We start from the raw sequence: 288,358 nt of genomic DNA on the forward strand, positions 1-288,358 counted from the left end.
GTGCCATGAAAAAAGGAGCTGAATGATGAATACACATCCATTTGGCTGCGAAAGATGGCCTATGACTATACAAGCAAAGTGAGTTATGTCTTTTTGACAGATTTGAATTACTAAGAAAACTGCCAAGGCATAATATTCAAAAGTGGCTGTAAGATTACATGCTGTCTTTGCCCGGCTCCCAGCCTGTTCCATGCACTCTGGGCCAGGGTTAAAAGTAGCTTCCGCATGCTCTAGGACTCACTCCTCCATCCCCACTGTGACTTGGAACCTTTGTGTATTCTGTTGTTTTAATGTTTCATCACGCTTGAAGTGTCTGTTTCCAATCCCTTCTCCCCACTTAAAACCCGTAAATTATGAGCCCCCCAAGGGACAGAAACCATGTCAAATGCCCACTTAGTACTGTGCTCTGCATCCAGTAAGTGCTTAATAAATGCTATTACTACTACTAGAGAATACCGAAGAGAGAATTCTCTATAAAAGTACTGTTTTAACTGTGATTTAGAGGCACTATTCCAAGGCAAATTTTACAAATCAATCAATCCATAGTTTTCCTGAACACCCACTATACAAAGCACTGGGTAGAGGACATTAGGGTTAGAAGACAGTGTCCATGCCTCTAATGAGTTTGCAACCTAGGGAGGGAGACTGAGACAAAATAAGTTACTGATAGGAGGAAGAAGAAAATGAAAAATTGGAAGCAGCATGGCCTAGTGGAAAGAGCCCAGGTCTGGGAGGACCTGAGTTCTAATTCCAGATCCTCCACTTGGCTGCTCTGTGACGTTGGGCAGGTCACTTAACTTCTCTGTGCCTCAGTTACTGCATCCATATAATGGGAATTAGGACTGTGAGCCCTATGTGGGTCAGGAATTGTGTCCAACTCTGTTATCTTGTATTTACCCCAGTGCCTGGAAGATAGTAAGAACTTAAAAAATACCATTAAAACAAATTTACAGCCACATTTAATATTAGCGCTATAAACTATTTGCATAAATGCTACAAGTGATTGTAAGTGCAATAGTGCGAAAGTAATGCAAAATTGCTGCAAAGACAGTTGAGATGACATTACCAGAGAAGACAAATTATTAGGGAAAGACCTACTAGAAGAGGTGGGACTCCAAAAGGGCTTTAAAAATGGGAAGCAGTGTGATCTGTTAACTGCCCTCTGACAATATCCTCTCCTGGTTCTCCTCCTCTATCTCTGGATGCTCATTCTCACTCTCTTTCACAGGCTCCTCCTCTGCCTCCCACCCCCTAAATATGGGAGTTCCTCAAGGCTCAGTTCTGGGTCTCCTTCTATTTTCTATCTACACCCACTCCCTTGGGGAACTCATTCACTCCCATGGCTTCAACCACAGTCTCTATGCAGATGAGTCCCAAATCTACATCTCCAGCCCTGATCACTTCCCTTCTCTGAAATCTCATTTCTGAAATCTCTGCCTTCAGGATATCTCTACAAGGATGCCCCACAGACACCTCGATCTTACTTCTCCTCATCTACCCACCCAAAGCCTCTCCTGACTTTCTTATCACTGTAAATGACACCACTACCCTCCCTGTCTCCCAAGTCCATAACCTTGACATTTTCCTGTACTCATCTCTCATTTGATCCACATATTCATTCTGACACTAAATCCTGTAAGATCTACCTTCATAACATCACTAAATTTGGCCCTTTCCTTGCCATCCAACCTACAACTTTGCTGATCCAAGCACTTTTCATATCCTACCCTGACTACTGCATTAGTATCCTCACTGACCTCCCTGCCTCCTGTCTTTCCCCACTCCAGGCTTTAATTTACTTTGCTGCTCAGATCATTCTTTGGAAAAAAAAATTCAGTCCACATTTCCTCAGTCCTCAAGAACCTCTGATAGTTGCCCACCTACCTCCCCATCAAACAGAAACTCTTTATCATTGGTTTTAAAAGACTCTATCATCTTGCCCCCTTCTCTCTTATCTAGCTGATTTTCTACTACAACCCAGCCCTCACACGTGGCTCCTCTAATGCCAACCTACTCACAATACCTCAATCTTGTCTAACTGGTAGCCAACCCCTCACCCACATCCTGCCTCTGAGCTGGAATGTCCTCCCCCTTTATATCCGACAGACGATCCCTTTCCCCACCTTTAAAGGTGTACTAAAATAACATCTCCTCCAAGACCCCTTCCCTGATTGGGACTTCATTTCCTTTTTTTTTCTTGCTTTTTTTAATGGTATTTCTTAAGCACTTACTATGTGCACTGTACTAAGCGCTGGGGTAGATACAAGCAAATTGGGTAGAACACAGTCCCTGACCCAAATGGGGTTCAGAGACTTAATCCCCAATTTAGATATGAGGAAACTAAGGTCCAGAGAATTTACATGACTCGCCCAAGGTCACCCGACAGACAAGTGGCGGAGTCAGGATTAGAACCCAGGTCTTTCTGACTCCCAGGCCCATGCTCTATCCACTAGGCAATGCTGCTTCTTCTCCCACTCCCTTCTGCATTGCCCTTGCACTTGGATTTGCACCTTTTATTCGCCCCATATAAGTTATGAACATATCTGTAATTCATTCGTTTACATTACTGTCTCCCCCTCTAGACAGTAAGCTCCTTGTTGGCAAGGGAATGTGTCTACCAACTCTGTTTCATTGTACTCCCCCAAGTGCTTAGTACAGTGTTCTGCACAGAGTAAATGCTCAATAAATGTAATTGCTTGATTGCATAATTAGAGATAGGGAGGATGGAGGTAATGTCATCTGTGAATTGAATCTTTTCTCCCACTGGTCTCCAGCTCACACTCTTCCCTTCCATTAAGTTCACCTTTTAACTATATCTTGCTCTCAAAATCACCTTCACAACATCATCAAGATCCGCCCTTTCCTCTCCATCCAAACTGCTACCTTGTTGGTGCAATCTCTCATATCCTGAATGGAATACTGCATCAGCCTCCTTTCTGATCTCCCATCTTCCTGTCTCTCCCCACTTCAGTCTATACTTCACTCTGCTGCCCAGATTATTTTTCTACAGAAATGCTCTGGGCATGTCATTCCCCTCCTCAACAATCTCCAGTGGTTCCTTATCAATCTTCGCATGAAGCAAAAACTCCTCACTCTTGGCTTCAAAGCTCTTCTTCACCTTGCCCCCTCCTACCTCACCTCCCTTCTCTTCTTCTACAGCCCAGCCCGCACACTCTGCTCCTCTGCCCCTAACCTCCTCACTGTGCCTCGTTCTCGCCTGCCCCTCCATCGACCCCTGACCCATGTCCTACTTCTGGCCTGGAATGCCCTACCTCCTCACATCCACCAAACTAGCTGTCTTCCCCTCTTCAAAGCCCTACTGAGAGCCCACCTCCTCCAGGAAGCCTTCCCAGACTGAAGTCCCCCCTTTTTCCTCTGCTCCTCCTCCCCTCCCTATCGCCCCTATTCCTACCCTCTGCTCTACTCCCTTCCCCTCCCCACAGCACTTGTGTATATATGCACATATTTATTACTCTATTTTATTATTGATGTGTATATATCTATAATTCTATTTATCTATTTTGATGGTATTGATGCCTGTCTACTTGTTTTGTTTTGTTGTCTGTCTCCCCCTTCTAGACTGTGAGCTCATTGTTAGGTAGGGATTGTCACTATCTGTTGCCAAATTGTACTTTCCAAGCACTTAGTAGAGTCCTCTGCACACAGTAAGCACTTAATAAATATGACTGAATGAGTGCATGAACTCTCCTAACTCTAACGCTTTGCTCACATTGCTACTGCAGTCTAGAACTCTCTCCCATCCTCCCCTCCCTGAAAATTCACCAGACCACAGTGTTTCCTAACTCCTAAGTGCTACTAAAATCTCACCTCCTCCAAGAAGCCTTCCCCAACTTAGTCTCAATATCCTAGTCACATCAACCTAATAGCTACTCTTAGCATTTACATATTTGATTCCTATATTTGGCATTTATTAGTATTATTATTAATTTTTTTGCTGTTTGTTAAGCAATTTCTCTATGTTAAGCATCTACTAAACCCTGAGGTAAATACAAGAAAATAAGATCAGACACAATCCCTGTCCAGCATGGGACTCACAGTCTAACAGGGAGGGAGAATAGGTACTTAAGGAAGCTGAGGCACAGAAAGATTAAATTAAGCTCAAGGTCACCCAGCAGGCAAATGGCAGACTGCCTCTGACTCCCAGGCCCACAGTCTTACCATTAGGCATATACATATGTATATTTGTATATTCAATTAATTATTCAGCTATTTCATCCTGACATATTGTTATTATTATCATTATTATGGCATTTGTTAAGTACTTATTATGTGTTAAGCACTGTTGCAAGCACTAGGGTAGGTATTAGTCGTGGCTCAGTGGAAAAGAGCACGGGCTTTGGAGTCAGAGGTCATGGGTTCGAATCCCACCTCGGCCACTTGTCAGCTGTGTGACTTTGGGCAAGTCACTTAACTTCTCGGTGCCTCAGTTACCTCATCTGTAAAATGGGGATTAAGACTGTGAGCCCCACGTGGGACAACCTGATTCCCCTGTGTCTACCCCAGCGCTTAGAACAGTGCTCTGCACATAGTAAGCGCTTAACAAATACCAACATTATTATTATTATTAGTTAAAAAGTTTGGACGCAGTCTCTGACCCATATGGGGTTCACAGTCTAAGTAGGAGAGAGAACAGGTATTCAATCTCCTTTTTACAGAGGAGGAAACTGAGATTGAGAGAAGTCAAATAACTTGCCCAGACTCACTCAGCAAGGAATTAGCAGAACCAGGATTAGAACCCAGGTCCTTTGACTTCCAGACTCGTGCCCTTTCCACTAGGTCACAGTGTTTCTCTACTACTACTCCCTGATACATCCTTGTTCTTCCTCCTGCTTCCACTATTTGTAAGTAATTTTTGTCATACTCCCTTAGACTGTGGTTTCCTTGAGGACAGAGAACTTGAGTCTTGCTTCTTTTGTACTCTTTCAAGCTTGTACAATACTGCTTTGTAAGTCAAACGGTGCTCAGTAAATACCACCAAGTGATGGTACTTCTTCCCACCTATTCACTCATTTCACTCTGCAGCCCGGTGGGTACATGACTTACTCAGATGAGCATGGCACTGTGAAAATTGCAAGCACTACAATAAATTCCTTCTCACAGGTCTCAGAACTGCAGCTCATTCATCATCTTCAACAGGATACTCCATCACATTCAGATACATTTACATATACATTTACTGTTTATATTTTCATTATTTAATCTTTTTTTCATTGCACTATTAGTCTTTGATATATATTCTTTAAATCCTCTCCCACTTGGCTTGTGAGCCTCTGGTGGTCCTGAGACTGTCTCATAAGATGTCTTGCATTTTCTCTCTAGCAGTTACTACATGGTTTTGCAGAGGGTAAGTTCTTAATAAATGCTTCTAATACTAATAATAATTCCAAAAACCAACTTCCTGAAAAATGGAATTATAAGATAGAGAGGGATAGACTCAAAGAACATAAAAAAATTAAGATAGACAATATTGTCTATCTTAAAGACAAGAACAGGAGAAGCAGTGTGGCCAAGACAAACATTGTGGCCTAGTGAATGGACCATGGGTCTGAAAGTCAGAAGGACTTGGGTTTTAAGCATGGCTGTGCAGCTTGTCTGCTGTGTGACCTTGGGCAAGTCACTTCACTTCTCTGTACCTCAGTTACCTCATCTGTAAAATGGTAATTAAGACTGTGCACCCCCTTAGGGACATCGACTTTATCCAACCCAATTAGCTTGCATCTACCTCAGCATTTAGTACAGTGCTTGGCACATAGTAAACACTTAACAAATACCATTTAAAAAAAAATTAATATGTAAAAATATATATACAATTACAGGTCCTACATTTCAACAGCACACGACATCAGTGTTTGGCATTTATATATCTGAAAATCGACTATTCAAGAGAGCAGAAATGGTATGTTATTTTTAAAAATCTTAAAATGAATTTTAGGGGGAAAAGTCATGATAGCATTTGTATTGAACATTCTCCTATTCTGAAAAAGCTCTAACTTTGTTTCCACATAGAATTGCCCCAGTAGGTAGATCAAGTACTCTTTTATTTCCACAGTGACAAGCAGAGTCCCAAAGAGAACCTAGCAATATAATCCTCTCAGAATCTAGGCTAAAAAAAATGGAATTTCCCACTGCAATTATCTCAAGTGTCTCTGGGCAAGACGAATAAATTAGATATATAATCCATATTGCACCTCAAGAACTGTGAGTCATTTCCCAGTTTAAAAAAAGCTGAAAAAAAAACCTGTCATTTAGCACAGACTGAAAAAGCAAGCAGTTTTTTTATAACTGTGTGGGTGGTGAGAAGAGGAATCACTCTGGAGAAAGTTGTTGATTTTATATTAGATGCATGGCATTCAAATATCAATTATGAAAAGGGGAGTTGGTGCCCGAGGTGGTCAAATAATTTTTTTTCTTTTCAGGTCCAACTGCCTCAGTGCTTTTAATGCTCTTACACACTTTGCCCTCGGTCATATCCCTAGGTTAGACTGCACTAGGCTTTGTTGGATTCATGCCCATGCAATTTCTCCAAGACTTTCCACCTCCAAACCAAGCTGCTTTCCTTTTTTTTTTTTGTATGGCATTTGTTAAGCTCTTACTACATGTCAAGCACTGTACTAAGTAATGGGGTGGATTCAAGCTAATGAGGTTGGACACATCCCCTGTCCCATGTGGCAACTCACAATCTTAATCCCCATTTTTCAGATGTGGTAAATGAGGCACAAAGAAGTTGAGTGACTTGCCCAAGGTCATAGAGCGGACAAGTGGCAGGGTTCACATTAGAGCCCAGGTCCTTCTGATCCCAGTCCTTTTCCTTAGAACTCAACTTCTTTTTAATGAATCAATCCTCCACCTCTGAAAACCACTTTTTCCTTTTTCCCTTTAAAATAACCTGGGTTCCACAAAAACGACTGTCCTGCTCCCAAAAAATACTTTATTCCTTCAACTGGGATTTCTCCATCTGCCAATTTATAGAAAGCCAATTTGGAGAAGCAGGGTGCAGTTTAAAGTTATGATGGTTAATTTGGAGGGGCAAAGTTTAGTTTGGCAAACCTTGCTTGAGGTACAGACCAATCAGGAAGAACACACCAAAACAAAGGATCATTTTCTAGTATAAGAGAGAACAAGAGAGCTCCCATACATTTTTGTAGGAGAGGCTGATTCCGTCAACATTAAGAAACTGTGGTTTGCACCCATATGCATGGTCTGGTGGTATTGCATGGTCTGGTGGTACTATAAATTTCTTTCTGGCTATTTATGCCACTTATTTCAGCAGTAAAATTGAAGCCTCCAGACACGATCCCCCTAAAATCTCCCCTGTACCTCTCCAACACTCATCCTCCTCCTGCCCCCTCCAGCTCTCCCTTCTTTCCCAGCAATATCTTAAGAGGAGATCTCCTGTCTCCACTTAAAATCCCCCCACCTCAACTTGTACCTTTGATTCCATCCCTTAACACCTTATTAAAATTCTTGCCTCCTCCTTTCTCCCCTATCTAACCCCCATCTTTAACTGCTCACTTTCCAATGTCTCCTTCCCCACTGCTTTCAAACATGCCCATGTATCCCACCCCCAAAAAAACCCTCCTTTGACCCCACACCTCTTTCCAGTTATCACCCCTATCTCCCTCCTACCATTCCATTCAAAACTCCTTGAGTGAGTTGTTTACACCTGCTACCTCCACTTCTCTCTTTGACCCCTCTACCCCATGGAAACTGCCCCTTTAAGGTCCTAATGATGGAAGCAGCGTGGCTCAGTGGAAAGAGCCTGGGCTTCGGAGTCAGAGGTCATGAGTTCAACTCCCGGCTCTGCCACTTGTCAGCTGTGTGATTGTGGGCAAGTCACTTAACTTCTCTGTGCCTCAGTTACCTCATCTGTAAAGTGGGGATTAACTGTGAGCCTCACGTGGGACAACCTGATTACCCTGTATCTCCCCCAGCGCTTAGAACAGTGCTTTGCACATAGTAAGCGCTTAACAAATACCAACATTATTATTATTATTAATCATCCTCTACTTTTCTGCTGCCTTTGACACTGTGAACAATCCCTTTCTCCTGGAAACACTATCTAACCTTTGTTTCACTGACACTCTCCTCTCCTGATGCTCCTCATCTCTCCAGCCACTCATCCTCAGTCTCTTTCATAGATTCCTCTTCTGCCTCCCAAGCCCTAGTGGTGGGAGTCTCTCACAGTTCAGTTCTGGGCCCCCTTCTAGTCAACATCAAAACCCACTCCTTTGGAGAACTCATTAGCTCACATGGCTCCAACCACCATCTTTATGCAGATGAGTCCCAAATCTACATCTCTACCCCTAACCTCTCTCCTCTGCAGTCTCACATTTCCTCCTGCCTTCAGGACATTTCTACCTGGATGTCCCACTGATGCCTCAAACTTAACATGTCTGAAACAGAACTCATCATTTTTCCACCCAAAGCCCATCCTGCCTGAGACTTTCCCATAACCGTACACAACAACATTAGCCTTCCTGTCTCACCTTGGCATTATCCTCAAGTGACTGATCTCTCTCATTCAACCCACTTATTCAGTCTGTCACCAAACATCACTAGAATTCTGTCACCAAACATCACTAAAATCCACCACTTCCTCTCCATTGAGAAGCAGCATGGACTAGTACAAAGATCATGGGCCTGGGAGTCAGAGGACCTGGATTCTAATCCCAACTCCAAGACTTTACCTCACTAGTCTCCTACTACAACCCAGCCCTAACACTTCACGATTCTAACGCCAATGTACTCACTATACCTCAATCTTTTCAAACTCACCTCCCACCCCTTGTCAAATCCTCCCTCTGTCCTGACACTCCCCCTTCACATCTGACAGACCACCATTCTTGCCACCTTTCAAAGTCTTCTTAAATTCACACCTCCATCAATAGGCCTTCCATGACTAAGCCTTCATTTCCCCTATCTACCCTCTCCTCTGCGTTTCTTAGGCACTTGGGTATGTACTCTGTAAGCACTTTGAACTCACCCCAGCCTGATACTCATACTTATCTATATATCCTTTGACATCTCTGTAGTTTATTTAAATGTCTATCTTCTCCTTTAGACTGTAAACTCCTGTGGGCAAGAATCGTGTCTATCAACTCGATTGTATTGTACTCTCCCAAGTACTTAGCACAGTGCTCTGCATATAGTAAGTATTCAGTAAATACCACTGATTGATTGAAGGGTGCCAAGTTCAGAGCAAGTTCACTGCCACTCCGGCTTTTGATCTGGGGTCAAAAATTGTCCTCCTCTCCTGTGTGCTGCTATTTCTCCATGTGCTTGGAATGGGAAGACTGATGAGGAAGGCTAAAGGGGCTGGTATTGTTAGCCTAGAGAGACAGGTGATTGCATAGCTGACTTACTTCTGCTGGAAGTAAAATTATTGTGTTGTCCCATGCTGTGGTCTTGACTTGTGACCATGGAACACCTAACTCAGGCCTTCTCTTCCAATGTTACGCACACCCTCTTTCCCCTTTTTAAAAATTTCTCCTGTCTTCCCTGTCTGTGGAAATTTGAGATTTCTTTTCCCATTTTACCCCAGCTCCTATGTGCCAGCAAGGGATGACATGACAATTTTGCTTCTATTAGAAGGCCAAGCTGACATGAAACCTCTTAGAGAAGAGAATCTTATGGGCTGACTGCTTACCACATTCAAGTCTAATAATAATAACTGTGGCATTAGTTAAGTGCATTCTGTAGGCCAAGCACTATGCCAAATACTGAGGTAGATTCAGTACAATCAGATTGGACATTCGCTGTCCTGCAAGGGGTTCCCTGTGTAAGGGGGAGGGAGAATAGGTATTGAATTCCATTTTTCAGATGAGGGAACTGAGGCACAGAAAAGTTAAGTGACTTACCCAAGGTCACACAGCAGGAACATTGCCGAGCCAGGATTAGAATAATTGCAGTATTTCTTAAGGGCTTACTATGTGTCAAGCACTGTATTCATTCAATGGTATTTATTCAATAGTATTTATTGAGTGCTTACTATGTGCAGAGCACTGTACTAAGCGCTTGGAATGAACAAGTTGGCAACAGATAGAGACAATCCCTGCCATTTGACGGGCTTACAGTCTAATCGGGGGAGACGGACAGACAAGAACAATGGCAATAAATAGAGTCAAGGGGAAGAACATCTCGTAAAAACAATGGCAACTAAATAGAATCAAGGCGATGTACATTTCATTAACAAATTAAATAGGGTAATGGAAATATATACAGTTGAGCGGATGAGTACAGTGCTGAGGGGATGGGAAGGGAGAGGGGGAGGAGCAGAGGGAAAGGGGGAAAAGAGGGTTTAGCTGTGGAGAGGTGAAGAGGGGGGTAGAGGGAGCAGAGGGAAAAGGGGAGCTCAGTCTGTGAAGGCCTCTTGGAGGAGGTGAGCTTTAAGTAGGGTTTTGAAGAGGGGAAGAGAATCAGTTTGGCGGAGGTGAGGAGGGAGGGCATTCCAGGACCGCAGGAGGACGTGGCCCGGGGGTCGACGGCGGGATAGGCGAGACCGAAGGACGGTGAGGAGGTGGGCGGCAGAGGAGCGGAGCGTGTGGGGTGGGCGGTAGAAAGAGAGAAGGGAGGAGAGGTAGGAAGGGGCAAGGTGATGTAGAGCCTTGAAGCCTAGAGTGAGGAGTTTTTGTTTGGAGCGGAGGTTGATAGGCAACCACTGGAGGTGTTTAAGAAGGGGAGTGACATGCCCAGATCGTTTCTGCAGGAAGATGAGCCGGGCAGCGGAGTGAAGAATAGACTGGAGCGGGGTGAGAGAGGAGGAAGGGAGGTCAGAGAGAAGGCTGACACAGTAGTCTAGCCGGGATATAACGAGAGCCCGTAGCAGTAAGGTAGCCGTTTGGGTGGAGAGGAAAGGGCGGATCTTGGCGATATTGTAAAGTGTTGGAATAGATACAAGATGATCAAGTGCTATATGGGGCACACAGTCTAAGTAGGAGGAAGAAAATGTATTGTGTTCCCATTCTGCAGATGAGGGAACTAAGGCACAGAAAATATAAGTGACTTGCCAAAAGTCACCCAGCAGATAAGCAGTGGAACCAGGATTAGAACCCAGGTCCTCTGACTCCCAGTCCTGTGCTCTTCCCCCTAAATCATGGTGTTTCAAGTCTGAGCATATTTTATGAAGAAGGTGCTGACCAGCTGCTTTCCACATCCACTCAAGCTCAAACAAGAGGAAATGTGCTTCAGTTAAAACGGACCTTCAATTACACAAGATGTCTAAAGGTGGCAGGGGATGAGCTGGTGACCATGATATATTTTGGTTCCAGTGATCTAGTGGAGAATAGAAGGGTGGCCTAGAGAAAAGAGCACAGGAATGGGAGTCAGAGAACTGGGTTCTAATCCCAGCTGTGCCATATACTTGCTGTGTAACCTTGGGCAAGTCACTTAACTTCTCTGTGCCTGAGTTCCCTCATCTGCAAAATGGGAACTCAATACCTGTTATCCCTCCTACTTAAAATGTGAACCCTATGTGGAAGCCGATTATCTTGTATCTACCCCCAGGGCTTAGTACAGAGCTTGGCACATAGTAAGTGCTTAACAAATACCACAAATCCTAGAAATTGAGGCCCAGAACCTCTATGGCATCCATGAAGGCATCTTAATGGAAAAACTTCAATGAAAACAGGAGGGATTTAAGTTGGATTTAATAATAATTATTGTGGTATTTGTTAAACACTTACTCTGTGCCAGGCACTGTACTAAGTACTGGGGTAGATACAAGAAAATCGGGTTGGATGCAGTCTCTGTCCCACATGGGGGGGGGTCGCAGTCTTATTTCCCATTTTACAGGTGAGGTAACTGAGGCACAGAGAACTTAAGTGACAGAGAAGCAGCGTGGCTCAGTGGAAAGAGCCTGGGCTTGAGAGTCAGAGTTCATGGGTTCGAATCCCGGCTCTGCCACTTGTGAGCTGTGTGACTGTGGGCAAGTCACTTCACTTCTCTGTGCCTCAGTTCCCTCATCTGTAAAATGGGGATTAACTGTGAGCCTCACATGGGACAACCTGATGACTCTGTATCTCCCCCAGTGCTTAGAACAGTGCTCTGCACATAGTAAGCGCTTAACAAATACCAACATTATTATTATTACTTGCCCAAAGTCACACAACAGACAAGTGGTGGATCCGGAATTAAAACCCAGGTCCTTCTGACTCTCAGGCCTGTACTCTAGGCCATGCTGCATCTCTATGAGAGTGGCCTTTATAAAACACTGGACTGGGTTAGCTAGAGAGATTGTAGAGTCTCCATCCCTGAAAAGGAAGAAGAGGAAGGGTACAGTAACAACCCCAGGCCACACTGAGTCTGGGTGTTCCCAATGGTCCCGGGTTCTTGATCCAACCCCAACTACCCAGGGGGCTCCACTGCCCAACCTGCCCATTCATTCCTCGAACCATGTCTACTGTGCTCTTGCCCAAAGTAGGCGCACGATACAGCACACTGTTTTGCTGGCCCTGTGTATATGTCACTACAAGCCCACAACACACTCTCTCAGATGTTCACCTTTTGGCAAGGTGAACACTTGCCCTGACCTATAGATTAACCTTGGAGTTGGGGCAGATGTGCTGACTTATTTTGGTCTACGATGAAAAGAACTGCCTCAACGATGCCCAAAGACACACCCTAGCCTCCTAGTCTTTTCCCTGGACTCTTACCACTCCGGGACTGACATGATTCCCACCAAGACCTGGTTGTGTCTGGTCCTTGAATTTATCCCAGCTGCCGCCCATTTCAGCTCAGAATCCTGTGCATCATCCCGGAAGAGGTCCTGACCAGGAGCAGCTAAGTAGTGGAACTACTGCATAGTTTTTACATTGTGAGAGCTCTCCAAGAGACAGGGAATACATCTATTTTACACTTGTGTATATGTTCCAAATGCTTAGTACAGTGCTCTGCACACAGTAAGTGCTTAATAAATGCTATTACTACTCTTCTCGGGACACCCCAGCCCTAACAGTGGCCTTGCAAGCCTGGGCTTCAAGCAGTGCACAGGTAGGACTGACCCCTCCAGAGCATTTGCCAAAGGCTCAACGAAGCAATCTGAACAAACGGCCCAGTTTAAAGTTGGTTTAAAAAGTAATGTGATGCAACCTTATTTGAATATCCTTCCACGCTATCTTTTATCAAAAAAGGCATCTAAAGATGAACATTAAACTGAATAAAAAATCAGAACTGTGCTACTGTGGCTCATAATGCATTTTTAAACCAGGCTGTTGAGGAAGGAACAGAGAACTAGTTCACTCGCATGCCCATCCATTCTTTCAGCTGAGTGAAACCTTCATCTTTCAACTTGCCTAGAGGTTCCACATTTGAATATCAGAAAAGAAGCAAATTAAAACCAATATGCGGCCCCTCTAGAGAATCCTCCTATAGCTCTTTGTAGCTCTGCTTCCTGCTACTTGCCAGATCAAGCCATAGGCATATTGCTTGCCCACTCTGTAGCTCATCATTTCAATCTAGATCACTGAAATGATGTTTCTCCTCACCACCAGAGTTCTTATGAAAACTAAGGCATTCCTTGGTGAACACTAGGAGTATCTCAGCAGAAAGATGCTTCATACTAAGTACTGTAAATCATGCCAAACCGACACACATACCTGTTGGGATAGGCCTCTCTGTATCTGTCTGTCTCTCTCTCCCTCCCCCTCTTCTTTTCCCTCCAGCTTCATATAGGACAGACCATGGCCCTCCCCACCTTCAAAGCCTCGTTAAAATCACATCTCCTTCCAAGAGGCCTTCTGTAACCCCCTGTATCCTCTAAGCACTTGATACTCACCCCACCCTCAGCCCTACAGCACTATACAAGTATCCATAATTTATTTATATTAATGCCTGTCTCCCCCTGTGGAGTCTAAACTCCCTGTGGGCAAAGAACATGTCAACTAACTCTGTTGTATTGTACTCTCTCAAGTGTTTAGTACAGAGCTCTGCTCACAGTAAGTGCTAAATAAATATCTTTGATTGATTCTCTCTCTCTCCCCCTTTACCCTCACCCCTTTTACTTTATCTTCTCTCTTCTCTCTCTTTGTGTGTCTGTGTTTCGTAGCAACCTTGTATTTACTGCAAGCATATGCTTGGCTCCTCTTAACCTATTAGTGAGGAGCCTAGCAAAATGAAACGTGGTGAAGAAAGGTGGGGAAAAGTTCACACCTGGAGAGTTTCCAGTATTCTACCAGTCTCAGCTATGGGAGGGAGAGTCAAGCAGAGGCCTACCCATTCCATTCCTAGCTCGGGCAGTGGCTAAGGAGTGGAAGGCAATCTGTTACAAGTCAAAACTCACCCATGCTGGAAAGCAGTGGCACGGGAGAGAGTCGGGGGAGGAGACTCGAGTTTACTGTGCGGAAGGCGGCAATGGTAAACCAATTCTGTGTTTTTACCAAGAAAACTCTATGGACACACTACAACAACGATTGCAGATAGAGAGTGAGGCGTTCTGGGAGAGACATGTCCATGGTGTCTCTACGGGTTGGAAATGACTCAACGGCATAAGACAAGTAGATACAGGAGACCAACTATCCAAGCTTGCAAAGTCCAAGGTCTGAGGTAGCTGGAGTAACACAGTATTAACTACTCTGATTTTGAATATCCAATTAATAGGTAGATATTCTGAACTAACTTGGAAGTTTCACCCTTTGAGTCTTATTTGTTTCTGATGCTTCATTATATCAGTCCAGCATGTTACCCTCCAAATCTCCAAAGCATCTCTCTATCTCTTTTAGGGGAACCACGATATTTTTAAAGAAAGATATTTGTTAAGTGCTTACCATGTGCTAGGCACTGCACTAAGCAATGTGGTAGATACAAGCTAATCAGGTTGGTAACTATCCATGTCCCACATGGGGCTCACAGTCTTAATCCCCATTTTACAGCTGAGGTAACTGAGACACAGAATTTAAATAACTTGCTCAAGGTCACAGCAGACAAGTGGCAGAGGCAGAAATAGAAGCCAGGTCCTGCTGACTTCCAAGTCCATGCTCTATCCATGCTGTTTCTCACTAGGTAATCTACTAAAGAGAGCATGAGTCCAAGAGTCAGGAGAGTGGACATCTAATTCTATCTTGGAGTAGATCCCAGTCAGACCATGGGATTGCTAGGAGACCTCAGCCAAGTCACTTAACTTCCCTGAACCTCATTTTCCACACCTGAAAAATGAGAGTAATAATGCCAGCCTCTCTATACCTCACAGGAATGTGAAGATAAAATGAGAGATTGAACATGGAAGTGCTTCGGAAAAATACAAGTACAGTAAAAATTCAAGGTCTTATTATTATCCCAAATCTCCAGCTAGTAGTTTACATATTCATATGTGTTTTATTTTAAGATTATTTTCTTACCTCACTTCATATATTCAGTCAAATGGTTTGGGGACTAAGTTACAAAAAAAGTTAATCCAAAAATGTCATTTTAAAGCCAATAGTTTTGCTTCCTCCAGCACCAGAACTTTAGCCAGTGCTACTAACAAGAAGGAAAATCAATGGACAAAAAAACTATCTTTAAATTTCAGTTACCAAATGTGACACAAATATTGACCAATTCAAATTCTTTGGTTTCATAGAACACAAACACTTCATCTGCTGGAACTGACGCTCTTTTATTGATCTTCTTGTTGCATTTTGAAGAATTTCCATGGAAACTAGAAAGGTTCCCTGAACATGCTGAAACATCCTTACTTCCTGGTATTACCTTAAGGTGCAATTTGCCCTTTTCTTTTTCCACCTCTACTGAAGGGGATAAAAATGATGATATAGCAAAAAAGGGAGGGTGAGGAAAACAAAGGCTAAGTGAAAAACTGGATACTCAGCTCTGTGACTAATTAAGAAATCAGAAGGCCCAAAGCTAAGAAAAACAGTCCCTTCTGGGCCCATCCCTGGCAGACAACCTGAACACTTTTCATTTGCTAGGATTTCAAAACCGCTATTTATCCACTCTTCTCACATCCTACCCAAATCTTCTATTTGTTACCACCTCTCCCAAGAAGCAGAGTGGCCTAGTGGATAGAGTACAGGCCAGGGAGTCAGAAGGATCTGGGTCTAATGCCGGCTCTACCACTTGTCTGCCTTGTGATCTTAGGTGAGTCACTTTGCTTCTCTGTGCTTCAGTTACCTCATGTGTAAAACTGGAATTAAGGCTGTGAGCCCCATGTGGGACATGGATTGTGTCCAACCTGATTTGCCTGCATCTACCCAAGCACTTAGTACAGTTCCTAACAATATCACCAAGATCCGCCCTTTCTTCTCCATCCAAACTGCTATCGTGCTGGTACAAGCTCTCATAATATCCCAACTGGATTACTGTGTAAGCTTACTCTCTGATCTCAGCGTGGCTCACTGGAAAGAGCACGGGCTTTGGAGTCAGAGGTCATGGGTTCGAACCCCGGCTCTACCACTTGTCAGCTGTGTGACTTTGGGCAAGTCACTTAACTTCTCGGTGCCTCAGTTACCTCATCTGTAAAATGGGGATTAAGACTGTGAGCCCCACGTGGGACAACCTGATTCCCCTGTGTCTACCCCAGCGCTTAGAACAGTGCTCGGCACATAGTAAGCGCTTAACAAATACCAACATTATTATCCTCCTGTCTCTCCCCATTCCAGCCTATTCTTCATTCTACTACCCAGATCATCTTCCTAAAGAAATGCTCTGGGCATGTCACTCACCTCCTCAAAAATCTCCAGTGGTTGCCTATTAACCTCCGCAAGAAACAAAAACTCCTCACTCTTGGCTTCAAAGCTCTCCCTCACCTTGATCCCTCCTACCTCACCTCCCTTCTGTCTTTCTACTGCCCACCCTGTACACTCTGCTCCTCTGCCGCTCACCTCCTCACTGTCTCCCATTCACGCTTATCCCGCCCTTCCCCTCTTCAAAGCCCTACTCAGAGCTCACCTCCTCCAGGAGGCCTTCCCAGACTGAGCCCCCCTTTCCCTCTGCTCCTCCTCCCCCTCCCCCATCCTCTGCTCTTCCCCCTTCCCCTCCCCTCAGCACTGTGATCATTTGTATATATTATTTATTACCCTATTTATTTCATTAATGAGGTACATATCTCCTGATTCTACTTATCTTGATGATGTTGTCTTGTTTTGTTTTGTTCTGTTTTGCTTTGCTGTCTGTCTCCCCCATTTAGACTGTGAGCTCGTTACTGGGCAGGGATTGTCTCTCTGTTGCCGAATTGTACATTCCAAGTGCTTAGTACAGTGCTCTGCACATAGTAAGTGCTCAATAAATATTACTGAATGAATGAAAGCTCCGGGCACATCATAAGTGCTTAAATAATACCTTAAAAAAATCTCTCCATACAGTTCTCTGCTTTCGGTAGGTGTTCAATAAGTACTCATAACTGATTGATTTGTCTCAGAGGACCTCCCTTTAAGTAGCCCACTAACAATATACCTCCAGAAACAATCATCTATGGAGGAGATTGGGGAATTTGGAGTTTGTGTCCCAAATACAGTATACTATTCAAGGAAACAGAAGGTACCTGGGTATGTATCTAATCTAACAAACTTGGCTGAGTTTAGAAGCATACCCTAAAACTTTCCAAAGGCTCTTAAAATTGAAGTTTATTATTGTGGTATTAAAATAAGAAGAGTCTTCTTAGAGACAGGTTTTTTTTGGTCTGTGGATGCTTGATGGTGAGTAGCCAGAAGAGACATCCAAAAGTAGTGATTTATCATCTTCAAAACCCCTTCCAGAGAGTATCTTCTAGTTTCATGTTATTTTGTAACTTGTCTAACAATGCATAATGAGAAATCATTCAGCTAAAGACTGGGATTATATTGTCCATATAATCGGGAAAATGGGCAGCAAATGGAATTCACTAGAGAGAACTCTCCACTAATGATCTTTGGAGAAGGAAGAATAAAAAGGTCAGCACCATCTAAATTAAAGGTTTTGTCACCTAGTAACCAAGAAAAGAGATCAGACAGTTGGTGGAGACAACTACTTCAAGCCTCTAGGTAAATGTATAGGTAGCAAAAAGAAAGACAATATAGAAGTAGTAAAATGGTTCTGAGTTGTAAATACCGGAGCTGCACAAGTGAAGAGGTTAGCAATTGCCCTAGAGTTTGGAAGGAATTGTTCACCGGCTCTCCTTAGGAGGATATAATTGCTTGGGAAAGGACAAGGGAAAAGCAATCAAAAGTGGATTAAAAGTATAAAATAGAAATATGAAGAGAGACTAATGTTTTTGAAGTCTACACTGCATATGAATGTTTACCATATAATTGTTGTATGGTGAACTGTAAAGGCAAAATTAGAAAGAGAGTGAACAGAAGAAATGCTTTGAAAGCCTCGAGTGAAGGGCATAGTCAAAGATGGTTGAGATACAGTAATAGCAGAAGACAGATCAGCCTGGGGAACAGCAAATCAATTGATGGCATTCATTGAGCGCTTACTGTGTGCAGAGCACTGTACTAAGCACTTGGGAGAGTATGATATAACAGTTGGTAGTCCATTCCAAGTTCACAACGAGCTTACAGTCTAGAGGGGGGAAACAAATGCAACAGGGCAGCAAGGAGCAATCTTTACATTCATGTGATGTGGAAGGGTCTGTCAGTCCCTCATTAGTCTCATCAGCCACACTCACATTCAATGATAATTTCCCCTCTACCATTATCCTAGCTCATCTGAACCTGCCACATTTGCACATTACTACAGCCATCTGAGGGGCCAAGTGTTTTACTAACCATCCGACCTCTTCCTCAATACACAGAGGAAATAATAATAATAATTATGGTATTTGGTAAGTGTTTACTATGTGCCAAGCATTGTTCTAAGCGCCGTGGTAGATACAAGGAAAGCAGGTTGTCCCACGTGGGGCTCACAGTCTTTATCCCCATTTCACAGATGAGGTAACTGAGGTAAGTGACTTGCCCACCATCACACAGCAGACAAGTGGTGGAGGTGGGATTAGAACTCATTACCTCTGACCCCCAAGCCTGGGCTCTTTCCACCATAGCAGCATAGCATAGCAGCATAGCAGCATAGTCATCCTGGTTAAACAACCAGGCCTTTTCATTTTTTATGCTATCTGTTAAGCACCTAATATGTGCCAGGCACTGTACTAAGCACTTAGGAGAGTATGATATAACAGAGTTATATCAGTTATAGCTAACTGGGGTAGATCTAAGCTAATCGGACTGAACACAGTTTCCATCCCTTCTGGGGCTCACAGTCTTAATCCCCATTTTACAGATGAGGTAAGTGAGGCACAGAGAAATGAAGTGACTCGCCCAAGGGCACACAGCAGACAGATTAGAACTCGGGTCCTTTTGACTCCCAGGTCCATGATCTATCCACTAAGCCATGCCATTTCTTGCCAGCAAGATTCTACCTAAAATCCTTCTGGACAGCCTACTGCAGAACAGTCAACCTGCAGAAAGGCGTGGCTCAGTGGAAAGAGCCCGGGCTTGAGAGTCAGAGGTCATGGGTTTGAATGCCAGCTCTGCTGCTTGGCAGCTGTGTGACTGTGGGCAATTCACTTCACTTCTCTGTGCCTCAGTTACCTCATCTGTAAAATGGGGATGAAGACTGTGAGCCTCACGTGGGACAACCTGATTATCCTGTATACCCCAGCACTTAGAACAGTTCTCTGCACATAGTAAGCACTTAACAAATACCAACATTATTATTATTATTATTATACCTCCCTGAAAGAGAAAAATCAAAGGGAAGTTTTTGAGAAGACAACAGACAATCAGCAGTGCTTTGAAAATATTTTCCCCCAGTTGAATTGTAAGATTCTTGAGGGCAGGGACTTATTATCTTTGTTCTGTTGTTCTGCTTAGAACAGTGCCTGGCTCTCAGTGAATTAATGAGTGTATGCACCTATTAACCATGTTGGAGTGGGAATAGGTGGAAGACATCAGGGCCATGTAATGGATACAAGAATACCTAGGTCCCCTCCTGTAGAGAATCCCCACAGAAAACGGATTTTATTTCTTTGTGTTTCCTTCATCCCCTGCCCCATCCACAGACCTGCAGATAGGCTGTCTCCAGGAGTACGCAGACTTCCATTTTAAGCCACTTCTCTAATTCCTGACCACCCTTTAGTCTTCCATTTTTGGGTTTGGGGATGATCCCTTTTCTTGCTCAGTGGCATCATGGGAAACTACATTTTCGATCATAAACTCTGAAAGAATAATTTCTTAAAAGTGGCCTAGTGGAAAGGGCATGGTCTTAGTCATTCATTCATTCATTCATTCATATTTATCAAGCACTTACTGTGTGCAGAGCACTACACTGAGTGCTTGGGAAAGTACAATGTAACAATAAGCAGACACATTCCCTGCCCACAATGAGCTTATAGTCTAGCGGGGGAAACAGACATTAATAAAAATAAAAATAAATAAATTACAGATATCAGTCAGGAGACATGGGCTCTATTCCTAGCTCTGTCATTGGCCTGCTACATAATCTTGGATGATTCACTTAACCTCTGTATGTGTGTTTCCTCATCTGTAAAATGAGTATAAGATACCTGCTTGTGAGCCCCGTGTGGGATAGGGACCATGTCTGATCTGATTATCTATCCTAATACTATGTGCAGTGCTTAATATTTATTTAATACCATCATTATTATTATTACTTCAAAGGGAAACTTAGTGTGATTCTTCAGCAATTAGCAGTAAGGCTACCATGTGAACCAGGTCTAGTTTCTCCAGTTGCCAAGCTTAAATTGTTTGGTGACAAAAATTTAAGAAAATGGATTGAGATACTCATATTTCTAGGACCTGTGCCTATGGGCAGCATATGGATCGAATGGCCTTTTATGGATTTCTATTACCAAACATGTCACACACAATTGATATTAACTACAATTATTTGGTTTCAGAGAAATCAAACTGTAAGTCAGCCACTACTGAAGCTCCTTCATTGATCTCCTTGTTGCATTTTGAATAATTTCCATAGAAACTGGAAGTGTTCCCTGAACCAGCAGAAGCTTCCTTACTTCCAGCAATTATCTTAAGGTCTGATTTGCATTTTAAATGTCACCTGTATAAATTAAAACTGTTTACAGCTAACAATGTCATTATTCCATGATTCACGATTTCTCTGCAGCTAGCCAAAGCTGATTTCTTAGAAAATTCAGTTCTGAAGGCTACCTGCAGGAAGGTGCCCTGGGATCCCTTTCCACTGATTGACTGAAACCTCTATTTTACAATCAATCAATGGTATTTCTTGAGCACTTTCTGTGTGCAGAGCACTGTACTAAGCACTTGGGAGAGTATAATATAACGGAGTGGGTAGAAACTTTACCTGCCCACTTATAAGTCTTCTCTACCATTTCTCCCTTCAGTTGGCTCAGCTTTCTTATAAGTAACATTTTAAATGTTTGGGTGGTAAACTTTGCAATTTGATTATTTGAAAACAGTTCTTTTAGTGACTTACATTGCTAGTAAAATTTAGGGCACAATTGAAAACCACTCTACACTGCTTATGTGCTTCAATCTCTCTAAGTGAGAAACAGCAAGGCCAAGTGGAAAGAGCATGAGTCTGAGAATCAGGAGACCTGGGCTCGAGTCCCATTTTCCCTACCTGCCTGGTATGACCTTGGGTAAGGTCACTTTGTGCCTCAGTTTCCTCATCTATAAAATGGAGACAAAATGCATCTTCTCCCTCTCAAAATGTGAGTGCTGTGTGAAACTGTGATTGTGTCCAATTCTGATTATCTTGTATCAACCCCACTGCTTAGCAAAGTACTTGACACATTATCATTATTATAATTGATTGACCTCTGAAACTTTTTTTTAATGGCATTTGTTAAGCGCTTATTATGTGCCTGGCACTGAACTAAATATTGAACAAGCTAATCGGGTTGAACATGGTCCGTGTCCCACAAGAGGCTCACAGTCTTGATACCCATTTTACAGATGAGGTAACTGAGGCACAGAGAAGTGAAGTGACTTGCCCAAAATCATACGGCAGACAAGTGACAGAGCCGGGATTAGAACCCAGGTCCATATGACTCCCAAGCCTTGCTGCTGTACTATTGTTGTCAAAGAGGATTTTTCTGTTAGCCCTATATTCATTATGCCTCCAAAATTCCTCTGCTTTACCTTTTCACTTCAGAAGTTTTCTATACAGTATGTGTTAAGCCTTCTTCGAATTTTCTCCTTTATGAAACACCTCTTTGAATTGTCCTTCCTTTTACACCACCACTTAAACACAAGTAGAAACTGTGATATTCCTGGGATTGGTCTTGATGCATTCAAAAACAACTCACTCCGTAAAGTTTCAGGAAGAGTTTAATCAGTACCAAAACCTATAATTGTTTAACAGTCACCCACAGTATCTCAGCAAAGTTGCCTTCAAACCAAACAAATAGTCAAATGATGAGTAGAACAAGAGTTATTCTAGACTGATCACTTGAGAATAGTTGTTTTTTTTTCCTGTTACTGTTGCTTGCCATTTTGGGAAAGGCCAGAGAGGGAATAGAGCAGGCCACATGCCAGCCCCCATGTTGCTGCTTCTTCTTAAGTTAGAAACTTGTCTTCTTCTAAAAATCATTGTTGTGCTAATTGTTAAGTGCTTACTACATGTTGGGCACTCCTCTAAGTGCTGGGGAACATGCAAAATAATCAGGTCCCAGTGGGACTCAAGTCTAAATAGGAGGGAGAACAGGCATTGAATCCCTATTTTGCAGGTGAGTGAACTGAAGAACAGAGAAGTTAAGTGACTTGCCCAAAGTCACACAGCAGGAAAGTGGCAGAGACAAGATTAGAGCCCAGGGCCCATGCTCTTTGCTCTATCCACTAGACCATACTGCTTCCCAATCAAAGGAATTTATTGAACATTTACTGTGTGCAGAGCACTGTACTAAGCGCTTGGGAGAGTACAGTATAACAGAATTAGTAGGCACATTCCCTGCCCACAGTGAGTCTACAGTCTAGACAGAATGGTCTTGCCTGCCATGCTCTGGCACAAGTGACCATGGTTGCCAGTGACTGGAATAGGGTGGCATATTGCCTGGTTTTGCTCATGACTTTCTATAGGATCGTAAGCCAAACACAGTGCATTGGTTTCCTCAACCATTTGCTCAGCTGGTGGTATATCTTCAAACCAAGTATGTTCATCAGGAAACAAATGGATTTTCTCCCTTAGAATGTGGAAATTAATTAGCCAGCATCTTTAAAGCAATTCAACTTCCCCAAAATAGGAGACTGAATACCGTACTAAAAACCATGCAACTTTTTCGATCCTTTTACACCATTCTTGAGAGAGGTGGGAGGAGTAAGTGCCCAAGACAGACTTGATTGGGGGGTTTATTTTTCTTCCTCATCTACAGCCAACTTCTCCTGCCCAAGAGAGGCAGTGTTGCCTAGTGAGAAGCAATGTGCCCTATTGGATAAAGCAGGGGCCTGGAAGTCAGAAGGACTTGGGTTCTAATTCTGGCTCCACCACTTGTCTGCTGTGTGACCTTGGGCAAGTGACTTTACTTCTCTGTGCCTCAGTTACCTCAGCTGCAAAATGGGGATTAGGACTGTGAGGTCCATGTGGGACAGGGACTGTGTCCAACCTGATTAGCTTCTATCTACCCTAGTGCCGAGGACAGTGCCTGGCACATTGTAAGCACTTAACAAATATCACACAAAAAGAAAGAACGGAATCCCCAGCATAGTAGTCTGGGCAGATGAGTTGTGATCGTGTTGGATTTGGAGATATAAGATCAAACAATCAGTCAATGGTATTTCTTGAGCATTTACCATGTGCAGACCACTGACCTAAGTGCTTGGGAGAATACAACAGAAACCATCCCTACCTCTGAGAAGCTTACAATCTGGTCAAGGAGACAGGTGTTTAGAATAAATTACAGGAAGGGTATGCAACTGAGTATAAAGTTAGGTATAAATATGCTGGGGGGCGGTGGGGGGGACTAAGGGTAGAGGCAGAGGAGCAAGAATGTAACTGAGAAACTGAGCTGAGAAGCAGAACCGAGAAGAGGGAGAGGAAGTGGAAGACTTCCCACTTCCTGTTCTTTCACCCAAAGTAGAACTATGGCCACTGACTAATTGTATCTTCACAAGCTCATTTTCACTACTTCGCTGTGAGACCTGAGGTCTAAAAAGGCATTTTAAGGCAAAGAGTAGTCATCAGAAGATCCAGAAGAGAAACCAAAATAAAAGATCTACTCTGGAAAAATGTGGAATTTCAAAAGTTCATCACTGGAGCATGAGGCCAACATGGCTTAGTGGGTAGAGTGTGGGCCTGGGAGTCAGAAGATCCTGGGTTCTAATTCCAGCTCTGCCTCAGCTCTGCTGTGTGATGCTGGGCAAGTCATTTCACTTCTCTGGGCCTCAGTTCCCTCGGTTCCCTCATCTATAAAATGGGGATTAAGAGTGTGAGCCCCATATGGGAAAGGGACTGGGTCCAACCTGATTAATTTTTATCTACCTCAGTGCTTAGAACAGTGCCTGGCACATCGTAAGCACTTAACAAGTACCATAATTATAATAATTATTAGGGCACTAATAATTTAGAATTTAGAAGAGGCACAGATCAGTACTTGAGATGAATGGCCTGAAAAATATATTGTGTTCTCCAAACTATCTTGAAACTTGCTTAGTACAGTCAGTATTTGACTGCCAGGTTGTTGTGGGCAGGGAACATATCTACCAACTCAGTTATGCTGTATTCTCCCAAGTGCTTAGTACCGTGCTCTGAACCCAGTAAGTGCTTGATATTCATTCAATCATAATTAGTGAGCACCTACTGTGTGCAGAGCACCATACTAAGCACTTGAGAGAGTACAATATTACAATAAACATTCCCTGCCCACAACGAGCTTAAAGTCTATCATACATTCATTTATTCTGATTCTTTATCCTGGCATATTCATTCTACTCATGATCAAATCCTTGTTCTTCATCCTGCTAATGATAATAATACACAGTCAGTGTTCTACATGGGGCTCTCAGTCTAAAAGGGAGCAAAAGCATCTAATTAATCCCCACTTTTAGATGTGGAAATTGAGTCACGGTTCCATCAAGTGACTTGCCCAGGTCAAGACCAGGCAAGAGGTGAAGCTGGGATCAGAACTCAGATCTTCTGACTCCAGTCCTATGCTCTTTCACTGGGCCACCTTTGCTTCTCACAATTTGTATTTGTAAATATTTTATAAACCTGTCCCCACCATTAGATTGTAAACTCATGTACAAAGACTAAATCTTTTGCTTGAACTTTTCCAAGTGCTTAGCACAGTGTGTCATACAAGATTGTGTCTTATGCTGTCGATTCATCTCCGACCCATAGCGAGTCCATGGACACATCTCTCCCAGAACACCCCACTCTCCATCTATAATCGTTCTGGTAGTGTATCCATAGAGTTTTCTCTGTAAAAGTATGGAAGTGGTTTACCTTTGCCTTCTTCTGCACAGTTAACTTGAGTCTTCACCCTCAACTCTCTCCCATGCCCCTGCTGCCCAGCACAGGTGAGTTTTGACTTGTAGCAGATTGCCTTCCACTCCCTAGCTACTGCCCAAGCTAAGAATAGAATAGGTATGTCTCTGCTTGACCATATAAATATAACTGATACAGTAAATACCATAAATACCATGGATGATGGACAACTACCATGTTTTCTGTGGCTGCTACTTCATCTGAGCCATAGCCTATCTCCTTGGAAAAGAGGAGAAAATAACGGATCTACTGATTCATCCAGTGTTTGGCCTTTCCTTCCTCAGAACACAAAGAGCATTGACTACAAAGATGTCACAAAGAGTAAACCGACTGCTCCAAGAAGAAAGCATTCAGTTCAGTGCTCTTTAGGCCTAGAATCTGGCTTTCTGCTTGGTTGTCAATAGTTTTCTCTCAACCTTGGCCTAGTAGATCAGAGGCTAATCAATATTGCTGTGGTCCAGGGATTGTTTATTTCACTGCTTGGAGTGAGAACATTATTAAAGGAATGGGTGAAGGGTGACTCACTGGACCCGATCTAGCGATGAATGAGAATGAGGTCTTCAGGGATTCTGTCTCATGCCGTGATCAGCGAAAAGGGGAATGTGCTAGGACCTTGGAAGTTTATAGCAAGTTGGTTAGGCATCGAATTTATTGATGTAAGCCAGACCTACTCACAGAATGAATATTAGAAAAGTACTTTATCGTCCCCTTGTCTGAAATATAGTTTCTAAGTACAGGTATTTCATGATGAAATGACAAATGTATAAGCAATAACAGCTTCCTCTTTTTTTTCTGTGGCACAGTTCTTTGGGAGAGCTCAAAATGCTTTACTGGCATCATGTTATTAACTCTCCCAACACTTCTGGGAAGTGCTGATCATGGTAGATGTTGTGCCCATTTTACATCTGGGGAAATCAAGGCGCTGTGAGGTTGAGATACCTGTGATCACACAGTGGATTAGGGATGGAGCTGCAAACAAAAGCAAAGCTTCCAGCAGTCTGCCCCCTGGACCAAATTGCTAATACCAATTAAGAAAATGTGTCTTTTAAAATTTGGGGGTCAGGAGGGTACAACAGGTGTTCCCTGAACTATTCAGATCTTCCTCTGAATTTCATTTGACATTCTGAGTCAAATATCCTCTCTGAAGCCATATTTCTAAAGTCTTAAGTACCCTCTACTTAACTCTGGGACTGGTCTCCACACTACCTTTCATACTTTAGGGGTGTTTCTGTCTGAACTCTCATATCTGGAGTGAAGGCTATATAGATGTTTATGCCCAATTACAGACCACCCTGGTGAAGTCCACTCAGCACACCGTAAATCAGCATTTTCAACAGTAGCTTGATCAATAAATTGCAGGTCCCAGGTTAATCCTTTTAGGTTCTCTAGACAGTTTAAATGTTCCCCCCCAACTAATATTTAATGTGGCAAAAGCAGGCTCATTTCAGTAGCTGTCATTCATTCCAACATTGTCAATACAACAGCTACGCTATTAATTCAAGAGACTGCCACAACACTGAAGTTCCATGAATATTTGTCCCAATCAATCAGTGGCATTTATTGCACTCTTACTGTGTACAGAGCACTGAACTAAACACAAGGGAAAGTACAATGCAACAGAGTTGGTAGGTGCAACCCCTGCCCATAAGGAGTTTACTGTCTATGGGGACTTAGTCTAAAAGGGACCGTGTCCAATTCCCAGCTATGTATTTTCTCCCAGCGCTTAGCACAGTGCTCTGCACACAGTAAGTGCTTAATGAACACTACTACTACTACTGGGAAGTAGGGTTGAAGATGGCAGTTCAGGGATCACTGATGAAGACCCAACTCCCAAATCACTGATGGTGATTCCAAAAAGCTGGTTTGCAAAACACACTGGGTGATACGAAAGACAAGGGAAGCAGCATGGAGTAGTGGATAGAGCATGGGCCTGGGAGTCAAAAGTCATGAGTTATACTCCCAGCTCCACCACTTGTCTGCTGTGCGACCTTGGGCAAGTCACTTCACTTCTCTAGGCCTCATTTCCCTCATCTGTAAAATGGTGATGGAGATTGTGAGCCCCATGTGGGACAGGGACTGTGTCCAACCCGATTTGCTTGTATCCACCCCAGCGCTTAGTACAGTGTCTGGCACATAGTAAGTGTTTAACTATGCCATTATTATGATTATTAGTCCTTGCATAATCACAGTACAAAAGGAACTTCAACTGCACATCAATATTTTTAGTCTCACATGCTTTGGCTAAAATCTTACTATTATCAACAGCATGTTTAGAATGTTGAGGAGCAGTGAGGCCTATTAGAAAGAGCACAGGCCTGGAAGTTGGAGGACCTGGGTTCTAAACCTGACTCTGCTACATGCCTTCTGTGTAACCTTGGACAAGTCACTCAACTTCTCTGTGCCTCATTTACTTCATCTGTAAAGTGAGGATTCAAAGCCTTTTCTTCCTCCTTCTTAGACTGTGAGTCCCATGTGGGGCAGGAAGTGTGTCTGACCTGATTATGTTGTATCTGCCCCAGTGCTTAGAACTGTGCTTGACACAATAAAAGTGTTACCAAGTTAGTAAGCTACCGAATACCACTATTATAATTATTATTATTAGCATGAATTTAACACCTAAACGCTGGAGTAGATACAAGGTAATTAGTTTAGACACAGCCCCTGTCACACATAGGGTTCACATTCTTAATCCCCATTTTACAGATGAGAGAATTGAGGACCTGAGAAGTGAAGTGACTTGCCAAAGATCACACAGCAAACACGTGGCAGAGGTGGAATTAGAACCTAGGTTCTTCTAACTCCCAGGCCCATGCTCTATCCACTAAGCCACAATAAGTGGAGAGGGGGAGAAAAATGGAAAATGAGAACAAACTGGTCTTAGTTTTTTTACATGATGCTGCTGATGGTAAGAACCTGTCCATATAGACAAGTGTAGCTGAAATTGATACACGCTGCTGCATTGTTAACACTTAAAGACAGATCCTTGCTGCACTGATGGGTTTGTCCCATATAAGGCCTGTCTTTGTTTTCCAGCCTGCCTTTTCATATCTCATTCTGTGCAGAGCCTTTGTTCCAACAGAGCTGATTGCTGTTGCCAGGCAGTTCTATCCATTGCAGAGGTCTCCCCACTGTACACAGCTATTCCCAACTGTTTGAGCCTGTGCTACTCTCTGTCTAAATCATTTCTTCTGCCCTTCTGACTTTCAGGCATTCCTTGGGGGAACAAGCCATGAATGTAAAGATTTCAAGTTCCCTGTCATAGCGACACTTACTTCAGCTTCAAATCTTAAAGTGCATGTCGGGGGGGGTGGGGAGCGGGGGGAGGGATGCGCCTATGTGCACACACTTATTCTTTCCCTAGCCATGCTTTCTCCTCCCATGCCAGCGAGCTTCAGATTGCTAAAATGTCTTTGCATTAGCTATCTCTTTGTAATCTGGCGAAGTGATATTAATGATACTCTGAATGCCATTTTATCCATTTTGGGGCATCTTGACTGACCCTTTATGAAGAAAGTTTGCAAGTAAAAACCACAACAGGCTAGTCAGGAGAAAAATGTCATTGGGAAAAGAGGTGGTCTTTTTGTGTCAGATTTGCCTTAGATCCTGTACTTCTACAAAGTGGCAGTTTTCTTTTGAAACTCTCTTCTCTTGTTTCCCTGGATTCCTCCAGGACAGGGAGCAGAACAAAGCACTAACTACTCAGTCATCCAGTCACAGGAGTTTGCAGATGCTCATGAAACTTCACAATCAAATTCCTAGGTTGAAAATACAGGTAAATGCATTTCTCAGTACTTTGACCTACTGTAAAAGTCTGCTGTCCTTTCACACTGGCATATTCATCAATTTATGTCCAACTTCCCTACTGGGCTGCAAGCTCCTCAAAGGTATGGACTGTGTTTCTTATTTTGGTGATGTTACCTTTGTTGTCTAGTGGAAAGAGGATGGGACTGGGTGTTGAGATCTGAGTTCTAGTTGCATGTCTACCACCTGCCTCCTGAATGAACTTGGACAAGTCATTTCTCATTTGTAAATGGGTGCTAAATAGACCCAATGGTAATGGTGGCATTAAAAGAGTCAGTCAACTGTATTTATTGAGTGCTTACTTTGTGTAGACCACTGAATTAAGTGTTTAGGAGACTACAACAATAAACATACACATTCCCTACACACAACGAGCTTACAGTCTAGAGGGGAATATAGACATTAATAGAAGTAAACAAAATACAAATATGTACATAAGTGATGTGGGGCTGTGAAGAGGGATGAATGAAGGGAGCAATTCAGGGTGATGCAGAAGGGAGTGTGAGAAGAGGAAAGCAGGGCTTACAAAGCACTGGGAAACAGGTTCCCAAACAAAATATAAATGTGGTCCCTGGACCACAAAGGGCTCACAATCTAAGAGTAAAGGTATTGTGAGGGTATTTGGCAATAGACATGTAAGAGAAGTTGAAATGAAAATATAAAAGACAAGGACAAAGATAAAGAAGAGTGAAATGATTAAGCTGAGTTGTAGTAGGAAATGAGAGAGGTAAGGTAGGAGGGGGCAAGGTGATTGAGTGCTTCAAAGCCTGTGGCAAGGAATTCTTATTTGATGCAGAGGTGGATGGACAACCACTGGAGGTTCTTGGGGAGTGGGGAAACGTGGACTGAATGGTTTTGTAGAAAAATCAGCCAGTCTGCAATCATCTGGTATGAACTGGAGTGGGGAGTGACAAGAGGCAGGGAGGTCAACAAGGAGGTTGATGCAGGAGGCAAAGTGGAATATGAAAAGTGCTTGGATCAGTATAGAAGCAATTTGGATGGAGAGGAAAGGGCGAATTTTAGTGATGTTATTACAGTAGATCTGACAAGATTTAGTGTCAGAGTGAATACATGGATTGAATGAGAAAGATGAGTAGAGGATAATGACAAAGTTTTGGGCTTGGGAGACAGGGAGGATAGTGGTGTTGACTACTGTGATGGGAAAGACAGAGGGAGAACAGGGTTTGGATGGAAAGATGAGGAGTTCTATTTTGGACATGTTAAGTTTGAAGTGTCGGTGGAACATCCAAGTAGAAATGTCCTGAAATCAGGAAGAAATGTGACACTGCAGAGGAGGAATAAGGTAGATTTGGGAATCATCTGCACAAAGATGGTAGTTGAAGCAAGTGGGTGTAAGTTGGATAAAAGAAGGGGACCCAATACTGGGCCTTGAGGGACTCCCATAGAGTATGGGAAGCAGAAGAAGAGCCCACAAAAGAGACTGAGAAAGAGCAGCCAGAGAGGTAGGAGGAGAACCAGGAGAGGAGGACAGTATCACTGAAGTCATGATAATGTTTGATAATGTTTACTGGAGAAGGGGGTGGTCCACAGTGGTGATGACAGCCGAGACATCGAGGAGGATTATGATGGAGTAGAGGTGATTGGATTTGGCAAGAAGAAGGTCAATGGTGACCTTAGAGAGGGCCATTTCTGCGGAGTCAAGGGGGCGGAAGCCAAATTGCATGGAGATGGGGAGAGAATTGGAGGAGCACAAGTGGAGGCAGTGGCGTATAGACAACTTGCTCAAGTTTTAGATGGGGCAACAACTGAAGGGGAGCCTTGGGGTCAAGGAAGAATATTTGCAATCCCTTTCCTCTCTTTTCCCCTTACTGCTTAATTAGCAAGTGAGACACAGGCTGTCAAATTCTCCCCAATTCTGATTGTGTGGGGCTTTGGGCCGACCTGACTTGATTTAAAGACCTGGCCTCATGCTCAAGTCACATCCCGTACAAGCACTCCACCAAGCCTTTCCCTGGTCAATGCATCCCAGTAGCTAACAATACTTACAGTTAAGTTCTTCATTATGTCTAACTTCTCTATGTCCTGCTGAAACATGTCATTACCTTTTTTTCCTGTCTTCGGTGAAAACAAAAGTGTCTGTCACTCACAAACTATCCCTTAAAGTACTGATACTATCCTTCAGTAGTAGTAATAGTATTTATTTAGTGCTTACTGCATGCAAAGCACTGTTCTATTCTAAGTACTTGGGAGAGTACCATAGCATAGACATTATCCCTGCCCTCAAGGAGTTTACAGTTTAGCAGGGGAGAAAGACACTGAGATAGCTTACATATAGAGGAAGAAGTAAAGGGGATGTGGACGTGAGTTAGTATATACGGAATGAGGGATGTTAAATATGCACAGTGGAGCGTTGGAACGTTTGAGTCGTTAAGCGTGTAAGGGGCACAGAAGTGCTGAAGTGACATTTGGGTATTATCAGCTGATGACAAACAATAAGGATCACAACAGGCAAGTGGCGAGGCCAGGATTAGATACAAGACCCTCTGATATCTAAAGTTAATGTCAAATCCCTCAACACCTGAAGTTTTAAAAATGATGTTTTAGCTTCCTGAAAATAATATTTTAGAAATAAGCACATGATTTATTGATAATAGTATTAATTAAGCACTTACTGTGTGCAGAGCACCATACTAAACACTGGCAAATAATGCACGGGTGGGAATTAGACACAGTTCAGTCCTCTGGGAGCTCAGAATTTAAATCTAGAAATGAGTTAAAAAAAAAAAAATCAGTCCCCTAGACTGTAAAGCTTGTTGTGGACAGGGAACATGTCTACCAACTCTGTTATATTCTACTCCCCCAAGCACTTAGTATAGTGCTCCACATTCAGTAAGCGCTCAATAAATATGATTGGTTGAACAGGTGATGTTTATGGGGACTCTTATATTGAGGTTTAGGATATTTTTTGCCACTAGGAAAGGGAGAAGCTTTGGACTAGCCAAACAGAAAGAAGGCCACTTTAAGTTCACAGGTGTTTTGGCATATTTGAAGTTAAGCATTGCCAAAAGGGGCTGCCCTATCCCAGCTGCTTTCTCTATTTATACAGAACTCTAATGAAAATGCTCAGGAGCAACTTCACTCCCTAATTACCTCCAGTGGCATCTCTTTGTCATTATTTCTCAGCTGCTGGAGTTGCGAATGCCAAAAAGCAGGCACACCAAGAGGTTTTAGTAATTTTCAAATGTGAGAGAGACTGCTAGAGAAAAGTCCAGTTGTCAGAGCTCTGTTAAAAATGGGACTCTCATCCCTCCCACCTTCACCCCGAAAATCTCTTCTGATCCCTAAATACACCTACATCAGTATACCCTGCAACATGCCCAGGCCCTTGGGCAGATGTGCACATGGATAATATTGTCAAAAGATGTTCCAGCTGAACCAACTAGTGAATATAAAAAGTGAATGAAAAATGCCAAGACTCGACATTCAATCCAACTAAGTTGAAGTAACTTTATAATCTGTAAAGGATTTGGAAGATCCCTGTGATTCATTCATTTCATTCAATCATATTTATTGAGCACTTTCTGTGTGCAGAGCACTATACTAAGTGCTTGAGAAAGTACAATGCATAAACAAAGATTGACAATCCCTGCCCACAACAAGCTCACAGTCTAGAGCAGGGGAGAAAGACATCAATACAAATAAACAGACATCAATATAAATAAATAAAATTACATATATATACCTAAGTGCTATGGGGCTGGGAGAGCAAAGGGAGCAAGTCAAGGCGATGCAGAAGGGAGAGGGAGAAGAGGAAAGTGGGGCTTAGTCTGTGAAGGCCTCTTGGAGGAGATGTGCCTTCTTTCCTTTTAAGACTTTTAAGGGGGGGGGAGAGAAATTGTCAGATTTGAGGAGGGATAGTGTTCCAGGCCAGAGGTAGGGTGTGGGCCAGGGGTCGGGGGTGAGACATGAGAGATCGAGGCACAGTGAGAAGGTTAGCACCAGAGGAGTCAAATGTGCAGGCTGGGTTGTAGAAGGAGAGAAGCCAGGTGAGGTAGGAGGGGGCAAGGCAAAGGAGTGTTTTAAAGCCAATGGTGAGGAGTTTTTGTTTGATATGGAGGTGGATGGGCAACCACTGGAGATTTTTGAGGGAGGGGGTGACGTGTCCTGTACATTTCTGTAGAAAGATGATCCAGGCAGCAGAGTGAAGTATGGACTGGGGTTGGGAGAGGCAGGAGGTTTGGGAGGTCAGAAAGGAGGTTGATGCAGTAATCTAGGTGGGACAGAATGAGTGACTGTATTAACGTGACAGCAGTTTGGATGGAGAGGAAAGGACAGACTTTAGTGATGTTGTGAAGGTGAGTCTGACAGGATTGGGTAAAATCCTGATAAAACAGTGATAAAAGGCACTATTACAAATACAGGTACATCCAGGATGTGACTTATACTTTAAGTAAATTATCCCATCTCCATAAACCTTTCCCTCTTCATCTCTAATTCTGCATTACTGAAGCCATTCAATTACCCTCTAAGATGGGAATTTAGAAATGTGAAGAAACTGCAAGAACATTAAGATCTGATTTTCCTCAAGCGACAGGTGTCTTGGGTATTTTCAAAGTGTCACTGAAGGGCCAATATCTATTCCATCAATTACTAACACCTTCAGGTAGATTAACATCCTGTCATTGAGTGAAAAGTTACCCTGCTCTATTAATGGTTCTGTATCAGAGACTTTTGCAACCCAAAGCACTATGTTCACATTAAATAAAACTCAGTGATATTCAGGAAGTTAAAGCTGTCTCTTTTAACCAATCACTCAACATTATCTATATTCCCCACATCTGTCATATCCTGATTTGACTAGGGTATGTAAGCACTTGAGTACTCACATACACACAAAGAACTGTGGTATTCGTTAAGCACTTACTATGTGCCAAGCACTGTACTAAGCACTGGGGTAGATACAGATAATCAGGTCCCACATGAGCTCAGTGAGCAGAGTGGAATAGAGGAAGCATGTTGGGTTCATAACCCAGATGTCGAAGGACTGAATCCCTCTCCTGCTACAGTTATTTTATCTGGGAAGTAGCATGACGTAATGGATGGAGCACAGGCCTGGGAGTCAAGAGGTCATGGGTTCTAATTCCAGTTTCACCACTTGTCTACTGGGTGACCTTAGCCAAGTCACTTCACTTCTTTGGTCTCAGTCACCTCATCTGTAAAATGGGGATTGAGACTGTGAGCCCCACATGGGACAGTAGCTGTGTTCAACCTGATTTGCTTGTATTCACCCCCAGTGCTTAGTACAGTGCCAGGCACATAGTAAGCACTTAACAAATACCACAATCATTATTAGAGAAGCAGTGTTGCCTAATGGATAGAGCACAGCCCGGTTTATACACTCACTCCCTCGGTGAACTCATCCGCTCTCACGGCTTCAACTATCATCTCTATGCAGATGACACACAGATCTACATCTCTGCCCCTGTCCTCTCCCCCTCCCTTCAGGCTCGCATCTCCTCCGGCCTCCAGGATGTCTCTACCTGGATGTCTGCCTGCCACCTAAAACTCAACATGACCAAAACTGAGCTCCTCATCTTCCCTTCCAAACTCGGTCCTCTCCCTGAATTCCCTATCACCGTGGATGATACGACCATCCTTCCTGTCTCTCAGGCCCGCAACCTTGGTGTCATCTTTGACTGGGCTCTCTCGTTCACCCCACACATCCAATCCGTTACCGAAACCTGCCGGTCTCACCTTTATAATATCGCCAAGATCCACCCTTTCCTCTCCACCCAAATGGCTACCTTACTGCTACAGGCTCTTGTAATATCCCGGCTAGATTACTGTGTCAGCCTTCTCTCTGCTCCCTCTTCCTCCTCTCTCTCCCCACTCCAGTCTATTCTTCACTCCGCTGCCTGACTCATCTTCCTGCAGAAACGCTCTGGGCATGTCACTCCCCTTCTTAAAAACCTCCAGTGGTTGCCTATCAACCTCCGCTCAAAACAAAAACTTCTCACTTTAGGCTTCAAGGCTCTCCATCACCTTGCCCCTTCCTACCTCTCCTCCCTTCTCTCTTTCTACTTCCCACCCTGCACGCTCCGCTCCTCTGCCACCCACCTCCTCACTGTCCCTCGGTCTCGCCTATCCCGCCGTCGACCCCTGGGCCACGTCCTCCCACGGTCCTGGAATGCCCTCCCTCCTCACCTCCACCAAACTCTCTTCCCCTCTTCAAAACCCTATTTGAAGCTCACCTCCTCCAAGAGGCCTTCCCAAACTGAGCTCCCCTTTTCCCTCTACTACCTCTACCCCCGCTTCACCTCTCCGCAGCTAAACCCTCTTCTCCCCCCTTTCCCTCTGCTCCTCCCCCTCTCCCGTCCCATCCCCTCAGCACAGTACTTGTCCGCTCAACTGTATATATCTTCATTACCCTATTTATTTTGTTAATGAGATGTACATCACCCTGATTCTATTTATTTGCTATTGCTTTAATGAGATGTTCTTCCCCTTGACTCTATTTATTGCCATTTTTCTTGTCTGTCTGTCTCCCCCGATTAGACTGTAAGCTCGTCAAAGGGCAGGGACTGTCTCTATCTGTTACTGATTTGTACTTTCCAAGTGCTTAGTACAGTGCTCTGCACATAGTAAGTGCTCGATAAGTACTATTGAATGAATGAATGAATGAATGGGAGTCAGAAGGACCTGGGTTCTAATCCCAGCTCTGCCACTTGTCTGCTGTGTGACTTTGGGCAAGTCACTTAACTTCCCTGTGCCTCAGTCACCTCATCTGTAAAATGAGGATTGAGACTGTGAGCCCCCTGTGGGACAGGAACTGTGTCCAAAATGATTTGCTTGTATCCATCCCAGTTCTTAGTACAGTGTCTGGCCCATAGTAAATGCTTAACAAATGCCACAATTCTTACTATTACTATTACATGAAGTGGGAGGGAGTTCCAGGCCAGAGGGAGGATGTGGACAAGGAGTCAGTGGCAAGGTAGATGAGACTGAGATCTACGTATAGATATCTATACATCAAATAAATTATGTATTTTGAATTATTTATATCAATCACATCTCCTCCAAGAGACCTTCTCCAGAGAAAACCCTCATTTCCCCTACCTTCCCTCCCTTCTGCATTGTCGATGCAGTTAGATCTGTACCCCTTAACCATTTGATATTCACCTCACCCTCAGCCCCACAGCACATATCCTTATACCCCACCATTCCCCCTCTATCTGTAACTTATTTCAATGTCTGTCTCCCTCTGTAGGCACTTAGCTCCTTCAGGGCCGGAATCATGTCCACCAACTTCATCATACTGTATTCTCCCAAGGGCTCACTACAGTGCTCTGCACACTGAAACTGCTCATTAAGCAGCATTGATTGATTAATTGATCAGTGGGGTGAGAATTCTTCCTCCCCCAAACCCCCACAGCATCATAGCATAAGGACCAGGATCAGATTGCTGAAAGTTGGCATTACACCCTGCGGAATCCTGAATAGCCAGACCCTTCCAGAAGCAGACTGTTGCTTTGAGGGGCCTCAGCCCTCTGGGCAATACGGTTTGGAGATCCCCACAGCTAGGTGTACAGATGGCAGGAAAACCATCAAGCCCCCAAGGCCTGTCCCTGGTTCAAGGGAAAGTATATCTTTAAAAGAATATTTTAGGATGGAGGTTGTCAACCTGGGGTTGAAAAACCCCTTAGAGATACTTTGAAGCACCATACAACCATTATGGCATACAAGGACATATGATGGTGACTACACAGTCTACCAACTCTGTTATATTGTACTGTCCCAAACCCTTAGTACAGTGCTCTGCACAGAGTAAGCACTCAACAAATAGCATTGATTGACTCAAGCAGGGACTGCACAGGATAAGAAATTATCGCATCTTCAAAGTCCTTTTGAAATGACATCTCCTCCAAGAGGCCTCCCCCAACTAATTTCTCATCTACCTCAAGTAGTCACAACTCCCTATAGTATGTGCCAAGCACTGTACTAAGCACTGGGGTAGATACATGATAATCAGGATAGACATTGTCCCTATCCCACATGGTGCTCACTGTTTAAGTAGGAGGGAGTAGGACAATTCCCATTTTATAGATGAGGAAACAGAGGCACAGAAAAATGAAGTGATTTGCCCAAGGTCACACAGCCCATAAGTGGCAGAGCAGGGATTAAAACCGAGATCCTCTGAATCCCGGCCCGAGCTCTTTACACCAGGCCATGCTGCTTCTACATTTCTTCCTCCTATGTGTAAAGTATTTTAGCCTCTGCCTCCCCAGCTAGATTAAAAACTCCTCAAGGGCAGGGATCATGTCTAGTAATTTTATTTAACTTTCCCCAAACACTGGGTGCAGTGCTCTGCACATGGTAGACACTCAAATTCTGAATGAACAAACTGTCTAACCACATAAACCAGGCTTTGAAGCCCAAAGAGTCTGTTTTCTTTTGTGACCTGCCCTGCTGCTAATCTCCGGACAAGGGTAAGGGTGGAGTAAGACTACCATTTCTAAAAACGGTTAAGAACTCTGTTGTAGGGGTTACCTGAAATACTAAAAGAAGTAGCGGGGTCTAGTGGAAAGAGCAATGGTCTGGGAATCAGAGGACCTGGCTTCTCATCCCAACTCTGCCACTTGTCTACTGTGTGACCTTGGGCAATTCAACTTCACTTCTCTGGGCCTCAGTTTCTTCATCCCTAAAATGGAGATTAAATACTCCTCCTTCCTACTTAGACTCTGAGTCCATTGTGGGACAGGGAGTGTGTTCAACCAGATTATCTTGTGCCTACCCCAGCACTTAGTACAATGCTTGGCCCATAGTAAGCACTTAAATACCATGATTAAAACACACAGAAGAAGGACCGATTTTGACAGAGATTCTGTTGTACAGTTTAATATTTTTTAGAGTTACATATTTAATAAAACCTACAGTTAACTAGCTTGTCAAAAGCCCTGGAGAAGGAGCCCCACAAAGTAAATCCTTTATAGAGTTCTATCTTTGCCCTGCCCCCTTTCTCAATGGCCTTTTTTTTCCTCCCTACCTCTATGGGGTTCTCTGTTCCCCTCTCTTCTCTCTCCCCTCTCAGATCAGGTTAGGCCAAAGCCACCAAGTCCCGGGATCAAGATGGCTGAAACATACTGGGGATCCCTGATTAGCCAGGCTGAATCCCCTGGGGCCCAGGACGGGACAGCTTAAGTTCCAGTCACTCTAGGACTTTCTGGGAAGGGGGAAGAAAAGAAAAGCCCATCAGGAACAGGCTCAAGTTCTTCAACTCACCCAGTTCTAACCTCTGGTGCTTTCAGCCCAACTTGAGCTCTAGTGGGAATATGTCTGTTTGTTGTTGTATTGGACTCTCCCAAGTGCTTAATACACTGCTTGGCACACAGTAAGTGCTTAATAAATACGATGGAATAGAATGATGAATGGTGATTTGGGCCTGAGTCTCAAATGTTTCAACCAGGCTCTTGAAGTTTTGGCCCCATCTGGCCTGGGCCCCAACCTTCTGCAACTCAGTCTGCACTGGGGCGGCCAGAAAAAGACCTTAATGGCATAAGGTTGAGTTCTTTCTAGCAGCACGTGGCTCAGAAGTACAACCAGAGGAAGGTTCTGCTCCATCCTCCAAGGGACAATCTGGACATTACCAATGGGAGATTGAGTCAGGGATGGAAGCAGAGATCAATTTCCAATCATCGTTCCCAGCAGCTGCAACCTATGCCCTCCATCCTCTATCCCTCCCTTCATAATGGCAAACACAGGCCAGTGGCCATCTGAATCTACTCCTGCTAGACAGACACTAAGAGTTGCTCCACAGTTACAGGTTTCCACACAAAAAGGGCTTGAAAAATAATATTCCTACTAAAATGAACACCAAGGAGAAACAGCAGGTATTAAGTGTTTTAGGCTCACTACCTGACTGATTAGGCCCAGCATCTCACTTCAATCTGGTCCTCTCCTGCTTTCAATAAGAGCTTGGAACTATAATGATAATAATAATTATGGCATTTGTTAAATGCATACTATCTGCCAAGCACTGTGGTAGATACAAGATAATCAGGTCAGGTATAGCCCCTGTCCCATCTGGGGCTTACAGTTTAAAGTTGGAGGGAGTAGAATTTAATCCCCATTTCATAGATGAGGAAACTGAGGCACAGAAAAATTAAGTGACTTGCCCAAGGTCACACAGTGGGCAAGCAGCAGAGTCAGAATTAGAACCCAGATCCCCTGCCCCCCAGGCCCATGTTCTTTCCACTCAGCCATACTAATGCTTCTGTTCATGGCTGTTCCAAACTACTTCCTGTCTTCTATTTGAGTTCAAAAAGCTTAGTTAGCAGAGGAAAGAGAAATGCAAGGCAAAAGTCAGTATTCAAAATGAGCTTTCTCAAATTATTGCACACTTTGTGGCATAGAACCAATATAGGAAAAGTTAATTATATCTTCATTTCCTATGGGATGTTTCAGTTCAACCAATTTGCATGACGTATTGAACTTTCAGTTAAACCTTAATGATAATGTCTCAGTTTATACACAGTAGTCAAGCCAATACTGAAATGTAATGGTAGTTAAAGGAGTAAAAGGCATCCAGATTCCATTCATGAGCTGTTTCTGAAACATAGTGCAAAATCCCTTGTCTCAAATATAACAAATCTCTTAGATATAAAACTAGAGTGTTAACCAGATCATTGCTATCAGTGGTTAGTCATTAGAGTAAATATACTGCATGTTCCATTGTTTTAATGAAATTACTGTGTAATTACTGATTACCACTATAAAGTCACATGAACTTTTGCATCATATCTGAAATAAGCACAAATAGTAGATGTGAAAGAATAATGGGCAATTTTCACTTGTAAAAGCAATAGCAGCAAAAATCTTTACTCTTAATTTACCACCACATTTGACTTTCCAGTGCTTTTTGGAGATTTCTGTAAAGCTGCTTTGGATCCTGAGCACAACGCCAAGAGAGGAAAGAAATGTCAGCATGACCACTCCCCTGTCAGTCATTCGTTCATTCATTCGATCATATTTATATAGTGCTGTACTAAGTACTTGGAAAGTTCAATTCAGCAATAGAGACAATCCCTGCCTACACCAGACTTACAGGCTAGAAGGGGGAAGATAGACATCAAAACAAGTGAACAGGCATCAATATAAATAAACGGAATTATTTATAGTCTATTATAAATACAATATAAATAGGTGCTTAGTCTGGGAAGGCCTCTTGGAGGAGGAGAGCCTTTAATAGGGCTTTAAAGGGAGGAAGACTGATTGTTTGGAGGATTTGAGGAGGGAGAATGTTCCAGGCCAGAGGTAGGACGTGGGCTAGGGGTCGAAGGCAGGGCAAGCGAGATGGAGGCACAGTGAGAAGGTTAGCACTATAGGAGAGGAATGTGCGGGGCTGGGGTGTAGAAGGAGAGAAGGGAGATGAGCTAAGAAGGGGCAAGGTGATGCAGAGCTTTGAAGCCAATAGTGAGGAGTTTTTGTTTGATTCAGAGGTTGATAGGCAACCACTAGAGATTTTTGAGAAGTGGTGTGACATGCCCTGAACATTTCTATAGAAAGATAATCCGGGCAGCAAAGTGAAGTATGGACTTAAGTGGGGAGAGGTCAGGAAGGAGGCTGATATAGTAATCCAGTCGGGACAGGATGAGTGACTGCACTAACGTGGTAGTGATTTGGATGGAGATGTAAGGGCAGATTTTGGCCATGGGGTGAAGATGAGATCAGTAGGATTTGGTGACGGATTGGATATGTGGGGTGAATGAGAGAGAGGAGTCAAGGATGACCCCAAGGTTGTGGGCTGTGAATCATTTTCCTGTCGGGACAGTGGGTGCAATAAAGGATTTGGCGGGAAGGGAGGCACCCCACTGAGAAGTGCACATAATAACTGTATGCAAAAAAATAAAAAATCAATGATACTCATTGAGCGCTTACTGTGAACAGAGCACTATACTAATTTCTTGTGAGAGAACAATAAAGTGGAGTTGGTAGATAGGTTCCCTGCCCACAGTGAGTTTACAGTCTAGAAACCCCACCCTTAATTCTCCCATATCTATTTAAGCACATATTTGCCTCCCTTTACAGCTCAAGAAACCACTCAAGAATTGTATCTGAAAAAAGAGAGAGGAAGAGGTAGAAACAGGTAGACATGGGGTGAGAGGAAGGAACTATCTACATATGAATAATCCTATCTGGGCCACAGGATCATTTACCAGCCATTTTAAAATACATCTGCTGACTGCATAATATTGAGAAGTATTGGCCCCACTGAGAACTGGGGGCCCAACCGGGGTATGTGCTCATTTTGACTGCCATGAGAAATCTTTAGAATAGCCTACAAAAAAAGGCAGTAGCAAAAGATCATGAACATATAAGTCATCCCGATAGGCCTAGATGCCTTTGAGATTCCCTTACCAGTTAACTGATGGGTGAAAGGATAAGAGAAAGATGGGGATTATATATTTTAAGCCACTGGTGCTGCAGAGAGCTCTTCTCAGCTACCATGGAGATCAATCTGTCTGCACAGTTGGCATAGATCATTTCAGACTTTTTTTTAAATGATATTTGTAAAGCGCTGGAGTAAATAAAAGGTAATCAGGTTGGACAGAGTGCATGTCCCACATGGGGCGCACAGACTTAATCTCCATTTTCCAGATAAGGTACCTGAGGCCTAGAGAAGTTAAATGACTTGCCCAAGGTCACACAGCAAACAAGTAGCAGAAGCAGAAACAGAACCCAGGTTCTTTTGACTCACTAGCCCATGCTTTATCCGCTAGGCCATGCTGCTTCTCTTTCTCATTCTAAATCCTGTCTCCTCCATCCCGCTGTAGCTCTGGCAGGTCGAGAGTCCCGCTGGCAGCTTAAAGGGCTCAGAGGGCAGTACAGAGCCCAGTACTCTATTGAGAGCCTCTGTCCATCAGGTCAATGCCCACGTCAATGAGGAAGTACACCTAAGGGCATAATACGACTGGAAAAATAAAAATCAAAGCTACACTATTCTACCTGATGCTTTTCAGTTCTCCCTCCTGAACTGTGACTAAGTATTCATAGCAAGTTTCTCTATTATTAACCGACTAAAGAGGCAGACTTCATTAGGGCTATGAAGAAAAAGTTAGGACTGCTGGTGCAGACTCAGCCAATCAGTGTTCACTGAAGTGAATCCCCAGCTTCTACCTCTTCATTTTACAATAAGCATAATATCACGGCACAGAGGTGCCTGGAGGAAGATCAGTGGACCAAGAGAGTGTGAAATATGAAAAGTGTCTCTAGGAGGATCTTTGACCACATTGCTAGCCAATTGTAGGAGTGCCAGTATCATTACAATTAGATGTAATTGCAAGAATGTCTTGCCTTTCTATGAAAAAGAAAAAAAAATGGATGTAGGAGTGTATGTCAAGGCATCTCATTTCATTTGGGTCAACTTTATTTGACTAGATGACTGCCTATGAAAACAGCCCAAACTGTGTATCACCCTGAGAGAACAAACTCAGTTTTCTAATTTAAGATAAAAATGACCTGTGACCAACATGCATGCCTTTCAGTGATGAATGTCCAAGGTAACAGAGCTTCTGACAGCTGGATGTAGCTGTGGATAAAGATTCTCAGCAACCTCATTATGAAGGACCAAGTAAAAGTATACCCTTTCTTGGGACAGGGACTCTGTCATTACTTTTTTGTATCTATCCCTGCACAGAGCACAGTCCATAGCTTGGTGTGATTCAGATAAATATATGTGTGTGTATTAGTCCTTCATATGCAAGGACACCACTGATGGTAAAATTCATTTATATGTGTGTGTGTGTGTGTGTGTCTGAAATGGTCACAATCTCAACCCCACTATATACACAAGAAAGTTAACCCTTGATACATTATGTTAAATGTTTGCAGCTCCTGACACTGTTTTCTCTTTTTCCTTGTCTCTCATTCCTTATGAGGTTTTTGCTCAAAAAGAGCCACTCCTTTGATAGCTGTGCCCCATGTTAGTTTATCCTCAGCAACTGACTCCCAGGACTCTGTCCTCCTTACTTTCAATTTCCCTGTTAACATGCTGCTGGCACACTCAGCCTCCCAGAGGATGTGCTGGCTTTCTTGATTCAGTTTTCTACTGCCTTATTCAGCACTGTGATGTTGGTCAGTATGCTGCCTAGGTAACATAATTCTATATCAGCATTTAGGTCTTTGTTTCTTATGCAAATTTTTGGTGGTGTGTACAACCTCTCTGGTGCAGGCTGAGAATATCCTCAGGTATCTTTAGACACTGTCAACCTGAAATTCCTGGTTGATTGGTGAAATGGTTTACAATTATTTCCTTAGCTTTTTAAGTGTAATCCTCTAGGGTGCAGTCATCTGCAGACAGCAATTCTTGAATGACTGTTTCTAGAACTTTGGATGATGCTCAAAGTCTGTTGAGTTGGAAGAATTCCACAGAGGTGTGAAAGCATATTCTAACTCCTGCAACCAGATCTCTTGCTGCATCTCCCAGCATGCCTGCACAGAGCTGTAGCTATGATCCCTGCCCTCCGGTAGCTTAAAATCTAGCAGGGGAGACCGACACCAAATAAATTACAGGTATGAGGCAGTAACAGAGTATAACAATATGTACAGAAGTGCTAAAGGGGGAGAGGGGGAGAGTACCCAAGTGCTTGGGTGGGGTGAAAGTGCTCAAGTGACAGTAGCTAAGAAGCAGTGTGGCTTAGTGAAAAGAGCACGGGCTTAAGAGTTAGAGATCATGGGATCTAATCCCAGTTCCGCCACTCCGTCAGCTGTGTGACTTTGGACAAGTCACTGAACTTCTCGGTGCCTCAATTTCCTCATCTGTAAAATGGGGATTAAGACTGTGAGCCCCATGTGGGACAACCTGATTACCCTGTATCTACCCCAGCACTTAGAACTGTGCTCGGCACATAGTAAGCACTTAACAAATACCAACATTATTATTATTATTAATAAAAAGGTTGTGAGATAAGAGATTAATTAGGAAAGGCTTCCTGAAGAAGATAGGGAGAACACTGCCGGATGTCAAGAGGGAGCAGATTCCAGGCATCAGGGAGGGCGTAGAAGGAGGTCTGTCTGGGCTTACTTACAGAGATACACATCTCATTCTTTCTCCTTTTTGGTTCTCTCCCTTGCTCCAATTTCCTCCTAGTTAGTCTGTCATATTTATTGAGTGCATACTGTGTGCAGAGCACTGTACTAAGAGCTTGGGAGAATACAATAAACAACATTGCAGTGTTCTCCTAGGGTTCTCTATCTCTCTGCAGGAATTTTCTTTTGGACCTGTATCCTCGGCCATGCTCTCTCTCTTGGTCTGTGTGCCACAGCAAGCTGGTCTCCTACCCTTTCCATCCTACCAGCTCCCAGTGCAACCAAACACCCTTTACCCAGATGTGTTCCCTGACTGGGCAAGACAAAAGCCGATATAAATAAAATACTATCTCCTCCAATCAGCGGTATTTTTGAACACTTATTGTGTGTGGAGCACTATACTAAGCACTGGGGAAAGTACAATAAACTAAGTAGACCATGTTCCCTGCCCTGAGAGATCTTACAGTGTAGAGGGGGAGGAAAGAGATTTCTCTCAAAGACAGAATATATTTTTTTCCACCTGGCTTCCCTTTAGAGGGATTTTTGGGTTTATTCATTCATTCATTCAATAGTATTTATTGAGCGCTTACTATGTGCAGAGCACTGTACTAAGCGCTTGGGATGAACAAGTCGGCAACAGATAGAGACAGTCCCTGCTGTTTGATGGGCTTACAGTCTAATCGGGGGAGACGGACAGACAAGAACAATGGCACTAAACAGCGTCAAGGGGAAGAACATCTCATAAAAACAATGGCAACTAAATAGAATCAAGGCGATGTACAATTCATTAACAAAATAAATAGGGTAACGAAAATATATACAGTTGAGCGGACGGGTACAGTGCTGTGGGGATGGGAAGGGAGAGGTGGAGGAGCAGAGGGAAAAGGGGAAAATGAGGCTTTAGCTGCGGAGAGGTAAAGGGGGGATGGCAGAGGGAGTAGAGGGGGAAGAGGAGCTCAGTCTGGGAAGGCCTCTTGGAGGAGGTGATTTTTAAGTAAGGTTTTGAAGAGGGAAAGAGAATCAGTTTGGCAGAGGTGAGGAGGGAGGGCGTTCCAGGACCGCGGGAGGACGTGACCCAGGGGTCGACAGCGGGATAGGCGAGACCGAGGGACGGCGAGGAGGTGGGCGGCAGAGGAGCGGAGCGTGCGGGGTGGGCGGTAGAAAGAGAGAAGGGAGGAGAGGTAGGAAGGGGCAAGGTGATGGAGAGCCTTGAAGCCTAGAGTGAGGAGTTTTTGTTTGGAGCGGAGGTCGATAGGCAACCACTGGAGTTGTTTAAGAAGGGGAGTGACATGCCCAGATCATTTCTGCAGGAAGATGAGCCGGGCAGCGGAGTGAAGAATAGACCGGAGCGGGGCGAGAGAGGAGGAAGGGAGGTCAGAGAGAAGGCTGACACAGTAGTCTAGCCGGGATATAACGAGAGCCCGTAATAGTAAGGTAGCCGTTTGGGTGGAGAGGAAAGGGCGGATCTTGGCGATATTGTAGAGGTGAAACCGGCAGGTCTTGGTAACGGATAGGATGTGTGGGGTGAACGAGAGGGACGAGTCAAGGATGACACCGAGATTGCGGGCCTGCGGGACGGGAAGGATGGTCGTGCCATCCACGGTGATGGAGAAGTCTGGGAGCGGACCGGGCTTGGGAGGGAAGATGAGGAGCTCAGTCTTGCTCATGTTGAGTTTTAGGTGGCGGGCCGACATCCAGGTGGAGACGTCCCGGAGGCAGGAGGAGATGCGAGCCTGAAGGGACGGGGAGAGGACAGGGGCGGAGATGTAGATCTGCGTGTCATCTGCGTAGAGATGGTAGTCAAAGCCGTGAGAGCGGATGAGTTCACCGAGGGAGTGAGTGTAAATGGAGAACAGAAGAGGGCCAAGAACTGACCCTTGAGGAACTCCAACAGTTAAAGGATGGGAGGGGGAGGAGGCTCCAGCGTAGGAGACCGAGAATGATCGGCCAGAGAGGTAAGAGGAGAACCAGGAGAGGACAGAGTCCGTGAAGCCAAGGTGAGATAAGGTATGGAGGAGGAGGGGATGGTCGACAGTGTCAAAGGCAGCAGAGAGGTCAAGGAGGATCAGAATGGAGTAGGAGCCATTGGATTTGGCAAGAAGGAGGTCATGGGTGACCTTAGAGAGAGCAGTCTCGGTAGAGTGGAGGGGACGGAAGCCAGATTGGAGGGGGTCTAGGAGAGAATGGGAGTTAAGGAATTCTAGGCATCGATTGTAGACGACTCGTTCTAAGATTTTGGAAAGGAAGGGTAGTAGGGAGATAGGACGATAACTGGAGGGGGAAGTGGGGTCAAGAGCGGGTTTTTTTAGGATGGGGGTTTACAGTTTCTAGCCATGTCTACCCAAGGAAAGAAAAATCCTCAACCTCCCATTATATCCAATCAGCTCAACTGCTCTTTCCCAAATCTAATGAGCTGATTGCATTTCATATAGCTGGCGACCAAGAAATTTGTCTGGCGACTCATTTTTTTTTGCATCCTTTTGAGCTTTGCTATCATCTATAGGTATTAATCATGAGATCAATTTTACTTACAGATCACACTATTCATTCTCATTTCTTTCTTTTGCAGCTGACGTCTATGGCCCATTATCTTGGAGTGCCTGACCTCTCAGAAAATCACATTCTTCAGCATGGCCTAGTCAATCCATCAATCATAAATAGAGAGAGCAAAGAATTGGGAATCAGGAGACCTGGGTTCTAATCCCAGATCCACGATTTGCCTGCTCTTTAACCTTGAGCAAATCACGCAACTTCTCTAGACCTCAATTTCTTCATTTGTAAAATGAGGTTCATTCATTCATTCAATCGTATTTATTGAATGCTTACTGTGTGCAGAGCACTGTACTAAGCGCTTGTTCTCTTTTCCTCCTAGATTGTGCCCCCTCATGTGGAACAGACTTTGTTTGAACTAATGGTATTGTATTGGCAGAGTGCTCGGCCCATAGTAAGTTCTTAAATACCACTGGCATTATTCTTTTTCTTCAGTGCTTCTTCCTTACCTTCTGGCATATTCTGGAATACAATTCCAAACCTCTACACTATTTAGGCTCCTTCAATGACTGAAGCTCTGGGTCCAGCATTAAGTGAACAACGTTCACAGAGATCACCAAGGTCATAGGTTTCATTCATTCCGAGATTCATGAAAATATCCAAAAATATTTCAAACTTTAAGAGTGAGAGCAGGGATAACTATGAGGAAGCTAACTGAAACAGGTTTCAATGCAACACAATTCCAATCAATCAATGGTATTTATTGAACACTTATAATAATAATAATAATAATAATGTTGGTATTTGTTAAGCGCTTACTATGTGCAGAGTACTGTTCTAAGTGCTGGGGTAGATACAGAGTAATCAGGTTGTCCCATGTGAGGCTCACAGTCTTAATCCCCATTTTACAGATGAGGGAACTGAGGCACAGAGAAGTTAAGTGACTAGCCCAAAGTGACACACAGCTGACAAGTGGCAGAGCCGAGATACAAACCCATGACCTCTGACTCCCAAGCCCATGCTCATCCCACTGAGCCACGCTGCTTCTTTGATTATGTGCAGGACAGTGTACTAAGCATTTGGGAGAGTACAATACAACAAAATTAGAGGACAATTTCCCTGCCCATAATGAGCTTTCAGTCTAGAGGGGGGACACATACCTTAATATAAATAAATTTAAAAAACTCCAGGAGAAAGCAAATGATTGGAATTGGATTTTCAGTTAAACTCTGTATATGGTTCAATCTTTTCCCTTCATGCCTCTCCAATCCCTTCCTCCCCTGACCTCCAATTTAGAAACGGTGTTTATTTGTAAACTATGGTGCACTGTGGTACAAAAATAACATTTAGGACCACCTTAAGCTGCTACTAATGTCTCCAGGTTATAAAAAAGGATTTAGAGCAAACAATCATTGTCACCGCCACCCGCTAATCCAGGTCCAAAAGAAGATCACGTTTCTCAAGAAGAATGCCAGACTTTGTATTTGAAAATGTATGAGATTTTTCCTGTAGAATTCCGAGGAGAAATGACCATATATGTGCATGGAAAGAGTGCCCCGCTGTATTTGGTACCCACAGACAGCACCTGTTGAAGCAGGACCAAGAGAGAGCACTGAGATAAAAACCAAAAGCTCTGACTCGCCAAACGACTTTGAAGAAGTTCTTCAAGCTGTCGCTGTTTCGGTTTCTCCAGCTTTACCACTTATCTAGCTGGCAGGGATATGCTACTAGCCCGAGTTTTGTCTGACCTGATGCAGAGAAAACAGCATGGCTTAGTGAAAAGAGCACAGGCCTGAGAGTCAGAGGTGGTGGGTTCTAATCCTGGCTTCACCACCAGTCTGCTGTGTGACCTTGGGCAAGTCACTTGACTTCTCTGTGCCTCAGTTACCTCATCTGTAAATTGGGATTAAGACTGTGAATCCCATGTGGGACAGAGATTGTGTCCAACCTGATTACCTTGTATCAACCCCAGCACTTAGAACAGCACTTGGGATATAGTAACAACTTAACAAATACCATAATAATAAAAACAATTATTATTATTATTGAATCAAGAGTCACATGAGATGGACTGGAACTGAAATCCACTAAAATATTTTCCCCAAGCTGAATATTTCTCTGGGATTTCACGTTCCAGTCAAATATTTTTTTCCCAACGTGAACATCACATAAATGAAAAATCCATGGTTAACTGTGTGTTACAATTCTCTCCCAACACAGTCGTCACTGATACGTCCTCTTTCATTTTATTTGGAAGGTTACCGCCCCACTACCAAGTAAACTCGGCCTGTGCCAATTTGTTCGGCGTCAATGACTTTGGTGCTGTTGATAATTCTCGTTCCTTTATGCTGTCTAAATGCCCTAAAGATTTCCATTGTGTTAGTTACATTTCCAGGCTCTGACCAGTAAATTAAAGTCCTGATAATTCTCACTTTGGACAAGTTTTTAGTCTTTAGGAGAAAATGAAGATTAAGAGAAATGAGACAACTTTGCCCATTGCCAGCCTCCACTATCAATCACTCTGAATTGAGAAGCAGCATGGCATAGTGGAAAGAGCACGGCTTGGGAGTCAGAGGTCATGGGTTCTAATCCCGGCTCTGCCACTGATCAACTGTGTGCCTTTGGGCAAGTCACTTCACTTCTTTATGCCTCAGTTACCTCATCTGCAAAATGGGGATTAAGACTGTGAGCCCCACGTGGGACAACCTCATTACCTTGTATCTTCCCCAGCGCTTAGAACAATGCTCGGCACATAGAAAGCATTTAATAATAATAATAATAATAATAATGTTGGTATTTGTTGAGCGCTTACTATGTGCAAAGCACTGTTCTAAGCGCTGGGGTAAACATAGGGGAATCAGGTTGTCCCACGTGGGGCTCACAGTCTTAATCCCCATTTTACAGATGAGGGAACTGAGGCACAGAGAAGTTAAGTGACTTGCCCACAGTCACACAGCTGACAAGTGGCAGAGCTGGGATTCGAACTCATGAGCCCTGACTCCAAAGCCCATGCTCTTTCCACTGCGCCAAAATGCCATCATCATCATCATCATCAATCAATCGTATTTATTTAGTGCTTACTGTATGCAGAGCACTGTATTAAACCCTTGTTGTACAATACAACAGAGTAACAAGGAGCTTATAGTCTAGAGGGGGAGAGAGACACTAAAATTAATTACAGATATGCAAATATATGCTCTGGGGCTGAGGGTGGGGTGAATATCAAGTGCTTAAAGGGTACAGATCAAAGTGGAAGGGTGACACAGAAGAGAGAGGGAGTAGGTGAAATGAGGGCTTAGTTGGGGAAGGCCCCTGGGAGGAGAGGAGATAAGGCTTTGAAGGTGGAGTGAGTGGTGGTAGTCTGTCATAAATGGGGGTGGTCTGCCATATATGAAGGTGAGGGGTAGTGGAGAGTTTCAGGCCAGAGGAAGGGAGTGGGCAAAGGGTCGGTGGTGAGACAGACTAGATCAAAGTAGAATGAGCAGGTTGGCATTAGAGAACCAAAGTATGAGGGCTGGGTTGTGGTAAGAAATCAGTGAGGTTAGGTAGGACGGGGCAAGCTGAGTGAGTGTTTTAAAGCCAATAGTAAGGGGTTTCTGTTAGATGCAGAGGAGTATGACAACTGCTGGAGGTTCTTGAGGAGTGGGGAGACATGGACTGAACATTTTTTTAGAAAAATGAAATGTTCAGCCGAGTAAATTTAGGACTGGAGTGGGGAGAGAGAGGAAGCAGGAAGGTCAGCGAGGAGGCTGATGTAGTAGTCAAGGCAGGAAAGGTAAGTGTTTCAATCAGTATGGTACTAGTTTAATGAGGAAAGGGAGGATTTTAGCAATGTTATTAAGATAGAATGAATAGGATTTAGTGACATAGAATATATGGGTTGAATGAGAGATGAGTTGAGGATAATGCTAAATCAGTGCTGAATAAGAAGCAGCATGGCATAGTGGGTAAAGCATGGACCTGGGAATCACAAGGTCAGGGATTCTAATCCCGGCTCTGCCAATTGTCTGCTGTGTGATCTCGGGAAAGTCACTTTACTTCTGGGTGCCTAAGTTACCTCATCTGTAAAATGGGGATTGAGGCTGTGAGCCCTGTCTTCCCCGTGACTTTCCCATCACTTTAGATAGCATCCCCATCTTCCCTGTCTCATAAGCATAACATCAGCATTATTCTCAAGATCTCTTTTATTCAACCCACATATTCAACCTGTCACCAAATCACAATAGATCTACCTATGCAATATCGCTAAAAACAGCCCTTTCTTCTCCATCCAACCTTAATCCAAGCATTTATCCTATCCCACCTTGACTACTACATCAGCCTCCTTGCTGACCTCCATGCCTCCTGTCTCCCCGCACTCCAGTCCATACTTAATCATAATAATCATGGTATTTGTTAAGCACTTACTATGTGCCAAATACTGTTTTAAGCACTGGGGTATATACAGGGTAATCAGGTTGTCCCATGTGGGGCTAACAGTCTTAATCCCCATTTTACAGATAAGGTTACTGAGGCACAGAGAAGTTAAATGACTTGCCCAAGTTCACACAGCAGACAAATGTCAGGGCCAGGATTAGAACCCACGTCCGGTGACTCCCAAACCCGTGCTGTTTCCACTAAGCCACAGTGCTTCTCTACTTCACTCTGCTGCCCTGAGCATTTTCCAAAAAAAAAAAAAGTTCAGCCCATGTCTTCCCTCTCCTCAAGAACCTCCAGTGGTTGTCCATCCACATCAAACAGAAATTCCTTACCATTGGCCTTTAAGCACTCAATCAGCTTGCCCCCTCCTATCTTACCTCGCTGATTTCCTACTACAACCCTATACATTCACTTTCCTCCTCTAACACCAACCTACTCACTATATCTCAATCTCGTCTCTCTCAGCACTAACCCTTCGTCCAGGTCCTCCCTCTGTCCCAGAACTCCCTCCCCCTTCATATCCGACAGACCATCATTCTTCCCTCCTTCAAAGTCTTATCAAAACCCATGAGGCCTTCCCCAACAAAGCTCTCATTTCTCCTACTCCCTCTCCCTTCTGCATCATCCTTGCACTTGGATTTGTACCTTTTATTCACCCCAATACTTATGTCCATATTCGCAATGTATTTTAATATCTGTCTCCCCCTCTAGACTATGAGTTCCTTGTGATCAGAGAAGGTGTCTACCAACTCTGTGATATTGTACTCTCCTAAGTGCTTAGTACAGTGTTATGTGCACAGTATGAGCTCAATAAATAGAATTGACTGATTAAGCATTTTGATAAGGTGCCAAAGGATGGGGTCTGAGATGCAGGTGGACAGGGGTAGATTCTACGAGATGGCAGGAGATCGTCTCTTGAGGAAACATAGGATAGTCAAAGAGGAACAGGAGAAGGAGGGGGGAACTAGAGAAGAAGAGGGGAGATGTTAGGGAGATTATGCCTGATGGTTTCAATTTTCTCAATTTTATCACTAGTATGCTGCCTTGCCGCAACTCATCTTCTAAGCTGAGTGGGAATGGGCTGGTTTAGTACTTAGCAAGCAAATGCTGGCAGTGATTCTGCACATTGCACCCTTTCCTCAGTTATTGTGATACATAGCCCAGGATAATGGACCTGACGCTACAGTCAGCACTAACTAGCATGTGAGTTGCTTTATAATCGATTCCTGAAATAGTCAGCATTTAAAATTATCATCTTCTTATTTGGAAGCTCCACTTTAATTGCTGGATTTCCCCTCTAAGCAAAAATCACTGTGGTGTGTTTAAACTGAAGGAACTCAGATTCTATGGACATACATGAGCAGTATCCATTATTAACTGAGTTTTACCTACCTCTTGAAATGAGAAAAGATTTCTTTTATGGGCCACATAATTAAATCAGCAGCATATTAAATTCTGACATACACTGCAGAATTTTGGCAGCAGAAACTCAATGGTAGATCACACTTACTAGAAGAAAGGACCTTCTTTCCAGAAACTGTTCTTAAGCCACCAGCTACTGTTTTTATCTTACATTAAGTGACATTTCCTAAGTACTTGTCTTTGCACTCTAATTTGCATATTTACCATTTCACATAAGCATTTCAAAGCATTTATTGAAAAATGTAATTTTCTGAAAGAAACATCAGACCTCAGGGATCAATCTCATTTTATGCCACAATTTGGCAGATGGGGGAAAGAGGGGCTTTGTCTGTCATCATACTGCTCTCTAGAGGTCACCTCTGCCCATGTGATGTAGGTACAGTGACAATTTTGGGTGAAGGTCACCTCCAATGCTGGGCTTTGTGGTGTGGTTAAAGACACATCACTAGATTTCACTAATAATCCTATCAAAAAAGCAATTGATGTGAATTCTTCCTCAGATTATCCTGCAACTTTTTCAAAGGCAAATGGTTCAATAGCTTCTACTCTCTATGTTTTCATAAATCAGAGAGATAATAAAGCTATTCCTTCTTTCAGTTGCTTGCAGTTGCACAGCAACCTGCTTATTCTGGGAACAATTAGCAACAAAAATTTAATAACTATAAGGTTCTCAAGATAATCTGTCAACCTAAATATAGGCCCAGGTGTTAATTAGTTTTATACGTTTGTTGTTACCCATGTTTCTCCAATACCTCTGGCTTCCTAATTTGCTTTTTAATAATAAGAACGACATAACATCACCATTTCCAGGCCCATTAGTCAGATTAGTGCACATTGGTTGGGCCTGATAAAGGCATTCAGTTTAAAGGCCTTCACTTGTCCTCTGAAATTAAAAACAAGATACTTTCATGTAAATTCCTATATTCAAGACCTAAATCTATGTTGCTGAGTTTCCAGTGCAGGTCAATCAATCAATCAATCAATGGTATTTGGGCACTTACCCTGTGTGGAAGTTTCCTGAATTAGACAGCAAAACCCACTGCCCCCAAAATGAATAGGTTAAAAAAATATGCTCTAAAACCAGTTAGTATTGCTCAGCTTTCCTTTAGATGGATCAAGTGGTCTATGGAGTTGTAGATTGCTGCTGATTAGCTGATCAGGCCTGTGTCCGGTCACACCCACCTACCCACACACACACCACGCCTCCTCACCCCATCCTGAGAGGTCTGAAGAAGATGCTACTGATGGTACATGTTTTCTCAGCAGGTGTGGGCATGGCAGATGAGAAGCAACTGACGGTCCTGTCTGTGTCATTGACCGGTAAAGATTACCATTTGCTCCCAGTTGCATTTGCTCCCCAGTCTGGGCCACTGTGACTTCTTGGAGTTACAATCCCTGAAAGCTCTGCTCCAAGACAGTCACCTCATTTCTGATTGCTGCTAACCACAGTGACCAGCCATCTGCTGCTCTCCCAGATGTTCACTGCTAGGCCATGACATTTTAGGTACTACTACACTGAGTCTATAAAACATTTTTTCCATCCACCCAGTTTGTAGTTATACCATTTCAGCTCACTGTTGAGCGGCTGTCTGGGCATCCTGTTGCTGTCCATGGTCTTCCCAGTGACCATATAATGCCAAGATGATTTGTGATTCTGCCTTATCATTTGATAGGTAGCATGCCCAGGGTAGTATGCCCAGTGCCCTAGATGTCAAACATGGGGGCTGGGGTGGGTCCAGATCTCAAAGTCATAAAGAAGGGGGACACTACAATTCCCCTACACTACATTGGTTTGGCCTGAAACTTCTTGTCACATTGGCTCTGACTCCAGTAGAGATCTCATCAATCAATGGTATTGAATGAGAGCTTACTGTGTGCAAAGTGCTGAACTAAGAGCTTGGGAGAGTACAGTTTGACACAGTTTGTAGACATATTCCCTCCCACAATGAGCTTACAGTCTAGGGCCTAAATCATGAAGTATCAGAGCAAAGGCTGTGTCTGCACATGGTGGCAGGCAAACTATTCTTTGTAGAGTGTCATCCTAAAGGCAGTAGGAGACTATAAACCCCTTGTGAGCAGGTATCATATCAACCAACTCTGCTACACTGTACTTTCCCAAGCATTTAATACAATGCTCTGCACAAGTAAGTGCAATAAATACCACTGATTGACTGGGGAGCATTAGAACACTGGAGTGCTGTTGCCATCTCTAAGATTCCTTTTTTGCCTGTGATGAAGGTAGATACATCTCTCTTCAGTGGAACAGCAGTGGAGGATACATACGCATTCTTCAGGGATGCATTTAAGTGCTTGGTTAATTTTGATCTGCAGAGCTTTAAATTTCTTCAGGCTTACCACCTCATCTTTGTCACACCAGCTTCTTAGTTTGTTCTATATTTCAGTGTAGTTTTCAGTAAGCATTCTTTTGTCAGGGTGGGAGGGGGGGAAGGAGAGGAAAGAGTCATGTGGTTCTACAAGGTGATATGGATGCATTGCTCATTTACTGCATCACATTTGGACACTGGAGACTCATCAAATCAGTCTTGGTGCCATCTTCTGCTTGCACCCATATTCCTAAAAGCTGTCTAGTATAGTATATCCTTCAAGACATCAAACACTGGCTACATTGTTTGAGACAACTGTTGATTAGTTCATACCATCGTGTTACTCTAGCCTTATCCAAGTTACCAATTTTTTCTGACATATATGAACTTCAGAATGGTTCATTATTTAAACATTAAGAAATGCCTTGCACACTGTTCAATTAATTTAAAAGGATATTGGAAAAATTTCCCTCAAGTTTTAGCCTAGCCTTTTTTTCACAAGCTGCAAAAAAAGTAATCCAGAGGGAAAGATTTAACAGGCAGTGAAAGAAGTGAGTTTTTCAAATTTTCTTGACATTCTGCATGTCTCCCACTCCTCAAACACCTCCAATGTTCACCCCTTGGCTCAACATCAAGCAGAAATTCCTGACAGTTGGTTTTAAGGCACTCCGCTTAACCACTTTCTTCTCTCACTATGTCTCACCTCACACTCTTCTTCCCTTCACTAACTACTAACTAACCTACTTACTCTGCCTCAGTCTGCTCTCTTCCATCACTGATCTCTTGATCATTTCATTCCTCCTACCTGGAACTCCCTTCCCCCTCTTATCTGATAGATGACAATCTCCCCATCTTCAAAGTCCTTCTGAATCCATATGTTCTCCAGGAAGACTCCCCTCTCAGGATTGCATCTGGAGAGTATCCAGTACTCTACTAGTCTCAGCTACGGGAGGGAGAGTCAAGCAGAGGCCTATCCATTCCATTTCTAGCTTGGGCAGTGGCTAGCCACTAGAAGGCAATCTATTGTGCCACCTAAGCACTCACAACTCCATTACTCACCATTACCCTCATTCTACTAATAGCAGACAAAGCCTACTCTGGGCCCCAGTGGGAGAGAGGGAGAATTGGCAGAGTGGGGTGCTGGCAACTACCCTGATTTGACCTTAATCCCATAATGAGACTCTTTTAGAAAAGCTTAAATGGTGTTTAAATTGGTTTAAAACTGCCCAGCTCTCTGGTAGTCACCATAAAAGACTAATAAGAGTAGTGGCAGTGCTAAATTCCTGGCCTCCCAGGCCTTTGCACCTGAAATTTTTTTGCATGATCATCATCTCTCTGCACCAACCCTACAGGATCTCCCATCCACTCAAGTGATATTTTTAGGCCCTAAAATGGACTGACAAGCCATTAATGCTGAGTCTGAGACAACATTACTTTAAACCAGACTATAGGACAAGTAAATAAAACCATGTCACTAAACCTAAACCCTTGAAAAAGGTTATCCTCCCTTAGGTCAAATTCTAGGTGGTAGTTGGCTGATGAGGACAGTCAGTGTATCAGCTTCAAGTGCCTCCCTTGGAGAGACTCTGGCAGGGTTTGAGTGGTGGAGCCTCTTCATACTAGAATCGACACTGCTCAAGAGTCCCTAATTAGGATGGATAAAAAGGGGAAACCTGCTGAGGAAGAGCCTCCAGGGAGGTTGAAAGGGAAATATTAACAAGCAAGTCTAAAAATAAAGGGTAATGTGAGAGATTCCTCAATTCAGATGGTTGGTGGAAATACAAATGTCATCCAGATTAAGGTGTTGAAGAGGAGTAAATTTAGGGTGTGTAATTTGGGATTCTGGAAATATCGATGAATTCTGAGAGAAATCTTAATGGAATTTTCATAAATGGGAGAGGGAAACCATCTGCCCAAAAAATGAATTGAGAAAAGTAACTTACAGTGAATGTCAAACTCTGGATGAGGCTTTCAAAGTAGGATAACTTTTTAACAAAAAAAGTTTGTCTATCTCTCCTTTATTGGTTTAGGCAATCACTTGTCCAGAGAGAGAGGATTGAGGCAGATGATCTCTTGAGTGACAGATGACAAATTGTTGAAAATCAAATAGTTACATTGCATTCACATCGTTAAAAATAAAAATCAATTGGCCCAAAATTACATTAATCATTAATCGTTGCATTTATTGAGTGCTTAGCATGTGCAAAGCACCATACTAATTGCTTGGGAGAGTGCAATACAACAGAGTTAGCAGACACGTTTCTTGCCTACGAGGAACTTACAGCCTAGAGGGGGAGAACAGTCTAAAAGGGGAAAAAACCTTAGTGTAAAGCTTAAGGCAAGTGATAGGGATGGGTGAAAGTGATTGGTTAGCTATGCTGAATCATGTTATGGTATGTTGATGTTTTAACCTATGAAGAATAGATTTGCCCAAGTCAATGGAAGCCTTTTTGAACCCCAAGGATAAATTCATATACACACATATTTTTATATAGCTCACATTTAACTATATGAAGCAAATATGTTATATTCTCTTCAAATATTGTAAAAGTTTATATTTTTCTGTTAGACTGTAATGATTTGTTGGGAACCAGTAGGGTCTAGAAGGGCATCTGTAAGTAGGAAAAATATTTATTCATTTGGGAAGTTGCAGTATCTCCCTAAGAATCTGTTATGGACTTTCAGATCATTAATGCATTATGTATTTTCAAATGTACCTAATTACATTCCAAAGCAATAACCTGAGCAACTTGGAAGTCATCACTAACGTCCATGAGATGAATAATTAGGCTTTTAACTCTGAACATACACTAGGAACATACCTTCATACTGAAGCCTAATAGCTCAAAAAAAAAACCCAGAAATAATAAATACTGAGAAATATAAATCATTTTTCATAGCCATACAACACAAACAATATTCAAGTTACTGCATTCATTAAATTAATATTAAATTCACTTTTACAATTTGACAAGTGTTGCTTGTTTCTGCTAAGATTAAGAATATATTTGAAATTACAGTATCCTATTCTAGGATGCTGCAGCTGCCATCTAACTTCATAAAAACTACTATACAATTAGCTCAATTGCCAAACAGAATTAGTATGCCAAAGATTTACACCTCCTCTTTCTCTTAGTACATATGTGTTTACCTCTGCGGTGGTTTGGCAAAAATGCCTCATTCTTGGCTCTGTCTACATTCTGCTTCTCTACTGTTCAAGCAGTCATGAAATAAACACTGGACTATACACCCAGGACTGAAAGAAAGCAGAGCAGGAGAAGTGAAAATGAAGAAGTGGGCAGAAAAAAAGTAATTAACTCTGTCTCTGTCCACGTCTTTACTTTTTTTTCTTTTTAAAGGAGAAGTATTGAGTATTACTGAGGCCGAAGTTGTCCTCTCTTGGACTCCTGAGCATAGGAGGAGAAAATAACCAGGAAGGGGTTTAGTAAAGACCAAAATTGAATCTGAATGATGATTTCTAATGTACAATGTTCTGCACAGAAAAAGTGCTTAATAAAGATTATTACTATGACTATAAGAAAAATGGAGACAGGGAACCTGTCATTTCCTTCATTACTCTGGATAGTGGATATGCCCCGATTGGCATTTTCCTATGTAAATTCCAGATTAACCAAAATCTGCAAAGAGAAACCCTACCATTGCATAACAATCTAATGTTAGCGGGTAGATTACAAGTCATGAACCACAAGACTAGCTTCCTGGGCTTCCCTGACAACAGTGCTGATACTCCATTCTGTTATCAGGCGGACCACCTGGCTAATCAGGAGACCCATACCAGGAAACGATAAAAAAAATCCTGTATCTACATGACTTCGGTCTAATGTTTTTGAGCACTTTTTATCTGTAAATTATTTTTGAGCCTGCCTCCTTGTTAGATTGTGACTTCCTTGTAGGCATGTATTGTGTCTTCTACTTCTATTGAACTCTCCCAAGGGCTTCATAGAGGGCTCTACACACAATACATATTTAATAAATACTACTGAGTGATATTCTGAATACCTTAGAAACACAGGCAGAGTCCACAAAAATGTTTCTTCCAGTGTGTAGCTGAGCTATGTGAGCACAGAAGAGCAATATCAGTCAGTCCAAGTACAGTATCTATTGAGCAACTTTACTAGGCTTGTAGCAAAGTATATATAATTAACTCATCAAAGCCCCTGCTTTCAAAGAACATACAGTCTAATGCAGAGACAAAATATATAGAAAAAGTGTTAAAAGTCTTCCCACCTTCCAAGTCTTGTTGAAGCAACATGGCCTAGTGGATAGGACACTGGCCTGAGAGTCAGGACTTGCGTTCTAATTTTTGCTTTGACACTTGCCTGTGTGACCTTGGACAAATCACTTAACTTCTCTGTGCCTCAGTTATCTCATCTGCAACATGGGGATTAAGACTGTGAGCTTCATGTGGGACACAGACTTTGTCCAACCTGATTATCTTGTATCTATCCCAGTGCTCTCTCCAATGAATCAACACCTTGTCATGGCAAGAGAGTTTGCATATGCCAATGAAGCTTAGCTCTATGCCACTGAGAGATATTCTCTCACCAGTGTTACCCATGATGGAAAGGTCTACGCCGAATCATCAACAAAGTCGATTCACCTGTGCTGGGCAGAAGCCGCATGGGAAAGAGTTAAAGGCGGATGATCAAGTGATCAAAAATGTTCATCAAAGACAACGGCAGAGACTTCAGTTTTTTACTGTGCGGAAGAAGGCAATGGTAAATCACGTCCATATATTTTTGTTTTTACCAAGAAAACTCTACAGATATACATACCAGAATAACTACAGATTACGGCATATGTTAGGACGTTCTAGAGAATATATGTTCATGGAGTGCTATGGATTGGAAACGACTTGGCGGCATCTGATGAAGATGACTCCAGTGCTTAGTACAGTACCTGGGACATAGTAAACACTTAGCAGATGCCATAAAAAAAATCACATCTCCTCCAAGAGGTGTTCCCCAAGAAAGCCCTCATTATCTGTACTCCCTTTCCCCTCCATGTCATCTTTGCCCTTGGATGTGTACCCTTTATTCACCCCACCTCAGCCCCACAGTGCTTATGTACACATCCATAATTTATTTAAATATCTGTCTTCCACTATAAATTTGTGGGTAAGGAGCATGTCTACCAAATCTGTTACATTGTTCTCTCCCAAGCACTTAATAAAGTGCTCTGCACATAATAAGCTCTCAATAAATACCATTGATTGATTAATGCTCCTAATCTAAATTAAAGTGAAGATTTTTTTAAAACAATTAAGGAAAATACAGTCATAAATTACTTTCCATTCTGACTACCAACATTCCATTTCTGGGCCGATATAGCCAGAAAACCAAAATTACATAATTCAGTGAAATCTGTTAAAGGGAACTGCCTCATTACTGCGCAGGCCAAAAGAAAAAAGAAAAAATCTAATTTTTTTGATAGATGGGCTTCATGTGGCAGTTTTTGAATAGTTCACAGAGATCAAATCTCTACAAAGACGATTTGGCCTTCTAGGAGATTCTGTCTCATTGTTCTGGTCTCCCAAACAGGTTTTGCTTGTGCTCCCAAGATATATTAAAATGGCAACTCTTTCTTTGCTAGTATTTCCTAGTTAGAATGTAACATTTCATCCATAAATTGAAAAGGGTACTTGGTAAATGTGTTTAATGTGATTTGTTCATATCAGTCATCATGCAATTTTAAAATGCATTTTGCTGGCAAGTGTCAAAATTTCCAAAATTATGGGCTTACGCATGAACCAGCAATATACCCTGATTTCCATTAGCTGAAAATGAATTCTATTGGCTTAGCATATGCTTGCTTTCCAACATAGCTCCAGGGCAATTGAAGAAAATGAAAGTTATTTTATTGCAAAGTTTGGAAGCTACAAAGGTGATAAATAGCTCATAATTCCAGGATTTAAGATTAATATAAAGCTGGTAACTATGATGTCAGTCTTCTTAGAGGCCCCCATAGATCAGGTGTTTCTGCCACAAAACATGAAACATGTAAATCCAAGCTCAGCCTAACAGCCCTTCTACAGTTCTCTGTGGCAGTTGTGGCAGCTAGCTGCTTCCACTATCAGAGGGATGTAGTGTAGAGAAGACAGGGCCAACAGCCTGCTCCCAGTCAGGCACCTTCATTCCTGCCTTCCCCCAGGAGACAAAATTCAGCACAGGGCACCCAACCTCACCTCACCTGACCTCACCTGTCCTCACTTGACCCCCTCCCCTCCACCCCCACACACACCAGTGAAAACCATCACTAGTACCTGATCCGTCAATGGGATTTTGTGGCATCTCATTGGTGATTGGGGAGGAAGTTTGCTTTGAAGCCCCTCCTTGATTGTGGCCAGATTTGCTATCTTGGGGCTCCACGATTCGAGTCTGGGGGTTCACCACCCCGATATCAAGGGGCTTGGAGACATGGGGCACTTGGGTTGATCCCAAGAAGCAATGGGTATGGGGGGCTGAAAAGTCCTGTGGCAGTAGCAGCTCCAAGGGATGCTGTGGGGTTACATTTGGGGACAGGGGGTGGGGGTACAGCGTAGCTGGACCCCGGGACCAGGGGATGGGAGGGATGCTCGGAGGTGGGCCACAGCCCCAGGCGTTCAGGGGCAGGGGGATACAACATGACACTTGGGTCTCAGGGTGTTGAAGGTGGGAATGGGGGTTGAGCTAATCTGATAGCAGAGCCTGCCCCTGGGACTGGAGGAGGTGGGGTGGGAAGTGTGGGGGAGGCATAGGAACAGTCACCCGACGGCAGCACAGAGGGGGTCAGGGAATGTGGGGGGAGGGCATCGCCGCTGAGCTGCCGGAACTAGTCCAATTGCAGCTCCACGTGTTGGATCTTCTAGACTGTGAGCCCGTTGTTGGGTAGGGATTGTCTTTATCTGTTGCCGAATTGTACTTTCCAAGCGCTCAGTTACTGTGTTCTGCACACAGTAAGTGCTCAACAAATACGATTGAATGAATAAATAAATGGATCCTGTGGTCCCTAGAGGAAGAAGGGGCAACGGTGGGGTGTGGGAGCAGCACTGGCATCATTTCCATGGTGGAATTGGCTCAGAACTCTCTTTTTTGCCTGCAGAGTTCGAGCCAGAAGTTGGTCTCAATCTACTACATCAGAGCTGGACTTTGAAGGTGAAACAAAGGAAGAGAAAGTACAAGCTCTTCATCACTTATCAGCATTCCCCAATGGGAGAGAGAACCCTATGAAGTATTTATGCCGATGTGATTAAAATAAAAATCTAACTCCCACCTCACTACTGAATTTTAAAAGAAATTACCTTGAACTTTTTCATTTTTACAGAAGTGTTTAATCCTATTTAGAATCATTTTGAATGTGAAAACTAGATGGTAGAACTTTTTGATCAAATATAAACTAATATTTTACACAAGTAGATATGCACACACACACCCGTCAATGGTATTTGTTGAGCACATACTATGTGCAGAGCACTGAACTAAGTGCTTGGGAGAGTAAAATATAACAGAGTTGGTAGACACATTCCCAGCTAACTTTCATATTTGTTGACAGAGGTGGTAAAGATGTTCCTTGCCCCCAATGAGCTTACCGTCTGGATGTGCTCCTCTACCACATTTTTTGAGCTGTTTCAGTGTATCTTTAAAATATTTGTTCTGCCCTCCCTGCTTGCACATGCCTTATGTTCACCACAGAATAACTCCAAGGGTGTCCTTCTATCTTCTATTCTGCTCATATGTCCTGCCCAGAGGAGTTGTTACTTAGTATGGTGCTTTACACATAGTAAGTGCTCAACAAATACCCCTTTGAGTAGTGCCTTTAACTTCAGTGAGCTGAGTGCCACAACCTCATCATAGGTGATCCTGTCTTACAATTTGGTGCCGAGACTGGCTCAGAGATCATGCTGAATAAACTACTCAAGAACCTTTCTGTGATAAGATCACGTCTCTGTTATAGAAAAGGTAGGACACCACTACAGCTTTTTTTAATTTTGCATTTAATATGAACCTTAATTCCCCATTGTTGCTAAATCCTGTGAATCACCCAAAAAACATGCTGCCTTATTGAGTCAGTTTACTAATACTTCGTCACCAAACTCTGCAATGAGGCACAGGTAGGCAATTGGGTCTACAACCTCCTTGAAAATAGCTAAAGGAAAGGAGGATGTTTGTGCAGTCACTCACTAAATTTAGGACACTCTAATGAGTCAGTCCAAATCAATGAGAAAAGAGAGGTTTCTGGCAATCTGAGCAATTTCAAGTTGACCATGTCATGATGCATTCCATGCAGCCCTGCCTAGTCAGGGCTAGAAGAAGTGTGGCCTAGTGGATAGAGCATGGGCCTGGGAGTCAGAAGGACCTGGATTCTTATCCCGGCTCTGCCTCTTGTCTGCTGTGTGTGACCTTGGGAAAGTCACTTCACTTCTCTATGCCTCAGTTACCTCATCTGTAAAATGGGTATTAAGACTGGGAGCCCCATGTGGGACATGGATTGTGTCCAACCTGATTAGCTTGTATCAATCGAATGCTTAGTGCAGTGTCTGGCACATAGTAAGCGCTTAACAAATACAAAAAAAAGTAAAGAGCACAGGTTTGGGAGTCAGTGGACCTGGGTTTTAATCCCAGCTCTTCCACGTACCTGCTGTGTGACCTTAGGCAAGTCACTTAACTTCTCTATGCTTCAGTTCCCTCGTCTGCAATGAAGATTCAATGCCTGTTCTCCCTCCTACTTAAACTGTGAGCCCCTCGTGGAACCTGATTATCTTGTTTCTATCCCACTGCTTAGTAGAGGGCTTGTCACATAGTAAGTGCTTAACGCATATCACCATTATTGTTATTATTATTATTAGTGAATATTTCTCCTCATAGATCATTTTCTCAGAACCAAAATAGGGATAAATCTCCCTGGTCTTTGTTTTCTAACCATATCTCTGTCATAGGTGAGACACATTCAAACGAAGAGACCATCAGTTCTCACCAGTAGAGGTACACTGGTCTTTAGGAAAACACAACCAGAAGTACATATTCATTTATTCAGTCATATCTATTGAGAGCTTACTGTGTGCAGAGCACACTTGGAAAGTACAATACAGCAATAAAGAGAGGCAATCCCTGCCCATTCTTTTGGCCACATTGGAAGAAACAGCATTGCCTACTGGAAAAAGCATGGGACTAAGAATCAGGGGACCTGGGTTCTGAGAAGCAGTGTGGTTCAGTGGAAAGCACACGGGTTTGGGAGTCAGAGGTCATGGATTTGAAACTCGGCTCTGCCACTTGTCAGCTGTGTGACTGTGGGCAAGTCACTTAACTTCTCTGTGCCTCAGTTACCTCATCTGTAAAATGGGGATCAAGACTGTGAGCCTCATGAGGGACAACCTGATTACCCTGTATCTATCCCAGCACTTAGAACAGTGCTCTACACATAGTAAGTGCTTAACAAATACCAACATTATTATTATCATCATTAATCCCAGTTCTGCCAATTGCCTGCTGTGTGACCTTGGGCAAGTCATTTGACTTCTCTGTGCCTCCATTTCCTCACTGTAAAAATGAGGATTAAATACCTGTTCTCTCTCCTACGTAGAATATGAGACCCATGTGGGTCAAGGACTGTGCCCAACCTGATTAACTTGTATCTACCCCAGTGCTTAGAAAAGTGTTTGGCACATAGTGCTTAATTTTTTAAAAAAGATAATTGGGAATGAAAAGAATGGTGGCAGGATAATTCAGAATTAAGCAGATCTCAACTTTGCATAGTTAGTGAGATTGTGCTATAAATTCTGGTCACCATCTGCCACCGGCTGTCATTCACAGATCTTGAACAGGGCTTCCATCTAACAAAAAGTCACCTAATGGCTTTTAAAAATACTAAACTTAAAATTAAAAAGGCAAACGAAATGCAACCTCCAATATCGATTAAATGCCCACAAGTTTTATCACCATGTAATTGCTTCACAATCTGTTTTTCAGCAGTGCAAGCACAGTGGTTTCTGAATAAAAATGTTCATTTCAAGGTAGCTCTGTAATTTATTGTGCCAGTTACTGCTATATTATAAAATCTAATGCAATATCTCTGAGGGCAACAAAGCTTATGTTTTTCTCTATTTGTCATGTACTCTTCATGTCAGACTCAGACTCTTATCTTTAATCAATTTATAATTAGAAGGTGAAGAGGACAATAGTATTTGCAAACTGTACCTATAATAGAGGTTATTGGAAATGAGATGGCCACACTTGGAATGTGTCTGGGAGTGACCTTATCATCTTCTTTGGAGTCTAGATATGATATAGGTGTACCAAGAATATATATGTATATTTATACCAAATTTTTAAAAACTGATAATTGGGAGAGGATTACATGGAAGCAGGATAATTCAAAATTAAACAGATCTCAACTTTGCATAGCAATGGCTATACTATCTGGCCACCGGCTGTCATTCACAGATCTTAAATAAGCCTTTCACCTAACAAAAAGACTGTTATGTGTCAGGAGGGAATTCTGTTCAAACTGTGACAAGAAATGAAAGCTGCTAAATCCCTGATATTCATGCAACTCGGGGTTCGGTCCTCTTGACTATATTATGATAATACCTGCACCTTTGTAGCGATTACCACTCAAGACCCAAAGTGCTTTTTAAATATTGAATTTGATTCTTCTCTTTGTGGCTGAGAGAATACTGGTTTCCTGCCCTCCTCCCAATTGTCCCAGAGAAGATTCCCTGCTTCTTATCTGTGGATGGAAAAGGAAGCGTAATGGAAGCAGTCGACTCTCTGGAGCTGGTTTCTTATCAGATAAGCTTACTCAGGTAGAATGGCCATGCTCAGAGCCACTTCAGCTCTATATGTTACCTGAGTAATTCAAGAAAAAAAAATCCTCCAATTCAGGGAGACAGAAAGGGAAAGACTACTATATCAACCAATGGTATTTATTAAGCGCTTCCTATGTGCAGAGCCCCATAATGGCGCTTTTGAGAGTCCTATACGGCAGAATTGGTAGACATGTTCCCTACCCACTACAAGTTTACAGTCTAGAGCAGAATCACCTTCAATATGAACTACCTACATTCATCCCAGGCCTGTGTCACCTTATTTGATTCTTTGTGCTGCTTCCCAGTCCCTGACAATTCTGCCAGTGGGGCTTGGGTGGAAATGGCCAAAGTTTCCCTATCCTCCTCCCTTCCCTTCACTCACTCTCCTCTTTCCACACTGCTGTCCAGGCTTCTGCTGGTAAGGTATGAAACATGGGTGTACTCAAGAATGGCAACGAAGGCAGTGGAAATAAAGATCCCTAGGAGGAAAAGAGAAGCAGCATTCCTTAGTAGATAGAGTGCAGGCCTGGGAGTCAGAAGCACCTGGGTTCTAATTCCAGCTCCCTCACTTGTCTGTTGTGTGATCTTGGGCAAGTCACTTAACTTCTCGGAGTCTCCTGTCCTTCTTCTGTAAAATGGGGCTTGAGACTGTGAGCCTTATGTGGGACAGGGAGTGTGTACAACCTGATTTGCTTTTCTCTATCCCAGTATTTAGTACAGTGCCTGGCCCATAAGTAAGCTCATAACAAATACCACAGAAAAAGAAAATGTATTTTATCACTTCCTCAGAGAAATGGCTGCTTTACTCTCTTCGCATAAATAGCCCTCAACTGCCACACTCTATTTTAACGGTGATTTCCTTGTAATAACTTTATAGCAGACACCACTGTATCCTAAAAGCAAAATTAATACTTTGTTGTAACAGCTTGGAATATTATCTGATTACTGAAATCTGTAGCATTAAATTAATTATGCAGGAGTATCTGATTTCAAAACCTGCCCCATCAAGTTTTACATATTTTTCCACTAAACATCCATCTTTTCCCAATTTCAGAACACAAAAACTATGCCTTTCCCAGCAGCCCAGGATAAGTCAGAGCTGGGTTTCCAAGGCCCAATCTTTCTGATGTCTAAGGGAAGCTGTGTGGCCTAGTGGAAAGAGCATCATCCTGGAAGTCAAAAGACCTAGATTCTAATTCCAGATCCACCACTTGTTTGCTGTGTGACCTTGAGCAAGTCAATTAACTTCTCTGGGTCTCAGTTACCTCATCTGTAAAATGTGGGATAAGACGGTGAGGCCCCTGTGGGACAGGGACTGTGGCCAACCTGATTATCTACCGCAGTACTTAGTTCAGTGTCTGGCGCTCCCTCCCTTCCCCTCCATATTTACCAGGCCACCACTCTCTGCACTTTCAAATTGGCAAATACTAACACCGAATTAGCTTCCCATTTTGAGCTTTACATGGCAGCCACTCAACTATGATTAATATGAAACTGATATTGATTCCCCCTACAGCCAGACACTGTGAAAGCTTTTATGATTTTTGTATGATAGACTAGATAAAAGGAAACGAGGTCTTAAAATTCTCCTTAATGTGGTCCATGTATAATAGCTACCCTCTATGAACACTAATGTTTTCCCGTAAGGTATAGAAGATTTGAGAATATATGAACTTTCTAAGTCAACACTGGATCATTCTTTGCTTGAGGAAGAAATCTTTAGAATCAATTTTCACTGGACTGCTTCCAGGGAAATCAGATTATAGACTTACTTGTATCCATTAACGTCAGTGTGCTGTGAATTACAAAATAGTTTTCAGACAACCTTAAAGTTAGTGAAAAGCAACATAGATTTCATTTATTATTTTTCCCATTTTAAAAATAAATGATTACCATTTTATAACTACATTAATTGGACTCCATTAATTTAAAATGCAGCCATTAGTTTTATACTGATTCTCTATTCTGGCTTGGATCAAATGTTTCATTTTCCTTTCAGTATGAAATGGAATGCAATACTTTCAAAATTAAAGTTTCACAGGCTCTTAAGCCTGAAAGGAAACTCAGCTAGTCATTTGCTCTATCCCCACTATCTTAGCAAGCATCACCAAGTTTACACCAATCACCAAAGATGAGAATTGACCCTATTTATAAAAACTTCCAGAGAAGAAAATTCCACAATCCCCATGACTGACCCATTTCAGGAGTTTCTGAAATTATTCTTTTCGATGCATTTTTTTCTTTGGGGAAAAAATGTTCTGGATTGTTCCTCTGACTAATTCTGGAAAGATATCAATCCTGAGACTGGGGCTGAGTAGACATGATAAAGAGAGGAGATGTCATTGGTACAATCAGTCCACCAAGCAGTGGTTTCAATTGAGCACTTACTGAATGCAGTGCACTGTACTAAGTGCTTGGGAAAGTACTATACAACAAAGTTGATAGACATGATCCCTGCCCACAAGGAGCTGACAGTCTACAGAGAGAGACAGACATTGAAATAGATTAGGAAAAGGGAGATTAGGAAAGTAAAATAATATTTACAGAAGTATTGGGGGCTGGGGTATCACAGTGCTAAAGGGGTACACAGCCAAGTCAGAGTCAAGGCAGAGGGGAAGGTAGATGGGGAAATAGAGGGCTGAGTCTGGGAAGGCCTCTTGAAGATGTGATTTTAGGAAGGGTTTGAAGGTGGGGAGAGTGGTGGACTGTCAGATATGAAGGAGGAGGGAGTTCCAGGCCTGAGGGAGAACATGGGCAGAGGCTCAGTCGTGGGAGAGATGAGATTGAGGTATAGAGAGTAGGTAGGTGTTAGAAGAGAGGAGTGTGAGGGTTGGGTTCTAATATTAATCAATGGTATTTATTGATTGTGGGCCTGGGGTAAATATCAAGTTTAGGTAGGATCGAAAGAGCTGACTGAATACTTTAAAACCCATAGTAAGGAGTTTCTGTTTGATATGGAGGTAGATGGACAACCACTGGAAGTCTTTGAGGAGTGAGGAGATATGGCTCCAGAGAAGCAGCATGACTCAATGGAAAGAGCCTGGGCTTGGGAGTCAGAGGATGTGGGTTCTAATCCCAACTGCCATTTGTCTGCTGTGTGACCTTGGACAAGCCACTTCATTTCTCCGTGTCTCAGTTATCTCATCTGTAAAATAGGGATTAAGACTGTGAGCCCCACGTGGGACAACCTGATTACCTTGTATCTACCCCAGAACTTAGAACACTGCTTGACACATAGTGAGCTCTTAACAAATACCATTATTATTATTATTATTATATGTACTAAATTTTTTTTTAGAAAAACAATCCAGGCAGAGAAGTGAAGTATGGATTGGAGAAGGGAGAGATAAGATGCAGGGAATTCAGCAAGGAGGCTGATGCAGTAGTCAAGGAGGGAAATGATGAGTGTGTGGATCTATGTGGTATCGGTTCAGATGGAGAGGATAGGGCAGGTTCTAGAAATCTTGTGAAGGTAGAACCGACAGGATTTAGTGACAAATTGAATGGGTGGGATGAATGAGAGAGATAAGTCGAGTATAATGCCAAGATTATGGACTTATGAGACAGGGTGATTAGTAGTGTTGTTTATAGTGATGAGAAAGTCAGGGGAAGGACAGGATTTGGGTGGGAAGATGAGGAGTTCTGTTTTGGATATTCCAAGTTTGAGGTGTCAATGAGACGTCCAAGTAGAGGTGAAGGCAGGAGGAAATGAGAGACTGCTGGGAAAGAGAGAGGTCAAGATTGGAGAGGTAGATTTAGGAATCATCCACCTAGAGATAGTAGTTGAAACTGTGGGGACAAATGAGGTTTCCAAGGGGGTAGGTGTAGGTGCTGTCACTATAGACAACACCACCATCATCCCTGTCTCATAAGCTCGTAACTTTGGCATTATCCTCAAGTCATTTCTCTCATTCAACCCACATATTCAATCTGTCACTAAATCCTGTCTGTCCTATCTTCACAACATCACTAATATTTGTCCTTTCCTCTCCATTCAAACTGCTACTATACTGATTCAAGTAATTATATCCTGCCTTGACTACTGCATTAACCTCCTTGCTAATTTCACTGCCTCTTGTTTCTCCCCAGTCCAGCCCATATTTTACTCTCCTGCCTAGACCATTTTCCTACAAAACCATTCAGTCCACATCTCCTCACTCTTCAAGAATCTCCGGTGGTCACCCATCCACCTCCACATCAAAAATAAACTCCTTACTTTGGGCTTCAAACCACTCAATCATTTCGTCCCCTCCTACCTTTACCTTGCTGATTTCCAATTACAGCCCAGCCAGCACACTCGCTCCTCTGACGCCAATGTAGCCATTGTACCTCGATCTCATTTATCTCGCCACTTACTTCTTGCCTATATCCACTCTTTGGCACGGAACTCCCTCACCCTTCACGTCTGACAGGCCAACGCACTCCCCACTTACAGAGTCTTTTAAAAGCACAAGTCCTCCAAGAGGCATTTTCTGACTAACCCCTCATTTTCCCTACTCCCTCTCCCTTCTGCATCTCCTATGCACTTTAATCTGTTTGTTTTAAGCACTTCATATGCAGCCTACACTCAGCCCCATAACACCTATTTCCATATGCATAGTTTTTTCATGTCTGTCTCTCCCTCTAGACTGTAAACTCCCTGTGGGCAAGAAATAACTCTACCAACTCTGTTGTGTCATATTCTCTCAAGCACTTAGTACCGTGCTCTGCACACAGTAAACGCTCAATGAATATCACTGAGCTCACTGTGGGAGGGAACGTGACTGCTAACTCTGTTGTACTCTCCCAAGCGCTTAGTACAGTGCTCTATACATAGTAAGTGGACAATAAATACCATTGATTGGAGTCCCAGCTCTGTCACTGACCTACTGTGTGACCTCGGGCCAGTTGCATAACCTCTCTGGGCCTTGGTTTCCTCATCTGCAAAATGGGGATAAGATAGATTGTGAGCCCCATATGGGACAGGGACTGGGTCCAATCTCATAACCTTGAAACTACCCTAGCATTTACCATATGGTAAGCATTTAATAAATGTGTAATGTTTAATAACAACTACAATGGTGACTTGAAGGTAAAGACAGTGCCCATTTACTCTTGAAAGAAATCCAACACATTCTAATGTATGTGAAAGAACTTAGTACCAGTTTTTGAATAGTAATAATGACTTGTGATGAACCTCAAAGTGCCCAAAACCCTGATTTTTTTCATGTTTTTACTATCTTCATTCTAAGTGAATGAGGTCTTGATGTAATGTGTTTCTGAGCCCTTGCTCATATGAAGACAACACCCTCTATAGAATCAAGGTGGCCCTTTTCCTCACATCATTGGAGTGTGACCCTTTTGGGAAGCTACTCAATTAATCAATCATATTTATTGAGCATTTAGTATGTGCAGAGCACTGTACTAAGCACTTACAACAATACCATATAACAATATAATGGAGTTGATAGACGTGTTCCCTGCCCACAACAAGCTTCCAGTCTAGAGGGGGAGGCAGACATTAATATAAATAAATGTTACAGATTTATACATAAGTGCTATGGGGCTGAGGGAGGGGTGAATAAAGGAAACAAATCAGGACAATACAGAAGACAGTGAGAGAAGAGAAAAATGAGGGCTTAGTCAGGGAAGGCCTCTTGGCGGAGATGTGTCTTCAATAGGGCTTTAAAGGTGGAGAGAGTAATTGTCTGTCAGATATGAAGAGAGAAGAAGTCAATGGAGCAGCTCAGACTGGAGCTCACTTAGTGCTCCATAGAAATGAATAAGAATGTGTGTCATCATGGTCTTGGACTCAGAGGACCTGGGTTCTAATTGCCTTCTGTGTGACCTTGGTCAAGTCACTTAACTTCTCTGTGCCTTAGTTCCCTCAATTGTAAAATGGAGACCTGTTCTCCCTCTTATTTATACTGTGAGCTCCACACAGGACAGGGACGGTATCTGACCTAATTAGTTGTACCTACCCCAGCACTTAGAACAGTGTCAGATGCAAAGTAAGTGCTTAACGAATACCATAAATTTTAAAAAAAGATCAATGGTTGAGGGAAGAAGATTCTGAGATGAGAAAACCTGTTCAAATGAAATATTTTGTTACCTTTCCAAGCAATTCCATGCATTTCTTCATGAGCACTGCTTTCATTATTCATGAACAGAGGCATGTAAGTAAGCAAATGCTATAAAACATTTAACACTTTCTGTCATTTTTATGAGCATTTTAAAGGATTGCAAAAAGGAAACAAAAAATAAATGTTAAGTCTGGGAAAGTTCTTTTGGAAAGCTTCTGTTGAACTTTTATCATAAAGAATCCCAACAAAATCCATAGCCTTTGAAAGGAAAGAGAAAATAATTAAATTCATTAATCAGAGAATAAACAAGGCATCAGTTTATCATCTCCCTGGCTAATATATGCAGATTCAAGTTAGATAGAAAGAAGTTGGATAACAGGCATTTACTTGTTGCTTTATGAAGTGAATCCTTTCAACATGGCCTGAGGGAGTCAGAGCTTTATTAACAGGATTAGCAGAAAGATGGGTTAGGGGAAAAACACCTACAGTGGTATAACCACTATCCACTTCGATGTTTTCCTGCCTACTATGGGCCCAGTGTAACCACTGCATGAAGCAGCGTGGTCAAGTGGATAGAGCACAGGCCTGGAAGTCAGAACAATTTAGGGTTTCCAACCCAGCTCTGCCACTTGTCTGCTGTGTGACCTTGGGTGAGTCACTTAACATCTTTTTGCTTCAGTTACCTAATCTGTAAAATGGGGGTGAAAACTGTAAGCCCCATGTGAGACATAGAGTGTGTCCAATGTGATTAGCTTGTATCCACCCTCGCGCTTAGTACAGTGCCTGGCACATAGTAAGCACTTAACAAATACCATTAAAAACAACAAAAACTAAAAAAAAAAAAAACCCAGCTGCATAAAGACTCATCCATACACAGAACAGTGGGCTCAGTTCTACTTCCATAGTACTACTTCCTCAAGAGATCTGATTAGAAAGGACAATGAGAATATTCCCATTAAACCAGTATTCCCTATTGTCTACCATTACTGGACCCACAGCATGGACAGAATCAAAATGAGTTAAAGGCACAAGTCAACACCACCTTAACTGTAGAATGTAGCAGCTGTAGATTGACTAGACTTGTTCAAGGCAATCTGAAATAGAGGAAATAGAGTGACTTTGGGAGCAGAGGCTTTTGGACAGGCTGACCACATAATACGAAAACTGGCTGAAAGTATGGAAGAGGCTGCTGATCGCACATCGGCCACATGCATGGCTTCCGGTGCAGCTCTGTGTCTGCTCAACCCAGAAAGGATTTGGGGGGAAGGGGGGTCAGGCAGGCACGGATGGCAAGGACCAAGCAGTGGTATGTTCCAAGGTGAATCGGGGCACCCGCCATCTCAAGGTCAAAATGCTATCTCATGACTGCCCAAGCTAGCAAAGCAGAACTCAGAAGCGGGGCAAGACACCGTCCCCACGACTGAAGCTGCCGGACACTCCAGGCCAGGAATGTAGAAGAAGTGTCCTTCACCTCCATGCCAACCAAATTAGGTATGGAGGAACAGGAGGGGGGGAGGAGGGGCACTGATTCTATGATTCCATTTATCTATTTTGATGGTATTGATGACTACTTGTTTTGCTGTCTGCCTCCCCCTTTTAAACTGTGAGCCGGTTGTGGGGCAGGGATTGTCTCTATCTGTTGCCAAATTGTACATTCCAAGTGCTTAGTATAGTGCTCTGCACACAGTAAATGTTCAATAAATATGATTGAATGAAAGAAATGAATGACACTGAGATTGGATAAACAGAAACCGGAAGTCTGAATGGCCCAGGAGGACAGATAATAAATGCCTGCCACCTCCGACTTTCTGGGCAGCAGATCGAGACTTGTGGTATCTGTTAGTGCTTACTATGTGCCAGGAACTGTATTAAGTGCTGGGGAGAGACAAGCAAATAGGGTGGGACATAGTCCCACATCGGGCTCACAGTCTTAATCTCCATTTTACAGATGAGGGAACTGAGGAACAGAGAAGTGATGTGATTTGCCCAAGGTCAAATAACAGAAAAGTGGCAGAGCTGTGATTAGAACCCATGGCCTTCTGACTTCCAGGCCCATGTTCCTTTCACTAGGCCATGCTGCTTCTCTACATAAGACATACAAGAACATAGGAAACGCCACTCTTTGGTCAGACCAATGGTCCTGTGTTCTGTCAGCGGTAACTCACTGTGTAACACTCATTCATGAATTCATCCAAATCCCTCCTGAATCTACTCATATTTTTGGCGTGCATAACTTCCTGTGGGATCAAATTACATCTGCTTACCATCTGCTATGTGAAGAAATATTTCTTTGCTAGGATGAGTAGAGGTGGTTGTTTGGAATAACCACACATTAAGATGGATGTCATCGAAGACCTTATTTCTGTAAGAATCGTCTTTATGTCAATTATGTCCAGGTTCTGCTTATGTAGGTGAGATTCTGGCACAAAATATTTTTAGCATTCAAAGTCCTGAAAGCATTTCCAGGCCCATAATCTGATGTGTTATATATTAACTAAGGCACAGTTTAGCTTACACCATTGTTCCAGAGAAGGAGTTTTCTTCTTCATTACTGTAAACAGAAAGTCATTAAAAGTCATTAATAGGAGTACAATTTTGTGCAGAGCTCAGTTGAGAGCTGAAAAGACAGACCAAGAGTCTTTTGACACTCTGCAGCTGAAGGCTTGGCTGATTCCGCTCAAACCCCTAAGGTTCAAGCCATGATCATTCCAACATGGAGCTTTGCTATTCATTCATTCATTCATTCATTCATTCATTCAATTGTATTTGCTGAGTGCTTACTGTGTGCAAAGCACTGTACTAAGGGCTTGGGAGAATATGGTAATAAACAGACATACTCCCTGTGCTCCCATCAGGATCAGTAGGGCAGTGATGATCAGGTGAGAATTACTTGCTACTGATGGGCACCCCTGCAACTCCCTTGTCAGGCAGAACCAGGCCTTCCTTGGGAAAATGAGGGGGAAAATGGTGGAGGAATACTGTCCATCAATATGCAGTACACGTTAACTAGGATATTGTAGAAAAGCAGTGTGATCTAGTGGAAAGAGCCCGGGCCTTGGAGTTAGAGGACCTGGGTTCTAATCCTGGCTCCACCACTTATCTGCTGTGACCTTGGACGAGTCACTTAACTTCTCTGTGCCTCAGCTCCATTATCTGCGAAATGGGGATTCATAACCTATTCTCCCTCCTAATTAGATTATAAGCCTTAAGTGGGACCTTAGTAACTTGTATCTACCCCAGCACTTAGTACAATGCTTGGCACATAGTAAGTGTTCAACAAATACCACAGTTATTATTAGTACGAAGGAGGGGATGAGGAGAGAGCGGTCAGCAGGAAAGACAGGAGGCAGACTGCACCAAAATGCAGTTGACAGATATTTTGATTTTGAGCTAATCTTTTCACCATATTTTAAAATGTCACTATCCCCAGGCTCACTTCCTTGACCTTATCTGGGAAAAAAATGTGATACCCATTTACTGGCATAATTCCCTGAAGAGCAGGCAAAGATGAATCTCAAGAACAGGGAAGTTTCAAAAAATACGATCATTCATTTTATTCTCTTGAGTAAAAAGTAAAATCCTGAATTTCTCACTGAAAGGAACAGAATGGGTATTTCTCTATTGCAAAGTTCCATAAAATGTCTCTAAAATATAGAAAAATACAAGCAAATATACCCATGTCACCTGTCATCCAGATATACTCTGGCCCTCTAGTGCTAACCTTATCACTGTGCCTCATTCTTGCCTGTCCCACCATCGACCCCTGGCCCGTGTCCTACCTGTGGCCTGGAATGCCCTCCCTCCTTAAATCGGCTAGACAATCACACTTCCCCTCGCTTCTCAAATCCACCAATCACACTTCTCCCACTTCAAAGCCCTATTGAAGGCTCACCTCCTCCAGGAGACCTCCTCAGACTAAGCCCCCCTTTTTCCTCAGATCCCCCTTCCCTCCCCATCGCCCTGACTCGCTCCCTTTGCTCTACCCCCTCCCCTCCCCACAGCACGTATGTATATATGTACATATCTGTAATTCTATTTATTTATATTAATGTCTGTTTACTTGTTTTGATGTGTATATATCTAAAATTATATTACTTATATTGATGCTATTCATGCCTGTTTACTTGTTTTGATGTCTGTCTCCTCCCTTTTAGACTGTAAGCCCACTGTGGGCAGGGATTGTCTCTATTGCTGAATTGTAGTTTCCAAGTGGTTAATACGGTGCTCTGCACACAGTAAACGCTCACTAAATATGATTGAATGAATGACTATTGAATATTTCTTAAGCATAGATCCCCAAGAGTCTTCCATTTAAAAAGATCAGTTCTGGAACCAAAATGTTACTTCTGAATTAGTAAGTGCTATCTCTAACTTTAATCAGGCAATTAACAAATTCATTTTCTAAATTCCTACTGAGTTCAGAACACTGTACCTAGCACTTTGGAAAGTACAGTATAAATAAGGAGACCCAATCCCTGCCCTTAAGGAGTTAATAATCTAATAGGGGAGATAGACAGATAAAAAATTATTTACAGTTAAGAGGAATAAGAGAGACACCATTGGTTATAACAAGAGAACAGAAAGATGGATAAGGGAATAAATGTATGCAAAAATAGTCGGATATGGTATGTAAATTGATATGTGCATAACTCTTACAGAAAGTTATGAAATATTTAGGTTTTTTTCCACTCCTACTGAAATAAGAATGACTCTAATTAAATAAATAGCACTCATAAAGTGCAGCATAAATATAGCAGCAGTCCATTGGAGTTCAAGAACGAGGCAAGTAATTGGGAGTTTTTTTGGCATGTACCAGTGTGGCTGATAAGACTGATACTTAAGTGACAACTTCTACCATATGATGGGCATGTACAGAGTGCCCCTTATTGCACAGTAGCATTTGTTACCCACTGTGCCTGCCACTGTTTTTGTTTTTTCCTGCTTTATCATGATTTTCTCAAAACCTCTGCTCTAAAACACTTCCTCTACCCTCCTTTTTCTCCCCTTCAGTTCTCTTGAGTAGCTGTCATTCATTCTCCTCACTGTCACACCAAGCAAAGGTGTGATGCAAATGAGTATTGCTTAGATGCTGGTGAACTGCTGGCACTCCAAAATGCTACTGACTGGACTCTTATTTAACCATTTCATTTTTAAGAATGGCACAGTGGTGGCACTTTATGAAACTGCTCCAGAGGTTGCTTGTGACATGTGGTAAATCCAAGTCTCAGTCATATAATAATAATAATGTTGGTATAGAAGGTTGGACTAAAATTCTTCTCTAAGTCTTCAGTTTGGTATGAAGCTTGTTAGTATGTGATATTATTAGAGAAGCAGCATGGACTAGTGGAAAGAACACAGACCTGGGATTCAAAGAACCTGGGTTCTAATCGTAGTTCTGCCAATTACCTCCTGTGTGTCCTTGGTCAAGTCACTTAATAATAATAATAATAATAATGTTAGTATTTGTTAAGTGCTTACTATGTGCTGAGCACTGTTCTAAGCGCTGGGGTAGACACAGGGGAATCAGGTTGTCCCATGTGGGGCTCACAGTCTTAATCCCCATTTTACAGATGAGGGAACTGAGGCACAGAGAAGTTAAGTGACTTGCCCACAGTCACACAGCCAACAAGTGGCAGAGCTGGGATTCGAACTCATGAGCCCTGACTCCAAAGCCCGTGCTCTTTCCACTGAGCCACGCTGCTTCTCTGTGCTTCAGTTCCCTCAACTGCAAAGTGGGGATTCAATAACTGTTCTCCCTCCTACTTAGACTGAGCCCCATGATTTGGGACCTGATTATCATGTATCTACCCCAGCACTTAGTACAGTGCTTGACACATAGTAAACACTTAACAAATACTAGTATTATTATTACTATTGTTATTATCATTATTATCTTGATGCCATACTGTTAGTCTCCCAGAGGACATGCTTAGCCTTGGGCAGGGAATGTGTCTACAAATTCTACTGTATTGTCCTCTCCCAAGCGTTTAGCACAGTGTTTTGTACACTGTAAGCATCAATAAATATCACTGATGGATTGGTTGATGGATTAGGCTTCTCGATTCCATTTTCTACCTCTTTGTCAATCTTCAAATCATTGTTCACAACAGCATCCATGTGTTGCTCATGGAGAAGCTTGGCTATCCATCAGGGTGATTATCAATCCATAGAGATTTCCTTTTTCTGAATGCGTATCTTCTTGTGCATATTCTGAATATATAGCATTGTCAGACAGTTACATTATGCTTACAGTTCACCATTATCAGGACTGATTCATGATGCTTTTGGCCTGTTGAGATGAAAGAGATTCCCATAGAATCAAAATCATTCTAACAGCCTCCTGATTCCTTGTTATGTGTCAGAGCTCGGCTACATAGACTACATCAAACAAGGCTGGACCTAATACACAGCCCTGCTTTAAACCCTGGTGCTGAAGGGGAAAGGATTTTCTTATGGTTTTTTATGGTATTTGTTAGGTGCTTACTGTGTGCTCTAAAAGCTAGGGTAGATAAAAGTTAATCAGGTTAGACACAGTCCCTGTCCCACATGGGGTTCACAGTCTTAACTAGGAAGGAGAGGACACTCTTCTATTTCAGAAGTCCCCAGCTATATCACTTGATATAGATCTTGATAAACTTATCAGTGGAACCCAAGCATTTTCTTAGTTGCAAGATCCCAGCTCTATTAAGACTTGCAAATGTTTTATAAGGTTGAGCCCTTCTTCTCAACGTGCCTTGGGCCTACGGGGCAGTGAGGGATTTAAACAGCCACAAAGCCTTTTCAAATACTAGAACTTTTAGGAAGTTTTGGTTGTGACTGGATTTTGAATGACTGCACCCAGAAATCAATATGAAAGATAATGTTCAGAGTCCACTGGACTTGTTGGACTCTGAACATTATCCTTCATGTTGATTTTTTTATCATTTATTTTATTATTATTTCAACTTCCCTATCATATCTGCCACCAAACCCCTACCTGCGTTACTTTTAGACCGTGTGCCCCTGAAGGGCCAGGGACCAGGTCTAATTTTCCCCATGTATTTTTTTCCAGCATACAATACAGTGCTCCACACACAGTAGGTGCTTAATACTATGACTTCTACAAATTCTATCAGCCCCTTTTAGAAAGGAAATGCTTCTACCAACATTATTATATTGTACTGAAGCAGCATGACCTAGTGGAAAGGACACAGGCCTGGGAGTCAGAGGACCCGGGTTCTTATCCCAGTTTTTCCACTTGTGTGCTGTGTGACCTGGGCAAGTCATTTAACTTCGCTGACCCTCAGTCTCCTCATCTGTAAAATGGGGACAATACCTGTTCTCTCTCTCCTACTTAGACTGTGAACCCCTTGTCAGACAGGGACTGTGTCCAACCTGATAGTCTTGTATCTACCCCAGTGCTTAGTACAGGGCTTGGCACATAGTAAGCACTTAGCAAATACCACAATAATCATCATTATATTGTACTTTCCCAAGCACTTAGTAAAGTGCTCGGCACAGTAAGCACTCACAAGTGCCACTGATTCATTACTGCAATGCAGTTGTTGATGTGGATCCCTATATTTCTCCTTTAGCTGATATGCAGCAAGGCCCTTTTCCACTGAGCTCTGCTGTGGTCTAAGGCCACACCATGATTCTGGAATGTTCTTCAGCAGTAAATCCAAGATAACTTAATCTAGAATCTTGCCACTAACAGAGAGCAGTGAGAGCTCATGATGAATTCCAAAATCAAGACTTTCATATTTCTTCTTGAAGATGGTAAATTAAAGTTCACAAAGCTCCTAAAAGTTTCTATCACACCCAGATAATAGCTCAGGAATTGGGAACCTGGAGTTCAAAAAAATATTACTTGTCAGTAATGAACTGGAATAAGATAAGATTCCCAACACTGTACATCATACAACTGTAAAATTGAAACACCTTTATAACAGAATCAGTTCTCTTCTCCTTAGGAATAAGAAGATTATGTAACTATGTCATTTTTATTCATGCAAATTTGATTTTGGTGCTTCAGAAATCTTCACCTAAGCATTTCCTTTCCATGACAATTATTTCATTATGCAAGAATTGTGCCAAATTAGAAATTTTAAGTGATCCTGATTCAGGCTATGAAGTGTAAAAATAAAGGCCTTGTTATCGACTACTAGAACGATGTGAACAAATTAAGTATGACTTAATAGTGCAGAAAAAAAAGGAGAAACGGTTAGTACCTAATAAGTAGATACATGGGCTTCATTAGCATAGCTTTGAGTTTTTCTAGGGTGATTTTAGTAGCTAATTAATTAAGCCCCTACCAATAAGATGTATTAGATTAATATGACTCCACTCTTGGCTTCAAACAGCAGCACTAATTAACCCCATAATTGATATGTTTCTCAGCACAAGTAAAACTTATAGCATTTATCAGAAGAGTTATTAAAATTAAGGAAAAGAAAATGAATAGCATGAGTTGATTTAATGATGTGTCATGATCACTTTTCTGACATAGGGGGAAACTCCATTTAACTCTGGCCTTGGCTCCTCACTGTCTGACACTCTCTCAGCCCAATCTAAAATTAAATGCACCTCTTCCACAGCACCTCTTCAATCTACCCAATATTCTCATTTCTCACCTAGAGGATTGAAACAATAAATCAATCAAATGAATTTATTGAGCAGTTATTGTGTGCAAAGCATTGGATGAAGCACTTGGGAAAGTGCAATTCAATCATTATTATTATGTTCCCTGCACACAATGAGCTCAAAGTCTAGAAGGTGGGACAGATAACATATATGAATAAATTGCAGATATGAACATAAGTGCTGTGGGGCTGAGGGAGGGGTGAAAAAAGGATGCAAATCCAAAAACAATACAGGAGAGAATGGGAGAAAAGGAAATGAGGAATTAGTTGGGGAAGGCCTCTTGGAGGAGATGTGCTTTTAATGAGGCTTTGAAGGCAGGGAGAGTGATCTTCTGTTGGATATGAAGAGAGAGGGCATTCCAGGCCAGAGGCAGGATGTGGGCAAGGGGTTGGTAGTGAGAGAGAAGATCAAGGTACAGTGAGTAGGTCAGCATTAGAGGAGCAAAGTGTGAGGGCTGGGTTATAGTAGGAAATTAGGGAGGTAAGGTAGGAGAGGGCAAGGTAATCACTTTAAAGTCTAAGCTGAGGAGTTTCTGTTTGATGCTAAAATCTCAGCTCCTTTTCCATCCACACACACGTAATGAAAAGTGAGCACCTAGACTCCCAAATAGCCTTTCAGTTCAATACTTGCCTATGAGGGCAGTAGTATTTTGAGGAAGGAGTGCATGTCAGCCCTGCAGCTAAAGTCACTCCCTCTTAGTCCTGGCTCAGCCAAGGCAAGATATTTTAGAAAGAAACTTCTCTCTACTGAATTACTTCTGGCCTTGATCCTCTCAATAACCCACACTCTCCAACCTTCTTTCACTCATTCAATAGTATTTATTGAGCACTTACTATGTGCAGAGCACTGTACTAAGTGCTTGGAATGTACAATTTGGCAACAGATAGACACAATCCCTGCCAATAAAAGTGTTTTGGTTCTTGTGCTAAATTAGCTTGGCAAAGAGTCATGGACCCTAATTGCCTGTTTAGTTGAGGGGTGCTTTCTAACGATAAAGATTTTTTTGCTAACTTCCTTGATCTCCCTGCTTTTTTTTCTTCTCATGGGGATAATTACTCTTTCCTCAGCCTCCAGTTCTGGAAAGAATAGCTCTTCCAAGCCATTGAGAGGACTTGTTCAGATCTTTGTTTCCCTCTTCCTAGCCTCCAAAATTCATTGCAGCTGGTATAAAACCTAGATAAAAAGAGGAAAAGAGGAACAATAAATACAATCTGTAAAAATCTACTCCATAATATGTCCCTTCCATCCATCAAAGTCCTCTTAAAAAGTCACCAGGAGATATTCTCTGAATAAGACTCCCAGTCCTGTCACCCCATCAGCCTCCATGCCTTTAATGTTTATTATCTGTTCCTAACCACCTACCTAATACAGTGCTCAGCAAGAATAAATGTTGCTGCTTATGACGAATATATCATTTTATTTATATGTTTTCATTCATGTTATTCATTTATGTAATTGCTTGTGTACTCATTCAATTATAGATGAATAATATTGCATCACAAAGGCTCCACAATAGAATAAAGAACGTTTACCTCATCATTAGAAAACTAGTGATGTTGATCTCCCCTGGTGATTTTCCCTGGTTGACTCTGCCTGGAAATCAGATAACTCTCTGCCCTTACCCTCCTTCCCTAAATCATGACTTTGAACATCGTTTCTCCATTTCTCTGTAGCTACCACTTCTGATTAAGTACTGTACTTAAGGTAGTAATCTGAGTTAGTGTCATAAAGGAAAACAGTGTCATTAAAGTGGAATCCAATGAAAAGCATGGGGTATAAATTTAGAAATGGCTTAAATGCTGTTGGTTGCATCTTGAAATGTTCTACGTCAAGGACTGCTTGTATATCCACTACTCTCACTCACCGGCTCGGACTAGCTCATTCACCCAAAGGAGGATCATCCTGTATCATTCCCTGCATGGGATAACCAGTGGTGACGATACAAGTGCAAAAGCCTGATGTGGAGCAGAGAGTCACAAAACTTAAACATTACACAAATGTCAACTTAGATGCATTATTTTTCTGAATACTATCTATAGTGAAGATTCCCTTGCCCCCCCCCACCCCACTCCATCCCCACCTTGTCTCAGAGAAAGGATTTATAATTTTAAAATCTATAGGATTTGGATTAATAAAGGAATAATATAAGAGAAGTCCCTTTCAGTCTAGTCTGCCATCATCTTCATCTCTTTTCTCATATGGAGAGGTGTTGCATTATGGTTTCCACATATATTTATCTAGCTAAAAGCAGGGTATCTCAAATTAAAATTGCAGTTTGTGAACCATCAGCAACAAATTACAGCACAGGTCAGCCATGAAATTACAGTTGTATATTTTTAGGGCCATTTTATGCTAACAGACAAGGACAATTTGTTTTCCTTTACCACAGTATCGAATTTCTAAATGACTTCCTTGGTTCAAAAATTTCTAGTATCATTTATGTTGTGTCAGTCACAAAACATATTCAAGTAATCCTTGAGAATCTAATAATCGTGTGTCAACAAAAGATGAGGGCTGAATTTTTCATATTACAATACATTTTTAATAAAATAATTTCATTCTTCAACTTTAAACCTATAACCTAATCATCCCTTTCAACATATTTTTCCTGGTGATCTTCTGCTTGTTTTTGAGTCCTCCATGGTGCAAGAGATAGCAGAAATCAAGTTAACTTGGGAATTCCGAGAACAATGATCAAGCCTCTGTCAATTCAGTGAGTCTGAACTTCCAAGTTCATAATATATTTCTTTGACCCCCCCCCCCCAAAAAATTTTACACTTTTTCAATCTGTTCTAGATGTTGGATTCTTTCACCATTTGGGCACAAGGTGAGTTACTTTCACATCTCACTTACTAATAAACCTTCCTACAGTGCCTCAATCTCACCTGTCTCACAACAGAGCACTAGCCCACATCCTACCTCTGGCCTGGAATGCCCTCACTCCTCAAATCTGCCAAACATCACTCTTCCCCTCTTCAAAGCCCTACTGAAGGTTCACCTCCTCCAAGAGGACTTCCCAGACTAAGCCCCCCTTTTCCTCAATTCCCCCTCCCTTCCACATCACCCCGACTCACTTTCTTTGCTCTACCCTCCCTCCCTGCCCCACAGCACTTATGTTTATATCTGAAATTTTATTTATTTATATTGATGCCAGTTTACTTGTATTGATGTCTTGAAAACTATTTACTGGTATTGATTTCTGTCTCCCACCACTTAGACTGTGAGCTTGCTGTGGGCAGGAATTTACTCTCTCTATTAGTAATAATGTTGGTATTTGTTAAGTGCTTACTATGTGCAGAGCACTGTTCTAAGCGCTGGGGTAGACACAGGGGAATCAGGTTGTCCCACGTGGGGCTCACAGTCTTAATCCCAATTTTACAGATGAGGTAACTGAGGCACAGAGAAGTTAAGTGACTTGCCCACAGTCACACAGCTGACAAGTGGCAGAGCCGGGATTCGAACTCATGACCTCTGACTCCAAAGCCCGTGCTCTTTCCACTGAGCCACACTGCTTCTCTCTATTGCTGTATTTTACTTTCCCAAGTGCTTAGTACAGTGTTCTGCACACGATAAGCATTCAAGAAATACAATTGAATGAATGAATAAATATTTGGTGATTAAATGTGTAAATACCAATCTTCTGGTTTCTAAGCACCCATAGAAGTTAAAACATGCTCTGGGATGTTGAAATGCAGCAACCTATGAAGAATCTAATAGTATTATAAATTTCTCTGAGGTCCACATTCATTCAAGAAAATAGACTTCCATTGGTTTAATGAGCTATCTGGAGCTGTCCAGAATGATCAATCCAGGAATGGTATTTACAGAGTGCTTACCATATACAGAGCACTGCATTCAGCACTTAGGAGAGTAACAACACAACAGAATTGATAGACACGTCCCCTGCCCACAAGGAACTTACAGTCTAGAGGGGGAAACAGACATTAAAATGAATAAACAAATATAAATACATACATTCATATTACCAAAAGGATGTGTCTCCCAATTTTAATATAGTCGACACACTAAGAGAAATTATAGGAATATATATATATAATGTATATGATACAATATATAATTGTCCAAGAGAATGCATTGAAGAATCTATACAATAGAAAATTAATGAGCCTTTCCTCAGAAGTGCTATCAAACCAAGCTATTTTTAGACACACTCAATTAGAGATTCTACCAAGCTTATAGTTTTCATGTGGGACTGGGACTGTGTCTCTTATCTGACTGTGTCTATCTCAGTGCTTAGTGCAATGCTTGGTACAGAGACCTCAAAATTAACGTGTCCAAAACAGAACCCCCTATCTTCCCACCCACCCAAACCCTGCCCCCCACCCAGACTTTCCCATCACTGTAGACAGCACCACCATCATTCTGGTCTCACAAGCCTGTAACCTTGGTGCTGTCCTCGACTCATCTCTCTGATTCAACCCATAGCTACAATCTGTCATCAAATCCTGTTGCTTCAACTTTTATAATGCACATAAAATCTGTCCTTTCCTCTCCATCCAAACTGATACCACATTAATCCACTTAGAACAGTGTCTACCATATAGTAAGTGCTTAACAAATACCGTAATTATAATTATCCTAACCCTCTTTGATTACTGCATCAGCCTCCTTGCTAACCTCCCTGCCCCCTGTCTCTCTCCCCATTACAGTTCATACTTCACTCTGCTGCCTAGATCATTTTCCTACAAAACCATTCAGTCCATGTTTCCCCACTCCTCAAGAACCTCCAGTGGTTGCCCATCCACCTTGCATCAAACTGAAACTCTTTACTATAGGCTTTAAACCTCTTAATCACCTTGTCCCCTCCTATCTTATCACTCTGATATCCTACTACAACCCAGCCTGCACACTTTACTCCTCTAATACCAACCTACTCAAAATTCCTTGATTTCATCTATCTCTTCACCAGCCTTTTGCCCAAGTCCTACCTCTGGTCTGCCACGCACTCCGTCTTCATATCCAACAGGCAATCCTTCCCTCCACCTTCAAAGCCTTATTAATAGCACATCTCCTCTAAGAGGCCTTCCCTGACTAAGCCTTCATTTCCTCGCCTCCCACTCTCTTCTGCCTCACCCTTACAATTGGCTCTGCACCCTTTTATTCACACCTCCCTCAGCCTCACAGCACTGATGTACATTTCCATAATTCATTTATTCATATTAATGTCTGTCTCCCCGTCTAGACTGTAAGCTCATTGTGGGCAGGGAACGGGTCTGCCAACTCTGCTATACTGTACTCTCCCAAGTGCTTAGAACAGTGCTCTGCACACAATAAGCACTCAATAAATACAACTGACTCATTCTTCATATTCAATTATTACTATCAGATATTAGACAACAAATCAGAAATCAGATATGGCTTCCTTCATTGTTTAATTAATAAAAAAAGTTTCTTTTTGGAATGACATCAGATTTTTCTTTTCTTTTTTTGAGAATTCATACATAGGCTACATAGGATGAAAGATAAAGAGAGGGAGACAAAAACTATGAGAGACAGAGGAGATGGAGAGAGGCAGAACATTTGAAGACAATGGTAAGGATTGTGAGATCTGATCCGTGTGTGTATAAATAATGATAATAATTATGGTATTTGTTAAGCACTTACTATGTGCCAAGCACTGTTCTAAGCACTGGGATAGATACAGGGTTGTCCCACGTGGGGCTCACACTTTTAATCCCCATTTTACAGATGAGGTAACTGAGGCACAGAGAAGTTAAGTGACTTGCCCAATAAGTGACTGGCAATCTGCCCTTCCCCATCATGAGCAGTAAAGGGTTGCTCCATATTGCACTGCTGCCTTTGCTGTTGCAGTGGCAGTGCTGCTACCATTTTCCTTTCTCTCTCTCTTTATACTGTGAATGTTTGAAACCTCATCTTCAACCCTCAAACCTCAGCAAAGATTCACTCACTATTCTGCCTGCTCTTGTGGAGCTACAGTGGTTCTGGAAGGCCTTCTGTCAGCCTAGGAAGATGGAGGGGGTCCAACATCCCTAACCTAACTACACCAAGGAAGAGCAGAGGCTATTCCCCTGCCTGCCTTCCCAAAGTTCCCCAATTTTTTCCCCCATCCTGCTATTTCCCTATCCTGCAGAATGTAGTGTCTATTTTTCATACTATTTTTCATGTCTGTTATGCCAAAGATTGAGAAGAAAGGTACTAGCTGTTTTTCAGACATTCTTGTCTGTTATAGACCATGTTCAATATTTTAGGCTCCTTTTAACAAAAACAATGCAGGAAAAGAAATAACAAAAAAATCCTGTCACAAAATTAATTATGGCTTTTAACTCCCTTAAAGGTTTAGTACTTTCTTAGACTCGTGAAAGTGATTTTTATTCCCTATTAATTGTTGTCCACTGTGCATCTATCCTTATCACATTTAAGCACCTGGGTTGGAATAACAGCATGACTGATTAATGTCAGGGGATTTCTGGGAAGAAATGGTGTACTTTGCTATTCATTCATTCAATAGTATTTATTGAGCGCTTACTATGTGCAAAGCACTGTACTAAGCACTTGGAATGTACAAGTTGGCAACAGATAGAGACAGCCCCTGCCCTTAGACGGGCTTACAGTCTAATTGGGGGAGACAGGCAGACAAGAGCAATGGCAATAAATAGAGTCAAGGGGAAGAACATCTAGCTACTGCTGCTTCAAGACCAAGGATAGGAGGAGCATAAAACATGCTGGGTATAGATCCTTGTAGAAGGTGACTGGTTAGGAAGGATGGTCACACTTCTGGATGTTCCATCTAACCACCTAAAAATGGCCAGTGGCAGGTCCCATTTAGGGTGCCATTTTCAGACAGTGTGACTAAGGGCACCCAACAGTGCAGTATGTTTTCCAGGGATGCTTGGAATAACAAATATTGGCTGTCCTCCTTGACATCCATCCAAATGCTTAAGGATGCAACATCCATTTTCCCTACCTTTACCTGTCTACATTGCTCATTTTCCCTTTAGTAATTCATTATGTTAAGTGTTTTAGTAGAGGTCACCTAAGTGTTTTAGCAGAGGTCAGAGAAAGCATGCAGTTTCACCAGTATTAGACAGTTAATATTAATTGTGCTCAAAGACTGCAGTTGGTAAGTATTCTGGTGGAAGAGATCAAGTGGGTGAAGGAGTCTTGGACTGAAGTCAGCTTTCTCATCCTGGACCCAAGTATGCCTGGGCTCTCTGACCACAGTCAGCTTACAGTTTAGAGGTGGAGACAGACATTAATATAAATCAATAAATTACGGATATGTACATAAGTGCTGTGGGGCTCAGTGAGAGGTATCCAAATCCAAGTACAAGAGTTACAAAGACGGGAGTGGGAGAAGAGGAAATGAGGATGTAGTCAGGCAAAGGCCTCTTGTAGAATATGTGCCTTCAGTAAGATTTTGAAGGTGGGAAGAGTAGTTATCAGATATGTAGAGAGAGTGTGTTCAAGGCCAGAGGCAGGATGTGGGCAAAGGGTTGGCGGCAAGATAGTGAAGATCAAGATACAGTGAATAGGTTGTTATTAGAGGAGCAAAATGTGTGGGCTGCATTGTAAAAATCACACCTTCTCCAAAAACCTTCCCTGACAAGGCTCTCGTTTCAATATCTATAATTCTATTTATTTATATTGATGCCTGTTTACTTGTTTTGATGTCTGCCTCCCCCCTTCTAAACTGTGAGCCCGTTGTTGGGTAGGGATTATCTCTATTTGTTGCTGAATTGTACTTTCCAAGTGCTTAGTACAGTGCTCTGCACACAGTAAGCACTCAATTAATATGATTGAATGAATGAAAGAGAAGACAGGTGGTGGGGAGAAGATGAGAATTTCAGTTGCTGTCATATTGAGTTTAAGGTCTCTGCACATCATCCATTTGAAGATATCTAAAATGTCTAGGAGGCAGGAGGAAATGTGAGATTATTAGGCAAGAGGTCCAGGCTGGTGAGAAAGATGTGACAATCCTCAGCATAAAATTGAAAGTTGAAGTTTTGTGAACAGATGAGCTCCCCCAAAAAACCAGTGTAGATTGAGAAGAGTAAAGGACCCAGAACAGAGCTCTGTAGGACCCCCACACTTAAAAAGAGGTGAGGAGGGAGAGGAGCCCAAAAAGGAAACATGATTGTTCCAGGCTTCCTCTCTAGAAAATGTTTAATTATCATCCCAGATTATGATCCCTATCTAATATCTTTATTCTAGGTATCCTAGGTCATTCATTCCAGGAAACCGTTACGAAAGATAGAAGACTAAGTGGGCTTGTCTGATCTCTGTAGGAATAAGTAAATGAATTGTCACATAATCAGGCAAGCAATCAATGTATTTATTGAGAGTTTACTATGGGCAGAACACTACTAAGTGCTTGGGAGAGTACAATACAACAGAATTGGCGGACACTCCCTACACATAACGAGTTTATAAGAAGGAGGTTTTCAACTAAAGCCTGAAGAGAGTTCAGAAACAAAACACCCCTGCTTCTCCTTGTTTTCTTTCCCTCCTTCTCTTTTATCCCCTCCCTCTGACTTTTCTGGTGTTTCCTGAGGTTACTAAACTGCAACAGGGAAAAGGCAAGTGGGAGGAACACAGATTTATGATCAAAACAAGACGGGCTGTGAGAGATTGGGCAAATGCCAAGGACCCTGTTCTTTCATTACAACCTATTGCTCTCCTGCCTGGAAATAATGGTTTTGTCTAATGGGCTAAGTCTTCGTTGTCATGTCTGCACCACGCAAACCTAATGGCAATTTGAAAAAAGTTCAGGGTTCCTGCTTGTTTCTTAATAGCACAAACGTGACCTGCTTTCATAATAAGCTAATGAAATGGGGCTTGGTGAGAATTACTTCTTGTTAAATTTAAGCCTGGATCTCCAGGATTCACGTCATCATCTCCACACTACTGCCTCTCATTGTCCTTTTGTCCTTTCTGTCCATATCAATTTACATACTCTTCTACTAGAGCTCTTCTTTCTCCTATTTGTAAATTATTTTTGTGTTGGTTTCCCCCACTATATTCTAAACTCCTTAGGATCAGGGATCAGGTCTTCTACCTTTATTATATTTTCCCAAACAGTTTAATTTCCTGAACCCAACAGGTGTTGAATAAATACTACCGATTGACTGGCTGAACCTGCTAGCTACCAGTGACTCTTCCAAACTGTAAGGTCACTGTGGGCAGGGAACATATCTATCAATTCTGTTGTTCTGTACTCTTCTAAATGCTTAGTTACAGTCCTTGTGACTACACACAGTGAGGGTTCAATAAATACCACTGATGGATTGATTGATCTTCTCCTGTTACCTGAACCAGAATTTTGGTTTTAATCACTTATACCCTCCAGGAGTCTCCATGTCACTCTCTCCCTGTCGGTCGGTTCCTGAAATACTATTGGACTGCTATGGCTCCACAACCGGAAATACACTAGTTTAAGTTTTTGAAAAAGGGTTAGCCATGCCAGGAGATGGCTTTCTTATACTAGTTTCATTACTGGCCTGGAGCTACATTTGATGGGCAGAGGATGCCCCAGGATTCCTCAAACTGCTGGTTTAATGTACTTTTGACTCTAGGTTTATCTAATTTACAATGAAGTGTGGACATGTGGGCCTGGGGGGGTGAGGGGGGCGGTGAGGAGGGAGCAGGGAATGGGAAGCAAACAGGGCCACAGTGGAGTGGAAAAGCCTGAGAGGTTTCCTGTCAAATAGATCATTGTAATGACTTCAGGGCCCTGGCTTGGGCTTGGAGACAAGACTAATGTGATTTTACTTCCATAGCAATGCTTTAGCATATGTAGTTCAATTACTATCAGATAATCAATCACTGGTATTTATTAAGTGCATACTATTTGCAGAATACTGTTCTAAGAGGTGGGAGAGTACTATACTAGAGAATTAGCAAAAATGTTCCCTTCCCATAATGAGCCTACTCCTAATTTTAGTTGGGCACTTATTTCAGGTGTTCCCTATAGAGTACTGGGGCAGAAATTTTATTCTCTACAGAAAAATGATCTCATCCAAATTTTCTTAATTTATTTTGGATATATCCAATATTTAAGCAATCCACTGACAAATCAAGAGTTGAAGGACTGCATTGAGGTGGGAAGTTCCAAACCAAATTTTGGCCCAACTTATTGCTACTTCATAGAAAAGTTGAGCTGAAGGTTTGGTACCATGAAAAACATCACCACAGTGAAAATCTTATCTCTTCAACTCAACAGCATGACCTAGTGAAAAGAACTTGGGACTGGGAGTCAGAGGACCTGAATTCTAGTCTCGCCTCTACCATTCGCCTGCTGTATGATCTTGGGCAAGTCACAACCTTTCTCGGCCTCAGTTTCCTCATCTTTAAAATGTAGAGAAAATTCCTGTTCTCCCTCCCCCATAGACAGCAAGCCCTTTGTTGTATAGGTACTGTGTCCAATCTGATCATCTTGTATCTACCACAGTGTCTGCACATAGTAAGTGCTTAATAAACACAAACATCATTATCAACAGAAATTCTCTCTTGTAGAGAAAGGAAGGCACACATCCCTTTGGAGGTCCAGAATATCATCTCCTTCAACCACTCACTCCCTTCATCCAAACCCTACCAACTAACATGTTCCTTAAGGACTCAACTCAGAATCAATCTTATCCACTAGTCCTTTGGAGACCCACTCCCACTACACACCATCCCAATTCAGGAAACTTTCAATTCTGTGAATGTCCTTTATGATTATTTTTAGGTCACTAGACTTATTCCCTCAAATTTGTGTGCTCCATGATAACAGGAACTATGTCTACACTGAACCAATAAATTTTATGGAAATTACATTTTTCCAAAAATAGAAAAGAATAACCAGTACTGACCAGTTCTCCCAACTATTGTGCTATTGGTTCCCAGTCATTTTCAGAAGAAATCAGTCATCAGAATTAAAGTTTTCAATTCAAATTTCACTGTCCTCAAAAAGTCCTTCAATCTCTAGTGCATAAACGTTTTTAACACCAAAATTAAAATTAAATCAAATGATGTATTATCTCACAACTTCCTTAACTGGATCATTTCTTCACATTTCTACCTGACATGTCCTCAAAATGTTTTCATAACCTAGATTTCCTACAGACCATGGTGCTCTGGCCTATCCATAGCACCTTAATATTCTTTTTATGACTAACAGTGGTTGTGAGATGATTTGAGTTATTACTCAAAGTTATGAAACTTCCATAGTTACTGGAATCTGATCAGGCAGCTATCTTGGGAAATTTTGGGGGGGTTTAGAATCACCAAAATAAAATTTCCTCTCCTGCCTGGACAAACAGGTGATTACAATGTGCAGTATTCTTCCTCATCAAAATTGTCCAAAATTAAACCTAGAATGGTCATGGGTCAATACATCAACTTAATGTTAAAGCATCGACAGTCTGATGGTCAACTAAAGCAATGATGGACAGAGCTGAAGATCACAACAGCTAGTAGTATTTGATTTGGAGATGTGTTGACCTTTGTTACTAGATTGAAGGTCTTGATAGTGAATTAGGATTTTCTCAAAATGTCAATGATTGGAAGCTTTTTATAACTGACTTTACTTGAATTGAGTTTTAGTTACTTAATTTTATAGATTTTACAGATTTTTAACATCCCCTTCCTTAGCTTAAGGGAAAATGCTCTCTTTTGAGGGTTTTCACTGTGTGATAAACAGTGAAGAAAATCCGATTTGGAGTTAGTAAGAAACCTGATCATTCAGACAATAATGAAATGTTGAGTTAGAATTTGAACCTGCTTTCACAAGTACGATGATTAACTTGGGAAGGAAAATGAAACTTCAGAATTTCAGAAAACTGATGATTAAGGCCATAAATTCTACAGTGAAGCAATGCTGTGAAATGACATTATAAAAGGTTTAGGGTCTTTCTCCCTCTTTAATCCCTGTTCTGGTTTTAAACAACCAGGGAAAAATATTTTGACAGATTCTCACTCTCAGGCATGTCTTTGGCATTAATAAAATTGAAATGATGACTATATTTTGGACTTCTACATTTGGGAATGGTTCAATGGGTGAGCAAGCAGGAGAGAGGTGAGATTTGGTGTTATGTGTGAAGCTTCAATCTGCTTCTGAAAGTCACAAAATAGCTTTACTGACTTATTCCCTTTGAAGGCCTTTTTATTCCTGTGCCTCAGATCAGGTTTTTGATCACACCAATGCACACTGGTCAACACACTTCTAAAATATCCAGAAGAGTTTTACAGAGAACTTTGTAGCAGCAAGTTAATCCTCATCTGTCACCAATCCATTATTTTCTGTTCTCTCCTTCAAAGTCCAACCTCCCCCTAACCCTGACTTTTGAGGGTTATCCTCATTATCCCCACTACCCTCCACTATCCAAGAGATACTATATATGTATGTGTGCATGTGTGTGCATGTAAGAACTCATCCCAAAATACACCTACTCTCCCTGGATGCCTCATGCAAAACAGGCCATACTGAAGCAGAATTAGCTGTTCCCTGAATGTTTCAGTAGCAAACGGATCAGTGCTCTATAGAGCCGGCATCAGAGGCATCTAAAACACACACCCCAGTTCTCTAGCAAATGATTATTATTAAGCCTGATGATGGATAGAGGCCAGCAATTTGGATTACTAATAGCTGGAAACTAAGGGTGCTACTTAGATATATTTTTTTTTGGCATTTTCAAGCCCCTGCCGGGAGTCTGCCTGTGAAATGGGAGGAATGAAGGAGAATGGAAGATTGTGTTCGTTGTCCTGAGGTAGAAAAATTAATCTGGAGAACCGTAAGATAATAGCAGCACTAGTCGGAAAGGCTTCGCCTCCTACCCACACATCAAGTCAGAAATATCTCAGGTATAATTAAACTATACTCAAGGATATTTTCATGATAAGTGTCAGTTTTTGTAGCTTGTTTTCCAGTTAAAATCTAATTGCTTTCTTCTCATTTTCAAAGACTGCCTATTGAAGATATTTGAATAGATTACTTTGTAGGAGGGAGCTAGATCTCAACTGTCACCAATCCCTTATTTTCTGTTCTTTCCTTCTAAGTCCAACCTCCACCTAACCCTAATGTATGAGGGCTATCCTCACTATCCCCACTATCCTCCCTCTCACAAGCCCATAATCTTGCAGTCGTCCTCAACTCATCTCTTTCATTCCACCCACATATTCAATCCATCGCCAGTTCCTGTCAGTTCTACCTTTACAACATCGCTCAAATCTACCCTTTCCTCTCCATCCAAACTGCTTCCAAACTGATCCAAGCATGTTTCCTATCCCACCTTGATTACTGTCTCTGCCTCCTTGCTGACCTCCTGGGCTCCTGTCTCTCCTTACTCCAGTCCATACTTCACTCAACTGCATGGATCATTTTTCTAAAAAAATGTTCAGTTCATGTCTCCCCACTCCTCAAGAATATCCAATACCTTCCCATCCACGTCAGCAGTGAACAGAAACTCCTAACCATAGGGTTTAAAGCACTCAATCAGCTCACCTGATCCTACCTCACCTCGTTGATCTTCTACTACAGCTCATCCTACATACTTTAGTCCTCTAGCACCAGCTTACTCGCTGGGCCCTGAACTCATAACTCTTTCATTCAGTAGTATTTATTGAGTGCTTACTATGTGCAGAACACTGTACTAAGCGCTTGGAATGTACAATTCGGCAACAGATAGAGAGAATCCCTGCCCATTGACGGGCTTACAGTCTAATAAACCCGTCAATGGGGCTTGCAGCAGTTCTTGCAGCCGATCCCTTTCCCACATCCTCTCCCTAGACTGAAACTCCCTACTTTCAGCCTCACCTTCACAACATCGTCAAGATCCACCCTTCCATCACCATCCAAATGTAAGTACAACCACTCATCCTATCGCGCCTAGATTACTGCATAGGCCTCCTTTCTGACCTCCCAACCTCCTGCCTCTCCCCACTCCAGTCCATAATTCACCCCACTGCCCAGATTATCTTTCTACAGAAACGTTCAGGGCATGTCACCCCCCTCCTCAAATATCTTAGTGGTTGCCTATCCGCCTCTGTATCAAACAAAAACTCGTCACTATTGGCTTTAAAGCACTCCATCACCTTGCCCCCTCCTACCTCACCTCCCTTCTCTCCTTCTACATCCCAGCCGACACACTCTGTTCCTCTGATGCTAACCTTCTCACTGTGCCTCGATCTCACCCGTTTCACCACCAACCACTAGCTCATGTCCTACCTCTGTTCTGGAACACCCTCCCTCCTCAAATCCACCAATCACTCTTTCCCCTTCAAAGCCCTACTGAAGGCACACCTCTTCCAAAAGGCCTTCCCAGACTAAGCCCCACTTTTCCTCAGCTCCCCCTCCTTTTCACGTCATCCTAACTCATTCTCTTTGCTCTTCCCCCCTCTGCCCACCCCACAGCACTTATTTATATATGTATATATGTATAATTTTATTTATTTATATTGATGCCTGTTTACTTGTATTGATGTCTGTCTCCCCTCCTCTAGACTGTGAGCCCGTTGTGGGCAAGAACTGTCTCTCTTTATTGCTGTATTGTACTTTCCAAGTGCTTAGTACAATGTTCCGCACACAATAAGCACTCATTAAATGCAATTGAATGAATGAATGAATGAATGAATGAATGAATGAATGAATATGCCAGACCACCACACACCCCACCTTCAAAGCATTAAGGTCATATCTCCTTCAAGAGGCCATCCCCAATTAAGCCCTCTTTTCCCTGGACCCCGTCCCTTCTACATCATCTATGCACTTGGCTCTGTGAACTTTGGGCATTTGATATTTGCTCCACCCTCAACCCCACAGCACTTATGTACATATCTTTAAATTATATATTATAAATCATTTATTTATTTTGTCTGCCTCCCCCTCTAGACTGTAATCTTGTTGTGGGCAAGAAACGTATCTGCTAACTCTGCTGTACTCTCCCAAGCTCTTAGTACAGTGATTTTCACATAGTAAGAACTCAAGGAATTCCACTGACACACAAACACATATATATGCATAAATATTCTTCTACAGAGTCACTGTTATAACTCAATATTATTCTATTGTGCAGCAGCTATGTTATATATGTTTCCCCATAAACTCTTATTGGGTAGATACAGGGAAGTAAAGGCAAATTTACTATTGACAGTTATGAATATTGCTGCTTTCATGACATTTTATCTAGGAGGAGTTACTATTTATAGTTATTGCCTCTCTTAATTACTTGCTATAGGACTTTAGTTTGGAGATTATTGTTCCAGCTTCTATCAGTTACTAGAATCAAGATGTACCCAGCTTTACTGTGCAAAATAAATGTCCTGCTTGGCATCAAAGTATCTTAAGTAAATTCCAATCCATTTGATTATTTAATACCATTAGCTGGGATGATTGCCTCTATAAACAAAGTCATTTTGACTAAACAAACATGATTTAGAACAGTGCTTTTCTACCAGTGGTATTTACTCACTAGGATTTCACGGTTTGATCAGGAGTCCAATCCTGTTCCCATAGTCGAGTTTTCCTGCCTTTCCAAATGGTCCTTCTGTTTCCTTTGCTGTCTCCTCTTCCACCTCTCATCCCATCAGTCTCCCCCAAGACAGTGCTTTTTTCTCTCTCTACTCACACTCACTCTCACTCTTGAGAGTACCCCAAGATTGTAAGCTCATTGTGGGCAGGGAATGTGTCTGTGTATTGTCATAATGCACTCTCCCAAGCACTTAGTTCAGTGCTTGGCACAGAGTAAGCATGCTATAAATACAATTGAATGAATGAATGAATGAATGAATGAATGAATACTTATCCATTAGCATGGCTTCAGCTACCATCTCTATGTGGCTGACTCACAAATCTACCTCTCCAGCCCTATCCCTTCTAATCCATCATACAATTCTATATCTTCTTTTTTAGTGTGTGTGGTATTTCTTAAGCACTTATTATGTGCCAAACACTGTTTTAAACTCTGGGGTAGGTATAAGTGAATTAGATCAGACACAGTCCCCGCCCACATGGGGCTCACAGTCTAAGTAGGAGGGAGAACAGGTATTTAATCTCTATTTTACATTTGAGGAAGCTGAGGCACAGAGTAATTAAGTGACTTGCTCAAGGTCATACAACAAGCAATTGGCAGCACCCAGGATTAGAATCCAGGTCCTCTGACTCCCAGACCCGTGCCTTTTTCACTAGGCTATGCTGCTCCTCTTGCCTCCAGGAAATCTCCACTTGAATGACCTGTTAGCAACTCAAACAACATGTCCACAACTGACCTGTACATCTTCCCCCCTCAATTCTTCCCTCCTCCCAACTTTCCCCACATCCTCCCTCTGACCTAAACCCACAATCTTGATATCAACCTCAACTACTCACTGTTGGCCATAGTCAATCTAATGCTAAAAACTGACAATTTTTCCTCAGAAATATTTTGAGCAAGTTCTCTTTCACTGATAGAGCCACTACCCTGATTCGAGATCTCAGCATATCACAACAGAACAATTGTATTAGCCTCTCTGCTTCCTGCCTCTCCCTGTTAGCCCATTCTCCCGGCTGCTGCCTGGATTATGCTGAAAAATTGGTCAGAACACTCTCCCTTCTCCTTAAAACTCTCTAATGATTGACTAGTTCCTTTTGCATTAAGCAAAAATTCCATACCATGGGCTTCAAGGCTCTCCACCAGCTCTTTCCACTTTACTCATCGGCTCTCCTCCTCTATGACTTCTGTGCTCACATGCTTGCTCCTCCCAAGTCCACCTCCTGGCTGTACCCGACTCTTTCCTTCCCAGCCTCCAAGTCCATTCCTCATATTGGGGTCAGGAATTCCCTTCCCTGACAATCTTCCAGACCTCTACTCTCCCCACCTTCAAAGCCCTCTTAAAATCCCATCTCCCCCAACAAGCCTTCCCCAACTAATCATCAGTACTCTGAGTCTTATCAACCCTTCAGCTGCCTCTTATACTCATTTATTTCTTTATGCCCTTCCTCAATGTTTCTGTATATATGTATAATTCAGCTATCATTCAATTTTATTTATTCTAATTCTATGGCTTGTGAATATTTCTATTTCTGTCTTCCCCATTAGAGCTTAAGCACTTTGTGGGCAAGGAACAGCAGCAGCATCTCTGGTTCAGAACAAGAGTAAGAAGAGACCAGGGAGGGTAACTGCAAGGGAAGAGTGGGTTCTGCTTCTTTCTCTCTCTGTTTTTCTAGGCTGCTACTGCCAGTAAGCTGTCCCAAACAAAAGGTGTCATCTTGGTGAGTGCTGTATGTGCCTGGTGTAACACTTTCTGACAAACATTGAGGTGAATGAGGCAAAATTGGAAGATATGTTGTTCTGGAGGGCTGGAGGAGGTGAACCAGAGATGGTGAAGACCAAGAGTCAGGGCAGAACCACCTGGGAAGATGGAGGTACTAGTGATTCAGAGCCAACAGACAGTGCAGGAGGAGTTGGGGAATGCCAACCCACCAATAAGCTGCATTCATGGGTATTTCCTTTCCCCCCATCCTCATCCTCCCACCCACCGGCAAGCTGAGGTAGTCCAAGAAGGCTGCCTCCCATTTCCTAACATCAAGTGACTAAACTTCTTGAACTGGGCAAGGCAGCCCTATAATTTGTTAAGTTAAGAGGGAGTAGGAAACAGCAGAACAGATGAACATCCCAGAATGCATCAGTGAAAATGTTCTTAATGACTGCAAAAATGTGTTTCCCCAAGGAACATCTACTTAAAGCAAACCATAAAATGCATGCCCATCAATCCATTAATCAATGGTATTTACTGAGCACTTGCTGTGTACAGAGCACTATACTAAGCACTTGGGAGAGTACGATACAACAAAATTAGCAGACATGTTCCCTGCCCATAATGATTCTATAGTCTAGAGGGGGAGATGGACATTAATATGAATAAGTACTTTATAATATATAATTTAAAGATACATCTGAAACTTTTTCTCCTACATGGTGTTGGCAAACTCTCTCCAACCTAAGGTCTGCTGAACAAGAGGCAAATTATATTCACAGATTGACCGGAGCTTCTTGGAGAAAATCAAAAGGATAGGCAGATTGGGTTGTAGAGTTAACAGAATTTAGCTTTGGGGATAGAGTTTTCATTCTGAATATTCTTTCATTTTTTTCAAATAAGATTGGGGTGGCATACAACTGGAATAGCTCTCAGGTTTCATTCCACCTAATTTTGTTATTAAAACTTTCTCTTAGATAAGTCTCAGACAGAGTTTAAGCAACAGCTATAGAAATGTCTGAATCTACCTTTAATTAATTGTATCTTTTAATAAAATCCTTCAAAATTCGGGGTTTCTGAATGGTAGTCTTTAAGATCAGTTCCAAAGTGTTCAGTTTCTTTCGGTGACTAAGCCTGGTACAAGATAAATGAGAGTATACAAAGTACATTATTCTAAAAATAAAAAATGTTTCTATCACCAAATATTTACTGACTTCTAGATCCTTTCCTTTCCTCTGCTAATTTACAGGTTAATTCTTTTTATTGTCTTTTCCCCTTTGAATTTATCACAGTCTCTAATCTTGGAAAGTTAGAGAAGCGAAAGGTATGAGAATATATGACCAGGGTGGAATGTAATAGTGGAGAAAATAACAAGGTGATCAAATATTTATGCCGCCATTTGCTAACTAATGATACTATTCAGTGGAAAATAAATCATTTGGAGAAAAAATGGTGATAGATGCACATTGTATAATTTACTTTTCATGAGATTGGATGCAGAACAAGATCATTTAAGCTAATAATGGCCATTTCTGACATTTTTCCTCCCATTTAAAAATATTTCATCCCAACCCCCTAAAATGAACAATGTCATAAGATAAGTCAGTGCTGGAGAGGACTTGGAACTATACATCTTAGGGTTGATGTCAAACTGAACAATGAAGCCCTTTGTCTAAAATGTGTGATGTCAGTTTGCCACTGCTGTTGTAACATGATTAAAAAATTGATTGTAGTTAGAGTCTAGGGCTTTTTAAAGCCTATTTGTGTTAGAATTAAATATTTCAATAAATGAGCCTTATGAAAAAGTAATGGCAACCACCTCGCCAATATTTCCTATCCAGGGACCTTAAACTAAAATAGTAACAGATAAGGGTAGGGATTACTTGGAAAAAAAACATATTGAGCATTTGGTCATCTTTCACATTGTGAATCTTTCTAAAACAATCTGCTGCTTTAACATTTTAAGCCCTGCAATTTGGTCTATGCCATATTGGTAAACTTTCCTTTCCTGTGCAAGTCTAACAAGGTCTTCCCAGGATATATTTTGTGACTGAGCATTATGAGAATGGTTTTTAAGGTAGACTACAGAATCATTCATTTTTCTCTGCAGCTCCTTTGCAGTTTATAGATTGGAACTGCAAAGAGCATGGAAAATTGTCATTGGGTTTTAAATCAGTTAAAAAACATTGCAAATGAGGAAGAGACTTTTAAAACAGAACTGGGGGAATGTTGGTGAGTGGGGAAGGAGGCAGATGGAAGGCACGGGAGTGCTGGGGAGAGGATCAGGGAGAGGGGATCTAGAGGAAATCCAACAATGGATTGGAGGTAGAAGACTGCCTAGGAAATGGGGATACCGGAAGATGTGGACAAGTAAAAAGAAGCAATTACAAATGCTTGTTGCACATGCTAAAAAGTTACCAACTAAGACAGATGAATTGGGATCCTTAGGAGCTAGTCAGGATCTGGATATGATTGGCACCTTGAGACTTAGAAGAAAACCAGTGGGATCCAGTGCTGCCAGGTTATAAATTCTACAGGAAAGAACAGGATGGAAAGACCCATGTGGTTGGAAAGGAGTGCCCTGATTCCATTCTGTATGGGTAGAAATTTTAAATTTAACATGAAATATAGTGGGACTGAAGTGCAGGCCACCTGGCTAGAAAGGGGAAAGTGAGCAAGAAATGTTAGAGGAAATTTAAAAAGCCGCATACTAGGACAGACACTGATTATCCTCACAGAGATTCACTGAATAATGCACCTGAATGAGAAACAGAGGTATGATTTCTGAGATTCTTGTTTCCCCCTCTAGACTGTGAGCTCACTGTGAGCAGGGAAAGTGTCTGCTAGTTCTGTTGCATTGTACTCTTCCAAGCACTTAGTCCATTGCTTTGCACATAGTAAGTGCTGAATAAATACCATTGATTGAGTAGGGCAAATAATTTTTTCTGGAGCATCTCAATCAATCGATCAATGGTATTTATTGAGCACTTAACTGTGTGTAGAGTACTGGAATAAGTATTTCAGGGAGTACAATATAACTGAGTTGGTAGACGTTCCCTGCCCACAAGGAGTTTACAGTCTAGAGGTGGCTAATTTTAGAACCACAATCAACAGTATGTGTTGAATGCTTGTTTACTGGATTTAATTTTGCATAGTGGATCAGGCATGGTGTGGGGAGTATATGGGAGAGCGAGGTCACTGTGGGTAGGGAATGTGTCTACCAATTCTGTTATACTGTACTCTCCCAAGTGCTTAGTACAATGCTCTGCACACGGTAAGCCCTCAATAAATACTGTTGATTGATTGTTTGAGTGCCTCAGTGACCTTGGGGTTAAAGGTGCTATTGAAGATGAAAAGAAGCCGACTAACCAACTCAATGAATTCTTGAGCATGATCTTTATTGAAGAAGATATTAAAGAGATCCCCATGCCCAAAATGTTCTTCTCATCAGACAAGCAACAGGAACTGGGTCAAATTGAGGGAACCAGAGAGAATGAAAAAGTAAATATAAATAAATTAAGTAGAATCAAGACAGCTATGGAGAAGTTGAGTAACTCCTGATGAGAAAATATAATCCCACAGTACTTATGTACACATCTGTATGCTTGTATGCTTGGTTGTGGCCCCCATCAGTAATATATTTTTGTGTGTGTCTCCTCCACTAGATTGTAAACTCCTTTAGGGGAGGATTGTGTCTACTCAATCTATTGTACTCTCCCAAGCACTTAGGGCAGTTCTCTGCATACAGTAAGCACTCAGGAAATATCAATAATTGATTAATTATGCTTACCAATGGTCACTATACCCAAGAACTAGCAGATTGCCAACATAATTAGCATCTAACAAGGTTTCCAGTGGTGACAAGGGAAATTATCCACTAATGTGTTCCACTTTTACAACTAGCAATTTGATCACAAATAAACTAAAAAAAAAAACCCACAACCTGTTAGGGGAATGGCATTTTATATGCCTAATTTTTCTGCTAGTATTCTTTGAAGGAGCCAGTAAGCACACAGATGGAGGGGAACCAGAGGAAATAATAGATTTGGAGTTTTCAGAAGACAAAATTCCACACCAAAAGTTTTTTAAAAAACCAAGCAACCATAGGATTGGATGGAATATTCGGTCATGGAAAAGATTAATAATTAGAAGATGAGAAATGGTGGGGACACTCAGGGGACTGGAGACATGTAAACAGTTGAGTTCCTGAGCCCAGGAATCAATGCTAGGACTGATTTCCCTTAACATTTTCATAAATGACCTCAAACAAGGAGTATGTGGAGTGAATCTTCAAGATTATAGATGACACTAAGTTCTTCTAGGTGATGAAATTCTGTGCTTATTAGGATATACTCAAGGAAGATTTCATAAAGCTATGCGAGCAGGCAGGAAAGTAGCAGAAGATCTTCAGTGTGAGCAAATGCAAAGCAATGCAGTTGAAGAAAAATAATCCTGGCTACAGCTACATGATTCTGACATCTGAGTCACAAATCAGTAACAAATTCTTGAAGTCACTGTTGACCATTCCCTCGGCCTGAAACAAGGGGTGGGGTTCTGATCCCTGCCCTTGAGGAGGATACAGTAGAGCTGGAGAAGATACAGAGAAGGGTGTCCAGGATGATCAGAGAGATGGAGAAGCTACTGTATGAGGAGATAATGAAAGAATTATTCATTCAATTGTATTTATTGAGTGCTTACTGTTTGCAGAGCACTGTACTAGGTGTTTGGAAAGTACAATTCTGCAGTAAAAAAAAGACAATCCCTGCCCACACCGGGCTTAGGAATCTTTAGCCTGAAAAGGCAAAGACTGATGGGATGCAATTGACAAAAGACTGATGGGATGCATTCACAAAAATTTGAAAGGTGAAGACAGAGAGTGAACACAAAATCATTGTTCACTGAATCCCATAGCAACTGAATGAGTGGACACCCACCGAAGCTTAAAGATGATCATTTCAGAACACACTTAGCAGCTGCTAGACAAATGAAATTTTCTCCCACATTATTCATTCAATAGTATTTATTGAGTACTTACTATGTGCAGAGCACTGTACTAAGAGCTTGGAATGTACAATTCGGCAACAGATAGAGTCAATCCCTGCCCAATAATGGGCTCACAGTCTAAACGGGGCATAAGCTCCTGGTGAGCAGGGATGTACAAATCTTTGTTTCTGTTGTACTTCCCAAGCGCTTAGCACAGTGCACTGCACTCAGTAGGCACTCAATAAATACCGTTAGAACTACTACTTCTCTTCTGACAGAAAATATCAATACGTTCAAGAAAGGGTTGGATAAATTCAAGGAACGGAAGTCCACGATGAGTTGTTGGGGGAAAAAACAGGGATATTAGAAGGACAAATTGAATATTTTAGAAGTCTTAATATGGGTTTAAATAGGATCCTGGACGATAAATCCAAGAGAGTTATTTGAAGAGAAAGTTAGGGTGGTCAGGGGATATGCCTCTAACCATGGGAATGGAAGTCACAGAATTCAATCATGATATGATTCTTCCAAGTAACCTTTGCTGCCACTGTCAGAAACAGAATACAGGACTGGATGGACCATCAGTCTAACCCAGTATGGATTTGCTTATTATGTTCCAATAGGTTTTTCTATTGCTTTTCTCATCTTTTTTCAACCTTAAGGATCTAAAAAAGTTTCAATTGAATGAATGGTGTTCAAAAGAGCAAATGCTATTATCACAGTTGCAATGACTCTTCCTTCATAAATCTCTATTTTCACTAAACTTTCAGAAAAATTTTCCCCTAGGGTTGAAACTTTCTCTGCCTGGTGCCAGCCCAAAGGTGAATTCATTACAGTATGTATAAACTCTGAGTCAAATGTGGAAAACTGGAAAATAAAACCTCTGCCTCCCGCCCCTCCCCCTCCACCAACCTTATTTTTCTCACAGACTTTTTGTGCACAACTCATCGCTGACTAAGCTTTACAACTTCAAATTGCTCAGAGCTAGTGATATATGAGAACTATTGGCTGTGTAAATTGATAGAGAAAAATCCTTTAAAATATCAAGGTTATAATGTTCATTTTTCACCCATTCTCATACACACACACACATACACACACACAACTTTTATTCTGAAGTTCTGCACTGCAGCACCACCACAAATCAGCTCTTGTTATTTTTTGTCCTTTTTTAAACGGACAATTGAATGGAAAAAAAAAATCTGTGTTCTGGTACAGTTCCTGTATTCCAAAGGATGATCTCATACAATGGGATTTCAATGCAGTACTGTCTCACCTTCTGAGGAACCTGCAGCATACAGATAGGAGGGTTGCTGAGAAGTTGATTCATGTGGCAAAATTACTATCATTTGGGGACATTAACTGTGAAATGGATTGGGTCCAATTTGGGGTTTTTTTAGTTATTTATAAGACTAAGATTACCCCATACTTTGTGCATAAAGCTGCAGCATCCATCACAGAGGTGCGCTGAGCATCTCATCAACCTGTGATCCTAATTTCTCTGTCCTGTGGTTTGTCTCTCTCCCATAAGTTCCGTGCCTGTTCCCATTGTAAACTGACTGGGAAGAAGCAGGGGATCATTCTGTGTTTTAAATAGTCACGTATGCACCGTTGGGATAGATCAAAGACTTTTATTGAGTGCTTATTATGTGCAGAACACTTTACTAAGGACTTGGGAGAGTACAATACAACACAACTGGAAGGCATGTTCCCTGTCCATAACGAGCTTACAGTCTAGAGGGGGAGACAGATGATAAAATAAATGAATAATTTATAATATATAATTTAAAGATATGTACAGATAAACTTCAGCACAGAATCACAGGGCTGTATTCGACCTTGAGAAGTAGTTCAGTCCATTTCCCTATCTTCAGGCAGGCTCACAGTCCAGGTAATAAGATCCTTTCCAGCTTTAAAGATTTGGAGGAAGAGATGCTAAGATCTTCCCTGGTAACCTATTTCAATGTTTTATGATTAGCAGCAGCGGCATATAGAGAAGCAGCATGGCTTCGTGGAAAGAGCACGGCCTTGGGAGTCAGAGGACGCGGGTTCTAATCCTAGCTCCACCATTTGTCTGCTGTGTGACCTTGGTCAAGTCACTTAACTTCTCTGTGCCTCAGTTACCTCATCTATAAAATGGGGATTAAGACTGTGAGCCCCACGTGGGACAACCTGATTACCTTGTATCTACCCCAGCACTTAGAACAGTGCTTGGCACATAGTAAGCACTTAAATACCATTATTATTATTAATAAACATGGACTTGTAGTAAGCACTAAACAAAGTGATTTCCATGAAAGTGATTTCCATGACCTGTCCCCTCTCTTCAAGATCATTTTAGGAAGGTGACAAAACTGATCCTAGTACCAATTTCTGGGGGACTCCAAAATTTGCACTTTTCCATCTCTCAGTGATTTATCCCTGCCCTTTGTTTCCCATTCGTGGCAGAATGCTCCCTATCATCCCATAATGACTCTGTTTTTAAAGGACACACATACACTCTCGCTCTCTCTCTTCCATGGTTATAACCATGGGCCCCAACCAATGATGGCCACGTTCTGGTCTGCAAGAGTTGAGCCCATACATTGATGGGCTCATACATACAAGTGATGACTGGGCAGGCTTTGGAGGGGTGAGCAACTTCCTAAGAGTTGATAGTTTTGGAGTTGCCCTGGAAAGACCCAATCTGGGGCTTTGAGCAAACCAAAACACCTCAGTTGGGAGTGTCAAACTGAAGATCTAAAGGTCCCTAGTTTGATCCTGAATTTAAGGCAACTTATTTCTTAGTGGTCTTCCCTGAGTAAGCCCTCTTTTCCCACTCCCTTCTGACTTGCTACCTTTATTCATCACCTCTACCTCTACAACACTTACATACATATCTGTAATTTATTTATATTAATGTCTGTCTCCCCTTCTGAAGCTCACTGTGGGCAGGGAATAGGTCTGCTATATTGTACTTTGCTTACAGTAAGCACACAATAAATATGACTGATTGATTGGTTATTCAGAAAATCTCTGCTCTTTCTGTCCCTCCTGAGTCTCTCAGGCCTTCTAAGTGGCCCTAGACTAGTGGGGTCTGATGCCTTTCTGAAGAGCTGTCCCTGCTTTACTAACAGGCATTTCTATGACTCCATTTCCTAGTTTCAGTCAAAGAAACTGTTGCACTATTGGAGCAAGGAAATGGTTGTATTTTCGAAAGGATTTCAAGTAGCTATCTCTAGAAGAGAGATCTTTTCCCTTTGCTCATTACTCATGGACAAGGGTAAGAATTTGTGTGAAAATGTACAATGCAAAAGCAACAGTAGGGTCTGATGCACATGTGCAGTTAAAAATTAGGATGAAGATGAAAGGGGAAAAACAAAATAGATCATGCCCCTGCAGTGGAAATAGCCAAAAAATTCATCTATCTCTGAAGCAGAACGCCTCTCCAATTAGCCTAGTTTTTAAAGGGGTCTTTTAGGTGTGTGTGCAATGTACTGATTTCCACAAAACAGAAAGGGTAACAAAGATTGGGTGGAGGGTGAGAGAGTCTTTACCAACTGTGAGCAGCAGGTAACAGATCATTCTAAGATATCAACAAATAACTGTGTAAGAAGCTTATAAGACATATTGCTACAGTAGCAAAATAACTGGGAAGCAAGGAAGCAGATGTTGTAAGTGGTTCATCTAAAACGTAGTCCTTTGCTCTTAGATAACCTATCACTTCCCGTTTGCACAATTACTGCTTTGACACTATGCAATCTAGTCTGTTCCCTAACAAGCTAATGGCTATAGTATTTATGAGCAGTCTGAAGTGTTTTTATTTATAAGCAAACTTTCTGAAGGATACTCTCCTCCTGAACTCTCAATAGATGCTTTAAGCTCACAGCGTGTAGCTGAAATTTAAAAAGCACATTACATAATTGAATCATGGGTAACATCTCTGAAGTAAAAGATAAACTCTAGTTAATCTGTGTTGTTTTCCACAAATACTATCGAGGTTGGTGGGAACAGTTTCCACATTTCTGCTATGGAAACATCGTTCTATGGAAATTGGGAAACAGTGCCACTGGTTGGGTTCAGGGCACCATATCGTCTGTCATGGTCACCAGACAATTCCAAAGCTCTCTGACAGTATTTTTTACTAAAATCCTTGGCAACCAAATTCACATAACTTCTTCCAAAATTGAGAGATTCTGTATGATGATATTTTGTCAACACGGACATTTCTGAACCAAACATGACAACAGGTTACAAAAATAAAAATTTGGAACTAATCTGTTTCTTATCTGCAGTAACAGAACCAGTATTCTTTTCAACCTAATATAACAGGACTCAGAAACTTGTACCTTTTATGGCAATTTAGCATGGAAATCAATCAATCAATCGTATTTATTGAGCGCTTACTGTGTGCAGAGCACTATATTAAACGCTTGGGAAACTACAATGTAACAGAATTGGTTGACATGCTCTCTGCCCACAAGGAGCTTACAGCCTAGAGGGGTAGAATATGAAAACATAAGGATGCTTTTTTATGGTATTTGTTAAGTGCTTATTATTTGCCGGGCACTGTACTAAGTGCTGGGGTGGATACTAGCAAATCAGGTTGGACACAGTCCCTGTCCCACGTGGGGCTCAAAGTCTCAATCCCCATTTTGCAGATGAGGGAACTGAGGCACAGAAAAGTAAAGTGGCTTGCCCAAAGTCACACAGCAGACAAGTGGCAGAGCCAGGATTAGAACCCATGATCTTTTGACTCCCAGGCCCGTGATCTATCCACTATGCCATGCTGCTTCAGATATCAAACACGACTAAGCACTGGGGTAGATACAGGTTAATCAGGTCAGATACAGTCCTTGTCCTACACGAGGCTCACAGTCTAAGTAGGAGGGAGAACAGGTATTGAATCCCCATTTTGCAGTTGAGGAAACTGAGGCACAGAGACACTAAGGTCATATGGCAGGCAGGTGGTAAAGCTGGAATTAGAACCCAGGTTTTTTAGCTCCCAAGCCTGTGCTTTATCCACCAGACCCTGCTGCTTCCCATGAAAGTTGGACTCATACAGACAGGATACCATGTCCTAGAACTGTTACTTCATATCAGCCTCCTGATTGGCCTAGGAGTACCCATGAGTGACAACTGCTCTCACTAGGAAGATATCGAGGCTGTCAGTCAGGTGAGTATGTTGTTGTCAGAGAGGGGACTAGTGGTATCCAAACCCACAAACACTGATAATGTCCACACAGATCTTACTTCATAAGTATTAGTTGTTTAGCATAAGGTATCCTGTGTAGATCTGCAATAGAATCAAAAATTTCATGAAAAATTATCTAGAAAAAGCAAGCTTCCTTCATCTAGATGTGCCTTCTTTCTAGACTAATGGTACATACTAGTAATGCCTTTTCAAATGATAATCTCCAGCCCCCAGTGATATCCATAAGGAAATAGAGGCCCAAATAACAAGGGCTAAGTCCTCTTGGGGCAAACAAAATTGAATTGAAAAAAGTACTATAATGTATCTTTCTTAATGGGCCTGACATCTGCCTCGAAACCAGAAGAATGTTTGGGTTTTTGTCACAGTTCAACTTGGAAAGACTGAAAAGCCAAAGTTGATGATTCTGAGATTTTCTTCCTTAAGACTATGTCTTTCTGCATGCCTTTTGATTGGCCTAGGTATCTGCACGCTTGCTAGTGCAGTCCAGAGATGCTGATGACTCAGAAAAACCACTTGTCCACCATGTAAATGGTAGGTTTTCCCTTTACAAATTCAGCCCACCCAAACTATCCATCAGAGAAATCTGCCTGACACTAATCAAATACGACCACTGTGAGAGACACAACCTGGAATACCCAGAAGTTAAACAATGGCACTGCTATTAGCAAAGTAGACAAGTAATGAGTTTAACTAAATCAGGAATAAGCCCCCTGAAACCCAAAAGTTATGAGAATCTAGACAAAAACACAAGTGAAAGCGGTCTTGATATAAAGCTTATTAAATCAGGAACTGCACCTTGCTAGGAGGACTTTAATTAGCTGGAGAATAATAGGCTTAAAGGCTTATTCAGAAGGTTACATGAGTCAGCATTTCCCAAATTGACCTGACTTCTTGGGGAGTGGATAGAAAGCTACGGTCTTTGAGTTATGATTTTTACACATCAATCAATGGTGTTTATTAAGCAGCACTCAATCTGTGCCCAGAACTGCACTAAGACCTTGGGAGAGCACAAGACAGTTAGAAAATATGACCCCTTCCCTAGAGGACTTTACAGACTAGTGGGTGACAGACACTGAAATACACTTCAGGTAGGCGGTATACTTCTGTCGTGACACCTTTCATTCATTCAATAGTATTTATTGAGCGCTTACTATGTGCAGAGCACTGTACTAAGCGCTTGGGATGAACAAGTCGGCAACAGATAGAGACAGTCCCTGCCGTTTGACGGGCTTACACCTTCAATGAGGCCCATTCTCACTCTATGCCTCAGTTGGGCATGATGGTTTTGTCACTGTCCCCAAAGGGATGTTGGGAAGAAAAATGCAAGGAAAATGTTTAAAGGCTTTCAGGGGCAAAGTACTCTACAAATCCAAAGAACTTGCTAATTTCATTATTATTCATCTCTGATATCCAGAGGGTGGGTATCCCTTGAGCCCACAGAGGTACTTGAGATTCTTGGGATGTTTATTTTTGACTATAAAGTCCATAATTTCTAAAGGCAAGGAAAGCACTCAGAGTCGTCCCCTTTTTTAACAATTTTGTCCAGTCAGGAAAGTCAAGTTTCATTTCTTGAAATTGAATTATATATAGAAACGTACTGGGAAGAGAGCAAATTAACCAGCAATTGATCAGGAAAGTCAGTGTGTATAGTCAATGAAGGCCCAGAAGTGCCTGCAACTAATCAATGGTATCTATTGAGCATTTACTATGTGCAGAACACTGTACTAGGGAGGACATCCATATATATTCATTCCATGGTCACATGGGTTATTGGCCACAAGGGGTCAGATACAAGAGTGTAACTAGATCAACACATCTGATCACAATTAGAAGAAAAACAACTCAACACACATACCCTCTAAAAATCTAAATAGAAGTCCCATGCAAGTAGCTATCAGTGAATTGTGGCTACTGGGGCATCACAGAGAAAGCAGTACCATTTCATTACACCCAAGATATCTGGACAGCTCTATTTTGGAACTCACTGCTCATTTCAAATGGGGCAAGAGATTAGAAAAGGAGTCCTTAAAAACTATCTGCCTTGTCCCAGTTATCAATATCAGTAACAACAATATTTAGTGAGCACTGGCTGTATCAGTACAACAGTATATAGTGAGCACTGGCTGTGAGCAGAGCACTATATTAATTGGTTGGGAAACATACAAAGAAGCAAAGGTGCCATTCCTGCCTTGAGGAGCTCAAGATCTAATGGGGAAGACAGTGCACCTAAATTGTTGGATAGAGAATACCTGACAGGGTGAAAGAAAAGATATAAACACAAGAAAATCAAATAAGTAAATCATTCATCATCACCAACATCATTTATTACGGACTAACAGTACTGTGTTAGGGAAACATACCCACGGGTAAATAAGTAAATCAATAACAATTAAGTTCACTAGAGTGCACTCTACTTTCTCTCCCTTAAGTGTTTGTCTTGCACTTGGATTTATACTCTTTATTCACCCCACCCTCAGCCCCCCAGCACTTATGTACATATCCTTAATTTATTCATATTAATGTCTTTCTCCTCCTCTAGACTGTATGCTCCTTGTGGGCAGGGAACATTTACCAACTCTATTACATTGCATTCTCCCAGGTGCCTAGTACAGTGCTCTGCACCCAGTAAGCACTCAGGAAATACCATAAATTGTTAGAGGACTTTAGTCCTCTAGATTGTAAGCTCTTTGAGGGCAGGGATTGGGTCTATTTACTCTATGTCCTCTCCCATGTGCTTAATACAGTGTTCTGCACACAGAATTGATTGATTCATTCAATCGAATTTATTGAGTGTTTTCTGTGTGTAGAGCACTGAACTAAGCGCTTGGGAGAGTACAACAATAGACAGACACATTCCCTGCCCACAATGAGCTTACAGTCTAAAGGTGGGGAGACAGACATCAATACAAATAAATTACAGATATGTACATAAATGCTGTGGGGCTGAGGGGGGGAAGAGAAAGGGAGCAAGTCAACTCGATGCAGAGGGGAGTGGTAGAAGAGAAAAGGGGAAGCTTAGTCTGGGAAGGGCTCTTGGAGGAGATATGCCTTCAATAAGGCTTTAAAGACTGGGGAGAGTAACTGTCCGACAGAATTGAGGAGCGAGGGTATTCTAGGCCAGGAGCAGGACCTGGGCTAGGGGTCAGTGTCAAGATAGGCGAGATTGAGGCAATGTGAGAAGGTTAGCACTAGAGGAGCCAAGTGTGAGGGCTGGGTTGTAGAAGGAGAGTAGCGAGGTGAGGTAAGAGGGGCTAAGGGGCTGAGGTACTTTAAAGCCAATGGTAAGGAGTTTTGTTTGATGCATGTTCAAACACCATTGCTTATTTGATTATCCTTAGCCATGCAATTGAAAAACTAAGAGAAAAGTATCAGTCACAAAGGAAATAACCACTGCATTATGGAACATCAGAGCAATACACCATGAAAGCAGAAGTTGTCTAGAAAGTGCTTTACAGGTGAGCTACCAACCTCAGAGTCTATATCACAGCATTAAATGAAATTGATTAAAGAGTGTTGATTATTCCATCTTCTGGGAGAAATCTTCCCTCCTCCCTCATAGGCATCAATTTTGCAATCAGACAATTTCTTATTTCAATCACATCTAAATCTGCTGAAAGGCATTAGTGAGCATATCTTACACCTACCCCTAAAGTAAAAGTGTTATGCTACCTTATTAATGCTATGTCCCAACATCACTGATGCTGATAAGGAAAAGAAGAAAGCAAATGTGATATTTGTTAAGTGCTTACTATGTGCCAAGCACAGGGGTAGCTATAAAAGGAGCAGAGTGGCCTAGTGAATAGTAGATAGAGCATAGGTCTGGGAGTCAGAAGGTCATGGGTTCTTATCCTGATTCCACCACTTGTCTGCTGTGTGACTTTGGGCAAGTCACTTGACTTCTCTGTGCCCAGTTACCTCATCTGTAAAATGGAGATTAAGACCGTGAGCCCCATATGAAAGAGAGACTGTGTCCAACCTGATTGGCTTGTATCTACCCCAGTGTTTAGTACAGTGTCTGGCACATAAGCACTTAACAAATGCCAAAAAGAAAAGAAAAATCAGGTCAGCCACAGTCTGACACAGATTCTACAAAGATTTGGACAAACTGATCACAGCAGAGCCAAGTCTCTGACAAACTAAGTTTTATAGGAGACTTCAGTGCACATTTAGGCAACAATGCAGAAAAACTTGAAACAAAATCACTGGAGCTCAAGGAATTGACAAGCTAAACAGCAATGGTCTACTACTTCTTCCCAGCAACTGTGCCAAGAATTAGCTGTTAACTAGCAAAGCACTTGTCCACTTACCAACTAAAAGACAGACATCTTGAATCTATCCGAGATCTCAAAATGGCACCCATTAACGATATCATTGTCTGACAATAAAACCTTTTCATATTACTGCTGAGATGTATGATGCCAAGTGCCAGATGGATTATTGCTCGACACATAGATTTTAACACAAGTGAAATTTAGGATTGTGTTACAAAACTGCCTCCAAACCTCGCAGATAAATGCATGTCAAATCCCTAGAAAAGGAAGAAATTTGCAAGTTCCTCTATGACATCAAAACAGACATAGCAGTGGAAGAAAACCCATCTGCCTCTACCAAATGACCAGTGAACGGATGTCTCTACTGGACACTGTCTACCAGGGTCCCAACAAGGATGTGGACACTGAGCTGACAAAATCAGGAGTTAACTAGAATAATTCTGAGATTAAAGAATCACTAGCAGCCAAGCAAGCAATGCTTCACTTTGCTGCACCTCATGACCCTAACAAAAGGTATACCCATCAAAGTCTCCCCTAGACATATAGAACCAGCTACTTCCCAACAAGTGATGGAATGCCAAGTTTGAAGAGATCCAAGGCTTCACAGACTGAAGCCAAACTAAGGACTTCCATTCATCACTGAAGAGCCTACATGATTTTATACACAGTTCTGCAGACCCTGAGGCATTTATATGGACCCATATTCAACACGAGCAAGAAGGGCATTCTAACGTGATGGCAAAAACATTCCAATTATTTTTTTTGTTTTTATCGTATTTGTTAAGCACTTACTATGTGCCAGGCATCATACTAAGCACTGAGGTAGATACTAGATAATCAGATTGGACACAGTGCATGTACCATGGGAAAGACAGAGATTAAAATAAATTATTGATATATACATAAGTGCTCTGGGGCAGAGGGTGGGGTGTGTACAAATCCAAGCGCAAGGGTGTTGCAGAAAGGAAAGGGAGTAGGGAATTGAGGGCTGAGTTGGGGAAGGCCTCTTGGAGGAGAAGTGATTTTAATAAGGCTTTGAAGATGGGGAGATGGTCTGTTGGATATGAAGGGGGTAAAACTTCCAGGCTCAAGGCAGGATGTGGGTGAGGGGTTGGCAGTGAAATAGATGAGATCTGGGTACAGATTGGCACTGGAGTGAAGTGAATGTGTAAGGGAATAGGAAGTCTACAAGAAAAATTAGGAAGGAGCAAGGTGATTGGATGTTGAGCAATAATAATAATTGTGGTATTTGTTAAATTCTTCCTGTGTGCCAGGCACTGTACAAAGCACTGGGATGGATTCAAGCAAATCTGGTTGGCCACAGTTCTTGTCCCATGTGGGGCTCACAGTGTCAACCCCCATTTTCCAGATGAGGTAACTGAGGCACAGAGAAGTGAAGTGACTTTCCCAAGGTCACATAGCACGCAAGTGGTGGAGCTGGGATTAGAATCCATGACTTTCTGACTCCCAGGCCCATGCTCTATCCACTTCACCATGCAGCTTCTGCTCTGCACGCAATAAGCTCTCAATAAATATGATTGATTGACTGAATAGTGAACCTGCCAATATGTGGCAATAAATGGCCTTTATTCCAATACTTAATGGAGTCACCACTATTGTTAGAGTCATTAAGAATGGCAAAGCTTCTAGTTTGGCTGATATCCCTGCCAAGATCTACAAGCAAGAAGTGAATACAAATGTGCTCATTAGCCCACACATCCTCCTCCTCAACATATGGATCTCTGATGAAATGTCACCAGATTTCAAAGATGCCACCATCACCACCTTCTCCAAGAGGAAAAAGTGTTTTCATTGCTGGCAAGTTGCTAGCCAGAGTACTCCTGAACCAATTACTGAAGACCACTGTTAATCAGTGAGAGGCAGCATGGTCCAGGGGACAGAGCCCGGTCCTGGGAGTCAGAAGTCAGGGGGTCTAATCCCAGCTCTGCCACTTATCTGCTGTATGACCTTAAGCAAGTCACTTCATTTCTCTGGGCCTCAGTTACCTCATCTATAAAATGGGGATTAAGAATGTGAGCCCCACGTGGGACAACCTGATTATCTTGTATCAACCCCTGTGTTTAGAACAGTGCTTAGCACATAGAAAGCACTTAACAAATACCACAATTTTTTTTTCCTCAGTCTCAGGTACCTCATTTGTTAAATGAGGATCGAGACTGTGAGCCCCACGTGGGACAGGGACTGTATTCATCCCGATTCATTTGTATCCAACCCAGCATTTAGAACAGTGCCTGGCACATAGTAAGTGCTTAACAAATACCATAATTATTATTATTATTACAGGAAATGTGCAGGGAACAACATCAGGATCTCTAGATGATGTTAGTAGATGCTATAAAAACATTTGATAAATCACCTAGTTTGTGTCAACTCCTAAAAGAATTTTGCTGGCACTGAGAAATTTATGGAGATCCAAGACTTCTCTATGACCTTGAGTCTGCCTGTGGTCAAAATGAAGGCATCTTGTCTGACCTTGGTCAAGTGAGGTGAGGTGAAGTGAGGACACCATGAAAAGGAGAAAAGAAATGCTTAAGAGAAATTGTTGGGGACCTTTTCTAGGGGAACTGCTTCCCCAAGTTAGGGATGGAATTGTATGTAAGAAGTGGAGATTGACCAGAGACAATACTGAAACAGACTTCTGACACTAAGGCACCCAGATAGGATATAGGTGGAGTTGACCACTTATTAGCAACCAGACACACGCAATGGAAAAGATAGACATTTTTGCATAGTGAGAAACCTATTTGAATGGTCATGCCAAAAGAATGTTAATATCCCAGTTCATATTATGTTGGTACAGTTGATGGTGTGGGTGGAGAAGGAAGTGACCAATTTCACTCCACTTTTTGGGCAGCGCTCCTGGCCTCTTTGTCTCTCATATGTATGCTTGGGGTCTGGAACTCCCTCCCCCTTCATATCTGACAATCCACCACACTCCCCACCTCCGAAACACTACTGAAAATCACATCTCTTCCAAGAGGCCTTCCCTGACTAAGACCTCATTTCCCACATCTGCCCTCCTCTCCAGATCAACTATTCAGTTGGCTGTGTACCCCTTAAGCCCTTAATAGTCACTCCAGCCCCACACCACTCACATAAATATTCTTACACTCTATTATTTCCCCAGTCCCTAATCTGTTGTCATGTCTGCCTCCCTCCATAGGCTGTGAACTGGTTGTAGCCTGGAAAGGTGTCTACCAACTCATTTGTATTGCATTCTCTCCAGTGCTTAGTACAGTGCTCTGCAAACTGTAAGCACTCAATAAATACCATTGATTGATTGAATGATTGATTGACCTGAGTCTCTTAGTCTTTGGGTCTTTTGGCAGAGAGGGGCACTATGCTAGAGAATAAACTCTGCTCTAGTCACATAATAGGTGTTGCTTGCTGCCGGCATTGCCTGCAGATGGGTAACAGGTGGAGAAGTTGCACGGATCCCTGGCTAACCTAGATAATTGAGCAAAGCCTTAGACATGTGGCATATGTGTGGACAGCTGAGAAACTTCAGCAGCAAAGATGCCAGGGAGCACTAATTAGGTATAGGTTGAGTCCCTTAGAGAAAAGATTTCAGAAGATCATGATAACCACTAAACAGAATAAAAAGTAATACCAGTCACTGAGGTAATGAACACAACTATCCTTTACAGACATGCAGGGTGGGAGGCATCATCAATTACTCATCAGTCTTTTCTGCTCCTCTCAATGCACACAATTAAAATCTCTGGCAGTTTTGTCATCTTCAAATGTGAAGGACAATTCAGCATGAGGCAACACGAGAAGCAGCATGCCTTAGTGGATAGAGAACAGGCCTGAGAGTCAGAAGGACCTGGATTCTAATTCCAGATCTTCCACTTGTCTGTGTGACCTTGGGCAAGTCACTTCACTTCTCCATGCTTCACTTGCCTCATCTGTAAAATGGGGATTATAACTGTGAGCCCCATATGGTACACGGACTGTGACCAACCTGATTAGCTTGTACCTACCCCAGTGCTTAGTACAGTGCCTGGCACACAGTAAGTACTTACCAAATGCCATAAAAACCTCTCTATAATCTGTTATTATTACCACTATTTTCTATAATGACTATTATTTAAACTCAGCTAGTGATTTAATATTGTCAGAAGGGCCAGTAACAAATTGATGCCTACGAACTAAATCTAGAGAACATGGGTCTCCAGCAGTGAGTGAAGGTGGTACGGAGATCCTAGTCATCTGGGTTTAGAAGGGCTAAGGAGTATGACGTAGTGACTTTTCTCCACACAGTCACTACTCTTACCAGCCTCCCTTCCCTGCTCCATCACTACATCCACTCTAAGCCCCTCCCCAAACCCATTCACACTCCAAAAAGGTGATGCCACCGATTAGACTGTAAGCCCGTCAAACGGCAGGGACTGTCTCTGTTACCGACTTGTTCATTCCAAGCGCTTAGTACAGTGCTCTGCACATAGTAAACGCTCAATAAATACTATTGAATGAAATGAATTCTGTCCCCTCTCTGGGGTCAGCATGAGATTGTTGGTCACTCATCAGTGCTTTGCACAGAATCTTCTCTGATTTCAACATCCTATCAGCAGCATACCACTTCCCTCGGAAAACAGCACACTTGTTTTTCCACTTACCTTGATCATAAGAACACATTTGATTTGCAGACCTATCACTCTCCTAAAATGGCCCATGCATCAGTAAAGATAAGTCCAAAGTTTCAGCAAGTGAAGTTCCTGTGGATCTCTGAAAGAATCAGGGTTCTCTTGAACTAGGACCCAGAAACTGAATTAATTGGCTTTGTGAAATTTAAGTATATGCTCATTTTTAATGTGGCACTTTGTATGAGAAAACACGGGGAAAATGAGTCAGCTTTACTGCATTCACAGATATTGCTGCAGGTTTAAGTGGGATTAAAGGTAATAAAACTTTGAGAGGGAAGATTGAGTTATAGTTGCTGAAATCCTCATGTTATTTCATTATAGATAACACGTATCCTCTAAAATGGATTTTATTGTTCTCCTGGCATTTTTTTATCCAATCCAGTGGGGATAATTCATTCAATAGTATTTATTGAGCGCTTACTATGTGCAGAGCACTGTACTAAGCGCTTGGGATGAACAAGTCGGCAACAGATAGAGACAGTCCCTGCCGTTTGATGGGCTTACAGTCTAATTGGGGGAGACGGACAGACAAGAACAATGGCAATAAACAGCGATTGATATGTTTACATTTGATGTTGGAACTGCTCCAACAGGGACCAACATCTGGGAGAAGATGTGCAAAATATTTGGGCTATGGGGCAGTAAATGTAGTGTGGGTGACTGCTGGCAGATCAGCAGAAAAGCCAACTGGCCCCATTCCAGTGGAGGAGGCAAGAGCAATGATTTCCAAGAGTTGACCTATGAGGGGAACTAAATATGAGCTTAGAGGGGATTTTCATCTCCTAATGAAGTTCTCCCCTCTCAGGGTCGCACCTGGAGAGTTTCCAGTACTCTACCAGTCTCAGCTACGAGAAAGAGAGTCAAGCAGAGGCCTACCCATTCCACTCCTAGCTTGGGCAGTGGCTAGCGAGTGGAAGGCAATCTGCTACAAGTTGAAACTCACCTGTGCTGGGCAACAGTGGCATGGGAGAGAGTCAAAAGCAGAGACTCAAGCTTACTGCGCGGAAGGAGACAATGGTAAACCGTTTGCGTATTTTTACCAAGAAAACTCTATAGATACACTACCAGAAGGATTGCAGATGGAGGTGGGGCATTCTGGGAGAGATGGCATCTCTATGGTTCGGAGACGATTTGACAGCATAAGAGAAGCCTGAAGTTCCAGGTAATGAAAAGTTGCTTGCATTTGGATTTATATCCTTTATTCACCCCCACCTTCAGCCCCACAGCTCTTATGTCCATAACCATAATGCATTTTAATGTTCATCTCCCCCTCTAGACTGTAAGCGCCTTATGGGCAGGAAATGTGTCTACCAGCTCTGTTGTAATATACTCTCCCAAGAGCTCAGTACAGTGCTCCGCACATAGTAACGCTCAATAAATGCAATTGATTGCTCCTTATTTAAAAAACTATAACGATGGCTCAAGAAGTATTTCTTTTTTTTTTCATGTATGTGAAGTTCAGATTTCTCTTTTGGCCTGAATGCTACTCTTTTCTTTACTGACGAGCCTGTTAAATAATGCCACTGCCTTTTGGAATGGTTTCTTTGTGGGAATGGAACACCTTCTATCATTTTTAGCTACATTATAACCCCATGGTTTACTGTGGACGCATAGAGAGTTTACTGTGTGATGGGGAGAAATACAGGTTGTTGGCACATTACACCACCAAATTACACCACTGAACTAAGTGGAACCATAAATAGATACTCACTAACGTTCACATAAGGCCATGATTTGGTCAGCCAATGCCCACTCCCCATAGACCTCACCAAACACACACTATTTAAGCTAAGATCACAAGTGATGGACACAAAATGGAGGTATAAGGAACATATACTGAATCATTTGCTGTTAGCAGGCCTTTTCTTCTCTCTGTGGCTGGCCAGATTGTCTTATTGTATCTGTGTCACTAGCACTGCCAGGCCTCTTCCCAGTTGAAGGGCATGGATCTGAGAATTGGAAGTTTCTGTTTAAATATTAGAATCAGGAGTCAATCTTTGTCACTGCTGAACATTTGGTGAAATGCTTTTCCTGTAATAACTCAAATGCAACAGAAGAATTGTGCTCAGGATGGTACTGCATTTGACATCAAGAAAAAATTGTTATTAAAGACATTGAAGGGGTCAGGCTGCATCTGGATTCTTTGTTCCGAAGTGTGGATTAAAATCATTAAAAGTACCCTCACTTTGACACCTACCCCCAAATCCTCAGCCCACTGCATTAAGGAAGGAGGAGGCTGGGTTGAAACAGCCTGAAGTAAGGGAACGCCTACAGCAACTATGCCATCAATGATGAAGGTTTCTGACAAAAGAGTCAACTAGGACATCTCTCATGGTGGAAAGCCTCAGCAAAAATCCCAAAAATAACATGGACAGTGAAAACCACAGCTGTTACAGAGGCAGCTACCCTGCCAACCATTGCTGGTGTATGGTACCACAGCAGAGGATTGGCACTAGGCTATGGTCCCTTTGACCATACTTGGGTTTTGCATGTAAAATGATTGCATACGCTGCACACGGTGTCCCGGCCCAGAATCCCCTTTACTCGGTTGCGGTACCCACTATCCCATTGGGGACCCAACTGGCAAGGATGAGAGAGGGCGAGAGTAGACTGTAAACTAGTTGTGGACAGGGAACGTGTCTAACAGGTCTGTTATACTGTACTCTCCCGAGCGTGTAGCACAGTGCTCTGCATTCATTCATTCAATCGTATTTATTGAGTGCTTACTGTGTGCAGAGCACTGTACTAAGCGCTTGGAAAGTACAATTCAGCAACAAACAGAAACAATCCCTATGCACATAGTAAGCGCTCAATAAATACCACTGATCAATTGGTGTCGTACAAGCCCCATAATCAATTCTTTCACGTTGGTTCTTGTCCCTGAAGTCTTTGTCACTGGACTGAGAAGCAGCTTGACCTCGTGGATAGAGCACAGGCCTGGGAGTCAGAAGGACCTGAGTTCTAATTCTGGCTCTGCCACTTGTTATTGTCTGCTGTGTGACCTTGGGCAGTCACTTCACTTTTCTATGCTTCAGTTACCTCATCTGTAAAGTGGGGATCAAGACTGTCAGCCCCATATGGGACAGGGACTGTGTCCAACTCAATTTTCTTGTATCCACCCCAGCGTTTAGTACTGTGCCTGGCACATATAATTGCTTAACAAATACCACAATCATTATTATTATTATTATCCATTGTTTACAATGGACTAGCACTGCACCTACCTCCGTGAACTCTCCCACATCTTTATCAGGTCAGCTTGAGTATGTTCTGAGTATTTTGACATTTGAACAGTTGCTTCTGACAGAAGCATTGGCTGACCTAGCCCTAGCAGGCACTTCTCTACTTCCAGCTGTTTCAATGCTCTCTCCCCTCCCTACCTCCTCAGTGACATTGTGCATATAAGGGGTCAAGTATATCATTGTGCATATAAGGAGTCAATGTCAGTGACATTGTGCATATAGGAGAAGCAGCGTGGCTCAGTGGAAAGAGCATGGGCTTTGGAGTCAGGGCTCATGAGTTCGAATCCCAGCTCTGCCACTTGTCGGCTGTGTGACTGTGGGCAAGTCACTTCACTTCTCTGTGCCTCAGTTCCCTCATCTGTAAAATGGGGATTAAGACTGTGAGCCCCACGTGGGACAACCTGATTCCCCTATGTCTACCCCAGTGCTTAGAACAGTGCTCAGCACATAGTAAGCGTTTAACAAATACCAACATTATTATTATTATTATTAAGTACCAAAGACAGGTCATTGTGTCATTTGAGGTAACATATTGCTTCAGGGAAATCAGTTAGTGGAAAGCTTAGTCAAATGGCAAGGCTTTATGCTTAGGTGGGTCTTTCGTGAAAGAACCCTCATCTAAGGGGGGTTCAGACTCAAGTTTTGAGTTCTGCATTCCCTGGGGGAAGAAGTTGGTGGATGGTAGTCCACATCAATCTCATTGCCTCCTTGAGGCAAGAAGAAAGAGCACTCACTGGAATTGAATCTGAGGAACTTTGACCTAGAAAATGGCAGAACCATGGGTGATGGGCGTATCGGCTTTGATTTGGGACCTGATGAATCGAGAGGTTTGATAAACTGAGTGCTACTTTCCAGGGAGGGTTGGGAAATGACTATCTCAGAATTTTCTGAGAATTTTCTCAGTCATTGTGTATTTACTGTGCTAGGCAACTGGAAAATATCATAGAATAGATGTGATTGTACATTCCAAGCGCTCAATAAATACTACTGAATGAATATGATCTCCTCAAGGATTTTCAATTAATCCATTTTTTTTAAAACCAAATTTAACATATTATCTAATTGAATTTTATTTTAATGAATTACTTCCACATCAGGTCAGAGTGATATCTCTATGATTGGACTTAAACAATTCTATAAAACTGTATACTTAAATGAGGCTTCTGATACTGAATTTCTATGACATTTATCAAAATGGACTCACTGCACCTTATTTTATTTTCCCATAAACTATCATTTCTTGGCTATTTTGTTGCAAGTGTTTGTGTGCTGTGCTATAACCCGAGCTACAGTTAAGGATGCCACCCTTTCAGTGACTCTCCATTTAAGCAAGGATATTGATAGTATATAAAAGTACATCATGAATCTTAGAATGGAACTAAACATGATGGAATGGGCCCAAGGCAGAAAACTGCCAAAACTTCTCTTACTCTTTCAGGTCCTGGTGTAAACTGTCAGTTGTTACGATGAGTCCAATGTATGACAGTTTTGACAGGAAAAGTCATATGTTCTTCTACAGTTGTATTTATGAGTTTGGCCTCTGAAATCCTTTGAGCAGATTCCAATTATGGTCCATATTCGCTTTTGAGGATATAAATTCCTGCCACTGAGCTATCATTAGTGTTAATAGCCACACCCTTGTGACTTTCAGGCCTTACAAGTCAACAGTTATTGGCCTGAGGAGACAAACAGAAGACCAATACCTATAAAATATGCATTAGGTACCAAACAATATTTGGTGGCTAAAACTAAATATATTACACTGGTGAATTCCATATAAATACAGGCTATAAAACTTTCCATTTCCTTCAAAAATACTACTCCAAATTTAAGTTGAACCTTACAGAGACAATTTCCTGGATAATTTAGACTAAAAACTTTGCTATTGAGGGAACAGCAATTTATCTGTCATTTGGCCTGGCTGTCTACAATGCCTGCTCAACTCTTCACTTTGCCTCATAGACCCAGTTTCAAAACAGGAATGAGTTGAGATTTTCAAAATATTTGACAAAAGCATTAGAGACCATGGGACACAATCCCATAAAATGGGACTACAAATCATTCAACTGATGTATCAGCACCACCACCGACAAAAAAACTCACAAATCCTCCCATTATTTTAAAGAATCATAGCATATTCATCTCCTTGGTGTTGAAGTGGTCTAATAACTTCACTTTGTTGCTCAGAGACAGGATTGTGTGTCACCACAGAAGACAGATGCTGTGTTCCTTAGATTATTTGGTCAGTTGTTTTTTTCCTGAGGATGGTTGAGTACAGATTGCTTTTTCCTCATGATCCTGCCAGGTTTGTAATCTCTCTGTTGGAGAGTTCACCTCAATTTGTGGAAGTGTTTATTGTTCTCCTTAGCTTGAAGCAGAGACAGTGATACCATTAGATGCTTGGGTGACTGATGATAGGTCTTTTTTAAGTTGATGGGAGAAGGCGCTGTAAGCCTCATCCCCTTCCCTATTGTAAACTCATTCAAGGAAAAACTGCTTTACCCGAATTCGTGGGGGTTTTAAGGCTTTTTTCTTATCATTTACTATGAAATTGATAGATCACTAAAAATCATTCGCAGTGTTGTAACTGTGACCCAGATGGTTTTATTCTCTTGTAAATCTGATGAAATGGAGAAGAGACTATCAGTTTAAGACAGTGTAGTCTGTATCTTGTCATGGTTAGGAAAGGAACCGAGGGGAGGATGGGGTAGGAGGGTGGTTGCAGGGGAGGAACGTTCTGCTATCATTGTAAAACTCTATTCCTGTAAACAGATAGAGGAAATGCAGTCATATGAAACAGTGAAAAAGGTTCCACAGTCATACTTTTTCCCCCTCTAGACTGTGACCTTGCTGTGGGCAGGAATGGGTCTGTGCTTATACTGTAGTCTCCCAAGTGCTTAGTACAGTGCTCCAAGCAGCCAGTAAGTGCTCAATAAATACTATTGAATCCTTTTGCTGTTTTTGAAAAAGGTTTATAATAATCTGGACTCAGAATAATTATTTTGAAAAGAACAACTTTGCTATTTTCTCCATTCTCCCCTTCAGTCAATCAATGGTATGTACTGAGTGCCTACTGTGGGCAGAGCACTGTACTGAGCTAAAGGAGCATGCCTACTAGTTCTCAACACTGTTAGGGGGCCCAGAGAAAGAAAGCAATGGCCATGAACTGGTGACAGTGCAATGGAGTGCCTGGATGCATCTCCCTGCTCCAAAGGCTGTGGTAGTTTCCATGTTATTCAGACTAGCTGCCAGAGGCCTGCTCTGATGATAATAGTAATAATAATTATGGTGTTTGTTCATTAAATAGTATTTATTTATTTATTGAGCGCTTACTATGTGCAGAGCACTGTACTAAGCGCTTGGGATGAACATGTCAGCAACAGATAGAGACAGTCCCTGCAGTTTGACGGGCTTACAGTCTAATCGGGGGAGATGGACAGACAAGAACAATGGCAATAAATAGAGTAAGGGCTTAGTATGTGCCAAGCACTGTTCCAAGTGCTGGGGTAGATACTAACTAATCAGGTTGACCACGGTCCCAGTCCTACATGGGGCTCACAGTCTTAATCCCCATTTTACAGATGACATAACTGAGGCACAGAGAAGTTGAGTGACTTGCCCAAGGTCACACAGCAGGTAAGTGGCAGAGCCGGGTTTAGAATCCGTGTCCTCTAACTCCCAAGCCTGCACTCTTGCCACTTAGACCATGCTGCTTCTGCAGTCTCTAGCTGGACTGGTTTTCAGGTTCAGGGACCCACCCACTTAACTCTGGGATAGTTCACGAGAGTCATTCCTGGAGAAAAAGTGATCATGGCCTAGTGGAAAGAGCACGGGCTTGGGAGTCAGAGGACCTGGATTATAATTCCAGCTCCACCACTTGTCTGCTGTGTATCCTTGGGCAAGTCACTTTGCTTCTCTATGCCTCAATTTCCTCATCTATAAAATGACAATTAAATACCTGTTCTTCTTCCCTCTTAGACCTTGGGATAGGGATTGTCTCTGATCTGATTATTTTGTATCTACCCCAGTGCTTATTCAGAGCTTCACATATAGAAAGTGCTTAAAAAATGCCACAATTATTATTCATCAATCAATGGTATTTGAGTGCTTACTGTGTGCAGAGCACTGTACTACACGCTTGGGAGAATATAATCCAACAGAGTTGGTGAACAGGTTCCATGCCCACAAGGAACTTACAGTCTAGAGGATGAGTTATTATAAGAGTAATAATAATTATCCCAGAAATTACCTTGGAATCACCCAACCCAGCCTGAATCCAGTAAGCCCTCTCTGTTGGCTACGCAAGGCTGTAGACTGTAAGCTTGTTGTGGGCAGGGAATGTTTCTGTTTACTCTCCCAAGTTCTTAGTACAGTGCTCTGCACACAGTAAGCACTCAATAAATACAACTGGTGGATTAATTGATTGAAGTATGCCTGGAAACTAAAGTCAGCTTCCAAAGGCTGGTCTGAATTCCTGGCAGGACTGTATTTCAAGCAGCCCCAAGCTTGGGCAAGTCAGTTAGGTTATTATTATTTTTATGGCATTTGTTCAAGCATTTTTTATGTGCCAAGCACTGGACTAAGTTCTGTGGTAGATAAAATATAATCAGGTCAGACACAGTACTCGTCTCAAGCTGAAATCACAATCCTCATTTTTCAGATGAAGAAACTGAGGTCTGGTGAGGTTAGGTGACTCGTCTAAAGACATGCAGCAGGACAGCGGCAGAACTGGGACTAGAACCCAAGTCACTCTCTCCCTGTACTCCTTAAAGCTAATAAAGAAGCCTGTGAATTTAGGTTGTCTTTTTGGAAAGGAGTGGGGGTTCATCATCCCATGCCGCCTAGGCCTATTAGCCTATAACGACAACGAGTTGGATCGGTTGGCAGATTGGCACGTTGAGAACACATTCTATAAATAACAGGGCTTCTTAAAGCCTTAACTGAGACATAGAGCCCTGGGGTATCTCTTCACAGTGACAAAGCTATAGCTATGCCTTTAAGGTCCTAGAACAAAGGCATGGCATCCTCACCAAGAGCCCCTTCCCCCACCAGCCGACCCCATTTCCACTCCCCATTTTCCCCAGCTCCCAGCTCCCAAAACAAAAATAAGCTATTAGGGATGTCCTAAATCATTTTGAAAAATACCTGCACAATTCTTTAAGCATTTTCTCCTTGCTATTACCTCATTAAGACAACCCTCTAAAGCCTGCAGTATTAAAATCAGTTTATACTACACCAACATTCACATTAGACCTTCAGTTTAACAAATTTTATTTCATGTCAAGAACATTTTCAGGAGATGAAAATCAAATTGCCCACTAGTACACTGAAAAATGCCTAATGTACCTTGACAGTTGAATGTCTCTTTTAAGTTCCCTGTACTTATCTGAACTGGGGTTCCAACACAATCACAGGTGCACTGGGTGACAAATAATTTCCTTGTGCTTCCATTTTTCTTTCTTGAAAATGAGGGTAATAATACCTACCTAAGGGTGTTGTGATCCTTAATTGAATAATATAAGTGATTAGCTATGATCTGGTATGAAAGACCATTCAGAAATGCAAAGTATCATTAGCTTTGTTACCATTACTCAGGTTTCAATTAACATAATCTACCTTCCTTTGCAGAAGGGGTAAAATGCTATATTTCAAAGAACCATGAAATTACATTTTTGCCCATAGTGCAAAGCGCAATCCATTTTCTCCATACCATTAGGCTGCTTCGGAAGCAGCAGCATAGCAAACAGTGAAGCAATAGTGGTCTCTTGTGGAAGAAAATCATATCTGCAACTATGATGCAAAAGCAATTCTATTTTAGACCAACTAAACCTCATAGGCTAGGTCTCAAGCAGAAAAGGGATGGGGAAAAAATCAACTGTAGAGATCAGATGAGGAAAAAAATACACCAAAATATCTGAGTGAGACAAAACCAAGGTCCTGGCTGAAGATTCAGGTAATTCCTTAACTCGCACTCTAATTTTGAAACTTTAATGTTCAGCCAGCAAAACCAAAACCCACTTCACTATTTAGTTTTTCCAGAATCTGAAACAGCCTCCCTTCACTAGCTCCACCTTTCTAGATTTATCTAGGGCTAGCTATGGAATTTCAGTTTGAGATAGGTGGGCAAGACCAAATTAAATAAACCAAATGAGGAAAAAAGACATTTTGAATCATTGGTGGTTGAGTCAAAAGCCTTGTGGATACAGCATGGGCCTGGGAGTCAGAAGGACCTGGGTTCATTCATTTATTCATTCAATCGGATTTATTGAGTGCTTACTGTGAGCAGAGCACCGTACTAAGGGCTTGGAAAGTACAATTCAGCAATAGAAACAATCCCTGCCCACACCAGGCTTACAGTCTAGAAGGGGGGAGACAGACATCTAAAGAAGTAAAGAGGCATCGATATAATAAACAGAATTACAGATATATACACATCAAAACAAGTAAATAGGCATCAATATAAATATAATTATAGATATATACATATATACATAAGTGCTGGGGGGGTGGGTAGAGCAAAGGGAGTGAGTCAAGGTGAGGCAGAGGGGAGGGGGAGCTGAGGAAAAAGGGGGGCTTAGCTTGGGAAGGCCTCTTAGAGGAGATGAGCCTTCAGTAGGGCTTTTCAAGGGGGGGAAGAGTGATTGCTTGGTGGATTTGAGGCGGAAGGGTGTTCCAGGACAGAGTAGGACATGGGCCAAGGCCGACGGCGGGACAGGCGAGAACAATTACAGCTCTGTCACTTGTCTGCTCTGTGACCTTAGGCAAGTCACTGAACTTCTCTGTGCCTCAATTACCTCATCTGTAAAATGGGGATTAATACTGTGAGCCCCTTGTGGGACATCGACTGTGTCCAACCTGATTAGCTTGTATCTACCCCCAGGGTTTAGTGCAGTGCCTGGCACATAGTATTCATTCAGTAGTATTTATTGAGTGCTTACTATGTGCAGAGCACTGAACTAAGTGCTTGGAATGTACAATTCGGCAACAGGTAGAGACAATCCCTGCCCAGTAACGGGCTCACATTCTAAACGGGGGAGGCAGGCAGCAAAGCAAAACAAAACAGAACAAAACAAAACAAGTAGTCTGGTGTAGATATCATCAAGATAAATAGAATCATAAATATATAAACATCATTAGCAAAATAAATAGTAAATAAATATTGATATATGCAAATATGCACAGTGCCGAGGGGAAGGGGGAATGGGGAGGGGAGGAGGAGCAGAGGGAAAGTGGGGACTCAGTTTGAGAAGGCCTCCTGGAGGAGGTGAGCTCTCAGTAGGGTTTTGAAGAGAGGAAGAAAGTTAGTTTGGCAGATAGACACTTAACAAACACCAGAAAATAAATGCGATTATTGGCTAGGAATCAGTGTAACTAGTTTAAAAGTCAGCTCTAGAGTCACAAAACTGTGTATTTTTCTCCCTGTATTTCATTTCTGGGTTCTCTTGACTTGGTAAGTGCTACTCAGACTTTCCCCTAAGAGTACCTCATTTGGGTCAGCTAATTCATTAGTTTGATTCTATTCATTAATATCTGCCACTCCCTCTGAAGGTAGACCTCACCTAATGGCCATAAGACATCATAAAACAAATCAGAAAGTCATATCAACTGGGGCAATGATTTCCCAGCTTCACAAGGGCTCTAAATTTGTATTTGAGAACAAGATTTGGAGCATGAAGATTCTGTGCCTCTTAGCCCCATGAAAATGAGAGTTTTTGATGCAAATAACCAAACAGTAATTTCATATATATACAGGGTCTGTCTGCAAGGAGCTCAAAACCAAAAAGCACCGAGATGGTGACTCACCCCACTTCACACAATGAGTCAGTGTCAGGAATAGGCTCCAACTGGTATTCCTCTTTAGTGGCCAAATTAGCCTTCATAGTCAAACCAAGTCTTTTCCAATCAGTGGTATTTATGAAGCAGCATAGCTCAGTGGAAAGGGCCTGGGCTTGGGAATCAGAGGTTGTGGGTTCTAATCCCAACTCTGCCACTTGTCAGCTGTGTGACACTGGGCAAGTCACTTAACTTCTCTGTGCCTCAGTTACCTCATCTGTAAAATAGGGATGAAGACTGCGAGATTGACTGTGAACTCCGCATGGGACAATCTGATTACCTTGTATCTACCCCAGTTCTTGGCACATGGTAAGTGCTTAACAAATACCAACATTATTATTGAACACTTGCTGTACATGAAGTCCTCTACAAAGCACTTGGGAGAGTACAACAGAATTGGTAGGCAAAATCTCTGCCCACAGGGAATTTACTCTTTCAAAAAAAAGAGAAGTTCAAAGATTTTCTTCATGTCTTATGTGAAATTTGACCAAAACCTCTGAGATGAGTAAATTCACTTTAAAAAAGCAGGAGGTGCTGAACTTGTTCCTATCTTCTGTCCTCCCTGCAATTCACCTAGGTAATTACTATAAAATGCCAGCTCTGAGGAAGATATGTAGTTCATCATGATTATAAGTTCAGATTAAGCAGTGGAGGTGTTTGCTAATTGAAGTGAAGCAAAACTAGAAGGGTGAGCTCTGACTCATTACACTGCTGTGGGAGGTATAGGCATTTCATAAGGACCTGGCAAGCTAATGATGAAGTTGTTTGATGCTGTAAAGAACTCAATCATGACCATATTTTCTGCTTTCTTCTCTTGGAACAAGGGTTTCTTCTCTTAGACACTGGTGGATCACTGAATAAAGTTCATCTATCATAACACATCAGTGAACAATAAATTCAACATACCTTTATGTATATATACACATATGTTCCCCGACTTACCTCTTTACAGCTGATATCTGCAGCATTGGAAAGGATGTTTCTGCTATTTAAACATATTAAGTCACTTTATTCTATTTTTGTCTGTAGGCTGCACAGAGTTTCATCAGAGGCTGCCTTTTGGCCTGTAGACCACATTTTGGAAATCCCTGCCCAAGAAAAAAGCAAAAAGAAGATCTAGATCTATTAACAAGAAAACTATAGACTTCAGGAATCTAGACGCTTCTCTGCTTGGTCTTCTTGAATGAGCTCAGCTTAAAATCATTGTCCTTGATGTCTGAATGGGTGGGGCCAGAGAAGTAAATGCTCTTTTGTCCCAAGGTGGAAATCATTGAATTTGAGATGATCCAGAAAGTGCTAGCCCTCAGGCAGTGCATCCTTATAGTTTCCTCCTTCCAGGCTCACATGCCCTACTCTAAACTTGCTTCACTCATCCAAGGCCTAGGGGTGCCAGCTATGTAACTTCCTAGGAGAGTGGGGATATGAGACTCTCTCTGCTCTCAAAATGCCAGTCTGCTGTGCTTCAAAGAGAGCAGGACTCTTTCTTCTCCTGTGGCTACATAGAGGCTCACTGCATTCACTGGATCCTTTCTTTGCTAACCCAGACCATGATTCTTCTGGGGCCTGATCACCCCGGAAAAAACCCAAGTAAAGGATGGCATGAGGTGGTGCTCTGCCTCTGAATAGGAAGTGACTCTCTCTCCTCAGACCATCATTTTAAGGAGTGCCTTAAAAAGATGCTGTTAGGATGCTATGGACATGTAAGCTCCTTGCGAGCAGAGAATATGCCTGCTTATAGTTGCATTCTCCCCTGCACTTAGTAGTGCTCTGCACACAGTAAGCACTCAGTAAATATGATTGAATCGAATGAATGAATGTTTCCACTAATTCTGTTATATTGTACTATCCAAAGCACTTAGTACAGTGCTCTGCACATTGTTCTTGTCTGTCCGTCTCCCCCGATTAGACTGTAAGCCCGTCAAACGGCAGGGACTGTCTCTATCTGTTGCCGACTTGTTCATCCCAAGTGCTTAGTACAGTGCTCTGCACATAGTAAGCGCTCAATAAATACTATTGAATGAATGAATGAATGAATAATGAGCACTCAATAAATACCATTGATTGATTAATTGATACCTAGAGTGAGCAAAGCTAAACTTATTTGCACCCTGCTCAGCATTCATGTCATGTCCCCTTCCTTTACTTTTGATCTCTCTAGTTGTGAATATTTTTGTGTTTCCCCCCATTAGAGTGCAAGCTCCTCATGGGCAGAAAACCATCATCATCATCACTGGAATTTATTGAGGACTTAATGTGCAGAGCATTGTACTAAGTGCTTGGAAGAATACAACAGTGTTGGTCAACACATTCCCTGCCCACAACAAGCTTACAGTCAAGAGGGTGTGGCTTAGCAAAAAGAGCAGGGGCTTGGGGGTCAGAGGTTGTGGGCTCTAATCCCAACTCTTTCACTTGTCAGCTGTGTGATTTCAGGCAAGTCATTTAACTTCTCTGTGCCTCAGTTATCTCATCTGTACAATGGGGATTAAGACTGTGAGATTGACTGTGAACTCCGCATGGGACAACCTGATTACCTTGTATCTACCCCAGCACTTAGAACAGTGCTTGGCACGTAGTAAGTGCTTAACAAGTACCACTATTATCCCCGTTTAGACTGTGAGCCTGTTATTGGGCAGGGATTGTCTCTATCTGTTGCCAAATTGTACACTCCAACTGCTTAGTACAGTGCTCTGCACATAGTAAGTGCTCAGTAAATACTATTGAATGAATGAAAGAGGGGAAACACATTAATATAAATAAATCATTTATTATATATAATTTAAAGATATGTGCATGTGTTGTGGGGTTGAGAGTGGAGCAAATATCAAATACCCAAAGGTCACAGATACAAGTGCATAGATGACACGGAAGGGAGAGGGAGCCCGGAAAGAATGCTTAATTGGTGAAGGCCTCTTGGAGAACATGTGATTATAAAAAGCTGTGAAGGTGGGGAGGGTGATGATCTGGCATATATGGAGGGGAAGGGAGCCCCTTGAGAGAGTTGTCTACACTCGCTGTCTCCACTTCCTCTCCTCCGATTCTCTCCTTGACCTGCTCCAATCTGGCTTCCGCCCCCTTCACTCCACGGAAACTGCCCTCTCAAAGTTTACAAATGATCTCCTTCTTGCCAAATCCAACATCCTCTACTCTATCCTAATCCTTCACGACCTTTCAGCTGCCATTGACACTGTTGACCACCCCCTTCTCCTAGAAATATTATCCAACCTCAGCTTCATTGACACTGTCCTCTCCTGGTTTTCCTCCTATCTCTCTGGCCGCTCATTCTCAATCTCTTTTAGGGGCTTCTCCTCTGCCTCCCACCATCTAAGTGTGGGAGTGCCTCAACATTCAGTTCTGGATCCCCTTCTATTCTCCATCTACACCCACTCCCTTGGAGAACTCATTCACTCTAATGGCTTCAATTTACCATCTCTATTCGGATGATTCCCAAATCTACATCTCTCTCCTTTTCTTCAGTCTTGCACTTCCTCCTGCCTTCAGGACATCTCTCCTTAGATGTCCACTGACACCGCAAACTTATTGTGTCCAAAGCAGAACTCATCTTCCCACCCAAACCTAGTCCTCCCCCTGACTTTCCTGTCATTTTAGATAGCACCACCATCCTCCCTCCCTCACAAGCCCTTAACCTTGGTGTTATCTTTGACTCATATTCAATCTGTCACCAAATCCTGTCAGTTCAACCTTCACACCACCTCTAAAATCCACCCTGTTCTTGCTATCCAAACCCTCTACCATGTTAATCCAAGCACTCATCCTATCCTGCCTTTATTACCGCATTAGCCTCCTTGCTGATCTCCATGCCCCCTGTCGCTCTCCACTCCGTACTTTAGGATTTGCCTGGATCATATTTCCACAAAAACATTTAGTCCATGTTTCCCTGCTGCTCAAGAACTTCCAGTGGTTGACCATCCACCTCCACATAAAATAGACCTTGGCCTTAAAGCACTCAATCACCTTGCCTCCTCCTACCTTACCTCCCTGATTTCCTACTACAACCCAGCCTGCAAACTTCGCTCCTCTAATGTCAACTTACTCACTGTACCTTGATCTCGTCTATCTCATGGCAAACCTACATCATACCTCTGGCCTGGGTTGCCTTCCCTCTTAATATCTGACAGATGATCACTCTTCCCACCTTCATTGCTTTATTGGAGGCACATTTCCTTCCAGAGGTCTTCCCTGACTAGGCCCTCACTTCCTCTTCTCCCGCTCCCTTCTGCATCTCCCTTGCCCTTGGATTTGCACCCTTTATTCACCCCTCCCTCAGTCCCACAGCACTAAGGTGCATATAATAATAATAATAATAGTGGTACTTGTAAAGTGCTTACTATGTGCCAAGCACTGTTCTAAGTGCTGAGGTAGATACAAGGTAATCAGGGTGTCCCACGTGGGGCTCACAGTCATAATTCCCATTTTACAGAGGAGGTAACTGATGCACAGAGAAGTTAAGTGACTTGCCCAAAGTCACACAGCTAAGTGGCAGAGCCGGGATTAGAACTCACGACCTCTGACTCCCAAGCCCGGGCTCCTTCCACTAAGCCATGCTGCTTCTCAATTCATAATTCCATAATTCATTTATTTTTATTAATGTGTGTCTCCCCCTCTAGACTGTAAGCTTACTCTGGGCAGGGAACGTGTCTACCAACTCTGTTATAATATACTCTCCCAGCCGCTCAGTACAGTGCTGTACATAAAGCAAGTGTTCAATAAATTTGATTGAGTGATCAACCGAAAGGGATCAGTGATGGGATAGATGAGATCTGGGCACAGTTAAGAAGTTGGCGCTAGAGGAGCAAAGTGTGGGGGCTAGGCTGTAGTGGATTAGTGAGGTGAGGCAGAGGGGGCAAGGTGATTGAGTACTTTAAAGGAGTACATGTCTTTTTGTTATTCTGTACCTCCTAAATGCAGCATGGCTCAGTGGAAAGAGCACAGGCTTTGGAGTCAGATGTCATGGGTTCGAATCCCCGCTCTGCCACTTGTCAGCTGTGTGCCTGTGGGCAAATCACTTACCTTCTCTGTGCCTCAGTTCCCTCATCTGTAAAATGGGGATTAAGACTGTGAGCCCCACGTGGGACAACCTGATTCCCCTGTGTCTACCCCAGCACTTAGAACAGTGCTCTGCACATAGTAAGCGCTTAACAAATCCCAACATTATTATTATTAGTAGAATGTCTCGTACCAAATGGGTGCTCAACCAATGCTGCATCTACTATTAATTAGGTATCTGCTGGAGAAGATACAGGGCCTTTTGTATTATGTGACTCATTGTGACAGCTGATCAGATGCCTTTCACTAGGCCATTTGTTTGATCCTTTGAAAGTATCAAAAGAAGTTCACCCTCCCAAAATGAAAACACAGCCCCAGGCTGAAGTATCTGAAAAATGAATCTCACGCTATTATTGTGGCTTGGTGAATCATTTGTGATGTAGGCACAGGTGAAATAGTCCTTTGGGCCCCAGTTAATTGTGGCCTTTGGGATATGGTTATGTATTTTCATAAACTCCATCCCCAAACAGCTTCTAGGTTAAACCTAAAGAAGACCGTCTTCCTCCCCGACAAAGTTTTTCAGTGCTTGAATAACCCACCTGATGAAGGGTGCTTAGACATTAATTCAATTCAGTCATTTTTACTGAGCGTTTACTGTGTACCGAGCATTACTGACAGGGGATGAGGAAACAGTAGGTCAAAAGAGACATGAGAGTTTAAGAGTAAACCAACCCTCTCTTGAATAAGGGCTCTGTGACTGCCCTCAGTGAAAGGGCCAAAAAGCATGACTTTTATAGAATAAGGAAGTAGATGATGGTGGGAAGAGGTTGAGAGTTGCAGCTCTTTTTAAAAGTAAAGTCTCATCTACATAAAAAGTAAGGTATTTTTTAAGTGCTTACTATGTGTCAAGCACTGTTCTAAACACTAGGGTAGATACAAGTTTATCAGGTGGGACACAGTCTTTGTCCCACATGGGGCTCACAACCTAAGGAGGAGGGAGGACAGGTATTGAATCCCCATTTTACAATTGAGGAAGCTGAGACACAGAGAGGTTAAGTGACCTGCCCAAGGTCACATGGCAGGCAAGTGGCAGAGCAGGAATTAGAAGCCTGGTCCCCTGACTCCCGGGCCTGCGCTCTTCCACTGAGCCACACTGTTTCACATGGGTATCGACTTGGTCCTGTGGTCAGATTGCCTTACCTCATGCCTGAATAAATGAAGCAAGTTAGATCGGGTGGAATTCAAAAGTGGCGTAGGAGTCCCACAGGTGGAACAATTGTATTCAGGATGTGCCAGCAGCTGGTCTGATACAAACACTCAGAAACTCTCAGGGCAAATCAGACTTGATTTTGTCTGACACTTTCCCACACAAGGCTGTAAGCGAAGAACTCCATGATCCCCTGCCACCTAGCACTGCAGTAAAGTTCAGAGGAACTGAGGTTCAAAGCTCAAGTTATTTGACCGCGTATGTTTGGTGCTTTAATAGAATAGCTAAAATTACACCTCTTGCTGAAGCTGAGAGGACTACTTTTCAAAACATGGTAATCAAAGATTAAATTAGAGAGATGGTGCTAGTGTAAATTCACCCAACAGCCTGGAATAGTGCCTAACCAACTCTTGTACTGTACTCTCCCAAGTGATGAGAACAGGACTCTTCACACAGTAAGCACTCAATAAATACACTGAGGGATTAACAGACTTTGCTATGGCTATTGCAATGCTTCTTCCAAATGAAGCCAACAACTGAGAAACTTCAAAGGTGCAATACAGGCCCACCTTTGGAGTTGCTAGCTGTCACCAGCTTCCTGTGTAAAAGACTTCCTGTGAAGGCCTGATGAGAAAATAAATGTAGATCTGGAGACTGAAGGAGGCTAGCGCCAGTACGAAGAGGTGGGGAGGGGCTGCAAGGAGCCTGAAATTCTTGTCATCCAGTCACAGCGTTCTACTGATTTTTGTATTTGTGTGTGTGTGTGTGTGAGACAGAGGGTAGGTGTCAGTTACTGGTTGCATTGTTTGGCCGCACTGTAGCACCAGCAGATATCCCCATGACCCGGCCTACACAAACCAGGTGGGAGCTGGGTCCCTTCTTGGCCCCAAGGTTAAGAAATATTTAGACAATTCTGCAACTGAGCAAGGAGAAACCACATGGCCTAGTGGAAAGAGCATGGGCCTAGGAGGCAGGGGACCTGGGTTCTAATTATAGTTCGGTCACTTGCCTGCTGTGTGACCTTGGGCAAGTCACATAACTTCTCTGTGTATTTGTAAATGAATTCGTTCTTGTCTTTTATGTTGGTTTTGGTGTTGTATTGCTTTACCACTCCATATGTGTCTGTTGCCAGTCCCCTCTCCCCACTTATATTCTTAGATTGTGAGGCTCTTTAGGGACAGGAACTGTGTCTAATTCCCACCTGGGGATTTTTTTTCCAGCACTGAGTACAGTGATATGCATACCAAAAGTGCTTAATAAATACAATTACTCTTCCTACCGGGATTGTCGACTGTAATCCCACCCTCCTCAAACCTTGGTATATTCCTCCATATCACATGAATTTTTAAATCTTCCACATCCATAGCATAGGCTGCTGGACAACTTGAGTATGATAATCATTACCTCTTTTACCCTCAACCCAGCCTGGATGAGCTGAGGGGAATGTGGGACAAGCAGCCACCAGTTGACTAGAAAGGCTTTGTTGATGCTCACGCAGTGTGGGTTCTTGACTTTTTTTTTTTTAATGGAATTTGTTAACAGCTTACTATTTGCCCGGCACTGTACTAAACACAAGACAATCAGATAAGTGAATTGGACACAGTCCCCCTCCCATATGTTCACTGTCATTGTTCAGATGAGGAAACTAAGGCACTGAGAAGTTAAGTGACTTACCCAAGATCACTTAAACTCACTAGTGATTGTCATTTCATAGTCTTGCCAGCTTAAGATGGAAGAAACCGCCCCCTCATCCTTCATCCAGGAACCGAGCTCTCCCCATAAATAAAAAAGGAGTGACAATTCAAAAAAGATAATCTTTTAATAAAAATTATTTGTAAAAACACTAATATTTCAGAAAGCAAAATATACCTTAAAACATCTATAAAAGAACATTTGGTCCTTTTAAAACAAAAAAGCTCCCCTTCAATTTAAATACATTTCTTATTTACAAAGATTAAACAAACAATATCAATTATAATTGCAAATTATATTGCACATTACACTGAGTGAAGAAGCACAATAGCGCTATATATTTCAACAAGTTATCGCAGCAGTTTCCAACACTTTGTAAAAAACAGATTTTTTTCCATTCTAGTGCAGAATAAATAAAAACTGTGCCCTGTGTTCTGCAATATAATGAGGCTACAGGAAGGTGAATGATCTGAATTTTTTCAGATAAACGTTTTACCCGGTTCACATTTAGTTCATGTGTGCATTATACTTAGCCTATCCCATGGTCTAAAGGATAACATTTCGCTCTAATCTTCCATCCAACTTCTGTGTAATCACAGCTGCCATGTTTGTAGCTCATTTCTGGCTTTTTCTCTCACTGGGGGATCCCCACACACACGCCCCACTCCATGGGACAGAGTGGAGGTACAAGAGTGGGGTAGTGAAGAGAAGGATCACTTTGAGGCTGCTTATGCTACACTAATCCTGGGAGGGCAGAGTTCTTGCACCACTAGCTTTCAAATGTCCAAAACCCTTCAGGATTTATGAAAAGGGATGGAACAGTTCGAGTGTTCTCTTTTACACAGAGAGATATGGATCACCAAAAAGGTGCAGGCCGTCTCCATCCTGGTGCACTGATCCTATGTTAATCCAAGCGGAGATTACACAGGGCATAGTGAGCATGGGAACTGCTAAATTGGGAAATATTTCCTACCGCAAGGCCTCAGCGTAGCATCCAAAGGGAATTGTAAAAATCTGAGTTAAGGCTAGTAAAGTTGCAAAGCTGGCTAGTACTTCTGTTTTAGACCTACTCTTGATCATGTGCAGTACAGATGTACATGAAACCAGTCCTATATTTTGGGCTTTTTTCATCCTATCAACATTCGAATCTTATCTTTGTAGGCACATGATTTTCAGGATTTTTTTGCAAATATGTTTCAGTATGCGTGTGCCGAAGCAACCTCAGAGCAGTCAGGCTTCTCAAGGCAGAAAAAAAAAATGCTCTCATTCACATAATTAAACAGAACTCATTGCATTCTTTCTCCAATAGCTATCAGACTGAATTGTCACTTTCAATGACATGTGGCACGTAGCCACATGTACCATTGGCCTTTCGCCCTCAACCATTGGGGTTTAGCATCTTGGGAGTGTGCTTTGATTTGGCATGGAGCTTAAATATAGGGATTTTAGTGAAACCACTGATTCTCAAAAATTCTCATTCATACAGGTGCAACAACAAGGCAAGAAAGTTCTGGCTAAATGCACAACATATTTGTTTTATGTTCAGAAAGTCTAGCACGATGTCCCTGAGATGTATGAGTGGCAGAGAAAGGAGTACAGGCCTGGAACACCCGTGCTTAGAGTAAGGGAGTTTGGAGAGGGCTGGAGGAAGCAGAGATGATGAAAGAGGGGTGAAAGCAGTGATGGGGGCAAAAGAGGTGGAGAGAGATGTGGGGAGGAAGAAAGAAGTGGAGGAAGAACAGGAGAAGGAACAGTGGAAGAAGATCAGGAGCAGTGGAAGACAAATCGCAGAAGCAGGAGATGGAGCAAGCGCAGGGACCTATGGTCACCGAAAGGTGTCAAGGAAGACGTCTGAGAGTGGGCAATGTGAGGGTTGTTTCTCACTGCTGGCAAGGTAGTGCACGTTGCAGTTCTCCAGTCACAGATTCTCCCACCTAGACACTCCTCTGCCTTCACCTCGATGGCCTTAGCAGGGTTGCTGGAGAAGAGAATGGTAACAGAGGTTCCAACTACAGGAAGCTGATGGCAAATGGAGTAGGCTTTCATGAGCAAAATAATACTTGAAAACATTAATCTTTGATGCCTATTCTTGTTTCAATAAAACATTTGTTTTATGTCAAGTTGAAAAATAAGAATTGAGCCTAAAGTTTTAGAAATACCAAGTACTTCAAAGTAGTCTTCCTAAATATAAAAAAAAAAATATAAAATGTATGGTACTTACAAAAAGAAAATGAAATGCTCCCATTCGGCTCGAGGTGGACATTCTCTCCAATGGGACAAGTGCTATGGCCTAGTTGGTTGTTTCCTTCCTCGGACAACATTTCCTTAGGAAATGGTTTGAGGAAAAAAAGCAGCTTGAAAAGAGAAACAGTAGCAGACGGACACATGAAACTGGATTTTAAAAGCAAAATCTTTATACGGAAACGTATTGTGCCTGAGGATATTATACGACGTGGAATCAAACCACTCATTTTTCCAAGTTTAATTATGGTTTGGGCTGCATCTTCAGGCTCACCAGTTTGGCATCGTTTGAGCTCATGGAAATTCAAACAGTTCCCCTTGAAAAAATGCAAGCAGGACTTTTTTTTTTAGTTCAGATATAGGTTCCCCCCCAAAATGGACCTTTACCTAGATTCAGTTCCATTTTCTTACTAAATTGCGAGCCTCACAAACTGTATTAGGCTGAAAAAACGGATCTGTCCAGTTTGGGGGAAAGAAAAAGCAAACAAACCACAAAACTACTCCTTAGGCTGTTCTGCTTCTAGTTCCTCTATTCCTATATACAAGCCCAGGGGAGTCTAACCTGAACAAACATGCTAAAATAATGAGCATCTTAGCTTTCCTATGACCAACATCAAAGTTATTTTAAGGCACTAACCTAAAATGTGTATGTTGGAACTGCTCAAGGAATGTAATAGGGGAATTCTGGTCCCACTCATTTCTAGTCTTTCCCCCTCTCCATCCCTCTATATTGGCACTAGATACAAGAAAGAGATTTTTAGCCCAAAGCAGATTAGGAACAAGGAGCTTGGTTAGCACATATGGGAGCACCTGAAACGCTTAAAATAAGAGCTGAGTTCCGTTTTTTGCATTTTCTTTTCCTCCGAGGTATCCAGGTCTTGAGCGGCAAGGGTCTTGTTCTTTAGGTCCCTAAATTCATGTTCAAATTAAAACTCCAATCTGATTGCCTATTACAGTCTCCATACAATGAGCCATTGTGTAGAATCTTATTACTTGTTAAGGTTGACTAGAATAACTGCTTTATCAGAAGTGAAACAAACATATGAGGATTGCTTGTGCTCAATGCCTGACTTTTCTAGATTGTTTTATACAAACCAATAATGCATAGAAGAATGGGTTATTGCTAACCTGGGAGAACAGCCCAATAATGAAATTAGTGAGGAAAAGCTGGAGTTTTCAGAGACAGCAAAAAGTTATTCCAAGTAAACCTCAGATCTTTTCAGAGGGATTTCAGTCATAATCCCAGAACAAAGAGGTAGCAATACTGCATTTATGGCAAGTGATAGCAAATATTAAACACTTGTAAATCCCAAAGTATTCAACCTTTGTTGGTAATTGTAATCAAGCTTTGGCACTCTTAATTTTCCTCAGGTGGCAAATTACCTCAAACTAGACAATCTAAGACCTCCTCAGTTTCAAATTAAATCCTACACAAACCTGGAGGCATTTTTATTGAACAGAGAATCATTAAAATATGCATGTATATTATAATAGATGTGCAGTTGGAAAGAATTGCCTACGTCATTCCTGACCCAATCCATAGTCTTTCTTCCATCGGTTCAGTTGCTTCTTTTTATATTGCTACCCAAACAGTAACAACTTAGATCAGGCCCACCATCTGATCAATCTGTCTCATATAGACACTTTTCAGAGGCAGAGAATACCTTCTCTCATCAGGAACTCGATTGCACTGTGAAGAAAAGAAATTTTTTTTTTTAAATTACTTTCCCCCCACCCCCACCTCAATTCTGAATTCAAGTCTCCACAGAGTTTCAGCCTCTGGGAAATATAATTGTGAGCTTAGTCCCTTCAGGTATTGGGATTTTGAAAATCCAAATGTAGAAGATACTAATGCTTTACAATTATTACTTTAGAATAAGCTCCATAGTTTTTGTGGACCATTATAATTGTGAGCTTAGTCCCTTCAGGTATTGGGATTTTGAAAATCCAAATGTAGAAGATACTAATGCTTTACAATTATTACTTTAGAATAAGCGCCATAGTTTTTGTGGACCATTATAATTGTGAGCTTAGTCCCTTCAGGTATTGGGATTTTGAAAATCCAAATGTAGAAGATACTAATGCTTTACAATTATTACTTTAGAATAAGCTCCATAGTTTTTGTGGACCATTAAAGTAAAACAAAAGAGCAAAAATACTGTTGACTGTAAAAGCAGCACACCCGGACAGTTTAATCCTCCCAAAATTCTCCAGCTACAATTTTCAGAAAACAAAAGCGGTTTTTGATTCTTTGTCCTAAATCCCAGAGTTACTTAACCAAACACTCGAAGTGCTTCCTTTTTAAAACAGAATAGTTTTCTGCAACCAGATACAAATTAAAATTAAGTCAGCATGACTTTTCCCTGGCTGGGAATATTGCCTCTGTGTAATAATAATAATAATGTTGGGATTTGTTAAGCACTTACTATGTGCCAAGCACTGTTCTAAGCGCTGGGGTAGACACAGGGGAATCAGGTTGTCCCACGTGGGGCTCACAGTCTTAATCCCCATTTTACAGATGAAGTAACTGAGGCACCGAGAAGTTAAGTGACTTGCCCAAAGTCACACAGCTGACAAGTGGCCGAGCCGGGATTCGAACCCATGACCTCTGACTCCAAAGCCCGTGCTCTTTTCACTGAGCCACGCTGCTTCTCTGTGGAAGGGAACCATCATCATTAACAGGATTTACTCAGCAGCTACTTTATGCAACACACTTCACTAGGCATTATTGAGGCTAAATATAAGGGAACTTACAAGGGAAATAAGAAAACAGAACACTCAAGCATATGAATAGATGTGATGGAAGAGTATAAACAACAGAAAATTTACAGATTAGATACAAGTGCACAGAAAGCTGTAATGGACATAGTAACCAGGGCAGACAGGATAAATCAGGGAAGGTTTCAGGCAGGCAGAAGGTTTTTAGGCAGGCTTTGAAGGCAGGTAGGACTGTAGCTTGGCAAAGCAACAGGGAGAGGGGCAGATCAGCTGGGGAAAAGGGGGTGAATAATGGCTCAGAGGTCAGAGAGTAAAGGAAAAACAGTGAAACGAAGCAGAATGGGCAAGCTGGGGTGTAGCAGAAAAGGAAGTCAGTTAGAGAGAACCTTGAAGCTGATGGGTTAAGGGCTGCAGCCTGATGTGAGCAGCAATTGGAAGTTCTCAACGGTTTTGAAGGATAGGAACGATGTGCATAGATCAGCATTTGAGAAGAAGGATTTCTGGAACTGCAGAAAGGAGAGACTGACCCACTGCCCCGCTGCAAAAGTCAGTGGAAAATTACTGACATAATACAGGCTTCTCCCTGTAAAGTGCTAAGAAGGGTTCTTACACACACACCCTCACCCCCCACAAGCCTTTGCTTCCCAATGAGCTCTCAAACTTTTCAGTTTGCTACTCCAGTGGTCCCTGGGTCCTTGTTTTGTACCATCAAAGTCCAGTCAATGGGACGGAGGCCAGAAGGCAGACCCCAAAATCAAGATCTAAAACCAGATTTACCCATGTATAGCAAACGTTGAACACCCCCTTTACAGAGGCCCATTTTCACAGCTCGAGAATTCTGTTTTATCACCCTTCAAATATTGTAAGTTTCTTTATATTTACCCTCAGTAATGCCTAGTGGAGTGGGTTGCATAACGTAGCTGCTGAGAAAATCCCATTAAGGACAGGTGGTTTCCTTTAACAGACATAACATTAAGGCAAAGGAGCAAAGAGACAGATTGCCTTCATATACCCTTGATAAGGTAAACACTCCAGGTTTTACCTAAGGGGCTTGGGTTAAGGAGAGTTTAGTCTGCCGGACTCCTCTCCAGTTTTATGTACACAGCAAAACCCACCTCCTCCCTCGATTAACCCATGCATCCCCCAACCAACCCACAAAATACCTAATCCATTTTTTTCTCAATTCATTAAGTGTTGTCCATTTGTCTTGGTTCCTCTATTAAATGGTAAGCTCATCAAATGTGGGGATTGAACTGATATTTCAACATGTACACCAAGAGTAGGTGGGCTCAATACCCAGTGGACACTTAACTACTGGGTGAACAACATCAAGTGTTCTCCCATCATTCATTAATTCAATCGTATTTATTGAGTGCTTCCTGTGTGCAGTGCACTGTACTAAGCACTTGGGAAAGTACAATATAGTAATAAAGAGAGACAATCCCTGCCCACAGTAAGCTCACAGTCTTGCGGGGGAAGACAGACAACAATACAAGTAAATAGACATCAATATAAATAAAATTACAGATACATATATACGTGCTGTGGAGCGGGGAGAAGGGAGAAGAGCAAAGGGAGTGAGTCAGGGTGACACGGAAAGAGTGGGAGATGAGGAAAAGTGGGGGTTAGTCTGGGAAGGCCTGTTGGAGGAGATGTGCCTTCAGTAAGGCTTTGAAGGTTGGGGGGAGAGTATCTGGTGGATTTGAGGAGGGACAGCTTTCCAGGTCAGAGGTAGGATGTGGGCCAGGGGTCGGTGGCAAAACAGGCGAGACCAAGGCAGTGAGGAGGTTGGCACCAGAGGAGGAGTGTGCAAGTTGGGTTGTAGAAGAAAAGGGAGGTGAAGTAGGAGGGGGTGGAGAGCTTTAAAGCCAATAGTGAGGAGGTTTTTTTGATGCAGAGGTGGATGGGCAAGTACTGGAGATTTTTGAGGAGGGGGGTGACATGACCTGAACGTTTCTGTAGAAAAATAATCCAGACAGCGTAGAGAAGTATGGACTGGAGTGGGGAGAGGCAGGAGGTTGGGAAGTGAGAAAGGAGGCTGATGCCACCACCAATGCCCATCATATTTAATTTACGAAACATGTTATGGCAACACCGACTGGATCTGAGTAGAGACCAAATCCACATTTGAAGAAAAAGTCCTGAAACCAATTCTTCATAAGCCTTGCTGCACAAACAGAATGGGTATTCAGTACAGTGGTTTCCACTGCAGTTTTACAGACTCCCCTCTACCCATATACGAATCACTGGAGCAAATGTATAGCTGCTGCATTCAATATTCCAAAAGGAAACAATTTTCACTTAAAGGCCCAACGACATGGATTTGCTTTTTCCCCCACTCCGTGACTCATTAAAGCAATTAATCTTTTCCTTCACCACCCTGCCCTCCACTTACATTTGAGCTTGAGTTGATAACTTTTAATTCTGCAGGTTTGGATCTGTGCATATGTTTTTCCACCTCAGTCTCCCCTTGATCCTCTGGAAAGATGTTTTTCCAGGGTAAATCCCGAAGGTGTTTGTCCACAGACACAATGTGTCCCTCAGTAGTAAACATATACTTATTTCCAGATCTGTGCACTGGATTCTCCTCATCAAACAACTAGAGCGGGATGAAAAAGATGCAATTTTATTCTTCAAAGTGCACTGGAGAAAGCACATTAACTGACCATGCTTTCACCCAGAATGATGATTAAATAATATCTTAGGTTTTACCAGATCCTGCTTTTTAAAAAATAAATGGCATCGTAATGTATTAGATCTAGAACTACACATTTTGGAAAAGCACAGGAAAAATTATGATGCAGGCGAGATAGGTTCTGAAAGAGAAGTACTCACAAAAGTACCTCTCACTTTTTGCACAATTTTGGCAACCCAAAACACGGGAGAAGCTATTATGTGGGGAATCAATAGCAATAAGGGGAGAAGGAGAAAAGAAAAAAGAAAAAAATTGGAGGAAAAAAGGGAAGAAGAAAGTGAAAAGTAAGAGGGAAGCAGTGTGGCCTAGTAGATAGAGCAGAGGAGTCAGAAGGACCTGGGTTCTAACTCAGCTCCACTACTTGTCTGTGGGATGTTGGGCAAGTCACTTCACTTCTCTGGGACTCAATTACCTCATCTCTAAAATGGGGATTAAGACTATATACCTCAACCTGATTAGCTTGTATCTACCCCAGTGCTTAGTACACTGCCCAGCACATAGTAAGCACTTAAATACTATATATATTTTTTTTTTAAAAGGAGGACCTTTGCTTCTACTGAACTCCTCCAAGTACTGCATACAGTAGGCACTCATTGAATTACAGTAAACACTCTGCTCCCTCAACCAAAAATTGTAAGGTTCAAAAATGAAATCTTTGTGATGTGAGCCTGTTTCCTGGCCATCCTGACTCTAAGCCTCTTCCTTTGTGGGCAGGTAACTTGTCTACCACTCTGCTGGGCTGTCCCCTCCCATCTGCATAGTACAGTGCTCTGCACACAGTAAGCACTCAATAAATACCACTGATTGATTCACAGAAATCATTTTTTTATTTCCTCCTCAAAACTCACAGGGCGGGGTGGAAAGAATTATGAGGGTACAATTATATGATGTGAGGTACATTTTGGAACAAAAGAAACAAAGTGAAGAAAATTTTTCAATGAATAGAGCAGCTTTTCAAAAACTCAAAAGTGAATACCACACGAGGCAGGTAGGTACCAGTGTACAAAACCCTCCTATTTTTGTTAATGGTATTTGTTAAATGCTTACTGTGTCGAGCACTGTTCTAAGTCATTTCATTCATTCATTCAATAGTATTTATTGAGCGCTTACTATGTGCAGAGCACTGTACTAAGTGCTTGGAATGAACAAATCGGTAAAGATACAGTCCCTGCCCTATGACGGGCTTACAGTCTAATCGGGGGAGACAGACAGACAAGAACAATAGCAATAAATAGACTCAAGGGGATGAACATCTCATTAAGACAATAGCAAATAAATAGAATCAAGGTGATGTATATCTCATTAACGAAATAAATAGGGTAATGAAAATATATACAGTTGAGCGGACGAGTACAGTGCTGAGGGGATGGGAAGGGAGAGGGGGAGGAGCAGAGGGAAAGGGGGGAAAAGAGGGTTTAGCTGTGGAGAGGTGAAGTGGAGGGTAGCGGGAGCAGAGGGAAAAGGGGAGCTCAGTCTGGGAAGGCCTCTTGGAGGAGGTGAGCTTTAAGTAGGGTTTTGAAGAGGGGAAGAGAATTAGTTTGGTGGAGGTGAGGAGGGAGGGCATTCCAGGACCACGGGAGGACGTGGCCCAGGCGTCGACAGCGGGAGAGGCAAGAACGGGGGACGGTGAGGAGGTGGGCGGCAGAGGAGCGGAGCGTGTGGGATGGGCAGTGGAAAGAGATAAGGGAGGAGAGGTAGGAGGGGGCAAGGTGATGGAGAGCCTTGAAGCCTAGAGTGAGAAGTTTTTGTTTTGTGCGGAGGTTGATAGGCAACCACTGGAGGTTTTTAAGAAGGGGAGTGACACGCCCAGAGCGTTTCTGCAGGAAGATGAGCCGGGCAGCAGAGTGAAGAATAGCGGGGAGAAAGAGGAGGAAGGGAGATCAGAGAGCAGGCTGACACAGTAATCTAGCCGGGATATTACAAGAGCCTGTAACAGTAAGATAGCCGTTTGGGTGGAGAGGAAAGGGCGGATCTTGGCGATATTATAAAGGTAAGACTGGCAGGTTTTGGTGACAGATTGGATGTGTGGGGTGAACAAGAGAGCCGAGTCAAAGATGACACCGAGGTTGCGGGCCTGAGAGACGGGAAGGATGGAGGTACCATCCACAGTGATAGGGAAGTCAGGGAGAGGACAGGGCTTGGGAGGGAAGATGAGGAGCTCAGTTTGGTCATGTTGAGTTTTAGGTGGCGGACAGACATCCAGGTAGAGACGTCTTGGAGGCAGGAAGAGATACGAGACTGAAGGGAGGGGGAGAGGACAGGGGAAGAGATGTAGATCTGTGTGGGTAGATATAATTAATCAGATTGTACACAGTCCCTATCCTGCATGGGGCTCATAGTCTAACAGGTTTTGAATCCCAATTTTACAGTTGAGGAAACTGAGGCACACAGAAGTCAAGTGACTTGCCCAAAGCCACACAGCAAGAAATTGGAAGAGCTGAAATTAGAACCCTAGTCCTCCGACTCCCAGGCCCATGCACTTTCCACTCGACTATGCTGCTTCTCTTATTGCCATCCAGGACACAAGGTAAAGAGAATAATGCAACACGCCTATTCTCAAAGTTCACCAACACACACAAATTCCCAAGAATATCTAATGAAACACGTTAACAAGAAAGGAAAGGGAGAAAAGGAAAAGAAAGTAAAAAGAGAAAAGAAAGAGGGGAGAGAAGAAAATGACAATTGCCAGGACAGAATTTGGGGATGCCAAGTTTCTTTTTAGGCCTCAGGTTTGTGGGCATGTGCTAATTTCATACATGATGAGCATTTTCAAAAGGTAACTCTCTTCCTTAATGGTGCAATTTCAGCAACTTCAAGGCTTGAAAACAAGCCAAGCTTCATTGTTGCGAGACAAATATTCCCCGCAGATCTATGCAAATGGCTCCAAAAAACTCTCACTTCATCATTGAATTTGGCTGTGTTCCCCTTAAGCATTTTGATACTCACCCCAGCCCCATGATTCTGGATTTACACCCTTTATTCACCCCTCCTTCAGCTCCACAGCACTTACATACATTACTGTAATTTAATTTATATTAATGTCTCAATTTTAGGGTTCAAAAATGAAATCTTTTTTGGTGTGAGCCTGTATCCTTGGTGTTCTGACTCTAAGCCTCTTCCTTTGTGGACAGGGAACGTGTCTACCAATTCTGTTGTACTATACTCTTCCTAGCACTTAGTACAGTGCTCTGCACAGAATAAGTGCTCAATAAAATGATTAATTTCTGTACATACCTTCATACTTTCCTATTTCCCCTATCCCTAATCTAGTTTAATATCTCTCACCCCCTCTAGAGTGTAAGCTCCTTGTGGGCAGCGATCGTGGCTATCAACTCTGTTGTATTGTACTTTCCCAAAGGTTTAGTACAGTGCTCTGCACACAGTAAGTGCTCAGTAAATACCAGTGATTGTTCTCAGAGGAAAGCAATACTACAAATGTGAAATTTGGCCGCTGCAGTGAGAGGGAGTAGAGGACAAGAAAACCCAGGAGGCTTTGCAACTTAATTCACTATAACTCAGTATCCAAATCCAACCCCGGCCAAAGACGCTTCATTAGGGGAAAATATTGCAAAATACATACCAGATACAAATATTTACAGGTCTCACTGAGAAAGAAGCTCTCCATTCGATCTTCTTTTGACTTGTCTATAACATGGTGCAAAGTAGCATAACCACATCTGAAAGAGAATTTTCTTTTTCATTCTTCTGACCAATAGAATATATTTTATATTTTACATGCTTTTAACAGCTCAATGAAGCTATTATCTGCCATATGGGCTTCAAATTATTTAATGCATTTTTCTTATAGCATTTGCACAATGACAGTAATCATGAATAGCACGAGGGATAATAAACCTACTGAGATCACAAAAAGGCTAGTTTGATATCACCATAGTACTAAGCTATTCCAGAATATAAGTGATCTGGATTCAATTTTAGGAGACTCACTTTTGAAGGTTTAAAAATGAGACAGCAGACTACAATCTGCAAATATAAGATAGAGGCACCAAGAAAAAAAAAATGGTTCTTGGATCTCAAATGAACTGATTGCATTGATCACATTTATAAAATAGAAACAAAGTGTGTTTTTTTTTAATTTCAGAGGGCAGAATAACATTTAGCTAGGCCAGCTAGACATAGAACAAAAAGCAGGTAACAAGGAAAGAAAGTAACTATAAACTGACTTGACTCTTGTGTACTTCTCCAGACTCTGGAGAATATCCATTCCCACATGGAGGTAAAAAGGATTCTTGGTTGCCTAGAAAAAACAAATACAAATACACATATAAACCCAGAAAAGAAGAATAGAAGTAAACTACACAAATAATCATCACAAGGACTGGAGAATTTCAACTCAAGGACAATTGCAAGTCAAAGAATGAAAGGGCAAAGTCTTCACTTATTAGGTACTAGAAAAAATAAAAGGGGAAAATGATTTAGATGCAGCCCAATCCATTTCTCGTTTACCCACTGTCTTAAGCTGGTGCCATTTGCTTCTACTATCAGGCCGCCAAAGGGTTACAGACAAAACTATCTTTGCCTCTAAATGAGCAAGACATAAAACCTTATCCCAGTCTTACACCTAGCTTCATGTAAGTATATGCTGAAGCCATAAACCTAAAACAAATGCTCACCTTCCTAATCAACCCAAGCCATTAGCCACCTTAGCACTCATATGTATAAATGTTCATTATTCATTTAATGACATATTTCATTTCTATCATTCATATATACTTAACTTTTATCTGTTGTATATTTGGAAATTTACATCCATTTGCCTCCTCCATTAGGCAGGAAACTACTGAGGGCAGAAACCACGTATTTTACTTCTGGTGTAAATTTCCTAGCTTCTAAAACAGTCCTCTGAAATCAATAGGAGAAGCAACAACTCTAGGGGGAGGGCGTTGGGGGTCATTTTTACCAAACAACTGGGTCTGTGCGGATGATGTTGGAGCTTCAACCTAATAATTTTGGGGGGTTTCCCATTCTAGTCCTTGAAGTAATAAGGGATCAGTGACTCTCTTCCATCCCCAGAGTCTGGGGGCTGGGCCTGGCATCAGCTTAAAGTGACTAATGGACTTCCTACCAAGTGGGGGTGGGGGGGAAAGAGAAAGAGAGGGAGCAAGAGAAAGAGAGAGGGGAAAAGAGAGAGGGGGAAAGAGAAAGAGAGAGGGAGAAAGAGAGAGGGAGAAGGGGGGGGGAAGAGAAAGAGAAAGGAGAGGGAAAGAGAAAGAGAAAGAAAAAAGAAAGACGCATTGATTTTTTCCCTCTGCTCTGTCCATCTGGGAGCTTCTCCCTAACTTTATCTCCCTGGTCCTCAAAATGAGAAGCTGCCTTCCCCATCCAATAATATTCAATAAATTTGTTGTTTGGTGATGATAAGACCTTAGACAGCACACACTAGTGTGTTCCAAAAATTTCTTTACTGGTAGGTAGACATAACCTGAGTTTTGGCATGTTTCTGCAAAAGCTCTTGATTGTGAGAAGCAGCATTGCGTTGAGTAGGGATTGTCTCTATTTGTTGCTGAATTGTACTTTCCAAACACTTAGTACAGTGCTCTACACAGAGTAAGTGCTCAATAAATACGATTGAATGAATAAATGAGAGTCAGAGGACCTGGATTCTAATCCCACTCTGCCATTTGCCTGCTATGCGACTTCTCTGTGCTTTAGTTTCCTCATCTGTAAAATGGGGACTCAGTGCCTACTCTCCCTGCTTCTTAGACTGCAAGGCTTTTCCTGGAGCTTTACTGACCTTCTCTCCCTGCATCTAGTAAGTAATAATACTTATTGGCCACAACATACTAATAAAAAAATTACTATTCTAAGCACTTGAGAAAGCACAACAGAGGCAAAAGATATTTCCTATGTCTGCTTCATTGCCCATTCTATACCCTTCCCCAAACTGTATAAGCTTAAGAATGCTGAAATTTCAGCTAGCACCTTTGAGCAGCAGCCTTTATTGAACACCTACTATATGCAGAGGATTGCATCAAGCCCTTGGGGACTATACAATAAAACTAGACATCAATACACAATCTATCCCTGAACGAGATCCAGTACCTGGTACAGAAGATATGTCGATTCCACCAGCTCTGGCCTCAGTGGATAGAAAAGGACCTCCGGAGCCTGCAGTTGCCAATTGTATCTTTCCGGAAGTGCACCATATCGCTTCCATATGGCATAATAAAAGGCATGGAGGCAAATGGCATCCTCCACATCCCCTATTAAAACCTAAAGAGAAGGACCGTATCGGGGAACCACAATGGTGATTCTCAGAGAAGCAATATTAACTCCCAACTTTCCCCTCTAGTCATTGCTGATTCTCAGTATAATTTCAGACCCACAAATGCAGTTGGTAATCCCACATCCCAGTAAGTAAAGCTTGGGACCCTCTGACAAGTGGAATAATTTACATTTTGTACACCCAAAATACAGGGCATGGAGGCTTGAACAGCATTGAGAAAAGATACTAAAAATAGTCCACCCAGCTCTTATGAGAAAGAGAGAGAGACAAGGAAATCACTTTCTGAAACACAGTTTTCCATTTTCCAGTGGAAGCTTGGTAAACCTTCAGACCAGGTGCTGCTGGTGTAGCTGGTCCTGGCGAATCTGGCCAAATTGGACAGGCCAGACCCCAAAAACACCCTATTCAACTGTGGGCCAACCCAAGAGATGAATGAAGAACCCAATTTCCAAAGCCAGATAGCTACCCTTCAAGGTGAAAATGACATCAAGATACCTGCAGTCCAGGGAAAAAAGCTTGCAGGGAATCAATCCAGGTGTTCATCAGCTGCCCACTGAACATGTTGACATTAACATACAGTGGAGGGTCTCCTTCACCTTCATTACACGCTTCACGGCTATCAAAAAAATCAACCACGGCATTCGATAAAAAGAAAATGATAAGGGCAGGCACATTATATACGAACTGCAATTTTCAGTTTTCTCAAGGGCATAAGTCTACAAGGAGTTTCTCTGTCTGACTTGCCAAGAAGCACCATTTCACCTTTTGAAACTGGGGAAATATGCCATTTTACTGTAATTTTTTTTTTAATGGTTCAATGAACCTGGCCAATTGTAACACCACATTCTATTTCCAGACACAGATTGTTGTGTTTTTGGTACATAGATTATTGCCAACTACATGTCATTAAGTTCAAAAATGTCTTTAGCACCATACAAGAACATGTAGTTAGACACTGCCCTGTCCAAGGGAAGGAGTTAAAATCTGTGCAAGTCAGAAGAGATATTAATGTGGAAGAAAAAAAGGAACTCAGTAAGTGAAAAGTTAAAATGGTGTGAGAAGTAGGCAGGTGCCTTAATGACCCTGAAATTGCCATTCTGAATTTAATTTTAAAAACAGAAATGGAGAAAAAAGAAACGTGAAGGACAGGGAGAAAATGAATAGGTGAAAGAGACATACAGAACTGTCATGAACTACTAATTGGTAACCTTTCTCAAAGCAAAGTTCTGCAAAGAATTTGCAGGGAGTTTTCTCTACATAATGACCATATTTGCATTCAGAGGAGTCAGTGAAATTTAACACAATAAAAACTTAAAAATACTTAATTTAAATGTGAAACAGGAAGTACGAAAATGAGGAAGCATTGCGAAGCTTGAACTCAGGAATCTTTGAATTTTGTTCATAAGGTAATAAAAAAGTGTCAAGGGGACATACCCTCTTCTTAAGTAGTTCTGAATACTCTGATACGCAGCATTAAACATCTCTAAATCTTCTTTTTCTCCAAAGAGAATGTAAGATTTCAAGAGATATTCATAGAATGAATCCAATCCAGCACCCAGGCCACTTTGCTTCCCAACCCAATGTCCAGTTTGAATGTTCACAACATTTCCTGAGAAGAAAAACCAAAATTAGATCATCACAGGTGAATTAATCAGTTCCCAATTTCTCATTTACTAACTCCCTCTACCTGTCTTCCTGTCTTCTGGTCATTTGATTTCTCTCAGTAGCATTTTCAACCCAGGGAGGGGAGAAGGAACCAAACTTCAGGTGTCAATTGCTTAACTTCATTAGATTACACCACCATCTTATGGCAGCAAGAGTCCCATCTTGCTCTGTTTAAAGCAGATATTCTTTTTGAAATAATTCAAACAAGTGCTCATTAGCAGTAGAAGTGGAGAGCATAAGCATGTAAGCTTATAACTCGCAAAATAAGTACCATTTTACATAGCCACTCTCTGCTTTCCTCCCCACCCCCCAGAAGAAATCCAGGAATTTTCTGTACATGCAAAGATGTATTCCAGGTTTCAGTCCAGAATCAAAATCTCATTTCCAAATTATTATGGTATTTAAGTGCTTACTGTGTGTCAAGCACTGTTCTAAGCACTGGGGTAGATACAAGTTAATCAGGTTGGACACTGTCCCTGTCCCACATAGGGCTCAGTCTAAGCAGGAGGAAGAATGGGTATTGAATCCCCATTTTAAAGATGAGGAAACTGAGGCACAGACAAGTTCAGTGACTTGCTCAAGCACACCAGGCAACTGGGAGAGCTGGAATTTGTACTCTCCCAAGCACTTAGTACAGGAATCTGCAGACAATAAGCACTCAATAAATACCATTGATTGTTTAGAACCCAGGACCTCTGACTCCCAGGACCATGCTCTCTCCAGGCCACACTACTTCTCAATTCCATCTAGACCAAAATCACCATTAGATTTTAACTGTCATAAATACACAGTAGAGTGAAGCTATACTTTCAATCGGTCCTTTAACTGATTAGATTTTTATAAAAATAGAAAGCCTGGTCACTGGTAATGCCCTAGACAAATATTTAAATACAAAATTATAAAGCAGTGTAAAATGATCTGAAATTAATCTTTAAAAGTGCATCCATTTGCAAACTATTTTAAAATGAAAGTTCAGAGAACCCAAATCAGTAGGAATTCTTCCCTAAATAAGGTTGTTTTCCCACCAAACCTAATACCTCCCCTCTCTAAGACCCAGTAGTCACCTGCTCACTCTAAAAAGTTGGGTACATTGGAAATGGAAGAGCATTATACCTGAAATCATGTCAGGATTTCAAAGTTATTTCAGCATTTCTTGTTTCAAGAGGAACAGATATGAAAAAAAGAAAAAGGGGAGGAGAGGAAAGACAGAAGAGGAAGGCATATGGAGAATGGTGGAAGAGATGGCAAGATAACAGAATAAGTTGCCCTGCAGTTCCAACTGGGTGAAAAACACATCACTGCACCTAATAATCCAGTGTCATTGCTTCGGAGATTCCAGAGGGCTTTCACTGCTCTCCTGGCCACCCATTCAAATGTGGAATCCCCCAACAGTCGGCTAAGAATCCCAAATTCCACCAGCAAGGAGCCAGCTCCTGCAGTACATGTCTCATTATTGCTATCAGGGGGGACGCCTTTCTTTAGATTCACCTGAAGACAATAAGAGAAATACATCTGTAAAGAGCAGTGCCAGCATCTGAATGTCACCTATTGCCACTGGACTACAAAGTTTCACTTGGTGTCAATTCTAAACTCCATTAGATCCCCTTCTTAGTCTTCAGCCATGGTGGCTTTTTAATCACTTATCACGAGCAAACCAGATTCAGGTCTCATTATCCAGATCAAGCCTTAAGGGATTCATAATAATAATAATAATGGTATTTGTTAAGTGCTTACTATGTGCCAAGCACTGTTCTAAGCGCTGGGGTAGATACAAGGTAATCAGGTTGTACCACTTGGGGCTCACAGTCTTAATCCCCATTTTACAGATGAGGTAACTGAGGCACAGAGAAGTGAAGTGACTTGCCCAAAGTCACCCAGCTGATAAGTAGCAGAGCCGGGATTAGAACCCAGAACCTCTGACTCCCAAGCCCATGCTCTTTCCACTATGCCACGCTGCTTCTCCACCTCATTGTTGAACCATTGCTTTGTGTGCGGGGGGTTACTTTTTAAAAAAAGTTATACAGGCTCTGCAAATTTGGGTTCTGGAATAAACACGAGACTGGTGTACAGCTACAGTAACTCTTAAAATTTTATTCTGCGAATGTGGCACGACAAGTACTCTCTCTCTCTCTCTCACACATACAAAAAACAAACATCTATGACAGCACATTTCATCAGCATGCCTTTAAAGTCTGACAATTCTCTCCTCATTATCTGAAAGACTGAACCAATTCCCCAAGCTCAAGAAAGCCACACTCCACAAGGACAACAGTCTCATTCCAGAATCCAGTTCACCAAATAGGAACTTGAAGTTCATCTGAAAGAAATTATGCCTTGGTGCAATATCTGATTCATTATACCTACCCGAGGATAAGGAATTCCGGTTTTTGTGTTTTCAAAGGCAGGTAGTAGCCTCACAGCTAGGTCATGAGCCATATGTAATAACTCGTTATCATAATCTTTAATGGTCATGTTCCCAAAAGGCTGCTTGGAATCAATTATTATTCTGTGGGCAGAGAGAAGACTTCCCAGGACTCTGTTTTCAAAATAAAAATAAAAAAAACCAAACAATAATCAATCAATGGCATTTATTGAGCACTTACTGGGTGCAGAGCACTGTATTAAGCACTTGAGAGAGTACAATATACCAGAGTAGTAGACACATTACCTGCCCACGAGCTCACACAAATATAAATATTCCAGAGACACATCTGACTTAGAATTCATTCAATCATACTTACTGAGCGCTCACTGTGTGCAAAGTCAAAAACCCTGATGAATTAGATCAGTTAGAAGTCTCTTGACAGCTCCTTGTACCCAACATTGGGAAGCAGCATGGTCTAGCAGAAAGAGCTTGGACCTGGGAATCAGAGGACCTGGGTTCTAATCCTGGCTCCACCACTTGTCCGCGGTATGAGTTTGGGCAAGTCATTTAACTTCTCTGTACCTCAGTTTCCTCAACTGTAAAATGGGGATTAAATCCTACTTCCTCCTACTTGGATTATGAGCCCTGTGTCAGACGAGGACTTCTCCAACCTGATTAAGTCGTATCTACCCCAGTGCTCTTGGCTCATAAGAGCTTAACACATAATAATTTTTATTATTATTTCTATGGTCTTTATTTTTACCATTGTGGCTCAGTGGAAAGAGCCTGGGCTTGGGAGTCAGAGGTCATGGGTTCAAATTCTGGCTCTGACGCTTGTCAGCTGTGTGACTGTAGGCAAGTCACTTAACTTCTCTGGGCCTCAGTTACCTCATCTGTAAAATGGGGATTAAGACTGTGCGCCTCACGTGGGACAACCTGATTACCCTGTATCTACCCCAGCGCTTAGAACAGTGCTCTGCACATTGTAAGCACTTTAACAAATACCAACATTATTATTATTATTACCACTCTCTTCCCTAGTCCCCAGAGAAACATCATGAGGTATGGGGGTGTTCACTGTTCTCATTCATTCATTCATTCAATAGTATTTATTGAGCGCTTATTATGTGCAGAGCACTGTACTAAGCGCTTGGAATGAACAAGTTGGCAACAGATAGAGACAGTCCCTGCCATTGGACGGGCTTACAGTCTAATCGGGGGAGATGGACAGACAAGAACAATGGCAATAAATAGAGTCAAGGGGAAGAACATCTCGTAAAAACAATGGCAACTAAATAGAATCAAGGCGATGTACATTTCATTAACAAAATAAATAGGGTAATGAAAATATATACAGTTGAGCGGACGAGTACAGTGCTGAGGGGATGGGAAGGGAGAGGGGGAGGAGCAGAGGGAAATGGGGGAAAAGAGGGTTAAGCTGCAGAGAGGTGAAGGGGGGGGGGTGGTAGAGGGAGTAGAGGGAGAAGAGGAGCTCAGTCTGGGAAGGCCTCTTGGAGGAGGTGAGTTTTAAGTAGGGTTTTGAAGAGGGGAAGAGAATCAGTTTGGCAGAGGTGAGGAGGGAGGGCGTTCCAGGACTGCGGGAGGACGTGGCCCAGGGGTCGACGGCCGGATAGGCGAGACCGAGGGACGGTGAGGTGGGCGGCAGAGGAGCGGAGCGTGCGGGGTGGGCGGTAGAAAGAGAGAAGGGAGGAGAGGTAGGAAGGGGCAAGGTGATGTAGAGCCTTGAAGCCTAGAGTGAGGAGTTTTTGTTTGGAGCAGAGATTGATAGGCAACCACTGGAGTTGTTTAAGAAGGGGAGTGACATGCCCAGATCATTTCTGCAGGAAGATGAGCCGGGCAGCGAAGTGAAGAATAGACTAGAGCAGGGCGAGAGTGGAGGAAGGGAGGTCAGAGAGAAGGCTGACACAGTAGCCTAGCCGGGATATAACGAGAGCCCGTAACAGTAAGGTAGCCGTTTGGGTGGAGAGGAAAGGGTGGATCATCAATGCCAATCTTCAAAACTGAACTGCTTTGGACTGTAAGCTCCTTATATATCTAGGGAACATGTCTACCAACTTTTTCATACTTAGTACAGTGCTCTGCATGCAGTAAATGCTCAATCAATACTATTGACTGATGGATCAAAATACTCCTGGTTTAAGCAGTAATTCTGATTGCAGTTTAAACTCAGGCATCTTTCTTCAAAAAACAAGGGTCTTCACCCATTTGGAGGGCTCAGCCACCCCAGAAAAATAAATGGACAGGGAAGAGCTAGACTACAGAAGATTTTTGATAATTATGAACATCATAATCATAATTATCCTTGGTTACTTTCTAAAAAGACCAGATAGATGAACAATGTGAACAGGAAAGGAAGGCAATGGGTAGGAGAAGCGATAAGAGAAAGCGTGGCCCCAGGCAAAAACCTTGACCAACAGAGCTCCCTCCCCACTGGAACCTTCTCTAAGACTGTAAGCTCCTTGTGGGCAGGGAACATGTCCACCAGATCTATTTGATTGTACTCTTTCAAGTGCTTTCTACAGTGCTCTGCACACAGTAAGCACTCATTAAATACCATTGATTGATTATTTGGCTGTTCAGAACTTGAGGAACACTCTGAACCCTAAGCATTTTCTGATTAGCCCTGAAGGGCTCTTCCTACTCTTTGGGCTGCGCAGATGATTTGCTTTGGGTGCTCTTTATTATTATGGTTTGCTTATTATTGTTTTTGTCAACTGATTCTTTCCTCTGGGTGTATAGCCTCCCTTGCCACTTAAACTATAGGCTCCTATGGGCAGGGAAGAAACTAACTGAAGAACAACTTGCAAAAATGTGAACCAAGCACTCACATTAAAACCCAACATGAATGTCTAATTATTTGGAAAATCTACTTATTTACAAATATTAACTCAGTCTCTTTTTGCTAAATCTAAAAATAAAAATGAAACTTGCTCCGTAAAAGATAAACTCTGTAATTTGTCTAAACTCTGTACATCTCTGTCCATTTCCAGACCTCAGAGGAAATATTTGGAATTACCTGATTGTTGCCTCAAAGACTTGAACGGTTGAGTCTTTGTCAAATGAAACTGTGTCTATCACTAATTTCACCGCTTTCTGGAACTCCGAAGAATTTCCCATTATCTTTAAAGAGGAACACAAACATTAAATTGACATTAAATTAAAATAGATTTTTTCAGACAGCCATGGTCCTTCCACTAAATCTGGAGGGGTTAAAGGTCAATCAATCCAGACTGGGAATTTATTGACCAAAGTACAGCCACTTCTGCCCCCCGCCCCCGCAAATTCCACCGCTAACTAGACACACACACCTCCCCCTTCCCCCCACGGCCTCAAGTTCCTGATGTGCCAGAGTTGCCAAAAGGTAGAAGCAACAATACTCTTATGCTTTAAACTTCTCTTCTGAGAGCTGGAAGGACTTTCCATGCTGCCCTCTGCAGAGTTCAAGATGTTGCAAGTGGCCCTCAGGCCAAAATAAGTGCCCACCGCACTCTAACCCATCTAGTTGAGATTTGAGGTATCCACCACGTTGCGGGTTCGAAGCAGAGACTTGCACCGAACAGTCTAAGGGATATACGTTCAGCCAGGAAGTGAGATCTGAGTCCATTTTATATGTTCTGCTCCAGAGATACAGTCTTTTCATTAGTCGTCAAATCAACTTTTTAATACTCATTGGTCTACCTTAATCCAAGCCATCTCTGCATTTCCTTTAGTAGTGAATTCCTCAGTCTTTGGGAGTGGAGCAGAAAGAGCCTTCCCTCCCCCATCCCCCCACCATGCTCTTATTCAGCTGGGCTCACCCCCCCCCACCCCCTCATTAGAAAGTTTTGCTCGCTGTACACACCTGGTCTGTGAAGCCACCAGCTGAGGTGTTTGGGGTTGCTAATTTAGAAGAAACATAACAACTCTACTCTTCAGGCCTGGAGCAACAGCTGCCTCACAGGTGGCAGATCACCACTCATGGGCAGTCACAACCTCCTCCCCTGGCATATGCCAGCCAAGGCCCCTGAGGACTTTCCCGGGCAGAAAACCATGTAACAGTGCAATGGGGCTACATCATCCCACCATGCTAGTGCAGAGGGAGCGAGGGTGGGAGCAGGATGATAGACTGTCTCCCTTCCATCTCTCCACGGCTTTCAATCCAATCCTCTTCTGGAAGGGAGTGAACAGAACCGCCGCTCTGATTCATTTGTGATTTTGCGCCTGCACTTATAAAAAGGAACTGGCAGTTTCTTTCTGGCCTTCTGATACTTCTTTAAAAAGGTTGTTCTATGCTTTAAATGCTTACTGCTTGCACCAGGTGGTCAGGAGAAAAATCATGCTATTCCACCATGTACTTTTGTGGCCTAACTGGCAAGCACTATTCAACATATTCTTCAAGATAAGGCAAAGCCAGTACAGCATGATTTGCACCTGAATAGCACATGCATAGATCTGATCTATATTGTTCCCAAAACATTAAAGGCAGGATGTTAGAGGAAACCACTGCTATGGTTAAGGAGACAACAGTCACTCTTTGGGAACGTTTCCCTTAAGCCTTGCAGGTGTTGCCCAGCGTGGCTCAGTGGAAAGAGCACGGGCTTTGGAGTCAGGAGTCATGATTTCGAAACCCAGCTCTGCCACTTGTCAGCTGTGTGACTGTGGGCAAGTCACTTCACTTCTCTGTGCCTCAGTTACCTCATCTGTAAAATGGGGATTAAGACTGTGAGCCCCACATGGGACAACCTGATTCCCCTGTGTCTACCCCAGCGCTTAGAACAGTGCTCTGAACATAGTAAGTGCTTAACAAATACCAACATTATCATTATTATTACATTATTCTATGCAGATGGCTCAGCATGGCTTGGTGGAAAGAGCACGTGCTTGGGAGTCAGAGGTCATGGGTTCTAATCCCGGCTCTGCCACTTGTCAGCTGTGTGACTTTGAGCAAGTTGCTTAACTTCTCTGTGCCTCAGTTCCCTCATCTGAAAATGGGGATTAAGACTCTGAGCCCCGCATGGGACAACCTCATAACCTTGTATCTACCCCAGCACTTAGAACAGTGCTTGGCACATAGTAAGTGTTTAAATACCATCATTATTCAGCACTTAGAACAGTGCTCAGCGCTTAGACAAGTGCTTGGCATAATAATAATGTTGGTATTTGTTAAGCGCTTACTATGTGCCGAGCACTGTTCTAAGCGCTGGGGTAGACACAGGGGAATCAGGTTGTCCCACATGGGGCTCACAGTCTTAATCCCCATTTTACAGATGAGGTAACTGAGGCACCGAGAAGTTAAGTGACTTGCCCAAAGTCACACAGCTGACAAGTGGCCGAGCTGGGATTTGAACCCATGACCTCTGACTCCAAAGCCCGTGTAAGTGCTTAACGAATAACATAATTATTCATTATTATTATTGAATATTTCCATCAATTGAGCAAGGTACTTACTTCTCCAGCAAGCCTACTAGCACAGCTGATAAGAAACAAAAGTTAAAATCTGCTCACCTGGGATGGACGGCCGTCAGCACGGAAAACCAAAAGGGACTGTGTCCAACCTAACTGATTTGATCTACCCCAGCGGTTTGAACATGTGTTTGACACATAGTAAGATGTGTGGTATTAACAAAAACCATTAAAAAAAAATTTGAATTTTCTTGCCTTGGAAGGTGAAGGTGAATGACTGTGAGTAGAGAAAAGTGAGAATCTGGAGCAGAAGTGGTAGTGACGAAAAGCCTTAGTCAATGGAAAGTGAGGTACAACAGTGGAGCTATATAATCCTGAATTATCCTAAGCATTTCCACCAGTGGTTCTTTGGTGGCTTTAGGACCCCACACAGCACCGTGTCTGGGTCAGATCACTGATCCATCCAGGCCAAGATTCTGTATCTAACAGTAAGAATGGGATGTCATGTAATGGTTGTCTTCCTTGACAGCCATCCTAATGGTTAGGGATGTCCCATCTAACATCCCAAACTTTTTTCCCCCCTAGATCCCTAATCTTTCCCACTAGTAGCCCATTATGGACCTCTTGACCATGAATTTATCTACAGCTTTCTTCAACCTATTGGTACCTTCAGCACACAGAGCTTTCTATGGTAATAATCTTCACAAGCTTGCCACCTCCTGTGTTTGGAGACTATCACCTCATGCTGAGGTGAACTGGTGAACAATTATATGTTCCCCCTATCCATACCCTTCAGGATTCTGTAAATTTCTATCTTGTCCCCTACCAGCCTTCACTGGTCCAAACTTGAATCATTTCTTTCAAGTTTATCTTCATCCCCAATATCACCCGACCCTCCTCACTGCTCTCTCAGCTTCCAACCTCTATCCTTTCCAACTCATACCCCACCATGCTGCCCACATTATCCTCCTGGAAAAAAAAAATCGCTCATCCCACATCTCTCCCCTCCTCAAAAACCTCCACTGGGATTCTTCACATAAAACAAAAACCTCACAATCGGCTTCAATGCTCCCCAACAACAATAATAATTTTGGTATTTCTTAAGTGCTTATTCTGTGCCGAGCACTGGAGTGGATACAAAAATCAGGTCAGATGTGGTCCTGTCCCCCATGGGGCTCTCAGTCCAAGCAGGAGGAAGAACAGTTATTGAATCCTCATTAGACAGATGAGGATACTGAGTTACAGAGTAGTCAAGTGACTTGCCCAAGGTCACACAGCAGGAAAGTGGAGTCAGAATGAGAACCTAGGTCCTCTGACCGTCAGGTGTGTGCTTTTTCCAAACTAGACCGTGCTGCCCTCAACCACTATCTTCTCTCTCCACCATCTAGCCCCAATTTACCTATCTGCTTTCTTCTCTCAACATTTCCCCACTTGCTGTCTTCATTCCTCCTAGGCCAACCTTCTAGCTGTACCTCACTTGTGACTGTCTTTTCTCTGTCCCCTCATTCACAGTGTTCCTTGGCTTGGAACGCCCACTCTTTGCACATCATGTAAACTACAGCTCTCCCTCCATTCAAACCCCTCCTAAAATCCCACCTCCTCCAACAAGCTCTCCCTGATTAATTTCCCAGCCTCCTGCACCACATCATCCTTTCAGCCAACTTTAACACCTATAAACTCACTTACACCCTCTTCTGCACTCATGTCTGTAGGCCCACTTCACTTATTTCTGACCCCTCGAGTTCTAAATATTTTCATATTTGTCTCCCCCACTGGAGTGCAAGCTCCTTAGGGCAGGAAACGTATCACTCCGTTTTTCTGTACTTCCTGAGTGCCTTCTACAGTGTTCCGCACCAAGTGGACGCTCATAAATGCCACTGCTATGGTATCTTACCCTACAATATTATACAGTCATTTCTGTGATGATGCGAGAGTTTTGTTCTTGAAGAACCTTGTGCTAGAGTATCCATTGATTCAATGGGAATTAAAGGATTAGGGGGTAAAAGGATCGAAGGAAGAGACAACCATGACAGACATCTTGAAACAAACTTCTATACTATCGTTATGTCCACCTAGCCAGCAGAATGCTTTACACCCTTACTACTTATTGTTGCTTTACCGTATTAAATAAAAAGTCAATTCTCTCATAACATGAGAATTGCAATCCTGAAGAACCCTGTGTTAAGGAAAGTTAACCAGTCATCTGTGCTTTAGTACCCACCCCGAGTCCAACAGTACGTACATACACACAACGGTTTATCACACCATCATATCACAGTCCATCCAGACAGATGTACACTGTCGGATGAATGTTAACTAATTCTGCCAATGCAGGCTACCTAGAAGGTGTAGTGAGAATACATTCTGGCAGACCTGACCATACAGTAAAATTGCAAAAACCCAAAGAAACCTAAAGTAGGCCGAAGAGGAACCTGGGAAGCATAGTGGTACCTCATCATGACTGGCACTGGGTGCATCATTCCTTCCTACATACCACACCATCATTCTTCCTACACCAAATCTACTTGTGCTTGCTATACCCAGAACAGACTCATGTGGTGAGAATGTTCCCTAATACTGTCATTGAGTAAGGAAAACATGCTATAGCAGAAATCCCTGTACCTTTCCTAAAATGCGGCAATGAGACCTGCACACAATATCCCAGGTGAAGATGTCCCATGGTTTTATATAATGGCAAAAGCGATGCCTTCTGTTTTCTATCCCCTCCCTGAGGATGTTCATCATTTTAGCATGCCAATCTCAAATGATCAATTCTTGAATTTTGTTTCCAACACTACAAGAGGAAATGGATTTTAAACTATAGCATGGGGATTTTAGGTTTGAGCTAAAGAGTTTCTTCACTGTGAGGGTTGTTAGGCCCTGGAATGGTTTACAGTTGAAAGCTGTAGAATTTCCTTCTCTCAAGGTCATTATTAATGAGATAATGTCCCATCTGGACTGGACTGGTTAAGAGATGGTCCTTGCGGAAAGCAGAGGGACAAACCAGAGGACCTCTTTGTTTACCTTCCGGTTCAAGAGACTACAATTCCTCACTAATGGTATCTGGTTTCTGTGGGTTGGAGACCATGTTAGAAACCGAGGCCACTTCATGTGAATAACTGTCTATTATTTGAGTTGAAGGTTAGGGAAGTTCATTTTATTTACCTGAGGCTTTCTTTTAGGTTTAGAACACTAGAAAATTCAGGGGGAAATGGGTTCTGACAGTTTAAGAATATATAACACAGTATGAATCCAGATTTCCCACCTCTTCTCCTAGCTTTTCATTTCTAAAATAAGGCAGAAATATTTTGCCCATTTAAAACTGCAGCCCTCCGTTGCTACCTACCAACTGAATCAGGGAATCAAATTCTCTATTCATTTTAGAACGCTGGCACTACACATGAGCAGGGAACTTTACAGAAGATATGTGGGAGTCAAATCACTGACTTCTCATAGGATTAAAAACACAAACATGTTGATCACTTACTGCAAGGGTGTCCAATGCATCAATCAGAGTTAATGAATAATTTCCCAGGACATCGTTGATGTTCAGATTTGAACTGAAAAAAGAAATACAACTAAATATTAAAAAAAAAATCAGATGAAGGTGTTCTAAATTCGGTACTTTCAAGAAATTCATCAATCATCAATGGTATTTATTGAGCGCTGGCTATGTGCAGAGCACTGTACTAAGCGCTTGGGAGATTGCAACAGAGTTGGCAGACATGTACAACCAAATAAATGCTTCTCAATTATTTCAAGGCTGGAAATCTAGTTCAGCCAACTGGATTTTCAAATTTAGGCCACTCTTTCACTGGCTGATTAGCTAGTTCGTAGATCCTCTACTGCAATTGGCTGGTTCATCTTTGATGCCAAGAAAGAGGCCATAGGAAAAAAGTGCACTGGGTCTTCCCCAGCTCAGCCAGATAAAAAAAGAAAGGAAAAAAAAATCACCTGTTTGGGAACCTTGAAAGGCAGAACAGGATTGAAGTGGCATAATTCAAGGCGAAACTACAGAATGTGTTACCATTCCTCCAATAAGACGCCTTTGAATGCAATACTCTGCTCACAAAACTGTTCATGAGCGGAATTAATTTTTGCCTGACCCTGACTAGCATGGCTGTTCCTCTGTGACCTTTAACAGCACCACTGCTCTAAAGTGACCTGGCATCCTATAATGCAGAGGATGATGAGTTCCCTGTCCTGCCACATGAAAAGTCTTGGGTGGACCCATTCAATTCCCACCTTAGGCCCAAGGGATGGGAAGGGGACACCCCCCCCCCCCGCTGCCACGCCACCTGGCATGGCAGCAGGGAGCAGGGAGGAGGAAGAGTCTCTGCCGCATTTTAGGTGGCAACCAGAGTCACCGATACTGCCATTACTTCCCCCATGGTTGACTGGCCACTCCAGGGCTCTGCATGATGGGAATCCAGCAAAGCTGGACCTACTCGTTTCTGCACACATCAGAAACTCCCCTTCACACATGACCTTAGGGTGAGCCAGATCAACCAAAGAAACGGCAACTTTCCATCCTAGGCCAGGCAAGCCAAGGTCACTGTCTAGGGCTGGCGTGAGAAGTTCAGCGGCTGCAGGAAAGCTGGGGGTGGGAAAGGTGGGGCAAGAGGGATGTTTAAAGAGAGCGAACTTTCATCCCGCCGCAATCTTTCTGAAAGGCAACGGCATGGCCGTCTTTGGAAAGTTCCACACGGCTAACCCCGCCTTAAGGTTGTGGCTTACTTTGATAACCATAGGAAGTCAGCCCCGTTTCCCAAGCTTCTTTCCTCCTGTCCCCCGGTTTCTCAGCTTCGCAATCTATCCATGAGAGCTTTTCAAAACTACCTGATGGCTAACGCCGATATTCAAGCATAAATTGGTTCAGCACACCAGGCAGGACAATACAACCAAGGCATTCTGCCTGCAAGCCATGTATGCTACAACCTTCAGTTAGAAACCATTTCCAAAGGACCAAACCATACTTCTGCTTAATCCAATAAATCCAAAGGTCATTAACTTCAAAGGTGCTGTAATTCTTCAGAGGACTTTAAAATGTATTTTTTAAAATAAATTTTCTTTGCCACCATTATACTCTGAATCACAAAGTTATGAAATTCTACCTTTACTCTCTTTCCTTTCCCCCTTATTCTGCAAAAGGAAATCTAATCTTAAGCTATAAAAATTTTGATGCTCACAAAGGATGTTTCCTTCTTATTTCACTAACAAACAATAAGAAATTAAACAAAAATTTCTCATAGGTCTCTCTTTCATGGAGTTAATGGACACTGCCCCTGCCCTCAAGGAGTTTACAGTCTAGCGAGGAAGACAGACATTAAAATCAATTATAGGTAGGGGAACTAACAGAGTATAAGCTCTGTGTAAGAAGGGGTGGGGTGAGAATCAGAGTGCTTTCGATGGTTCGGACTGAAGCGCATTAGCGACGCAGAAGGGAGGGAGGATAGGGTGGGGAGATGAGTGGTTATTTAGAGAAGGCTTCTTGGAAGAAATTTGATTTTGGTAGGGCTTTGAAGATGGGGAGAGTGGTGATCTGGCCAATATGAATGGGGAGGGAGTTTCAGGCTGGAAAGAGGGCATGAGCAAGGGGTTGACAGTGAGAGAAAACAGAGTAAAGCACAGTGAGTAGGTCAGTGTTTGAAGAGCAAGGCGGGTGGCCTGGGTTGTAGTGAGAGGGGATGAGGATAGGTGGGAGGGAGGGAGCTGATCGAGTGCCTTAAAGCTGAAGGTGAGGAGTTTCTGCTTGATGCCGAGATGGAGAGGTAACCGTTGGAGGTTTTCGAGGAGTTGGAGAGATGTGTGTAAAACGATTTTTCAGAAAAGTGATATGAGCACTGTTTCCTCAAAGTGCCATTGCTGTGAATTCAGCCTGGTATAGGTCTAACTACCATTTAAAACAAAGGCTCTAAATTACAATTTGGGAGGAGAATTCTCACAATTCTCACAATAGTAACAAATTTTCAGATTACATTTGGACTACAGCTCAAGCTGCCTAGCTGAAATGGATTCTAAAAGGACAGGATTTTTTTTTTCCAATGGTATTTGTTAAACGCTACGTGCCAGGCATTGTTCTAAGCACTGGGGTAGATACAAAGTAAGCGGGTTAGACACAATCCATGTTCCACATGGGGCTCACAGTCTTAATGCCCGTTTTACAGATGAGGTAACCGAGGACCTTCTGACTCCCAGGGCCGTGCTCTGTCAACTAGGCCACGCATCTTCCCTGTACTGCATGGTCTAGGATGGGGTGGGGGTAGGGAGGTTGGAAAGTAGACATTTTGTTTTAGTGAATCACCAAAAAAAAAAAAAAACCCAGAAAACTCAATTCCAAATATTCAAAACTACTGAGCGAGCATCACGACTATCGGCACAGCTGAGCTCACTCGCACTCTTTCGATAGTTTAGAAATCACGAAACAGATTGCACAATTCACATGCTATTTGGCCCATGATCACAACAGGTTAAAGGTAAATGGGGCAGCTCACCTTTGAAACTGTCCTGCCGGTGAGTGAGACAGAGAAATCGGGTCTCTGCCGCTTGGACTTTGACACTTAGAGTAGCCAGCAACTAAGCTACAGGCTAGAAGGGCTTCATATGGCTGAGCGTCCATACTGGAAAAGCGTGGCATGTTGACTTGGAACCCAGTCACTGGGATCCAGCAGTGTATTTTGAGACGGCAAAGCGGCAAGGAACTAGTGGAGGAAGCTGTCTACTGTGTGACTTGGGGCGAGTCACTTCACTTCTCTGGGCCTCAGTTACCTCATCTGTAAAATGGGCATTAGGACTGTGAGCCCCACGTGGGACAACCTGATCGCCCTGTAACCTTCCCAGCGCTTAGAACAGTGCTTTGCACCTAGTAAGCGCTTAACCAACGCCATCGTTATTATCCTTTCGCCTTCACCCTCTCTGGTTAACGGTAATACCTTTCAGGACTACATTACTCTAGACGTATTAGATGTCCACTGACATGTGTGCAAGATGGTTGGGTAGAACTAATTCGATGAAAGGCAAGCTCCATCACCGCCCTGTCGGCGTCACATCGGGGTCGGTCCGGACCCAGAAGCAAGCAAACCAGATCGAGTGGCTATAGACACTCACTCGCAACGCCCCCCGGAAGACCGGCCCTGTTCGATAGAGACAAACGACGCTGCTAAGCCGCAAGACCGAGGAAGGGCAACTAAGGCGGCCGAGTTTGGGTCGGGAAGGGGAAGAGCGTGGGGCAAAAGGGAGTTCAGGGCAGGGGATACTCACCCGATCCTCGGTTTACAGGGTCCCTCCGAGTGGGCAAGGCTGTTTGATCGGGAAAGGGAGAGCTCGCTTGCTTCCGCCCTCCCTTCCTCCCTCAGCGCCCAGGGGCGTCCTGAGTACGAGGGGCAATGAGGAAGCATCCAGCAATTCTGGTAATAACCGCAGACGGGCCGGCTTAACATTTGCCACGCACCGTGTGCTAAGCGCTAAAGAATCAGATCCGACCCAGCCCCTGCCCCGATCAAGGCTGGGGAGGGAGAAGGGGCCTCGAGTCCCCATTTGACAGGTGAAGAAATTGAGGCCCGGAGCAGGGGAGGGCCCTGTCCAGTGTCATCCAGCCGGGGAGCGGCGGGGCCGGGGCGAGAACCCAGGTGTCCCGACCGCCAGCCCCGGGCTCTTTTTCCACTAGGCCCCGGCTGCTTCTCTCGGGAGTCACCGAGTGTGTGTCGTACAGGTGCCGCGCCTTCCCCCCAAGCGATCGCAGAGCACTGGGGGTCCCTTCCTCTGGCGACTCACGTCCCCCTCCCGCGGCTGGGCCCGATGGGGCCGGCTGCCGGCGAGTGGTCGCCTCCAAGTTAGGTGGGGCGGCCCCCGGGCCCGGCTGCCCCTCGTCCCCTCCCCGCCCGCGCCCCGGAACTTACGGGTCACCCCGGTCGGGGCCGCGGCCCCGACAGTGGATGGGGTTGAGCTCGTCCTCGGGGAAGGCGTGGGCCATGTAATTATCGTAGCCGAAGACGAACATCCCGCGGGCCAGGTCCCGCATCTGGGCCCGCAGCTGCGGAGGGAAGGCGCCGCTGTAACGTTTCTCGTACTCGTCCTCGCCGGCGGCCCCGGCCCGGCCCCGACCGCCCAGCAGGTAGCCCCAGTGGGACGCGCTGCACAGTCCGGACTCGGGGCCCGAATCGGAGGGGCCCCCGGGCCGCCGCCGCCGCCGCCGCCGCCGCGGCGGCGGCTGGGGATTCCGCGGCCGGTGCCGGGGGGACTCCAGCCAGGACGGGGACGCCGCCTCTCTGCTACCGGGCCGAGCCGAGGGCGAGAAGGGCACCGAGATCTTCACCACCCCGTGCCGCTGGAGGACGAAGCTGATGGAGAAGCGCTGGTAGAAACCCATGCTGGGTCCTAGCCCGAAGACCAGCCATAGGACCCCGTGGAGGCCGAGCCTCAGCAGCACCAGCCCCAGGACGAGCGACCTCCATTGCATTGTCGCTCGGGCTCCGCGGGCATTATTTTGGAGCGTGAGAACTCCCGGCTCCCGCCAGCGTCCGCCAGCTCCCACCCCGGCCCGGCTCGCCCCGCTCGCTCGCTCGGCGGCTCCGCCCCGCCCCGCTCACTTCCCCTTTAACAACTCCCCGGTGACGCGCCGGCGATCGGTCCACCGTTACCGCTGACCGCCCCTCGGCGGACCCGAATGGCCAGTCCCCTCCGAGCGGGGGCGGGGCGGAGGCGCTGAGCCCGGGGGGGCCCCCCCCCCCCCCCGGCTCATAGGCCGGCTGGGACCGGGGCCAACCCCCGCCCCCCCGCGCCCTGCCCTCCGAAGGGACGGAAGCCACTGGGCTGGCGTGGCAAATTGGAACCATTCGCTGGCAACTTCCAGCCAATGAGAGCTGGCCGGGAGGTGACACCTCTCGGGGAGCGGGAGCCGGCCCGTCGCTCCAAAGCCGGGGAGCGAGGGGCGCGGAGGACGGGCGGCCTGTCTCCCGGGGTCAGGCCGGACAGCCGGACGCGGGTCGCCGCCCTTCCCTTCCCCTCCCCCTGTTTCCTCAGCCCGACCGGGACGGACCCGGCCACGGTGACGGGAGAGGGCTCGGCGCAGGGGGAGGAACCCTCCCAAGGACTCCTGGGCAGCTCGCCAAGCTGGATGTGACGGACCAGTAAGTCAGTCACCCGCTTTCCACTCCTCCTTTTCACGCGTCACGCGTGCAGCCCTGTTCTTGGTGATTAGGACATAGCTTCCCGGAATCTGGGGCTCTGAAGAAACAGATGGGGGAAAAAAAAAAAGAAAAGAACAATCCCAAGCCTACGGTGGTCACAACTGAATGACCAGGACCGAACTACCCCCACGTTGAAGAACCGATTCTGAAACAGCTCCCTAATCGCCAACACTTAGATCTTTTTCTTCAAATTGGATTTAAGTACTTACTATGTGCCAGGCGCCTGGGTAGGTACAAGTTAATCAGGTCGGACACGGTCTCTGCCCCCCAAGGGACAGTCTCAAGTGAGAGGGAGAACAGATGGTGAATCTCCATTTGAGGGATGAGGAAACTGAGGCTCGGAGAAGTCAAGTGACTTGCCCAAGGTCACAGCAGGCAACTGGCAGTGCCGGTATTGGAACTCAGGTTCTCTGACACCCCACCCCTTCCCGCCCCACCTGGCCCCTGCTCTTTCCACTAGCCCCTCACTGCTTCAACAAGATCTCTCTTCACTTGGCCCATTTCCTTAGGCCATATGACCCCATGGCACCAACACTGCCACTATCTATTTTTTCCCAGACCTCAGTTCAGTGCTTTGCACAGAGTAGGCACTCAATCATTCCATCAGTAGGAGCACTAACTCTCTGCAGAAAATTGTTCTAAGCACTTGGGAGAGAACGGCAGAGTTGGCATAAGTGATGACTGCCCTCGAGGAGCATACTGTGGAAGAGAGAAAGTGGAGGCAGCAGGTGTATGCAACCCATATGAGGAATTTAGGCAGGAATGACAGGCAATGGCTGAAGAGTGCAATGGGGTCCAGAGCAGGGTGGGTTGGGGGTTTTGGGAGTTTTTTGTGATAAGCAAAACCCAGGCCAGTTTGGAGGCAGGGGGAAGGAGCCATTAGAGACTGAGTGGTTGACGATGGTAGTCAGTGGGGAAAGAAGAGTGGGCACAAGTGTCTTTAGAAGGAGAGAAGAGATAGGGTCAGAAGTGCAGATGGAGGCGAGTAGATTTTGAAAGCAGGCGACAGATCTCTCCAGATGTCTGAGAAAGAGGAGAGAGTGAATGTTGGTGTAAGAAGCAAATAGGGATGGAGGGAAGATTTTGGAGAGGACATGCCTGATGGTTCCTATTTTGTCAACAGATAAATTGGCGAGATTATCCGCAGCAAGAGAAGGGGGGGTGGACACAGGGGATTACAGGAAGCAGTTAAAGGTCTGGAATAATTGGTGGAATACAGTGCCGTGGGAATTGATGAGGACAGTAAAGTCCTGTTGTTGAGCAGAAGAGGGTAGAGTTATAGCTGGTGAAGGTGAATTTGGAGTGAGTAATGTCAGCCCAGTGTCTGGATTTCCACCAACAGCACCCCATGACGGGAGTGCCCATTCAGTCTGTCACAAAATCCTGGCAGTTCTACCTTTGCAACATCTCTGGAATCCGCCCTTTCCTCTCCATCCAAATTGCTACTACCCCACTCCAAGCGCTCAGTATTTCCCACCGTGACTACTCCATCAGCCTCCTCACTGCCCTCCCTGAATCTTCTTCATTCAGTAGTATTTATTGAACACTTACTATGTGCAGAGCACTGTACTAAGCGCTTGGAATGTACAATTCGGCAACAGATAGAGACAATCCCTGCCCAATGACGGGCACAGCCCAGACCAGTTCATACTTCACTCTGCTGCCCAGATCATTTTTCTAAAAAAAGTTCGGTCCATATTGCCCGACTCCTCAAAAAAACCCCATGGTTGCCCATTCACCACTTCATTAAACAGAAATTCCTCACCTCCAACCAATCAATGCTGTTTATTGAGTGCTTATTTGAGCGCTTAGGAGAGTACCATTTAACAGGGTTGGTAGACAAGTTCTCGGCACACGATGAGTTCACAACCTAGAGGTGCTTTAAGGTACTCAATCAACTCTATCTCTCCTACCTAACCTCACGGATTTGCTACTACAAATCAACCTGCCCACTCGGCTCTAACATCAACCTACTCACTATAACTTGATCTTGTCTATCCTGCCACCGACCCCTTTGTTTGGTTCTCTTCCGGGCCTGGAACTCCTTCCCCTTTCATATCATTATTATGGTAGTTGTTATGGTTTTTGTTAAGCACTTTCTATGCGCCAAGTACGGTTCTAAGCGCTGGGGAAGATACAAGTTGATCAGTTTGGACACAGTCCCTGTCCCACATGGGGCTCATAGTCTAAGTAGGAGGGAGGAAGGAAGATTTAATCCCCATTTTACAAATGAGGTAACTGAGGCGCAGAGAAGTGACTTGCCCAAGGTCACACAGCAGACACGCGGCAGAGCCGGGAGTAGAATTGAGGTCCTCTGACTTCCAGGCCCATGCTCGTTCCTCTAGGCTACACTGCTTCTCTGACAGTCTACAACTCTCTTCACCATCAAAACCCTCCTAAAAATCACATCTCTCCCAAGAGACCTTCTCAGACCAAGCCCTTTATTTCCCCTACCCTCCCCCCTCCTCTCTGCTCCGCTTCCGTGCGTCAACTGTAAATGTGGCTGTGTACTTCTTAAGCACTCTGTGACTCACTCGCCCTCACAGTGCTTACCTAAATATCCTTATACTCTATTATTTTCCCTATCTCTAATCTATTTTACTGTCTCCTACAGTAGGCTGAAAGCTCCTTGTGGGCAAGGATTGCTGCTACCAACTCTGTTGTATTGCACTTCCCTAACTGGTTAGTGCAGTGCTCTGCACACAGTGAGCACTCAATTTTTTTATGGTATTTGTTAAGAGCACACCATGTGCCAGGCACTGTGCTAAGTCCTTTGGTAGATAGAAGATAACCCGGTTGGACACAGTCCCTGTCCCACAGTTTTAATCCCCATTTTACAGGTGAGGTAACTGAGGGGCGGAGAATTGAACTGACTTGCCCAAGGTCACACAGCAGACAAGCGGCGGAGCTGGAATTAGAACCCAGGCCCTTCTGACTCTAGGCCCGTGCTCTATCCACTAGACCACGCTGCTTCTCAGTGTGATTGATCGGAAGTGTACTGTGGAAGGGATCCATGGGCAGGGGTTGCTCGTGGGAGATCAGTGGAGGGATGGTGGGGAGAGGGAGTTGAATTAGGTGGAGAGGTCAAAATTGAGAGCATGGATTCGTGTATCAAGAGAAGGGAGGATAGGTAGGGAAGCCAAATGGGACATGATGGCCTGGGATAAGTGGAGGGGGTTCAGGGGTCTCTGTGAGATCACCCTGCCTACCTACCTGTTCATACAATTCATCATTCATCCAATCATATTTATCAAGTGCCTACTGTGTCCAGAGCACTGTACTAAGCACTCGGGAAAGTACAATATAATAAACAGTGACATTCCTTGCTTACAATGAGCTCAAGATTTACAGTGGGGGAGACAGACATCAATACAAATAAATAAAATTCCAGATATGTACATAGGTGCTTTGGGAGGCGGGGGAAGAGCAAAGGAAAAAATAAAAATACAAATATGTATATAAGTGCTTTGGGGTTGGGAAGGGGGAAGAGCAAAGGGAGCAAGTCAGGGTGTGCAGAAGGGAGTGGAAGATGAGGAAAAGAGGGGCTTAGTCTGGGAAGACCTCTTGGAGGAGATGTGCCTTCAATAAGACTTTGAAGCAAGGGAGTGGTTGTCTGCCAGATTAGGGGTGGGAGGGTGTTCCATTCATTCAGCCGTATTTATTGAGCGCTTACTGTGTGCAGAGCACTGGACTAAGATCCAGGCCAGAGGCAGGACATGGGCTAGGGGTCGGTGGCGAGGCGGGCAAGATCGAGGCACAGTGAGAAGGTTAGCACTAGAGAAGTGAAGTGTGCGGGCTGGGTTGTAGGAGAGAAGTGAGGTGAGGTAGGAGGGGTCAAGGTGATGGAGTGCTTTAAAACCAATGGAGAAGAGTTTTTGTTTGATATGGAGTTTTTGTTTGATACAGGCAACCACTGGAGTTTTTTGAGGAGCGGGGTGACGTTATCCACAATGCTTTTGTAGGAAAATGATCCGGGCAGCAGAGTGAAGTATTGACTGGAGTGGAGAAAGACAGGAGGCTGGGAAGTCAGCAGGGAGGCTGATGTAGTAATCCAGGTGGGCTAGGATGAGTGCTTGGATTAAAGGTGGTAGCAGTATGGATGGAGAGGAAAGGGCGGATTTTAGTGAAATTGTGAAGGTTGGACTGACAGGAGTTGATGACGGATTGAGTATGTGGGTTGAATGAGAGGAGTCAAGGATAAGGCCAAGGTTACGGGCTTGTGATACAGGAAGCAATCCATTCAGCCACTTCAGTAGTCACCTGTTTGTATGTTTGTAATCAATTTGTCTCTACCCCAGTGCTCGGTTCAGTTCTTGGCACATAGTAGGTGCTTAACGAGTACCAAAATTATCATTTATCTATCACTTGTGATTATTATTTCTATCTACTCTCTCGCTCTCAACCATTATTTATGCCTATCTCCTCCATTAGATAATAAGCTCCTTCGAGGGCAGTAATCCTTTTTTTCTTCTGTATGTGCCCAAGGACCAATACAATGCTAGGTACACAGTAGTAGGTGCTCAATCAATAGCTTTGATATAGATACTGGGGAGGCCCGAGAGCCTAAAGTCCATGTAGGCAGACTGGCAACATGGGAAAGGGAGCACTACAGGCATCCAGTAACTGTCAGTTGAATAGATCCTGTGCTAACAGGTGACACGTACAAGTTCAACATGGTACAGAAAAAAAAAAGAACAAAAACTTATCTCCCAAAACTCATTCTAAGTTTTGTACTAGTAGCAAATACCCCTCATTAGTTCGAAAAAAAAGTAGACTCCATATCTCACTCAATGATCTAGATTTAATTAAGCCATTAAGAAATAATTTTTCTAACGGATACAAAATTTGCCCCAGGCAAGTCCTCCTATTTTCGGAACACTTATGACTTTGTAAAATTGGTTTGAAAATTGTTGGAGGGAGTAGCTAGTACTTTTCACATCTGAACTAGCCCCTAAGAAACTGTGCATGATGAAAGAACACACATCCAAAATAATTCTTATGCTCCACTTCCAACCAATAGTGGAAAGAGCATGGGCTTGGGAGTCAGAGGTCATGGGTTCGAATCCCAGCTTGGCCACTTGTCAGCTGTGTGACTGTGGGCAAGTCACTTAACTTCTCTGTGCCTCAGTTACCTCATCTGTAAAATGGGGATTAAGACTGTGAGCCCCACGTGGGACATCCTGATTCCCCTGTGTCTACCCCAGCGCTTAGAACAGTGCTCGGCACATAGTAAGCGCTTAACAAATACCAACATTATTATTAACTAACATGTTTATATGTTTATGCCAGCAACTGATGACATAATGATGCTTTCAGGAAATGACAAGATCATGGTATGCTGCCTTTGACAATGTCTACCACCTCCTCCTGGAAACGTTATCCAACATTGCCTTTAATAATAATAATAATAATTATGGTATTTGTTAAGCGCTTACTATTTGCCAAGCACTATTTTAAGCGCTGGGGTAGATACAAGGTAATGACATTGTCCCACGTGGGGCTCAGAGTCTTAATCCCCATTTTACAGATGAGGGAACTGAGGGAACTGCTTGTTTGCCAGCAGACAAGTGGCAAAGTTGGGATTAGAACCCACGTCCTCTGACTTCCAAGCCTGTGCTCTTTCCACTAAGCCACTGACACCGTCCTCCCCTGGTTCCCCTCCTATCTCTCTGGCTGCTGATTCTGTCTCTTCCATGGGTTCTTCCTCTGCCCCCACCCCCCCACTAACTGTGGGAGTCCCTCAAGGCTCAGTTTGGGGTCCCCTTCTAGTCTCCATCTACAGCCACTCCCTTGGAGAACTCATTTGCTCCCAAGCCTTCAATTTATCATCTCTATTTGGATGATTCCCAAATCTACGTCTCCAGCTCTGAGCTCTCTCCTCTTCTGCAATCTCACATTTCCTCCTGCCTTCAGGACATCTCTCCTTAGATGTCCCACTGACAGCACCAATTTAACATATCTAAAACAGAACTACTTACCGTCCCACCCAAACTCTGTCCTCTCCCTAATTTTCCTATCACTATCGACAGCACCACCACCGTCCCTGTTTCACAAGCCCTTATAACCTTTGTGTTATCCTCCACTCTACTCCCTCATTCAACCCACAGATACAATCTTTCACCAAATCCTGTCAGTTCAACCTTCACAACATGGCTAAAATCCGCCCTTTCCTCTCCATCCAAACTGCTCTCACGTTAATCAAAGCGTTTATCCTATCCCGCCTTGATTATTGCATCAGCCTCCTTGCTGACCTCCTTGCCTCCTGTCTTTCCCCACTCCAGTCCATGCTTCACTCTGCTGCCCGGATCATTTTTCTACAAAACCTTTCAGTCCATATTCCCCAACTCCTTAACAACCTCCAGTGATTGCCCATCCACCCCCACATCCAACAGAAACTCCTCGCAACAGACTTTAAAGCACTCAATCATCTTGGCCCCTCCTACCTTCCCTCCAATTTCCTACCACAACCAGACTGCATACTTCACTCCTCTAATGCCAACCTACTCACTGTATCTCGAGCTTGTCTATCTGGACGCTGACCTCTCACCCACGTCCTGCCTCTGGCCTGGAAAGCCCTCCCTCTTCATATCTGACAATCACCCTCCCCACCTTCAAAAGTTTATTAAAAGCACATCTCCAAAAGACCTTCCCCAACTAAACCCTTAGTTCCTCTCCTGCCACTCCCTCCTGTGTTCCCCTTGCACTTGGACTTGAACTCCTCCCTCAGCCCCACATCACTTATGTACATATCTGTAATTCATTTATTCATATTAATGTCTGTCTCCCCCTCTAGTCTGTAAGCTCATCTTGGTCAGGGAACGTGTCTACCAACTCTGTTCTATCGTACTCTTCCAAGCGCTTAGTACACTGCTCTGTACTCAGTAAACCCTCGAAAAATACAATTGATTGATTGATGGTATAGCTGAAATTTCTGAGAATTAAAAGGCCCTAGAGTTCCCCCTGATTTCAAAGGAAAGTTTCAATTGTTATGGCAAGGTGTATTACAGGAAAAGAGAAACCAGGAAAACTTGTGATGTAGGTCGTACGCAAGTAAGATGATTTCCTTACATGTGGGGACAGGATAGGACTGTGTGAATCAGTACTGAAAAAATCTAAGAAGGGCGGAGGTGGTTATAAACTCCCAGAGAGCTGGTTGAACCACTTGAGCCACACCAACTCTGCAGGAGGTGTCATTTCAAATTACTGACCCTTAATTTCTATTTTGTAATCTTACTATGGCACCTCAAATGATATTTCCTCTGCACAAACCAGCCTTAGTATCAATTTAGGACAGCCTTTCAAAATGAAATGCTTCGTAAACCATCTTCAGGGATCTTCCCTTTACTGGTCAACGTAACAAAAAATAAGGACCTAGCCCTTAACTTGTTCTCATGAGATTTGATCCTGTTAAAATTCCTCATGCATGGTGCCATCGTATCAAACTCAGGTTGGGAAGTAATGTGGCCTAGCAGAAAGAGCATGGGCCTTGGCGGCAGAGAACCTGGGTTCTAAAAACCAGCTCTACCACTTGCAGCTGTGAGACCTTAGGCAAGTCAATTAACTTCTCTGTGTTTCAGTTCCCTCATCTGCAAAATGGAGATTCAATACCTGTTCTTCCTCCCACTTGGACTATGAGTCCCAGGTGGGACAGAGACTGTGTTCAACTAATTATCTTGTATCTACTCCAGCACTTAGTACAGTGTTTGGCATATAGTAACCGTTTACCAAATACCAATATTTGAAATCACCATTGTGTAGTTTAAGACCATTTCTCATTAACCAAACACTAATAAACCTTTCAGGATGCCATACTGTAATGTAATATACAACTACAGTTGCGAGGAAGGGATTTTAAATTTGTCTGCTTCCCCTATTAGATTACAAGCTATTGGAAGAGCACCTTGCTACTCACCTGTGCCTGGCAGCAGTGGCTTGGGAGAGACTGGAGGATAGAGACTGAAGTTTACTGCACAGAAGGAGGCAATGGTAAATCACTTCCATATTTTTACCAAGAAAACTCCATGGATACACTACCGAAACGATAGAAGATGGAGGTGGGGCATTCTGGGAGAGATGTGTCCCAGGCGTCGCTATGGTTCAGACACGAGTCGACAGCATAAAACAAGACTGTCCCTCATGTTTAGTACACTGCCTGTCATTCAATATGTGTCAATGGTTCATTTACACTGGAGTAACTGAGTAACTGAGAAGCTGTGTGGTCTAGTGAAAAGAGCACAGGCCTGGGAGTCAGAGAACCTGGGTTCTAATGCCTGCTTACCTGCTGTGTGACCATGGGAAAATGGCTTAACTCCTCTATGCCTCAGTTTTCTTCTCTCCCTCCTACTTAGACTGTGAACTCCAGGTGGCACAGGGACTGTGTCCAGTCTGCAAATACTATACCTACCTCAGTGTTTAGTACAGTGCTTGGCACATAGTAAGCACTTAGGAAATACCACAGCTGTTCCAGTAATTTCAGATTTGTGATTATTCAGACAGGGTATGGTCTATTGTAACTACTGGTAACTACTGAGAGAAACCTGCTCCCTTCTCTTCTCCTTCAGAGATTTGAACTCCAAAGATTGGGAAGTATTGCTAAAGTTTTCCTCATTTTTATGGCCCAGGCTCTCCTTTCATTCATTGAGTCGTATTTATTGAGCACTTACTGTGTGCAGAGCACTGTACTATCCAACGCCTGTGCTGGCACAACCTTCCCACCTCCAACCAGCCCTTTCCCAATTGCTGGTTGAGACGATACACAGGATTCAGAATAATGAGAAGCAGTGTGGGCTAATGGATAGGGCACAGGCCTGGAAGTCAGAAAGACCTGGGTTCTAATCCCAGCTCCACCACTCGTGTGCTGTGGGCTTGAGCAAGTAACAACTTTTCTGGGCCTCAGTGACCTCATCTGAAAAAGGGGGATTAAGACCCTGAGTCCCACGTGGGACACCGACTCCGTCCAACCTCATTATTTTGTATCTACCCCACCGCTTAGGACAGTGCCTGGTACAGAGTAAGCGCTTAACATATACCATAAAAAGGCCTTTGAAAGCTTTTTTATAAACTGAGCAATCATAGCATTGGAAGTAAATTCTGCCATGGGTTAAAAAAAAAAAACAACCCAGCTAAATTAAAGGAACAAAAGTCTAGGGATAAAGGGCCATTTTGCAGAATGGAAAAATGTAGTGAGGCTCCATTGGGGGCAGTTGTAACTTCTTTCCATGTGTGATCTGAAAGACAGAATGTGCAATGTATCTCCCACAGCTTCAACTATCATCTCTACACAGATGACACCCAAATCTACATCTCCTCCCCTGTTCTCTCCCCCTCCCTCCAGGCTCGTATCTCCTCCTGCCTTCAGGACATCTCCACCTGGATGTCTGCCCACCACCTAAAACTCAACATGTCTAAGACTGAGCTCCTTATCTTCCCTCCCAAACCCTGTCCTCTCCCTGACTTCCCTATCTCTGTGGATGGCACTACCATCTTTCCTGTCTCACAGGCCTGCAACCTTGGTGTCATCCTTAACTCTGCTCTCTCATTCACCCCACACATCCAATTTGTCACCAACACCTGCCGGTCTCACCTTCACAATATCGCAAAGATCCGTCCCTTCCTCTCCATCCAAACTGTTACCTTGCTGGTACATGGCTCTCATAATATCCTGACTGGATTATTGTGTCAGCCTCCTCTCTGATCTCCCTTCCTTCTGTCTCTCCCCGCTCCAGTCTATTCTTCATTCCGCTGCCCGGATCATCTTCCTACAGAAATGTTCTGGGCAGGTCACTCCCCTCCTCAAAAACCTCCAGTGGTCACCTATCAACCTTCACATAAAACAAAAACTCCTCACTCTTGGCTTCAAAGCTCTCCATCACCATGCCCCCTCCTACATCACCTCCCTTCTCTCCTTCTTCTGCCCACCCCATACACTCCGCTATTCTGCCACTCACCTCCTCAGGTCCCCCGTTCTAGCCTGTCCCACCGTCAACCCCTGGCCCACGTCCTACCGTTGTCCTGGAATGCCCTCCTTCCTCACATCCATCAAACTCTCTTCCTCACTTCAAAGTCCTACTGAGAGCTCACCTCCTTTAGGAGACCTTCCCAGACTGAGCCCCCCCTTTTCCCTCTGCACCTCCTCCCCTCCCCATTCCCCCTTCTCCCACCCTCTGCTCTTCCCCCTTCCCCTCCCCACAGCACTGTGCATATTTGTATATATTATCTATATTGTTAATGATGTGTATATATATATGATTCTATTTATCTTGATATTTACGCCAGACTACTTGTTTTGTTTTACTGTCTCCCCTGTTTAGACTGTGAGCCCTTTATTGGTCAGGGATTGTCTTTAACTGTTGCCAAATTGTACATTCCAAGTGCTTAGTACAGTGCTCTGCACATAGTAAGCGCTCAATAAATATGATTGAATGTATGAATGAATGAATAGATCCCACTACACTGTAAGCTCCTTGAGGGCAGGGGATCATGACTAGTAATTCTGTTGCATTGTAGTCTCTTGAGAACTTTGTACTGCACTCTACCTACAGTACGCGCTCAATAAGTATCGATTCATAGGTGACATTTAAAATGGACGATGCCATTTGGTTGGGGATAAACTGCAGGAAAGACCAAATAGGATGAAAAATGGCAGAATTGGGGTGGGAGCAAGTGTGAGGTAATGCACCAAAGGAAAAATAATTCAAATCTCAACTACCTCTTGAGGGGCTCTGAGCTGTCAGTGATGATGCAGGAAAGAGCAATGAAGAGCATCATTGACAGTTCTTCTCAAGTTATGAGTCTAATCCATGGCAGCTGCCCTATGGGCCAATCAAATGATGGCTATCATCAGGAAGGGGTCGAGAAAGAAAATAAAAGGTACAATTTTGCCGCTCGAGGAAAAGAATAGTGTGCTCAAGCAGTGCTGCTTGGCGCAGGAAGAAAATAGGAATGGAGAAGATACAGACTACAGAAGCAAGATGACCAGGGCAGTGGAGAAGCTTCTTAAGAGAAATGTGTATTTTTGCATTGTACTCTCTTAAGCAATTAGTACAGTGCTAAGCACACAGTAAGGGCTCACTAAATACCAACACTGATCTGTGCAGCAGAAGAGAAAGGGTTAGGAATCCCAGTTTGGAAAGGCACAGGCTGAGGGGTAACATCATTGAAGTCAATAAAATAATGGCTTTTTTATGGTATTTGTTCAGGGCTTACTATGTGCCAGGCACTGTACTAAGCACTGGAGTAGATACATGCTAATCAGGTTGGACACAGTTCCTCTCCCACATGGGACTCACAGTCTTAATCCCCATTTTACAAATGAAGTAACTGAGGCACAGAGAAGTGAAGTGACTTGTCCTAGGTCACATAGCAGACAAGTGGTGGTGCCGGAATTAGAACGCAGGTCCTAATAATAATGCCAATTGTGGTATTTGTTAAATGCTTACTATGTGCCAAGCACTGTTTTAAGCATGGGCATTGATACAAGATTATCAAATTGCCCACGTGGGGCTCACAGTCTTAATCCCCATTTTACAGATGAGGTAACTGAAGCACAGAGAAGTTAGGTGACTTGCCCAAGGTCACACAGCAGATAAGTGGCAGAGCAGGGATTAGAACCCATGACCTCTGACTCCCAAGCCCATGCTCCTTCCACTGAGCCACGGTGCCCGTGCTCCATCCACTAGGTGATGCTGCTTCTCTACTGTGTGGGGGAAAAGGAAATGCTTATGCTCTTTATATTGAGGCAACTGACAAAATGTCACTTCCGCTTTCTGGGGAGGGTCAATTCCCTTGGGACCTCTAACAAAGGTTGCTTGACACATTTCCTACCAAAAAGGAAAAACGCTAGGGGAAGTCAAGCTATCCCCTTACTTGCTAAAACTGCTGCACCTTGCAGCTACTTCAGCCCCTGCTCGTCTTCTCTTCATCTGCCTTGTAGCTTGTGTTTGGCCTAGAAGGTCTTCTCTTCACCTGCCTTGTAGCTTGTGTTTGGCCTAGAAGGGGAGAGTAAATGCCTGCAAGTCACACAACTCTACTAGCTACTTAGGTTATAGATTGGGGATGATTGGGGGTAGAGAGAGGGGTTAAATTTTGGGAAGGGGGGTAATCACATTTTTTAAAAAATTCGGGTAACAATCAGGTTAAAATAGGAAAGCAGTGTGGCCTAGTGGAAAGAGCATGGGCCTGGGTGTAAAGGACCTGGGATCTAAACCCAGTTCTGCCATTTGCCTACTGTATGACCTTTGGGGGACTCACAGCTTCTCTGGGCCTCAGTTTCCTCATCTGCAAAATGGGGATTCAATATCAATTCTCCATCCTACTTGGGGCAGGGGCATATCTGATTTATCTTGTCTCTACCTCAGAACTTAGTACAGTGCAGGACATACAGTAGGTACTTAAATACCACAATTATTATCAATATTGTTATTCAGGGTTGAATTTTATTTTTGACTCACACACAACATTCGCAAGACAAGTGTTTCTTCGATAGACTACTCCTTTCTGGTACTGGCAAGATGATGCAAATATGTCAACAGCCAACATCATACTTACCTCTGGCACACATAACATTAAAGCAATCTTGCCTAAGTTACTGGGCTTTACTGTCATCCTAAAACTTAATATATATCTCCATTTTGAAGCAAGAGCTTTATGGTGGAGAATTACACCCATACTCTAGCCTGTAAGCTCGTTCTGGGCTGGGAACACATCTGCTAATTCTGTTGCATTATACTCTCTTGCTTAGGACAGTGCTCTGCACATAATAAGCACTCAATAAATACCATCAACTGACTGAAAAGTATGGAGGTGGCGTAGAAGTACTAAAGTACCAGTTGGGAAGACATAACTTGGAATGAAGAAAACAATTGGGGAAAGCCTCCTGGAGAGGGTTAGTTTTGAAGATAAGAACTGTTTGGCAGTCAATCAATTCTAGCTGAGCATTTACTGTGTACAGGACACTGTAATGAGCGCTTGAGCGAGAACAATACAGTTGGGACACAAGATCCTTGCTCTCAAGGAACCGTCAGATTTTAATTAGTAATTAGGTCTTTTTTCCAGTAAAACTCCGGTTACCATCATAAAAATGGTCATAGTTCTCTGCTAGTGCTCCCGATATTTTAAGGCTATGCACATTAGTTGAATCTGAATGGTAACAATAACGACTGCAAGTGCTTACTTATGTGCCAAACATTCATTTGTATTTACTGAGCACTTACTGTGTGCAGAGCACTGTTCTAAGCGCTTGGGAAAATACAACAGACAGGCACATTCCCTGCCCCCAACGAACTCAAAGGCTAGAAGGAAAACACTGTACTAAGTGCTAGGGTGAATACAATACAATCCGGTCAGACACAATCCCTCTCCCACATGGGACTAAGTCTGAGTAGGAGAGAGAACAAGTATTGAATTTCTGTTTTGCAGATGAGGACGCCTGAGCCCCCGAGAGGTTAAGTGACCTGCCCAAGGTCACACAGCAGACAGGAAGCAGCGCCGAGATTAGAACCCAGGTCCTCCGACTCCCAGGCCCAAAGATATTGCAGAATCCAGCTCCTTTTGCAGCCTCATTTTTCAACTGAAGAAAGGGGGTTGGGGGGCTAGTGCTTTCTGTTTGTTTTGCAAGTTAGCAAGGAATGTCTAAAATGGTTTGGTTGAGGTCATACAGTTGACTATTCCTAGGGGATGGTGTCCTTGGGTGCGGCCTAGAAGTCTGCCTGATTAACAGCTGTTGAACTTAAACTCTGACTTGCTAAGAATTTGCAATCTAGATTTAGGGGGAGCCCTTGAGGCTGCCTTGTTTTGTAATACAGTTTACTATTAGGGGAAAGGATGTCATGGAAGTGGCTAAAACAGCTAGTCCCAGCGTTCTATCTTTTACATTCCTTCCCTCAGCAGAACTCCACTAGCCAGGTGGCCTGCTTCCAAGGACTGCCCAGTTTTTCAGGGCTACCAGGATGAAGGGGCAGGATGAGAAAGGCCTCAAATGCAGCCAGGTGAGCAACTGTCAGGGTTCTGGGGGTGGACTCTGAAAAGGTACTTGTCACTAGCGGTACACGGCTACAGCAACTTTGTCTGCAAGGAGATACCCTTGCTGAAGTTGGAAACGCACCAAAGGTTAGAGAAACTGTGCACATTCAGATTAAAACCAGAATTTTTCCACTGGAAAAAAAAGTCAAAAAAAAGACCACCCTTGCAGACTCAGTCAATGAAATAAGAAGAGCATTGGAAACTCTAAAACACTTATTTCAAACCATGATAGAAGACAAATCAATTTCCTTCCACTCAAAAGCAGAAGTTTTACCTGCATCCTATTTACAATGAAGGCATTCTGGATCAAGCCAGCTGTCTTAGACGATGATACCTAACGGAGGTTTCTTGATGTCCAGTCATTTGGGTACAAGATGCACAATTTAACAAGCTAACCTTTCTCACCCTGCTCAATTATCTAGGGTAAGGTGGGAGGGAAGATAAAACGTACTGTACAAATAATCTAGAAATCACCCAAAACTCACTCTTTAACCTTTCCAAGAACTGCTAACAAGTAGCATTTGCATTTCACCTCCTCTCCCTTACCTGCAGGTATGGCGATCCCATGAAATGGAGGACTAACTGGCTCAACTATACCAGATGACCTTAGTACTTCAGCTCCAATTTTAAAAATATGAGCACACACTGGACTCTATTAGAAAGCAGTTAATAGTGCCTATTTCCTTAGATTATTTCAGCAGGTGGGTGAGAGGCTGGGAAGCTTAGCCTCTCACCCACCTGCTAAAATAGTCCAAGCAACACAGTGCTGGTAGTCTAGGCAACCTGCCCTTATTTCCACAGAATCATGTCTGTGACCCAATTCATTCATTTTCTTTAATACTAAAAAAAAAAAAAGTGTCTAAGAAGCAGTGTGGCCTAGTGGGAAGAGAATGGACTGGGGAGTCAGAGGACCTGGGCTCTAATCCTGGCTCTGCCACACATCTGTTGTGTGACCTTGGGCAAGTCACTTGACTTCTGTGACTCAGTTCCCTCATCTGCAAAATGGGGATTCAATACCTGTCTTGCCTCCTACTTAGACTTGAGAACCCCACGTGGGATCTGATTATCTTGTATCTATCCCAGCACTTAGTACAGTGCTTGGCACATTGTAAGTGCTTAAATACCGTTGCTACTACTAATGGCTATTTTTATGACGTAAAAAACGTTTCAATACACAGCATCAATAATAGTCCATTTCTTAAGCAGTTGCCATATCGACAGTGGACAGTTCCTATTCTGTAAGAATCACCTGTTATTGACCTGGTCCTGATGAGAAATCAACTGAATCAACAACTCTAGAATCAAATAAAATTAAAAAATGGAATGTGAAGACTCAAGGTGTTAGCTCATTGGGAACACTGACCTGAATTTTTCCAAGCATTTTGCTTATTTTTTCCATATAGAGGGAATTCAAATTTAGTTTGCTTTTCACTTTCAATCTATATTTATTAAGTGCTTATTGTGTTCAGAGCATTGCATTAAGCACTTACGAGAGTAAAATACAATAGAGTTGGAAGATGCGAAGGGGAAGGAGACTGGCTAGTGTATTTTAGTAAAAGGGACTAGGCCCCTCTTTTCCTCAGGTCCCCTCCCTTCCAGATCACCTCGACTCGCTCCCTTTTGCTCTCGCCCCCCCACCCCACTGCACTTATGTATATATCTGTAATTCTATTTATGTATATTGATGTCTGTTTACTTGTTTTGATGTCTGTCTCCCCACCTCTAGACTACAAGCCCGGTATGGGCAGGGATTGTCTCTATTGCTGAATTGTACTTTCCAAGCGCTTAGTACAGTGCTCTGCACACAGTAAGCACTCAATAAATACGATAGAATGAATGAGTGTTGGGCTTCATAAGTAGTCCTCTGGCAGACTGAAAGGGCTAACACATTGCCTAAAATGTCTGAAACTCAACCAAAGTGTAAGCCTGGGAGATTTGGGTTCATAATGTGAAATTAGAATGATGAATCAAAGTGACTTAGACTTTGCAAAACCACTGGCTGTAAAATAAGCCAAGTGACATAAGTTTTTCCTATGGAATTTCTTTTCCCTTACATGGGTGCTTTGGATGGTTTTTGCTAATTAGTAAAGTTTATAGTGATTTGAGGAGATGAGAAAAAACAAGTAAAGGGACCAATCAGGGGTGGTCTTTGACAGGAAGGTGGGAAACAAGTTAGGCCAACAGTTGCCCTATTTATGATCACCTCTTTGCCCTGCAACCCCAAAGTGAAAATCCTACTGCTAGTTCCTTAGGGTTATTTTATTACTCAGTCAAAATACAGTTGGTAGATCGGCTACTCTAACTGTTCAGCCAATAAAGCATTTCCCCAACTCTGCTTCTGCAGAGCAAGGACTCGTTTATTTTGCTTCTCCTGAAAGTGAGAATTGGTATCTTGAAGAATGACACTATCAATTCAGTGGATTGTACTTTAAACGTTTATTTCAATTCTTTCTTGCCCACAGTCCTGAGGCCCAATTTCACTTCTTTAAGCACCTGGTCAGAAGGCCCATAATTGTCTCTCCACTCCTTCTCCAATAAAGTCAATACTTTCCGTCATGATGCACATCTAGAGTAATTCTGCGAGTTAAAATTGTCAATACAACCCTGGAAACGCAAGTGTATTGAATAAAGCTGAGAAAAGCAGTAAATGGACAGAAATGCACCCACCTAAATAAAAAAAAAATTCACTTATTTACAAAGTTTGGTAACTCTACGTTTTCACATGCAGAGGTTAATGCACAGGGAAACAGTTGGTAGTAGTGTCTGAATACCTTAAAAATGCTGAAAGTCGTGAATTAGATAAACACTAAACACATCAGATTCAGCTAGAGGTCATTTAACTAAACAGAGACCTGGTCCCCTCTTAAGATTCACACATTCTAGATTAATTTCCTCAGCTTAGGCACAAGCAAGTTGCTAAATAAAGTATAGCAGTTCATCGTGAACATTAAAGATGTTCAACTACAGTAGCCGGTTAATATAACTTTACCTACAGCACCAACATAGTATAGGAAGTATGCAACATGCTTTAAAGGAAGAGAACAATCTTAAAAGCCCCATTTTTTCCCTCTTTTAAAAATGTGACTGGAGAAAAACCAATAGTGCCTGTGCACCATAGTGCAGTAATTCTTAAGGCCGTAACAACCTAGAAATTAAAATGGCAGTCATTAAAATAATTCATCAGCAACTCCACTTGGCATGATCAACAAGTCTGGAAAACGCACTGTCTACATTGCGTGCTGCTTTTAAAAAAAAGTCACACACAGTGTGAGGCAACACATAAGCAGGTGAACCATAGAGAGTTTTATCTACTACAGTGATTTACATCAATTTCATTTTATGAATGAACCAGCATGACAAGCGTGTCCCTTTAGATACACAGAGTCACCAAGTAAAGCTACAAAGAGAAGTTCACTTGAATGTTCCCATTTCTCTATAGAAATTAATCAATAATAGGATCAACCAACTGGCTCTTTTTCTTTTGACATCTTCGGCTTTTCGTACAATTGGTAGACTTTGCACATGAAGAATACATTGAGAAAAGCTGGTCGGTCTAGAGTTGTCACAATAACCAAGATGTCTGGTGGCACCTTGCAAAAGGGCACCAAATCTTACGTCAGTAAGAGACACAAAAAAAGAACTGCTTTAGTAGTAGCTTTTGTGCGGAAAGTCCACGTGATTCATGATTGGATATCAAAATTCAATAGTTCAAGTGTCATGCTGCAGCACTGACCTAAATGACTGACGGTAGAAAAAAACGTGCAGGTGTTGAACAAAGTCTGACAGTCTTAGCAAATGTTATTACACTGATTGGAATGCTCAAAATCCTTGAAAGCTTTTGAGAAAGTCATTGATCCTACCCCTTTAATGAAAGTGTAAAACCAAAAAGGATATAAGCGATGATTTGGATAAATACAAGACAGCATGTCTTCATTCCTCCCACATCCCAACCACCATTGACTGTAATGGTTCACCAGAAAGTGGTATATTCTAAAAAATTTAAATTTAAAACGAAAATCACTGGGTATGGCCTCACTAGTGTAGAGGATAAATGGTGATATTGATCTTGTGCCTTGTGCTCCCCCTTTGCAGACAGCTTCCATTGCTAAGGCTTAAAATATACATTTCACATGCATCTGTGAGATAAGACAGTGAAACAATAGGCCGATATCCCACAAGTCAGGTTTAAAGGTTTTTCTAAATACTGTATGTGGCACTAGAATCTTCATGCTGTTGCACATCAGTATCAAGCTATATAATTCTATAATTAAATACCATCGACAGTTGCTCAAAATCAATATAAAAATCTGGACCAAAAAGACCAGAACTGAAATAGGCGTATTTCATGATTTAAGATGGTTGAAGTTGTTTTAGAAAAGCTCTACACATGGTTCAGGCAACTCCGTGTAATAAGCCTTTTTTTGTGCTGACACTTATCATGACAACTCTAGTTAATTCTTTTTGAAGGATTAGGGTTACATGTCTTCAGCAGTGCATATGAGAAATTAACTCAGAAAAAGGCAAGTTCTCGGATACATGATGGACTGTATTCTGGGTAGTACTTCATCAAAGGAATGGACAATAATTCTGGGTTTATGGCCAACAAGGTCTGGGAGACTCCAGGAAAGACTTCAGCTTCTTCTAGATTTAGAATGTTGAATAAGCCACTGAAGTGTGATATCTATTGGCAGAGAAAAAGGAAAAACAGCACGATCAATACAGCGTAAGACTAGAAAGGTAAACCAAATATGTAAAGCGTAAAATGAGAAATGTTTTGCCACGTCTCCCAAAACTAGACTTATCCCCTAAATTTTCAACACGCATCACACACTACGGCAGGACGAGTTCATCATCACTCGAGGGCAATAATTTCCCCAGGACACAGAAGTTGTCCTAGTCATAAAAACAAAATTAAAAAGTCCTTCAAATACTAGGAGACATCAGATGGTAATTGGGGAAAGTGAGCATCATCACAGAAAGTACTCCTGCAAAGCACTGTCCAAAGCATTAGGGAATTGCTCGAAAAATGAGAGGGAGGTGCAACTGATATTATGGGATGTGAGAAACAGTCACATGGAACAGAATAAAAAGTAGAACGATGTACACAGAAAAAAGCTAAGCAAATACAGGTAGGAACAATTCAAGCCTTAATTTCTTTCCGAGGACTACAGGCAAAACAGAGTACTCCTAAAACGTGACAATGTAAGAAAAACTCTACCTTTGACACTCTGGTTTACAAAGTGATCTTATCAGATAAACCATTAAAGACCCTAAAGTTAAAGGCATGGTTATTCTCCAGGCACATTATGGCTAATGGGTATTTTTGGCTTTCGCCTTCTATGAATCTTAACAAATTACAGCAATAAACTCAGTTCCAGTGAATGAAAATGTTTACAGTGCCTCAAGTCCAACTTTATACAATTCTATTTCAGATGTGTCATTCTAAATATTGAACACAGCAGATCTCCAGCCCTCAAGGAATTACTACAAAAAATTAATATTGTGAAACACCTAACTGCTAGGCTTGGCTGACTGTCCCTCCAACAATCAGGAATGAAGAGTCAAATGTCAAATAATTTAGAATTTACACTTCTTAATGAGGCAGAGAACCAGTACCATTAACCTGTGATGGAGATGTGTACACTGTGAGGAGTGGTAATGTCTATTCCGAGGAAAGGATACATTGCCACAAGAACTGTTAGCTATTACTTACCTATATTATCCTTTTCTTTGCAAGAAATTGAATAGCAGCAAATTTCTCGGTCCTGAATAGCAGACAGATTCCTGTAAGAGATAGATGACAAAAATCTATGTTTTCCAGGCAAAAGCCTTACAGATTACTTTCTATCATCTGACTTTACATTAGGGACCTTTGCCTACAGAGTAACGATACGAACATAGATTAGTTGAATACGAACTGCTTAAGAGTAAACCAGCAGTTACCAAAACTATGAACGCCAAATTAGTTTACAGACCAAAACGATTATCACAGCATTGCGAAGAAGCATCCTTCCCTCCCAAATTATTTCCTACACCAAACTTTCCCATCTCTCATGCTCAGAACCATGGCAATATCTTTGTCTCCCCCCTCTCTTTCAACTCTTGGATACAATGTGTCATCAAAGTCTGTCCGTCCTTCACCCCACCTCTGGAATCTGCCCCCTCCTCTCCATTCAAAGAGCCATCATACTGGTTCGATCCCTTCTATCCTGACAAGTACTGTCATATTCCTCGCTCACCTCCCTGCCTTCGGTTAACTCCCTGTTCCAATCCATTCATCACTCTGATGTCCAGATCATTTTTCAAAAACATCACTTTGCACACATCTGTGAGCTCATTGCGGGCAGGGAATGTGCCTATTAACTCTGTAGGATTGTACTCTTCCAAGAGCTTAGGATGGTGATCCACACACACAGGTGTCTGCTTGATTTTCCCACTCCTCAAAAACCTGCAAGAGTTGCATCTGTTCCTGGAGTCTTCCAGGTTTTTCCATACCATCGACAGTTGCTCAAAATCAATATAAAAATCTCGACCAAAAAGACCAGAAATGAAATAGGCATATTTCATGATTTGAGATGGTTGAAGTTGTTTCAGAAAAGCTCTACACATGGTTCAGGCAACTCTGTGTAATAAGTCTTTGAGTCTTGGAGTCTTCCAAGAGTTGCAAGAGTTCCGCATCAGGCAGAAACTCCTGACCATTGAGTCTTGGAGTCTTCCAAGAGTTGCAAGAGTTCCGCATCAGGCAGAAACTCCTGACCATTGGTTTTAAGGCATTCAAACAGCTCCCTCCTCTCCCATTATATACCAGCTTGCACACTTTGCTCCTCTTTTTTTTCCAATCTCTCTGCTTGCTGCTGCTTGGATGCCTACTCGAGGGGACTCTACACGACAGGTGTCCAATTCCTCTGGGTACCTGACACCCCCCTATCGATTTCCAAGCATCCTCGGTGTCCTCCTCAAGCAGCCCGTCACCCTGCCTTCCCGGGATCCTGCCGCGGCTCTCTTTCGATTCACCGAGGAGCCCCCATCCCAACCTGCCCTGAGCCACCCTGGTGGACAGAGGAAAGCAGCCACAGCCCAGTGCCACCTCCACAAAACCTCGGGAAGACTGGGGTGGCTGCTGCTGGAGCCAGCGCTGAAGCCATCACTGTAAAATGGGCTCAGAATCGTTAGGAGCCTGAAATTCTGCTCCTCTAGCCCCAGTACCCTACTGAGCTTCGTTCTTTGCCTTTATGTTGTCAGTGTTTTACTTCATCTTTCCGTATATGTATCCCTTCTTCCCCTTTTATTTTTGGATTCAGTCCCCCGAAGGCTAAGGACTGTGTCTAAATGCCACCTGTGTATTCTTTCCCAATGCTCAGTAGAGGATTCTGCATACAGAAAGCTCTTAATACCACCATTTCTCCTCTAGCTAGGCTACTCACAGTGGCTTTTTGTCAGTTCCCTTGACACCAATTTGTCCACGCCCTCCTTTCTGCCCAGAACTCGTGCCTCCTCCACCTCCAGAAAACCACTGCTTTCCCAATCTTCACGGCCCTTCTGAAATCACATCTCCTCCAGGAGGCCTTCCCTGATTAATTCTTAGTTTCCCCACACTATTTTTCCCCATAATGACATTTCAGCACTTTTGTCCGCCCTAAGGTTCCACCTTCACTACATCGTTAAAATCCACCCTTTCCTCTCCATCCAAACTGCTACTACGTTAATCCACTCACTTATCCTATCCCGCCTTGAATACTATATCAGCCTCCTTGCTGACCTCCCTGCCTCTCCCCACTCCAGTCCCTACTTCACTCTGCTGCTCGGATCATTTTCCTATAAAAACGTGCAGACCCCGTTTCCACACTTCTCAAGAAACTCCAGTGGTTGCTCAGCCACCTCCTCATCAAACAAAAACTCCTCACCATTGGCTTTAAAGCACTCCATCACCTTGCGCCCTACCTCACCTCACTACTCTCCCTCTACAACCCAGCCCACACACTTCACTCCTCTAATATTAACCTTCTCACTGTACCTCAATCTCATCTCTCTCACCCATGTACCAACTATGACCTGGAATGCCCTCCTCCAACATATCCGAGTGACACTTACTCTCCCCTCTTCAAAGCCTTTTTGAAGGCATATATCCTCCAAGAGGCCTTCCCTATGCCCCCTTTTCCTCTTCTCTTGCTCCCTTCTGCATCACCCTGATTTGCTCCCTTTATTCACCCCCCTTCCCAACTCCACAGCACTTATTTACATATTTGTAATTTATTTAGTTATTTATTCATATTAATGTCTGTCTCCCCCTCTACACTGTAAGCTCATTCTGGGCAGGGAATGTGTCTGTTTATTGTTATATTGTATTCTCCCAAGCACTTACTACAATGCTTTGCATACAGTAAGCGCTCAATATATAAATACGACTGAATGAATGTGCACTTGGATTTAGCCTCTCCTTTCACAGCATTTATGGACATATCTTTATATCTTCCCCTTCTTTTACTTTAGCGTGTGACTTTGCCGCTAGACTGGTAAACTCCTTGAGGTCAGGGATCATGGCAGTTAACGCTATTGTATTTTTCCAAACGCTTACAGTACAATGCTCTGTACAGAGTAAGCACTCAAATACTATTGATTGAATCTATTTTACTAATTAAGGAAAGTAACAGATTATTCACATGGGTTGACATACATACATTTTTTCAATTAGCTGTTTCTCATCCAGGGCATTAGGAAGATCTCTCTTGTTTCCAAGTACTAGCACCTTAAAAAAGTAGCAAAAAAAAAAAAAAAGGTAAACTGTTGAACCCTTAAGGAAATGCATGTTCAAAACTCCAAAACGATCAAAAATAAAAGATTTGAACACACACTGTGGTATTCTAGGGGTCAGTGGGTCCCAGTGCATACAGGTCAGCTTGGTGCCCACCTCTTCACTGTCAGAACCTTTCCAGATGACCAGATGTCTAAACTCAGTTATCTCATTACTCTAAAAGGGGGATGAGCGTTGTGGTCAAAGGATTCTCCTACAAGTGCTCACTGTGGACAGGGAATGTATCTACCAACTCTGTGACAATGTACTCTCTCAAGCGCTTAGTACAGTGCTCTGTACACAGTAAGCGCTCAATAAATACCACTGACCGACTGCTTGAAGTGCAGGTGAATCAGGAACCTGGAATAACATTCCTACCCTTGGAAACACTAGGTCAGTCCTATGCAGGAAGTTAAGGTTCAATTCCTAGACACTTCCACGTATGATTTAGCCTAGGCTTGTGCAATACATTCGGCTAGCAATAAATATATTCTTTTTACTATATAAACATGTTCACATCTCCCTTGTGATTCATGTGGTTGAAAATTCCAGGAAAATATATATATATTTTAGGAAGATACATATAATATATATCTATATATAGATAGATAAGATATCTATATAGGTCTCCAGAGCTGGAAACTTCTTCTGTTTTTGTCAAAAGTGTGACAAAATAGGCAGTGCACATAATTTCTGAGACTCAAATACAGAGATGCTCAACTCACAAAAATTGTCCAAAATATCACCATTTAATTAGAATCAAAACTGCTTATAACTAGTCTTTAAATGAATGTAATGGTCATGAAATTTTGGTATAAAATTCAACTAACCTAGCCATAAAAGTTGTATTTCACAAGGAAGGGATACTTTCGTGAGCATTACCACTAAAGTCTAGTTTAGAACAGTATGGTATGCCCCTCAGTGTCACAATGCAGGCTGAGTGTAAAGTTTAAGATTTTTCCTAATTTCTTACATTCCTCCTGCAATTAGGAAACAACTGGCACATTCACGATGAAATAGCTAAATTATAATAACAATTGTTGCTTGCTTGGTTTATGTTCTACTTTAAAACTATGGATTCATCTCTTCATACAGCTCATACCTACAATGGAAAAGACACTTCTACTTGTCCACTGCAACATTAAGAGGCAAATACATACATCATACTTACAGGGATTCCTTGTAACTGTGGTTTGTCTAGAAGATTGTGCAGTTCATTTCGAGAGGCTTCTATTTTTTCACGGTCGGCGGCATCTATCATGTAACTTTTTAAAAAAGTGATATTAATATGCCTTTCTGACCATATCTGAGAAGTTCTTCCTTTTTCATTTGCTTAATATGATCATTTAATATATTACTGTAACAACCTCAGACTGATCTTTGAAAGAAATCCAGTAGATCATGTGCTAAGAACAGTCCAGCTTTTACAAATTTAGCTCTGAATAACAAAGATATCCTACAGTAAACTAATATGCAGTTACAGGTTCAATAGTCAAGCTTTATGATTAATATTTCATTATACTCTACAAACTTTCCTTTCCTAGGAGGGAACTGACAAAATTTACAAACAAGAAAATATTCTTGAACTTTGAATCATCAGAAGTTTTATGTAAAGAAAAGTTTTCTACATAAAACAAATGGTTTGTGTTCTCATCTTGGGTTAAGCCAACCTTAAGAACCAAAAGCAGAAGTTTTCCGTGCAAATACTTACACAATAGCATTAACGCCACGGCAGTATCGCTCCCACATGCTTCGGAATCGGGGCTGCCCACCTATATCCCAGATCTTTAAACCAAAACAGAGCAATTTTTAATGCGATACAGTTCCGAGAACATTGAGCATATTCAACTGCCAATAATCTCTAGCTAAAATGGTGGGGACTGGTTTGCTGCTTCCAGCCTCCTGTGCACACATGAAGTAACTGTGCTCTCAGGAAAAAGGGGTAGGCCCCTCCCTCCCTATCCAAAACCTCTAGGCAGTCTGGTGGGGGGAATGAAAGAGAGGATGAGCAGATGAGGCAAAGAAATAAGTGAAGATGAAAGGGACAGGGAAAAGAGGGGAATTCATTCAATAGTATTTATTGAGCGCTTACTATGTGCAGAGCACTGTACTAAGCGCTTGGGATGAACAAGTCGGCAACAGATAGAGACAGTCCCTGCCGTTTGACGGGCTTACAGTCTAATCGGGGGAGACGGACAGACAAGAACGATGGCACTAAACAGCGTCAGGGGGAAGAACATCTCGTAAAAACAATGGCAACTAAATAGAATCAAGGCGATGTACAATTCATTAACAAAATAAATAGGGTAACGAAAATATATACAGTTGAGCGGACGAGTACAGTGCTGTGGGGATGGGAAGGGAGAGGTGGAGGAGCAGAGGGAAAAGGGGAAAATGAGGCTTTAGCTGGGAGAGGTAAAGGGGGGATGGCAGAGGGAGTAGAGGGGGAAGAGGAGCTCAGTCTGGGAACGCCTCTAGGAGGAGGTGATTTTTAAGTAAGGTTTTGAAGAGGGAAAGAGAATCAGTTTGGCGGAGGTGAGGAGGGAGGGCGTTCCAGGACCGCGGGAGGAGGTGACCCAGGGGTCGACGGCGGGATAGGCGAGACCGAGGGACGGCGAGGAGGTGGGCGGCAGAGGAGCGGAGCGTGCGGGGTGGGCGGTAGAAAGAGAGAAGGGAGGAGAGGTAGGAAGGGGCAAGGTGATGGAGAGCCTTGAAGCCTAGAGTGAGGAGTTTTTGTTTGGAGCGGAGGTCGATAGGCAACCACTGGAGTTGTTTAAGAAGGGGAGTGTCATGCCCAGATCGTTTCTGCAGGAAGATGAGCCGGGCAGCGGAGTGAAGAATAGACCGGAGCGGGGCGAGAGAGGAGGAAGGGAGGTCAGAGAGAAGGCTGACACAGTAGTCTAGCCGGGATATAACGAGAGCCCGTAATAGTAAGGTAGCCGTTTGGGTGGAGAGGAAAGGGCGGATCTTGGCGATATTGTAGAGGTGAAACCGGCAGGTCTTGGTAACGGATAGAATGTGTGGGGTGAACGAGAGGGACGAGTCAAGGATGACACCGAGATTGCGGGCCTGCGGGACGGGAAGGATGGTTGTGCCATCCACGGTGATGGAGAAGTCTGGGAGCGGACCGGGCTTGGGAGGGAAGATGAGGAGCTCAGTCTTGCTCATGTTGAGTTTTAGGTGGCGGGCCGACATCCAGGTGGAGACGTCCCGGAGGCAGGAGGAGATGTGAGCCTGAAGGGAGGGGGAGAGGACAGGGGCGGAGATGTAGATCTGCGTGTCATCTGCGTAGAGATGGTAGTCAAAGCCGTGAGAGCGGATGAGTTCACCGAGGGAGTGAGTGTAAATGGAGAACAGAAGAGGGCCAAGAACTGACCCTTGAGGAACTCCAACAGTTAAAGGATAACAGTTAAAGGAATAACAAGTAGCAGGGGAAAGAGGGGAGGAATGAGGAGTTATCAGAAATGGGAAGAGTACAGGGAAAGTAATGAACAGACACAAAAAGTATAGAGATGAGTAGAAGGAGAGAGAACAGAATAGTCAAGGGACAAAGGAGAGGAGAGCAGCAGGAAGAACACACCACATGTGGGCATACACACATAAACACCCAAAGAAAAAAAGAAAGGGGAAAGGGGCAGAGAGAAAGAAGAACACTGTACCTAAGACTCAAACAGGTATTTCTGCTAGTCACTAATATACAAATCAAGATGATTGGGTTGGGATGGGAACATCAGAATGAGACTGTAAGCTCACTGTGGGCAAAGAACGTGTCTACCAACTCTGATGTACTGTACTCTCCCAAGTGCTTAGTACAGTGCTCTGCACACAGCAAGCTCTCAAATACCACTGATGATATTTTTCTTGGTAAGGAAATGTTTCAAAAAGGAGGCTACGTAAATCTTCTTAGACCTCTGGGCAACTCTGTAGACTGGAGCAAAGAGCACTGGGCTGAGAGGAGAGATGACTTCTTAATCTGGCAGGGCCAATGACTGAACGTGGTCAAGCCATTTAACCTCTGTGCCTCAGCTCCCCAAACTGTAAAATGGGGATAAACATCCCCTCCGCCATACACACCCCTCCACCACCACCTCTCAGGGATATTATGAGATGAAAATGAGATAATAGATGTGAAAGCCACTTGGAGTACTTATGAAACAAGATATTTTGCAAAACCAAGGTGGCAGTATAATTTTTTGTAACAGCTATTGTTATAAATGGGGTGTGGCAACAACTCTTCCATACAGAATAGATTTGAGCGGCCATTTTTATCATAATGATATTAACACTTTTGAAGATGACAGAGTGGGGAGGAGGACCCTAGAGAGATGAGAGATATCTATAAACTATTAAGGTGTTTTTTCCCCCCTTGGGTACACCCTAAAACAGCAGAAGGACCATAAGTCAAAAGAGATAAGCATCATCAGAGATCTCTAGACATAGAGTGTCAACAAAATTACACTCTATAGGGCAGTCCTTCCAAATTCAGAGGTCCGCATTAAGCGAAACCATCATAAAGAGACACATTTTGTGTCTCGGCATGTTATGGCCAGTTGTCACTCATTATCCTGGGTGATTTTTGGCTCCCGCATCAGTGATTTTATATTTGGCCAACAGGATTCCAGGACAAGAAAATGGCCTGATTCTGAAAGAACCCTAAAACAGCACAAAACCTTGGCTCAAGGCAAAAAACAAACAAAAACCCCTTAGGGTGAGGCAATGTTAAAAATGCAGAAAGGAATGACCTTACAGCTTACAGACAGGTGTCTATTTCAATTCAACGACTGTGTATATCATGTGCCAGATAGGCAACATACTGTACTTGGGCCCTGCGGAGCATTAGAGGAATGAGTACATAAGGAACCTGCTACAAGCGGTCCAAAAACCTAATAGGGCAGACAACACAATTATATATAAACACACAACAGAAACCCCTAATTTCCGCCGTACAGGTGTGCGATTGGAGTGGAAGGTCCCGCTGAGTGTCTTCATTTATATGTAGTCAATGAATTATTTTTGCCTACTGCCTGGAATAAACTCAAACCAGAAACAAGCATTACTTACCGTAGCCCGAGTTGGCCGAAGTTGATGATCACTCTGGGGTCTGTTTCCACATGCCCTCGGGACTCGTCCCTGCAAAGCTCAAAAGGCTGCTTGCTAGGATGTACAGAAAGCCCGTCCCAGGGTGGGCTCAGGCTCCATCCCTCCCAAGGGTCTTAGCCTGAGCAGTCCCCTTCCCTTCCAATTTCTGACAGAGCCAAAGCCCTGCCAACACAAACCAGAGAATTATTGTAGAAGAATGCACTGTCACCGGGAATGGGCAGGGGAAGGTGATCATCTGGCTTGAACCCACAACCTCTGGAGAATTTGGGTTGCAGGCACACAACCCTTGTTTCTCCAAAGGCGGTTACAGACACACACCAGATGATCACTCTGGTAGATGCCACAGCTTGGCTCAGGAGGGAGCAAAACCATCAGAAACGGAGCCGAAGGGCGTAGGCCTCGCAAAACAAGCCTTCTGGCTGGAGGCCGGGGTCAGACCGTGGGTAGTTACTGAACCTATGAGTGGCGCTGGATAGATTTCCCCTCTAGAAATGCTTCCGAGGGATGCGAAGATGGAAGCCTACCCAGTTACACCACATCAACCCTAGAATCTTAGTCCTGTCCCTCAGAGCAAGATTGCATGCACTGAATTAGCCCAATAAATTAGGATGGGATTAGACATAGTTGTTAAGTACACAGAGTGGATCGGAGTCCTGATCCCTCAGGCCATTCTTACAAAGTATTACAGGACTATATTTCTCCTGCTGAACCTATGGAGGTTTGACCTCCCCCAAGCCTGGAGGTTATGGAAGGCGAGGAGGGTGCTTTCTTAAATAATGTGCAAATCCAAAGCTATCTTTGAAAGGTGGCCTGCATGCAGCAAGGATAATGTTGCCCTTGCAAGTCTTGGTAAAAGGAGGTTTGGTCACTGCTGCCGCCACTTCCTTGCTTTGAGTTTCCCAAGAGATTAGTAGGGTGCATTACACCCAAAGGGCACCTGAGAAACATTACTACTCCAATGATGTCAGACAGGATTGGCACTGAATGGGTATCCTGACACCCGGAGTTGGAAAAGGGATGGAAGTGGGGTCAAGATGTCAATGCTCTATTTTGGCCCCGGCTGACAGGCTGCATCTCCAACTCACCCTCCACTTGTCTAGCCCTAACCCCTCATCCAACCTAAAATCCCACCTCTCCACCTGCCTCTAACATCGATATGTCCACCCTTCTGCATCACCCTTGCATTTGGACTTGAAGCCTCAAATCGCCCCAACAGCCCCACAGCATTTCCGTACATAACCATAATTTATTTATAGTAATGCCTGCCTCCCCTTCTAGGCTGTAACCTTGTTGTGGACAGGGAACATGCCTACTGACTTATACTGTACTCCCCCAAGCACTTAGTACAGTGCTCCACACATAGTAAGCACTCAATAAATCTGAATGATTGCCAGCATTTCAAACTCAATGTGCCTACAATGTATCTACTCATCTTTCCCATCTGTATCAATTACATCACCATCCTCCCCAAAGAAGCCCACAACCTCAGTATCATCCTGGATTCCTTGCTGTCTCTGAATTCTCACCCTGGATTAAACTTCCAATTTTTCCTACAAAACATCTCCCAGACCTGCCCCTATCTTGCTACCAAAACATCTCCCACCCTGGTCCAAGGTCTAGTTATATCGCAGCTAGACTATCGCATCAGCCACCTTTCTGGTCTCCCTGCCTCTAGTCTCTCCCTTCTCTCTCTCTCTCTCTCTCTCTCTCACACACACACACACACACACACACACACAAACACACTCACACCCACCCACCCCTCCCCCCTCAAGAGAACATCTTTACTCCCCACATTCAATATTCAGTGCCCTCCTAAAATCTCAACTCTAACAAGTCTTCCCTGACTAATTCCCAACACCTCAAGTCAAACAAACCCACCAGCAATCGCCAATATTTACACCCTTATAGAATAAGTGTTCAGGATGAATTTAAATATCATTATGATACTTGTTAAGCACTTACTATGTGTTTATAAGCACTAAGGTAGATACAAGCTAATCTCGTCAGAAACAGTCCCTGTTTCACATGGGGCTCACAGGGAAAACAGGTATTTAGTCCCCATTTTACAGTTGAGGACACTGAGGCACAGAGAAGTTAAGTGATTTGCCCAACGTCATGCAGCAAGCAATTGGCAGAACGGGATTAGAGCCCAGGTCCTCTGATTCCCGGGCCTGGACTCTTCCCACTAGGCCATGCTGCTTCTCCAATTGTACATGTAATTTATTTTACATATTCCTGTAAATAATTGTTTGCCTCCCCCAATTACAGTGTAAGATACTTGTGGGCAGGAAATGTGTCACGTTTTTACTCTCCACTTTTTGAGCATCTTACTAGATGATGCACTGGGGACACTCAAATAATACCACAGGGTCAAGCCCAAAGCTCTTCATACTCTCATCCCCAAAGCCCAGTGAGGTTGAGTCATCTGCCCCCCTCCCACCCTGGGCTAGGGGATGCTGCATGGTCTTGCTACTACCAACTGGATCTGTAGTCTTCATCCTGCTCTTACTGAATGTTTGCCTGTCTCCCCCATTATACTGTAGGTCTATCACTCTTACTGCACTCTCCCAAGTATCTGGTACAGTGCTCTGCAAGTGGAAGACACTAAATACAAATGATGTAAATTCTTCCTATCCCTCTTTTCCCTGCACTCTCAAAATCCCATCCCTCATGTCCTAGCCCCTCAGTGCTCTACCCCAAACTTGCCCCTGTGTCCCAAATGAAAAGTTCACATCTCTGGAAATAGAAATTGAAAATGCAATCTGCCAATCCTGAGTTAAAGGAATCTGAGGTAGTTTGCACATATGGGGATACAGACAGGCATCCTCCAAGTAGAAACCTGCATGGGTACTATATTTGGTATCCACAGCTGTCCTACCCCCACAGGTCACCCACCCATACCCACCCTGTATTCACTGCCCCCTTAAGAAAAATCTACTTACCCACCTTGCAAGTTAATTACAGGTATCCACAGATTAATAAACTACAGGTATTGCAGGCCTCTACCAGGGGACTGGCCACCTATGATCCCACCACCCTTTCCGTCTGCTGGCACCCAAGTAGCTACCCTGTCACTTTCCCCTGGAAGTAAAAAAGGGAAGCAGACCAGGACATGGCCAGGATTGGGAAGGAGTAAGGGGTATAAAGGGGCAGGGAGGGGCAAGGTGGCCTAGGGACAGGTCAGAGGGCAGTCCCGGCCACGACTTACCCCAGGTATCCTGATGGCGGCAGCTGCTCTTTCATTCATTCATTCAACGCAGCTGACCTTACCCGCACCTGACATTAGTGATCAGACCCACACCTCTGCTGCGGGCACCAACGGACCAGGTTGGCTAAAGTGGAGGGGTGCAGTTCTCTGCAACCGAGTCCAGGGCACAAACTGTCTTCCAGTGCGATAGGAAGGAATGGCTTTCTCCACGCCAGCACCTTGACTCTCACTCTTGCAACCCATTGGTTTTGATTCCTCAGGCCTAAAAAAATTAGAAGTTGGCCACGGGCCCCTTGATCTTCTGGCGACTTGGAGAAAAGGTTAAATCTCTTGCTGATGTGGTGTCGACGTCAGCGACAATTCTATGGTCCTTTGGTGCCACTGTGGGGTTTGTCAAGGGGATACACAATGTGGCTAGTGCTCGTGAATTTTGTGTGATATACTCCGTGAAGACAAATATTCAAGTTCCAGGTGGTGGTGGTGATTTCTTCTTAACATTAGCAAAACTCAGCCAGCTGACCCTGCCACAGGTATATTTTTGCATGTGGGATTGCCTCACACTGCTGGTTCAGCTTCTGTTGGGAGTTCTACCGTTTCTCTGTGGACTTGCTGCCCTTACCTCTCCAGTTTCACCCTGCCCAGAAATACTGTTCCTTGTAGGCTGACTCGAATGAAGGGACAGAGGCCTGACCCCAGCTGAAACCATTCCTTTGTGGCCTTTGCTTCATTACAGAAAGCAAGGAACACAGAGAACTGCAGATACTGTCTTCCAGCTGTTAGTCTGGGGCACAGAATCTGGCTGATGACTTCCCCAAAGAGCTCTCTGCTGTCGAAGCAAAGGTTCTCGTCGCTTGACTGAGGGAGATGAGGACGGTTTGAGGAGGGAAAGCCCTGGCTAATCAGGTCTGTAGTCAAGGTGTTAGCCACCGCTTTAGTCGTTCATCTGCACAGCCAAGTACTTCACCGAGAGCTGTGTTCTCCCACATTCTCCATCATTCCACACACAGCTTCATGAAGATATAGGAAGTCTCACATCTGGCCTCCCGTGACATACAGCGGTCACCGTTGATATTTGATTGCGTACTCCAGGTAACTCCTGGCCCTTATTGAGTTCAGCAGGAGGAAAAGTTTGCTGTCAGCTGTCTGAGTTTGGACATGAAGTCTAGCAGCGGGGCAGCGGTCTGAAGGTCCACATCTATTAGCTCTGGCCAGCTGTCAAGAGAAAACCCTGGGTCATTAGGTTTTGCCCCCAAAGGGAAGTGAGGTACTGAAGGCAAAGGGGGACTGCAGGAGAACAGATTCTCCAATATGCAGGTTTCCATTGCACATTGCCTTGCCAAATTCCACTGCTTCAACTAGCGGACAACTGCTAGTTTCCAGGGGGCGGGAAGGCTGGGGTTTCTCCTCTGGACCCTGAGGTTAGGTTCAGATGGCCCATCCTACTCCATCTTGTGGACTCAATCCAAAATGGTGGAAGATTCCAGGGGCATGTAGGGCACATTCAGCCTGTTTGTACTCCTCTTCAAAACCTGAAGTCCTTCATCAAGCTTTTCTGATGGCGGAAGTTCTCTATAAGAACAGCCAACTGTTCTGTGCCTCTGAGCACTCAGGGGCGGTGAAGTCAGGTGTTCCACGTGGTCCACAAAGAACCCAACACTTCTGCCTGCCAGCTCATCAGCTCCTTCATCTGCTGGGCAGAGGGCTTCCTTGTCTCAGAAAGGGTCACGGGCCTGTTCCTGGCTAGAGGTCAGTTTGGCGTGGTGGCTGGGGAGGTGGTGGGCTTTCTGGGGAGTTTTCAGACACCTCCACTTCCGATTCTTCTATCCTACGTTGCTTGTCGTTACATAAGTTCACGCATCCCCAACAAAGCTTCCAGGAAACTGGAAGGGAAGGGGGGATGCCCTGGTTAGGATCCCTGGGGACGGGTGGAGCCTGATTTCATTTGGGATGCGTGTCCTGAAATCCTAGCAGGCAGCGCTTTGAGGTTTGCAGGGAGCAAATGCCAGAGTGATCACCTGGTGAGTCCTTTTACCCACTTTGGAGGAACACAGCTTAAAATGCATTCATATTTTCCTCTTCCCAAACAACAACTCAGCCTCCATTTTAGCCAGAACCTCTCAACACAGCGCCCCCGCCAAAAAAAAGTACTACATAGATAAAAATCAGTACATGAACACTTTGCCATTTGTGGGAGTTCTGCTCCCAGACCAAACCCAGGATGGCAGGATATTGAGCCCGACAGTTCACAACATAAGGCTGCCAGGGTCAGGCCTCCTCACCACTACTGTGGTTAGAGTCCCATTAAGTGGCCCTAGTGGGGTCCTAACAATTGCTGGTCACAGGTCATCACAGGTAGGCTCAACACCCAAACCATAAAGCCACAAACAAGCTGTCCCCCCAAGAGGTGAAACACTGAGCTTATGCTCATGTATGGTCTCGTGGGGTTTTAACACTAGTATAGGTCCTACCTAAGGGAAACAGGAGAACAGCACAGCATTCAACTTTGTGGGGACCATTCTATTGCATCTTACATTTCAACCGCACATTAGCACTAATTGCCACCTCTGTTGAAGATGTAGTTGTTGCCTGACAATATTTCCAAGTTATACTTGCTTCTTTAGTGAGCATGCATTGCGTGGGGCGCTGAGAGGAATTGCAAGGTCTCTATCTACTACCCTGGGCTCAGAAGAGGAAATCTTTAGTACGTTCAAACTACATATAACACTTAACACGAATAGAGCTTAGCAGGTATGTTGACGTACCTTTATTGTAACGTTACCTTTAGTTACTTTCCTCATGTTGAAGCCCACTGTAGGGATCATATCTTCACTGAATTGACCTGACTGAATAAAAAGGAAAATCCACATTAGACAAACCTGCATTTATAAAGGGGTGTACTTAAACCACAAACCCCACCCTGCAACAATGTTGCAAAGTAAAGCTAACACGTCTGCCTGCAGCTCTCCAACAGCAAAATCTAAGTTTCTAGGAGAATGCATAGCATAGCCATTATTTTAAAAGCCCTCACGCACACATTAGCTAGATCTGTAGAACACAAGCAAAGTAATTATCGAGTGAATTTGTTTAATGAGAATAGTCCAAATGGATAATTCCAGCCAAGAAAAAAATTCCACTTTGGGGCCTGAATGATCCATTTGGGCTGAATTCCTGCTGCAAAGCCACCTAGTAATTGTTGATCCTTCATTTTTCTTAGTCTGTGCAGACCCCATTTTCAATTTTGCAGAACTATCCCTGAAGGTGCCCTTCAAGACACACCCCTCATTAGACGGTATCCTCGGTGTCTGGGCAATGCTCACCCCAAACAGTCATGAGCCGGAAAAAGGACCCTACTATATTTTCATGAGCAGTGTGAAGATGAATTTCTCTCTCAATGCCACACTCATGGGTACAGTCTCACTGTCAGCATCATCATTGTGGAATTAAAAACACAGGTCTACTACTATCTTCAAGCTTCAATGAGTGCTCCTCCCTCCTCACAGCACTGTGGGATTTGGTAAACAATGGAGAAGCCGCCTGGCCTACTGGAAAGAACATGGGCTTGGGAGTCAGAACACCTGGGTTATAATGCTGGCTCCATCACTTGTCTGCTGTATGACCTTGGGTGATCACTTAACTTTTGTGTGCTTGTTTTCTCAACTGTAAACGGGGGATTAAATATTGGTTCTCCTTTCCTTAGACTGTGACACAAAGACTGTTCTGCTTGTATTGCATCTACCCCAGAGCTTAGCACATAGTGTGCGCTTAAATATTATTATTCATCCTTTGCCCATAACCTTCCTTATTTTGTCCCTTCACAGCCTGCATCTTTCTACCATCATCGTAATCAGTATTCACTGTGATAATATTTGTTAAATTCTCACTATGTGTGAAATACCATACTAAGCCCTGGGGCAGACACAACAGAAGTAAATCAAAAACAGTCCCTGCCTCACAGGGGGCTCACAGTCCAAAAGGTAAGGGAGTGCCCATTTTACAGCTGAGAAAATGGAGGCACTGAGAAGTGAAGTGGCTTGCCCACGGTCACGGAGCAGACAGTTGGAGGATTCTGGATTAGAACCCAGGTCCTCCGACTTCCAGGCCCATGCTCATTCCATTAGACCACACTGCTTCCCGATCAAAGTGACTCTGACCTACCACTTCTCTCTCCCAGCTGAGTCTTTGCCCAAATTGGTCAGATATGCGTAAAACATCCTTCCTCTTATGTGCCTTACCCCATCCCCTCCCTCCTTTAAGGGCTACCTCTTCCTGGAAGTTTTCCCCAATTAGCTTTGGCTGCTACTGCTACAGTGATTAAGGAGTTGCCAAGTACAAATTGTCTTGAATTGCCAAGATTCAGAGATTGAGGCAAACATGGGTCATGAAACATGAGCATACTGTGATCGTGTAAGAATCACAGTTTCCTTATGACATTTTACAGGGTCATGAGATGACCCATGATTTTTCTCCATCACCCGACTAACCAATAATGCCTGGAAATTTGTGAGCTGCTAGTGAAATGTCTAACCTCCACAGAGCAGATTCTAGACAAAAGGGTGGGGAAGGCAAGGGAGAAATTATGCTTCTGGTTAATCTTTTGTTCAGAAATAAAACTCATTAATGATTCTCAAGAATAGCCATTTGTTATTTACCTCTCCACAGTAACACTTAAGCAGATTTGTTTTAAAGAGTCAATGTTTCATCAGTTGTTTTCAGTAGTTGGTAACTGGTATTGAATGCAAATGATTTTCTTTGAGAACTATGGAACTACTGAATTATTTTGCACATGCTTAGATTATATACTGGCAGAACTGAGAGGTTCCAAAACTTTATTCCCCAAAGTTCACTGGAGGTCCTATCACCAGACTGTAATATATATTTGCCTTAAGTCTTTAATATTTTCTAGAGGAACGTTGATGTACAAATGTGCCCAAGAGACTACTTGTTAACTTTCCAAATGGCTCTGAGCCAAGCACATAGAAATACAATTTACCACATAAATAAGAATTCAGAAGAATATCAGTTTTATGTGAAAGAAATAATTTTCTACTTTTTAAAAAAGGTATGCTGCAAACAGATTAGAAATGCTTGTTAGTCTCTATCTCAGATGACAGCATGACCACTGAGTAATCAATCATATATATTGAGTGCTTACTTTGTGGAGAGCACGGTACCAAGTGCTTGGGAGAGTACAATATAACAGAGTTGATAGACATGTTCCCTGCCTGCAAAGAGCTTACAGTCTAGAGGGGAGAGGGAGGACACAGTAGAAACTTATGTTTTTATTCAGATTTACTCACAATCTTATCTACTTATATCTGGCAATTCATGTCCACTGGCCTTCCTATATTAGACTGAAGCTCCTCAAGGAAAGAGCTTTTCTATATGTGGCTAGTACAGTACTCACACTTAGGTCTTCAATTTATTCTCAGGATTGTACGCAGATGACTACATTCTAGACACCCATACCCAAGAAGATTCACAAATGATTGTGAACAGCTCAATGATTTAGACAATAAATCTAAAGAAAAGCATGGAAGCCATACACACAACCAAAAACTTGTAATGGCAACAGAGAGCTAAAAGCGGTCACAGAACTCTGCTACCTAGGCAGTACACCGACTAATGACGCAATGACAGAGGAGGAAGTAGAAAACTGAATTAAGGCCAGCACATTCTCTGGGAGATGGTTAAACAGAGTGTGGCGTCAGTCTGTTATCAGACTACTGACCAGACTAAGCAGAGCTGTAGTGTTAGCCAACCTTCTCTAGACTGTAAGCTCGATGTGGGCAGGGAATGTGTCTACCAACTCTGTTATAGTGTCTTCTCCCAAATGCTTAGTACAGTGCTCTGCACACAGTAAGCGCTCAATAAATACGATTGACTGATTCACTCTGGCTATATGACTTGGACCCTACTTAGGCACCACATCCAACTCCTGGAGTAGTTCCACCAGCAGCATTTACAAGCCAGTCTCAGTATCGAAGACAAGATCACAAACAATGGAGTCCAGGAATGTAGTCAGTCTCCCACCACTGAAACCATGCTCACCGTAGCACAACTCTTCTGTGTGGAACATGTGAAGAAAAAGAGTGACAGCAGAATATACAAACAACTACTGTTTGGAGAGCTGAAATAGGGAAACTGAAACTAAGGAAGGCAGAGGGTAAACTAAAAGGAGAGACAAGGAAGCAAAAGAGAAAACAGCACCAGACATTGCAAACATTAACCATAGCAACACAATAAGCGACAGGATTTTTGTGCTAACAATGGGACCAGGCTGGGGGTTCTGCATTGGCCTCTTCGGCAACACACACACTCATGAGTGAATTTTGCCGACAGCGGTATCTTCTAATATAAAGGACAACTCTAGAGAGAGTGCTGTAGGATCCAAGGAAAGCTTTTTTAGTATAAGAGAAACTTGAGCCTGTTTGAAGGCAGAGAGAAAGAATCCAGTGAGAGGTGAGAGGTTGAAGAGGGGAATTGTCTTTTTTCCCTCTTAAAGCATTGATGGAGTCCACAATACATGTAGATTTTAAGAGCAGGGTTGACACCTCCTCTCGGGAGAGTTGGGAAGGAGGAGAAACTGCACATAGGGATAGGACAGTGTTGAGGAGAAGAGGGTTGACATTTTGCCAACAACTGAGTTAATGAGGTCATCAATGATGGAGGAAGTGGGGACCACGGTGATCTCAGGAGGGAGTTCCAGGTCTGAAATAGGTGTGGGAACTGTGGCCATGGAAGTCAATGAATAATGTAGAGTGGCTGAGCAGAAGAAAGGGCGGATATAGCAAGCAAAGTTAAATCTGAAATCCCAGAAGTCGGTCTGGTTTCTGGATTTCCACCAATAGCACCTGCCTGCAAGACTGCAAGAATGGAGGAAATGGACTAGGGTGGGGATCTGGAGCTGGGAGATGGGGCCGAGAGGACTGAGCGCAGTTGAGAGGGTCTAGGTGTGGGGTGGACTTTTGTATTCAGTGAGAGAAGGGTTGGTACGGAGCCTAGCAGGAGCATAATAGCTTTGGACAGGTGAGGAAGGGCTAGAGTCTGGAGGGCTCTCTGGGGACAGAGGATGGTTGGCTTGGGAGGTGAGAGGAATGTGGGTTAAATGGCAGGCTGGAAGGTTATGATTGGAGAGGGCTAGTTCAGAGTTGGTGAAGCCAGATTATGATTCACAAAGTCAAAGATGAAAGGTTAAAAAATAGAGATTGTAACTTGAAGGAGTAGAAATTTATGTCATAAGTGTGTCAAAACTGGGCAGAAGTGGCAAGATATACTCTTCTAGTAGCATCAACCTGCAAAAGGAAACTATTTTAGTTGTCACTTACTGAGGTGTTTGTGTTAAACTGCTGAAGAAAAGGGAACAGGCAAGGCAGTGTTTTACACAAAATGTATAGTTGCTTTCCATTTATTTTTATTTTTTTTTTACCAATCTGGAATCTGAAGGGAAAGATACTTGCCATTTTATGTCACTCTCAAGTCATTAAAAATATTATTTTAGGAACTTAATAACCTACAATAGTTGGATCCCCCCACCCCTCATCAAAATTGAAAGAGATAGGAAGGAATGTCCAAAATCCTATAAGTTAAAAACACTCAGATGCCTTTTCCAGTTATTAATTCAGGAGATTCATCTTTAACCATTTTGGAGGTTATGCCAATCCATGGTCAATATTACCTCTTAGGATATGGCTTTTGCACTTTTATTTTGCTTATCTAATGCAAGTAAACAAAAATATCTTCTCAATACCCTTCAGTTTCACTCTTTCTCTTATTCTTTCCAGTGGAGCCCCGTTATCTCCTGTGCTGCTTTTAGAGTTTTGGTGAGTTGCTGCTGGAGAAAGAAGCAGAGTGACATTTTCTAGGCTCCCATCCTGCCATCTTGGCTCAACTACAGTCAGCACTGGATGGCTGAGAGGTCAGAGGGATCATCGACATGGAGGCTGAAATCCTCAAGGATCAGAATAGTAGAAGGGAAGATAGACATCAAAATTGGCCAGAAATGCAGAGGTGGGGGCCAGGAGGGCAGTAGAAAATGGCAGTTAGTAGCTGTAGAGGGTGGTAAAGATGGTTGCTACAGGATTCAAAGGAGGAGAAGAGGAGGGAGCAAAAGAGTGCCAGCAACACTGGGCGGCGTTAGGAGCAGGCTGAATCCTTTCCCTGTGAGATAAGGAGAGTGGGAGAAGATGAGGCCCACTCAAGAGACAGAGCGAGCAGCGACAGAGATAGGTCTCAGGAGAGAGCGGGCTAGGAGCAGCTCAAGGATGAAAGTGAGTTGTCCCACGATGCAGCAAGGGTTCTACAGATTACATGGGAATGGAGTTGTGGAAGAGAATGAGGATAGGTGTGGTGCCAGGTGTGTTTTGGTGTTTTTTTTTGTGGGGAGGATTGGGGGGGGGGGGGGGAAAGGGATATGGGGCTTTTGAGCTCCTCTGTTCCTTTAAGGAAAGGGTGGATCTTCAGGCTACTCTGGGATGATGCTGGGAGGTCTAAGCATCAACACTGACCCCAGGGGCCCCTTCCACTCCCCCAGCACCTCTTCCACATGAGAAACTGATTGCTCAAAATCCTATGTACCTAGGAGAGGTACAATGGTGGTAATGGTTTGGGCTGCTGTATGCAGGACCTGTTATTAAAGGCACTTGCTTCTTGGACTCACAGAGTGCACAGCACTTTTGTGTGAACTGAGCCGGTATATTTTGAGTTTCCACATTATCCTGTCTGTTTCCTCCCCTCACTTCCCAACAATTGGTGTGTCAACCACATTGCTTCAGGGTTCATTTACATTTGCTATGCAGGGCTATAAAGCATAAGCCTTTGGAAAAACTTCACCTTGCCTGATGTTCCTCTACTCCATCTTCACAGCAACTGGTTCAATATCCTGTCGCTAGCTCTTATTACCAGACTCAAAAATATCAGTCATTAAGTCACCAAAAACTACCAGACATTCTGGTCAAACTAGACTGAGAGAGCTGCATACCCAGGGACTGAGTCTGCAGAGTAGAAAGGGATGCAGTAACAGTTGATCAGCTGAGGGTGTTTACAGAAAGCTAGCTGGTTCCGCAAAGTTGCTAAAAGACAGATCAATCAATCACGGGATCAGCCTTCTGCCAGATCTTTCCTAAACCTTTGAAGAGGTCAGGGAGATAGGAAGTTCTCCTGTGATTTAGGTGTCTCCCCCCCGCAACTGGGGTCTCACCCTGGCCACCCGGCGAAACACAGACACACACACACACATTTCATTTCCATGAGATTCTAGAATGGGAGCAAAATGGGCTCTTCTCTTTCCTTCTCTCCTGTATGAAACAGTCTATTTCTTCTTTGGAAGGGAGGGGCCTCATACCTGGCCAGGAAAAATCCTGTCTCACTGGCTCCACACAGCAGAAAACTGGAAATGATTCAGAAACAAGAGCTGAGACAAATTTAGTCCCATGGCTCAATCTGACAGCTCCCTGCTCTTGAGAAGCTCAACGGTCCCTCCCTGCCCCCAACTTTTTCATGCAAATCTAACCAGGGAGGCAATCTGTGAGCAAGTTTGCCCCAGAATTCTAGAGGCAGTTAGGGCTGGAGGGCCCTTAATGGGATGATCTCCATTCTAGCCTTTCTGGTGCAAGGGTCAAATGCAGGGTTCTCAAGGGGGGAGGGGGCATTTGATTTTGACATCAAATGATACTTTAGGGGTTGTTTCCCACAGAACATAGGACTGGCATAGAACCTAACTTGGTCAGTTCGAGCTGAGTTCCAGATAACCCGCTGGCACTCTGCATTTTGAAAGCAGGCTGGGCCACTACCACCATCAGCATGAGCATTTCTGAGAAGCAGACTCACTCCATGGAAAGAGAGCAGGACTAGGACCCAAGTGCCTTGATCCGACATCCCAGCTCTGAGACTGGCCTGCTGGGTGGCCTTGGGCAAGTTACTTATCCTTTTTGCCTGCTTCCTTACCTGTAAAATGGGGATACATTATCTGCTCTCTCAAACTTGGACTGTGTGAGACAGAGACACGATCTATCTCATCTCCTTCAGTGCTTATCACAGTGGTTGGTCCATGCTGAGAACTTAATGCCAGAATATTTTTTTTCCAATCTAAAAACTGAACTCTCATTGTGCACAGAACACTGCATTAATTGCTTGGGAGCATACATGTAGACAATACAATCCTTGCCCTCAAGGAGTTTACAATCTATCTGGGGAGACTGGCAGAACCACTGTATGTGAATAGTCAACCAAAAAAAAAAAGGGAAAAGAAAAATACAACTGTTAACAGTAAAAGTCAAAAAAATGAGTTCACTTATACACAAACTGACACACTCACGCTAAGGGTAGCTATTGGGATAATGTGATCAGGGAGGTGTGGATTAGATGGGAAATACCTACTGAAGAAGTTGGTTCATAGGAAGGCTTCAAAAGGTAGAGCAGAACATGGTTGGAGTGGATTAGAAAGGAGGAAGAAGAGGAGGAGAGTTCCACGTAGGAGGAAGTGTGCATACCATGAGTCAGAAACCGGAGAGTCGAGAGAAAGGCAGAATTAGGATGAGTGAAGAGTGTAGCAGGAGAAGGAACTGCTGGTGGAGAGCCTTGTTTCTGTCTAATGCAGGAAAAAAATGTACAGCCATTGGAGGTTTTTGAAGAGGGGAGTGATGTATACTGAACAGCACTGAAGGGAGATGATCCAGGTGACTGTATGTAGGCTAGACTGAAGGGGTACGTAGACCAGTAAGGAGGCTGACACAGTAATCTGGAGGGAGGGGATGAGGGACTCATACCAGAGTGGTGCCCTTCAGAGTAGACAGAAAGGAGAAGATTCAGGAAATATTGTGGAGGACAAACCGATAGGATTAAAATACAGACTTAACGTGGGAAGTGAAAAAGAGAAGTCAAAGATGATACCAAGATCAGGAGCTTCTAGGATAGGGAGAATGGTGGTGTCGACTGAGATGGGAAAGCTTGGAGGAGCAGTAGGTTTGGTTGGGTGGGAGAGAATACAAGGGTTTGGGGTTTTTTTGCTATTTTGAGTTTAAGAAACTATCTGGTCATCCATGTTGAGATGTCTGAAGCAAAAGGAGAGATTAAGTCACGTGAGAGGCCAGGGCTAGTTAATAATAATAATGATAACTGTGGTATTTGTTAAGCACTTACAATGTGCCAGGTACTGAGCTAAGCACTGGGGTAGATATAAAATAATCGGATTGGACAGTCCTAAATTTTCTTAGAAGTCTAGACTTGAAGCTCATTGTGGGCAGGGAATGTGTCTGCTTATCATTGTACTGTACTCTCCCAAGCGCTTAGTATGCTGCTCTGTACATAGTACATGCTCAATAAATATGATTGAGTCACCTACATCGGAGTAGCAGCAAATAAGCTCTCCAAAAGAATGAATGGTTTAGGTCTCACTAGACCCATGTGTGGTTGTCTCCTGAGACTTCAACTCTCTGCAATTCATAGGCATAACAATGCAGAAGCATAGCACCCCACCCGACCCCAGCCCACACACACCCCACACCCCTCCCCAACACTTCAGAAATGAGCTTTGTGACATTACCTATCCAAGTGTCTAATGTCGGCCGGTCCCTGTAAATCAGCACTCAAACAGCCAGGTTCAAACAAAGTGCTTTATTCCCACTCTACTCAGCACCCAGAATGCAGAGTGGTGTGCATTGCAGGTCCTCAGAATGAAGCCTTCTCTCTAAGCATGTTTAGACTGCTTAGACTGTTAAGCTGTTGTTTCAATTACCCTTCTTCTTGTCAGTTTCCTCCCATTCTGGGTCTTATCCCATCTTATCTCCCCTCTTTCTTCGGCAATACCTGACGAAATAATGATTACATTTCCCAGAGCTAGAGTGAAATTTGCCTGCAAATTAGCTTTCTGTGCCTGTGGTACTGCCGATGAAGTCTCCTATCCTAAACGGCAGATAGAGTCTCAGTCCAAATGCAGTCAGGGGCCCGAGAGCCTACTGGGGCAGGGGGTGCAGCAAGCAAGCGGGCGGGCGGGCGGGCAGAGATGGAGCACGCTGTGAAGATCGCATAAGAACTTGACAAACAAAACCCACGTACAGCCAAGGCGAATGCAGTATAGTATCGGTGTAGTGCTGTAGCACCACAGACCAGCAGATCGTTGCTAGGGTAGCTACCATGGTAACCGCCGCCATCTTCACCACCCACATGAGCTAGCTATTTTCAGGATTCCCGCTGAGCCTGTTCACCAAGCGAGATGCCCTTAAAGGTGGTTCTTCAACCAGAATGCATCTCCATCGGGCACGGTCCTATTTCTGGCTCTGTCACCCCGCCACTGTGGTGATGTGTGGGTTGGACTTTGGGGGAGGGGGCTAACTGCATATCCAGCCTAGCAAATCTATGTTATACTGATCATAGTTAGAAACTTGGGTTTCAGGTGTAGGAATCCAAGCTAAGAATGCCATCGACATCTCCAAGGAAACCACCTCAAAGCTGAATTTCAGATTTAGGTCTCCCAGTTGTACATTAGCTACCACCAACACTTTGCATATCTTTAACTTGCCTAAGACCGGATACCAGCTTCTACTCAGACTCCAGTTCTAATGCTTTATTGAAGGGTTGGGATTTTGTTTTTACCAAACAGACCAAGACAGCTCCTTAACTGTAACTTTCCAAGGTGACCACCAAAAGTGTACCCTCAGCAGGTCTGAGGTTTGGAGGTGGGGGGGATAATGTCACCACTCCTTCCTCGCCTGCCACAACTATGATTTAATTCATTCATTCACTCAGTCGTACTTATTGAGCGCTTCCTGTGTGCAGAACACTGTACTAACCGCTTGGGAGAGTAGAATACAACAATAAACAGTGTTTGGCACATAGTAAGCACTTAACAAATGTCATCACTATTATTAAACAGACACATTCCCTGCCCCCAATGAGCTTACAGTCTAGAGGGGGAGACAGACATTAATATAAATAACAGATATGTACATAAATGCTGTGGGGCTAGGAGGGGGGGAGGAATGAAGGGTGCAAATCAGGGCTACACAGAAGAGAAAGGGAGAAGAGGAAAGGAAAAGGCTTAGTCAGGGAAGCCCTTTTGGAGGACATGTGCCTTCAATAAGGCTTTGAAGGTGGGGAGAGTAATTGTCTGTCGGATTTGAGGTGGAAGGGCATTCCAGGCCAGAGGCAGGACATGAGCGAGGGGTGGACGGTGAGGTACAATGAGAAGGTTAGCACTACAGGAGCGAAGTACGGGCTGGGTTATAGTAGGAGAGTAGTGAGGTGAGATAGAAGAGGGACTAAGAAAGTCCAGTCCCTATACACTCAGTCCCTTTCCTTAAAATTGGGCATAGAGACCCACATTTCGAAAAGAAAAATGTATTCAGGGCATCGAGAGGCCATTTGGAGGAAGGGAATTGTGGCTGCTGCTGGGCTCTGAGCGGGTATGAAAATATGCTTTCTTCTTAAATTATCTTCAACCCTTTTAAGCGTTTCACAATTACTAGTACCTTGTTCACAACATCCTGGGTCTCTCTGCTCCACTGGTGCCTGTAATAAGTTTTGGGCATTCAAGACAATTTCTCTCCTCTGTTTCAAAAGGAATCTTGGGGTTTTCTTTTTCCCCCCACTGAAAAATCTTTTAAGAACCCTGTTATATTTACAGTATATCCCACCATTTTATCACAGTTGGGATACAGTACTCGAAAAGCAAAATATCAGTTTAGTTGTCCAAAGAAATTTCTGCGTTCACATCCTGCATATATACGTGCCTTCTGCTTTCCTTTCTTTGATTCGGAAGAAGTACGAAAGGAAAGGACCACAGCCTGAAAAGCCATTTTGTCAGCCAATGAAATAAGAGCACCCACTGTCAAACCAAGTGGCATAAATAGATAGTTACTGTGCCTGGGACAGGTTTCATGAACTCTGCCCCACTTTGCAGTACCTGCAGCACAACCACATTCCTGAGTTGCTTCTCCGAAGCACTTTCACTAAAGCCCTTGCTCGGATGGCTGGCCATGGAGGCAGGGTGGGCGTGTGGGGGCTTAGAGAAGGAGGATTTGGTACCCTTCTGGGGCCAGTCACATGTTTCTACTTGGCCCCTTCTGGTCTACACTTGGGACAGCTGCCCCAGTCAAACCAATAGTATTTACTGAGGGCTTATTCTGTGCAGAGTCCTGAACCCCGTGTTTGGGGGAGCATGCTAGTTAGTGGACATGATCTCTACCCTCAAAGATCTCACAATTTAGCAGGGGAGGCAGACGCTAACTTGACGGGGAGTAGGGAACAACAGAGTTTAAAGAAAATACATAAGGGCTACCGGGGATGAGTGGAAGTTGAATAAGTACCCAAGTGCTTAGATGACATGGATTTGCTGAAGGGGTACTAGCAGGAGAGACAGGGTGAGATTAATGAGGCTGCTCCTCATCAATATCCCGGAAAAGATGTGATTACAGAAGGGTTTTGATGATAGGGAAAGTGGTGGTCTGTGGACGTGAAGGGGAGGGAGTTTCAGGCAAGAGTTTGGGGGTGGGGGTGAGAGGGGGAGGGTGTTTGTGAGCAGCAAGAGGTCAGCAGCGAGACAGATAAGATTGGGGAACAATTAATATCTTAGGCAGAGCCAAGTGTGGACAATTAGGAGGGGGAGAGCTGATTAACTGCCTTATAGGCAATGGTTAGGACTCTCTGCTTGATATGGAGAAGAATGGACAACCACCAGAAGATTTTGAGGAGTGGGATGGGCACATAACGTTTTAGGAAAAGATTCGGGCAGCAGAGTGAAGTTTATACTGGAGAGGGGAGAGATTGGAGGCAGGGAACTCTGTGAGGAGGCTGATGCCCGACTCAACCCACCATCTTTTTGTTATTGTTCACCCCAATATTCCAGCATGACTGATATGAAATCATGAGGGCAGTCAAAGTCAAAGCACACTGCTGAGGTTCTAAAATCAGTGTTGTCAAGACACCACCTCACATCTTGGAGCTGTCTGTAATTATATGTGCCATCATCAACATCACTCATGGGGAAAGTGGGATGTTTCGTTATTTTTTTCTCTAAGCAACCAAAAGCCAGAAAATCATTCATTCATTCAATAGTATTTATTGAGCGCTTACTATGTGCAGAGCACTGTACTAAGCGCTTGGAATGAACAAGTTGGCAACAGATAGAGACAGTCCCTGCCGTTTGACGGGCTTACAGTCTAATCGGGGGAGACAGGCAGACAAGAACAATGGCAATAAATAGAGTCAAGAGGAAGAACATCTCGTAAAAACAATGGCAACTAAATAGAATCGAGGCGATGTACATTTCATTAACAAAATAAATAGGGTAATGAAAATATATACAGTTGAGCAGACGAGTACAGTGCTTAGGGGATGGGAAGGGAGAGGGGGAGGAGCAGAGGGAGATGAGGGGAAAAGAGGGTTAAGCTGCGGAGAGGTGAAGGGAGGGCGGTAGAGGGAGTAGAGGGAGAAGGGGAGCTCAGTCTGGGAAGGCCTCTTGGAGGAGGTGAGTTTTAAGTAGGGTTTTGAAGAGGGGAAGAGAATTAGCCTGGAAGTGAGGAGGAAGGGCATTCCAGGACCGCGGGAGGCCGTGGCCCAGGCGTCGACGGCGGGATAGGCGAGACCGAGGGACGGTGAGGAGGTGGGCGGCAGAGGAGCAGAGCGTGCGGGGTGGGCAGTAGAAAGAGAGAAGGGAGGAGAGGTAGGAATCAGTGGTATTTATTGAGCACTTACTGTGTGCAAAGCATCATACTAAGCATCTGGGAGTGAACAAGACAGTTGATAGATATATTCCCTGCCCATAAGGCATGTATCCTAGTGAAAAGAGCATGAGCCTAGGAATCAGGCTCTGGGTTCTAATTGTGGCTCCGCCCCCTCGTCTGCTGGGTGACCTTAGGCAAAACACTTAACTCTTCTCAGTTATTCCATCTGTAGAATGGGGATTAAGACTGAGCTCCATGTTGGACATAGTGTCCAACCTGATTAGCTTGTATCTACCCCAGCACTTAGTACAGTGCCTGGCACAAAGTAAGCGCTTAACAACTACCATTAGAACAAAGAGAGCTTACATCTGGAGGAAAATCAGGAAGGTAAGTCTGCAGAACTATACTAATCATTGGGCCACATTAAGAAGATTCCTAATCTTCTGCAGTATCTTGCAAGAATTTCTCTCTTAGCATTATGAGACTAATATGAAAATCTAGAGACATAGATTGAAGAAAATACATTAAGATGTTAAGGGAAAAATTACAGCAGCTCAACAACTGTCGTATGACAGCCTAAACAATCTGAAGCTAAATTCTCTTTAATAGTTGAAATTACTGAACTCAGCAACAATAACCTCTCCTCAAATAATGCTGAAAGACCCAAGTGAAAATTATCTACTTCCGCCAAATTACTTTTTTTCCCTTAAATATGAAGATAATATTTAAGTAACTTCCTGAAGAACCAAAAATAGCTCCCTGAAAGGCATATAGAAAAACGGTTCTAAGTTTTTGTTTGTTTGTTTTTTGTTTTTTTTTAAAGAGTCTGGTTTTGATGTACTGTCAGTAGAGGAATCAAGTCCATGATTAAAGCAATTTCCCAAGGTCTGATTTGGCTTCTGCACGAAAGAGGTATTGAACAGGTATATGAAGTCAATCAATCAATCAATGGTATTTACTGAATGCGGAGCACTGTGCTAAGTGGTTGGGAGAGTACAATATAACAGAGTCAGTAGACACTTCGGGCTTACAGTGCCTTTGGTCATTTGTTGTAGAGGACCTGTCATCTCTCTGTTGCCTGTCACATCTGAAACCCTTAACTAAGGCCAGGTGTCTCAATGGTCAATCATATTTATTGAATACTGTGTGCAGAGCACTGTACTAAGCTTTTAGGAGAGTATAATACAACAGATATATTCCCTGCCCACAAGTAGCTTACGGTCTGGAGGGGGAGATAGACATTAATATAAATAAATAAAATTACAGATAGGTACGTAAGTGCTATGGGGCTGGGAGGGGGATGAATAAAAGCAGCAAGTCAATGTGGCGCAGAAGGGAGTGGGAGAAGAGGAAAGAAAGGAGTGCTTAGATGTGTCTTCAATAAGAATTTGAAGGGGGAAGGAGGGCAGTAATTGTCTCTTGGATATGAGGAGGGAGGGTGTTCCAGGCCAGAGGCAGAACGTGGGTGAAAGGTCGGTGGCAAGACAGATGAGATAAAGGTACAGTGAGAAGGTTAGCATCATAGAGGAGCTTACTGTGTGAGCTGGGCTGTAGTAGGAGAGTACCAAAGTGAGGTAGGAGGCGGGAGAAGGTGACTGAGTGCTTTAAAGTCAATGGTAAGGAGTTTCTGTTTGATGTGGAGGTGGATGGGCAACCACTGGAGGTTCCTGAAGAGTGGGGAAACATGGTCTGAAAGTTTTTGTAGAAAAATGATCCAGGCAGTACAGTGAAGTATAGACTGGAGTGGGAAGAGACCCGGAGACAGGGATGTCAGCAAGGAGGCTGATATAGTAATCAACGCAGGACAGGATGAGTGCTTGGATTAACGTGGTAACACACGAGGTTCCCTATTAGCTATTAGGGAAGTGAGTGAGTGCAGACAGCACACTTTGAGGGAGAGATGGAGGGAAGAGAGAAGAAACTCGTCCTACAGCATTATTCCCTTCTGCTATATCATACTCTCCCAAGAGCTTAATACAGAGCTCTGTACCTAGTAAGAACTCAATGAACACCACTGATGATGCTGATAAAATGGACAGATTATCACACTGTATTTTACTAAATAGATTTGGTTCCCCAGGGGTAAAAAAAAAAAAAAAATCCATCAATCAACCAACGGTCATTATCTAGCACTTACTGTGCACAGGGCATGGCATGAAGCACTTAGAACAGTTCTTGGCACATAATTAAGCGCTTAACAAATGCCATCATTATTATTATTATTATGAAACGCTTCTACGGTAGGTCGAGTAAGAGTTGGTGAACCTTTTCTGATCTATTTCCTACAACCAGTGGTAAGAAGCAGAAATGCACAGCAGTCTAGGTTTTTTATTTATGGTGGGCAGCCCTGTTTAATGCTACAATAGCAAATATGAAAGCTAGAACTGGGCCATTGTCTCAAATGAGAAAATGTCTCTCAAGTTGTGAACACTTTTGAAGTCCTTGAGCAGGTCGTTCTGTGACTGCTGTATGAATGACTTTGCATACCCGAGTCATCTATAGTAAAAATCTCATAACTAAGGAGCCAGGGGCGAGGGGAGGAAGAGGAGGAGAGAGCCAATTCAAAGTAGTGGCCATTCAGAATGGTCTGGGTTTATAAAATACCATCTCAATATAACAGCCTGAGTCGGGGCCTGTGTTACAGTTACACTTTATTTCCTGGTGTCTTCTGCCTCATTCTCTGGGTGCTTAGGGCACCTAGAATTTTTTTCCCACAGGCTCTCCACTACCTCTGAATACCTCATCATTTTCAGTTTGAGCCTTTGTCATTGCAGTTTTTAATCAAACACTTCCTTCTTTAGATGGAAGTCCGCCTTCCTTTGGCAGGAGTAGGGAAGGCGATGAGATTAGGATGGCCATGAATTCTGAATTACTACAGTCCAAATTAATGAGGTTTTACTCCAGCAGATTACGGATGTCCTTGCTGCATCAGCCCATCGTTATTAACGGGCAAATCATTTGGCAACCCAGGAAACCTTGCCCAATCACCAATTCAATCCAATTTAGAGCAATCATCAAATTCTTTTTGAGGAGACACTGTCAAGAAAACGAGTGATAACGAGCAGAAAAACGGATCTAAATCAGAACATCGATGAGGCTAAGTCCAAACTAAGTGTTTAACCTGCCCTATGACCCTGAAATCAGGGCCTCCTAAAAGAATGAAACTGATTCAAAAACTGGGTTAGCAGAGACCTCTCTGAGTCACACTTAATAAATGCCACACAGTTCTCAGGTCACCAGGATGGATAACAGGTTAGGCAGCACAAGTGAAGCGACATGTTGGCAAGTGTTGTACAATGAGCTAAAAAGGGAGAGGTCACAAACAAGGTGGCTTACCCTACTTATTGTTCTAGAAGATACTGAAGACCACAAGGCCGACCTCAAAGACTGCCTGTTCTAGGAACCGCCATCCCAGCACACCCATCTAACAGAGCGCATCTGAGAACTTTCCATCTCCCCCGACCCCTTGTCACTGCAGAAGGCCTCAGAATTCAGGAAGGCTGGAAGTGGGGTGAGGGGAGCACCACAGAGCCACTAGCTGGCAATCTGGAGCCACAGTGGAGGGCAAAAAAACATAATGCCAGTGCTGGGTTAGACCAAAGGTGCATCCAGCCTGGTATTCTGCCTCTGACAGTGGTAACAGGATTATAGGAGGAACCAGCGTGGCCTAGTGGAAAGAGCAGGGGCCCAGGAGTCAGGGGTCCTGGGTTCTAATTCCAGCCCCGCCACTCGTCTACTGCATGACTGTGGACAAGTCACTTCGTTTCTCTGGGCCTCTGGTACCTCATCCTTAGATTGGGGAGGAAGGTGGTAAGCCCTACATGGGACATGGACTGGGTCCAACCTGATTAGCTTGCATCTAGCCCAGCACTTAGTATGGTGCCTGGCACAAAGCAAGAGCTTAACAAATATGATTTTTTAAAAAAAAGCCAGGTGGCATTTACCTTCCTTGACCCACCCTAATCTTAGGGATGGGCCATCCAACATCTCTAAATATTTCCTCTATATCCCAAACTGCCCCTCCAGTATACATTTATCCAAACTTGTCTTAAATCTATATTTTGAGCCTGCAAAACTTCCTCTGGTAAACTAGCTAGGTTACCACCCACTGTGTGAAGAAGCCTATTTGTTTTGAACCTGCCATTGGCCAAAAAAACAAAACAAACTAGTCTGTCTAGGCTGACACAAGGACTGGCCTTTCAGCCAATCCTGAAATATTAATATAATTTTCCATTTCTAATTCCTTTTGGGTTTGAATGAATGGAGAGCTGGAAATGGCTGCATCATTAAGAAACACGTGGTCAGGATTTTTTATTTGAAATGAGCTGTTCTCTCCCCTCACGTAAGTGCAGCCACTAAATAAAGGTGCAAATGTTTCTAGCCCAAATTCCCTTTATTTGCTCATTTACACCTTCATGCTACTCATACCAAATGTTAGAAATTTGCTCTATTTGTGATTTTTACTGACTGTATTTTTTAAGGAATGTCTCATTCAACACATTTTAAGGAACGTCTCATTCACACTTCCCAGACTGAGCCCTCCTTTCCCTCTGCCCCTCCTCCCCTCCCCATTGCCTCTACTCCCTCGCTCTGCTCTACCCCCTTCCCCTCCCCATAGCACTTGTGTATATTTGTATATATTATTATTTATTACTCTGCTTTATTAATGATGTGAATATATCTGATTCTATTTATCCATTTTGATGGTACTGAGGCCTGCCTATTTGTTTTGTTGTCTTTCTCCCCCTTTTAGACTGTGAGCCCGTTGTTGAGCAGGGATTGTCTCTATCTGTTGCCAAACTGTACATTCCAAGTGCTTAGTACAGTGCTCTGCACACAGTAAGTGCTCAGTAAGACTGAATGAATGAATTGCATGCACATCAAATCAGCCCAAGCAACCATTTTAATTTTTTGTAAAAAACAAAAAACCCCATCCCTCCCACTTCACGATGCTTCTTCTTAAACACATCATTTGAATCTAGACAGTTCCCCTTTAACACAGCACCTAAGTTCCTGCTTTACCTTTCAACTGAATGATGAGTGCCATGATGTTTCTGTGTGGCACTGATCGCCATCTCATCTCTCCTAGTATTCCTTTCAAATACTCAAGCTCTGATCGCTTTCCAACAGAATTTTTAAAAAGCACCTTTCCAAAATTTCGGAACCATTTGTAAAACAACAATAACAACAAAAAAACCCTTCTTGGCATCTTCAAACCACCATACCTAAGGAATGACTGCTCATTTCCCAAGTTAGCTCTCAAGTAATCACTTTGATGCAAGAGCTGATAATAGCATCTGCTGAATGGGATTACTGTGTTATGGGTTCATAAAATTCAAAAGGAAGCCATCAAACCAACATTAGCTCATTTAGGAGTATGCTTTTTTTTTACATTTTTATTCTGAGATAGCTTCACTAACAGACACTTAAATTGACAAAACTATCTAAGTAGTCTCCCTCTCCCTAGATTCATGAGACCAAAGTTTACCAATCAATTTATTGAGCATTCATTGTGTGAGGAGCACTGTACTAAGCGCTCACGCTCAGTGCCGCTGAGAAGCAGCATGGCTTAGTAGAAAGAGCACGGGCTTAAGAGTCAGAGGTCCTCCCGGTCCCACCTCCGACTTCTTCAACCACCTTGACCCCTTTCTCACCTTCCTTCTCTCCTTCTCTCTGCCCACTCTGATCCTTGGAGACTTCAACATCCATACGGATGTACCCGACGACTCCTCTGCCGCCCGCCTGCTATCCCTCCTCGACTCTGCCGACCTCCTCCTCCACCATACCGCGCCCACTCACCGACTCGGTCACACCCTCGATCTCGTCATCTCCTACCACTGCGCTATCTCCTCCCTCACCGACTCTGAAATCCCTCTCTCTGACCATAACCTTCTCACCTGCCTCATCTCTCACACTCCCTCCCCCTGCAAATCTTCGCTACTGCCCCACAGAGACCTCCGCTCTCTCGATCCCATCCGTCTTTCCAATAGCATCTCTCCTCGCCTTGCCGCCCTGTCCTCTCTTCCCACTCTCGACGATCAGGTCTCCGCTCTCAACTCCACCCTCTCTACTCATCTCGACTCTCTCGCCCCCCTTTCCCTCCGCCGCTCTCGCTCCACTAACCCACAGCCCCGGATCACCTCCTCCGTCCGCCTCCTACGCTCTTATGCTCGAGCTGCCGAGCGCTGCTGGCGAAAGTCCAAGCACCAAGCCGACCTCACACACTTCAAATTTATCCTTTCCTGCCTAACTCTGCCCTCTCCTCCGCCAGGCAAAGCTTCTTCTCCTCCCTCATCGACACCCATGCCCGTCACCCCCGCCAATTGTTCCGGACCTTTAACTCTCTCCTTAGGCCCCCTGTTCCTCCCCCTCCCCCATAATAATAATAATAATAATATTTGTTATTAATTATTAATGTTGGTATTTGTTAAGCGCTTACTATGTGCAGAGCACTGTTCTAAGCGCTGGGGTAAACACAGGGGAAGCAGGTTGTCCCACGTGGGGCTCACAGTCTTCATCCCCATTTTACAGATGAGGGAACTGAGGCACAGAGAAGTTAAGTGACTTGCCCACAGTCACACAGCTGACAAGTGGCAGAGCTGGGATTCGAACTCATGAGCCCTGACTCCAAAGCCCATGCTCTTTCCACTGCGCCACGCTGCTTCTCTAACTCCCAATCTCTCACCCCCAATGATTTGGCCACCTATTTCCTCACGAAAATCAACACAATCAGGTCTGAGCTCCCCAAAGTCACCCCTCCGCCTCTCCCCTCCCCCCCAACAACCCCCTCCCCTACTTTCCCATCCTTCCCTGCAGTATCCTCAGAGGAGATCTCCTCCCTCCTCGCAAGTGCCACCCCCTCCACCTGCGCCTCGGAACCCATTCCCTCTCACCTTCTTAAAACCATCGTCCCTGCCCTCCTACCTTCATTAGCTTCTATTTTTAACCACTCAATCTCCAAGGGCTCCTTCCCCTCTGCCTTCAAACATGCCCATGTCTCCCCCATCCTAAAAAAACCCGCTCTTGACCCCACTTCCCCCTCCAGTTATCGTCCTATCTCCCTACTACCCTTCCTTTCCAAAATCCTAGAACGAGTCGTCTACAATCGATGCCTAGAATTCCTTAACTCCCATTCTCTCCTGGACCCCCTCCAATCTGGCTTCCGTCCCCTCCACTCTACCGAGACTGCTCTCTCTAAGGTCACCCGTGACCTCCTTCTTGCCAAATCCAATGGCTCCTACTCCATTCTGATCCTCCTTGACCTCTCTGCTGCCTTTGACACTGTCGACCATCCCCTCCTCCTCCATACCTTATCTCACCTTGGCTTCACAGACTCTGTCCTCTCCCGGTTCTCCTCTTACCTCTCTGGCCGGTCATTCTCGGTCTCCTTCGCTGGAGCCTCCTCCCCCTCCCATCCTTTAACTGTTGGAGTTCCTCAAGGGTCAGTTCTTGGCCCTCTTCTGCTCTCCATTTACACTCACTCCCTCGGTGAACTCATTCGCTCTCACGGCTTTGACTACCATCTCTACGCAGATGACACGCAGATCTACATCTCCGCCCCTGTCCTCTCCCCCTCCCTTCAGGCTCGCATCTCCTCCTGCCTCCGGGACGTCTCCACCTGGATGTCTGCCCGCCACCTAAAACTCAACATGAGCAAGACTGAGCTCCTCATCTTCCCTCCCAAACCCAGTCCTCTCCCAGACTTCTCTATCACCGTGGATGGCACGACCATCCTTCCCGTCTCTCAGGCCCGCGATCTCGGTGTCATCCTTGACTCGTCCCTCTCGTTCACCCCACACATCCTATCCGTTACCGAGACCTGCCGGTTTCACCTCTACAATATCGCCAAGATCCGCCCTTTCCTCTCCACCCAAACGGCTACCTTACTATTACGGGCTCTAGTTATATCCCGGCTAGACTACTGTGTCAGCCTTCTCTCTGACCTCCCTTCCTCCTCTCTCGCCCCGCTCCGGTCTATTCTTCACTCCGCTGCCCGGCTCATCTTCCTGCAGAAACGATCTGGGCATGTCACTCCCCTTCTTAAACAACTCCAGTGGTTGCCTATCGACCTCCGCTCCAAACAAAAACTCCTCACTCTAGGCTTCAAGGCTCTCCATCACCTTGCCCCTTCCTACCTCTCCTCCCTTCTTTCTACCGCCCACCCCGCACGCTCCGCTCCTCGGCCGCCCACCTCCTCACCGTCCCTCGGTCTCGCCTATCCTGCCGTCGACCCCTGGGTCACGTCCTCCCGCGGTCCTGGAACGCCCTCCCTCCTCACCTCCGCCAAACTGATTCTCTTTCCCTCTTCAAAACCCTACTTAAAAATCACCTCCTCCAAGAGGCCTTCCCAGACTGAGCTCCTCTTCCCCCTCTACTCCCTCTGCCATCCCCCCTTTACCTCTCCGCAGCTAAACCCTCATTTTCCCCTTTTCCCTCTGCTCCTCCACCTCTCCCTTCCCATCCCCACAGCACTGTACTCGTCCGCTCAACTGTATATATTTTCGTTACCCTATTTATTTTGTTAATGAATTGTACATCGCCTTGATTCTATTTAGTTGCCATTGTTTTTACGAGATGTTCTTCCCCTTGACGCTATTTATTGCCATTGTTCTTGTCTGTCCGTCTCCCCCGATTAGACTGTAAGCCCGTCAAACGGCAGGGACTGTCTCTATCTGTTGCCGACTTGTTCATCCCAAGCGCTTAGTACAGTGCTCTGCACATAGTAAGCGCTCATTAAATACTACTGAATTGAATGAAAGGTCGTAGGTTCTAATCCCGGCTCCGCCACTTATCAGCTGTGTGACTTTGGGCAAGTCAATTAACTTCTTTGGGCCTCAGTTACCTCATCTGTAAAATGGGGATTAAGACTGTGAGCCCCACGTGGGACAACCTGATTACCTCATATCTACCCCGGCACTTACAACAGTGCTTGGCACATAGTAAGTGCTTAACAAATACCATCATTCATAATAATAATAATGGTGGTATTTAAGCGCTTACTATGTGCCAAGCACTGTTCTAAGCACTGGGGGGGAATACATGGTGATCAGGTTGTCCCACGTGGGGCTCACAGTTCTAATCCCCATTTTACAGATGAGGTAATTTAGGCATACAGAAGTTAAGTGACTTGCCCGAAGTCACACATTTATTACTACCATGTAACAGAGTTGGGTAGACATGTTCCCTGCCTACCATGACTAAAATATCCTTATCATAACACTGTTTTCAAAGTAATGGGCAAGGAATAACTATTAAGCAAGTGAATGCAAAACCTGAAACCATATTCTAGCTAGTCTGTAATGTCACATATCCCGTCCAGTTTTAGAAAGCCCAGGACAGTGAGAGAAGCAGTGTAGCTTAGTGGGAAAAGCACGGGCCTGGGAGTCAGGGGACCTGAGTTCTAACCCTGGTCCCACCACCTGCCTGCTGCAGGACCTTGGGCAAGTCACTTAATTTATCCGTGCCTCAGTGTCCTCATCTGTAAAGTGGGGAATTAAATATCTGTTCTCCCTTGCCCTTAGACTGTGAGCTAGGAGAAGCAGAATGGCTTAGTGGAAAGAGCAGGGGCTTGAGAGTCGGAGGCTGTGGGTTCTAATCCCTTCTCTGCCACTTGTCAGCTGTGTGACTTTGGGCAAGTTGCTTAACTTTTCTGTGCCTCAGTTACCTCATCTGTAAAATGGGGATTAAGACTATGAGCCCCACGTGGGACAACCTGATTACCTTGTATTCAGTGTTTGGCACATAGTATGTGCTTGAAAAATGCCATCATTATTATTAGACTGCAAGCTCCTTGTGGGCAAGGGACATATCTACCAACTCTCATACTGTACTCTCCCAAGTGTTGAATACAGTGCTCTGCACAAAATAAGTGCTCAATAAATACTACTGATAGATTGAGCCCTATCTGGAAAAGGGCCCGTGTCCAATTTGACTACCTTGTATCTACTCCCATGCTAAGTACAATGCTTGGTACATAAAAGCACTTAATATCACTATTATATCTACATTATATAATATTAATAATGTTTCCACCTGTGTATTCCTTCCCAGGACTTTAAAACAGTGCTCTGCACACAGTAAGCACAAATATTATTCCTACCATCAAATGTGTTAGTTTCAGAACTGACATCAAAAGCTTCTCCCAATTGATTTACCTTAAGAAAATGGAACCTAAAAGATCAAGTACTTAAGGGAAGCAATAAAATTTTTCCGGGATAAAACTCATCGTTAAAAAAGAAACAGCACAAGAGCTCTTTATCTTCTAACTTAAAAAAAATCCTTTCATGATATGGAAAGTAAATGCTGGCTTAGCCTAGTGATTAAGAGCAGTCAAACTCTGAAATCAGATCCATATACAAAGATTTAGTATCTAATTTAAGCAACCATGTAACCTTAATATCAGAACAGAATGTAGCATGTGTGTTTTGACTCTTGGGAACACCAAGGCGTAGTTTAACTCAAAGCAACCTAGCTTGAGATTTCAATTTGTTTATTGCTAAATTCACCTTGGAGAGAAAAGGTGTATCTTACCACTTGTCACCTCACTTTGAGTATTTTTTTTGAATTTCGGGCAATGCCATTTTCTCATCAGAGGGCAGTCACACTCAGTGCACTCAAACATTCTCAGGCCAAGTGCATTAAGTGTGGTAAATCATTTACATAGGTACCTGCAACATTCAAGTTATAAAGTATGGAACAAACGGCTCAGGTTAACTAAGGAATGGCCAAGCCAAATTCAACTGGTATAACCTAAGAATCAATTCCAACGAATTCTTGGAATTAAGAGAGAAGACGCTCCTGGTAGATATCGGGAGCAGCTCAAATTTATCAAAATAAGCAAAAGAAAATTAAACTAATTAGGACGACTATGACAGTATAAGGTCAGGAACCACAAAGGGCTGGAAAGACACACTTCCATTTCCATTGCATCTCACTAATAAATTTAAAACCAATTACTGTTCAACTACCACTACGGATGAAACAAATGATGATAATAATAATAATAATAATGATGGTGATGATGATAACTGTGCTACTTGTTATGGGCTTCTAGGTACCAAGCACTAGAATTAAGGGCTGGGGTCTACACAATCCAATCAGATCAGACCAAGTCCCTGTCTCACACAGGGCTCACAGAGAAGAGGTATTTAACCCCCACTTTACAGAAGAGAAAATTGAGGCACTGGGAAGTTATATAGTAGGCAAGTGGTGGAGCCGGGATTTGAACCCAGGACCCCTAATTCCCAGGACCATGCTTTCTCCACTATGCCTCACAAGTGGCTCTGCAGATTGCTTGCCAGGTTTCCTGATACACATAAGACAAATGAAAATAAACTATGATTTTTTTTTAACCTTAGTCTAATCGGTAACTAAAGAACTAATGAATTTCAAAGCCCTATCACTTTAATAACTAGAATGAGAAGCAGTGTGGCCTAGTGGATAGAGCACAGGCCTGGAAGTCAGAAGGACCTAATCCCAGCTCTGCTACTTGTCTATGTGACTTTGGCCAAGTCACTTAATCCCCATTTTACAGATGAGGCAACTGAGGCACAGAGAAATTCAGACTGGGAGCCCTATGTGGGACAGGGACTGTGTCCAAGCTGATTTAGCTTGTATCTACCCCAGTGCTTAGAACAGTGCCTGACACATAGTAAGTGCTTAACAAATACCACTTTAAAAAAAAAAAGTGAGTTATACCAAAGGCAGTTTTACAGAGTTTACCATACTCTTGCTTTACTTTCCTTCTGCAGTTGGGTATGACTAGCTTTATAATCGGTTGTATTTATTGAGCACCTAGTATGTGAAGAGCACTGTATCAAGTGTATGGGAAAGTACAATACAAGTTGGAAGATGTGATTCCTGCCCATGAGGAACTTAAGAGTCCAAAGGGGGGAGAGAGAGATTCAAATAAAATTATAGCTAGGGCAAACAGGAGAGAATAAGGATATGTACATAAGTGTTGTGGGGCTGGGGTGAGCATCAAAGGGCCTAAGGGATATACAGCCATCTGCATAGCTGTTGCAGAGGGGAGGACAGATAGGGGAAATAAGGGCTTAGTCAGGGAAGCCCTCTTGGAGATGTGATTTTTAGGAGGGTTTTGAAGGTGGGAGGAGTGGTAGACTGCCAGATATGATGGGGAAGGGAGTTCCAGGCCCAAGGGAGGACGTGGGCAAGGGGTCGGGGCAGGACAGATGAGATCGAGATAGAGAAAATAGCTTAGTGTTAGAGGAGCGGAGTGTATGGATTGGACTGTTATAAGAAATCAGTGAGGTAAAGTAGGAGGGAGAAAGCTGATTGAGCTCCTTAAAGCTGCTGGTAAGGTGTTCCTGTTCGATGCAGAGCTGGACGGGCAACCACTAGAGGTTCTGGAGGAGTGGGGGAGAGACGGACTGAACGGTTTGATCCGGGCAGCAGAGTGAAGCAAGGACTGGAGTGGGGAAAGACAGGAAGCAGGGAGGCCAGCGAGGAGACAGATGCAGTAGTCAAGGTGGCAAATAAATGCTTGGATCAATGTGGTGGCAGTTTGGATGAAGTAATCTACATGGAATTTTACATTTCTACCGTGGGTTGCCCTGATAATTAGGGCTGTCTTGCCTCCATGGAAGGAGAGTGCTAATCCCAAGCGAAAGGCCTGGAGAACATGGCTGCCTTTCCCATTGACTGCACTGTTCTTGGAGCTCAGTTTCAGGGCTTCGTTTATAAATATGCTGTATCAATATGTTCAGGTGCTTCAGTTGGAACATATCAGTCCAAGTCAGTCTGGGGGTAAGAGGTCAAACTACATGGGGGAGAGAAAGAGAGAGTGGGCTGGTGGTGAGAGAATCGGGGAGACACTAGGGAGGCAGGATGGGTATAGGGAGAAAATAGACCCCTCCCCGCCCCCAGCCCCATTGTGAAAGAGGGGCAGGATGGTCCTTCAAATCTAGCCGGCGGATCAGAGCACATTACAGGCAGAAGAAAAGCAGCTTGGATGATGCAGGGATAGCACTGTTGTGCAAGGAAGCTAAGCATAATGCAATGCACGAGAAGGATACGGCAGAGCCTGCAGCTGCCTTGCGAAACATGGGAGGGGCTGAAGGAAAAATCAATCATTCAATCGTATTTATTGAGCGCTTACTGTGTGCAGAGCACTGTACTAAGCGCTTACCATCAGTGGTATTTATTGAGAGCATCTGGAAGCAGACATAAAGGTTGGTAGAGCCGATCCCCGTCCTCCAGGAGCTTACGTCTAACGGAGGGGGAGACAGGCATTTGAATAAATTCGAAGTTAGGGAAGGAACTGAAGTATAAGGATATGTACATAAGTGTGATGGGGATGGGGTCAGTATCAAAGTGCTTAGGAGGTAGAGAAACAACTGCACAGGCGATGCAGAAGGAGGGAGAATGGGGTAGGGAGAAGAGAGATTAAGTCAGGGAAGGCTTTCTGGAGGAGCTAGGATTTTAGGATTTTGAGGATGGGGAGAGTGCTGGTCTGCCAGATATATAGACGGAGGGAGGCAGGGAGTTCTTGGCAGGAGGGAAGGCATGAACAAGGGGTCTATGGCAGGTAAAGCGAGAATAAAGGACAGTGGGTAGGTTGGTGTTAGAGGAGCAAAGTGTGTGGGCTGGGTTGTAGTGGGAGAGGAGGGAGGATAAGTAAGAGGAAGAGAGCTGAACTGCATGAGGTGGGTGTAAAGCAAAGTAACCTGGTGGCCACAGGGAGGGTGATTCAGAGGAAGAGGATGGAGGGGAAAGAGACTAAAAGGAGGAAGGTCAGGAGAGCGAGGGAGGCCCAGGAGTGGAAACCTGGAGGAAGGGGGTTAGAATGACTGGGGGGAATGGAACCAGGAGAATGGAGGGGGGGGTGGGGGGAAATGTACAGGCCACCAGAAACAAGGTGAAAGGACCCAGGAGGTGGATGGGAAGGAAACAGTCAGTGGAGCAGAAAAAAGGAACAAGCAGAATGGAAAATGAGGGAAGATAAAGAGAAGAAAAATGAGACAGTGAGTGTCAAAGGAGAAGAGAACAAAGGAACAGAGAGGGCACTAACACTAATATCAGGAATAAGGGATACAAATGTGGAAAGGACAATGAAGAAACACAGAAGAGAGAAGACAGACTTCTATCTGCTGAAAAGTGGTGGTAATGCTTCGTGCAAATCAGCTGAAATACTATCTTGACCCTGGAAGGCTATTTACACCAGATTTTACTTAATAAGGTATTCTGTACCACTTCAAGATCACTATCAAATCTAGAGAGTAGTTTCCGATTCAGTGACGCTTAAAAAACAGAGTAATAAAGCTGGGCTTGGGTGAATCCCATCTATCATACCCTCAACCAGTCCTTTTCCGAAGAAATGTAAAACTGGGCCAGGGCCATGATATTCCCAGTTGCTATTACAGCAGATGGATTTGAGTTGCTCCAGTTGCCACACAGCTTCTACCGAGTGGTACATTTATACGTGGAAAGTTTGGAAAGCATAAAGTACACAGACTAGGCTCTCTGTTTACAGAGTGCCTACGTAGTTTCTACTGCTTTTGAGCTAAAGCAGCACATCTGTAAGAGGCAAGAAAGTGCTAGATGGTCACAATCCCAAATTGATGGACAGATTCAAAGCGTCGGAAAAGGTGGCCCGTAGATGGTAGAGAGACTTCCGTGCTTCAGGGTTATAGGATTTCACGGCTACGATCCCCATCCCAAAAAAGCCCTCCTATGCCTTCGCAGTTGACTTTTCCAAAGAGTCTGTCAAGTTCCAAATGCACAGGCATTATATAGTAAATGTCAGCATGTACATTCCAAGTCGGTGAATCTCTCAGCACTGCACATGGGCCTGAGCCACAACATGCCTCAAGTACTCCAGTTGAAACAAAAAATTACTCAATATATGTTACATTCTAGGCACATGACTTATTAAGCAATAACCGCCAGAACAGAGCAAGACTAGCTGCCTCTTAAAATTTGAGTGTTTGGTTCATTTATACTTTCTCAAGGCAATTAAGACCAGTTAAAATTCTTCACAAATTGCACTCATTTGTACTAGACAGTCAGGGCAAAGCACAAAAGAGGGCTGATCTTCATAAAGGGAAAATCAAACTGACAACTGAGAAACTATTCTAGAGAAAAATGTTGTCCAGCCTGATTAAGTTGTCTCTACCCCAGTGCTTAGAATAGTGCTTGACCCGGAGTAAGCGCTTAACAAATACAATAATAATATCAAAATGAAATTTCTAAGTCTAAGCATTGACTGAGCTAGGTTGGCTTTCATAAGCGGGCTCAACTGTTCATTTTGAAAATTAACAATTCTTATTCAATGTCTCTGCAAGGTCAAGGGTGGGGCATAATTAAATTGGCATTCATTGAAAGCTGTTAAAAACTGGCTTCACCTTAAAGTTTTTAAAATCTATTGGCCAGGGAAGGAAGATTTACCAATCTTTCAAGGTTCAAAACTGGCACACTAAGCTCAAGCATAAATCTATATTGCTGAGTTTGATTTTAAGCACAAAAAGAAAATTAATTTCAGGATCTAACACTCTTTAAAAAGTCAGGTAGAATTAAAACAAACTGCATTTTATCAGTCTGAAAGTCCTGATTTAAGTTGATGGGTTCAAGTAATTGTGGACAGGGAATGTGTCTGTTCACTGTGAAAGTGTACTCTCCCAAACACTTAGTACAGTGCTCTGCACACAATAAGAGCCCAATAAATGCGACTGACTACAGGATAAATTTTTTGGTAGTTTTAAAGAATGTTCCAAAAATGTTAAGATAGTTTAATAAATGTAATCATTTGTCAAGCTACATGGTTTCCTAGCATTTTAAAGTCAAAAATATCTGCTCCATCTTGACTCAAGTTTTAATTAGTATGTTATGCTCAGATTCTGTAGATCATTAGTAATCAAATGTTAAATACAGTAATAAAAAGTGTCCAATTCATTCTGTCACTTATGAAGCTTCAACCACTTTCAAGAGGTTTTAAAAATACTAAGCGGAGCAAAGTGTTTTCCCACAAAATTATTTAAGGAACGCATAATCCTAGTAGTTCATTCAACAGTTCCAATTTAGGAATTAAAATGAAGATTTAATCTGGCAAAGAAGACTAAAATGAGAGTCTCCTTTGAAACCGGGGCACCAATAAGTAGAGTCATTGGCTTAGCCATACTTCAGATGTAATATTCCTGCTTATGCAGCCAAGATGGTTAACACAATCTTGTCAAATGGATGTGGTTCATAAAGTGAATCAATTGAATTTATTAAGCACTTACTGTGTGCAGAGCGCTGTACTGACCACTTGGGAGAGTACAACAGTTGGTAGACGTGGTCCCTGTTCACAATGACTTTACAGTGTAGAGGAGGAGACAGACATGAATATAGATTAAATTATGGATATGTACCTAATCAATGGTATTTATTGTGCACTTAATGTGTGCAGAACCCTGTACTAAGCACTTGGCAGAGTACAATCGAACAAAATTAGCAGACAGGTTCCCTACCCAACCCAATTACCTTGCATTTACCCCAGAGCTTAGAACAGTGCCTGACACATAGTAAGTGCTTAACAAATAACATAATTATTGTTATTATAATGATGATAATGATAATAATGAATTTAGTCTATAGGGGGAGACAGACATTAACATAAACAGGTAATTTATACTGTATAATTTGAAGATATATACAGAAGTGCTGTAGGGTTGAGTATGGGGCGAATATCAAATGCCCAGAGGCCACAGTTCTAAGTGTATATATGACACAGAAGGGCGAGGTAGCTGGGGAAAAAAGAGGGCTTAATCAGGGAAGGCCTCTCGGAGGAGATGTGACCTTAATTTTTTTTAAGGTGGGGAGAGTGGTGGTCTGGCGTATGTGGAGTGGAAGGGAGTTCCAGTGGGAAAGGAGTCGGTGGCGAGATAGACTAGATTGGGGAACAGTGAGTAATCTGGTGCTAGAACAGCAGTGTGCAGGCTGGGCGGAGGGAGGGGTGAATAAAGGGTGCAAATTCTAGTGCAAGGATGATGCAGAAGGGTGTGGGAGAAGAGGAAATGAAGGTGTAGTTGGGGAAGGCCTCTTGGAGGAGATGTGTTTTTAAACACGGCTTTGAAGGTGAGGGATAGTCGTCTGTCAGATATGAAGAGGGAGAGAGTTCCAGGCCAGAGGCAGGATGTGGACGAAGGGTGGTAAGATAGGATGGCATTGGAGAAGCGAAGTATACATGCTGAGCTGTAGTAGGAAATCAGGGAGGTAAAGTGGGAGGGGGCAAGGCAATTGAGTGCTTCAGGGCTGATGGTAAGGAGTTTCTGCTGGAAGTGGAGGTGGATGGGCAATCACTGGAGGTTCTTGAGGAGTGGGGAAACATGGCCTGAACATTTTGTTAGAAAAATGATCAGGGCAGCAGCATGAAGTATGGACTGGAGTAGAGAGACACACAGAAGACATGGAGGTGAACTCTTATCTGATGGAAAAATGCCCGTGTCCCCCGCCCCCATTAAAAGTGGGCAACCCAAAGGCCAGGTGGTTTTATTTCACTAAATTATCACCTTTGCATTCCCAATGGTTTTAGCTAATAAAAGAATTCACCTTTTGGGAACTTCATATTAAGTGGCTTTCCTAATTGAACCTAGTATTTACCCCTAGTAATTTGAATGGAATCATGGGTACACATGAGGCTGAATCAGCAAGAGGGAAAAGCATTCCAAATAAGGGGGGGAGGGGCGGGGGAGAGAAACACATTTATAAAGCAAAGACAAAAGCCAACACCATTTATAATTGCAACAGATGTTCCCTAGAAAATTTCCAGAGTTAGCTATTTTTCCAGGCTGAAAGGTTTGGCATGAATTTCAGGTGGGAATCTGAAGTTACCAGCACATCCCCTTATTTGGGGGCAGAAATAGCTCCTTCAAAAAGCCCCACTGCAAGGATCGAGAGGGGTCATATGTTATGCACAGGAGTCACAAGTTCCAACTTGGAGACAGGGTGACTGAATCATTACAGCAAACAACTGAATCATTGTAGCCAAACCAGTTGGGTAGCTGATGTTCAGTCAGATGGATGTCTACCGCAATTTAAATGGTGTCAACCGTCTGTTTCCCTTTAAGAGCTTGCCGAGAGCTCCTTAATGCCAAGCAGCTAACATCTAATCACAGCAACTCCCCCAGCTACACCAAAAACCATAAGGAAGGTAAATTAAAAAAAGAAAAAAAGCCGACATCATTCACCCTATTCTCTTCTCCCTTCCTTCACAAAATAAAGCTCACAACAATGCAGGATGGAATGGAAGAACCTCCGCTGAAGACACCTGCCTGCCTTGTTCCCTGGAGCAGGTTCATCCCCAAATAGTCCCCGCCGAGCCCTGGGCTAAGGCCTAGCTTTGTTGGCTACTCGCCCACACTACTCAAATTCTCAGCGTGACAAGTGGCAGAGACAAACCCATTTCCTGGCCAGAAGGTTCTTTCCCCTCCTTCCCTACTTGTTCCTCGGGCTCCCCCAAAAAAGGGCATCGGGGATGGGAGAGATCAGCAGAGGGTTAGCGTCTCTGCCTCCCCCTTTAGACTGGGCACTGGTTCTGGGCAATTCAAGTCAATCGTATTTATTGAGCGCTTACTGTGTGCTAGAGCACCGGACTGTGCGCTCGGAAAGTACAATTCCAAGCAGGGAACGTGTCTGCCAACCCTGTTGTAGGATACTCTCCCAACAGCGCGCTCAGTCCAGTGCGCTGCACATAGTCGGCGCTCCATAAAACATCACCGATTGATTAAACTCAGTCGGCAGGTGCAGCGTGGCTCAGTGGAAAGAGCCCGGGCTTCGGAGTCAGAGGTCATGGGTTCGAATCCCGGCTCTGCCACTTGCCAGCTGTGTGACGGTGGGCAAGCCACTTCACTTCTGTGCCTCAGTGACCTCAGCTGTAAAATGGGGATGAAGACTGTGAGCCTCAGGTGGGACAACCCGATGACCCTGTATCTACCCCAGCGCTTAGAACAGTGCTCTGCACATAGTAAGCGCTTAACAAATACCATTATTTCCGATTAGACTGTAAGCCCGTCTTTGGGAAGGGACTGTCTCTATCTTGCCGAACTGTCCATTCCAAGCGCTTAGTCCAGTGCTCTGCACATAGTAAGCGCTCAATAAATACGACTGATTGAACTGAAAGGTCCCACCAGCGCCGGGGAGCAGGCCATACGCCAGAGTCCCCCCCGCACTGGGGTGGGGGGGGCTGTTAAAGGGGGACGGGGTTGGGGGGCAGGCGACCCCTTTCCCAAATGGCGGGGAGGATTTTAGGATCCCCATCCCAAAGGGGGTGGGGAGGGGGGAGAGAGAGAGCGAGCGGAGGGAAGGGCAAAGCCATCGCCTCCCCGGATCCGAGAGTGCCCGGGAGAGGCAAAGTCCCTTCGTCGACCCCCTCTGCGGGGCCCGGGTGGGAAGGTCGGAGCTGCCCCCTCCTCGAGTTACTAATTTGGGCCGAGTAGGGGAGCCTCACCGCGATGACATTGACGAAGGTGGTCTTGCCCGAGTACTGCAGCCCCACCAGGGTCAGCTCCATCTCCTCCTTCCAGAAGAGCGAGCGGAACCAGTCCAGGAGCCGGGAGATAAGCGCCAGCATGGCGGCGAAGAGCAGAGGGCCGGCCGACGGAGGAGGAGGTGAGGTCGACGGCGGCGGGAGCGATGGAGACCCCAGAGGCTCCTCCCAGCCCCCGGTAGGCCACGGACGACGACGGCGGCGACTCACTCGCCTCCTCGGCCTCTCTTGTGACAAGAGCGGCCCGCACTGGGCCGGCCCAGCTGGCCACGCCTCCTGCAGCGCCCCCTGCCAGAACAGCCAGGCGGCAGGCTCGGCGGCCGAAGCTCTGCGCCTGCGCCCTGAACTCCTTCATTCATTCAACCGTTCGATCGGATCTATTGAGCGCTCACTAGGTGCAGAGCGCTGGACGAAACGCTTGGAAGGGATAAGTGGGCGACGCATAGAGACGATCCCTGCCCAGTGACGGGTTCACGGTCTAAACGGGGGAGACAGACGGCAAAGCAAAACAGAACAAAACAGAAACAAGGCAACATCATCAGGATTAATAGAAGCAGCGTAGCTCAGTGGCAAGCGCCCGGGCTTGGGAGTCGGAGGTCATGTGTTCGAATCCCATCCGCCGCTTGTCAGCTGTGTGACTGTGGGCAAGTCACTTCACTTCTCTGGGCCTCAGTGACCTCAGCTGGAAAATGGGGATGAAGACTGTGAGCCTCACGTGGGACAACCTCATTACCCTGTATCTACCCCAGCGCTTAGAACAGTGCTTTGCACATAGTAAGCGCTTAACAAAATAAATAGGGTAATAAATAATAGATACAAGTGAGCATCGTGCTGAGGGGAAGGGGGAAGAGCAGAGGGGAAAGGGGGGGCTCAGTCTGGGAAGGCCTCCTGGAGGAGGTGAGCTCTCAGTAGAGTCGTTTCCATCGGGCCCGGCCCGACGAGTTTGGCGGCCTTGGGCTTCCTTCGCGGAACGGATGGGGCCGGCGGTTCTGCCCCTTCCTCCCCCTTAATTCATCCCTCCCCGAAGCACAAGGGAGAAGATAATCCCCGGCTAGACTGTGAGCCCGTTGGTGGGTAGGGATCGTCTCTATTGGTTGCTCAGTTGTACTTTCCAAGCTCTTAATACGGGGCTCTGCACACGATAAGCGCTCAATAAATACGATTGAATGAAGGAAAATGTGGTGGACTTTTTATTCTTTCTTGAAGGAAGGCCACTATGCCGACAGGAAAGCAAATACAGAAATAAATCCAGCTAAATAACTCCATTCATCTTGGATAATAATGATAATTGGCGTGTTCGTTAAGCGCTTACTGTGTGCCAGGCACTATACTAAGCGCTGGAGTGGATATGAGCAAATCGTGATGGACACAATCCCTGTCCCACGTGAGGCTCACAGACTCAATCCCCCTTTTACAGATGAGGTAACTGAGGCCTGGAGAACTGAAGTGACTTGCCCGAGGTCACTCTGCACAGAGTAAGGGCTCAATAAATGCTATCGACAGATTGATAAAGGCTTCTGCATCCATACTCCCTTCACACATAAAACCTGCCTATTATAGCACCCTCCTCTGTCATCTTTGAAACAGCTCATTTTTTTATGGTATTTGTTAAGTGCTTACTAGGTGCCGACCACTGTGCTAAGCACTGGGGTAAATATAATCAGGTTGGACACAGACCATGTAATAATAATGTTGATATTTGTTAAGTGCTTACTGTGTGCAGAGCACTGTTCTAAGCGCTGGGGTAGATACAGGGTAATCAGGTTGTCCTACGTGAGGCTCACAGTCTTCATCCCCATTTGACAGATGAGGGAACTAGGCACAGAGAAGTTAAATGACTTGCCCACAGTCACACAGCTGACAAGTGGCAGAGCTGGTATTAGAACCCATGACCTCTGACTCCCAAGCCCGGGCTCTTTCCACTGAGCCACGCTGCTTTGGGGCTCACAGTCTTAATCCCCATGATACAGATGAAGTAACTGAAGCACAGAGAAGTTAAGTGACTTGCCCAAGGTCACACAGCAGATAAGATGTGGATCCGGTATTCGAACCCAGATCCCTCCATGCTCTATCCACTAGGCAATGCTGCTTCTCAACCTATACTAACTCTGTATCTATTTAGTGGTCCTTAATATTCTAAGATGATTCCACTGATGGTGAAATTTGCCTATAAATTTTAGTGGGACTGAAAGGCTAATGAGGTACTGACAGTCCCAAGAACTGTGCCCGCCACCCCCCACCAAAAAAAAATGGATTTCTTAAGCACTTATAAGGTGTCAAGGACTGTTCTAAGTGCTGGGGCAGATACAAAATAATCAGGTTGAAAACAGTCCCTGTCCCACACCGGGCTCTCAATCTAACTAAGAAGGGGAACAGTAATTGAATCCCCACTTTACAGATGAGAAAAATGAGGCACAGAGAAATTAAGTGACTCAACCAAGGCCACACCGCAGACAAGTGGCAGAGCTGGGATTAGAACCCAGGTCCTCTGGCGCCCAAGCTCTTTCTACTTGACCATGCTGCTTCTCAAATATTGTCTCACATTGTTGCATTTATTGTTTTCAGCCCCTCACACTATTTTCACTCTAACCTCTTAGTCTCACGATTCTTTCAAAGTTCCAGTTAGAAAAAATGACTTGTGATTTAAGTGGACCAGGTGGAGCTCTTCTGCAGTTTTCTCTCAGCTTAATAATAATTATGGTACTTTTTAAGCGCTTACTGTGTACCAAGCTTTGTTTTAAACTCCGGGGCGGATACAAGTTGTTCAGGTTTGACACAGTCAAAGGACCTTCTCAAAGGTCACCAGTGACCTCCTTTTTGCCAAATCCAACACCTCCTACTCCATCTTAATCCTCCTCGATCTCTCAGCTGCCTTTGACACTGTGGACCATCCCCTCCTCCTCAATACATTAACCAACCTTGGCTTCACTTACTCCGTCCTCTCCTGGCTCTCCTCTTATCTCTCTGGTTGTTCATTCTCAGTCTTCTCCTTGGGCTCCTCCCCTCCCATCCCCTAAATGTAGGGGTCCCTCAAGGTTCAGTTCTCGGTCCCCTTCTATTCTCCATCTATTCATTCAATATTCAATAGTATTTATTGAGCGCTTACTATGTGCAGAGCACTGTACTAAGCGCTTGGAATGCATCTATACTCACTCCCTTGGAGAACTCATTTGCTCCAACGGCTTCAACTATCATCTTTATGCAGATGACACCCAAATCTACATCTCACCCCTGTTCTCTCCCCCTCCCTCCAGACTTGCAGCTCCTCCTGCCTTCAGGACATCTTTACTTGGATAATAATAATGTTGGTATTTATTAAGCGCTTACTATGTGCACAGCACTGTTCTAAGTGCTGGAGTATACAGGGTAATTAGGTTGTCCCACATGAGGCTCACAGTCTTCATCCCCATTTTACAGATGAGGGAACTGAGGCAGAGAGAAGTTAAGTGACTTGCCCACAGTCACACAGCTGACAAGTGGCAAAGCTGGAATTCGAACTCATGACTTCTGACTCCCAATCGCGTGCTCTTTCCACTGAGCCATGCTCCTCCTGTCATCTCAAACTCAACATGTCTAAGACAGAGCTCCTTATACTCCCTCCCAAACCCTGTCCTCTCCCAAACCTTCCCATCACTATAGATGGCACAACCATCCTTCCCGTCTCACAAGCCCATAACCTTGGTGTCATCCTTGACTCCGCTCTCTCATTCAATTCACATATCCAATCTATCACCAAATCCTGCCGGTCTCACCTTCACAACATCGCCAAGATCCACCCTTTCCTCTCCATCCAAACCACTACCACATTAGTACAACCACTCATCCTAACCCGACTGGATTACTGCATCAGCCTCCTTTCTGACCTTCCAACCTCCTGCCTCTCCCCATTCTAGTCCACACTTCACTCCGCTGCCAGATTATCTTTCTTCAGAAACATTCAGGGCATGTCACCCTGCTCCTCAGAAATCTCCAGTGATTGCCTATCAACCTCCGTATCAAACAAAAACTCCTCACTATTAGCTTTAAAACTCTCCTCCCCTTGCTCCTTCCTACCTCACCTCCCTTCTCTCCTTCTACAGCCCAGCCAGCACACTCCGCTCCTCAGGTGCTAACCTTCTCACTGGGCCTCGATCTCGCCTGTCTCGCGACCGACCCCTGGCCCACATTCTTCCTCTGGCCTGGAACGCCCTCCCTCCTCAAATCCTCCAGGCAATCACTCGTCCCCCCTTCAAAGCCCCACTGAAGGTGCTCCTCCTCCAAGAGGCCTTCCCAGAATAAGCCCCGCTTTCCCTCAGCTTCCCCTCCCTTCGCATCACCACGACTTGTTCCCTTTGCACTTCCCCCCTCTCCCTGCCCCATAGCACTTACGGATCTATGTATATGTGTTTTATCTATAATTCTATTTATTTATATTGATGCCTGTTTACTTGTATTAATATCTGTCTCTCCCTCTCCAGACGGTAAGTCCACTGTGGGCAGGGATTGTCGCTCTTTATTGCCATATTGTACTTTCTGAGCACTTAGTACAGTGCTCTGCACACAGTAAGCGCTCAATAAATATGATTGAATGAATGAACACAGTCCCTGTCCCACAATGGGGGCTCACACTCTTAATCCCCATTTTACAGATGAAGTAGCTGAGGCACCGAGAAGTTACGTGACTTGCCCAAGGTCACTCAGCAGATATGTGGTAGATCTGGGATTAGAACCCAGGACCTTCTGACTCCCAGGCCCATCCTCTCTCCACTAAGCCACTACAGTGCTTAAGGTTTTGCTTACAGAGTGTCCTTCTATTGGTTCTGCTGAGCTCTGGAGTAAGATGTGGGAGAGCAGGTGGTGGTGGCCGAGGAAGAGGGCGGGCCTCGAGGAGAACAAGTGGCTGAGAGGATGAAGGGGGTACTTGGAGAAGCTCTGAGACTCTTCCTTGCTACCTCTCCTCCTCCTCCTCCTCTGCCTTCACTGTCTGTCAGACCCCAGATCAATACCTCAAATTGGTAGCTCCAGGGCGAGAGACTATTGTGATGATAAGGGGTGGGTTCATGGTGCAGGAAGTGGGGCCAGCCATGGAGCTGATTTCCTAGAGGAATGAAATTCGTTCCTCTGATAGTTAACTATCTTGGTGCATGGTGATTCATGGACAGTGAGGGAAGTGAAGTGCTTGGGAGAGTGGTGAATGGGTGGAGTCCACACTGTGAGCCAAGTGGGGCCTAAAGTCTAATAACCAAGCCTTGCTTTAGATTCAGATCCAGAATCACCCTATCTCACGAGGGAATTATTGTATCCTCCGCTTGGACTCTATTAAATCACTCACTCGATGAGAAAACCAGGAAGAGAGGCTAGTGTGCCTAGGTGTTTCTGGTATTACTCTAGGCTTCAAACCTCACTCTAGGCTTCAAGGCTCTCCATCACCTTGCCCCTTCCTACCTCTCCTCCCTTCTCTCTTTCTACCGCCCACCCCGCACGCTCCGCTCCTCTGCCGCCCACCTCCTCGCCGTCCCTCGGTCTCGCCTATCCCGCCGTCGACCCCTGGGTCACCTCCTCCCGCGGTCCTGGAACGCCCTCCCTCCTCACCTCCGCCAAACTGATTCTCTTTCCCTCTTCAAAACCTTACTTAAAAATCACCTCCTCCTAGAGGCGTTCCCAGACTGAGCTCCTCTTCCCCCTCTACTCCCTCTGCCATCCCCCCTTTACCTCTCCGCAACTAAAGCCTCATTTTCCCCTTTTCCCTCTGCTCCTCCACCTCTCCCTTCCCATCCCCACAGCACTGTACTCGTCCGCTCAACTGTATATATTTTCGTTACCCTATTTATTTTGTTAATGAATTGTACATCGCCTTGATTCTATTTATTTGCCATTGTTTTTACGAGATGTTCTTCCCCTTGATGCTGTTTAGTGCCATTGTTCTTGTCTGTCCATCTCCCCCGATTAGACTGTAAGCCCGTCAAACGGCAGGGACTGTCTCTATCTGTTGCCGACTTGTTCATCCCAAGCGCTTAGTACAGTGCTCTGCACATAGTAAGCGCTCAATACATACTATTGAATGAATGAATATTACTGAAGTAGCCATAGCAATTGTATTTATCAAGAGCTTACTCTGGGCATGGCACTGTCCTAAACACTGAGAGAGAATATACAGTTGAGAATTAGCCATGGTCCCTCTCTCTTGGGGGGTTCTCAAGCTAGAAACATTAAAACACAACACAGATAAATGCACCCACTAGGCTCAAAAGTCTCAGCGGGGATGGAGGAGTCCATGCGCATGTGGGAGCAAGCCAGGAGCAGGGACTCTTGGTGGTGGGAGGGAAGGTGGCTGTTACCATAGTGCTTTTTTTTTGGTGGCACTGGAGGAGTTGGAGAGCCCGGGGAAGTGGCTTTTATCCTTGGCCTCGTGCATCTGGAGCATGGAGCGGGGACCCTCTATGATGGGAGAGAAAACAGAGGTTGCCACAGTACTTTTCTCAGCAGGAATCTCTCCATTTATCCCCAGATGGGGGACAGGACCAATAGCGATCATGCTGAAGATAAAAGGGTGCCACACCGTGGAGATCAAGGGTGCCCCTGTATGACCAAATTATTTTGATGCCTTACCTTCAGTGCCTTTGGCAGGTAGTAATTTCACCCATCCTTACGACTGGCAATACTAGGAACTATGGGAGATGTATTTTGGGGTATCCAGTAAAAAAAAAAAATGGCTGAGGCGTTGCACATATCTCGGCTAACGGGGGATTGCGATCAATCAATCGATCAATCCTATTTATTGAGTGCTTCCTGGGTGCAGAGCACTGGCGAAGCAAAAACCTTTCCTTGGAGTTTTTTTGTTTTTTGTTTTTTAGCATACTGATCAGTGCCCAGCCAGGAGCAGCATATGTCTGGAGGGGTTAGGCACGTGCACATCTGTCTGCATACGTGGTCTTCCCACTCCATCTGCAGAGAGGCCGAGTTCTTGTACCGGGATCATTAGAAAGACAGTGCAGATACGAATGGCGGGAAAACAGTGATTGGAAAGAGGAAAGATAAGTAGAAAAGTGAGACATCAAAGAAATATTTCACTTTCCAAGAAAATACAAATATTTTTCAGGCAAGCCAACTCGTAAATGAGATGAACTAGGCCAAGACACTCTGATCAGAATTTTTGTACTCTGAACTGAGGAATTTTAAGAGACCAAACTGTCCTTGAATATTTTCTTTCCAATTTAGCTCCAGCTAGTGGCTGAAGGGAAGGCTGCTAAGGTTGAGCCAGACAGGAAGTGACTCAGAAATGGTTTTATTGAGCGGAGCAGAGGTGTCTGGGAATCCTGGATGGTATTTGCCTTCAGGAACAGAGCGGAGTTCAGAGCTGAACGAGGCTATTCTGTCATGAATTCCAAGACAAATATTTTAGTGCAAATGAATGGACCAATGTCGGGTTTAAACTTCAAAAGGACAGACAAACCGCCATTTCTGACCACGGTTACTGCGTTCAGCAGCAGGCCAAGGAAAATGACTGCTTCTGAATACTAGATGCTTGATGACTGAAGGAAAAGTCAATTTTCCAGAAGCAATGTTACTGAGGCTTGTCTGTCTATGTACATACTTTGGATACTGGGGTTTTCTGTTTTATTGAAATGCAGGTACAGATGAATGGTAATATTCAGTCATTCGTTCATTCATTCAGTAGTATTTATTGAGCTCTGACTGTGTGCAAAGAACTGTACTAAGCGCTCGGGAGAGTTCACTATAACAATAAACAGACACATTAAAAAATGTTGGTATTTGTTAAGCGCTTACTATGTGCCGAGCACTGTTCTAAGCGCTGGGGTAGACATAAGGGAATCAGGTTGTCCCACGCGGGGCTCACAGTCTTAATCCCCATTTTACAGATGAGGGAACTGAGGCACAGAGAAGTTAAGTGACTTGCCCACAGTCACACAGCTGACAAGTGGCAGAGCTGGGATTCGAACTCATGAGCCCTGACTCCAAAGCCCGTGCTCTTTCCACTGAGCCACGCATTCCCTGCCCACAACGAGCTCATAGACTAGAGGGGGAGGCAGACATTAAATGTACATAAGTTAATTAATCAGTGATATATACATAAGTGTCATGGGGCTGGAATGGGGGATAAATGAAGGAGCAAGTCAGGGAGACGCAGAAGGGAGTGGGAGAAGAGAAAAGGAGGGTTTAGTTAGGGAAGGCTTCTTGGAGGATATAATAATAATACTAAAGAATATGACAGACATCACGGCTATCAATTAATCAGGGGTATTAATTGAGCATTTACTCTGAGCAGAGCACTATAGTAAGTACTTTGGAAGAACTCATTTGCTCATTTGTATATATTTTTATTACCCTATTTATTTTGTTAATGAGATGTACATCCCCTTGATTCTATTTATTGCTATTGTTTTTGTCTGTGTCTCCCCCGATTAGACTGTAAGCCCGTCAATGGGCAGGGATTGTCTCTATCTGTTGCCGAATTGTACATTCCAAGCGCTTAGTACAGTGCTCTACACATAGTAAGCGCTCAATAAATATGAATGAATGAATGAATGAATGAATGAAGAATACAAAAGGGTTGGTAGACACATTCCCTCCCCGCAAGGAACTTACAGTGCAGAGGAGGAGGTTACAGCAAAAATACAGGTTTGGGTATCAGAAGACCCTGGAGGTCAGAGGAAGAAGCAGATTAAGGGTGGAACACAAATGATCGCAGCATTTGGGTATAAGAAACAGTACGAGTAATTCTTTAAATACAAAACATTTTCGAAAGAGAGTACTGCTGAAATTATAATTGTCTTTAGCATTTATTCAGTTCTGTCGTAGATAATCATTATATAGTTGTATTCATTTAAAAGTCCTAGCTCAGGGGTAGTGATCTCAGATTCTCAATGGGAAAAGGTAGGTTTGCTGTTTCCCTTTTTGGTTTACTTAACATATATTAATAAGAAATACAGTTCAGGCTAGAAACTACCAATGCACCAAGAACAGGAATGCTTGAGTTGATTTTGGCCTTTGGCCAGAGGATTTACTGGAATACAGGAATTAAGACATGCTCAAATAACCAAATCAGGTTTTGGGGTTTTTTTAAAATTGTATTTGTTGAGCCCTTCTACGCTCCAGGCACCGTATTAAGCGCTGGAGTATTTACAAGTTAATCAGGATGGACACAGTCCCTGTCCCATATGGGGTTTATAGTCTTAATCCTCATTTTACAGATGAGGTAACTGAGGCACAGAGAAGTCAAGTGACTTGCCCTAGGTGACACAGCAGGGAAGTGGCAGATTCAGGATAAGAACCCAGGTCCTTCTGAATCCCAGGCCCATCCTCTATCGTCTAGGTCCTCGCTGCTTCTCTTGGTTGGTCTGGGGTGCAGAGAAAGCCGCCTGGTTCCCACCTGATGTACCTTGTCTGTAAAAAGTAGAAGCCCACATGTTGATCCAATCCAGTTCTTCCCAGATGGGGGTGGGGGAAGAGGCAGAAACAAGACAAACCTTGGTCTCTTGTGGCTGAGTCCATGAAGTTCTGGGATGCACCTGCCACCTCTCCCTGACCTGTCTCTTGAATAACAACAGAAAGCAGTGTGGCTCAGTGGAAAGAGCACGGGCTTGGGAGCCAGAATTCATGGGTTCAAATCCCGGCTCTGCTACTTGTCAGCTGTGTGACTGTGGGCAAGTCACTTCACTTCTCTGGGCCTCAATTCCCTCATCTGTAAAATGGGGATTAAGACTGTGAGCCTCTTGTGGGACAACCTGATTAACCTGTATCTACCTCAGCGCTTAGAACAGTGTTCTGCACATAGTAAACACTTAACAAATACCCACATTATTATTATTATGATTAAAGCATCATTTCCAGTTGCAAGTTATATTCTTTGAGCAAATGCCTACATAACACATTTGACGGTGTGACTGTCAGGAGTAGACAGCAGAGTCAAGGGGAAAGATCATGGGTCTGGGAATCGGAAGACCTGGGTTCCAGTCCCAACTCTGCCACAGCTCTCCCTGTGCGGCCTTGGACAGATCACTTAACCATTCTGGGCCTTAGTTCCTTCATCTATAAAGTGGAGATAAGAGGCATGGCGGAGTGGAAAGGGCCTGGGAGCCAGAAGGTCATGGGTTCTAATCCCGGCTCTGCCATTTTTCTGCTGTGTGACCTTGGGCAAGTCACTTCACTTCTCTGTGTCTCAGTTACCTCATCTGTAAAATGGGGATGAAGACTGTGAACCCTAAGTGGGACAACCTGATTATCTTGTATCTACCCTGTCTCCCCCGATTAGACTGTCTCCCCCGATTAGACTGTCTCCCCCGATTAGACTGTAAGCCTGTCAAACGGCAGGGACTGTTTCTATCTGTTGCCGACTTGTTCATTCCAAGCGCTTAGTACAGTGCTCTGCACATAGTAAGGGCTCAATAAATACTATTGAATGAATGAATGAACAGTGCTTGGCACATAGTAAGTGCTTAACAAATACCAACTTCACTTCTCTGGGCTTCAGTTACCTCATCTGTAAAATGGGGATTGAGACTGTGAGCCCCACATGGGACAAGGGACTGTATCCAACCCGATATGTTGTACCCATTCCATACAAGCTGTGTCCTAAACACTTATCTTGTACTTACCTCAGCATTTAGCACAGAGTTTGGGCACCTAATAGGAGCATAATAAATATCATAAATACATAGGTAATAGGCAAATAGGTAATATAGAGAGAAGCAGTGTGGCCAAATGGAGAGATCATAGGCCTGAGTATCAGGAGACCTGAGTTTGCCACACTTGGCCTGCTACGTGGGCTTAAGCAAACCACTCAACTTCTTGTGCCTCACTTTCCTCATCTGATTAAATCAATCGATCAGTCAAATTTATTGGGCACATACTGTGTGCAGAGCACTGTAATAATAATAATAATTATTATGACACTTGTTAAGCGCTTTCTATGTGCCCAGCACCAGGCTAAGTGCTGGGGTAGTTACAAGTTAATCAGATTGGACACAGTCCCTATCCCACATGGGGCTCACAGTCTTAATCCCTGTAGAGTAGAGTAGAGAAGCAGCGTGGCTCAGTGAAAAGAGCATGGGCTTGGGAGTCAGAGGTTGTGGGTTCTAATCCCGGCTCCACCACTTGTCAGTTGTGTGACTTTGGGCAAGTCATTTGACTTCTCGGTGCCTCAGTGACCTCATCTGTAAAATGGGGATGAAGACTGTGAGCCTCACATGGGACAACCTGATTACCCTGTATCTACCCCAATGCTTAGAACAGTGCTCGGCACGTAGTAAGCGCTTAACAACTACCAACATTAATCCCCATTTTACAAATGAGGTAATTGAGGCCCAGAAAAGTGAAGTGACGTGCCCAAGGTCACACAGCAGATAAGTGATGGAGCCGGGTTAATAATGTTGGTAATAATGTTGGTATTTGTTAAGCGCTTACTATGTGCCGAGCACTGATCTAAGTGCTGGGGTAGACACAGGGGAATCAGGTTGTCCCACGTGGGGCTCACAGTCTTCATCCCCATTTTACAGATGAGGTAACTGAGGCACAGAGAAGTTAAGTGACTTGACCAAAGTCACATAGCTGACAAGTGGCCGAGCCGGGATTCGAACCCATGAACTCTGACTCCAAAGCCCGTGCTCTTTCCACTGAGCCACGCTGCTTCTCTGCTCTGTACTAAGTGCTTGGGAGAGTAGGATATAACAGGGTTGATAGACATGTTCCCTGCCCACAAGGAGCTTACAACCTAGAGGGGGAGGCAGACAATGGACAAGATTCAAGACAGAGTGGGTGGATATGAACATAAGCACTGTGGGGTTCAGGGTGGGGTGACTAAAGAGGTCAAATCTAAGTGCAAGGGTGATGCAGGTGAGAGATGGAGTCAGAGAAATGAGGGCTTAGTCAGGGAAAGCCTCTTGGAGGAGATATGCTTTTAATAACGCTTTGAAGGCGGGGAGAGTGGTAGATGGTCATATATAAAGGGGGAGGGAGTTTCAGGCCAGAGGCAGATGTGGACCAGGTTTCGGCAGCAAGATAGATGAGATCCAGCTACAATGAGTAGGTTGGCGTTAGAGGAGCCAAGTGAGCGTTGAGGGTTGTAGTAGGAAATCAGCAAGGTGAGGTAGGAGGGGGCAAGGTGATTGAGTGCTTTAAAGCTAATGTTAAGGAGTTTCGCGGAGGGGGATGGGTAACCGCTGGATGTTCATAAGGAATGGGGAAACATAGACTGAATGGTTTTGTAGAAAAATGATCTGAGCAGAAGAATGCAGTATGGGACTGGAGTGGGGAGAGAAAGGCAGGGTGGTCAGCAAGGAGGCTGAGGCAGTAATCAAAGTGGGGTAGGATAAGTGCTTGGATTGTATACATATCTTTAAAGTGTAGGTTATAAATTATTTATATTCATGTCTGTCTCCCCCTCTAGACTATAAGCTAATTGTAGGTAGGGAACGTGTCTGACAACTCCATTGTATTGTACTCTCCCAAGCACTTACTACAGTGCTCTGCACATAGTAAGTTCTCAATAAATACCATTGATGATGTTGTTGATGATGATGATCAGCTGATGGATCCAAATGCAAGGCTAGACCTGTACGTTCTAACATCCCACTGATTTTTCCCACTAATAATCCATTCCAAACATAGAGAGTCTGTGAATCGATTGAACTCATATTTAAGCCTTCTACGACATTCTCCACTGACCTGTTTGGCCTAATGGAAAGAGCACAGTCCTGGGAGTCAGAAGAACCTGGGTTTCAATCCCGGCTCTGCGACTTGTCTGCTGTGTGACCTTGGGAAAGTCACTTCACTTCTTGGTCCCTCAGTTGCTTCATCTGTAAAATGGGGATTAAGACTGTTAGCCCCATGTGAGACAGAGACTGTGTCCAATCTGATTAATTTGTATCTATTCCAGCACTTAGAAAAGTGCTGGGCACAAAGTAAGTGCTTAACAAGTAACTGTATTACTATTACATGTTATAGACCTCTCAACCATGAAATTATCCAAGCCCTTCTTGAACATATGGCTATTTTCTACCTGTACAACTTTCTGCAGTAACATTTCCATAGTTTTACCCCCTCACAGATTCAAGTAGTATATGCTTCTGTTTGTTTTGAAGCTGCCACCTTCAAGGAGCATGGCCTTGCATAGGGCACAGCCCGGGGAGTCAGACGAACCTGGGTTAATAATAATAATAATGTTGGTATTTGTTAAGCGCTTACTATGTGCAGAGCACTGTTCTAAGCACTGGGGTAGACACAGGGGAATCAGGTTGTCCCACGTGGGGCTCACAGTCTTAATCCCCATTTTACAGATGAGGGAACTGAGGCACAGAGAAGTGAAGTGACTTGCCCACAGTCACACAGCTGACAAGTGGCAGAGCTGGGATCTAATGCCGGGTCCACTACTTGTCTGCTGTGTGACCTTGGGTAAATCACTTAACTTCTCTGAGCCTCAATCCTCTCATCTGTAAAGTGGGGATTAAGACTGTGAGCCCTATGTGGGACAGGGCCTGTGTCCAATCTGATTAGCTTGTATCTACCCCAGCACTTAGAACAGTGCTGGGCACACAGTAAGTGCTTAACAAATACCATTATTATTATTATTATTGTTAAGTTTCAATGGGTGCACCCCTAGTCCTGGGGCTGTAGATGTTCCCGCAGCAGTCAGGCAACAGCAAATGATGGATCAGAATTTGAAAGAGTGACTGAGGTAAAAGATTCCTTTTCCCCAAACCTCTAACATCCGGGTCTTTTTATTGCATTAATACCGAATTCATGAGACGGTCACAGTCCAGGTTCCTTCTTCCTTTACATTAGTGAGTGAATGCAAATTAGCACAGAACGCTCCTGGATCTGAAATAAATTAGGTTAGGTGGAAAACAAATTACTCTAGGGGCCAAGGAATCCATTTAAATTCATTTGTATACATTAATTTTTACATACATTTATAAAATGAAATTAAATCCCACATTAGCATTTCTAGCATCAATCTATGCATAATGACTATGTAAGCAGTTTTGCAGCCTGAAAGTTTCATTTGAAGTCTGCCCTTTTAGAAAAGAGCATAAAAAGAGCTTCCTGAAGTACTAAGGCACAGTATGTCTGTTTTCAACGAGGAAGCAGGACTTGAGTGTTAAAACATTTTCATATAGGGAGTAACGGTTTTAGGGAAGTTGTTACTAAATGAGATGTCATTAGTAAAATGGCAGAGATAACAGATGTCTCAGGAAAATATTCATTTCTCAATCTCCAAGCGAACCATTTTTCCCATAGAGTTTGCTCCTGAGGAAATTTACGAATGTTTTCAAAGTGGACTAAACCACCAATCTACCACAGAAAAGTTAAATTGATTCCGCTTTCTTAAAGGTTAAACAGACAGCGGAAAATTTTGAGACCTTAGAAAATGTATTTTTCATGAAAAAAACTTTCAGAATATCTAAGTTTCTAATCGACCTCTATATAATGATAATAATGTTGGTATTTGTTAAGCGCTTACTATGTGCAGAGCACTGTTCTAAGCGCTGGGGTAGATACAGGATAATGAGGTTGTCCCACGTGAGGCTCACAGTCTTCATCCCCTTTTTCAGATGAGGGAACTGAGGCCCAGAGAAGTGAAGTGACTTGCCCACAGTCACACAGCTGACAAGTGGCGGAGTTGGGATACAAACCCATGATGACCTCTGACTCCCAAGCCTGGGCTCTTTCCACTGAGCCACGCTGCTTCTCAAGCACATATCAAGGGCAATATGTTATTGACACGTTGTTACTGACAACTTTTCCCAAAGAACATTCTTCATGAAAAACTTAATTTTTTAGCAATAATAATTATGGCATATATCAAGCACTTACCACATGCTAAGCACTGGGGTAGATCCCAGGTTAGCAGATGGGACTCAGCCCCTCTCCCACAGGAGACTTGCAGTCTAGCTAAACCCCATTTTACAGATGAGAAAACCGAGCCCTAGAGAGATTAAAGGATTCATCCAAGGTCACACAGCAGGTTAATAGCAGAGGTGAGTCATTCAATCAGTCGGTCACTCGTGTTTATTGAGCGCTTACTGTGTGTAGAGCACTGTACTAAGCGCTTGGGAGAGTATAATACAACAATATATCAGAAACATTCCCTGTCTACACATAGTTTACGGTCTTGAGCCCCGGTCCTGGCCAGGGGTGTTCTCAGCCCACGACAGCCCCCAAGATGGACTGTCCCATCAGGGCTCCGCAGGGCCTGGGCTCGTAGCCGGGTCAGGTATGCGCCATGGGGACCTCGGGCATGGGCTGGAGTAGAGTGGAGTGAGTGAGGCCTTCTTGACCCTCCCCATCCTTCCCCAAAACTCCCTGACACTCCCTGACAGTCCCCGACCCTCACCCCGGGATGGGGGTTTGGGCGGATGAGCAGTCTGGTGAGGCCAATCATGGGTGCTCTTGCTAGGTGAGAGGGACAAGGGGCCAAACAGGGAATCTTGCTGACACCCCATGAGGAGATGGGAAGGAAGGGCTGGGGCCTGGACCGGGCCCCAGTTCTCTCAGGGGCTCCAGGCCAGGACCTCGGGTTTATTTTCACAAGATCCCGAACACTCAATCAGTCAATCTTATTTCCTGAGCCCCTACTGCAAGCAGAGCACTGTACTAAACACTGGGACCCCATGGATTTTGTCATCCACTGTGTGTGGTGGGCTGTACTATGCGCTTGGAAGAGAATAGTGAAGTGAGCCCCCTCTAGAGTGTAAGCTAATGTGGGCAGGCAATGTGTCTACTAATTCTTTTGTATTCTACTCTCCCAAGTGCTCGGTACAGTGCTCTGCACACAGTGAGCTCTCAGTACTACTATCGATTGATAAGTGATAGATACTTGCTGTGTGACAAGTCACTTTCCTTCTCTGTGCCTCAGTTTCCTCACCTGTAAAATGGGGATTAAACTGGGATGCCTGTTCTCCCCCCTACTTAGACTGTGAGCCCCATGTAGGACAGAGATTGTGTCCAAACGATCTACCCCAGTGCTGAGAACAGTGCTTAGTACTGTGCTCTGCCCACAGTAAGCCTCAATAAATCCGATTGATTGACTGGTTGATTATGGTGAGCTAAAATTGGGAAGTTAATGGCAAGATCAGAGGAAATGTTTGAAAGACTCAGAAAAACAAAGCCTCAGGTAATGCTATGGTGCTCACCCAAAAGCTTGGTACAGTTCTCTACACATTGCAAGTGCTCAATAAATAAGATTGATTGATTGATTGAATGACTTCAACTGTGGACTATTGTAATAATAATAATAATAATGTTGATATTTGTTAAGCGCTTACTATGTGCCGAGCACTGTTCTAAGCGCTGGGGTAGACATAAGGGAATCAGGTTGTCCCACGCGGGGCTCACAGTCTTAATCCCCATTTTACAGATGAGGGAACTGAGGCACAGAGAAGTTAAGTGACTTGCCCACAGTCACACAGCCGACAAGTGGCAGAGCTGGGATTCGAACTCATGAGCCCTGACTCCAGGGCCCGTGCTCTTTCCACTGAGTCACGCTGCTTCTCTAATGGCACAGGACTATGAACAAAGGAGTGATTCTTTTTGAGCAGAAGCTTTGTAAGCTCACAGTGGGCAGGGAACATGTCTACCAACTCTGTTGTACTGTCTCAAGCGCTTAGTACAGTGCTTTGCACAGAGTAAGCGCTCAGCAAATACCGTTAATTGGTAAGGATCAGAGGCTAGAAAGCAAGGTGGAAACAGCTCCAGGCACTGCAAACAACAACCAACAGCACAGAGGGTTCAGTGTTTTTGAGGCTCTGGCTCCTATGCTGGCCTCTTGGGCATGAGTTTTACCTTCAGATGTGAAGGACAGGTAATGGCAAATAACGAATGTAGACCCCTTAGCACATCCGTGTGTACAAGTATGATGATGTGTACACATAATTATTATTCAAATTTGTGCATGGGTAACCTTGAAAAAATCGAGAACATCCACTAGTTCCTTTTATTTTAGGCACCCTCTGGTGGGTAAAGTACTATCTCTCAATTCCTACAATTAATAATCAAAGCTCTTTAATACTAGTTAGGGCTTGTGTTTGAATTAAAAGAGGACCAAAAAAAAAAGCCACAGATGGAAACAAGTTTAAATAGTTGAAAAGGGTGTGTCAAGTGCCTCAACCTGGTTAAGAAAGGCATTTACAGTCTCTAGAGTGTAAGCTTGTTGTGGGCAGGGAACGTGTTCACCAACTGAGTTGTATTTTACCCTCCCCAGTGCTTACTATAGGGCTCTGCACACAGTAAGCACTCGATAAATACCACTGATTGATTGATTGACATATTGTAAGCACTTAACAAATCAACAAGGTGAGCCCGGATCTTTCCACAATGCCACATTGACTCCTATTTCACTGCCTACTTAGCACACTACAAGGCTTAAAAACTCTGCTCTTAATTTAAGAGTCGTGGTTATTGATTTGGTCACTTTTTATCCTAGAACAGCATAATCATGCTCACACGCATTCTTTCTGAAAGAGGATTCAGGAAACATTTTGAAAACCAAAACGTTTTTCTAACCTTGGAAAGTCCGAGGCTGCTGGTAATGTTCTCCTTCCTCATCTGGTCTAGTCCTTGCAGATTAGTTTTAGTGCACATGTGCTTCTCCTCCCCCTAAAATAGTCACTCTAGGCCTATGGCCTTAAATTTTTCCTCACACCCCCTTCGGCTTACCGTCCTGGGTTGTTAAATCATCAGCTATCTAATAAGTATTTGGCAGTGGATGAAACTAGTTTAGAGTATGTGTCATGTTTTGCCTTAGTCAATTTTAAAATGATAGCACAGAATTATTTAATTCAAAGCAATGTCCGTTTGCCTCCTCAAAAAGAAGCATTCACAAGATGGAAATAAATTGCATTTCTAATATTTGATAATAGCCAAAATGCCAGTTGGGGATTTTAAATTTTCCTCAGTGTTCCTAGCACTGTATGATCAGCCCAGACTTTTCATTTCTACAGAGGGATGGAGATTTCTGTGCAGCCTCCAATCTCTGAATTTCCAGGCAGAGTGATTCATTTCAAGTGCCTTCCACAGTCAGCAGATGGTGATAATGCCACGATTTAGCAAAGGGGCTTAGTAAATTAGTACAGCATGTTTCCACACTTGTCAGATACTTATATTTAAACATCATTTTAAAACTGCACTTTGATGATTTCTCTCTGAATAAAATCATCCCGATCTACTTATTATTTGGTCCAAAAACTTGGTCTCATCCTCGTATTGGGAAGTAGCAATGGACTGTACCATATTAACACAAACCAATCAGTCAATCAATCAGTGTCATTTATTGAGTACTTTCTATGTGCAATAGCACTGTACTAAGAGCTTGGGAGAGTACAACTGGATAGAGCCTGAGACTGGGGGTCAGAAGGACCTGGGTTCTAATCTTGGCTCTGCCACTTGTCTGCCGTTTGACCATGAGCAAGTCACTAAATTTCTTTGGGCCTCAGTTACCTCATCTGGAAAATGGTGAGTAAGACTGTGAGCCCCATGTGGGACAGGGACTGTGTCCAACCTGATTTGCTTATTTGCGTGTATCTGCCCGGCGCTCAGTACAGTGCCTGGCATAAAGTAAGTGATTAACAAATACCACAATTATTCATACAATAAAATGGAGTTAGTAGACAGAATCCTTTTGCTCAAAGAGCTTATGGTCTAGTGGGGGAAATAAAATGAAATTAAATTACAAATAGTGCAACAGCAAATTATAGGGCTATGTACATAAGTGCTGTGGGGCTGGGACTGGAGTGCTTAAGTTGTACAGACCCAAGTGCATAGGCACCAAAGAACGGAAGTCGAATAGGGAGGGGAAATGAGCCATTACTCAGGGAAGGCTTCTTGGAGGAGATATGATTTTAGTAAGGCTTTGGCCTAGTGGATGAAGCACAGGCCTGGGAGTCAGAAGGACCTGGGCTCTAATCCCGGCTCTGCCACTTGTCTGCTGTGTGACCTTGGGCAAATCAATTACCTTCTCTGTATCCCCGTTGCCTCATCTGTAAAATGGGTATTAAGAATGTGAGCCCTATGAGGGACAGGGACTGTGCCCAACCTGATTTGCCTGTATCTACCCCAGGGGTTACTGAACTGCCTGATGCATAGTAAGCCCTTAACAAATACCATAAAAATAGACTGAGAGAGTGGTTCTCTGTTGGATATGAAGGGGGAGGAAGTTCCACCCCAAGTGAGAATGTGAGCAAGGGGTCGATGGCAAGAAAGACAAGCTCGAGATGCAGTGAGTAGGTTGGTGTTAGTGGAGTCAAGGGTGCTGGTTAGGTTGTAATGGGAGATAAGTGAGATACTTTAGAAAAATGATCAGAAGAGCAGAATGAAATATAGACTGTAATATGGACCCAAGATATAAAGAGATGAGGCATATAAGGCAGTCCCCATATTTCACACTACAAAAATAGGAACAGGCTTTTTAAATTGTGTGCTTCTGACCTCCCTGCCTCCTGTCTCTCCCCTCTCCAGTCCATACTTCACTTTACCTCCCAGATTATTTTTCTGAAAACCTGCTGAGTCGACATCTACCCTCAGTGGTTGCCCATCATCTCCACATCAAATGAAACTCCTTATTATCAGCTTTAAGGCACTCAGTCAGTTATTTTCCTCTTACCTTACTAAGCTCATCTACAACAACCCAATCCTCACACTTTGCTCCTCTAAACAACAACCTACACACTGTATCTTGATCTCATCTTTCTCACCTGAATGTTTTTGTAGAAGAATGATCCAGGCAGTATAGTGGAGTATTAACTGGAGTGGGGAGGGACAGGAGGCAGGTAGGTCAGCAAGGAGGCTGAGGCAGTAGTCAAGGCAGGAGAAGATAAATACTTGGATCAGCAAAGTAGCAGTTTAGATGTAGATGAAAGGATGGGTTTTAGTGATGCTGTGAAGATAGAAATGACAGGATTTAGTGACAGATTGACTATGAGGGTCAAATGAGAGAGATCTAGACTGTAAGCTCGTTGTGGGCAGGGAGCATGTCTACCAACTCAGTTGTATTGTACTCTACCTTTAGTACAGAGCTCTGTACATGGTAAGTGGTACATAATGGTACATAAATACCATTGATGACGATGATCAAGAGGAGGAGGATAATGCCAAGGTTATGGGCTTGGGAGAAATAGGGAGGATGGTGGTGCTGTCTACAGTGATGGGAAAGTTACTGGGGGGACAGGGTTTGGGTGTGAAGATAAGAAGTGTGAAGTTTGGGTGTGAAGAAGAGTTCTGTCTTGGACATGTTAAGTTGGAGGTGTCCATAGGACATCCAAATAGGAATACCCTAAAGGCGGGAAGAAATGTGAGATTGTAGAGAAGGAGAGAGGTCAGGACTGGAAATGTAGATTTAGGAATCATCTGAGTAGAGATGGTAGTTAAATCTATGGAAATGAATGACTTCTCTGAGGGAGTGGGTGTAGCTGGAAAATAGAAGGGGACCCAGAACTGAGCTTTGAGTGATTCCCACTGTTAGAGTGTGGGAGGCAGAGAAGGAGCCCACAGAAGCAACTGAGAAGGAGAGGCCAGAGAGATTAGAGGAGAACCAGGAGAAGACAGTGTTGGTGAAGCCAAGGTTAGATAATGTTTCCAGAGGGGGGTGGTTCACAATGTCCAAAACAGCTGAGAGGTCGAGGAGGATGAGGATGGAGTAGAGTCCATCTGATTTGGGAAGAAGGAGGTCATTGGTGACCTTTGAGAAAGCAGTTTCTGTGGCCTGAAGGGGAATCAGTCAGTCAGTCAATCATATTTATTGAGCACTTACTGTGTACAGAGCACTGTACAAAGCCCTTGGGAGAGTACAGTATAACAGACACATTCCCTGCTCACATCGAGCTTACTGTCTAGAGGGGGAGAGAGGCAGATTGTAGAGGGTCCAGAAGAGAGCTGAAAGATAGTAAGTGGAGGCAGCGGCCATAGACAACTCGCTCGAGGAGTTTGTGGAGGAATGGTAGGAGGTTGATGAGGCATTAACTGGAGTGAACCATGGAGTCAAGGAAAGTTGTTTTTTTATTTTAAAATAGTGTATACATGAGCACGTTTGAAAGCAGTGGGGAAGAAGCTATTGGAAAGTGAAGAGTTGAAGATGGCAGTCAATGAGGGAGCAAATTTTTTGATAAGGTACAAAAGGATAGTGTGGGAGGCACAGGTGGAGAGGGTAGATTTTAAGAGGTGGTAGGAAATCTCCTTTTGAGGTACTGCTGGGACAGATGGGAGAGTTGAAGAAGGAGAAGGGGGAGGGAGGGACTGGAGAGGAGCAGGGGGGATTTTAAGGGCGATCACCCCTGATGATCTCTAGGTCATTAGGGCAAGAGATCAGGGATGGGGTGGAGACAGCAGGGCAGGGGTTTTTGAAGAGGAAGTTGAACATCTGAAACAACTGGTGAGGGCAAAGGGCACAGGAGTCAATAAGGATGGGAAAATAGTGTTGCTTGTCAGAGAAGAGGGCAGAGTTAGCACAGGTGAGGATGAATTTGAGAAGAATGAGGTTGACCTGAAATGCAGGTATCTGCCAGCAGCATTCTACTGCTCGAGCACAGGAAAGGAGGAAATGGACTGTAGAGGTGATCCTTGGATCTCTGGGTTGGTGGTATGAAATTGGCAGATGGGAGTGAGGTAGTCGAGTTTGATGGAGAGGCAGGTGTTGAGGGTATGGATTTGTGTGTCAAGAGAAGGTAGTTTGGGTATGGAGACGAAATGAAGAATGATGACTAGAAAATTGGAGTGGGTCAAAAGATCGGCGGTCTCTGTGGGGGAACAGGACTGGTTTGCGAGGAGAGGGTGTGCTGGGGAGAAGGCAGGGGAGGAGGTAGTGGTTTGAGAGGTCTTCCCTGCTTAAGCCCTCCTTCTGTGTCTCCTATACCAAGTCAAGTACTTGGTAATTGAGGCTGTACCACGTAAGCATTTTGATGTTCGTCCCACCAGCCCAGTCCACAGCACTTATGTACATAGCCATCTTTAATTGATTTTAATGTCTGACTCCCCATCTAGTCCATAAGCTCCTTGTGGGCAGGAGTCTTGTCTGCCTACTCTATTGTAATGTACTCTTCCAAACAGTACACTGCTCCCCAAACAGTAAGCGCAATAAATACCACTGATTAAGTTCCTCTCACAAAATCATCACCTCAATCCTTGAATTCAGCAACATCATCAAAAAACATTTATCGAGCACACTACTGCGTACAGAATACAGTATTAGATGATGGAGAAAAACACAGTGCCAAAAAAAAAAGTTATGTTCACAGCCCACAATAAGCTCATCAACTAAGAGATGCAGACAAGACACATTAAAACGGAGGTTAAATCTCAGGAAAGCTTAGAAAAATACTTCAAAAACAATAAACGAAGAATGATCTAACAGCCAGATGAATTTGCCTTTGCATCAACCTGCCACAGGTAGGTTTGTCCATTTCAGGCAGCAAGCTAACTTCAATCTAATGCTTTTCAGTCATTCTCTACTGAATAACACACAGTACCAAGAGCAGCTCTTCTAGTCTTCAGCTTTATTGGAATTGCTAGCATAAAAACCACCATAATCAGATCGATTACATGGTATTTTACGATGAAATCTGGATGTCACCTGTGGTCCCCAAGGGAAAGATAACATCTGGAAATGTATCTCAGATACAGATGTTTCCTACCATTAGTTGGAGAGGAAAGATGTGAAGACATATTTCTTTCATGTCTGAAAAGGGCACGTCTGTGTGCAGCTCAGCTTTAATAGACTGAAATCAAGACATAAAGGTCTTAATTCGTTTTTGGTTTCATTAACACAGCAAACTTCCCAATCAAGTGCGATGATCTAACAGGCTAAAATAACGGCTCCAATTAACCTTAAAAAAATGCTCAAGTGCTGCAACTTGGCTAAGTGAGAGGCAACAGAAGATATGACCCTAAAAATGCCGTCTACTTGGATTTACCTTTAATTGGCTGGAATATTTACTTCTCGATCAAAACGGATGGTTTCCTAGACAAAAAAGAGCACGTACATTTGTACATGCAAACAATGTCTTTAAAAAGAATAGAACCATCGTGCTAATAAATATCCCCTTTTTTCCTAGAAAACACTGCAAGATATTAACAAATTACAGCTCACCAATGAAGTGGAAATTTACATTTTCTACACTAAAGGAGTCAGACAACTCTAATAATGACCAGCAGGTGGTGTGTGTACTCTGTGACACACAAATTCACATTTTCAAGTTCAGGTTGAAGAGAAGCCTTCTTCTTGGGCTATGAAAAATGGATAAAGATCGTCTATTCCAGGAATCACTAAAGGGCTTAATTTAACAGTCATAGGAAATGTCGGTTGCGGGGGAGAGGGGAAAGGGGAAAGCCTAAAGATAGGTTTAAAGAATTTTGCAAAATATTCAAGTTTCCTAATGGCCTCGTCAGATTGTCCTTTGTTTAGCTTTAGGACAAAGTATATGAACCCCTCGCTACTCCTGGTTTGCCAGGGCTGACTGTGAGAAGAGGGAGGTTCGTGTCGGGAGAGGAAGGGAAGCGATGGGGGATGGTGGTGAAGGAATTTCTGGAATCTGAACTCCCCTGCTGGAATGCAATTCCTCATATTGCTTTGCCTTAAAATTAGGTTAGAAGTGAAAAAGATTGTGGTAAAAAAAAAGTGCACCTTTTTACAAATTTAAAAGTTAGTGAGTAGATCACAGCATCTTTTCTCACACACATAAATCCTAGAACCCACTGATAACTGGCAAGTTGACAAATATATGACATACAGCCCACCGATTGTGTTTAGGGGACATCAACAAAATTCTGAATATTTGGGTCATTTATTATGACTTTCAAAAATTCCCAACATTTAAATAACATACTTCTCAGCCTCACTTCTCTATTTTTTTCTTCCTTTTTCCCTGGATTTCTCCTATTGTTCTCTCTGCTGTTCTTCTCTGGCCCTGAACTCCTGCTGTTCTCTCTCTGTCTTCTGTTCCTTTGTGCATGTTGTGTATGTTCCTATATTGTCTGAGTTCTGATGCTCTGGGTATCTGTGAATCAGTAGTGTGTCTGTCTATCCAGGCAGATGGGAAGAAAGAGGGCTAAACCATAAACAGAATTACAATCCTAGGTGAACAGAAAATGACAAAGGCATAATTTATAGGGATAGCTGAGAAGGATCCAAGGACCAAGAGGTAAAATAAATCCACTTTTGTTTTCCTTAGGTAAGGTGTGAGAAGAGATTTCCATACCTGTAAGGAATTTTGGAGACAGGCACTGACACAGCTGAGGAGAAGAGGTTATCACGGTGTACTGGGTATCCTGTACTATCTGCAGATCTGCAGAAATAAAGAAAAATGAAGCAAGTGAAGTGTTTGCAGAATCTATTCCTGAGTTCATGGAAGATGCAGAGAGGAGAGAAAGATCTCATAGCTCAAGTAATAATATGACAGCCAATTTTTTTATGCCTAAACATTGAGGTAGTTGTTAAGCAACTTACTAGGCGCCAGACCCTGTGGTAGACACAGGATAATCAGATCGGACCCAGACCCGGTCCTATGTGGTCGAAAGAGGAGGAGGATCAGGTATTGAATCCCCCCTTTACCAGTGAGGAAATAATGATAATGATAATAACAACAGCAGCAACAACAACAATAATAATAACAATAATAATTGTGGTCTTTGTTAAACTCTTACTATGTGTCAAGCACTGTACTAAACGCTGGGGTAGATACAAGACAATCAGGTACCACACAGCGCTCACAGTCTAAGTAGGAGGGAGGCCAGGTATTGAATTCCCGTTTTACAGTTGAGGACACTGAGACCACCCAAAAGTTAAGTGTTGTGCCTAAGGTCAAATAGCAGGCAAGTGGCAGAACTGGAATGAGAATGCAGGTCTACTGGCCTCCCAGTTCTGTGCTCTTTCCATCAGGTCATGCTGCTTTTCTGGAATAATGGAAAAAGCAAATGAAACATGGCGTGGCCTTAAAAATTGCCAGTATCAGGGATATATATATATATATATGATATGTATCTCCCTTGCTAACCCCAAGAATTGAACAAATGAGGAAACTGTAAAAAAGGGATAAAAAAATACACAGCACAGACTTTGTTAAACAGCTCTAAAGTTGTGCAGGGGTAAAAACAAACAAAATGAATATAGATTACATTACATTATCTGTTCAATTCTTTAGATGTACAGTGAAAAAGTCACATTCAGTGACATTCTTGATTATTGATTTTTCAGTTTTATCCTAATGTGAAACATAAAATTAACTCACTAAAAATATTTACTCTGTCTTATTCTCAGAGACAAGAATTGCTGCAGAGGCAAATCATTTGCTTTATTACTACCTCTTCTTACTGGCCCAGCACAATATGAAGGGTGTTAGGTCCAGGTCTGAGTGGTTTTTTTCCATCTGTTTGAACTTGCCGGTGAGAAAATATGTTCGACATTTCATCTGAGATGAAAACCAAAACCAGCAACAGATAATTTTTTTTTTTAGCAAAATTCTGCCTGTTGTTTACTTGCTGTTCAGACAAAGTATCAAGGTTATTATCTGGAAACGGTCTATTTCTTTCTTTTTTTTTTCGTTCCACAACATTAGGGCTGGAGACATGTTCATTCTTGATGTCTGCTCTGGAAAGATTTCATCCCTGTAACCCAAAAACAAAGTTCCTCTATCAACTAACCCAATGTCTACTCGAAGCCATGGGAGTTTCTCAGTAGTGTGCTGCCTCAAAGTTGATCCCAGAGTCCCCATTTTCAGGGATGAAATAACCTATTACTCTCCACGTCTGTTCACACTTTATCCTCTCCACAGGACCTGATGTAGAGGCCATGGCCTTTGGGACTGGAACACCCGTTTATTGGGATGGACAATAAACAACAATTTGATTCCAACTGGGCAAGAAACATCCATGAAATGCTTTTTTTTTTTAAAAAAAAAACCAAAACATTACTTTTGGAGCTGGATTGGAAAACTTGACCTAAAATTGACAAACTCCACTTTCCAGGCTTTTCCACCAAGTGCAGCTTTTTCATGGATCTTGTCTTCTGCCATTGAGTAGTCTCCAACCCATAGCAACACCATGGACACATCTCACCCAGAAAGCCCCACCTCCATCTGCAATCGCTCTGGTAGTGTATCCATAGAGTTTTCTTAGTAAAAATATGGAAGTGGTTTACCATTGCCTCCTTCCACATAGTCAACTTGAGTCTCCGCCCTCCACTCTCTCCCGGGCCACTGCTGCCCAGCACAGGTGAGTTTTGACTCGTAGAAGATTGCCTTCCACTTGCTAGCCACTGCCCAAGCTAGGAATGGAATGGACAGGCCACTGCTTGACTCTCCCTCCCATAGTCAAGACTGGTAGAGTACTTGTCTCTAAGTTTGACCCTGAGAGGGCCTTTCATGGATCATGTGGTGCAAATGCATGAGAAGCACTGTGGCCTAGTGGATAGAACACGGGCCTGGGAGTCAGAAGGACCTGGGTTCTATTCCTGGCTCTGCCACTTGCCTGCTTTGTGACCTCGGACAAGTCACTTCACTTCTCTGTGCCTCAGTTACCTCATCTGGAAAATGGGAATTAAGAGTGTAAGCCACTTGGGGGACAAGGACTGAGTCCAATCTGATTAGCTGGTATTTACCCCAGTGTTTAGTACAGCACCTGGCACATAGTAAGTGCTTAACAAATACTCTTAAAAAAATGCAGATTGCCTCAAAAAAGCCCTCTTTACTCAATTACCCCAAGCTAAATCCATCTCTTGAGTGTGGAAGAAACTTTTTAAAAACATTAGGACCCCAATAAAAAACATGGAACTGTTTTCAAAAATAAGAAAAAAAATCCCAAGCCAAAATTGTTTGAGTTAAGACATCTTTGTTTCAAAGAAACTAAAATATCTATTCATAATAAATTAAGTTACACAAGGTCCAATAGTACCACCTATGTGGTTTCTAGGCCCCTTGAGTCTCTTCCCTGTCCCACTGACTGGCCCGCCTTAGGCTTTCATTACTCACTGGCATCTCTCCCAGAAAGGAACAAGGGAAACATTCATTTAGCCCCCACCGGATGCAGCGCATCGTACTAGGTGCTGTGGAATACCGTTGACAGAAGGACAGGCAACAGGCCTATTTTAGCCACTTCAAATTCATCTTTACCTAATACCCCTGCCATCTCTTCCGCCCAACAGCATTACTTCTCCTTCCTGATGCCCACTTCCCCCACCTAATCCAGATCTTAAATTCTTTCCTGAAATCCCCAGTGCCTCCACTTTCCCTCCTACTTGTCCATTATGACCTTGCCATCTATTTTGTCAAAAGGCAGCATGGCCTAGTTGAAAAAGGACAGGCCTGGGAGTCAGAGGACCTGGCTTCTAATCCCAGCTCTGCCAAGTGGTTGCTGTGTGACCTGGGGCAAGTCATTTTGCTGTACCTCATTTTCCTCAACTGTAAATTGGTAATTCTATACCTGTTCTCCCTCCTACTTAGATTGCGAGCCCCATGTGGGACAGGGACTGTTTCCAAACTGATTAACTTTTATCTACTCCAGCACATAGAACATAATAAGCACTTAATAAATACAGTAATAATAATCATAATCATGATCAATCATGATCATAATGAGCTTCCCAATATCTTTCCCTCCCCTCACCAGTTCCCTCCCACCTCCATACCACCCTCATTCCTCTCGGCAATCTCTAAACTGATTTCAAATCTACCCCCTCCACCTCTTCTCATCATCTAAAAAAATTTGTATCCATTCTTCTTCCCTCCCAAACTGCCATCTTCCACCATTCATCCTCTGATGGCCCTCTGCCTTCAAACATGCCCATATTCCCCTATCATTAAATTAAAAAAAACCTCTCTAAACCCCTCAACACCATCTGACTATTGTCCCATCTCTCTCTTCCTATTTCTGTCCACACTCCTCAGACAGGTTGTATATACCCTCTGAATAATACTAATAATAATGGCATTTGTTAAGCACTGACTATGTTTCAAGCACTATTCTAAGGGCTAGGGTAGATACAAGCTAATCAGGTTGAAGAAAGTCCCTGTCCCACATGGGGCTCACAGTCTTATTCCCCATTTTACAGATGAGGTAACTGAGGCACAGAGAAGTGAAGTGACTTGCCTAAGGTCACACAGCAGACAAGTGGCCGAACTAGAATTAGAACCCACATCCTCCTGACTCCCAGGCCCATGCTTTATCAACTAGGCCATACTGCTTCCACTTGCTCCCCTCCAACTTCCTTCTTGACCCTCTGCAATTTAGTTTCTACCCATTTCACTCCAATGAGTTAGCCCTCTTCAGTCATCCATGACCTCCTTCTTGTCAAATCTAATAATTCTAGCTTAATCTCTTTTCACTTCTCAACTGCCTTCGATCCTGTGGACCACCCCCTTCTCCTGGAAACACTACCTAAGCTTGGCTATCCTGAGACAGTTCTTTCCTCGTTCCTAGTTCTTTCCTGGCCAATATTTCTCAGTCTCTTTAGCTGGCTTTTCCTCTACCTCCCATCCCCATCTGTGGGTTTCCCTCATGGCTCTGTTCTGGGTCCCTTTCTTTGCTCTATTTATACTCACTCCTTGGGGAGCTCATCCACTCCCATCACTTCAACTACCATCTCTATGCAGATATTTACCTAGCTACCTCACTAGTCATTCATTCAATTGTATTTATTGAGCGTTTTCTGTGCCCTGACCCCTCTCCTTCTCTGCAATCTTGCATTTCCTCCAGCCTAGAGGACATCTCTATATGGGTGCCCTGCTGGCACCTCAAGCTTCATATATCAAATCTGAACTCCTCATCTTCTTCCTTTCTCCTTCTGCACTCTTGTATTTCTTCCTGCCTTCAGGACATCGCTACTTCGATGTCCCACTGATACCTCAAACTTCACATGTCCAGAATGGAACTCCTTATCTTTCCACCCAAAACCTGCCTTCCCCATGACTTTTCCAGCATTACCATCTTCCCTGTCTCACAAGCCCGTAACCTTGGCATTATCCTTATCTTTTTCATTAGACCCATATATTCAATCTGTTACCATATCCTGTCAGTTCAAAGTTAACATCTCTAAAATCTGACCTTTCCTCTCCATCCCAACTGCTACCATGTTCATTCAAGCACTTAGCCTATTATGCCTTGATCATGCCTCCATCAGCCTTCTTGTCCACCTCCCTGCCTCCTGCCTCTCCCCTCTTCAGTCTACTTCATTTTTCTACAAAAATGTTCAGTCATGTGTCTCTACTCCTCAAGAATCTCCAATGGCTGCTCATCACCTCCACATCAAACAGAAACTCCTTACCATAGGTTTTAAAGCACTCAATCACCTTGCCTCCTTCTACCTTGCCTTTTTGATTTCCTACTACAACCCAGCCTGCATACTTTGCTCCTCTAATGCCAACCTACTCACTGTACCTCAGTCTCATCTATCTCGCCTTCAACCTCTCACCCACATCCTGCCTCTGGCCTGGGACTCCCTCCCTCTTCATATATGACAGACGATCATGCTCCCCACCTTCAAAGCCTTATTAAAATCACATCTCCTCCAAGAGGCCTTTCCTGACTAACTGCTCATTTCCTCCTCTCTCACTCCCTTCTGCATCATCCTTGCACTCATTATTCACCCATCCTCAGCTCCACAACAACACTTGAGCATATCTCTGTAATTTATTTATATTAATGTCTGTCTCCCCTTCTAGACTGTAAGCTCGTTGTGGGGCAGCAAATGAATCTACCAACTCTGTTATATTGGACTCTCCTAAGTCCTAGAGAAGCAGCATGGCTCAGCGGAAAGAGCCTGGGCTTCGGAGTCAGAAGTCATGAGTTCGACTCCCGGCTCTGCCACTTGTCAGCTGTGTGACTGTGGGCAAGTCACTTAACTTCTCTGTGCCTCAGTTCCCTCATCTGTAAAATAGGGATTAAAAGTGTGTGAGCCCCACGTGGGACAACCTGATTCCCCTGTATCTCCCCCAGCGCTTAGAACAGTGCTCGGCACCTAGTAAGCGCTTAACAAATACCAACATTATTAAGTGACTAGTACAGTGCTCTGCCCACAGTAAGTGTTCAATAAATACCATTGATTGATTGATTCTTCCTGTAGACTGTAAGCTGCTCGTGAGCAGAGATCAAACCTACCAGCTCTGTTGTATCATACTTTCCCAAGCACTTAGCACCGTGCTCTGTACACGGTAAAAGTTCAATAAATACCAAGGATTGACTGATTGATCAGTTGATTCCTCCCAAATCCTTTCATTTACCTCACTTTCCCATCACACTCAACACCACCACCATCTTCTCCATCTTTCAATCCTCCAAACTTGGTATTATGCTTTACTCTTCCTTCTCTTTCAACCCCCACATCCTCTCTATCATTAGTGCTGGTTCTTTCTATACCACATTTCCAGAATTTGTCCCTTCTTCTTCTTTTAAACGGCCACCACAGGGGGCCCAGGCACATGTCATACGTCAGAATGACTAGTGTCTCAGCTTCCTGGACTCCAGGCTCTCCCCTCTCCGGTCCATACTTCCCTCTGCTGCCTGAATCATTTTTCTAAAATGCCTAGACTGTAAGCTCAGTGTGGACAGGGAATGTGTCTGTTTTACTGTACTCTCCCATGAGGTTAGTACAGTGCTCTGCCCAGAGTAAGTGCTCAATAAATACGATTGACTGACTGACAATCTCTTCACTTCTCCTCACTCCTCAAATGGTTGCCCATCCCTGTCCTCATCAAGCAAAAACTCTCAGCCATTGGCTTTAAAGTTCTCCATTAGTTGATTCCCCCTTTCTTATCCACTCCTCTCTTCCACTCCTCCCCATCTTGCAATCTTCATTCCTCCCAAGCAAACCTGTTCTCTGTGCCTTGTTCATGCCTCCTGGTCATGCCCTCCCAGCTGTCTTTCTATCCAACAGACCTTAGCTCTCCTTAAATTCAAAAAGGTTCTGAAAGCACATCTCTCCTCCAGAAAAGCTTCCCCAAGTAATCCCTGATCACCCCACCTTGGCCTTTCTACAGCATCTAAACACTTAAGTTACCACTGCCCCCACAACTTCTTATTCTCCCATCTGTAAATTATTTAAGCATCGGTCTCCCCTACTAGACTGTAAGCTCTTTGAGAGCTGTAATCATTCCAGTTACTTCTATTGCACTCTCCTAAGGTGTTTAATGCAGTGCTCTGCACACAGTTGGCCATCAATAAATGTGACTGATGATGTTGTTGATGATGATGATGATACTGAGTGCTTGGAACGATAGGAATCACACACATGGTTCTTTCCCTCAATGAGCTTACAATTAAAATTCAAAGTTAGTTGCTTCCAGCTCAACTGACATGATTGATTGCTGTGGGATGAAACATCTGACCACCACTTTCAACGTTCTCCCTTAGCTGCCTCCCTCCCTTGCATGTCAGAGGAATGTACTGGCTAGCTATTGCTGGCTCAAATCCTGGAAATCTCCATGTTCCTGCCAGCTGTGGTGAAGGTAAGCCATTCATTTTTATTTTCTTTACTCACCCAATCCCTCTCATGTCCTTGTCCCACCTTACCCCACCTTCCTTCAAACTTGGATCCTCTTTCCTGTGGTGAGCCCACTCACTAACTGCTGTTTTCCTTCCCCCAAATCCCAAATGCTGAACCCACTCTACCTACTTTATTTCTATAAATCTGTCCTGCCCTATCTAACTCTTGCTGCACCCTTCCCAGAAACAATGAGTGTGAAGATTGAGGGTGGTAGGTTAAAAACAAAAATCAGGAAATAATTTTTCCCCCAGAGAAGCATGTGGCATCTGTTACTACAAGAACAAATTGGCCAGGCTGAAAATATCCACAGGTTCAAGAGGGGTTTGGGGCAATTTTTTAATGGTATTTGTTAAGCGCTTACTAGGGGCCAGTCACTTTCTAAGCTCTGAGGTAGAGACAAACTAATCAGGTTGGACAGAGTCCCTGTCTCACAAGGGGCTCTCAGTCTTAATCTCCACTTTAAAAATGAGGTAACTGAGGCACAGAGAAGTTAATTGATTTGCCCAAGGTCACAAAGCAGATTACTGATGGAGCTGGGATTAGAACCCAGGTCGTTATGACTCCTAAACCTGTGCTCTATCCACTAGGCCAGTGGTGCATAGTGAGTGCCTTGAGGAGAAAAAAAAGGCATGTAGGAGAGAAAGATAGGGGTGTTGGATGGTACATCTCAAAATATTAGGATGGATGCCTAAGAAGACAACTGGAGATCATGAATCAGGGTGATTAAGGCAATGGGGGAGCCATGTGACCAGAGTGGAGGTTAGAGACCCAGAATAAAAACAAACTGACCCGATCTGCAGGGCTATTTGAGATGTTCTAATAAGCACTGCCAAAGCAGATGGAACCCAAGGCAGGCTTTCCAACAGGCAGATATAAAGCCAGGTAGCCGGCAAAACAGGAAAGTCAAGAAGCAGGTGTCAGGATGGTAATAGGCAAGCAGGAATGATCAAAAGCTCCAGAACAGGGATCGAGAATGCTATTGAATATAGCCTGCTGGTGGGGGCTTGCCAGATATTAAAAATAATTGTGGTATCTGTTAAGCACTTAATATGTGCCAGGCACTGTACTAAGTGCTGGGGTGGATACAAGCAAATTGGGTTGGACACAGTCCCTGTCCCACAAGGGGCTCACACTCTCAATCCCCATTTGAATGTCAAGAAAATAAAGATCATGGCTACTGGAAGTTTTAACACATTTGTAGTGGATAGAGAGAAGATTGAAAAAGTTGACAGTTTTTCTCTCCTGGGATCGATAATCAATAATAAAGGAACTAGTAGCCAAGAAATAGACCGAAGATTAACGTTAGGAAGACTTGCTATGAAGAGCCTGGAAAAAGTCACAAAATGTGCTGATGTAACAATTGCCACAAAAATACAAATTGTCAATTTTAAGGTGTTTCCAGTGGTAAGGTATGGAAGCGAAAGCTGGACAGTGAAAAAACAGGATAGAAAGAACATCGATTCTTTTGAAATGTGGTGTTGGAGAAGGCTTTTGCAAATACCATGGACTGCCCGAAAGACAAACCAATGGATTTTAGAGTAAATTAAACCACAGTGGTCTTTGGAAGGCCAAATACCTCGACTTAGATGAACATATTTTGGACACATAATCAGGAGGCCTAATTCTCTGGCGAAGACACTAATGCTAGGAAAAGTCCAGGGAAAAGGTGGAAGAGGAAGACCAGCAGCTATATAGATAGAGACCACAACAATGATAATGGAAGAACCATTAGAAAGGTTGCGGATTATGGCAGAGGACAGGACGTTCTGGAGAAAATATATCCATGGAGTCTCTATGAATCAAAAACAACTCAACGGCACATAATAATGATGATAATAATAATAATAACCTTAATGGAGTAGTCTTAGGATCTTGATGAACTCCTCCGGGCAGGAAGGTTTGCTTAGTACCAGAAAAGCCCTACTCCAACTCCCTGAGCAACCATGTTCCTCATTCTGAGAATTGCTAATAACCAGCTCTCATTTAAACATGACTCACCTTCACATTAGCAGCCAATGGATAATATCAGCTAAATTTGAGTGTGAAGGATGTAAGCATATACCTGAGCCTTAAAGAGAATCCAAGTAGTGTAACCAAATAACAGCTTCCTTTTCAAAATATGGGTGGACTTTTTTTCCCAGGCTTGATGGCAGCTAATGTGATCTTTTCCTTCAATAAAAGTCCACCTGCTACTAGACCCCATGGCCCCAGCTGTTTTTCTTAATTTTTTTTTGAGGCTCAATAGAAAACATTTCCTACTCTGGGATTTAAGCAAGCGCAACCAACTTTTTCCCTGCTATCCCAAGTGTTCAGTTCTGAAGGACCTTGTCTCCCCAGTGTTTTCAACTCTTCTTTTAAGTATCTCAGCTGCATGTGTTTTCCAGTGCATATAACCCTTACTTTAAAGTTCCCAGATGTTCTGAATTAGGTGTGGGGCATTTGGGGGAAGGAAAGCAGAGCAACCCCAGATCTAGGGGTTTCACTATTTTCCAAGGGACAAGGATAGCAGACACTGAGGTGATGGCAGGGAGACAGGCAGTAAGTAGACAGTTACCATTAACGCGGGATATTGACAGCAACCCAAAGTGGTGGTTGGTAGTTGAAGCCAGGGCTGATGCAATACAGCTGCTCATGATCACCCTGATCAGTGGCTGCTGTTACTTCCATGACTGTTATGCTTTTGTTCCCAGGGACCCAGTTGCTGCCCAAAGCCTGGTTTCTGACCTTGCCCTAGGGAAAGGGAGCCGGCTTCGGCTGGTCACTGCTTCCTGGCTAGACTTTGATCTTCTTCTCTATCCTGCACACGTCTTCCTTCTGGTCTCCCTCTTTTGCTCCCAAAGCTCCCAGCTATCCTGCTGTGGTTCCAGAAGCCGGCCCACAGGAAGCCACACGCTGACCCCCCCGACATCTGGGAAGGAAGGGAGAGGCAGATCCTTGGGAGCAGCCAGGTGGAACTCCAACCCTTTGTCTGGGGCCGGTCCCCGTCTCGCCCACCTGCATCTACCTTGAGCTGAGGGACTGGCTACATTCGGCGAAGGGGGGCTCAGGACAGGACTGGAGGAAAAGGCAGCCCCTATTAGGCAACAGGCCAAAGGCACAATTTCTAAGTCCCTCTGCCCTTGGGTAGAGGTCAATATCTGTCCTACCACTTCCCCTGAAGAGTGGCAAAAATGGCCAGGGAGAGACAAGGGAACAGGTCAGGGAGGAGGGGTGAGGCCAGGGGAGCTGGGGCTCTATATGGATGTGTCTCTCAGCGGTTCACACGGCTCTCTTTCCCAGAGCTTCCTGGAGTCCCGGGTATCTCATGTCCAAGATTCTCATTCCACCATACATTGTGGGAGTGAATTGAGCTCCAGCTTTTCATTTGCTCGTAGTCCCATTGTTGCCTAACAGCATAGCGAGGAGTCACTAGAGCATTTGGGTGAAAGAGGACCTAGATCTGGAGTTGCTCTTCTTGAACAAAGACTTCATTCGTTCATTCAGACATATTTGTTGAGCGCTTACTGTGTGCAGAGCTCTGTACTAGGTGCTTGGGAGAGTATGATACAACAACAAACAAATGCATTCCCTGCCCACAACTAGCTTACAGTCTAGACGGGGGGAGAAAGATGTTAATATAAATAAATAAATTACAGACAGATTTCACAGTGAAGGGGTTGCCAAGAGTTAGATAGAAAACAGAGACAGGCCCCGGATGGGACAAATCCATTACTGCTTCAAGGATCTATCCTTAAGCGCAAATGATGTGGGAGGACCTGTTGGTCATAGTTGCACACATGGTTACATTCTTACTACCGTACCCTGCTGGAGCTCTGACCTCCACATCTGCGAAAGGATTTGGAGAACTTGGAGATGTACCTGGCCTGGACAGATTTCCTACACCCTTGCCCAAACTGTACCCAACCTGAAACCCCAGCTGGGCCCAAGAAGGAAGGGCCACAACTGTGAGGTTTGGTAGGGGGACATGGTAATCCCTGTGGGCTGTAACATTTGTACACACTGCTTTGGGGTATTTACAACAACACCAAAGGCACTGCACTTTACTGGGAGTCACTGCCCCTCCCTGGTCCAGGGGAAGTGCAAAACCAGCCAGGGAACATCTCTGCTTATTGTTCTAATATACTCTCCCAAGCGTTTAGTACAGTGCCCTGCGCATAGTAAGCACAGCATAAATACGATTGAATGAATAAATGAATGAATGAATGACAGAACCTGACCCAGTCACCACCATTCTGTGGCACAGCCAGACCTGGGTCTCGTGTTGTGTGGATGCTGAAGCAGAAGCCTGTGGTGAGAGTATGGATGTCCTGCGGCACATGACCAACCTGAAACCTGCTCATAGCATAACGCTAGCCAAGAAAATCTCATTTGTTTTATTATAGCTGTGGATTCATTATGGTTACTTTCTTCGGGCCATGATATTGTAAACATACTGTTTGCTCTCAAGTAATGCTTCGCGAGCTCAGCTTGCCTTTGCATGTGTAACGTTAAAGCCACACTCTAGAAATACAGCTTGAGACATGCTGTCTTATAATAGCTTAGAAAACACAGAGATTGTGAGGGTGGACAGGGGTCACAGGTGAGGGGGTGGCGTTGATGCCAGGGATAGAGGGAGTCTGCAGAATGGCCTAGTGGATAGAGCACGGGGCTGGAAGTCAGGAAGACCTGGGTTCTAATCCCGGCTCTGCCACTTGCCTGCTGTGTGACCTTGGGCAAGTCACTTAATTTCTCTGTGCCTCAGTTACCTCAATTGTAAAAAGGGGATTGAGACTGTGAGTCCCATGTGGGACAAGGAAGGTGTCCAGCCTGATTAGCTTGTATCTACCCCGGCATTTAGAAGAGTGCTTGACACATAGTAAGCAGTTGACAAATTTCCTCAGAATCATCAACATTATTATTATTATTTCTGACATTCGTTAAGTATTCATTTTGTAGAAAGCACTGATCCTGTGCTACTCTGAAATGTAGAGGGGGAGGAAGGGAGGCAAGTGGGAGCAACAGAAAATATTGGGAACGAGGATCCCAGCCACAGAGAAGGTAGCTGTGGCCACTGGTGTCCTAATTTCAAGTCCCTATGAATGGGAGCAGCCAGAGAGGCCCTGGGGTAAGCTAGCTTTGGGATTTTTTTTGAGGTTTGTTACATCATTTTTGCTGCATGACTTATATTAGAATTCACCACAGCTGCGACCAAGACCTGCCATCCTGCCCCAAACTGCATAGAACTACATTCGGAAGATGTTCAGAGGAGTGAGTACAGTGCTGAGCACACACAGTAAGTGCTCAATAAACACCATTGATTGATTGATTGATTGATTGATTGATTGGCTGACCCTTGAAGATGAATAAAACCTTGCAAAACGATGACTTTGAGGAAACATTAATGAAGGAACTGGGAGGATTCTGCAAGGAGAAGAAAAGGTCAGAGGATTCTTCCTATTTGCCTTCACATATAGGAAGGATTCCCCTACTTGTGATGTAGTTAGCTGTTCTCCAAATCCACTGAGGATGGGACAAGAGGAAATAGATTTTGTGACCTAATGCATTAGAGCACAGGTCGGGGAGTCAGAAGGACCTGATTTCTAATCCTGGCTTTGTCTCTTGTCAGCTGTGTGACCTTGGGCAAGTCACTTAACTTGTCTGTGCCTCAGTTCTCTCATCTGTAAAATGAGGATTGAGACTGTGAGCCCCATGTGGGACATGGACTGTGTCTAACCTGCTTAACTAGTATCAATCCCCGCTCTTGGCACATAGTAAGTGTTTAACAAATACCATAATTATTATTATTACTAGTATTGCAGCAGGGAGGATTTAGGATAGAGCTAAAGAATGATTTCCCAAGTGTGAGAGTCTTAAAACTTGGGACAAAATGCAGAGTGAGACTGTGGAATATCTGTCATCATTCAACTGTTTACGAAGTATACAACAAGCATGATGTAGGTGCTGTGGCAAATATAAAGTAAATAAACAGACACAGTCCCCTGCCCTCAAGGAGCTTGCAGTCTAAAATGGTGAGGATGGGAAGGCGACATGAAATTAAGTCCAGCTCTCCAAAGTTTTTCATTATTGCCTAATTAACAGAGCACAAATAATAATAGTAATTATGGTGTTTCTTAAGCGCTTACTATGTGCCAAGCACTGTTCTAAGCACTGGGTAGATACAAGGTAATCAGGTTGTCCCACGTGGGGCTTACAGTCTTAAACCCCATTTTACAGGTGAGGTAATTGAAGCACAGAGATGTTGAGGGGCTTGCACATGGTCACGCAGCAGATGAGTTGCGAAACTGGGATCAGAACCCATGCCCTCTGACTCCCAAGCCCATGCTCTTTCCACTAAGCCATGCTGCTTCTGTATGTCTATGGAACTTCTGAAACCTGCTTCAATAGCTAATACCCTCTCCAGAGAATTTTCCATCAAGGATAGGAAACTGGCTAAAAGATAGGAAAAGAAAGGACAAAGATAACTAGCAATCTCTGAGGCTAGATAAGTCTCCCCAGTTCTAGAAATGGTTTTATTTAACATCTTTGTAAATGATCTAGAAGAGGTGTGCACTGAAATTGTCATATATTGTAGATGACACATGGAAAGCACCACCATCCTCCCTGTCCCAGAAGCTTAAAACTTCAGTGTCATCTTCCACTTCTCACTGTCTTTCATTTCTCATATTCAATCTTTTTTTAATGGTACTTGTTAAGTGCTTACTATGACAAGCACTGTAGTAGATACAAGATAATCAGGTTCAATTTATTCTCGGTCCCACATGGGACTCACAGTCTTAAGCAGGAGGGAGTAGGATTTAATCCCCATAGCTTGTTGTGGGCAGGGAATGTGTCTGTTGTTATATTCTACTCTCCCAAGCACTTAGTACTGTGCTTTGCACACAGTAAACGCCCAATAAATAAGATTGAACAAAGATGAGGTAGCTGAGGCATAGAGAGGTTAAGCAACTTGCCCAAGGTCACACAGCAAAGTGGCAGAGCAGGGATTAGAACCCAGGTTCTCTGACTCCCGTGCCCAGGCTCATTCTGCCAGGCCAAATTCCGCTGGTTTCTTCTTCCACAACATCTCCCAGATCCACCCCTACCTCTCCAACCAAGCATCTACCATCCTGTCACAAGTGCTGAGCATATCATGGCTAAACTATTGGCTAAGCCTCCTAACTGGTCTCCCTGGGCTTGAGCTCTCCCTTCTGCAATCTGTACTTCATGCTGCTGCACTTATCATCTATCTGAACCACTGCTTGGCAAACATCTCTCATTTCCTCAAAACCTTCCACTGGTTTCCCGGGTTCCTCTGCATCAAAAAAAAACCTCCTCACATTTGGCTCCAAGGCTTTCTACCATCTGGCCTCACCTTACCTATTTCCTCTCTTCAACCACTATTTTCCAACTTGCTATCTGAGTTCCTCCCAAGCCAACCTTCTAACTGGACCTCATTCTTGACTCTACCACCTCCATCCCTTTATTCACACTGTTTCTCCGGCTTGGATTTACCTTCCCTTGGCAAATCTGACAGACTACAGCTCTCCTCACCTTTAAAATCCCCCATAATTCCACCCCCTCCAACAACTAGCCTTTCCTGATTAGTTCCCTGCACCCTAAGCTGTATAAATCCTAGACTGTAGACTCCTTGAGGGCAGAGACCATCTCTACCAACTCTAGTGTACTCTCCTAAAGGCCTAGTAATAATAATAAGAAGAAGAAGAAGAAGGATGGGAAGAAGAAGAAGAAGAAGAAGAAGAAGAAGAAGAAGAAGAAGAAGAAGAAGAAGAAGAAGGATGGTATTTGTTAAGAACTTACTATGTGCCAAGCACCGTTCTAAGTGCTGGAGTAGATACAAGGTTATCAGGTTGTCCCACATGGGACTCACAGTCTTCATCCCATTCTACAGATGAGGTAACTGAGGCACCGAGAAGTTAAGTGACTTGCCCAAAGTCATACAGCTGACAAGTGGCGGAGCCGGGATTAGAACCCATGACCTATGACTCCCAAGCCCGTGCTTTTTCCACTACGCCATGCTACATAGTATAGTTCTATACGTAGAGTAAGCACTCAGTAAATACTACTGATTGATCGATTGATTAACCCATCAGCCATCTCTAGCACTCATGAACTTATTTTTACCCATCCTCAGCACTTCCGTACATATGTTTTTTCAAGTACAGGCATACTTCAGGTTACAGCTACCCCATGATACATCCGTTCATGCTTCCCAAGCATTTAGTTCAGTGTACTGCACTGAGTGGGTGCTCAATAAAAAACTCTGATTGCTTCTAATTTCTTCTGGGAGGTGAAATGCTGTACGTAAGGGGGTAAAGTACAGGAAGACTCATGAAGCTGAGTGAGGAGACTTGAAAAATGGTAGATTAGGTTCCATGTGATCAAGCGCAATGTAACACGTCTGAGGAAAACTAATCCTAACTGTAACTACAAGGTGGTGGGTTCTGAGCTATCAGTCACTATTCAGGATAAGAACATGGAGTTAACCGTTTGGTCAAATTATTGGTGTAATGTATGGTTCCTTACCCCTCCCAAGTCCAGCCGTCCACTCCTCTCTCCCTTCCCCTACTGCCCCCACCCTGGCCCTGGAGCTTGCCAAATGTGAACAAAATGCTGGACATCATCATGAAGAGGATAGAAAACAAAAAGTAAGTTTAGCCACCACACAGACCTTCGGTTTGGTCTGAATCCTGATGCTGTCTGTCTCCCAAAGGACTTTCTAGCCTTCTTGATTTGGTTTTCTACCTTTCCTTGTCTATCACCACCATCCTCATCCTCATCCTCATCAGTATTTAGTGAGTGCTTATTGTGTTCAGAGCACTGTATTAGGTGTTTGGGATCATACAATAAAAGAAAGCAGCATTTCCCCTGCCTTTGAGATAGAGCACAGGCCTTGGAGTTTGAGGACCTGAGGTCTAACCTCAGCTCTGCCACTTGCCTGCTGTATGACCCTGGGCAAGTCACTGCTGTGCCTCAATTACCTGCCCTGAGAAATGGGAATTAAATACTGACTGCCAAAATACTTGAGAAGCAGCGTGGCCTAGTGGATAGAGCCTTGGGGTCAGAAGGACCTGGATTCTAATTCAGGTCTGCCACTTCTCTGCCGTGTGACCTTGGGCAAGTCACTTCACTTCTCTGGATCTCATTTACCTCATCTGTAAAAGAGGGATTAAGACCTATGAGCCCTATGTGAAACAGGGACTCTGTCCAACCTGATTAACTTGTACCACCCCAGCTCTTAGTACTGTGCCTGACACATAGTAAGAGCTTAACACCATAAAAGCAGATCAGCACAGCCACTGTCTGTAAAGCAAATTCTATTACGTAGCAGTGAACTCCAAATAAAAAGAAGGAAGAGCCCTGTCCTACAGTTGAAGAAGAAAAACGAGAAAGAGAAGGACAAGAAGGAAGAGGGGGAGGAGAGGAGGAGGAGGATAAATGGGTGAGCAAAATAAGGCACTGCCAAGAGGAGGGTAGGGCCAAAAGGAGGGGAGAGGGGTTTATGGGAAAACTGTGCTCTCTCAAGATTGTTCTCATTATTTTTCTCACTTTCGCCATTTCTCTTTCATCCACTGTTTCTCTGTGTGCTACTCTTGTGCTTCTCTCTCACTATCTCCCTGCTTATCTCTCTCAGTGACTCTCTCAGTCTCTGCCTCTGTGTCCCTATTTCCCTCCTATCTCCCCTTCCACTTCTGCTATTTCAGGTTACCTACGATTGTCGATCAGCTCCCCAATCTGAGCATTCTTTCCATTATTCTGCGAAAGGTATTCAAACGGCTAACCTAACTGAATAACTGGCTTCTCTTAAGGCCAGGAAAGGAGCACTGTGCTTGCACATTTTATCTGACTTTACACATATGAATAAACGTCTATTTGTATATTCAAATTGTGCGGGACACCATCTTGAAACTTTTTCCAGGAGGCAAAAACATCTTGTTCCAGTTTTGCTCTCTCAGGAGCATCAGAGAGGAAAGCAACCACCCTCCACCCCCTCATTTATTCACTGGAGCATCACCTCCTCAGCGGCAGCTGCTCAGGCACCACAACTCCCCGCAGGACTTCTGTGAAGAGTGCTAAGTTGATTTCAGAAGAGCAGCGAGGCAACGGCAACAGCCATATCCCAGTAATCCCAGTCCCTCTGCCCCATCCCCATCTCTATCCCCCGCCATATCTGTCAATGATACTCTGTAGCATCCCTAGAGCACCGTGCTAAAGGGCACCAAATGGTACCTTTCAGCTCTTCCCGGAAGAGTAATGCATTCCCGCTCCCTCCCCATTTAAGTCTTCATAGGCACTTATGAGCTTGGATGGCCCTCGCTGTGATTCTTCCTTCCTGCAGCGTGGCTCAGTGGAAGGAGCACGGGCTTGGGAATCAGAAGTCATGGGTTCGATTTCCGGCTCTGCCATTTGTCGGCTGTGTGACTGTGGGCAAGTCACTTCACTTCTCTGTGCCCCAGTTTCCTCATCTGTAAAATGTGGATTAAGACTGTGAGCCTCACGTGGGACAACCTCATTACCCTGTATCTACCCCAGCGCTTAGAACAGTGCTCTGCACATAGTAAGCGCTTAACAAATACCAACATTATTATATCAGGAATTTCCGACTTTTCCCACTTAAGCACTGACCATGTGGCAAGCACTGTGGTAGACGAGACAGTTCGGGAAAGTTCGCCCATGACTCCCAGTCTAAGGGGGAGGGAGAAGAAGGGGGATCGCATGCCCGTTTTACAGATGAGGAAACTGAGGCCTAGAGAAGTCGACCGACGGCCCCAAGGTCGCCCAGCGGGCAAGCGCTAGAGCTGGGATTGGAAACCAGGTCTCTTGACTCCCAGTCCTGAGTCCTCTCCGCTAGGGCCACGTCACATCTACCTCCTCGGCCTCCTCCCTTTCCGAAACGACTCCAACGGTGAGCACGTTTTTCTCCCTTCGTCCACGAGCGTATCCAACCAGAAGGTTAACTCAGATGTGGGGCTCCGGTAACTCTTGCTGAAGATTTAGAAGTTGTCCTTAAATAACTCACCCTTATTAACTGTTGCATTATTACACTGAGCCGTGGTAACCACGAACTGGCCGCCCATTGGATGGATCCATTGGACGGATCTGGTTTTAAGGCAGGCAAGTCCGTAATGGTGCGGACTACGGGAGGTTGACTGTAATATTTCCAGCAGAGGGAGCTGTGGCTTCATCCTTCCTCAGCCTCTCCCTGAAGTCTCCAACCCCATCCACATCCAGAGCTACAAGTCATTTGCGATCCTGGGGCTCTTGCGGGGGTCGGTGGGGAGTGGGGCACCTGCCACTTTTCTGGCACTGAGCTGACACTGGGGTGGCCAGACTACTTCTTACGCTTTGGCACCCCTAAAAAGCCCCCCGCGCAATAAGCCGGGAATGAAGGGTGCTGTTCAGATTGTGTCTCCTCTCACTTGGAAGACGTAGAAGCCGAAGGTATCGATGGAAAGAGGTCCAGACGTTCTTAGAACACGACAGAAGGAAAAAGGAAGAGCGAACGTTATTTGGGCTTTGACCTTGAAGCAAGGATACAGCTTTTCAGCTGGATTTGATTTGATCTCTCTGAGGGAACTATCCAGGAACTGTCATTCTCCCGAAAGCTAAGGGCGAGGGGATAGATAACACCTCAGGAGCCAGTGGAAGGGCAAAAAGAGCCCCAAATTGTCTTTATTTGCCAAAGCCTTATCCTAGGTTTACATTTTCGTTTCTGGGGCAGGCAAAAGCAGGGATATAGTTGCAGCTGAAAGCGTCATCTGTCTTCCCAGAAGAAATTCACTTCCTGCAGAGGCCCTTGTGTATGCGTGAGGAGGGGCCAGCCCTGAGCAGAAATAATGTCTGTGTGGAGGTGGGGAATTTTGGTTTTGAAAGATGACGCTCTTACAAGTCTCCTCATTTAACACTTTGTTGTCATAGAGATAGAAAGTAACACCCTTTCCGGAGCTCCAGTTTTAACTCTGCACCACGAGAGTGACCTTATCTAGAGTCCAGTGCTGGGAAACTACCAGGCTTTGTGGAATGGGGGGCAAGAAGGCATATCCTTCCATGGCTGCTCTTTTAAGAGCAGCTTGGTTTGAGCTTCTTGTTCTTAGGTCTCACTTGAGCTGCTCTGTGCCGTTTCCTAGTTAACAGTGCAAGACACATGGCTGATCTCATCCATTCTTTATTACCGAAATCTGGCTTTGAATCAAATGTATGTCTCTGCATTGATAAGTACTCACTGAGAGTGGGTTTTTTTTTTATAATGTAGAAAAGAGCGGAAGTCAATGCATTGACTTCAGTCATTAGTAGTTCAACTGTTCCAGTAGAATCAGGGAGTGGAGAAAACTGGCTTCTGTTTTCAGCTCTGCCACTGGTCTTTCCTATGACCTTAGGAAAGTCACTCATTTTTCTCTTCTGGAAAATGGAGATGATATATAGCAGTTCGTTTCAATCGATCAATCAACGGTATTTAATCAATCATTTCCAAAGATTGCCCAACTAACGATGAAAACCTATCCACGCATGCATCAATCAGTCAATTGGTGATATTTATCATTAATAATGATAATAATATTTATTAAGATGATTATGGTATTTTTTAAGCACTCACTATGTGCCAGGCACTGTTCTAAGTGCTGGGGTAGATACAAGTCCCTGTCCCACTTAAGGCTCACAGTCTTAATGCCATTTGACAGATGAGGGAAATGAGGCACAGAGAAGTAAAGTGACTTGCCCCAGGTCACTCAGAAGACAAGTGGAGGAGCCGGGATTAGAACCCGGCTTTAGAACCTGGATTTATTGAAGGCCTACTGTATGCAGAGCACCGTACTAAGCTCTCGGGAGAGTATGGTATAAGAGTTGATAGACTTGTTTCCTCCCCGCAAGTGGCTTACAGTCCGGAGGGGAAGACTGTGGCATGTGGTTGAAAAGACCAATGTCTGACCAAGGGACAGGGCCCGTTTCCATTTTCAAACCCCCCTCTTAGTATCCCAATTTTCTCCCAGTCGCCTCTCAGCCCCCCTCCAAACTGTAGCCTGCCAGGCTCGTGTGACTGCTTCTGTGGCTTCCCAGCATCCCACTGCTATGTCGCAATGCTTAAGACTGTGCTTCACTATGTGTTTACATTTTTTCTCTGCTCTTCCTGCTTCTGTGTGTCCTCTTTCAGTTCATCACACAGCAGCCACTTGGGCATTTTTCTGTTATACATTCTCCTCCTTAGACATCCTGCCCCAAATAGGTATGAGAAGTAGCTTGGCCTAGTGGAAAGACCACAGGCCTAGGAGTCAGGGGACATTGTGTGACTTTGGGCAAGTCACTTCACTTTTCTCTGCCTCCGTTTCCTCATCTGCAAAGTGGGGATTCAGGACCTATTCTCCCTTCTGCTTAAATTGTGAGGCCCATGGGGGACAGGGACGGTGTCCAACCTATCATCTTGTATCTACTCCGGAGTAAGTGGTTGACAGTACTAAATGTGACTGTGAACATTACTTCAATGCTAGTGGAACTGACTGCATTCTAGAAGGTTATTGGTAATCCTACTAGGTCCTTGTGGGCAGGGAACATGTCTGCCAACTCTGTTACAGTGTACTCTCCCAAGCATTTAGTACAGCACTCTGCACACAGTAGGTGCTCCATAAATACCATTCATTGATTGATTGAGTGCGCTCTCATTTAATATTGATTATGATCAATGGAACTGCTTAAAAAGCTGGATATGTCTTCTGTAGTAGGTCCAGGACTCACAGCCATATAGAAGGGTGGATAATCAACACCCTTAAAACCTTCAACTCGGTATGGCGCTTGATGCCCCAGTGTTACTGCATTCTGTCTTGCAGGCAGAAAGTCATGCCTGCCACCATTTTGGATTCTGTCTTCAACCTCTTGGTCTGTCTGTGCATCGTTGGATAGTGAGGTCCTAGGTAACAGAATATGGTGACAGTTCTGCATTGCCGATTGAAATATTTGGTTGTGTGTAGGGTTTCCGGGTTGCCGGCCAGCCCTTAGATTTATTGTCGGTCCATACCACTGTTAATAGATCTGCAGAGCTGATCATAGTCATTTGCCTGTCTTGTATCTGTGACTCAAGAGCACATTATTTGCATAAAGCAGTTCCTGCACCACTGTATCAAGGACTTTAGAAAAAGCTCTTAGACTTTTGAATTAGAAGAGTTGCCCAGTGTCTCAGAAGCATATCTGGACTCCAATCTCCAGAACTCCTGTGGAATCCTCAAGCATGTCTGATCCTAACATGGAGTCCCGCTTCATTCTGAGGTGACTGCAGCCCTGATTCAACTAACCATAGCGTTGTTGCTGTGGAGTAGCCTAAAGAGTAGATGAAGTAGTAGCCCGAGTAGCCTAAGGTGAATTGCAGGACACCTGAATTTCCTTAGTAATTTCCAGACCCCTGGTGTTGATGATGTCAAATGTTTTTGAATGTCAATGAACTCAGATAGCAGTCTTGCTTTCTGTACTTTTCCTACATCTGCGAAGGCCCAAAGAACATAGGTGCTGTTAAGTTTTGTGCTGAAGCCCCATGACGATTCAGTAGAGCATGGTTGATTAGCTACTCTAGTAACCTATTCGGAAGAATTCTGGCCAAAATCTTACCTTTAGTGGAAAACAGTGAAATTCTCTGTTAGTTTCCCCAGTCTGCTCTCCTCACTCTCTTCTTGAGGATGATGACTATGGTGGGCATCTTGAAAGTCTGACAGCATTTCCTCCAGAGGAACAGCTTGTTCAGATGTCCAAGAATTAGGTCCCCCCGCCCCCATGCTTGTAGATTTCTTCAGGAAGCAGCGTGCTCTAATGAAAAGAGCTTGGGCCTGGGAATCAGAGGACCTGAGGTCCTAATTCCAGCTCCATGACTTGTCTGCCGAATGATCCTGGGCAAATCATTTGACTTCTCTGTGCCTCAGTTATCTCATCTGTAAAATGGGGATTAACACTGTGAGCCCTGTTTGGGACATGACTATGTTCAATCTGATAAGCTTGCATCTCGCCCAGTGTTTAGTATGGTGCCTAACACTTTGTAAGTGCTTAAGAAATGCCATTAAATAAAAAAAGGAATGCCATTAGAGAAGCAGCATGACCTAGTGGAAAGAGCAGGGGCCTGGGAGTCAGAGGACCTGGGTTTTAATCCCAGCTCTGCCAGGTGTCTGCTGTGTGACCTGGGGCAAGTCACTTGGCTTCTCTGTTCCTCCATTTCCTCATCTGTAAAATGGGAATTCCATGCCTGTTCTCCTCCTACTACTTGTGCTGTGAGCCCTATGTGGGACAGAGATTGTGTCAGATCTGATTATTTTGTATCTACCTCAGTGCTTAGAACAGCGCTTGGCACATAGTGAGTGCTTAGCAAATACCATAATCATAATAATAAGATTTCATGGCTTTGACTGAGGTGGTTACTTCTTCAAAAGTCAGAGCTCAGGTTATGCCTTCCCACGTTGGTTAGCTTTCTGTGCTCTGGAGGACCTTCCCCTCAATGGTGGAAGTCGTGCTCGGGTGTTTGTTGCAGGGTACTTGCCGCCTGGGAGGGATCCTCTCTCTTTTCACTCTTCGGTGGAGCCCTTGTCCTGTGGTTGGGACCCTAGAGCTTCTTTAGCGATGAGTAAAAGCCCTCGGTTTGGTAATGGTCAGCATATCTTCAACTTTGAAGTTCTACTAGTGGTCCTATATGTTTCTGAACTTCACTGTATGTTCTATTGCAGGTTTTTCTAGGACTCCATTCTGTTATGGTCATGAGGGACTGCCAGGTGTTATCGATGCATTTCTTTGCTGAAAGTAGTTTTTTTTTTAAATCTCTGGGTTGTTTCAGCGTCTGCCTCTCCCTATCTCACAGGTCAAAATGAGATGAATAACATTAGGCGTTTTGTAAAAATGAAAGTTCTATACAAATTCAAGGTCATATTATTATTACAAATGCAAATATGGCCTATTAAACAAATATAAGAAACAAGTTCTGCCTCCCACTTCCAACTCTATGGTCCAGGAAGTATTGTGATTGGGGTAGGACTCCACAAGAACCAATCAATGGCATTTATTGAGCTCCTACTGCATTCAGAGCACTGTACTAAGCATTTGAGCAAGTATGCTAGAGTTAGAAAACATGATCCCTGATGTCAAGGAGCTAACCATCTAGCAGATGTTTGACAGTTGATGTCTAGAGATGGCAGCAGCTCTGCTCTCTTCCTCTGAACTCTGCCTCCGGTGTTTCTGCACTCTGTGGATTCCCTTGGGATCAATCAATGGGATTTATTGAGAGTTTACTATGTGCAGAGTACTGTACTAAGCGCTTGGGGGAGTACAACAGCAGAATTAGCAGGCACGTTCCCTGCCCACAATGAATTTACAGTCTAGAGGGGGAGACAGAAACTGATATAAATAAGTAATTTATAATATATAATTTAAAGATACATAAACAAGGGTGGGGGCGGGGAAGATATCAAATGCCCAAAGGTCACAGATCCAAGTTTATAGATAACACAGAAGGGAGATGGAGCCGGGGAAAAGAGGGTTTAATTGGGGAAGGCCTCTGGGAGGAGATGGGACCTTAATAATGGTTTGAAGGTGGGGAAAGTGGTAATCTGGGGTATATGGAGGGGAGGGAGCTCCTGGCTAGGGGGAAGAAGTGAGAAAGAGGTCGTCAGTGAGATAGATGAGAGCGGGGCACAGTGACTTCATCTGTAAAATAGGGAATTCATTCATTCATACATTCAATTGTATTTATTAAGTGCTTACTGTGTGCCGTACTAAGCACTTGGAAGAGTACAATATAACAGTGAACAGACGCATTTCCTGCCCACAACGAGTTTACAGTCTAGAGCGGGGTGGGGACGGGGGAGACAGGCATCAGTACAAATAAATAAATGACAGATATGTACTTAAATGTTGTGGGGCTGTGAAGGGGGAAGAACAAAGGAAGCAAGTCAGCATGATGCAGAAGGGAGTGGCAGAAGAAGAAAGGCGGGGCTTAGTCTGGGAATGCCTCTTGGAGGAGATGTGCCTTCAATAAAGCTTTGAGTTGGAGGGGGGCAGGGAGGGGAGAATAATTGTCTGTCGGATTTGAGGAGGGAGGGCATTCCAGGCCAGAGGCAGGTTGTGGACAAGAGGTAGGTGGAGAGATAGAAGAGATCAAGGCATGAAACCATGAGCTCTATGTGGAACAGGGACTGTGTCCAACCAGATTAGCTTGTATCTACCTCAGTGCTCAGTACAGTGCCTGGCACATAGTAAGCATTTAACAGATCTCATAAAACCAAACCAAGTAATCGGTTTGAACCCAGCCACTGCCCCACTTAGGCCTCAAAGTCTAAGTAGGAGAGAGGAGGATTTAATCCCTAATTTGCAGATGAAGAAACTGAAGCACAGAGAACTGTGACTCACCCAAAGTCCTACAGCAGGCAATTGGCAGAGCAGGGATTAGAACCCAGCTCATCTGAGTCCCAGGCCCGGGCCCTTTCCATTAGGCCATGCTACTTCTCCTATGTTCTTTGTTCCTAGGATCTATTTTCCAACTTTTAACTATTTTGGTCATTCTTTTCTGGACCCCCTACAGTTTTTCTATCTCTTTTCTGAAATGCAGTGACCAAATCCTGACCGCAATATTCTACTAAGATTCTGATCAGAGCACTCATTTTCTGACTCTTGCATGTCATATTCCTGTTCACACATCCCAGGATCCTGTTGGCTTTGTCTGTTGACTATATTGCTGATTCAGAATCAGTTCCTGTTCAACTATGACCCCCAAATCTTTTTCTGGTACTCAGTACTTCTGCCTTCCAATCATTCCCCAATCTGGATCTATCGTTTGTCTTTCATCTGTAAGTATACTACCTTGAACCTGCCCCCCCCCACTTTTTAAACCAATCAACAGCATTTATTGAACCTCTACTGTATACTAAACATTGTGGAACATACATAGGAGAGTACATCAGAAGCAAGGTACAGTGCTCTGCACACAGTAAGCACTCAAATGTGATTGAATGAATGACACATGCTCCCCCTCTAGACTGTAAGCTTGTTGTGGGCAGGGAACCTGTCCACCAACTCTGCTGTACTGTACTCTCCCAAGCACTTAGTACAGTGCTCTGCACACAGTAAGTGTTCAATAAATACCACGGATTGACTGATTCCCCCTCTAGACAGTTAAGTTCATCGTGAGCAGGGAAAGTGTCTACAAAGTGTAGATTGTACTCTCCCAAGAGCTTAGTACAGGGTTCTGGATGTAGTAAGTGCTCAGTAAATAACAGTGACTGACTGATTGATTGATACCCTCAAAGAACTTGCAAACTAATGGGGCTGTCCTTTGTGAGACCATTTCCCCCAATTTTTATAAATCAATCAATTGAGGGTATTTATTGAGTCCTTAACGTGTACCAAGAGCTGTTCTGGGCATATGGGAAAGAACGATACAGTAGAGTTAGTAGACATGTTCCCTGCCCACAAGTAGCTCACAGTTATTTTGAATTTTATTTGTGACTTTAGTGTCTTCAAAGTGTTATGTATCCTGCTCAACTTATTCCCATTTACAAAATGGACGAGCATGCTCTCAATTTCTTAGTCCAGTTCATCAATAAAAATATTTAATAGAGGCCAGAACAGGGATTGATCACTTGGGACACTGATTGATACAAACCCATCATGACAAAGAGCCATTAGTATCATTCTTTGGGTGCCCCCTAATAATAATAATGATTATGATATTTGTTAAGTGCTTACTATGTGCCAGGCACTGTACTTTGCACTGGGGTGGAGACAAGCAAGTCAGGTTGAACACAGTCCCTGTCCCACATAGGGCTCACATTCAGATGAGGTAACTGAGGCCCAGAGAAGTGAAGTAATAATAATAATAATAATAATTTTGGTATTTTTAAGCACTTATTATGTGCCAGGCACTGTTCTAAGCACTGGGTAGATACAAGGTAAACAGGTTGTCCCACATGGGGCTCACAGTCTTAATCCCCATTTTCCAGATGAGGTAACTGAGGCACAGAGATGTTAAGTGACTTGCCCAAAGTCACACAGCTGATGAGTGGCGGAGCCGGGATTAGAACCCACGACCTCTGAATCCCAACCCCATACTCTTTCCACTGAGCCATGCTGCTTCTCATCACACAGCAGACAAGTGGCAGAGCTGGGATTAGAACCTATGACCTCCTGAGTCCCAGGACCACGCTCTATCATTCATTCATTCAATCATATTTATTGTGTGCTTACTGAATGCAGAGCACTGTACTAAGCTCTTGGAAAGTACAATTCGGCAACAAAACTACATCATGCTGCTTCTCCCCTAGATCCAGTTGCTCACACGCCTAGGTGTCAGTGCAGGTGTCCCATAGGAAGGAATCAAAACCTTTCATGAAATTTATATCTGTGACATTACCAGGGGTTTTCAGCCCTAAATCCTGGCTGAAAGAGCCCTTGGAGTCATTGATCAGCTTCTCCTGGGTCCTCTAGCTCTCCAGTTCTTTGGGTCTTCTAATGCAGATTGAAGTTCAATGCACCCCAAGTCCCTTCTCCTTATCTCTGTCACCAATGATCCCAGGTATCTCCCCAAAGGCATAGAGGTCATTGGGAACTAGCCTACCACCCCGTTGCCCCCTTCCCGGGGCTGGACGCAGGAATCTCAGGGAGACAGTACCCCTCCCCTACCCTTGGCTCTCCCAATCTCCATGTTTCCCTGGCCACTACTGCAGGCAGACACCGTGACCTGAGCTCTCCACAATGTTTAAGGAGCTCTTAGCGAAGTAGCACGGGAAAACAAATCCAGTTCAAACTGCCTTTCCCTGGATCTACTACGCCCTCGCACCCCGCCATCGAGAACCCTCTGTACTTCCCTAAAGTCAACCCAGAGCTCACATTTTTCTCCTCTTCAGGGGTAGGAGCCTTGCTCCTTTGGAATCATAGCCACTGGACCCCAAACTTCCAAGGTATTCCAACCTTAATCCAGGATCCTCTCGATCCCTCCCTGTGCCCTGTGTTCAACAGTGCTTGGCACATAGTAAGCACTTAACAAATACCATTATTACTATTATCCAGAGTCCAGTTGATGAATCAGTCATATTTATTCATTCAATCATATTTATTGAGTGCTTACTGTGTGCAGAGCACTGTACTAAGAGCTTGGAAAGTACAATTCAGCAGTAAAGAGTTACAATTCCTGCCCATACCGGGCTTACAATCTAGAAGCGGGGAGACAGACATCAAAACAAGTAAACAGGCAATATAAATAAATAGAATATATATATACACATCAAAACAAGTAAACAGGGATCATTATAAATAAATAGAATTATGGATTTATACATATATACATGAGTGCATTTATTGAGCACTTACTGTGTGCAGAGCACTGTTACTAAGTGCTTGCGAAAGTACAATAAAATAGAGCTGGTAGACATGCTCCCCACCCACAATGAGCTTACAGTTTAGAGGGAGAGACAGACATTAATATACATAAATTAATTACGGACAGGAACATAAATGTTGTGGGGCTGAGGGCAGGGTGAATAACGGGTGCAAATCTAAGTGCAAAGGTGACACAGAAGGGAGTGGGGGATGAGGAAATGAGGGCTTAGTTGGGGAAGGCCTCTTGGAGGAGTTGTGCTTTTAATAAGGCTCTGAAGGGAGAGGGGGGGAAATGACCATCTGTTGAATATGAAGAGAGAAGGTGTTCCAGGCAAGAGGCAGGATGTGGGCGAGGGATTGGCTGTAAAATAGATGAGATCGAGGTACAGCGAGTAGGTTGGCATTAGAGAAGCAAAGTGTGTGGGCTGGGTTGTAGTAGGAAATTAGGGAGGTAAGTAGGAGGGGGCAAGGTGATTAAATGATTTAAAGCCTATGGTAAGGAGTTTCTGTTTGATGTTGAGGTGGATGGGCAACCACTGGAGGTTTTTGAGGAGTGGAGAAACATGGACTTAAAGTTTCTGTAGAAAAATGATCCAGGCAGCAGAGTGAAGTACAGACTGGTGTGGGGAGAGACCGAGGCAGGGAGGTCAGCAAGGAGGCTTAATGCAGTGGTCAAGACAGAATAGGATAAATGCTTGGATTAACTTGGTAGTAGTTTGGATGGAGAGGAAAGGGCAGACTTTAGAGATGTTGTGAAGGTTGAACCGACTTTATTTGGAGACAAATTGAATATGTGGCTTGAGTGAGAGAGATGATTTGAGGATCAAGCTAAGGTTATGGGTTTGTGAGACAGGGAGGATGATGGTGCAATCTTCAATGACAGGAAAGTCTGGGGAGGACAGAGTTTGCGGGGGAATATGAGGAGTTCTGTTTTGGATATGTTAAGTTTATGGTGTAGGCAGAACATCCAAGTAGAGATGTACTGAAGGCAGGAGGAAATATGGGACTGGTCCACAGAATGAGCTCTCCCCTTGTCCTGCACTCCCAGACACACATCTAACTTCCCCCTCAAGATGGCTGAGGGCCTTCCTCTCCCCGCTGACCCGGGCCGCCCCCCCCCCCCCCCCCCCACTTCCTTCCCAATCCCTCTCCCTGATTGGCTTGGCTAAGTCTTTTCACTTCCCTCAGGGAGGGACACACTGGAGTGACTCTCCTGACTTCCTCCTTCCTCTCCTAAGGGGTTGGGGGGAAGCAGCTGAGCTAGTCATCACAGGATTGATTGCTTCTCTCTTATCTAAATGATCTCTTGGTCTACCATAAAAGAAATGAAATGGGTCCATCCCTGTTTGCCCTACAGGAAGCCATGTCAGTTACTTCCTAATTTCTTATGCTATTGCTAGCAGGCTACCAATGAATTGTTTGATGCCGCCATTTATTCTATTATCATCCCAAGGTTCACTGTTAAATTGACTGGTCTTTTTAAAGAAGGACACCACATTTGCCCTTTGCCAATCTTCAGGTACTTCTCTTTGAGTTCTCAGAAATAATTGCAAATTCCTTAAACATCCTAGGTTTCATGTCATTTAGCCTGACTGATAAGTGCACCTCATACTTTATGAATACCTTTTAACTCTTTCAAACGCCTAGGCTATGTTGTCATCAGCACCATTTTTTTTTAACATCTATTGAAAGAAGAGTGCTGTACTGGGCACTGTGGAGCATACAACAGAAGTAACAAACAAGTTTCCTGCTCTTAAGGAGATTACATTCTACTGAGGTAGTTAAGCAGATGAATATTGTCAAATCTAAAATGGGTAAAAGCATGGAAAAAATAGATATGAATGATAAAAAACACAAATAAGTAATGAATTAAATGAATAAAAAGGAAGATGGGGGAGGACCAGGAAGGGCCTAATCTGGAAATGTTTCTTGGAGGAGGTAACTTTTTAGGAGGGCTTTGAAGTGAGAGAGAGCCATGATTTGGCAGGATTGAGCAGCGTAGGGGCTCCGGAAAGTGGACAGAAATACAAGTTTATAGATGGAGAGAGAACATGGCTAGAGATGCAGATTCAAGAGTCATCAGCCTAGAGATGGTAGTTCAAACCCTCCTCTAGAC

General features: G+C 43.7%; 2 protein-coding genes, 1 long non-coding RNA gene and 1 other non-coding gene across 10 annotated transcripts; 2 read left to right on the plus strand and 2 right to left on the minus strand.

The window, feature by feature from the left end:
* Positions 1 to 117,496: 117,496 nt before the first annotated feature.
* LOC114806948 lies at positions 117,497 to 117,634 on the plus strand. Its single transcript, XR_003755000.1, has one exon. It is a non-coding gene; the product is annotated as a small nucleolar RNA SNORA7 (small nucleolar RNA).
* Positions 117,635 to 135,787: 18,153 nt separating this feature from the next.
* Positions 135,788 to 167,581, minus strand: EDEM1 (ER degradation enhancing alpha-mannosidase like protein 1). 6 transcript variants are annotated; one of them, XM_029050778.2, is made up of 13 exons: positions 166,912 to 167,581; positions 162,501 to 162,573; positions 156,648 to 156,751; positions 153,610 to 153,781; positions 152,550 to 152,733; positions 151,015 to 151,189; positions 150,076 to 150,196; positions 149,397 to 149,567; positions 147,518 to 147,591; positions 146,914 to 147,010; positions 143,034 to 143,237; positions 137,901 to 138,033; positions 135,788 to 137,698 (listed from the first exon to the last, which is right to left on the minus strand). In XM_029050778.2, exons 1-13 carry the CDS (start codon positions 167,469 to 167,471, stop codon positions 137,646 to 137,648), a joined length of 2,121 nt encoding a protein of 706 aa, XP_028906611.1. In that variant the 5' UTR covers positions 167,472 to 167,581; the 3' UTR covers positions 135,788 to 137,645. The 6 variants fall into 6 exon arrangements, with proteins under 6 accessions (XP_028906611.1, XP_028906613.1, XP_028906612.1 ...); XM_029050780.2 differs by having other exon boundaries at positions 135,788 to 137,657; positions 166,912 to 167,580; XM_029050779.2 differs by having other exon boundaries at positions 135,788 to 138,003; positions 166,912 to 167,580.
* Positions 167,582 to 167,818: 237 nt separating this feature from the next.
* On the plus strand, positions 167,819 to 183,096 carry LOC114806418. Its single transcript, XR_003754452.1, has 4 exons — positions 167,819 to 168,141; positions 176,079 to 176,187; positions 182,086 to 182,186; positions 182,773 to 183,096. It is a non-coding gene; the product is annotated as an uncharacterized LOC114806418 (long non-coding RNA).
* A 1,541-nt stretch (positions 183,097 to 184,637) lies between these two features.
* On the minus strand, positions 184,638 to 234,674 carry ARL8B (ADP ribosylation factor like GTPase 8B). Of its 2 annotated transcripts, XM_029050434.1 has the most exons (8): positions 202,085 to 202,152; positions 199,323 to 201,202; positions 196,073 to 196,141; positions 192,723 to 192,796; positions 192,183 to 192,276; positions 190,899 to 190,966; positions 187,934 to 188,004; positions 184,638 to 186,901 (listed from the first exon to the last, which is right to left on the minus strand). In XM_029050434.1, the coding sequence occupies exons 2-8, from the start codon at positions 199,359 to 199,361 to the stop codon at positions 186,852 to 186,854; spliced, it is 465 nt and encodes a 154-aa protein (XP_028906267.1). In that variant the 5' UTR covers positions 199,362 to 201,202; positions 202,085 to 202,152; the 3' UTR covers positions 184,638 to 186,851. The 2 variants fall into 2 exon arrangements, with proteins under 2 accessions (XP_028906267.1, XP_028906266.1); XM_029050433.2 differs by lacking the exons at positions 196,073 to 196,141; positions 199,323 to 201,202 and adding an exon at positions 234,423 to 234,674 and having other exon boundaries at positions 202,085 to 202,165.
* Positions 234,675 to 288,358: the final 53,684 nt, after the last annotated feature.

The sequence above is a fragment of the Ornithorhynchus anatinus genome, chromosome X1 (genome assembly GCF_004115215.2).
Source record: "Ornithorhynchus anatinus isolate Pmale09 chromosome X1, mOrnAna1.pri.v4, whole genome shotgun sequence".
Classification (NCBI taxonomy): domain Eukaryota; kingdom Metazoa; phylum Chordata; class Mammalia; order Monotremata; family Ornithorhynchidae; genus Ornithorhynchus; species Ornithorhynchus anatinus.

Excerpts from the sequence above, each read along its gene's own strand:
- EDEM1 (XM_029050777.2), bottom strand. The coding sequence starts at position 167,471 with ATGCAATGGAGGTCGCTCGTCCTGGGGCTGGTGCTGCTGAGGCTCGGC. Across the intron at positions 156,752-162,500 it reads ATGCATTGGACACCCTTGCA|ATAATGGGAAATTCTTCGGA; the intron begins GTAAGTGATCAA and ends TCCTCTTTAAAG. Across the intron at positions 151,190-152,549 it reads CAATGACACTGGATTATTAG|GAAATGTTGTGAACATTCAA; the intron begins GTGCAGTGATGT and ends TTTTCTTCTCAG.
- ARL8B (XM_029050433.2), bottom strand. The coding sequence starts at position 234,545 with ATGCTGGCGCTTATCTCCCGGCTCCTGGACTGGTTCCGCTCGCTCTTC. Across the intron at positions 190,967-192,182 it reads CACAGTTACAAGGAATCCCT|GTGCTAGTACTTGGAAACAA; the intron begins GTAAGTATGATG and ends TACTTTTTTAAG. Across the intron at positions 186,902-187,933 it reads CAAAGAAAAGGATAATATAG|ATATCACACTTCAGTGGCTT; the intron begins GTAAGTAATAGC and ends CTCTGCCAATAG.